General features: G+C 44.6%; 3 protein-coding genes across 3 annotated transcripts; 2 read left to right on the top strand and 1 right to left on the bottom strand.

The window, feature by feature from the left end:
• The first annotated feature begins 19161 nt into the window (after positions 1 to 19161).
• XPO7 (exportin 7) lies at positions 19162 to 151708 on the top strand. The gene is made up of 28 exons (XM_082255770.1): positions 19162 to 19539; positions 59225 to 59371; positions 68589 to 68682; positions 77621 to 77787; positions 93792 to 93857; positions 100409 to 100513; positions 101347 to 101512; positions 101997 to 102070; positions 102160 to 102279; positions 102460 to 102606; positions 106290 to 106462; positions 106989 to 107182; positions 107558 to 107663; positions 110261 to 110396; positions 110490 to 110563; positions 110659 to 110739; positions 114345 to 114408; positions 123013 to 123121; positions 123205 to 123311; positions 128561 to 128649; positions 141166 to 141273; positions 141359 to 141441; positions 143259 to 143473; positions 146534 to 146672; positions 146756 to 146916; positions 149097 to 149195; positions 149505 to 149632; positions 150908 to 151708. The coding sequence occupies exons 1-28, from the start codon at positions 19522 to 19524 to the stop codon at positions 150999 to 151001; spliced, it is 3264 nt and encodes a 1087-aa protein (XP_082111896.1). The 5' UTR covers positions 19162 to 19521; the 3' UTR covers positions 151002 to 151708.
• A 3659-nt stretch (positions 151709 to 155367) lies between these two features.
• PBDC1 (polysaccharide biosynthesis domain containing 1) lies at positions 155368 to 201865 on the bottom strand (the record flags this gene model as incomplete). The annotated part of the gene is made up of 6 exons (XM_082255774.1): positions 201780 to 201865; positions 199126 to 199191; positions 190699 to 190758; positions 169262 to 169402; positions 169060 to 169171; positions 155368 to 155465 (listed from the first exon to the last, which is right to left on the bottom strand). The coding sequence occupies exons 1-6, from the start codon at positions 201819 to 201821 to the stop codon at positions 155368 to 155370; spliced, it is 519 nt and encodes a 172-aa protein (XP_082111900.1). The 5' UTR covers positions 201822 to 201865.
• Positions 201866 to 213477: 11612 nt separating this feature from the next.
• On the top strand, positions 213478 to 225054 carry NPM2 (nucleophosmin/nucleoplasmin 2). The gene is made up of 9 exons (XM_082257009.1): positions 213478 to 213483; positions 215363 to 215432; positions 218925 to 219010; positions 219271 to 219393; positions 219471 to 219564; positions 220852 to 220982; positions 223300 to 223328; positions 223478 to 223511; positions 225001 to 225054. Exons 2-9 carry the CDS (start codon positions 215375 to 215377, stop codon positions 225040 to 225042), a joined length of 597 nt encoding a protein of 198 aa, XP_082113135.1. The 5' UTR covers positions 213478 to 213483; positions 215363 to 215374; the 3' UTR covers positions 225043 to 225054.
• The last annotated feature ends 63304 nt before the right edge of the window (positions 225055 to 288358 follow it).

The raw sequence follows: 288358 nt of genomic DNA on the forward strand, positions 1-288358 counted from the left end.
ACGAAAGGAACACCACATTTTCGTCCACTGATGAAAACTATGACGAAAATCAATTCCGTTCTCATCAACGAATGAAAACCTGAGGGAGGGACATTTACCCATTGTAATGATATCCTGCACTGGATACGGAAGCTGTCGCAAGCAACCATTTTGTTTAAAATAGCCATGACAGATAGACCAGAGACCACTCACTCACAAAGCCTCACTCCCCCCCCCCTTAATTAACAGAGGCTTCAAAGAGCTGGCACTTCAAAGAACCCTTATCTCAAGCACAGCCAGCAATCCTAGCAGATGTCCATTAAGGTTGGCCAGAGCTGCGTCGTAAATACCACAGCCAAGCTGTTCATTAGGAAAATGAACACATTCACACACAAATTCATAACTTTAAACACAAACAAGATATGTCCCTAGAAAGTGTATACCGTATTTATCGGCGTATAACACGCGCCGGCGTATAACACGCACCTAAATTTTAGGGCAGAAATTTCAGGAAAAAATAAACAGCTTTAAACTCAGAACATTTTTTTAAAATTAAATGTAGTCTTACCAGTGCCCACAAATGCAGCCTCATCAGCGCAGTGTCCTTAAATGCAGCCTCACCAGTGCAGTGCCCATACATGCAGCCTTGCCAGTGCCCATACATGCAGCCTCGCCAGTGCCCATACATGCAGCCTCACCAGCACCCATAATTGCAGCCTCGCCATCGCCAGTGCCCATACATGCAGCCTTCGCCAGTGCCCATAATTGCTGCCTCGCCAGTGCCCATAATTGCAGCCTCGCCATCGCCAGTGCCCATACATGCAGCCTTCACCAGTGCCCATACATGCAGCCTTCACCAGTGCCCATACATGCAGCCTTTGCCAGTGCCCATACATGCAGCCTTCGCCAGTGCCCATACATGCAGCCTTCACCAGTGCCCATACATGCAGCCTTCGCCAGTGCCCATACATGCAGCCTCGCCAGTGCCCATACATGCAGCCTTCGCCAGTGCCCATACATGCAGCCCTTGCCAGTGCCCATACATGCAGCCTTTGCCAGTGCCCATACATGCAGCCTTCGCCAGTGCCCATACATGCAGCCTTTGCCAGTGCCCATACATGCAGCCTTTGTCAGTGCCCATACATGCAGCCTTCGCCAGTGCCCATAATTGCAGCCTCGCCAGCGCCCATAATTGCAGTCTCGCCAGCGCCACTATACACATCACTTTTAAAAATCTCCAGAAAGCAGCGCCGAGAGGTAGAAGGGGGCGGGCGGTGCAGAGGAGAAGGAAGGATGCGCTCTCATCGGAAGTCCCGGCGCCTATGATTGACGTCGGCATAGGAGGCGGTACATCCGATGACAGCGCGTCCTTCCTTCTCCTCGGCGCCGCCCGCCCCCTTCTACCTCTCGGCGCTGCCCTCCTCTTCTACCTCTCGGCGCTGCTTTCTGGACATTTTTTTTTATATCGGCGTATAACACGCACAGCTACTTTTTCCTCCATTTTTAGGAGGAAAAAGGGCGTGTTATACGCCGATAAATACGGTAGTTAAATGCAAAATAAAATACTGATCAAATCGAGACCATGCATAATCATCCTATCACATATAGAATAGAAGATAGCAATAAGATATTCCTTGTGTGATACTATATTCATGTTTAGTATCTTTTGAAACCAAATCACATGCTGAATGATAAACTAGCAGTTTAAAGAATGTAACTATTACATATTTAGAGATATGAATTATGTTATAAATCTGTCTATATGGGAGGTTCCTTGGTATTGTCGTAAACTTTAGGGCCGCCCATGGCCACTGTGTTTATTGATCAGGGAGAGGCAGATGGGGTTAGAGAGTTCTCATGTACCATCAAGAAAAAAACATCTATCAAGTTTGAGGACCGATCACCCTGGCTCAGCTTCTGAAACTCTGATAATACTCAGGACATTGAATGCAAGTATTTTCATTTTCTCAATTCTACCTTATTTCTCTAATTGTTGAATTATGTCATATTTCTTTGAAACACTTTTTTCTGTAAAAACTTTTATTTGCACCAATTTTAACCTTTTTATTATTAAAACTTATTTTGAAAAGTTTTAATCTTGTCCCTAAGCTCTTAATGCAAACTAACAACGAACCTGTCTCTTGAATAGTGCCACTGTATAGAATAAATCCTCTGAACATTCCTGTCTGTGGTGACAGCGCGTGTTACAGACGATTATTCTAAAATCATAATTGGTATTTCTAAAATTACGAGCGTCCGCTGGGCTCATAATAACGTAGCGGTTGTGGCAGTGAAAGGGTTAATTGCCTAATTAGCCGGTGACAATCGCTCTCAGTCTGCTGGCATCTAGATTGTGATCCCGCAAGCTGGAAAATCTATGTGTCGGGTGCAGCTGAGAGTGGCATTGTTACGCAAGTGACGGCAGGGTGTGAGATTGGCTGGTCCTTGGTCCCTGGAGTTCCCTGGAGCTCTGCCTGTGTAGAGCCCCTGAGTGTTTCCCCTCCATGCAAGTGAGTACGCAGCGCGCTTAGCAGTCAGCACTGTGCAGCATTACAGTCCTCCTCGAATGATTGTCCAGAGCAGAGCACGGTGCATTACAGGCCTCCCGGCAAGAGTCCCAAGTCACGACTATCCAGAGCAGAGCACTGTGAGTGTGTACATTACAGGCCTCTCCTCAGACCAACATCCAGAGCACTGTGTGCATTACAGGCCTCCTCAGACTGTTCATGTCCAGAGCACTGTGCGCTTGACCCCCCACACCACCACCACTGCTGCCACTGACCCCCTCCACACCACCACCACTGCTGCCACTGACCCCCTCCACACCACCACCACTGCTGCCACTGACCCCCTCCACACCACCACCACTGCTGCCACTGACCCCCCACACCACCACCACTGCTGCCACTGACCCCCCACACCACCACCACTGCTGCCACTGACTCCCCACACCACCACCACTGCTGCCACTGACCCCCTCCACACCACCACCACTGCTGCCACTGACCCCCTCCACACCACCACCACTGCTGCCACTGACCCCCCCACACACACACACACACCACCACCACTGCTGCCACTGACCCCCCACACCACCACTGCTGCCACTGACCACCCCCCACACCCCCACCACTGCTGCCACTGACCCCCCCACACCACCACCACTGCTGCTACTGACCCCCCCCACACCACCACCACTGCTGCCACTGACCCCCCACACCACCACCACTGCTGCCACTGACCCCCTCCACACCACCACCACTGCTGCCACTGACCCCCCCACACACACACCACCACCACTGCCACTGTTCCCCACACCACCACCACTGCTGCCACTGCCCCCCCCCCACACCACCACCACTGCTGCCACTGACCCCCCACACCACCACCACTGCCACTGACCCCCTCCACACCACCACCACTGCTGCCACTGACCCCCCTCCACACCAACACCACTGCTGCCACTGACCCCCCACACCACCACCACTGCTGCCACTGACCCCCCCACACCACCACCACTGCTGCCACTGACCCCCCCCCACACCACCACCACTGCTGCCACGGATCCCTTACACCACCACCACTGCTGCCACTGACCCCCCCCCCACACCACCACCACTGCCACTGACCCCCACCACACCACCAACACTGCTGTCACTGACCCCCTACACACCACCACCACTGCTGTCACTGACCCCCCCCACACCACCACCACTGCTGCCACTGACCCCCCCCCCCCACACCACCACCACTGCTGCCACTGACCCCCACACCACCACCACTGCTGCCACTGACCCCCCACACCACCACCACTGCCACTGACCCCCTCCACACCACCACCACTGCTGCCACTGACCCCCTCCACACCACCACCACTGCTGCCACTGACCCCCTCCACACCAACACCACTGCTGCCACTGACCCCCACACCACCACCACTGCTGCCACTGACCCCCCACACCACCACCACTGCTGCCACTGACCCCCCCCCACACCACCACCACTGCTGCCACTGACCCCCCCCCACACCACCACCACCACTGCTACCACTGACCACCCACACCACCACCACTGCTGCCACTGACCCCCTCCATACCACAACTGCTGCTACTGATCCCCCCCCACACCACCACCACTGCTGCCACTGACCCCCCCCACACACACACCACCACCACTGCTGCCACTGACCCCCCCACACCACCACCACTGCTGCCACTGACCCCCCCCCCCCCACACCACCACCACTGCTGCCTCTGACCCCCCACACCACCACCACTGCTGCCACTGACCCCCCCACACCACCACCACCACTGCTGCCACGAATCCCCCCCCTACCACCATCACTGCTGCCACTGATCCCCCGACACCACCCCCACTGCTGTCACTGATCCCCCCCCCACACAACCACCACTGCCACTGTCCCCCACCCCTCCATGTCAAGACTACTGCTGCCACTCATCCTATTCTCCCACCACCACTACCACTCATCCCATCTCATCCCCCCTAACCACCACCCTTGCAACTGATCCCATGCCCCCTCACCACTGCCACTCATCCCATTCCTGCCACCACCACTTCCACTAATCTTATTCCATCCCATCTCCCCACCACAGCTGCCATCATCCCATATCACCACCACCATCGCTGCCACTGATTCCATCCCCACCCAATTTTTGTTTATTAAAAGTCTTGCAATCAACACGCATAAAATAAATATACATAAATAAATATATACATATTTACATGAAAAGGCAAAAAAATACATAGCAAATTCTGCTCTCAAATAAAGAATGGCTTTACAGCTAAAACAAAACTCACATCATGAACATTTCATTACCAGGGAAAATAATCTTAGTAAGACTCACACCACCACACCACCCAACCCCATCCATCCCCACCCAACCACCACTGCTGCCACTCATCTCAGGGGCGTAACTACAGGGGTCACAATTGCAATGGCCAATGTGTTGCCCCTGTACACCTGAAAGGGGGGGGCAGAATATAGAGGAAAAATTCCCTCCATTTTTCTACTGCAGCTGCTAAAAGCCAGCTTCTCCTCCTCTCCATCCCATAGGCATTCAGAGACTGCAGGAGGAAAATGGAGGGGATTTGTTCCTCTATATATCCCCCTACGCCACCCCTCCTATCCAGGTCCTGCTGCCCTCACGCCCGGGATCAATGGGAAGGGCCCTGACCGGGGGACAGGGGGGGGCCCTTCATGGTTTCTTGCACCAGGGCTTTGAAGGTTCTAGTTACGCCTCTGCCGCAGCGCATGTAAAAAGGAGACCCCCGCAGGGATCGAATCAGGGAGCCCCACACAGGCACAGACATGGGGAACACACAGCAACACAGGACTGCCACCCCAGACAGAGGCCCCACACAGAAGTACTTACCTGTACCAGATGGCGTGGGGTGCCTCTATAAACGGAAAGCCGCTGTCCTCATCTGACAGGGAATGCCGTTAGCCAAGGACATGACACTTCAGCACCGCAGATGTGTCCAGTGAGGTAGCCACCTCACAGGCTGCATCCCTGCTGCGAGCAGGGATGGGTCGTTCATAATGCGAGGACGAACACATGGCTGAACGCTCAATGGCGGGCTGGGGGTCCCTCTGACCCTCTGCCCTGGAGAACCAGGGCGGTCAGTCCGATTCCCAGCTCCGCAGGAATCCATTTTCATCCGAAGATCTGACTAAAAACTAAAGCTGACAAAATAAACAGCTAGTAAATCAAAGAAAAAACTGACATTTTCAAAGAAAATCAAAGAAAAAAGATTAGAAAGGCTGAGACTGTAGCCCCAGCACAGGGAAGCCTAACTACTCCTGACGCTAGGCAGAAACAAACTGAGTTGGGAGGGATCACTGCAGGGCAGGTATCGACCAGTGGGACAGCCCTCATGGGTGTGTCTATGCAAAATGCTGTTGTTCTTTTGACTAAGTCTTATGCCTAGCTACTCCTGCGGAGCGGAAGTCAATACCCAATAGCGATGACTTAGAGGAGGCGGCGACTGTCGGAGGACATAAGAGAAATACTGTGAAAAATGTTCCTTCCAGTGACACCAAGGGAAAGTGTAGGATGGGGACACCACAGTGCACAAATGATCAAAGCAGCTTACCAGAGCGCCATGACTACTCAAATAAATGAGAAAGCCTTTCCCAGCATGTAGATAAACAACCATACATCAGTAAATCCAAGAAGGTGGGTGATACCTCTTGCTCTCTCTTAATCACTCCGTTTGGTCAGATAAACATATGGAGGGAAATGAAGACAAAGGACCATAGTGTAATCCCGTAAACCACATAAAATGTATTTATTAAAAGCACTACTCACAATATAGAAGACAAATGCAGGCACATAAAGTAGAGGCTGAAGGGTCCAATCGCGGCGTCCCGCATGTATCCAAACAGCATTACAACAGTAAAAGGAGGCCGGCTCCGTAATGTCAGAGTGCACTCTGTGTACTAATGGGGCCTCCTTTACACTAGATTGCAAGAGTCTCCTGGAGAGTGAGGCCTCACTAGTCTTCACCAGCAAGAAATCCTCAGGCAATCCAGGGAAAGTAATTGTATTTCAAGTAAAGGTGATCAATAACTGTAATCCCCAAGGTAGTTAGTAATTGTAATCCACAAGGATGAAGGAGAAAAACAGATCTTGATGCTGTCCAATAGACAAACAACCTGGTACTGTAAAAGGGCTTAAGGCCTTGTTTGCTCACCACGCACTATGTATAACTGCAGTGTCCAGTGGAGATTTTAGAACTCAATATGGCCTGCTACACAAATAGTTTGATAGTTCTGCCCTGATTCAGTCTAGAGATGTGATAAATGCAGATGTAAATGCTGGATGTCTCTCACCCAATACCGGGAGCTCCGCTCCCCGCTGCAACCAGGCCTCGCTCTGCTCAGCAACTTTCCCTCGGCCTGTCAGGTGTCCTTCCGCTCAGTCACACCACCAAGCCTCTTTCACACACACCGCTCGTCTCACTACTATGCCTATGGCCTACTCCTCTGCGATCCACAGCAGCTCTTTCCCTTCTTCACAGCACGCTGTCCTCGAGACAAGAGAGTGAAAGTTGATCCCGCCTCCCTTTATAAAGACACTCTCAGCAGGCTCCACGAGTCACATCGCTCCCTGGGAGAAGAGTCATTTCGCATAGCAGTCTATGGTCCTGGCTCCTCCCGGAACTACATCTCCCATAATTCAAAGATTACTGTCTTTGCAGAACTTTAATAACAAACAACAGTCTGAACAATACTAGCCGTGCGACCAGGCTACAAGTATATAATACTTGATTCTATTCAAATTTGTCCCTTACCTCTCAACTTTCTGAAATGACAAAGAGGGCCACCTTTTAGCACACAGTATGTAGGTAAAGAACACATCCCTGCCATGGCCCCGGTTACATGGACCACAAAGCTCTAATATGCCTATTAGATTGTAAGCTCTCATGGGCAGGGCCCTTCTAACCCTCTTGTATTGAATTGTATTGTGAGTGTACTGTCTCTCCTTAGGCCTCATACACACTGGGAATTGCCCCGCTCTCCTGAACGCCTTCCTCCTGGCAGAAGAAAAGTAGCGTCAAAAACAAGTCTAAAGCTGTGTTTTTGTAAACAGGTTTAGGCGCATTTGGATGCATTAAGGCATGCCAAGCACTTGGGCGCCAATTCAATTAATTGGCTAAAATAATAATTTAGTCTGCCCACTGAAATTATTAATGCTCAAGCACTAAACACACCGAACGTTTACATGTGTTTAGGCACATCAAGAGTTTTTTTTTTTTGCCAAAATGCTGCTGCTCCTGAACTGTCTATATGTGTATGGGCATAGAACATTGGGGTGGGGGGTGTTCAGAGGCAGAAAAAAATACTTCATGAGGCCTGATATTGAAAAGTGCCTGAGCAAAATCTTGCACAGAAATCTTCTAACTCACAGGACAACAATCTACTGTGGGAACCAGCAGGATATGGGCGATCAAAACTGGGGCAGGGATAGGCAAAACCTTTGTTTGGATAGAGTCAGGCCCCTTTCACACATGAGGACCTTTCATTTCATCAGTTCAGTCAAGTCAATACGGATGAAGTATTCATTAATTTTTCATCAGTTTTTTTACATTCACTACCAATGCAAAAACGGATGCAAAACAATCCGTTTGTCAGTTTACATCCATTTTTCTTCTGATCCGTTTTTTTTAACGGAAGAAAAATAGAGCTTTGATTTGTTTCCAAAAGCGGATGATGACTGACTAAATTAATGATCATCTATTTACATCAGGCTTTTCATAGCAATGCATTGATGTCCATTTTGTTTATCCGTCAACCGATGGATAAAAAACGGACAAAGGGACAGCATGTGTGAAAGGGGCCTAAGCGAAGGTTGTAACCCTTGTCAGTTTTTTTTTTACCATCTCTATCCCATTGGGAGATTTCACTTTCTGTGCCGTAGCCAAAACAGGAAGTGAGAGAAATCCCTCCAAATGAGAGAATCCCTGGTTATCACCACAACTAATGTCCCCATTGAAAGATTTCCCCTCTTTTCCTGTTCTGGGGACAACCCATAATTTTGGACAAGGTCTTTGAAAACGCCCAAGTGGGAGGGCGAAACGCGTCAACGTTTTTCCGGTGCGGCAGAACCAGCTGACGTCACTTCCTGGTCCCGTGGAACGCACATGTGAGCATTCCCGGAAGTCACTGTACATTGCGGCGTCCAGCCTGGTTCCTTCCTCTACATGCGATTTATTACATCTCTGTTGTAAGTAGTTTTTATACTATTAAAAAACCCTTATACCAACTGGCTTCACTATGTGGTCCACTCCTTTTGCTTGAGTCCAACAGTGTCTGGTGCTGACCCGAATTACAACAAGAGGATAAGGCAGTTCTGGAGTGGTCTGTGACCCCGGGTGATCGTTTATATTACATACCTGTTTGACCCCTATTAGGGGTCCACCATATCTGGTGAGTGCGGCTCTTTGAGGGATCTAAGGCACCCTGCATGGATTTCTTGTATCTCAGCACCCCAGCACTTCAACACTACCAGCACATTAGCACCTTAAGAATTTTGAACATTTGGTGGCACAGATTTGGACTTTATATATTTATTCATATATTGATTAATTATAAGCACTTGTGCACTTTCATTTCACAGTAAAGGATTTCACTCATATGCTTTCTAGCACTGTGCACTTTATGTAGATATGTTTTTGAGTATATTAATTTTTGTATTTATAATTTTTGCTAGCGCTGTCTTTTTTTTATTACATCCTTCTATCCGGTAATTTTTACCTGGTGAACAGCAGCTGCTAATTTTTATATTTTTATCATTATTATTATTTTTTAGCACATCTAGCGTGGGTATAATTTATTTATCTAAATATGAATTTATTGTCAGCGATTATCGGCACCTTTAGCGCATGAAAAATGCATCCCTTTAAATTCTTTGTCTTCACACTGGTCCATTGCGCTTCCGTTGTGGTGTTGAAAAATGTTGCTTGCTACATTTTCGGTCAGTTAAAAAAAAACACACCGAAAATGCATCTCCCCATTAAAATGCATTAAAAACGCAACAAGAACGCATCGAAAACACATGTGTTTTACATTTTTGATGCGTTCTTTGAGTCACATGACCTATGAAAAACACACTATAAGCGCAGTAAATCGTGGCAAAATCACGATAAAATCATGTCAAAATTTTTTTTTTCGGTGCCATTATCAGCACTTTTTTCTCTATAGGCGAAATGCCGAAAACACCATTTTCGGCTGATATGTTTCGGCTGCCAAAATTTCAGTGCATCTCTACTATAGAAAGACAGAGTCATATTATATGATTAAAGTCAGCCCGTTTGACCACACCTTAAGCTTAGGCAGTTAGGAGTTGCAATGAGGCCTATAGCCAGTAGGCACACCGGGGTGAGGTAGGTCTGGTGATTAATAAACAGTTCCGTAAGTTTACTAATAAAGCAGAGTTCCAGTCATTTTTGTGTTTATTAAAAGTCAGCAGCTACAAAAAGTGTAGCTGCTGACTTAATAAACAGCCACTCACCTGTCCCACGATCCAGCAGTGCACTCATCCCAGCAGTTTTTTTCTGTGTCCTCCCTCAGCAGTACCAGCATCTTCACTATGGGCACCCGGCTTTGACAGCTTGCGGCTTCACAGCTAGGTGCCCACTGCGCATGCGCGAGCAGTGCTGCACTCTGTGACTGGTCCTGAAGTCTTCTGGGACCTGCCATGTGTCCAGAAGACTTTGGGAAAGAGAACTCCCAGTTTTGACCACCTAAGGCGACCGGACCCCAAGTGGGAGCAGGTACCTGTCAAAATTGGATAGCTGCTCCCCCTTTCCTTCCCAAATGCTCCATTTCACAAACAGGCGCTGGGGAGGAGACCTTAAAGCAGAACATCACCTTTTGGGTGGAGCTCCGCTTTAACAGCAGGAAAGGCTGCAAGATAAGAAGAGTCAGCCTCTTCCCAATCCTCGTCTCCCTTAGCAGGGAGCGGTGCAGGATTCCCTTCCTTCTGCTTGTCAGCTGCCCAGGCCCCCCTGGTGAACTTATGTAGCTTGGGCCTCATACCGGACGACCGGTGGCCACCTCCCAACTTTTTGAGATGGGAATGAGGGACATCTATTAGAAAACGTATGTAGGCGTAGGACACACCCCCTGACATGTCCTCCCGAAGGAGAATTTTACAAAAAAAATTTGTTAAACCCACAAGTGTTTTTTTTTACCACTACTATTCCTTTAGCCCCGGTTCACACTTGTGCGTGTGCGGGGTTCGCATGTAATATCGGAGCGCACTGCTCCGACATTACATGCGATCGGCTGTGCGGTGCGAGTTTAGCCATACAGTTTGTATGGCTAAATTCGCACCGCAGCCGCACCAAACACGCACAGGACCCTTTTTTCTAGCCGCATCAGGATCGGATCGCACAGCGGTTCACACTTGTGCGATCCGCACGATCGCACTGCAATATGCGATCAAACTGGGGGTGTCGTTAAGATTACATTGACACCCCCAGCGTATCGCATATGGCAGTGTGAACTGCCGGGGGTGCGTGTGCGATGCGGAAACAGGCTGCGAATTTGCAGCCTTTCCGCATCGCATATATGTGAACCGAGCCTTATACTGGCTTTTGATATTTACAAATACAGCAATGTAGAAACTAGGTGAAAGGTTTAACACTGGGAAACACTTTTTTAAAAGAGAAATAGTGCATTTTATGTACAGCTTTATAGATCAGACCAAAATTAGGAGGAAAGAGAGATAGAGGAACTTTGTTCCAAATCAGGGACAGTCTCTATGCTATGCTATGGTGGTGGTACCCCCTTCTTTTGGTGGCCCTGAGTGCAGGCCCATTTATTTACCTCATGTAGCCTGACTAGAAAACTTCCAGGACATTGCTAAGACAAGCCTGGTGTTATTGCTCACCTCCACCATCACAGGTGTGAGCTCTTTCTCTGACTGTGTTAATTTTGTTGACAAGAACAATTTAGTTAACATTTTCATCAGCAGCCTTTTTGCAGTGACAAATACGAAAGGAACACCACATTTTCGTCCACTGATGAAAACTTTGACGAAAATCAATTCCGTTTTCATCAACGAACGAAAACCTGAGGGAGGGACATTTACCCATTGTAATGATATCCTGCACTGGATACGGAAGCTGTCGCAAGCAACCATTTTGTTTAAAGCAGCCATGACAGATAGACCAGAGACCACTCACTCACAAAGCCTCACTCCCCCCCCCCCTTAATTAACAGAGGCTTCATAGAGCTGGCACTTCAAAGAACTCTTATCTCAAGCACAGCTAGAAATCCTAGCAGATGTCCATTAAGGCTGGCCAGAGCTACGTCGTAAATACCACAGCCAAGCTGTTCATTAGGAAAATGAACACATTCACACACAAATTCATAACTTTAAACACAAACAAGATATGTCCCTAGAAAGTGTATACCGTATTTATCGGCGTATAACACGCACCTAAATTTTAGGGCAGAAATTTCAGGAAAAAATAAACAGCTTTAAACTCAGAACATTTTTTTTTAATTAAATGTAGTCTTACCAGTGCCCACAAATGCAGCCTCATCAGCGCAGTGTCCTTAAATGCAGCCTCGCCAGTGCAGTGCCCATACATGCAGCCTTGCCAGTGCCCATACATGCAGCCTCGCCAGTGCCCATACATGCAGCCTCACCAGCACCCATAATTGAAGCCTCGCCTTCGCCAGTGCCCATACATGCAGCCTTCGCCAGTGCCCATAAATGCAGCCTTTGCCAGGGCCCATACATGCAGCCTTTGCCAGTGCCCATAATTGCAGCCTCGCCAGCGCCCATAATTGCAGCCTCGCCAGCGCCACTATACACATCACTTTTAAAAATCTCCAGAAAGCAGCACCGAGAGGTAGAAGGGGGCGGGCGGCGCCGAGGAGAAGGAAGGATGCGCACTCATCGGAAGTCCCGGAGCCTATGATTGACGTCGGCATAGGAGGCGGGACTTCCAATGACAGCGCGTCCTTCCTTCTCCTCGGCGCCGCCCGCCCCCATCTACCTTTAGGTGCCGCCCGCCCCTTCTACCTCTCGGCGCTGCTTTGTGGACATTTTTTTTTTATATCGGCGTATAACAGCACAGCTACTTTTTCCTCCATTTTTAGGAGGTAAAAGTGCGTGTTATATGCCGATAAATACGGTAGTTAAATGCAAAATAAAATACTGATCAAATCGAGACCATGCATAATCATCCTATCACATATAGAATAGAAGATAGCAATAAGATATTCCCTGTGTGATAATATATTCATGATTAGTATCTTTTGAAACCAAATCACATGCTGAATGATAAACTAGCAGTTTAAAGAATGTAACTATTACATATTTAGAGATATGAATTATGTTATAAATCTGTCTATACGGGAGGTTCCTTGGTATTGTCATAAACTTTAGGGCCGCCCATGGCCACTGTGTTTATTGGTCAGGGAGAGGCAGATGGGGTTAGAGAGTTCTCATGTACCATCAAGAAAGAAACATCTATCAAGTTTGAGGACCGATCACCCTGGCTCAGCTTCTGAAACTCTGATAATACTCAGGACATTGAATGCAAGTATTTTCATTTTCTCAATTCTACCTTATTTCTCTAATTGTTGAATTATGTCATATTTCTTTGAAACACTTTTTTCTGTAAAAATTTTATTTGCACCAATTTTAACCTTTTTATTATTAAACCTTATTTTGAAAAGTTTTAATCTTCTCCCTAAGCTCTTAATGCAAACTAACAAGGAACCTGTCTCTTGAAGAGTGCCACTGTATAGAATAAATCCTCTGAACATTCCTGTCTGTGGTGACAGCGCGTGTTACAGACGATTAGTCTAAAATCATAATTGGTATTTCTAAAATTACGAGCGTCCGCTGGGCTCATAATAACGTAGCGGTTGTGGCAGTGAAAGGGTTAATTGCCTAATTAGCCGGGTGACAATCGCTCTCAGCCTGCTGGCATCTAGATTGTGGTCCCGCAATCTGGAAAATCTATGTGCCGGGTACAGCTGAGAGTGGCATTGATACGCAAGTGACGGCAGGGTGTGAGATTGGCTGGTCCTTGGTCACGAGTTAGTGAGAAGGGCAGGCATCTGATACCTGCCACCGTCACACCCATGTGAACTTCCAGTTCCCTGGAGCTCTGCCTGTGTAGAGCCCGTGAGTGTTTCCCCTCCATGCAAGTGAGTACGCAGCGCGCTTAGCAGTCAGCACTGTGCAGCATTACAGTCCTCCTCGAATGATTGTCCAGAGCAGCACGGTGCATTACAGGCCTCCCGGCAAGAGTCCCAAGTCACGACTATCCAGAGCAGAGCACTGTGAGTGTGTACATTACAGGCCTCTCCTCAGACCAACATCCAGAGCACTGTGTGCATTACAGGCCTCCTCAGACTGTTCATGTCCAGAGCACTGTGCGCTTTACAGGCCTCCTCAGACTGTTCATGTCCAGAGCACTGTGTGCTTTACAGGCCTCCTCAGACTGTTCATGTCCAGAGCACTGTGTGCATTACAGGCCTCCTCAGACTGTTCATGTCCAGAGCACTGTGCGCTTTACAGGCCTCCTCAGACTGTTCATGTCCAGAGCACTGTGTGCTTTACAGGCCTCCTCAGACTGTTCATGTCCAGAGCACTGTGTGCATTACAGGCCTCCTCAGACTGTTCATGTCCAAAGCACTGTGTGCATTACAGGCCTCCTCAGACTGTTCATGTCCAGAGCACTGTGTGCATTACAGGCCTCCCCTCAGACCACCGTCCAGAGCACTGTGTGCATTACAGGCCTCCTCAGACTGTTCATGTCCAAAGCACTGTGTGCATTACAGGCCTCCCCTCAGACCACTGTCCAGAGCACTGTGTGGATTACAGGTCTCCCCTCAGACCACTGTCAAGAGCACTGTGTGCATTACAGGCCTCCTCAGACTGTCCATGTCCAGAGCACTGTGTGCATTACAGGACTCCTCAGACTGTCCATGTTCAGAGCACTGTGTGCATTACAGGACTCCTCAGACTGTCCATGTCCAGAGCACTGTGTACACTACAGGTCTCCCCTCAGACAGCCGTCCATAGCAGTGTGTGCATTACAGGCCTCCTCAGACTGTCCATGTCCAGAGCACTGTGTGCATTACAGGCCTCCTCAGACTTTTCATGTCCAGAGCACTGTGTGCATTACAGGCCTCCCCTCAGACCACCGTCCAGAGCACTGTGTGCATTACAGGTCTCCCCTCACACCACTGTCAATAGCACTGTGTGCATTACAGGCCTCCTCAGACTGTCCATGTCCAGAGCAATGTAAGCATTACATGCCTCCTCAGACTGTCCATGTCCAGAGCACTGTGTGCATTTCAGGTCTCCCCTCAGACAGCCGTCCATAGCAGTGTGTGCATTACAGACCTCCTCAGACTGTCCATGTCCAGAGCACTGTGTGCATTACAGGCCTCCCTTAGACTTTCCATGTCCAGAGCACTGTGTGCATTACAGGCCTCCCCTCAGACCACCGTCCAGAGCACTGTGCGCATTACAGGTCTCCCCTCAGACCACTGTCAATAGCACTGTGTGCATTACAGGTCTCCCCTCACACCACCGTCAATAGTACTGTGTTCATTACAGGCCTCCTCAGAGTGTACATGTCCAGAGCACTGTGTGCATTACATGCCTCCTAAGACTGTCCATGTCCAGAGCACTGTGTGCATTACAGGCCCCCTCAGGCTTTTCATGTCCTGAGCACTGTGTGAATTACAGGCCTCCCCTCAGACCACCGTTCAGAGCACTGTGTGAATTATAGGTCTCTCCTCAGACCACCGTCCAAAGCACTATGTGCATTACAGGCCTCCTCAGACTGTCCATGTTCAGAGCACTGTGTGCATTACAGGCCTCCTCAGACTGTCCATGTTCAGAGCACTGTGTGCATTACAGGCCTCCTCAGACTGTCCATGTTCAGAGCACTGTGTGCATTACAGGCCTCCTCAGACTGTCCATGTCCAGAGCACTGTGTACATTACAGGTCTCCCCTCAGACAGCCGTCCATAGCAGTGTGTGCATTACAGGCCTCCTCAGACTGTCCATGTCCAGAGCACTGTGTGCATTACAGGCCTCCTCAGACTTTTCATGTCCAGAGCACTGTGTGCATTACAGGCCTCCCCTCAGACCACCGTCCAGAGCACTGTGTGCATTACAGGTCTCCCCTCACACCACTGTCAATAGCACTGTGTGCATTACAGGCCTCCTCAGACTGTCCATGTCCAGAGCAATGTAAGCATTACATGCCTCCTCAGACTGTCCATGTCCAGAGCACTGTGTGCATTTCAGGTCTCCCCTCAGACAGCCGTCCATAGCAGTGTGTGCATTACAGACCTCCTCAGACTGTCCATGTCCAGAGCACTGTGTGCATTACAGGCCTCCCTTAGACTTTCCATGTCCAGAGCACTGTGTGCATTACAGGCCTCCCCTCAGACCACCGTCCAGAGCACTGTGCGCATTACAGGTCTCCCCTCAGACCACTGTCAATAGCACTGTGTGCATTACAGGTCTCCCCTCACACCACCGTCAATAGTACTGTGTTCATTACAGGCCTCCTCAGAGTGTACATGTCCAGAGCACTGTGTGCATTACATGCCTCCTAAGACTGTCCATGTCCAGAGCACTGTGTGCATTACAGGCCCCCTCAGGCTTTTCATGTCCTGAGCACTGTGTGAATTACAGGCCTCCCCTCAGACCACCGTTCAGAGCACTGTGTGAATTATAGGTCTCTCCTCAGACCACCGTCCAAAGCACTATGTGCATTACAGGCCTCCTCAGACTGTCCATGTTCAGAGCACTGTGTGCATTGCAGGCCTCCTCAGACTGTCCATGTTCAGAGCACTGTGTGCATTACAGGCCTCCTCAGACTGTCCATGTTCAGAGCACTGTGTGCATTACAGGACTCCTCAGACTGTCCATGTCCAGAGCACTGTGTACATTACAGGTCTCCCCTCAGACCACTGTCCAAAGCACTGTGTACATTACAGGTCTTTCCTCAGACCACCGTCCAAAGCACTGTGTGCATTACAGGCCTCCTCAGACTGTCCACGATAAGAGCACTGTGTGCATTAAAGGCCTTCTCAGACTGTCTATGTCCAGAGCACTGTGTGCATTACAGGCCATCTTAGGGTCTCCATGCTCAAAGCACTGTGTGCATTACAGGTCTCCACTCAGACTGTCCATGTCCAGAGCACTGTGTGCATTACCACTATTACCACCTTCAGACCACTATGCAGAGCACCATGCACCATTACAGGCCTCCGCAGACCATCCAGAGCACTTGTGCATTGCAAACCTCCTCAGACCGTCCAGAGCAGAGTGTATAATGAGTTTGGAAATTCTAAATAAGTACTTAAATAATACATTACAATTTTACCACTTGCCGACCACCGGCGGCAGTTTTACTGCGGCAGGCTAGCTCGGCTGTACGAAACGACATAGCCGTACATTGGTCGCATGCATGATGTGGGCCCTCCCGTTCCCATTAGGCAGCGGGGATGCAGATCTACGGGACCAGCGGCCGCGATTGCCGCTGGGCACCCGCGATCGCTCCCCGCTAAGATAGTGGCACGAGCAGCTGTTGTAAACACAGCTGACAGTTCTTCTCTCTAAAATTATCACAGAGCGCCTGTGATTCTTCTATACAAGATCACAGGTCTCTATGATCATTTCACAAGCCCAACCCCCATACAGTTAGAAAACACCACCTAGGCTCACACTTAACTCTTTGATCACCACAGTGTTAACCTCTTCCCTGCCAGTGTCATTATTACAGTAACAGTGCATATTTTTAGCACTGATTACTGTAGTAATGTCACTGGTCCCCTCAAAAGGGTCAAAATTTCAGTTAGGGGTCTGATCTGTCCGCCACAATGTCACAGTCCACTGAAAACCGCATATCGCAGCCATTACTAGTAAAAATAAATGAATAAAAATGACATAAACCTTTCCCCTAGTTTGTAGACGCGATAACTTTTGCGCAAACCAATCAAAGTACGCTTTTCGCAATTTTTTTACCCCATGTATCCCTATGGGGCATCGGAGAGATGTCCGCTGACATCCGATCCGATCTGTCAAATCTGGACGGATGGAAACCCTATTTTCCCATCCGATTCCCCCATAGAGATGCATGGGGACCTGACAGCTGTGTGTCTCCGCACACAGCACGGAGAACAGCTGTCATCCTCCTGCTCAGCGGGGGATCAGCGGATCGATCCCCCGCTGAGAAAAACGGACTTCATGTGTGAATGAGCCCTAAGCCTGTTTTAGCAATCTCCTGGGAGTTTTTCAGTCAGGCTTCAGGAGGTACACAAATGGCCTACACCTATAGCAAGGGTATTTTTTAACCGTTTGCCGACCGCTTGCCGACTATTTACTGCGACGGTCAGCCCCTCACAGGCAAACCGGAGGCACGCTCACGCACGGTCACGGACCCCCCCGCGCGTGTGCCCGGCGGACCCGATGTCCGCCGGGCACTCGCGATCGTCCGTTACACCGGAAGAAAGGCAGGCGGCTAATGTAAACAAAGCCGCCTGTCATTCTCCCCTGTGTAAGAATGGAGATCACACGGTTCTACTATGTAGGACCGTTGATCTCTGTTCTTACACAAGTAGCCACATCCAATCACAGTTAGAATCACACCCCTAGGGACACACTTAACCCCTCCCTCTCAAAAAAAGTTAACCCCTTCACTGCCAGTGTCATTTTTACAGTAACAGTGCATATGTATAGCACTGATTACTGTAGAATTGTCACTGGCAACCCCAAAAGTATCAAAAATGTCAGTCTAGGGTCTGATCTGTCCGCCGCAATGTCGCAGTCCCGCAAAAAAAAATCGCAGATCGCCGCCATTACCCGTTAAAAAAAAAAACAACAAAAATGACAGAGATCATTCCCTTAGTTAGTAAACACAATAACTTTTGCGCAAACCAATCAAAATACGCTTTTTGCAATTTTTTTTTTACCAAACATATGTAGCAGAAAACAAATTGGCCTAAAATGTTAAAAAAATTTGATTTTTACATTTTTTTGGGGGGGAATTTCATATAAAAAATGTGAAAAATATTGTTATTTTTGAAAAATTTACGCTCTTTTTTTGTTTATAGTGCATGATTAAATACCACAAAAAGAAAGCTCTGTTTGTGGGAAAAAAAGGACGTCAAATTTGTTTAGGTACAGCATCGCATGACCGCGCAATTGTCCGTTAAAGTCACGCAGTGACGAATCGCAAAATACCCCCTGGTTAGGAAGGGGGTAAAATCTTCCGGTTCTTAAGTGGTTAACTTTAGTCAGATGGCAACCAATCAGCTTCCATCTTCAGCGTGTTTAGTTATAAAGCTTTGAAAATGAAAGATAGAAGTTGATTGGCTGCTCCAGTGTTGATAAATTCCCCTCAATGTATAAAGAAATGTAACGTGTATTAAAGTATTGGGGACATCGGTGTGTACACATCTATAGAAATACAATCAGAGATTTTAGGATCCCGTGTGCTGTGCCATCACCGACCAACCCAGTACAGGGTATTGTATACTGTCACTGACAACATTGAAGCCTAAATGGGATTGGTTGCTATGGTAACGCAGACGTCTCCCCCGGTTGTAAGTGTTTCTGCGCGGAGTGGATAAACAACAGTCTCTCCCCTTATTCAAGATGGCGCCTACTTCCTACAAGATGGATCCTGTTTGTTTTATTTCCTCAACCAACATGGCGATTGCACCTGCCTGATTAACTTTTCGGGAAAATAAACGCGCTGAAACACGGGGCGCCTGTGCTATCGCCCTTCTAAATCGGCTTTCTGCCCTGGACAAAGATGTCCGTCCGCCGCCGCACGCCCTTCACAAACATGTCGGCTGGAAGCCTTCGCCCCTAAGAAAGATGGCGGCAGCGGGCTCCTCGCCCCTCCTCTGTTGTCTATGGTTGCGGGGATCCCTGCTGACGCGTGCGCCGTGGCCGCGGCGAGGTGCCACGCCTGCGCACTACGTTCCTCGGGGGGACAGAGGAGCATGAATGGAGCAAGATGGCGGATCCTGTGCAGGTGAGGGGGACCCTGAGGATGTGCGGGTAGCTGGCGCCGTAGGCGGGAAGAAGAAGCTGCAGATGTGGGGCGCCGGAAGCGGAGGGAGAGTTCGCTATGTCCTATGTGAGGAGACACATGGAGGGAGGAGGGACAGGAGCCTGAGGCCTGCTCTGTGTATAGATAAACACAGGGGAGCTTACCTGACTGTGCCTGTGTGGGGCCCCAGACTGTGACAGGGCCAGGGTCCTGCACCTAAACACAGGCTGTACTGTGTGAAAGGGCGGGAGGAGGGTGCCTGGGCTGTGTGCCTGGCCTGCATGGAGTGTGCCTGGCCTGCATGGAGGGTGCCTGAGCTGTGTGCCTGGCCTGCATGGAGGGTGCCTGAGCTGTGTGCCTGGCCTGCATGGAGGGTGCCTGGGCTGTGTGCCTGGCCTGCATGGAGGGTGCCTGGGCTGTGTGCCTGGCCTGCATGGAGGGTGCCTGGGCTGTGTGCCTGGCCTGCATGGAGGGTGCCTGAGCTGTGTGCCTGGCCTGCATGGAGGGTGCCTGGGCTGTGTGCCTGGCCTGCATGGAGGGTGCCTGGGCTGTGTACCTGGCCTGCATGGAGGGTGCCTGGGCTGTGTGCCTGGCCTGCATGGAGGGTGCCTGGGCTGTGTGCCTGAGCTGTGTGCCTGGCCTGCATGGAGGGTGCCTGGGCTGTGTGCCTGGCCTGCATGGAGGGTGCCTGGGCTGTGTGCCTGGCCTGCATGGAGGGTGCCTGGGCTGTGTGCCTGGCCTGCATGGAGGGTGCCTGAGCTGAGTGCCTGGCCTGCATGGAGGGTGCCTGGCCTGCATGGAGGGTGCCTGGGCTGTGTGCCTGGCCTGCATGGAGGGTGCTTGGGCTGTGTGCCTGGCCTGCATGGAGGGTGCCTGGCCTGCATGGAGGGTGCCTGAGCTGTGTGCCTGGCCTGCATGGAGGGTGCCTGAGCTGAGTGCCTGGCCTGCATGGAGGGCGCCTGGCCTGCATGGAGGGTGCCTGGGCTGTGTGCCTGGCCTGCATGGAGCGTGCCTGGGCTGTGTGCCTGGGCTGCATGGAGGGTGCCTGTCCGGCATGGGGGGGGGGGCGCCTGGGGCTGCGCGCCTGTCTGGCATGGGGGGGGGGCGCCTGGGGCTGCGCGCCTGTCTGGCATTGGGGGGGGGGGCGCCTGGGGCTGCGCGCCTGTCTGGCATTGGGGGGGGGGGCGCCTGGGGCTGCGCGCCTGTCTGGCATGGGGGGGGGGCGCCTGGGGCTGCGCGCCTGTCTGGCATGGGGGGGGGGGCGCCTGGGGCTGCGCGCCTGTCTGGCATGGGGGGGGGGCGCCTGGGCTGTATGGGGGTGCACCTACTCATATGTACTGTGTGTTTAGGGACCTGTCCATTCAGGGACAGTAGTGAGCAATGCAGGTGTTTTGCATTCTGGGCCCTACATGCTGGTGCCACCCGGTTCGCTGTTCAGCCTTTTCCAGCGGCAGCCTGCCATAGACTTTGACAGGTGCAGGTGGTGAGATCGGATTCTGCACCTTCCCCTCATTGTGCACTAAAGTACCATGTGAAAGGGGCCCTAATGGTGCCATTCACACGCTGCGTTTAGGTGTGTTTAGAGAAAACAGAGTTCTGTGTGTCTAGGGGAAGATTAGATTACATGCATCTAAAGGAATAAGTCTTTACAGCTTGTTTATAAGTGTGGCAGCGCCTCTGGAACGCTTTTTCAGATGTTTGACATGGGGGTGAGAAGGCAATTTGTCATCTCCTCTCCTGTTTTAACCAGGAAAATTCCACAACACCACACTGCAAGCATATTACCTGCAGTTACAGCACAGCCTTTTACAGTTAATTGGGGCATGTTTGGTGTCAGAACCACTCGCTGAATGCGATATAATGTTTGATTGTTGCTGTGGGTGCGCACTGTCCACTTTCTGAGACCTGCACTCTCACAGCTGTCAGATTGGGAACAGCAGCTGTGTCATAGATGACCTAAATGGGACTACCTGAATGACAGACATGGCCCTTAGTGCCAGTTCACACCGACGCGGCACGACTTTGGGGGCAACCTGTGAAGTTGCGGGCAGCGCGACTTGCACGGACTTCACAGAATGAATGTCTATGCAAGTCGCTCCAGGTCGCCTCGAAGTAGTACAGGAACCTTTTTCTAAGTCGGAGCGACTTGTGTCACTCCTATTAGAACAGTTCCCGTACCACACAATGGGACCGCGACTTGTCAGGCTGACAAGTCGTATTGGTGTGAATGGGCTCTTACACAGACGTATGCTTAGATGCATTTATGTAAACAAGACCTACCACTTATACCTACTGTAAGAATTTTATACTCTGCTTACCATAGTCAGATTAGTAACAGATTTAAAGTGGTTGTAAACCTCCCAATAATGAATAGGAACAAAGCCTATTCCGCTATAGTGTGTACTTGTCTCAATTAGGAGCACTAAGTGTTATTTCTGTCTGCTGCTTTGTTCCTCTATCAGCATGAGCCACTTCTGACAAGTTTTCCTGACACCAAGAGAAAAATGGTGACAGGGGACACATCCTCCAGCTTACTGACAGCCTCAGCTTTGTTGCTGTGTGAAGGGAGGTTTGTCCCTTCCCTCCAATCAGCTCTCAGACCTCTTCTAAACTCTGCAGAGTGCAATTTCAGTTCTCCGCCCCCTTTTTTCTGAACTCTCAGACAAGCTTTATAATTGAGCACTTTGAAGAGATATATAGAAGACTGCAGAAAGGTACAACTTGTGTAGGAGGATTTGTTTCATATTTCTGTATCACCTGAGGATAGTCCCTCACTTGGTAGATGTAAGGGTGTACAACCACTTTAAGGGTTTTGCCCAGATTAGATTTAAGGGCACACATGAAAAACAAACTAAGAACCGCACAAGTGTAAACCTAACCATAATCGGGCAAAAAATCCTTAAAACGAAGGTGCTGTAAATCTTTGTTCTTTGTTAAATATTTGTGTGAATTTTGTATGAACTTCAGCTTCACCTTCTGATTATTATAAGCAAACATTTTCAGGTGTAAATAACTGTTTGCTCCCCCTAGTATGAGTGTCCAGGCTGTACTCGTCATCCCAGGTTTAAAATGAGATGTCATTGGTGTCGCAGAAGAGGGAGGAGCTGATTGGATAACACATTTTGAAAATATTTTTAAAGCAAAAAGAGCGATGAGATAATGAGGGCGGGGCGATGCCTTGGTGGCACTTTGCTGGCAAAGCATTTTGGCTTTCGGACAAATAAATATGGGTAGAGTTGTACTTTATGTTGTGTCATCAAAAAACGTACAAACCTCGTGGAGCGAGTGCAGCCTGCAACAGTTGTGTATTGGTGATAAGTGTAGATTTGAAAAAAGAGGGATGTCAGGGAATAATACTGTCTTTGGTTGCTTTAAATGTGGCAGTGACTTGTATGCAGGACCTAGTCAGTAAAATAGTGGTCAGTGAGGTACAGGAACCTCAGCTGTCTCTTGCCAGCATCCTCTTCTGTTTGCTGGTCTTCAGCTGGTCGGCACGGAATGATGTCACTCCTGCGCATGCGTGATTCATCCCGGCACATAGGGTCGGCTTGGCCTTGTAAGTGGAGCTGTACATGCGTGGCTTAGTTTACGACAGTGGGCAGGCAGGTTGGGGCATTTTAATGCAGACGATACATGTATTGTCCTTCTTTGTGTGGATGAAGGAATCCATTCATTTTTTGACCAGCCTGCTGGCTCAAGGAAAAAACCTAAATCTATGGCCAGCTTAACATGGAATGTAACTGCTATCTGGATAGAAGGCACCCCGTGGTGTCACATCTTACTGGCAGTGTCCCTTTTAGGAACTCTTGTGCAGATGTCAATAAGCATTTCCTACAGCATGACAGGAGTAACATGATGGTGCTTGGGTACAAGTTCATTTAAAGTTTGATTAGTTCCTGTGTGCCCAATACAGAACTCCAGAATGTAATTTGTTTTAAGGAGCTGGTAGCAACAGGGACACACAACTTCTCATACTTCCTTTTACTTAATGAAGTGCTTGGTTTGCTCATGAGTAAAGCTAAGTGTAGTGGTGATTCTGTCACCCATGCCGATCGGATAACTCCATATTTACATTCCACTACTGATGCCTTCTAGTGTGAAACTGATCCTCTTTCTGGTTAACCATACTTTTTTCCTCTTGCTTTTCCAACTTTTTATTTACGGTTTTCCCAATCCTTCCCTGCCCCCTCTTAATCCCGCATTCCCTATGTTCTCTTGGTTGATAACTTTTCAATGAACAGACAACCATTCCATCCTAGTATTTTTATCCCCACGCTTTCTTCAACTTGCCACGTGAAAATAAGAGATGCGACGCTGATTGGTATAGAAGAAACTTAATTTTGTTTTATTGAATTAAAGTAATTGTAAAGTTTTTTTTTTTTTTTTTTTTTTTTTTTTTTTTTTTTTTTTTTTTTTTTAAACATGCTATACTTACCTGCTTTATGCCATCGTTTTGCACAGAGCAGCCCTGAGTCTGTTCTGAGGTCCCCGACCAGCGTGGTCCACTTCTCCTCTTTTGTGTCTGCCCCCACAGTAAGCCTGTTGATGTGGGGGCAGACATGCGGGCTCAATCCCGAGCCTGGCTGCATGCATCCAGTGAAATGCACAGTGTGTCTTGGGCCCTCCCTCTGCTCCCTCCTCACAGGATTTGATTGGCAGCAGTAGGAGCCAATGGCTCCCAACTGCTCCCTCAATGTCCAGTGAGGAGAGAGCAGCACTCTGGTTTGCTGGTCGGGCTCAGGTAGGTTTTTTTACCTTAATGCAGAGAATACATTAAGGTAAAAAACCTTCTGCCTTTTCAACCACTTAAGTGGTTAATACATTTTATCTCTTTTGATGTCTGTAGCCTTAACCACTTAAGCCCCGGAAGATTTTACCCCCTTCCTGACCAGGGGGTATTTTGCGATTCGGCACTGCGTGACTTTAACGGACAATTGCGCGGTCGTGCGACGCTGTACCTAAACTAATTTGACGTCCTTTTTTTCCCACAAACAGAGCTTTCTTTTGGTGGTATTTGATCACCTGTGCGATTTTTTTTTTTTTTTTTTTTTTTTTTTTTTTTTTTTTTTTTTGATCACGCGCTATAAACAAAAAAAGAGCGTCAATTTTGCAAAAATAACAATATTTTTCACATTTTTTTATATGAAATTCCCCCCAAAAAAAAAGTAAAAATCAAAATTTGTTTTAAATTTTCGGCCAATTTGTTTTATGCTACATATGTTTGGTAAAAAAAATTGCAAAAAGCGTATTTTGATTGGTTTGCGCAAAAGTTATCGCGTTTACTAACAAAGGGAAAGATTTTTGTCATTTTTGTTGTTTTTTTTTTTTAACGCGTAATGGCGGCGATCTGCGATTTTTTTTTTTTTTTTTTTTTTTTTTTTTTTTTTTTTTTTTTTTTTTTTTTTTTTTTTTGCGGTACTGCGACATTGGGGCGGACAGATCGGACCCTTGACTGACATTTGTGACACTTTTGGGGTTACCAGTGACATTTCTACAGTAATCAGTGCTATACATATGCACTGTTACTGTAAAAATACACTGGTTGTGAAGGGGTTAACTTTATTTGGGAGGGAGGGGCTGTGTGTATCCCTAGGGGCGTGCTTTCTACTGTGATTGGCTGTGGCTTGAGCTGTAAGGACACTGATCAACGGATCTACATACTAGATCCGTGTGATCAGTGTCTTTACAGCGAGGAGAATGACAGGTGGCTTGTTTACACAAGCTGCCTGACATTCTCCCTCTCCCCCGCCGATCGCCGAGTGACCGGCGGACATCGGGTCCGCTGGTCACACGCGCGGGGGGGGTCCGTGACCACGCCTCCGGGGGCGCGCGCTCGCTCCCTAGACCCTCACAAGCTAGTGACGTAGCCCTACGTCACTTTGCCTGTGAGGGGCTGACTGCCGACGTAGATCGGCGTTAGGCAGTCGGCAAGTGGTTAAAGATTGTCTGCCATCATACAATAACTGATATTTTCAACCGCTTTGTGTAACTATGTGATAGTGGTATTTCCTTATGAAACCCAATTAAGGGGACTGAAACAGGAAAGGCCTTGTGTCGGCTCCAAGGAACGTCTTGGCATTTAAACAGGGCTGAGGATTCTCTGTGTAGCATGTGACAGAGCTGGGTATCTAAGTAGCAAAGCACCGGGGATTCCATGGGTAGGAAGAGGAGAAAATCCCATACCCCCACATACCCAGAAATGCCTATCAATTTCCTTCTCTAGATAAACGGAGCAGCATGGAGCAAAGGAAGGCTAAAGGCCCGTACACACGAGTAGAAATTCGGCCGGAAATTATCGTCCGACGACCGATCTGCCGATTTTCGGCTTGTTAGTATGGTGCTCTCGACAACCGACTCCGACTTTTCGGCCGAAAAAATCCTGGTGTGCAGGCTATAAAATTTTTGTCCTCCGTCAAAACACATCCGATTTTCGTGCAGTCAGTACAGATTTCGATGGGGAAAAATCTTATGAGCAAGACTAGGCATACTCGGAGATCAAAGAACACATACAAAGCAATCCAACACATGAAGTCACTTCTGAAGTAGAATTCTGTCCTGCGGGAAAATTTGTGTGCAGTCTAGAGCAACAAACACCACTCTGGACAAAAGATGGACGACCGGTCGGCGGAAATTCGTTGCGTGTACGAGGCTTAAGGCTGGCTATACATAGATTCCTCCATCCACACAAATGAGCTGGATGGAGCAATATGCACAAGTGCCTTGGCCATCTGGGACTCTCCCTCCTTTTTGGCTGAGACATGGCAGCGGTACCATTTGGCTCCCACTGCTGGCAATCAGTCAGCCATTGAGGAGAAGGAGGCGGGGAATCAAAGCTGCGGCTCGGCCCGGGTGCCTTCATAGTAAGCTGCTTGCTGTGGGGGTACTCAACAGGAGGGAGGGGAAAGGGGTACTGGCGGGGGACCCAAGAAGAGGATCAGGGCTACTCTGTGCAAAACCACTGCACAGAGCAGGTAAGTATAACATGTTTGTTTATTTTTAAAGGAAAAAAAGAGACTTTGGCATCACTTTAAAGTGCTTCTAAACAGAGACTTGTTAATTGCCATAATTCGTTCATATATCATGTATATCATGCCACTGTGTTTTGATTTTTTTTTTTTTTTTTTTTTTTTAATCCTCTAAGTACCTTTTAGCAGTTAAATTTATTTAAAGTGGTTCTAAAGCCTCAAGGTTTGTTACCTTAATGCATTCTATGAATTAAAGTGATTGTAAGCAATCACCTTGTAAAACAACCCATTCAGTTTCAAAAAATAAATGAGGCAAACATTTTGTATAGATATAAAAATACATTATAAATACTCTTTTTTTTTTTTTTTTTTTTTTTTTTTTTTTTCTCAAGTCGTATTCCAGGACATCCCATAAGACCTAGGGCACCTACCAGGACAGGAAACGCATTAACCCCACCAGATAAAAGGCAGTCCTCTAGTCCTTCCCCTTCAGTATTAGTGTTTCCTCCGGACAGGGGGTTAACATGTTCCTGGAACCTGGTTCTTTGGGTCTCATGGTCTGTCCTATGGAGACTTGGTAGAGAATCCTATATAGCATTCTCCAGCCCAGTGCGATAACTCATACCAGCAGTATTTGGGGTGGCTGCTTATCTCCTCAGGGCCTGGGGAGGGCCAAGACCACTGGTTATGTCAGGGGAGCAGGAGGGATGCTCTCTGTCCGCCTTACAAGATGAGCTTTCCTCTAGACCCATCCCAAAATGGTAGCGTCCTTGCCAAAAGCGTGGCTGACCATGTGCATTGTGGGGGGGGGGGGGGGGAAGTGCATTTGTTGATTCCCGGGTAGAAGGGGCGGAGCTCCTGCATTCCACGTTGACCCTGAGGAAGTGGCGTAGCGTTATTCCGGTTACGATGACGTCATCAGTTGGCGCCGGAGACTCTGTTTCCAGTGAATTGCGGACTCCTGGGAGGCTGGTGTAGTTTGTGACACCCAGCAGAGGCTGTGGAATACAAGGAAGAGCAGGATAGACTCCTCTGCAGCTACTGCTCAGGCAGCGGATGCGGGCTCTGGCACCTCTCGAGTAAGCCTGGGGACTCTTCCCTCTTTCATATCCTGTGGTGCTTGGGGAAGAAGCACCTTTCCTCTCTACTGCACTGGTGTGTGTTAGAGCCACACGATTTTTCGTTAAAAAAAATCGCGATCCTGATGTACCCCCCACGATTTCACACCTGAGTGTATTTCAGCTCATAAAACGCTCATCTCTGAAGTCTCAATATGCCCAACAAGCAAAATCCCATTCATTTCAATGGCCCCTGTTCACATCTGAGCATTTTGTCCCCTGAAGCAACCTGAAAACGATGCGCTCAGGTGTGAATGGAGCCTAAAACGGAATGTCCTCAATTCTTGCAGAGCTGTTCTCTGCTCACTCACAGCTGTCCGTGAGCCTCCGGCAAATGTTTTTCAACATTCTTAAGGCCCCTTTCACACCTTTCCGTTCCGCCGTTTTTCTCAGCGGGGATCGATCCGCCGATCCCCGCTGAGCAGGCGGATGACAGCTCCGTCTCCGCTCTGTGTGCGGAGACAGAGGTCTCAGATCCCTGCTGTCCTCTGTGGGGGGAAGACGGATGGAAAATAGGGTTTCCATCCTTCCGGATTTCACGGACAGGATCGGATGTCAGCGGACATGTCTCCTCTGACATCTGCTGCCCCATAGGGATGCATGGGGCATCCGATCAGGTCCGCCTGAAAAACTGACAGCCGGATCTGATCGGACCATATGTGTGAAAGGGGCCTAAGGCTGTTGGATAACTATAAACGCAAGGTTTTACAATGTATCATTTTGTTTTAGATGAAAGGAATGAACTTCCATCTGTAATTGAGTTCAGTTCTTAGGCCCTGTTCACATCTGAGCGTATTTCAGCTTGTAAAACGCTCCTCTCTGAAGTCTCAAAATGCGCACCAAGCAAAATCCCATTCATTTCAATGGCCTCTGTTCACATATGAGCATTTTGTCCCCTTAAGCAAAATGCCTAAAGCTCAAAAAAGTACATGAGCTTCTCTTTTGGCAGATTGCAGGCGTTTTTGTTAGACGTCAATGCCTGCCTCCAAACACCTGCGAAAAAACGCCTGAAAAAAGCCCAAACAAACGACTGAAAATGATACGCTCAGGTGTGAATGGAGCCTTAAAGACTAAGCCTTTTAATGAATTTAAAAATCTAAACAGTAAAGTTAGCCCGATTTTTATCCAGAATCGTGCAGCTCTAGTGTGTGTTCGGAGAACTGGGTCGTCTCAAACTAGGCTTTCTTTTTTGTTTTGATTCTGCAGCCCAAGGCTCCGGACAAGGTCCAGGCGCAACCACCCAAGAAGAAATGTGCAGTTTGCGGGGCAAAGCTAAGCTCCTCCTTGGAGTAAAGTGGTTTGCTGCACTTGCATAGACAGTTTAGTGAAGGATGACACAGCTATATCCTCTCAAAAGATGCTCACTTCAGTTAGAGATGAGCTTTCAAGTAAAAACAAAACCTCCTGCGCTTAAGTGCTGTCTGATGGAGTAGAAAGAGGTGCACTACAAACTCAGATGTAAAGAGAGCTGTTTGGTCTTGCTGCCCCCTTCAGGATCAAGGGTATCCAGAACCACTGGTAGAAAAGACAAAAAAAGAAAAAAGAGGGGCGCACCGACCTAGTGCATTACCATAAAAACTTTTATTAAAATATTAAAAGGTGTACAATATACTCACAAGACTGGTGTGGTACAACACACATCAAGAATAGCATATACAGTCTCCAAGGTAGCCAGGTCCCAATAGTGACAAATGGGCATACAGATAGTCGCATGGGGCTGCTGTGGCTAGGCTGACGCGTTTCAGGGGCGAGCCCCCTTCCTCAGAGCCAGAAAAGATGCTGCCAATTGCAGCATCTTTTCTGGCTCTGAGGAAGGGGGCTCGCCCCTGAAACGCGTCAGCCTAGCCACAGCAGCCCCATGCGACTATCTGTATGCCCATTTGTCACTATTGGGACCTGGCTACCTTGGAGACTGTATATGCTATTCTTGATGTGTGTTGTACCACACCAGTCTTGTGAGTATATTGTACACCTTTTAATATTTTAATAAAAGTTTTTATGGTAATGCACTAGGTCGGTGCGCCCCTCTTTTTTCTTTTTTTTCTTTTTTTGTCTTTTCTACCAGAGATGAGCTTTCCTCTACCCTTTGTTCCTTCAAGACCCTGGTTGACAAGATGCAGACTCTCACTGTCAGGCCTCAGATAGGACCGTGGCTGGAGCTCCGCCACAGGGTGCGGATAGTGAGGATCCAGAAGAGGAGATTAGGTCTCCCTGTTTCTTTACAGGAAGAATGAGGATTGGGGAAAGAGTCTAAGGATAGGGAATCCGTCAAGGGCTCTAGGTACAAGTTATCACTAAGAAGATGATTTGTAAAAAGCTGTCTTTCACGCTTGAAATTGAAGAGGAGAAGGTTCAATTGTCAAAAGACGATCCTATGTATGAAGGAATGCATAAGAAGGTCTGAGTTTTTCCTGTGCACAGCTCCCTTCTAGATATAATTAAATTAGAATGGGAGAATTCTGAACGGGAACCATTTTTTTCCATCAACCTGAAAAGGTCTCCTTTCGATGATGACACTGCGCGGCCTTGCAACAAGTATTCTAACTTAAATGATAAAAACCCAGAGGTGGAAACCTAAACTGCTGAGCCTAAATCCTGATAATATTGGAAAGAACAAGGGAAAATACCCTCTGTGGGACTTTAAGGGCTCTGGTGTAGTGACATCTATAAACATTATCAAATGGCTAAAAAATAATTTTATTTTACACAAAAATAGTAATAGCACATACAAAATATTACATAATAAAACATGGTTGTGACAGTGAAAACACATACAATATAATGTCCACAAGGGACAATAATCACATGACCCAAATCCCTTAAGGTGGGGGGTTGATTAGCGTTTCGAATATCAGGAGGATAATTCAATCTTCTTCAGAGGCACAGGTGATTATGAAAATATTAAGTATTCAAAGTTGGCTATGCCTCTTTCAAAAATTTCCAAGAAAATGGATCTAGCCTTTGATGATATGGGTATGCTTAGAGAACCCATGGATAAGAGAGGGGATATCCTTTTGCGCAGGGCCTGGGAGGCATCCATGATCGGTCTTAAACCAGCCTTTGTGTAGCCAGAAACCTTGAGTTATGGCTTTCACAGATACACTCACCTGTCTACCGAAACACCAAGGGATCAGATCATTAAATCATTCCCACTTCTTTTCTGGGGGGGGCAGGTTTTCTGGCTGATTCTTCTGCTGAGTTGGTTAGGATGGCAGCTAAGACCTCAGCTTTGATCAATTCGGCCAGAAGAAGTCTCTGGCTTAAGACATGGTCAGGAGACTCTTCTTCTAAGTTGCACCTGTGTGGTCTTCCCCTAAAAGGCAACCATCTCTTTGGCCCGGGGTTACAAGAAGCTCTGGAGAGTTTGGCTGACAGAAAAGTAGTTCCCAGAAAAATAATCCAACTCCCAAAAAGTTTTTTCGAGGGCAGGGGGCAGACAGCAGAGTTTGCGAGAGGAGGCGGCCAGACCCAAAAAGCATTGGACAGGCCACAAAGGCAGAGGTGGGGGGGGGGGGGGGTCTTGATTAACCCTCCTCAATAGCCTGCCAAATTACAATGACTCCTGTCGCAGAGTGGGAGGAAGATTAAGGGCCTTCCTCCCACAGTGGATGGCGATCACTTCAAGCCCTTTCATTTTGGATCTGGTGACCATGGGGCACAGACTGGAATTTGATTCCCAGCCACCAGAGAGATTGTTAGTCACCAGCCTGCCCAGAGATCGAGTAAAAGCAACTGCCTTGGGTCTGCTGATAGACTTGGTAGAGCAGAACGTTCTGAGTGCAGGGCAGGGGTTTTTACTCCCATATCTTTGTGATTAAAAAAGCCCTTAGGAAATTACCGCCTGATATTAAACCTTTTGTTCTCTAAATCATTACTCGGTCAAATACAAACACTTTCGCATGGAATCAATATTTTCCATAAGGAATCTGCTTTAACCGGGGTGCTTTATGGCAACGCATGACTTAAAGGATGTCTACTTGCACATCCCTATTCACCCAGCATACCAAAGGTTTTTTACGATTAGCAGTAAAATTGGGATCAGAGATCCGGCATTTTCAGTTCCAAGCGCTGCCCTTCAGGTTGTCACTGGCCCCACGCATCTTTACAAAGGTCCTGAGGGAAGCGTTTGCCCCGTTAAGACAAAGATTATGATCATCCCCCTACCTGGACGACGACCTAGTAGTGGCAGAGTTGTCAGAAACTAGAGAAGGATCTCCACACAGTTCAGGACTTCTTCCAGTCGCTAGGCTGGATAATAACAAAGAAGTCTTCTCTGAAGCCTTCCCAAAGAGTGACATATCTCGGGTACGAGATTTCCTCCCTGGATCAAAAGATTTTCCTTCCGGGGGGAAAAGTTTCAAAGGGATCAGTCTCTGGGGATCAACGCTTTTACGAATCCCTGGTCATTCAGCCTCTGCTACGCCTTCCCTCCTATCAGACTATTCCTGGAAGTCCTCCGGAAGTTTCTTCTGGAAACAACCAACTTGATCCTGATGGCCCCCTTTTGACCCAAAAGGCCATGGTTTTCACTCCTGCAGGCCCTAGCCTCGAAAACCTCCAGTGACTCTCCCTATGAGACAGGACCTGTTGTCTCAGGGCCTGGTATTTCATCCTCAGGTGGCATCATTAAACTTAACAGCTTGGTATCTGAAGAGCAGATACTAGGCTCCCAGGGGTTCTCAGACAAGGTTGACAAGACTCTAGGTAATTCCCGGAAGCCTGTCACAAGAGCTATATACGCCAAAATTTGTAAGAAATGTAACTCTTGGTTGTCTGAAAATCGAAGATTTTTCCATCTGTTCTGGAATTTTTCAAGAGGGTGCCGACAAGGGTCTATCCCTTAGTACTTGAAAAGTTCAGGCTGCGGACATTAGTGTTTTTTCCTCCCGTACTCCCTTTTGGAAAAGCCTGTTCTAGCAGAGTTTTTCAAGGCAGTTGTCCGAGCATGTCCAACTTAGGACCTGTCTCTAGTCCTTCAAGCTTTAGTGACTGTGCCGTTCGATACCCCTCCCCCCCACGCTAAAAACTACATTCCTGGTTGCAGTTACATCCGCTCGCAGGGTCAGCAAATTGCAGGCTCTCAAGTAGGTAGCCTTTCCTCACAATTTTGGATGATCGAGTGGTGTTAAAAACCGACCCGGGTTCTCGAGAAATGCTGAAGGGGGAGGACTAGAGGACCGCCTTTTATCTGGTGGGGTTAACGTGTTACCTGTCCTGGTAGGAGGAGCCCTAGGTCTCATGGGCTGTCCTGGAAGACTCTCAGAAAAGGAGTTACCGGTAAGTCTGAGAGCAGCCTGAATTCCCAACATAGCTAGACAACTGACCATGGTGTGGTTCCTGCTTAGTATGGTCAGATTTTTATAGGAAAGCAAAGGGACTGACAAACACCAGGGAATTCACACAAGGGAAGCAATACAGAGAGAACAGGCTACTTTATCATAAAAGTACATGGTACAGCAGGTACATATTAGAAATATGAAATGTCGGGGTAACAAACGCTTTGCCTGATCCAAAACCAGCAACATATATACTAGAGCAGCAACTCTCACCGCTGTGTCCCTGCTCATTGGACAGATTGATAGCAGTGGGAGCCATTGGCTCCCGCTCTTGTCAATCAATTACATTGACTAAGAAGCTGATGGTGAGGCTGAGTCCTGCTGTTTTTGTCAATGGACTCCGCAGCGGGGTTTGGGAGCGAGCATGCACGAGTGCTCATGGGGAAACTTGCTTACCGTGGGGGCATTGGACAGATAGGAGAAGCCAGGTGCGCCAGCGGGGGTCCGAGAAGAGGTTCGGGGCCGCTCTGTGTAATTCTATTGCACAGCACTGGTAAGTATAGAGATTTTTTTTTCTATTAAATTGTTTCTTTACAATTGCTTAATACTGATTTATATTAAAACTATATATATATATATATATATATATATATATATATATATATATATATATATATATATATATATATATATATATATTTTTTATGAGTTTAATCTTAGTGATTTTAATCAGTCCCCATACTATATCCTGCCCCCATAGTGCTTAACAATAGGAAGACATGGAGGAGGTGGGAGGGAGGAAGAGGCAGCGTGCCATTTACCACTGTGTATACGCCCACACTTGTGATTATGTAGTCATGTGGGCTGCACAGATAAGAAAAAGGAGGAAATGAAGAGCTTAGAAGGGAACTGAAACTAAAGCATGCTAATTAGATGACACCAGCTGGTCTACAAAATCTCAGGCTACAGTGAGGACACAGAGAAGATGGGAGGGACAGCTGAAGGCAGGATCAACCAGGTATATTTCACTCTACACAAAACTAATGCTTTAGTGGCTTTGTATGTGCTCTATAGCAGGTAATGAGTTTAACATAGTCTGGGTTTAATGACACTTTAAGTATACACTGAGAGCTGCCATTGAAGTGAACCCTTTGCCTTGACCTACGTGAGCAAAGCATAGGTTCATTAAAAGTAGCATATTTAGGAGGCTGTAAGAACTCTTTTCCCACATCTTGTTCAAAGGCACTTCCCCCCCCCCCCCTTCATGTGGATGCCAATGCAGTGTTAATGGCACCCCAAAAGCAGATCACAAGCACAGTGCATCAGTGCATTTGTAGGCACTAAATTGCATGATACCAAAATGCCGTGTGGTTTGGTGCAGTGTGTTTGTAAAAGTAGTGCATGCAATACTTTTTCCACATTCAGGTGCAATTTGCCATCCATTCAACAGATACAGGAATTCAGTGCCTAAACAGAATGTATGGATCTTGTGTGGCTCAGTATTTTAAGTGGATGTTCATCTCCAGGGAGAGTTGACATCATGTGAACAGATTTAATCTGCAGATTAGGTTGCTTTAGACATAACTGGTAATCAGTCTGTTCTGTTAATTAGTCACAAATACCTGTAAAATTTGAATAATACATGGGCACTCTCTAGGGTACAGCTGGTACATTGAGACTTCCCTATCGGGAGAAGTAGCATGTAATGAGCATGTTGGATAGTTTTCCCTCCTATCAATGCAGTTCCATCCAAAGCTGATATTTCACTTTTGTGGGAGATGCTGAAGAGGTAACATGTGACCACGTATTGTATCTCTCAGGGGCTCTGGTGGTGAAATGTTTATACACCGTAGTCAATACGTTGGAGCCCTACTCTTCTGTTAAGAGATGGGCAGAAAAATCTCTGATAGGGGTCTATGTTTAAAAGGTTTGATGAGCAAATGTACTTTTTAAATACCTCGGTCAAAAAAGGCATTGTGGCTACTAGATGGCGCTTACCATCATAGGGGATATTTCTATTACACAAAATACATTTGGAATTCATAAAAACAGATTTTTATGAAAGTGTCTCTCGTGTTATAAAAGTGATGCAGCATTCACCAAATTCATGTACCTCTGGAACATGTACTTAAATTTAGATTATGCTGCGACACTTTTAGAATGCACACTAAACACTTTGGCAAAAGAGAGTTGGCCTTAATGTAAGATGTGAACTGTCAGTATTTTATTTTGAATTGTTTCATTGAAAGCTACAGTAGATTTTGGCACATTAAGGCTCCATGTACGCAGGACGTTGTTAAAAGTCCCTTTGAATGCTGGAATTTTTAGGACGTTTGAAACATCCGTTAGGTCGCGTTTGTACCCGCGTTTAGCGGGCGTTTGCGTTTAGAACCGTTCCTAGGGGTCAAAAAAATTATTACCCTTTAAAATGGAAAAACGCGAACGCTAAACGCGGGTCATCGCGTTCGGTCGCGTTTTTGCGTTCGAAACGCCGGGAAACACGCGTTCAAACGCAAATAATTGCATTCTAAAAAACATCCCTGAACGCAACTGCCTGCAAATGACTGTAAATGACCAGGTGTACATGGACAGATGAGATAACATGGAGCTGCGTTCAGGGGCTTCTGAAAAAAACGCCCAACTGCTCCTAAACGGCCATTTCCAACGTCCCATGTACATGGAGCCTAAATGTGTCCCAAAATAAAAGTGGCGTATTTAGGGATTGGGTGCACGAGTCGCTGTCAAAGAGAAAAGTGTTGCATATGCTTCATGAGTTTGGCGCAATACTTTAACAAGGGGGATTACCACCAGAAAAGTGTCGCAGCAGCTTTATTTTAATTCCCCAGATTATTTTTCGTTGGCATTGTACAGAGATCCCATTTATTCAGATTTATTCAAATTTTTTTATTCATATACCCCTTAAGCTGGTCATAGATGGTTTGAATCTCGGCCAGTTCAGCAGGGACCAGCTGAGATTCAAAATTTTTATATATATATATATATATATATATGTGTGTGTATGTATATATGTGTGTGTGTGTGTGTGTGTATATATATATATATATATATATATATATATATATATACAGTTTTATTGTACCCAAGTTGATTGGATTTTTCATGCGATTTTATTAGCCGCAGCTATAGCCGCCAGCAATAATCACTGTGTTCTCCCAGCTGGGGGTGGCTTTTTGCACCCTCTCCGGGACAACAGTATAGCTGCAGGTGGGATTCAACTTTCAACAAAGACTGTGTTGATGGGAATTGAGAGGTTGCGGGAAAGAACATTTCTCCTCCTTTGGCTGGCTTTAGATTATGCAGGAATTCTACAAAGCAAATAGAAATGTTTGTGATTTTGTTGTCTCCTGCGCTGTGGACATTACATCCAAGATGGTGGTGCCCAGCAGAAGGCTCAGGGCTTTTGGATGTCTACACAAGACAGACTATTGCAGGTAAAAACAAGTATAAAATATTTTTAATGCACATTTACTCTTGTTAGAAGTGTGTGTGTGTGTTTTATATAAATGTGCTAGCTAAATGACAGCTAGCATTTTCATGAGTCTTAATAGTTCAATGATACAATCCCTTTCTGATTCCTTTTTGTCATGTTTTGAAAATCTGCGATATTCCAATGTTGCTGTTGTGACTTTCTCCTGAAAATGTTCGCTGTCAAGCTGATCCAATGGCTTCAGTACTATAGGTCACTTGTAAGTTTGCAGAAAAAAAGTTTATGCTCCAGGTGATTGTATCAGTATTGGTGCTCTTGCAGATAAAAGTTAGAAACCTTTACCAGTATATGTGATCTGAGTCAGCAGGGTCAGCATTGCAGCTGGGAAGCTAACTTGTGTAAAAGGAAAGGTCAGCAATGGCACATTCCATGTTACTCTTGTGACCAATTTCTTTTAATGGGAAGACCAATGATAAAATCTAATATTTATTGCGTGAACTTGTGTAGTCTGGGTATTGAACGCTGTGTCACTATGTTACAGCTGTCTGTTATCTTCAGTACGCAGATAGTCCTCTTATATATACCTAGTCCCCTCCCATGTCCTTATCAGAGGACAGCACAGCGTCCGTGCTTCCCAGGTCTATAGTTTTTCATACATGTACGTCACAAATATTTACAAATGAACTATTTAAAAAATGCACGAGGGTAATCATGTGAATGTCCTCATGCTCCATTGCTGTTACAGAGACTGGCCTTGTATGGCAGATTACATGCTCTGTGTAGATGGCTTCTCTATGTGTATTTGTACACCGTTTAGGATGGATTAGAGGGGTGGTGGGCCTCCTTTTTTTTATTTGGGGGGCCTCAAGTTCAGCCCTTGACATCCTCAGAGGGCCACACGAAATTCAGTAAGTGTTCAGTGTCAGACACGCAACAGGTTATAGCCAAAAACTGAGCACAAAAGATGGTCAGAGACTGCTGAGAGAGGATACCATAGTTGGTTGGAGACTGCGCAGGGGATGCCGGAAATGGTCAGAGACCATCCTTGTCACATTCTGTGAACTGAAAGAAAATGCAATCTCTTATTTCTTGTCTAAGCTACTAATCTCCCCATCCCACACGTAATGGAGATGAACAAAGGCAGACATGTTTAAAGTCCAGCCTGAGTGAAGACTAGTGATGAGCTCAGCTGTATTTGGATCGTAGTCCAAACTCACGTGAGCTATCCTGTCAGCTGTCACTGCACACCACCGACTGTAGGCAGCTGGGGCATTGTGCAGCCACACATATTCATACAGCTGCAGGGTGGGGAATGATGATTATTGGTGTGCAGAAACAGCTTCCTGATGGAATAGCTAAGGTGGGTTCGGATTAGGATCCGAACATGCCCAAGCTTATCCCTAGTGACAAATAATGGTTCCCTCCATAGATCTAGTGAAGGAGCAAGCGTAGCCACTCCTTTGACTAGAAGTGTTATTTGCAGGATTAAAAAAAGAAAATGAATGCAACCACCACATATAAGGACTGGTAAGCTGCACTATATTACATTTTTTTGGTTTTAGATACACTTTTTAAAGTGGAGTTCCGGCCTGAAAAAAAATACCCCCGGGACAGTCAGGGCTAGTGCATTTCTGAATGGATAGCCTCTGAACTGTCCCCTGTTTCACTTACCTTTTAGAAGAAATACTTACCTTGAAAATTTCTTGTCCAGCGCTGCCATCTCAGGTGTGGGCAGCTGAAGCGAGGGCGTCCTCTTCAGTCCCAGAATGCCCTTCACCGGCCCCTCTCTTCAGTTCCGGCGCAGGCGCGTCATCCCTGTTTAGCAGGGAATGACGCGCCAGAACTGACGAGTGGGGCCAATTGTTTTAAAGGTAATTAAGAGCAAGCGGACAGTGAAAAAAATTTTTCAGGGTGGAACTCCGCTTTAAGTACAGTTGTTTAAAGGGACAGCCGCCAACTCCATTACGATCTTTAACCACTTACTGCATAGTGACGTAGATCTACGTCGGCAAACTTTGCGGGGTTATACCGGGATGATGCCTCTAGCTAGAGACACCATCCCGGTACCGTGGTTTAGTATCAACGGTCGGCTTTCCGTCCGTAACGACCGATGCGGCTCGGGAGCTGCTCGATCGTTACCCAGGTGAGCGGGAGGGGATGTCCCGCCGCCTTCCGTGACTTTGCTCGGGGCTCCCGTCCCACCAAGAGCCCCGAGCACCCAGCCGGCACGTCCGCCGGCTGGATGGAGTCCCGATGAATGCCGGAAACGGCAGTGATCGGGTCTCCGATGACGTAACCCGGAGGCGGCGTCCATGACGTCACTTCCGGGTTACTGTGCTGCAAAAAACGGCTGTATGCAAAAACGCAGTTTTCGGCGTTTTGCATACATGGAAGTGTAGTGGAGGGGTCTAGGGTCTTTTAGACCCTCGATCCCTCCATAAAGTGTACCTGTCACTACATATTGGTGTCACAAGGGATGTTTACATTGCTTGTGACAGCAATACTTGTGACAGCAATAAGTGATCAGATTTTTTTTTTTTTTTTTTAAAAACCTGTAATAAAGTTTAAAAAAAAAAAAATAAAATAAATAAGAAAAAAAAAAAATTTAGTCGCCCCCGTCACCGTTAGCTCGCGCACAAAAAAAACGTATACGAAAGTCGAGCCGCGAATGAAATCGCTGTTCAAACCACACGTAAGGTATCGCCGCGATCGCCAGAGCGTGTGCAATAATTAAAAAAAAAAAGCTACACTCTAACTCTAAACTGGTAACCGTTAAATAAATTTAAAGCGTCGCCGATTGAGATCTCTATTGACCGTAGTTTGCCGCCATCCCACAGGGGGGCACAATTTTAAACCGTAACATATTGGGTATCTATTTACTCGGTGTGACATCATCTTTCACAATGTACAAAAAAAATGGGCTAACTTTACTGTTTAGTATTTTTTAAATGCAGTGGAATGTGATTTTTCCAAAAAAATGGCGTTTTAAAGACTGCTGCGCAAATACCGCGTGACAAAAAATATTGCAATGACCGACATTTTATTCTCCAGAGTCTTTGCTAAAAAATATATATATAATGTTTGGGGGTTCTAAGTAGTTAGTTTTCTAGGAAAAAATACTGGTTTTAACTTGTGAACAAAAAGTGTCCGAAATAGGGCTGGGGCTTAAGTGGTTAAGGTCTCAAATAGAGCTGCACTATTAATCGTTTAAAAAAAAAAAAAAAATCGCAATCTCGATTCAACCAGCCACACGATCTTTATCTGGCATTTCCCCACGATTCATGTAACCGTGCGAGCAGTTACCTGCCTACAGCTGTTGGGGGGGGGGGGGGGGAAACAGCTGGCAATTTTTATCAACAAAAAGAAATGTATCTTTCAGTTCATTTAGGCTGCATTCACACTTGAGCGTAGCGTTTTTTACCGCGATTTTTTCAGGCGTTTTTCATTGACCTCTATCAAAAACGCTGGTAATCAGCCCAAAAAGAAGCTCATGTACTTTTTTTTTTTAGCTACAGGCGTTTTGCAAAACGCTCAGATGTGAACAGGGGCCATTTAAATGAATGGGGTTTTACTTGTTGGGCGTTTTGGAAGCGTTTCTTTTGAGCGTTTTTGGAGCTGAAAACGCCCAGGTGTGAATGGAGCCTTAGGCTCCATTCACACTGCCGCGACTTGTCAGGCGACTTGTCAGCCTGACAAGTCGCGGTCCATTGACTGGTACAGGACCCGTTCTAATAGGAGCGACACAAGTCGCTCCGACTTAGAAAAAGGGTCCTGTACTACTTCGGGGCGACCTGGAGTCGACTTGCATTGACTTCCATTATATGAAGTCCGTGCAAGTCACGCCAAAGTCGCGGTGCACGGGACTTCACAGGTCGCCCCCGAAGTCGTGCCGCTTCAGTGTGAATGCGGTCTTTGGGATGAACTGTCTGTAAGGTCAGTTTAACCACTTAAAAACTAAGCCTTTTTCTGACACTTGTTTCTTGCAAGTTAAAATTTGTATTTTTTGCTAGAAAACTGCAGTAAAACCTTGGATTGAGAGTAACTTGCTTTCAGAGCGTTTTGCAAGACAAGCAAAATTTTGACTTGATAAACAAGCGGTGTCTTGGTAAGCCATAACTAGGGATAGACCGATTATCGGCAAGCTCGATCTTAGTGATTGACCGATATCAGATTTTTGTTGCCGATACCGATACCAATATTTTGGCCATTGAATATCGGTATCGGCCAATATTTTTGTACATTAAAAAAAAATCTTCTATTTTTGTATTTTTTACACTTGACAGGTACTGTTGTGGAGGGACCTGGGGGTCTCAAAGACCCCAAACCACTCCTGCACTTAAAAGCATTTAAAACAGCCAAATTTGGCTGTTTTGAATGCTGTCATTTTTTTGAATCTGGCACCGAATACCCGGAAGTGATGTCACTTCCGGGTTTTTACATAGAGACCTGATCAGAGCCGAATGCGGCTTTGATTGGGTCTTCTCCTTGGTAGGATGCCCGGGTCTCTCGGTGGGACGGGAGACCCGGGCGAGCCGCGGGGGGGGGGGCGACGTCCCCTCCCGCTCCTTGTAATGACAGCCGGGCGGCTTCTCAGCGGCATCGGTTGTCATTACAAGACAGCAGACCGTCTGCTTTTTTGTCGTCGTCCTGCCTTCTTAGGCCGCCTCCCTCGCCTTGGACAGCCTCGTCTGGAGTCGGGACTAGGACTGGTCTCGCAGGAGTGTATCACAGCCATACACCCACCCACAGCAGCCCGGTGCCAGCGAGCCAACCACAGGCCCTGTACCAGCCAGCCGTCCACCACAGGGTGCCAGCCAGCTGCCCACCAGAGGGTGCCAGCCAGCCATTAAGCATTAAACAAAAATTAACATGTTCAGTACCAGATTTGTGTAAAAAAAATTTGTCTTTATTTATTGTCTTTAAATGTACAAAATATTGGCCGATACCGATACGTTGTGACCAAAATATCGGTATCGGCCCTGAAAAAAACATATCGGTCTATCCCTAGTCATAACGGAGTATAAAAGAGAATAGAGGCGCCTCTAAGTGAAGCAGAATGATTACATGTAATGAAGGTACAATATTTAGCAACTCACATGGTTGATGATTAAAACAGGCTCATCTAAGTATGCAGGCATCTGGGGTAAAGCTGTCCACATAGACCGCCCTCCACACCGCCATCATTGTCATCCCTTCCATGATGCGCTACACTCGTCGCTTTCAGATCGCTCTACTGTGATGCAGACTGATAGCGGTGAGAACCGGTGGTGCGGAGGATGGTCTATGTGGACACTTTTACCCTGGATGCCTGCATACTTAGATGTGCTCTGCCGATGTCAGATGTGGGTCCATGCACTGCGTCATCACAACCATGGAGTCGGGGTCCTCCAGGTGCCTGGACAGACACCCGGCAAGCCGCTGAGATCTTGAGCCGGCTGCTCTCTGCCCTTCCACAGCTCAACGCTCCAATGAGCAAGGAGAGGGCAGAGCAGAGAGCTGCTGAGTGACAGTCAGCAGCTTTCTGCTCGGGGAGAACTGAGCAGTCGGCGTTGTTCGATCGCTTGGTTCTCAGTGCAGAGGCGCCGGGGGACAAATGCAGCCTCAGACCGATGCTGCATCCACCTAGGGAAGTATAACTGGGGAAAAAAGCCAAACCCCATACTTCTCTTTTTAATGTAACCATATTGCTACACTTAGAGGCCGCTCAATTATTTTATACTCTGTAGCTCCTGCTGGATTTTGCTTCCAATCGCCTTGTGGAGGCGCCATTTGTGAATGGATATTTTATGGTTACACAACCTATCACATTGCTATCTTCTTTTATATGGACTATAAACTGTAAGACTTATGAATAAATGGTTATAGATCGAATCATCGGAGTTTCCATTATTTCTTATGGGGAAATTTGCTTTGATATGAGTGCTTTGGATTATAAGCATGGAGCATCTGGAACTAATGCTTGCAATCCAAGGTTTTTCTGTACTTGGAACCCCAAACATAATGTATATATTTTATTATTTATTTCAGGTACTTATATAGCGCCGTCAATTTACACAGCGCTTTACATATACATTGTACATTCACATCAGTCCCTGCCTTCAAGGAGCTTACAATCTAAGGCCCTAACTCCCATTCATACATGCAGTAAACATACAGGATCCAATTTATCTACCAGCATGTCCTTGGGGTGTGGGAGGAAACCCACGCAGGCACAGGGAGAAAATGCAAACTCCAAGCAGGTAGTGTCGTGGATGGGATTCGAACCAGCGACCCTTTTGCTGCTAGGCGCTTGCCGACTGCTCACAGTATATTTACTGCGGCAGTCAGCCCCTCACAGGCAGAGTGACGTAGGTCTACGTCGCTCGCCTGTGAGGCTCTGGGGAGCGAGCGCGCGCCCGCGCGGTCACGGACCCCCCCCCCGCGCGCGTGTGACCTGCGGACCCGATGTCCGCCGGTCACTCGGCGATCGCCGGGGGAGAGGGAGAATGTCAGGTAGCTTGTGTAAACAAGCCACCTGTCATTCTCCTCGCTGTAAAAACACTGATCACATGGATCTACTATGTAGATCCGTTGATCAGTGTCCTTACAGCTCAAGCCACAGCCAATCACAGTAGAAAGCACGCCCCTAGGGACACACACAGCCCCTCCCTCCCAAATAAAGTTAACCCCTTCACTACCAGTGTATTTTTACAGTAACAGTGCATATATATAGCACTGATTACTGTAGAAATGTCACTGGTAACCCCAAAAGTGTCAAAAATGTCAGTCAAGGGTCCGATCTGTCCGCCCCAATGTCGCAGTACCGCAAAAAAATCGCAGATCGCCGCCATTACGCGTTAAAAAAAAAAAAACACCAAAAATGACAGAAATCTTTCCCTTTGTTAGTAAACGCGATAACTTTTGCGCAAACCAATCAAAATACGCTTTTTTGCGATTTTTTTTTTTTTTTTTTTTTTTTTTTTTAACCAAACATAGGTAGCATAAAACAAATTGGCCAAAAATTTTAAAAAATTTTGATTTTTACATTTTTTTTTGGGGAATTTCATATAAAAAAATGTGAAAAATATTGTTATTTTTGCAAAATGTACGCTCTTTTTTTGTTTATAGCGCAAAAAGTAAAAATCGCACGGGTGATCAAATACCACCAAAAGAAAGCTCTGTTTATGGGAAAAAAAGGACGCCAAATTCGTTTAGATACAGCGTCGCACGACCGCGCAATTGTCTGTTAAAGTCACGCAGTGCCGAATCGCAAAATACCCCCTGGTCGTTTAGCAATCCTCCGGGGCTTAAAGCGGTTGTAAACCCTATAACAAAAAAGTAAAAAAAAAAACCCTGCAAGACAAAGGCATAATGAGCTAGTATGCATCGCATACTAGCCCATTATGTGTAACTTACCTTAAAACGAAGCCCCGACACGGACCCCCGGACATCGCTGCGGGCGCTGCCATGATCCCTCGTCATCTCTTCCGGGTTCGGCGGCTCCGGCGCGCTGATTGGCCGAAAGAGACGGCTCCGGCGCGATGATTGACCGGAGCCGCGATGACGTCGCATGCGCGCGGGAGTGATGTTTCCGGCAAGCTCCCGGCAACTTAATTGAAGGTCCCCCCGGACCTTCAGAGCGCATGCGCCGCTCGCGCGAGCGGCTGCATGCACTGTAAATATCTCCTAAACCGTGCCGGTTTAGGAGATATTATTTGTACCTACAGGTAAGCCTTATTATAGGCTTACCTGTAGGTAAAAGTGTCAAAAAGCGGGATACTACCGCTTTAAGTGGTTAAAACACTTTTTTTTTTTTTTTTTTGTCAAAGATGTTACACTGAGAATCGTGCTCTTCTAATAAAAAAAATTGTGATTTCCATTTTGTCCAGAATCGTGCAGCTGTACTTTCAAAACTGGGGCAGATGGGCGCTTTAAATAATAATTCCAAGTATGGCTTTATTATACAGAATTATATTGGTTTGTCGTAAGCCAATGTAACTGTGTATACACCGTTACTGGCTGATGTCCTGGGAAGCTGGAAGTAGACACTGCTACACCAGTGAGCTCTATTTGCTTCCAGGTTCTGTGCTGAGCAGCTGACATGATGCATTAACAGAGGTGGTCAGACATTGAGCACGGGTGCCATTCAGAGAATGCTTTGCATTTCATGAATGAATTCAATGTTCTTTGATTGGACTTGGTGGACAACATGATACCACCACTCCACCTCATCCAATATGAGAATGCTTTGTATTCATTCAGGAAATGCAAAGCATTCTCTGAATGGCGCCTGTGCCAAGCGGATGCCGTGCTGTGTTCATGAAGCAGAAGTGCAGCGCAGGATCTGGAAGCAAGTAAAGATCACTGGAGTAGTGGTGACCCTTATGTACAGTTGTGCAGCCTATGTAATAACTGATGTTTTTTTTACACAGTGGTTGATGTCGTTATTCACCATCAACATGTGATGTGTGACAGCTTATCATATCCAATCCGAAATCATTTTTCGCCATTATGGCTGGAGTTAAATTGGAACTAAAGAAAAACTTATTTTTTTTTTTTCCCTCCATATTGGGTAGAGTACGGGAAGGTTATTTTTGCCATATGTGTTCCATTGGGGAGATTTACCTTTACTTCCTGTCTCATAGCCAAAACTGGAAGTAAGAGCACATTCTTCTAAAGTGAGGGAATCCCTGGTTGTCCCCAGAATCACCAGAACTAGTGTTGGCATTGGATGATATCCCCGCTAGTCCTTTTATGGGGACAGCCCAAAATGTGGGATCTTTTTGGTGATCTTGGTAAACATGACTAATAGAGTGAATCTCCCTAACATAGGCACAGATGGCAGTAAAAACCTGGCAAGTGTTCTGTTCCCTCCCCACTCTATCAACACAAAAGTTTTGCCTTTAAATATACTTTATGGTGGTTGTAAATAGGGATGCACCGAAATGAAAATTTTGGGCCGAAACCGAAAATGCAGGATGCCATTGGCCGAAAACCGAAAATGACTTTCCCCAAAAAAAATTAAAATAGATAGAACAGGGGCATACACCAAAAAACAGGCAGCAACGTACACCTGTCGCTGCCACCCCCTGTCACAGTATATGTACTGTGACTGGTTGGCAAGAGGTTAATTTAATTACCAATGGTATTTGTATTATGCAGCATGAGGGGGTTAATGTATTGTCACTGATGCATTAGTGACCGACCAGTGGCAGGTAATTAACCCTTTTGTGCTGCATTAGTGCAACCAGTATCAGTGTTAATTAACACTGGTTGCACTGATACTGATTGCACTAATGCAGCACAAAGGGGTTAATTAACTGCCACTGGTCAGTCACTAATGCATCAGTGACAATACATTAACCCCCTCATGCTGCATAATTAATACAAATACCAATGGTAAGCTGCCTCAGCTATCACCCCCCCCTCCCCCCTCCCCCCTCCCCCCTCCCCCCTCTTCTCTCAGCCTCAGCGTCCCTCTCCAACTCACTCAGCTCCTCCAGTCACTGTGTCCATTATTCAAAAGTCCCGCCTCTGGCCGGCCGCCCGCCTCCCGGTGATGTCACTACTACTAGGATCTGTCCATGAATGAACTGACACACCGGGCGGGCGAGCGGCCTCTAATAGCTGTCACTATGAGCCGTTCATTTCTCTTCAATTCCCGGACAGTCCGGGCGGCCGCTAATACATAGTACTATGTGATCCTTCCTGTCAGCTCAGCGGGACTATGACTATGTGTGAATGAGATCTGATCTGACCTGACACCGGGCGGGGGGGCGGGCGGAGCGGCCGCTATTAGCTGTGACTATGCAAGCGCTTCACTTCCTTGTCAGGCATGTATCTCCGCTGACAAGGAAGTGAAAGGCTCACATAGTTACAGCTAATAGCGGCCGCTCCAACCCGCCCCCCCGCCCGGTGTCAGGTCAGATCAGATCTCATTCACACATAGTCATAGTCCCGCTGAGCTGACAGGAAGGATCACATAGTACTATGTATTAGCGGCCGCTCGCCCCGCCCTCCTGCCTGGTATGTCCATTCACTAATGCAGAGATCATAGTAACAGGGACGTCATTGAGAGGCGGGCGGCCGGCCAGAGGCGGGACTTTTAAAACCTGCCCTGCGCTGCGCCCTCCTCCTTCCTCACGGCGGCCATATTAATTTCGGCACCGTTAACCCATTATCGGCCGAAATGAGAGAGGCTCATTTTCGGCCGATAATTTCGGTGGCCGAAATTTCGGTGCATCCCTAGTTGTAAAGCCTTACATATACCCAATGAAGTGACTGGCCTCAGGTGATGTACAGAGATGAAACAAATCCTTCTGCTTAAGTTGTACATGTTTATCTACAGTCTTCTCGTCTCTACAGCTGCTTAAAGACCAGAATTGAAATCTTGTCTGAGTGTTCAGGGGGGGGGAAAGGGGGCAGAGAGGTGAAGTTACTCTGCAGAGCTCAGTGAGGAGATTTTTGACATCTGATTGGAGAGAAGGGTCACCCCCCCCCCCCCCCCCCCTCTACACACAGGTACAGAGCTGAGGCTCTGTCAGCTGGAGATCCCTTCCCTTTTTTCTCTTGGTGTCAGGAAAACTTGTCAGAAGTGACTCATGCTGATAGAGGAATGAAGCAGCAGACAGAAGTGACACTTAGTGCTCCTAACTGAGACAAGTACACACTATAGAGCAGGGGTGTCAAACTCTATTTCATTGCGGGCCACATCACTGGTATGATTGCCCTCAAAGGGCCGGTTGTATCTGAGGTGTGCTACGTACAGTGTAGGGTTCAGTTCAGGAGTGCGTCACATGCAGAGTTTAGGGGAGTGTGCTGTGTGCAGGGTATAGAGGTGCACTACGCACAGTGTTCAACCCCTCTCCCCAAAGCTTCCTTGCATCTCTCTCTCTCTCCTACCTGGCCTGGCTCTAGTACCTCCCTGTGTTATCAGCTCTGCCTTGCCTTCTGGGGATCTGTCTCCGCTGTGCGTGCAGGGATCTGTTCGTTTTGGGAGCCGCTGAGGGAGATGTCCCTTGTAAACACAGAAGGCTCCTGTGTTTGCAAGTGACAACGGGGAGTGGAGTGGTTTGTGCTGAAGGTGGCAGAAAGGAGTTTCGCCACGACCCAGTTGCCAAACGGTGTGAGAGTCGAACATAATACAATTCTATATATAAAATCTAAATATTTTTAAAAAACCGTCAGTTTCGGTTTCCTGCATCCTGCATTTACGGTTTGGGGTTTTGCCACCAAAATTTCTATTTGGTGCTCCTCCTACTTTGTTCAGATTTCACGTCTGAGGTTTACGACCGCTTTAAAGCTGGGTTCACACTGTGCAGAGCTGCTCCTAGCAGGGGTTTAGTGCTTCTCTGTTTCGGGGACGAATCAAACCTGAATTCGGACCTGAAGCTTTGCAATGAGCTCTGCTGCCACCCCAGAGATGTGTGAATCGGCTCCATTGAGAGCCGGTCACTGTCTCCTGTCATGCGAATTGGATGCTGGGAAACCTGCATCCAATTCGTATCAGTGTGAACCCAATCTGGTTATGCTTTGCAGACCATGGGGAATAAGCTGGTTTGTGTAAAACCTGTCAGACATGAGTAGTGATCATTACTAGAGTTGAGCGGACACCTGGATGTCCGTGTTCGGCGGGTTCGGCCGAACTTTAAAAAAAAGTCCGGGTCCGTGTCCCGGACTTTTGCCGAACTTTTCCCGGACACCGAACCCCATTGAAGTCAATGGGGACCCGAACTTTCAGGCACTAAAATGGCTCTAAAACACCAATGGAAAGGGCTAGACTGCTGCAAATGGCAGCAAAACGTAGTTAAGAGCATGGCAAGTGCTCTGCAAACAAATGTGGATAGGGAAATAACTTAAAACAACAAAAAAAAAACAGAAGAATAAAACAATGTTCTTCATCTCTGAAGGACGAGGCCCATATGGAGTAGGAGGGAGGTTGAGGTGGTGGCGGATGTGGTGGTGTCATAGGTGTGTGCACAGGGTGTGCCGGGTGTACCTGGGCACACCCTAATCACCTAGGGCACATAGCATTATCGCTCTGTTTGCCAGTGAGGAGATGGGAAAGATCTCCCTCGCACCTGCTCTGCTCTATTTCTCTTTGCCAGCAGGGAGAGTAATGTATCAGGGCCATGTACATGTAGGCAAACACATGCATGTGTATTTAATATAATATAATGCAATAGGCTGCGCACACCTATGGGCGGTGTAGGTGGAAGTGGCGGTGGAGGAGGAGTGGAGGACGAGGTAGCCAACACTGCTTCTTTTCACACATTTTAAATGAGGGTACACCCCAAAAGAGTGAGAGAAAAAATGGAACAATAGCTGGGTAAGGTCGGTATCCATCGATATTCTGCACAAGGTACGGAAAAGTCCCGTGGGATCCATGCCTGGTTCATTTTAATGAACGTGAGCTTGTCCACATTGTCTCTGGACAGGTGGCTGCGCTTGTCTGTGATAACGCCCCCAGCCGTGCTAAATACCCGTTCAGATAATACACTGGCTGCAGGGCACGCCAGCACCTCCAAGGCGTAAAGGGCAAGCTCAGGCCATGTGCCCAACTTGGAGACCCAGAAGTTGAAGGGGGCAGACCCCTCATTCAGTACGTCTAGGCGTGTGCACACATACTGCTCCACCATGTTGGTGAAATGCTGCCTCCTGCTAAGACGTTCCATATGAGCTGCTGGTGCTGCTGTTTGTTGTGGCGTGCTGACAAAGCTTTTCCACATTTCGGCCATGCTAACCCTGCCTTCTGAGGTGCTGGCGGTGCCCTGGTTGTATTGGCGACCTCTTCCTCCTCCTCCTCCTCCTCCTCCTCCTCCTCCTCCTCCTCTGCCTTGTGCTTCCACTGTGGCCCCGCTGTCAGGTGGGAATGCCAGCAGCATCGCGTCCTCCAGCGTGCGCTTGTACTCGCGCATCTTGCGATCGCGCTCCAGTGAGTGAATTAAGGATGGTACGTTGTCCTTGTAACGGGGATCCAGCAGCGTGGCCACCCAGTAATCAGCACAAGTTAGAATGTGGGCAACTCGGCGGTCGTTGTGGAGACACTGCAGCATGTAATCGCTCATGTGTGCCAGGCTGCCCAGAGGCAACGAAAGGCTGTCCTCTGTGGGAGGTGTATCGTCTGTGTCCTCTGTATCCCCCCCAGCCACGCACCAGTGATGGCCATGAGCTGGCCTGGGTGCCACCCTGCTGTGAACATGGTTCCATCTCCTCCTCCAGCTCCTCCTCCTCCTCCTCCAGAACTGTGCCCCTGCTGGACAATTGTGTCCCTGGCGTTTGTGTGTGCAGGAACCCACCCTCGGAGCCCCTTGCGAATGACTGCCCTGAAAGCCTTGGAAATGTTACCTCCTCATCCTCCTCCTCATCCTGTGCCACATCCTCTTCCATCATCGCCCGAATTGTTTTTTCAAGGAGGCATAGAAGTGGGATAGTTAAGCTGAGAACGGCGTCATCGGCACTGGCCATGTTGGTGGAGTACTCAAAACAGCGCAACAAGGCACACAGGTCTCACATGGAGGCCCAGTTATTGGTGGTGAAGTGGTGCTGTTCCGCAGAGCGACTCACGCGTGCGTGCTGCAGCTGAAACTCCACTATGGCCTGCTGCTGCTCGCACAGTCTTTGCAGCATGTGCAAGGTGGAGTTCCACCTTGTGGGCACGTCACATATGAGGCGGTGAGCGGGAAGGCCGAAGTTACGCTGCAGCGCTGACAGGCGAGCAGCAGCAGGGTGAGAACGCCGAAAGTGCGCACAGACGGCCCGCACTTTCTGCTGCAGCTCTGACATATCGGGGTAGTTTTTAAGGAACCTCTGCACCACCAAATTCAGCACATGCGCCAGGCAAGGGATGTGCGTCAAACCGGCTAGGCCCAGAGCTGCTATGAGATTTCGCCCGTTATCGCACACCACCAGTCCGGGCTTGAGGCTCGCTGGCAGCAACCACTCATTTGTCTGCTGTTCCATGCTCCTCCACAACTCCTGCGCGGTGTGTGGTTTGTCCCCCAAACAGGCAAGTTTTAAAACTGCCTGCTGTCGTTTACCCCTGGCCGTGCTGAAGTTGGTGGTGAAGGTGTTACGCTGTCCGGATGAGGAGGCGGTAGAGGATGAGGAAGCGGAGTAGGAGGAGTTAGGAACAGGAGGCAAACTGAAGCGCCCTGCAATCCTCGGTGGTGGAAGGACATGCGCCAAATTGCTATCCACCTCAGGCCCATCCGCCACTGCATTTACCCAGTGTGCCGTTAGGGAGATATAACGCCCCTGACCGTGCTTACTGGTCCACGTATCGGTAGTTAGGTGGACCTTGCCAGAGATGGCGTTGCGCAGTGCACACCTGATTTTTTTTTTCCCCCACTTGGTTGTGCAGGGAAGGGATGGCTTGCCTGGAAAAGTAGTGGTGGCTGGGCACGACGTACTGTGGGACAGCCACCGACATAAGGTTTTTAAAACTGTGCGTCTCCACCAGACGGAATGACAGCATTTCAAAGGCCAAGAATTTTGAAATGCTGGCATTCAGGGCCAGGGATCGCGGGTGGGTAGGGGGGTACTTACTCTTCCTCTCAAGTGTTTGGGAGATGGAAAGCTGAACGCTTCAACGGGACATTGTGGAGATGGTTGGTGACCCAGGTGGTGGTGTTGCTGACAGATCCTCTGTTTGCGGGGTGGCAGGTGCCGGTATCACTACAGATGTGGCCGGAGCGGCCGAGACTGCAGCAGAAGAGGAAGCAGGATGAGCCAGAGACGTTTCTTGGTTTTGAAGGTGTCTACTCCACTGCAGCTCGTGCTTTGCACTTAGATGCCTGATCATGCAGGTTGTGCTCAGGTTGAGAAGGTTTATGCCTCGCTTCAGGCTCTGATTGCACAGGGTGCAAACCACTCGTGTCCTGTCATCAGCACATTTTCTAAAGAACTTCCACGCTAGAGAACTCCTTTGAGCTGACTTTGGTGCGCTCGTTCCCTTGCTGCATTGGGCAGTAGCGGGCGTAGTGTCTAGGGCACGGCCGCTCCGCTTCTGCACCCTGCTCCCTCTTCTGCTGTGCTGGTGGCTCTGTGCGACCACCGCCTCTTCCTCCAAACTACTCAGGTCACCTGCATGACGTTCATTCCATGTGGGGTTGAGGACCTCATCGTCCTCCACATCATCTTCCACCCAGTCTTCACCCCTGCCCTCCTTGTCGGTCTCCACAATGCTGAACGCCACAGCAGTTGGCACCTGCGTTTCGTCATCATCGGAGACGTGCTGCAATGGTCCTTGCATGTACTCATCTTGAGAAATAAGTGGTTGGGCATCGCTGCACTCAATCTCTTCAACTTCTGGGGCAGGGCTAGGTGGATGGCCCTGGGAAACCCTGCTGACCGAGTCCTCAAAAAGAAGAGACTGCTGTATGGATTGGGGCTCGGACTGCTTGCCTGATTTCCAAGGGGGTGTGGTGAAAGACGGTTGGACATTGGCTGCAGGTGCCAACTCTGACCTTTCTGCAGTAGACTGGGTGGGAGACAATGTGAAGGAACTGGAGGCACTGTCAGCAACCCAATCTACTATCGCCTGTACTTCTTCAGGCCTCATCACGTCTAGAGGCGCATTATGCCCTACCAAATACTGATGCAGGTTCTGTCGCCTACTCACTTGTGGAAGGTGTTTCACTTGTGCGTGTAGCTGGCGCAGATCGACCACGTCCTCTCCTTGCAACAGGAGCTCTACCAGCAGCACCACGACCCAGGCCACGGCCCCTATTTGACGGTCTCCTCATATTTCTGTAATTTATGATCTTGCCCTAGAAAGGTGTTTATTGAATAGCGGAACAAAACAACAACAGTATCGCACGGGTGTATCTCACAGTCAAATATGCAAACTATGCCGCAATTTAATGTTTTTTACCCCAAAAGGGTGTATATTGAATAGCGGAATAGGAAAAAGGATAAAAAAAACGGTGTATCTCACACGTACAAACACAGACTAGGCCCCGATTAAAATTTTTTGTACCCTAAAGGGAGGATGAGGATGAGGAAGAGGAGTAGGAGGAGTTGGGAACAGGAGGCAAACTGAAGCGCCCTGCAATCCTTGGCGGTGGAAGGAGATGCGCCAAACAAATTTAAAAGGTGTATCTCACACGTACCGATACAGACTATGCCGTAATTTAATTTTCTTACACTCCAAAAGGGTGTATATTGAATAGCGGAATAGAAAAAATTTTATAATACGGTGTATCTCACACGTACAAACACAAACTAGGCCCCGATTACAATTTTTTGTTCCCCTAAAGGCAGGATGAGGAGTAGGAGGAGTTCGGAACAGGCAGGAGGCAGACTGAAGCACCCTCAAATCCTCGGCAGTATGAGATGCGCCCCAAAAATTGGAAAGGTGTATCTCGCACGTACGGACACAGACTATCACGCAATTTAATTGTTTTATACCCAAAGGTTTTGATTAAATAGCGGAATAGAAAATATGATCAAAAAAAGTGTATGTATATCACACGTACAGAAGCACACTAGGCCCCAATTACTATTGTTTGTACCCCTAAAGGCAGGATGAGGAGTAGGAGGAGTATGGAACAGGCAGCACCCTCAAATCTTCAGAAGTATGAGATGAACCCCAAAAACTTGGAAAGGTGGATCTCACACGTACCAACACAGACTATCCCCCAATTTAACTGATCCCCAAAGGTTTTTGATTAAATAGCGGAATAGAAAATATGATCAAAAAAAGTGTATGTATATCACACGTACACAACCACACTAGGCCCCAAGTACTATTGTTTGTACCCCTAAAAGGCTGGATGAGGAGGAGTAGGAGGAGTATGGAACAGGCAGCACCCTCAAATCTTCAGAAGTATGAGATTGTGTTCACTGTACCCCACAAAGATTGTGTTCACTGTACCCCACAAAGATTGTGTTCACTGCACCCCAAAAAGATTGTGTTCACTGCACCCCACAAAGATTGTGTTCCCTGCACCCCACAAAGATTGTGTTCACTGCACCCCACAAAGATTGTGTTCACTGCACCCCACAAAGATTGTGTTCACTGCACCCCACAAGGGTTTTGTTCACTGCACCCCACAAGGGTTTTGTGCACTGCACCCCACAAGGATTTTGTGCACTGCACCCCAAAAGGATTTTGTGCACTGCACCCCAAAAGGATTTTGTGCACTGCACCCCACAAAGATTGTGTTCACTGCACCTCACACACAGCAAAATGGATGTGGATCACTGACACCTGCCTATCTCCTATCCCACACCACACAGCAATATCGATTGTAGTTTGTAGAACACACTTTCCCTAAAAATCAGCAGACTCTATCCCTAACAGGATTTATAAGATCGTAGATCGGGACTGCAGACCCCACCCCACACAGCAATATCGATTGTAGTTTGTAGAACACACTTTCCCTAAAAATCAGCAGACTCTCTCCCTAACAGGATTGATAAGAGATCGTAGATCGGGTGACTGCAAACCCCACACAGCAATGTCGATTGTAGTTTGTAGAACACACTTTCCCTAAAAATCAGCAGACTCTCTCCCTAACAGGATTGATAAGAGATCGTAGATCGGGTGACTGCAAACCCCACCCCACACACCAATGTCGATTGTAGTTTGTAGAACACACTTTCCCTAAAAATCAGCAGACTCTCTCCCTAAAATGCCTACAACTCCCCCTGCCTAACACACTCCGACCTGTCCCTCAATTCTATCCGGACACAAATGTTTTTTTTTTCCTGTCTGTCCCTAATCAGCAGCCAGCACGTTGATGTGTGCTCTCTCCCTGATCTAAGCAGCAGAATGATGCCATAGCGGCGCTGCCTCTAACTTATAAAGACTTGGTCACATGCTTCAGACGGCCAATCACAGCTACTGATACATTTGTAGGCATGGCTGGGATGGCTTAGGCACACCAGTTAAACGCTTGTTGATTGGCTGTTGAAAGCCCGCCATGAAAAGCGCGCCAAAGCATGCAAAACCCGGAAATAAAACGACCGAACACGGATTTTTACCCGAATATACAGTAAAGTGTTCGTGTCCGTGTTCGGGTAACAAAAATCCAATTATTTGGTACGAACACGAATAATACAGTCCGTGTTCGCTCAACCCTAATCATTACACTAAACAGCGATAACCCAACCCTGCTGAACTAAATCTTTTTGAATTGTTGTTTTCTGAATCTCTGATACCTCCATGTATTATTGTATTATAAAGTAAGTATTTATTTGGCTGTAGGATGTGTTTTCTCTAAAACAATCATATTGGTGATATTCTTGTTATTTTACAGGATAGATTCTGTGCACTAAACTCAGGACAATTTGTCTGATTGCCCCTGGGACTGCTTGACTTGTTCATAAAAGGGTTGCTGGGTATGCTGCAGGGAGGTCACTACTTCTACAGATTTGATAGGCTGTTCTCTCAATGTACATCACGAGGAAGATCAGTGTTGGAGGGCAGACTGAAACTGATCAGTGTTTTAACCACTAACCGCATATCAACGTACCGGTACGTCGGGTAACTTTGCGGGGTTATAGCGGGATGATGTCTCGAGGCATCATCCTGGTACCGTGGTTTGAAGCCGACGGTCGGCTTTCCGTCGGTAATGACCGATGCGGCTCAGGAGCCGCTCGATCGTTACCCGGGTGAGCGGGAGGGGACGTCCCCCCTCCCGCCGCCTTCCGTGGCTTTGCTTGGGGCTCCCGTCCCACCGGGAGCCCCGAGCACCCAACCGGCACGTCCGCCGACTGGATGGAGTCCCGATGAATGCCGAAAACGGCATAGATCGGGTCTCCGATTACGTAACCCGGAGGCGGCGTCCATGACGTCACTTCCGGGTTACTGTGCTGCAAAAGGCGACCGATTTGAAAAACGTCCGTTTTCGGCGTTTTGCATACAGGGAAGTGTAGTGGAGGGGTTGGGGTCTTTTAGACCCTCGATCCCTCCATAAAGTGTACCTGTCACTACATATTGGTGTCACAAGGGATGTTTACATTGCTTGTGACAGCAATAAAAGTGATCAGATTTTTTTTTTTTTTTTTTTTTTAAAAAACCTGTAATAAAGTTAAAAAAAAGAGAAAATAGGAAAAAAAAAAATTTAGCCGCCCCCGTCACCGTTGGCTCGCGCACAAAAAAAAACGTATACGCAAGTCGAGCCGCGAATGAAATCGCTGTTCAAACCACACATGTGAGGTATCGCCGCGATCGCCAGAGCGTGGGCAATAATTTAAAAAAAGAGCTACACTCTAACTCTAAACTGGTAACCGTTAAATAAATTTAAAGCGTCGCAAATTGAGATCTCTATTGACCGTAGTTTGTCGCCATCCCACGGGGGGGGGGGCGCAATTTTAAACCGTAACATGTTGGGTATCTATTTACTCGGCGTGACATAATCTTTCACAATAAACAAAAAGAATGGACTAACTTTACTGTTTCGTGTTTTTTAAATGCAGTGAAATGTGATTTTTCAAATTTTTTCCAAAAAAATGGCGTTTTAAAGACCGCTGCGCAAATACCGCGTAACAAAAAAAAATTTGCAATGACCGACATTTTATTCTCCAGAGTCTTTGCTAAAAAATATATATAATGTTTGGGGGTTCTAAGTAGTTTTCTAGGAAAAAATACTGGTTTTAACTTGTAAACAAAAAGTGTCCGAAATAGGGCTGGGGCTTAAGTGGTTAAGAGCAGATTAAAACTAGGTTGTAATTGCTTTTACTGCTTTAAAGTAGACCTGAATAAAATCTACCTTATTGTCCAAGATTCCTCCTGAAAAATAGCTATAGACTAAGGCTGGCCATACACTATACAATTTTCTTATTCAATTTCCTTTAGATTTACCTTAAACTATGTAGTGCAAGGGCCTGCCTGACTGCATACAAATTGAAAGTGTTTAGGTTTGACCCTATATTACATGGTTTTGGTAAATCTAAAGGCAAGTTGAACAAGAAAATTGTATAGTGTATGGCCAGCCTTATGCTGTAAGTGTGTGTCTATGACCTCATACCTGTGTATCTGACGTGTGACATCTAAAGGTTTTAATACATTTTATACAATTAAGCCCATTGGCTAAACAAGAAAAAAAGAGGAGCTTCAGTCAGTGTTTGAAAAAAAATGAAAAGCGAACAGCTTCAAATGCTATAGCTTGCTGCCTTTTATTAAAAGGACACTTACCTGTGCAGGGATTCAGCGCTGTCCTCACCAAGGCTGACTCTTTAACGGTCTTTGGGTCTCCGACTCTCCGGTGTCATGTTTACTAGCTGCATTTCCTTACATCTTCACAGCCGACTCCCTACTGCATATGCACAAACGAAGTGGTCCTGCAGCCTCCTGGGATCTTTGATCTGTCCCAAGATGTTCGGGTCAGGGTTATGGACCGGTGAGGTGGGTGGTTTTTGGGGGCAGAGAACTTCCACTCTGATCACCTAGGCATTTGTATTAGAAGTAAGGATGGAGTACCTGTCAAAAGTAGGTACCTGCTCAGCCCATCCACCGCCTTAAAAAAAAAAAATAATAATAATTCCAAGAATAAGAGGAGGAAATGTAGAACTTCCACTTTTGGGTGCATTTGCGCTTTAATGAGAAAATATCAATCTATTCCCTGATCCCTGCTAACAGTGTTGGAGGAATCTCCACTGCCGGCTGTTCAGTTCTAAATTTTCAACCCAGCTCCATCAACTTATAATCAACTTTTTGTTGAGCCAGGTGGTATTTGCAGGACCAGCCACGGCTTGAATTTCAGTCTAACAGGATTCGAGAGGTATATGGTTTAGGCCCCTTCACACTTGTGTGACTTGTCCTGCAACTTGGGACTGCAAAGTCGCATGACAAGTCTTTCCCCATGATTTCCAATGAGTACCATTCATATCTGTGCGATTTCAAAGTTAATCCCTGCACTACTTTCGTCCAATTTTATTTATTACAGGTACTTGTATAGCGCCATAAATTTGCACAGAGCTTTACATTTATATATTGTATTTTCACATCAGTGAATGTATAATATACTACTAGTGAGACAAACCATTTTAACACTGACAGTGGTGCTTACAATGATCAGCTTTTATTAATTTGACAACCCTTCTCCCATAAAGGGGGAAAAAAAAATTATTGTAACAGCCTAAAAAGTGTTAGCTGGAGTTGAGCTTTAATTTTTTATTTTATTTTTTGTCACTTATGTAAAATACATCTAAGGTTGCTTTTACACTGATGAGTTTTTACTGTGCCAAAAGCCAATCCTTTTTATTTCTATGGGATTGTGCTGCAGGTGCAGTGCATCTTTAAGTACCGCATACTGCACGTGGGTGCACTTTTCAAAACTACACCAAAAACGTAGGTTCCCATTGAAAGAAAATGCGGCAAAAGTGCATTAAAAATGCAGCTGCATTGCAATTTGGTGCATTTATTTATTTTTTGGTGTGGGGCACAGCTTTTTAGGCTGGTGGCCATTTCTTGGTAATTGGCGGGGGGAGCGGATCGGTTTGGGCTCTTTTTGCTTCAATTTTCGAGGCTCCATGCACACTAGACACTAAAAATATTTAGCATTTTTTTTGCAGGTGTTTTTGTGTTCAGGAGCGTTTGTAAAAGTGATTAGAAATGCTAGCATTTTTGTAAAGGTGCGGGCAGCTGTCATCATTCTTAAAGCGGAACTTCACCCAAAAGGGGAAGTTCCGTTTGTTTGAATCCCCCCCCCCCCTCCACTGACACATTTTGGCACTTTTATGGGGGGTTTACCTGGTTTTGATAGGTACCTGCTCCAACAAAAAAAAAGCAGAAAGCTCCTAACTGCTGCTAAAAGCTGGCACAAAAATCGCTATTGTGATTGTATTTCATCCAGCGTTTTTCTGTTGTTTTTTTTTAACTTCTAGTGTGCTTGGAGCCTCATACTGTAGTGGAACGTTGCATTGGATAGGGAGTTTTGACGCTGGCTGATTTAGTATGCTGACATACAGATACAATAGTGTTCTATTTATTATTAAACATTGAGAGACTCAACAAAAATAAAACTTTTTTTGGGCGAAATATAAATTTGATGTGACCGATTCCCTTTAAATATTTTCCTACATCATGACAATGTTGTGTAGTACAATAGGTAGACTTTCCTAATCTCATAAACTCATTTACCTCACTCCAACAGTCTTCTCCCACTGAAATCATGTCAGGGCTACTTGCTGTCTTAAGTAGGGTACACACTAGTAGAAAATCTCTCTTAAAAATTCCCGTCCGAGGTAATATCGTACGATTTTCGGCTAGTGTGTACACAACTTTCAGCAGCCGATGCCGACATTTTCAACGAAAAAAAAAAAGGAAGGACAAACATCAATTTTTATCGTCCGTCCCCAGACGACCAATGCGCATACGAAAGACCGTGCATTATCTGAAGTTGCTGACAACCCGGAAGTCTAGGAACAAATATCCCAAAAAAAAAAGCGGACGAGAAATTTCGTGAAGATTTATGTACTGTGAACTAAAAACGGTTGTGAATGCTGAGCAAGAGAGAGAAAAATCGGAGGATATTTCGCCTGATTCCTGTCAAGTGTGTATGGGCCTTTAGAGGGTATGGGCACAGAGGATTTCAGGCATTGAACTGAGACTTTTGGAATAGTTGTTACTTTTTACAAACCATAGTACGCTGTCGCTCTAAATAGTTAAATAAAGCCCAAAAAAACATTTTTTTTTTTTTTTTTTTTTAAAGCATGTAAACGTGTTTGCAACGTTGGACTAACAGCAATGTGCATAGCAATAGTGCCTACCCCCACTCTTATAGAGTTCTGGTACCCAGAACATTGTATATCTACAATATAAAGACTTCTTGCTAGCTGTATATGAAAATTTATTTCAGGAGTGCCTAATGAATACATAGCAAGTTTTTCTTCTGAAAAATCTGAGCCTTATTTTTTTTTTCTCTTTGGCAGAGTCTAGCCCAGCTAGAGATCCTGTGCAAACAGCTCTATGAAACCACAGACACCAGCACGCGGCTGCAGGCCGAGAAGGCCCTGGTGGAGTTTACCAACAGCCCAGAGTGTTTGAGCAAGTGTCAGCTGTTGCTGGAGAGGGGAAGTGTAAGTATGGAAAAAATTCAAGTATACATATGCATTATGGGGGGGGGGGGGGGGATAATGACTTTCACTTTTGGATATTCATTTTTTTAATTTTCTGGTATGGGTCTAAATTCTCTTTCTAGAGTCTCTTTTTATCAGATGGTATTATCGGCATCCTACTAGAATAGTCATTCGGTTTGTAGGATAAGCCACATTTTTTTTTTTTTTTTTTTTTTTTTTTTTTTTTTTAGCTCAGTTCAAGACTGTGTCCCCAAAAGAGGTCCTTGTTTGTCCTGCTTGTCATATTAGGCACAAATGTAAACCTTGCTCATTGGGGTTTACATAGTTATTTATACATAGTTTGGTTGAAAAAAGACACATGTCCATCTAGTTCAACCAAAAAAAGGGGGGGGGGGTGAAATCATACAATCTGCATATACACAATCCTATACCCACAGTTGATCCAGAGGAAGGCAAAAAAACCCCAGCAAGCATGATCCAATTTACTCCAGAGGGGGGAAATAAATCCTCCTGATCCCCCAAGAGGCATTGGAAATGGTACTATTTGTACCAAAATTAAAAACATGCAAAAAAAGTGTGCAAAATTTGACAATGACTTAAAGTGTTTGTTCACCAATGCCAGAAGTCTGCCAAGCAAAATTGGTGAGTTGGAAGCTCTGGTGCACGAGGAGAACTATGACTTAATTGGTATTGCTGAATCTTGGCTTCATTCTTCACATGACTGGGTTATTAATATTCCTGGCTATGCTCTCTTTCGGAAAGACAGGGTAAAACGGAGGGGTGGTGGTGTTTATCTCTATGTGAGAAGTGATCTCAAAGTGAGTGTGAAAGATGACCTTGTTGATGGAGAGTGTGCTGAATCTGAAGCAGTATGGGTTGAAATGTACATGGGTTTGCGTAAAACAAAGATTATGATTGGAGTTTGTTATAGACCTCCCAGTATTAATGAGGAGGTGGAGACTCAGCTCCTGGCACAGATAGAAAGGGCTGCAAAGGCTGGGACAGTGTTAATAATGGGGGATATTAACTACCCAGACACTGACTGGAGTAATGGCACTGCTAGAACAGTTATAGGGCAAAAATTTATAAACCTATTACAAGACAATTTTATGGTGCAGTTTATTGAGGCCCCCACTAGAAATGATGCTCTGTTGGACCTGGTAATGTCAAACCATGCAGAGCTTATTAACAATGTTCATATAAAAGAACATCTGGGTAGCAGTGACCATAACATGATTTCATTTAATGTTAGCTGTAAGCCAGTGTTAATTTCGTCGACTAAAACCGACTAAAATGTTTTCGTCGACTAACATAATTCAGATGACTAAAATACGACTAAAACTAAAATGGCATTTTAGTCTTAAGACTAAAATACGACTAAAACTAAATTGGCATTTTAGTCAAAAGACTATTAACTAAAACTAAATGGAAATTTTTTGCCAAAATTAACATTTGCATGCTCAAAGCTTAGTACCATAAATAACATATTAGATTTTTCACTCCAGGACCAGCAGTAGTATATAATGAGTTTGGAAATTGTAGAGAAATTCTTAAATAATGCATTACAAATTACAATTGAACTACACCCATTCGATTATAGATGACTAAAATGAGTTTTAGTCGACTAAAATGTAGGACATTTAGTCGACTAAAATATACTGGAGTTTTAGTCGACTAAATACGACTAAAACACTTGCAGAAGACTAAAATGGGACTAAAACTAAAATGCCATTTTAGTCCTAAGACTAAGACTAAAACTAAATTGAAATTTGCTGCCAAAATTAACACTGCTGTAAGAAAAAAACGCATACAGGAACTACAAAAACACTTAACTTTGAGAGAGCATATTTTTTCCAAGGATGAGGGCTGCTCTCCAGGATTTAGAGGGAATATTGGCATAGATGAGCAGAGAACAGAAATGGGAATTTTTCAAAAAGACTTTATGCAAACTCACTGCAAAGTATATTCCCATGGGTAATAAGTTTAAAAGGCTAAAAATAAAACCTATGTGGCTCACGGCAAAAGTTAAAAAAGCTATAGATAAAAAGAAAAGAGCTTTTAAAAATATAAAAATGAGGGAACACTATCATTGTTTAATTGTTACAAAGAATCTAACAGAATATGTAAAAAGGAAATCGGAGACGCGAAAATTAAAAATGAATGACAGATTGCAAAAGATAGTAGGACAAACCCCAAAAAATTCTTCAAATATATTAACAGTAAAAAGGTTAGGTCTGAGCATGTAGGCCCTTTACAAAATAATCAGGAGTGGGTGACTGGGGACAAAGAAAAGGCACATTTTTAATAAATACTTTCTTCAGCTCTGTATATACAAAGGAGCATGGGGGAGCTCATGATCACGAGGACGGTATTGACACAGCCTTTAAGGAAGTTATTCCACTGCAAAGCTTGATGTCCTATACAAAGACTGAAATTGTACTTTTAATCTCAGACCCCATATACATAAATTAAAAAGTAAGGGTCCAAACACTGAACCTTGGGGTACGCCACTAACAACCCTAGACTATTCAGAGTATAAATATATCATCACTACTCTGAATATAGTTTTTTAGCCAGTTTTCTATTTATTTACAAACTGATTTTTCAAGACCTGTAGACTTTACCTTACACATTAGCCGTGTGTGGGGACCTGTCAAACACTTTTGAAAAATCCAAGTATACTACATCCACAGCCATTCTTTCAAAAGGTTTTATTTGCCGCCTCATAAAAAGAAATTGGGTTTGTTTGACAACTTCTTCTGTCTTTCATGAATTCATGCTGTCGCTTAAAATATTTATTCCAGCAAGAACTTACCTATGTGGCCTTTTTATTAAACTCTCTAGTAGAGCTGCACGATTTTGGATAAAATGAGAATCATGTTTTTTTTGCTTAGAATAAAGATCACGATTCTCAGCATAACATATTTTACATTGTACAAAAAAATTGGGCTGTTTAGTTTTTTTTAAAAAAATTCATTAAAGTATATTTTCTCTTTTGTTCTTTGATGGACACAGCTCCATATCTTGTTTGACCCTTGGGTTAAGCTGCTCTCCATAGGAGTAGGACTTGGGTGAAAACAAAACTTGACTACGCCCCTAGGGCAGTCCTAGGGGTTATACTTTACACTTCCTGCCATAGAACTTCAGTTTTTTTCTGCCTAGTCAGGAGTAAGGACCTGGTTCCCTTCTGGGATCTGCGGTCCTGGCGTGTTTTTTTTTTTTTTTTTTTTCCTTTTTTTGGTTGTTTTTTTTTTTTTTAAATGAAATTTAAAAAAGCCAGCGAGCGTGACCCAACTATTAGCTCCGTGCTAGTTGGCCGCGACATAGCCCCACTGGTCGGGGGCTGGCCATCTCGCCTCAGCTCCTTGGGTGTTCACAAAAGTGTTGGCCCCCAAGGTAGCCTTGCTCAAACAGAGGGGTTTTGTGTTACTGGGGTACCTAGATCATCTTCTGCGAGCAGAGTCTCCGTCTGTCTTAAAAGACGATCTGGACATCACTGTGCAAACTCTGCATGAGTTCGGCTGGACTCTGAATTTTCAGAAATCAGCTCTGACTCTGTCTAACCTGGACTACCTGGGCTTGACTTTTGGATTCAGCCTCAGCCAGGGTGTTTCTTCCAGAGGGGAAACTGCTGAAGTTGCAGCATGCGATTCGGCTCCTGTTGTCCAACCGTCGGTCGGCTCTCAGGACTTGCATGCAAGTGCTTGGTTTAGTGGTCTCCACCTTCGAGGCGGTTCTGTTTATGCAGTTACATACCAGGCCTCTGCAAAAGGAAATTCTTGAAAATGGGACAAGAATCCTCAATCCCTGGAAATCTGATCCTGTTGAGCCGGGGTGCAAGAAGATCCTTGCTTTGGTGGCTCCATTCCCAGATGCTTCGACAAGGGGCAGTCCTTTCTCCCCCTGTACTGGACAGTGGTTACCACAGACGCCAGCCTGTCCGTGTGGGGAGGGGTCTTAAACAGGGATTCGGGAGGGGTTTGGACTCGGGAGGAGTCCGGTCTGCCGATCAATATCCTGGAGATTTGGGCGATCAGGCTTTGCCTGTCCGGTAAGAATTCCGTCGGACAATGCCACGGCTGTGGCATATATCAATCATCAAGGGGGCACCAAAAGTGCCCTTGCGGCCAGAGAAGTAGCCGGCATTCTAAGGTGGGCAGACAATATGTTCCAGCCCTCTCTGCTGTGTGTGAACATTTCAGGGGTGGAAAATTGGCAGGCGGACTACCTCAGTCGTCAGGCCTGAGTCCAGGCGAATGGTCTCTTCACCCAGAAGTGTTTCAACAACTGTCTCGCCGGTGGGGGTTCTGGAAGGTTCAGAGGTTTGTGGCAATCTCTGGATCCTTTGGCCGCCGCCGCTGATGCTCTGGTGGCCCCTTTGGGTCAGTATCGCCTGATTTATGCTTTTCCTTTGTTGCAGCTTCTGCACAGAATCGAGGCAGAAGGGATTCCAGTCATTCTGGTGGTTCCTGACTGGCATCGCCAGTCAGGGTATGCAGGCCCTGTGAGGCTGATTAGCTGATATTTCTTGGAGACTCCCTCTCAGATCAGATGTTTAGTCTCAAGGACCGATCTTCCATCCTGCTTCGTGGTTGCTAGCTTTAAAGGCCTGGCTATTGAAAGCTAGGTACTGAAGGATAGCGGGTTGTCAGATTGGGTGATCCCTATACTTTAAAAATCTACTTCTAGGAAGATTTATTATAGAGTTTGGAGGGAGTACATTTCTTGGTGTGAGTCTCCTGGGGGGGGGTTTCTTCCCATTCCTTTTCTGTGTCATGTCTGCTGGATTTCTACAACAAGGTGTAGATAAATGTTTGGCCCTGGGCATCATCAAGGGTCAGATTTCTGCCTTGGCAATTTTTTTCCAGCGGCCATTGGCAGCAAATTCTTTGGTTCACACTTTCGTCCAGGGTGTTTGCCACTTGGCTCCTCCGGTAAGGTCTTTGGTACCTCCGTGGGACTTCAATTTCGTACTGTCGGTTCTTCAAAAACCGCTTTTTGAAAATGTTTGTGAACTTAAGCCCCGTACACACGTACCGATTGTCGGCCGTAAATATTCTGCCGACGGCCGATCGGCCGATTGTAGGCTTGTTAGTATGATGCTTCCGACAGCGCATTTTCGGCCGAACAGAATCTGTCGTGCAGGCATTAAAATTTTTGTTGGCCAACACCAGAACGGCCGATTGTTCGCCAGTCAGTACAGATTTCGGCCGACAGACAGCAGATTTGCAAGACTGGGCATGCTCAGAAAAGAAAAAAGACAAGGAAAGTTAACCATCACATGACATCACTTCTGCAGTTGGCTGTTGTTGGCCGACAAAATTCGTGTGCAGTCTTTTGCAGTTTTCAACAGACACGACAGCCCTGGACAAAAGACGGCCGATCGTTCGGCCGACGATCAGTACGTGTGTACGGGGCTTTACTCTGTCACAGAAGGTAGCCTTTTTGGTGGCTATTACTTCTGCACGCAGATTGTCAGAACTGGCTGTGTTGTCCTGTCGGTCACCTTACCTGGTGGTTCACGGGGACAAAGTGGTGCTACGTCCCTTTCAGTCAGTCGTCCTTCCTAAGGTCATCTCGGGTTTTCACTTGAATGAAGGCATTGTGTTGCCTTCCTTGTGCTCTAAGCCGACACATCCTAAAGAAATTGCTTTGCATTCCCTGGATGTGGTTTGGGCAATTGGGGTGTACCTGGCGGTGATTGAGTCGATACAAAAATCTGATTATTTGTCCTCCCATCCCGTGCATACATTCACAAGATTTTACAAGATGGATGTACTCGCAGCTGCGGATGATGTGTTCGGCCGCAAAGTTTTGCAGGCCGCTGTTGCAGAGGCTCCTGCCTCTTGAGGGTATATTTTTTTTTTTTTTCTGGTTGGTGAGCTCCAGTTGTTCCTGGTTTACCTGGTTGGCTATGTTTAGCCCTTTTTGGGAATTAACAGGGCTGGGTTTTTCCCACTCTCATGTTGACATTGCTTTGGGGCACCCCAAGGATCAAAGAGGGTATAGAGTTGTGTCTGTCAATGAACGAAAGAGAAAACTGGATTTTTGTCTTACCGTAAAACCCTTTTCTCTGATGTTCATTGACGGGACACAGCACCCCCCCCCCTCCTTTTGAGTTGGGATTTGTATTCTCTGACACTGCTTGTTACAAACCGAAGTCCTATAGCAGGAAGTGGGAAGTATACCCCCTAGGACTGCCCTAGGGGCATAGTCAAGTTTAGTTTCCACCTAGTCTTACTCCTTTTGGAGAGCACCATAACGCAAGGCTCAAAGAAGATATGGAGCTGTGTTCGTCAATGAACATCAGAGAAAGGGATTTTACAGTAAGATAAAATTTCAGTTTTTTTTCCTAAAAAAAAAAAAAAAAAAAACTGCGTTAAGAGACTTAACAGCAAATACAGTGTGACATAAAAGATTGCAATGATCACAATTTTTATTCTCTTGGCTCTCTGTGTATGTGTGTATGTGTGTGTGTGTTTGGGGGTTCTAAGTAATTTTCTAGCAAAAAATACAGATTTTTAACTTGTAAGCAACAAGTGTCAGAAAAATGCTTAGTCTTTAAAGTGGAGTTCCACTGGCTTTTGTGTTTATTAAGTCAGCAGCTACAAAAAGTGTAGCTGCTGAATTTTAATAAACACACACTCACCTGTCCCACGGTCCAGCGATACTGCCGGAGGGAGCCTCGGTTCTCAGTCTTCTCCCCGTGTCGCTGGCATCTCTAGTGCGGGCACCCGGCTGTGAGTGCTTGCGGCTTCACAGCTGGGTGTGCACTGCGCATGCACGAGTCGCGCTGCGCATCCTGAATGGACGGGCAATCTTCTGTGACGTGTCCCAGAAGATTGCAGGGTGGGAGGGCCTAGACGGCCCGAGCAGAAGTGAGAGCTGGTACCTGTCAAATCTTTTGAGTGGAACTCTGCTTTAAGAGGTTAAACTGACCTCCTTTACAGACAGGTCATTCCTTTTGATCTAAAAGAACAAAATTATACATTGTAAAACATTGCTTATAGTTATCTCGCAGCCTTGACAATGTTGATAAACATTTGCCGCATTCTCTCCTTTTTTTTTTTTTTTTTATCTCCGTTCACACCGGGGCGACCTGTCAGGCGACCTGGTCGCCTGACAGGTCGCCGTAGGTCGCCTGCCATAGAGTAGCTGTGGGCCCGTTCTAATAGGAGCGACACAAGTCGCTCCGACTTTGAAAAAGGGTCCGGAGCTTCTTTGATATGATATGAAGTCCGTGCCGGCCGTTCCGAGGTCGCCCCGGCAAGTAGAGTCGCCCCAGTGTGAACGGGGTCTAATGATGCAGCTCTACTCCAGTATCTTCCCGACTATAGAAGTTAAACAGGCCTATCGTTACTTGGTAAAGACATTGATCCCTTTTTAAATGCAGGCACCACATTGGCCTTATGCCAGTGCAGTGGTGTGGTTCCAGTCATTAAAGAGTCCCTAAAAATGAAAAACAATGCATTTGAAATGACTGAGCGTAATTCTTTTAGGACTCGTGGATGTATGCCATCTGGTCCAGGTATACGTTAATCTGCAACTAATGCACTCAACATTTTGGTGGGCTAAATGGTGTCACCCCCCCCCCCCCCCCCCCATTTTTTTTATTTTGCTAATTTAGTCAAACTTTCCCACTCTCCTCAATAGATGCAGTCCAGAGTATTTTTTGCTTGTTTTTTTTGCATCAAAAATGTGGACAGTAGATTATAGTAGATTATATGGGTTCCAATGGCCTAGTTCACTCCAGTTCTACATTTTGTTCAACTGTAAGAAAAAGTTTTGCCTGGAGTTGGGTTTTGAAGTTGCTGAACTAAATCTGTCCTGCATGCTTTCTTTTCCTAGTCTTAATCCACATGATGTTCTTTCAGGCTCCTTGGTAACAGTTGATATGTAAAGGTTGTATCCGTACTCAGCTGAGACTGGGATAGTGAGGTCACCAAAGGCACCCTGTGCTGTAATTCAGATTTTAGTGTCAGTCTTTTATCCTAGCGAAAGCTCATTGTAGATTGGCCCACTTGACCAAATGAATAATTCTGTACAGGAAGAGAATATATGAACTATTTGATATAATAGGATCTATAATAAGTCTACAAATAGGATGCAGATCCAGAGCACAGCAGAGTGGTCACATAACTTAATGTGGTCCTGGTAACAGTAACTGTCTGTGTCCAGGCTAATTATCCAGTATAAGTCACTACTATTGTAACTGATAGGCAGTCATTAAAACCTGAAAAATAAAGGTTCCACTGCTAAAGGGATGCATTTTCTGCAGCAGTCTTCTAATGTCACTATCACTTCTGCCTTTTTTTTTTCTTATTGCCATGTTATCTCATACACTGGCAGTCGATCTGTTTCTTGTCTTTTTTTTTTTTTTTTATGGCCCAAGTGAGCAATGTTAACCCGGCCAGAGATAGTAAAATCTCATCCGGTTCAGCAGGGACCAGCCATGATTCAAACCATCTATGAATAGGCTGATTGTACCCAAGACGATTAGCGATCGAAGGAGGTACAACCAGCATGTTGGAATTTTGCATGCCATTGTTGTCAGCAGCTAGCTATTTTATTCACTAGGGTCTCTGCTTTAAAAAAAAAAATGTACAATGTGTGGGGGTTATAAGTAATTTTCTAGCAGAAAATACGGATTTAAACTTGTAAACAAAGTTCCAGAAAAAGCCTGGTCTTAAAGTAGTTGTAAAGAACAGTGTAAAAAAACAAAACAAAAAGCAATCCTAATAGAAAAAATGTTTTTTTTTTTTTTTTTTTCAAGTGCCCTCGTCCCCCCGTGCTCGCACGTAGTGTCAAACACATGTAGGTCACGCCCACATATGTAAACTGTTCGCACCACACATGTGAGGTAGTGCCTTGAATGTTCTAGCAAGAACAATATTTCTAGCCCTAGAACTTATCTGTGACTCTAAACTGATAACCTGTAAAAATGTGAAAAACCACTCGCAGATAGCTTGTGACCACCATTTTATTCTCTAGGGCCTCTGCTAAAAAATAACATATGTTTGGGGGTTCTAAGTAATTCTCCAGGAAAAAATACCTATTTTTACTTGTAAACAAAGTGTTACAATAGGCCTTGTCCTTAAGTGAATAATTTACTGCTTTGTTTACGTTGCAACATATTCATCAGAAAAGTGTCACTGTTTTGCATTGTTTTTAGGAACACACTGTATAAGCTAACATTTTCCTTTCTCTTTCTTTCCAGTCTTCATATTCCCAGCTTCTTGCTGCCACATGTCTAACCAAACTGGTGTCCCGAAGCAGCAATCCCCTCCCGCTGGAACAGAGGATCGATATACGTGAGTATACAAGCTATGCTTTCAGCCAGTGTGCTGGGCCTGTGATGTCGCCCAAAGTGTTGCACTTCTTGACAAACTCATAAACAGCACAATTACATTAAATGATTTCTGATCTATGAAGGATCTGGGGACTTTTTTTTGTCATTTTAGATGGTATTAAAAGGCGATAAATGCAGGGATTAAATTTATTTGGCTAAAGAAGCGATCCAGTTAAAGCAAATAGTTTTTTTTTCTATCATTTCTAATGTCCTACATGTGTAGATCTCTAAATATGGCCTTTTTATTAGCCGCTTCACCTAGTCGATATTTGAATTAAACATTTCATGAAAGAAACTTGTAGGCTACCATTGTTAAACTCTTTCTTCAAGTGCTAGTTCCTGGCTGTCGTAACCCTCAGCTGTCAATACTTTGAGCTACTGACCCAGAATAAAAATGGATGAGTAATGATTCTCTTTCTTGTCCATTGAGGAACATTTGCGCAAACCCTCTGTAGGTCAGTCCAGGGTAACCTCTCCCACTACCTGTAGGGTAAGGTTTTTTTCTGTAATGTCTTATAAAAAGCTCTGCTGTGTTGAGACTAACTTCGTTTTCTGCTAGCACATTTTCTGGTTCCTTTCTTTCTTCAGTTAGGACTCTTCCCTATATTGTTGCTGGAGCTACATCTCCTGGATTACAGCTTTCCAGCACAGTCATCCTCGGCCTGGCTTTGCAGTACAATGCCTGGGCCCCGCTGGACTGGAAGTGATCTTTGGGCACTGGGTTCCGTATATGGCATTTTTTCAGACCCTGCTCTGTTAAAAGTTAGCTAAGGCTCAATTTCCAAATCCACAGCTGTTGGCATTGTCTTATGCCCCGTACACACGTGCAGATTATCTGCAGACTTTTGTCTGCAGACTTACCTTTTCTATGTAGTGCAAGGGCCTGCCGGATTGCATACAAATTGAAAGTGTTTAGGTTTGACCTCATATTATATGGTTTTGGTAAGTCTGCAGACAAAAGTCTGCAGATAATCTGCACGTGTGTATGGGGCATTAGTGCTTGCCTTGTCTCTGCAGAATAACTTAGTGAGTAGGCAGGTCAGGAAGAGCACCAGGAGCTACCTCAAATACTTGGGTTGCTGGACATCTTTATGCTGCAATCCCATCAGTTTTCTGCAGAAAAGGTTAATGCTGCGACAGTGAGCACTGACCTCATCCGCTGGGCCATCCGACGCTGCCAGGTTGGACCTCAGTCTGTTCAGGAGCTCAGTGATGCCCTGGTCCAGATCTCGTTGTCGTCTCATTAGGCGCATGCCATGACGTCAGGCATGCATACAAGCATGTGGGGCCATAACAACTACTGAGAACCATTTTGAGTTGCTGCAATAAAATTTCAGCAAAATGAACTAGCCTACTGCATCATTTTCTCTTTCGTTCATTGACGGACACAGCTCCTGGTCTACATGACAATTGGGTTATATTGCAGGAGTAGGACACTAGGCAGAAAAAAAAAATCTGGCTACACCTATGGGCAGTCCCAGTGGGTACACTCCCCCCTCTCTCTGCTATAGGTACTCAATTTTTTCAACCTAGTTCCCTGCTGGGATCTCTAGTGCTTGCAATTTTTTCTTTTTAGATAAAATTTTCTTTCTTCTGTTTTTTTTTTTTTTTTTTTCTTCTTGTGAGATCTGCAATCAACTTCCGGACTGGGCGATGGGCTGGATAATCTAGATCCAGTGGTCACGACAGGGGAGCCCCGTGGGGGTCGATTTCGGTGGTGGGAGCCCCACTCCTGGATCTTTTCACTTCCTGATCGCTGCACGTGTAGTGCAGATTATCCTGGTGGCTGCAGGTGCCTGTTTCTGCTGGGTGGTGAGTCTGGTGGTGTTCTCTTCCTCTCTGCTGAGGATTGCTTTGTGCCTGGTGACCGGGTGGTTCTGCCAGCGCCGTGGGGGTTGTTCCTTTTGCAGTGTGTTACACTTTTTTGTGGGGTCCCCCTGGTGACTCGTGGAGTCTTTGAAGCACATCTCCCTACCTGATCCCCTCTCTGAGGCTGTGGGGCCCTCCGCGTCCCAACCGTTCATTAGTGCACTGACGGCGGTCCTGGAGTCCTTTGTGTCCCGGGTGGAGGTGGCTTTCGGGGTTTGGACTAGCAAAAAGCAACGCCTGCCTCATCAGATCCTGAATCTGATTCGACGGACGGTGGTCACCCTGCTAGTTCTGCGACCACACGCCTGGAATCCTCACGTAGGGAGGATGATTCCTCCACATCTGCAACAGCGCACCAAAAGGCGCTGGTGGAAGCACTGATTGTATCTGTGCGTGAGTCCTTGAAGATGGAGGACACAGCTGCAATGGAGGCGCAGGTTCCTTTTGACACTCTCAAGCTATCTAGAGTGGAAAAGGGTATTCCTTTCCCCCGCCTATTTTGACAGAATTGTCGCTAAAGGGTGGGGACGACCAGAGCGTCCCCTTGGGGTCCCTGAGCGGTTTTACTAGACGTTACCCCTATGAGAAGTCCCTTATTAAGAAGTGGACTGTTCCACCGGTGCTGGACCCTCCGACTTCCAGATGGAACAAGGCAACCATGATTCCGGTTGAAGAACCCCCCGGCCTTTAAGGTTCCGGCTGACAGGATGGCGGAGGCGGTGGCCCGCAATATCTACACTCTGGCTAGTTTGGCACTGAGACCGGTATTCCCTATTGCCCTGGTATCACAATCTCTGAACGAGTGGGCTAATCTTTTACAATGTGACCTGGAGGGAGAACCGCTCCCCCCTGCCTTTGCTGATCTGGTGGACCAGGGGCTGCAGTTTGTGATGGATGCAGCTCCCCTAGTGGCTCAGCACTGGTCCTTCAGTGTGTCTTTTGTCTTAAATGCTGGTCTACGGACCAGACTTCTAAAAAGGCCTTGACTGATCTCCCCTTTCAAGGGGATCGCCTGTATGGGGCTACCCTGGATGACATCATTAAAGGTCTCACAGGGGGGGAAAGAGTACTTTTCTTCTGCAGGCTACTAGGGCAAGAATCAAAAAAACAAAGAGATTTCCAGTCACAACTTCCCAACCAGCCAGCGACCAACCGAATTGACCTGTCTAACAGTATGCGTTTAAAAACGGGTTTGGTTGCACATATTTGCAAATACATGCGTAAGCTGCAGGCCCCGACAAGGCACCCTGTGATCTGCAGTCCCTAACTCTACAATTTAAAGAGTCTCTACAATGAAAGCACATGCATTTAATGGGATAGATGGAGGACAGGTGGCTAGAGGGCAAGAAACCTGTCGTAGATGCAGGCCTTCCTTGGCTAATACGTTTTTTCGTCCCTCAGGGTCGACTGACAAGGGATCGAAGCCCTTCGGGGCTTCCTCTGGAGGATCCAAATTAACCTGGTCCGGCAAGCCGAGAGTGGGCTTCTCCAGACCCACGGACAAGGCTCATTCAGCATGAAGGTGCACCCTCAACCGTATCGGGGGTGGGGGGGATGTCTTCGCTGGTTTCCGGACCCGTGGACTTCCCTAGTACAAGACAATGGGTCCACGAAGTCATTCAGTCCAGCTACAAGATCGAGTTTCACTCTTGTTTCCCTGCAAGGTTCTTTCCTTTCAACTTGCCCCTGTCCCCGGACCGCTTACAGGGTCTGTTTGGGGCGGTACAAGACCCATTACCTGCAGGGGTGATTTTCCCGGATCCGAGTTTGGAATGTTTTCAGGGTTTTTACTGAAACCGGTTTACAGTTCTCAGGAAGGAAGGCAAGGTGCACCCAATCCTGGACCTCAAGGTGCCTAACTGCTTTGTGCGGGTGCAGAAGTTCAGGATGCAGTTCATTCACACGGTGGTGGCATCTCCGCATCAGGGGGCTTTTCTTGCCTCTATCGACCTCAAGGATGCTTACCTTCACACATTCCAATATGTGCGGGTCACCAGCTCTGCTTTGCCGTGGGAGAGGCGCATGATCCGTTTGTGGCATTACCCTTTGGTCTGGCCTCTGCTCCTCAGGTCTTCACAAAAGTGTTAGCCTTGCTGTTGGAATTGTTGTGCCAACGGGGTATCGCGGTACTGGGCTACTTGGACCTTTTTGCGATCGTAGTCTCCTCCTGCTCTGTTGAAAAATCTGGAAATCTCCATATGAACTCTGAGGGAGTTCGGAATTTTCAGAAGTCTGCTCTGGTTCCTTCCCCATTGCTGGACTATCTGGGTCTGACTTTGGACTCGGCCTTAGCCAGAGGGCTCCTTCCTTTGGACAAATTCCAGAAATTGCAGGCTGCAATTCGTCTCCTGCTGTCCAGCAGATGGTCATCCCTCCGGACTTGCATGCGGGTGCTAGGCCTGATGGTGTCTACCTGTTGTTGTTGAGGTGGTTCCGTTTGCACAGTTCCATACAAGGTCCCTGCAAAGGGAGAATTTGGCCAAATGGGGCAAGACTCTGCAGTCTCTACGCTATCCGATCCGGCTGAGCCAGGGAACGAAGGCGTCCCTGATATGGTGGCTTCGCTCTCTGGCGCTTCGGTTGGGCAAATCCTTCCTTCCTTCCCCTTGTATTGGACAGTGGTCACCACAGATGCCAGCCTGTATGGCTGGGGAGGCATCCTCGGCAAAAATACTTCTCAGGGGATCTGGACACTGGAAGAGTCCAGACTACCAATCAATGTCTTGGAATTCTGAGCAATCAGACTCTGCCTGGACCATTGGATGGCTTGTCTTCAGGGATGTCCAGTGCGCATTCAATCGGACAATGCCACGGCCGTGGCTTATGTCAATCACCAAGGGGGCACAAAGTGTCATCGTGGCTCTGGAAGTAGCCGGCATTCTAAAGTGGGCAGAACGGTACATTCAAGCCCTCTCCGCCTTACACATTCCTGGGATGGAAAACTGGCAGGCGGATTACCTCAGTCAGCAGGCGTTGGACCATGGGGAAGTGGTTCCTTCATCCGGAGGGGCTTCATCAGTTGTCTCCGGTGGGGCATCCCTTAGGTGGATCTGTTGGCATCTTGGCTCAACAGGTGCAGAGGTTTGTGTTCGGTCAGTCACTGGATTCACTGGCAGACGCCGCAGAGGTGCTGGTGGCCCCGTGGGGTCAGTATTGTCTGATTTGCGCCGTCCCTTCTCTCAAGCTTCTGCCAAGACTTCTACGCAGGATCGAGGCAGAAGGGATTCCGGTCATCTTCGTGGCCCTGGAATGACCTTGCCGGGCTTGTTCCACCAATCTGGTGCGGCTGGTCGCCGACGTTCCTTGGAAGCTTCCTCTCAGAGAGGATCTGCTGTCCCAAGGACCAATCTTCCGTCCTGCTGTACAGTCGCTGGCTTTGACGGCTTGGCTGTTGAACGCCAGGTGCTGATAGAGGTTTATCTGAGTCATTGATTCCAACGCTGTTAAAAGCTAGGAAAACTACTTCTAGGAAGATCTACCATTGTACGTGGAAGACTTACATTGCGTGGTGTGAGTCTCTTGAGGTTCATCCTCGATCTTGACCTTCCTTCAATGGGGGGGTTGAATAGAAATTGGCCAGGTGTCAGCTTTGGCGATCTTCTTCCAACGACCCTTGGCCACACACTCCCTGGTGCGTGTACCTTTTCTTCAGGGGGGTCTGACCTTTTTGGTTCCTCCAGTACAGTCTCCGTTGCCGCCTTGGGACATCAATTTGGTGCTTTTGGTCCTCCAGAAGCCTCTCTTTGAGAACCTTTGGGAGATTCCCTTCCTTACGCTGTCTCAGAAGGTGGCTATCGCCTCTGCGCGTAAGGTGTCGGGACTGGCGGTGTTCTCTTGTCCACCTTTTACTTGGGGATTCACACAGATGAGGTCATTCCTCGCCCCTGTTCGTCATTCCTCAAAGATTGTCCCTGATTTTCATTTGAATGAAGACTATGTGTTGCCTTCTCTGTGTCCCCGGCCAAAACATCTGAAAGAAATTGCCTTGCATGCCTTGGATGTGGTCTGGGCAAATAGGGTGTACCTGGCAGGGATGCCTGCTTCCTCTGCGACCATTTCCAGATGGATCAGACAGACTGTTTTCTGGCCTATTTCATCAGGGGTCAGGTTCCTCCTTACCCTGTCAAAGTGCACTCTACTCAGGCACTTGGTGCCTCATAGGCCTTCTGCCATCAGGCGTCAGTGACGCAGGTCGTCGGTGCACACTTTCACAAAGTTCCAATGCATCTGCGGGTGCTTCTTTTGGCCACAAGGTTTTGGAGGCTGCTGTTTTAGAGGACCTGATCCTCTTTGAGGGTGTATTGTTTTTTTTTTTCACGTGGGCTCCAGTTTTTGGTTGAGCTCCTGTTGCCTGTTTGGCTACTGTTTAGCCTTGGGAATTTTTCTTGCTGTTCCCACCCCTCATGTTTAACACTGTTTTGGAACGTCCCAATGGTCATGAAGATCAGGAGCTGAACGAAGGCGAAAATGGGATTTTTGACTTGCCATAAAATCCATTTCTCTGATGTTCATTGACAGACACAGCACCCACCCCTCTGTGGAGTTGTTATTCTTCTGACTCTGCTTGTAACAAAACGCAGTAACTATAGCAGAGAGAGGGAGTATACCCCCTGGGACTGCTCATAGGCGTAGCCAGATTCTTTTTGTAGTGTCCTACTCTTGTAAGGGGCAGTATAACCTAATAGTCATGAAGATCAGGAGCTGTGTCCGTCAATGAACAGCAGAGAAAAGGATTTTACGGTAAGTCAAAAATCACATTTATTTTTTTTTCTTCACTTTGAGTTTTGGGGTGTCTTTGCATTCAGCCCTCTGTAGGTTGGTAATTTTTAATTCCATCTAATGATGTGGCATTCTTTCGTTCCTAATGCATTACCCAGTCCATATCAGTATAGATATCCAATGTGATATTTTTCCCTATTGAGATCTTATGTGTTTTCAAAGTCTTCCTTTTAATGTTTTTGAGCAGTGTATATCTATTTAGCCCATGGCCTCAGTGGCTTTTGAGCTTACGGCTGCAAAGACTGATTCTCCAGTCATTAACTGATGAGCTTGCCCTTGAGATATAGCAGTCTACTGATATTATTACCAAACAAAAGGAGGGCATTTTGTCTCATAATGCAATGTGCCCCAATGTAAAGCGATCAGCCTGTTGCTTCTACCGGTGCTGTTTCCGGTCTAGGGTAATTTTAAAACTTTTCTCGTTGCACCTGCTTTTCCCACTTTTTCTTTATGGGGATTACAAATATCCTCTCAAGGTGTTTGCTCCCCTTCCAAAAATTTACTAGCCTTGTATACACTTTGTGATGATTTTGTGCAGAAATTAATTATTCTTACCGTGAATATGGCAGTGTCCCACCACAACAGGACACTTAATAGACGATGCATATGTATTTATTGACTCAACACAAATGTGATTGGAAGCCTTTTCTAAAGAAACCAGAAGACCCACTGCAGTAGATTCTATTATGTCCTGGGCAGAATTTGATATTTCAGCCTTGTCAACCATGATCATTCTAGGCAAAAACAATTGGCAGGCAGACTTCCTCAGCTGGCAGTGCCTGGACCTGGGAGCATGTTCTCTACCCATGGTGTTCCAGGACCTGTATTGCAGGTGGGGAACAAGGGATGTGAAACTTCTGGGTTCAGCAACAAACTAGACAGCTTTGTCTCCAGGTTCAGGGATTCTCTAGTACATCCTGATCTGTGCCTCTTTAGTCCCCTTAAACTTCTTCCTTGTACGCTCTTCAGGATCAAGATGGGAGGGCAATCCAGGGATCTACATTACTCTGAACTAGTCCAGGCAGATCTGCTATACTGACCTGGTAAGACTTCTAGCAGAACTCTGTGAGCACTACTAGATCATCATAATCTTACTAGGAACCAATTGGCCACCCTGCTTTACAGTTGCTGGCTTTAACGGCATGGCTGTTGCAACTCAGGTTTTGAGGGGCAAGGGCAGTCTATGATTTCTATGATGCTTTCAATTCTGTTTCAGAGATGGCTTGCCTCTCACTCTCTAATTGAGACCTTTGTACTGGGGTCTCCATTTCCATCTGTGCTTCAAAAACAACCGTTTGAACCTACTAGAGACCTTCATCTCTATACTCTCACCCATGAGCCTCCTATATAAGCTGGTGGTTCTTGTAGCCAAAACTTCTACAAGGCAAATGTCTGAACTGGTGGCCCTATCCTGCAAGAGAATTCTTCTAGGCCTGCACAGGGACAAGGTGGTGGTAAAGTCCAGCACTGCCTTCTTTCCTAAGGTCATTTCTGCCTTTCATCCCAACCAGGACATTATTATTTATTATTATTCCATCCAGCACCAGTTCACCATAGAAACATTTCACTCTGTTGTCTGCTTGTGGATAAGGCTCTTTAGGGTAGACCTGATTTTAATTATTATTTATTTATTTTATTTTTTTTTTAAAAAACCTTGTAAGAGTGCACGGAGTCCTCCATCTCCATGGCTCAGGCCTATCAGCCTCCATGCTCATGGTCTCAAGGAACTGCCACCCTTTACTTGTAGTACTTGTTCCCTTCCATCTAAATGCTGTCTAAGGCTAACTGTGAGGCCAGTCAGGGCTAACCTCCCCCATGGCTGTCAGACCACACAACTAGAAAGGAGATGGCTACTTTGACAGATGGCACTTTTCTCCACTTCCAAACACTTGCTTGAGAAATGCTTCTCATGAGGATTGCAGGAGGTGGGAGGAGCATGTCCGCTAAAATGTTCCAGGCAAGTTGAACTTGCCAGGCATCTCCTTGATAGGTGTGTTCGGGCAAAGGTGGTGTGAGGGGGTTCCCTCTCTGACCTCAGCCGCAGTTAGCCTTAGACTGAGCCTAGGAAGATGAGACAAAATTCGTTTTTTTAGATCTGTGTCACTTGAGACCATTCTGGATTTTAAAAAAAATCTTGGAGCTGCAAGACCTATTATACATTTTGTTCAGTAGATCCCATGACCAGAAAGGTGCACCACAACTTTGATAGTAGCTTATAGATGCAGCTTCTAATTCTGTCTGTTCCTTTTCAGGAAATTATGTGCTGAACTACCTGGCTACACGCCCCAAACTTGCTTCATTTGTCACCCAAGCCCTAATCCAGCTGTATGCTCGCATCACCAAACTTGGCTGGTTTGACTGTCAGAAGGATGAGTATGTGTTCCGCAGCGTCATTGTGGATGTCACACGTTTTCTACAGGTGAGTGTGCACAGTTAAATGGTGTAGCTTAAAGGGTATCTCCACTTTCATAGGAATAAAGTTAGCAAAAAAAGTGTATACAATTGCGAATGAAGTCATATTGTAATTGAATGTTATTAAAGCGGTAGTATACCGATTTTTTTTTTTTTTTTTTTTTTTTAACCTTTACCTACAGGTAAGCCTATAATAAGGCTTACCTGTAGGAACAATTAATATCTCCTAAACCTGCACGGTTTATTAGATATTTGCACTGCATGCAGCCGTTGATGCTAGCGGCGCATGCGCTCTGAAGGTCCGGCGGACCTTCAGAGTTCCTTGCCGGAAAGTTAATCCCCCGCGCGCATGCGCGGGAGTGACATCTCATGGCTCCAGCCACTCACAGCGCCAGAGCCGCCGAACCAGGAAGAGACGCCAAGGGATCATGTCAGTTCCCACAGCGGTGTCCGGGGTTCCGTGTCGGGGCTTAGTTTTAAGGTAAGTTTTTCATAATGAACTAGTATGCGATGCATACTAGCTCATTTTGCCTTTGTCTTGCGTTTTTGTTTTGTTTGTTTTCCCCCCCAGTATACTACCGCTTTAAAGCTACCTTTACTTTTCAATCTGCAGCTCTGTAATTATCTGTAAAATGCAATGTGGCTACTTGGAGGCGTTCTGTACACAGATGTACGTCCTAAAAATGTAATTTACTGCTTGAGTGATTGGCTTACTGATTTTCTCAGAAGTCTGCACTAAGATGCAAGTCAGATTTTTGGCATCCCCCGCAACAAAAACATCATTTTTGGTAAGATGCTTCCAAAGGGAAATCATGTTTAAAGGGATGCAGCAGCTGATTGATCATTATAAAACCACTCTTCGGCCTCTTTCACACGGAGCGGACCATATTTCGATACGCTCCGGCACTTTTTATACGGACACGGATGACACGTGTCATCAGGTCTGTATGTCCGCATATCATCCCATCCGTTTGCGGATGATATACGGACATGTATGTCTATGGGATTGCGGATGACACCGCTGACATCCGATTTTGCGTCCTTTTCGTTTATAGGGTTCTGTTCCGTTCCAAAAAACGGAACAGAACTGAAAGGACGCAAATCGGATGTCAGTGGATGGTCATCCGCTGACATCCGCAATCCCATTAACCTGCATTATGTCCGTATATCACCCACAAACGGATGGGGTGATATACGGACATACGGAACGCCCGTGTGAAAGAGGCCTTTTGCAGATTCACTTTGCACATGGACAGAGACTAACAACTGAGATAAAATATAGTAGTAATCCTGTGAGCTACTATGATTTGAGGGTTAATACTGCAGCTTTCACTAATAACTCCCTTATCGGTCAGTGTAGATGGCTAAAAATTGTAAGTGCTGCGCAGAAAATATATTTTGTGAAGAAATTATGAAAGCTGATAAGTGATCCCAATCACCAGTGCTATTAAAACAATCCGTTAATTGAGACAGTGTAACGGCTTGTCAGACATGTCACCTCCACTCTTGTGACGCCCCCCCCCCTAATGGATGGGTTCTCCCCTCACTGAGTGTGACCTTGTAATTGAGCTTGGTCTAAAACGGCTTGTTAACCCCCACAGGGTAATGGTAGATGATCTGCTGCACCAGCAGCTCTCACTGCTGTGTTGAAGGGATGGGTTTCTGGATGTAGGGCACTCTGAGTAACAAGACTAACCAGAGATGTGTCCGCAGTGCTGAATAGGTTCAGATCTGTGAGCTGTGGCGAGGCAGGACTGTTGTTGGTACAACACTGATTAGCACTCCAGGAGGGAAGCAGGCTCTTGTTTAGATGTCCCCTTACTGTTGACAAGGAACTTTTTAGTCAGGATCAGGGCTTCTCTGTTTAGTGCCGCTGTATATAGCTTCCTTGTTTCTGAATCAGTGAGGTGAGGACCCACCCATTAGGGGGGTCACAAGAGTGGAGGTGACATCTGACAAGCCGTTACACTGTCTCAATTAACGTATTGTTTCATTAACACTGGTGATTGGGATCACTTATCAGCTTTCATCATTTCTTCACAAAATATAGATTTATCTGTTTTTTACTGTTGGTCACATTTATTCGTTTTAATGAAGGAGTTATTTTTAAATGTATATCATTTGTTTGTCTTAAATTAGAAGCACTTTTTTCTGCGCAGCACTTTAAATATTTTTAGAAATTACTAAATCTTCAGAATAACAAAAGGTAGGAATCTGAAACAAAGTTTATTAAAATCTTTGCATTGTGCATAGATTACCCAAAGTGGAGTTACTCTTAAAAGCAGGCCTGTAGACACAGTTGTATGTATGTGTGTGTCTATATGCCAACATATGTGTATTTCTGTTCAGCCAGACCTGGGTTCCAGGCAACTCTGCCATATCGAGATCCCTGGCCTCTTTTTGCTTCTCCGCTTAAGGAAGAACTCTGGGAATTTTTTTATTTATTAAAATATGCTGTGTAATAACATATTGACACTGGGTATATGTCACTTGCAGGAACATTCTAGTTTCTATAGTATTTACATTTTCATTCATGCTGTACTTCTGGACCACTGCAGCTCTCCCACACACAAGCCACAATGTTTATCCACCCACCTATTCCTTTATCCACTCACAGAACACATTTTGTTACTGGTTCACATAAAATTCATGTTCTCTGAATGGACAGGAGGAGAGGTGGGTGGATAAACAATACCACAGCTATTATATGAGAGAGCCGCTGGTCTCATAGCATTAGAGGTCTATGTACTATAGTATTCGGCAGAATGAAAGTAATAAACTACAGTGTTCCCGCAAATGGTATACAGCTAACTAGCATAAAGTTATTACAAAGCACTTTTGTAATAAAATAATTTTATACTTGATGAGCCTTTTAAGCAATACAATGTGGTTAAAGATGCTCATGGTAGTAAACGAGGTTGGTGGGGTCGTTGTAATTTTGCTTTATAAAAAATGTTATGCAAGCAAAAAGGGTTTTTGCTCAAGATATACTATGTGTGTGCTTATCTCAGTCTACATCCTCTGCATGTTTGGTGCCAGTATAAGTTAGTTTTTGCAAGGCTTTTTTTTTCTATTATTATTATTATAACAAACATGTCCTACTTACCTGCTCTGTGTATGGGATTTGCACAGAGCAGCCCTGATACTCATCTTATCATATAAATCCTGTATAACAATAATATTGTTGGAATTTAATTTGCATGCTCTAAATGCTTCATTCAAGTTTTTTCTGTATTACGACTTATGATGCTTGTGGTGGTCTGGAGCTGAAGATAACACATTATGCACATGTTAGAGCTTTGCAGTGCAGCATGTAGCAATAGCCAAAAATGGCCAGGTGCAGTTTTGGCTGAGCTTGGGGTACATTGATAGTCTGATTAACTAATTAAAATGGATGGCCTACCTTAATGCAATGCGCATTAATCACATGACCTCTGGAAGATTTACCCTGATTTTGCGATATGGCACGGAGTTACTTTAACTGACAATTGTGCGGGCATGCAACGCTGTACCCAAATATAATTGATGTCTTTTTTTTTTTTTTTTTTCCACAGAGATTTCTTTTGGTAGCATTTGATCATGTCTGCGGTTTTTATTTTTTGCGCTGTAAATAAAGGACCAACAATTTTGGGGAAAAAACAATTTTTTACTTTCTGGTATAAAACCTATCCAATAAAACTGAAAAAAATCGAATTTCTTCAATAAATTTAGGCCAAAAATGTATTTTGCTACATATTTTTGGGTAGGTGCTTTTACTAGGGGAAGACATGGATCCATATCCCTGCTATGCAGGCACACAGGATCCATATCCCTGCTATGCAGGAACACAGGATCCATATCCCTGCTATGCAGGAACACAGGATCCATATCCCTGCTATGCAGGAACACAGGATCCATATCCCTGCTATGCAGGAACACAGGATCCATATCCCTGCTATGCAGGAACACAGGATCCATATCCCTGCTATGCAGGAACACAGGATCCATATCCCTGCTATGCAGGAACACAGGATCCATATCCCTGCTATGCAGGAACACAGGATCCATATCCCTGCTATGCAGGAACACAGGATCCATATCCCTGCTATGCAGGAACACAGGATCCATATCCCTGCTATGCAGGAACACAGGATCCATATCCCTGCTATGCAGGAACACAGGATCCATATCCCTGCTATGCAGGAACACAGGATCCATATCCCTGCTATGCAGGAACACAGGATCCATATCCCTGCTATGCAGGAACACAGGATCCATATCCCTGCTATGCAGGAACACAGGATCCATATCCCTGCTTTGCAGGAACACAGGATCCATGCCTTCCTTACTGATAGAACGGTGATCTGCCATGTTTACATAGGCAGACTGCTGTTCTGCCTCTTTGCTGGATGATCAGGGGGTGCAGGCGGACATCAAGGTCTGCGGTACCCGCAGATCAACTTCTGCTGTGTATAATCACAGCGGGAGTGGGCCGCCGGGGGTGGGCATGTGTGCCCCCAACCCAGAAGTGTCGGATCACGCACTAGGTACCTGATCCAACACGGCAATGCCACCTTGCCATTGTATGGCCAGCAAGTGGTTAATATGTAAACCATCCAACATGTTAACAACCAAATGCAGCAAAATCTGAGGTGCATTTGGCCGTTAACATGTTGGATGGGTTATGAGTAAAGTATTCAAAGTGAATTTTTTATTGTTTGTGACAAAACTTGTTTTATGCAAGTCCTGCTAGATCTTGATTGCTTATTCCACAATACATTTGTTCTTCTTTAACAGCCTCCCTAATGGTTAACCTTCCCTTAACCTCCCATGACAATATACAATTTTTGATTCCCTCTGCAGACCAGAATTCTAATTCAGTAGTTTTCCAGAGCTTGCATGTAATTTTAAAATAAGGTTACATAAATGGAATGGATTGTGTATTTTCAGATTGTACACATTTTTAAATGCTCAATTAACATGCATGCAAAAGTGACTTTTAACCAGAGGTTTACGTTGTTTACTTGCTGTTCCATATGAGGATTGTAGTATTTCACATGTGGGTTTTTTTTTTTTAAATGCTCAGTCTAGGGGCCATCTGCATATCAGGGAATGTCATTGGTTAGTGCAATTACTACTCATACTAAGTAGAAAGCAGAGCCTGCTTCTGTAAGGCCAGATATTACTGTAAATCCAGTGCAGTCATTGGATAATTTTGCCATAGATGGATGCTGGACAGCAGCGAGAGACCAAATTATTTGTGTACTCTCCTTTAGCCTCCGTTCACATCTAAGCGTTTTTCTGCTCTAGGATCAGCTCTCAAAACACCCAACAAGACAAATCCTATTCATTTCAATGGCCCCTGTTCACATTTGAGCGTTTTGACGCTGTATACAAAATGCCCAACGCTCAAAAAAGTACATGAGCTTCTTTTTGGGCAGATTACAGGCGTTTTCCATTGGTATCTATTCAATCAAAAAACGCCTGTAAATCGCGGTAAAATCGCGGTAAAATAACGCGCGAAAACGCTACGCTCAGGTGTGAATGTAGCCTTAGATTTACGCAAACTGTTTACTGTTAGAACCCATCTAAACAATTCTTTTTGTATTCTGTCAAGCAGACCATTACACTACATTGTACAACCTCTTTTCATCTACAGACCTTTCACATTTTAACACGCTTGGTCAGCTTAACCTTTTTATGACCAGAGCTTATTAATGCCTGGATGCCCAGATCAAATTCAGCAGCGTCAGTTGACTTAATACCTCTGATTATTTTCCTACCTAAATTATGTTTTCATTCAAGAGCATGTAAAGACGCGTTCACACTGCCCCAACGACTGCTGCACACTAAACCCCACAATGGTTTAGTGTGTGACAGCTGTCCATTTCGGCTACAGTGAGCCGGCAGTAGAAGGCATTGTGATGTGTATCAGCGTATCATACTGTGTTTTTTTTTTTAATACTCTATTTGATGTGTACAAAGTGACAGGTCACTGTGATCCTGTTCTGTATGCTGCGATAAAATGCAGCCTGTCTGTATTTTAACACAGATCACTACAGTGCAGCTCCAGGCTACATTGCAATGTGAATAGGACACATAGAAAACCGTTGCAGAATGCCGGTCACCTTACTAAATGTAAACTGGCCCTAAGGCTTTTACTTGGTACACTATTTTACTTACAAAACTCAGTGTTTTTTTTTTTTTTTTTTTAATAAGACCGGTCCCTTTCCATGTGCACAGTGAGTTTACACAGAAATACACAACAGCTGTCAGTGACAGCTGTTTGAAAACAAAGCAATGCGATCACTATTGTCATTGCTTGGGAAGAATGCTGTTTGGTTTCCGATCGCTAAGTTTGTGTGCTGATTATTCTAAAATAGAATGTAGTTGAACATACCCTCTGCATCGGGCAGCAGTCAAGGGAATGGTAAAGCATAACTAAAGTCTGCTGGGTGGCATAACCTGCACAATATGCACACTTAGCTTTTTAGCATGCCCTGAAGCAGTGGTGACAGATCCTGTTTTCAGTTGTCTGACGCCACCACCATCTCACCCGCTGCTCTTTCTGGGTTCTGCATCACTCTTTAGCCATTTAAGAGGCTGAAGACACCCACTGGGCATCCCATTCAACAAAATCCACTTAAAACAGACAGATGGCGATATGTTCGCCATCCGTGGGTCGGATGGAAACGGATATGCAGTCCATTCTTTTTATCTGACCGCCCCATAAAAGGGAGCGGGCTCTGTCCTTGTCTGCTCTGCGGAGCAGGAACAGACCTGTCATCTGCCTGCTCAGCGGAGATCGGTGGTGAGATCCCCCGCTTAGCAGGCTGATTCTGCTTGGACGGATCCACCCCGTGTGAAAGGCGGCCTTAAAAGTCACGAACAATTAAACTCTTTTGCATGCAAGAGACCTACATTGAGCATGGCACCTGGCTCTCTTCACAGCACTCCAACAATGAACCAAAATGTAGACTGCATTGGGCAATTTTTCACAATGGGGCTTTAGCTCCACCTTAATCTGCAATTTGTGGATGCAAAGGTGTTAAAGCTGATTGTCAGAACATGGATCATACATGTTGGGAAATCTGTGAGAAACCAATCACAGGCATATTTCTCTTTTGAGAGTTCATTTAATATGCACTGTTCAGTGGATGTGAGATGAAGATGATCAAAGAATCTGGCCTTTCCTTAATGATCAAATTCTCTTCTATAGAGTGATAGCGCACACTTCTGTGCTGATCAGTGAGCACTTGGTACATGGCTGTACAACAAATATACTATCTTGACTTCTGACAGACATTCTTTGTGACCACTGTAATGCTTCATTTTCTTTTTTACACATGACTGTAATGCATTCTAGTGTAGGACCACTGGACCAGATTATTTCCTCTAATCTCTTCTAATCCTTCCCTCAGCTCTGTATTGTCAGTGCTGTCAGGTTCTCTTTTGTTTGTCTGCACTGACCCCGTTATATGAAACCTCAGCTCTGCCATTTATTTTTTTGCCTCAATTTACTAAAAAAAAAAAAAAAAAAAAAGAGGTACAATAGGTTGCTATGTAGTCTTGTGTTTTTGGTTTGTTAGTACTGTATTTAATTTACCTTTTGTTATAATTGATAGATACTCACTGTCAAGTGTTGGTAAGATGATTGGTGTGTAATGCATGCATGCACTTAAAAAATTCAGTATTTTGTGTATTAACTTACACTAGGTTAATGTTATCCTACATTTTGTATTTTAGCAGCTGGCCTGGTTCTTACTTTGCTGCTGTTTCTTCTTTAAAAGCTTTCCTCTCTTCTTGATTAATTGGTCCAAAGTTCGCTGCCCTAGGTCTCCTCTTCTTGTGTCCTTTGAAGCCACTCTCAGGAGCAAGCCTTTAGGATGCTGCCTGCACCCACATACACAGGCAGCCAGAGAGGACCTGAAGCTATCAACATAGACAGCACAGGCAACCAGAGAGGACTAGAAGGGATGCATATGCATGGTGGCAGTTGGAATCATTGGGAATGGAATCCCAAGTTGGGGATCAGTGAACTGTATGAAGTTATAAATACACAATTGTCGGCTGGGGGTTCAGGCAGTGCAGATCAACCCCAGGGGCTGTGCTTTTAAACAGCAAGTTGTCACTCTTCCTTCACTTTTCTTAAATTAAACCGTTGTTGTTCTCTGCTGAACTCATTTATAGATGTATTCGTGATTTTAAAAAAATGACACTTTAGTACTACTTGAAGCCAGCCTATTCTATATGAATGCACAGGAATGAAAGGAAAAGCAGATCTGAATTTTTTTTTTTTTGTAAGTTGTGGTCCCCTTCAATCCAGGATGCATTTGGTTGAAACTGACAGTTTTTGAGAAATAAAAATATTTTTATATAGAATTGAATGTATTTTTGACTTTTTAACCACTAAAAGACCAGGCCTATTTCTGAGATTTGTTGCTTACAAGTTGAAATCAGTATTTTTTGCTAGAAAATTACTTGTAACCCCCAAATATTGAATATATTTTTTTTTTTAGACCCCGTTCACACAGGGGCAACGCTACTTGCTGGGGCGACCTGTGAAGTCGCGGTGCACAGCGTGCACATGCACGGACTTCATATCATTGAAGTCAGTGCAGGTCGCCTCCAGGTCGCCCCATAGTACTACAGGACCCTTTTTCTAAGTCGGAGCGACTTGTGTCGCTCCTATTAGAACGGGTCCTGTGCTAATCATTGGCGAGCGTCCCACCGCGACTTGTCAGGCGACCAAGTCGCCTGACAAGTCGCGCTAGTGTGAATGGGGACTTAGCAGCGACTCTGAAGAATAATTGTTGCAATATTTTATGTCTCATAGTATTTGCGCAGCAGTCTTTCAAATGCAATTTTTTTGAAAAAAATACACTGAATTTTAAAAAAGCGAAACCATAAAGTTAGCCCAATTTTTTTGTATATTGTAAAAAATATTACACCAAGTAAATAGATACCTAACATGTTACACTTTAAAATTGCAGGCACTCGTGGAATTGCCACAAACTACGGTACTTAATCACCATAGGCGATGCTTTAAACATTTTTACCAGTTTAGAGTTACAGAAGAGGAGGTGTTTTTTTTTTTTTGCTAGAATTATTACCTTCGCTCTAACTATCGCAGGGATACCTCACATGTGTGGTGTGAACACTGTTTACATTTGCGGGCACAACTTGCATATGTGTTTTCTTTGGTGCACGGGGACAGGGGCGCTTTTTAAAACTTTTTTTTTTTTTTTTAAACTGTCCCTTGGAAAAAAAAAAAAAAAACTCTGATCACTTTTATTGCTGTCACAAGGATTGTAAACATCCCTTTTGACAGGAATAGGCAGTGACAGGCACTCTATATGGGGGGGGGGATCTGGTGTCTAAAAGATCCCAAACCCCTCCTCTGCACTTCAAAGTATTAAAACGCCTAGATCAGCCTTTTTGAATACTGTGAATTTTTTAACCACTTCTGACCAGAAGATTTTCACCCTTAATGACCAGGCCATATTTTGCGATTCGGCACTGCGTTACTTTAATGGACAATTGCGCAGTCGTGTGATGTTGTATGCCAATAAAATTGATGTCCTTTTTTTCCTCAAATAGAGCTTTCTTTTGGTGGTATTTAATCACCCCTGCGATTTTTATTTTTCGCACTATAAACGAAAAGAGCGACAATTCTAAAAAATATATATATATATTTTTCACTTTCTGCTATAGAACATTTCCCAGAAAAAAATTAAAAATCAATGTTTTAACATTTTAGGTCAATTTTTCTGCTACATATTTTTGATTAAAAAAAACGCAATAACCGTATTTTGATTGGTTTGCACAAAAGTTTTGTCGTTGTGTTTTTTTTTATTTTTTTTTCTAGGTGGTGATCTGCGATTTAGCGGGACTGTGACATTGCGGCGAACAGATCAGACCCCTAACTGACTTTTTTGACACTGGGGGGAACCAGTGACATTACTACAGTAATCAGTGCTAAAAATATGCACTGTTTTACTGTAATACACTGGCAGGGAAGTGTGGGTGAACACTGTGGGTGATCAAGGGGTTAAATGTGTACCTAGGGGAGTGTTTTTAAATGTATGGGGTTTGGGCTTGTGAAAGGATCAGAGACCTGTGTTCCTATATAGAAGGATCACAGGCACACTCTGATCATTTCCGAGAGAACGGTCAGCTGTGTTTACAACAGCTGTGTTTACAACAGCTGACCGTCCTCTCTCAGCGAGGAACAATCGTGGGTGTCAGGCAGCAATTGGAGCCGCCTGCCCCGTGCATCGGTGTCCCCACTGCCGAGTGGGGACAGGAGCGCGCTACTGTGCACTCGCCCCCTAGCTGCAGGCATGCGATCAACGTCCTATCGCGCAGGAGGGCCGCCCTGCCGCAGTAAATCAACGGCGGGCGGTCCGGAAGTGGTTAAAATCAGCACCGTTGGCTGCCAAATAAACCGGAAGTGACGTCACTTCCAGGTTACTTCATGGAAGACCCAATCGATGCTGATTCCGGCTTTGTTTGGGTCTCCGGCCAGTTGGCTGATGTGCTGGCTGGTTGCTCGCAGGGCTGTGGAGTCGGTAGATAAATGTTCCGACTCCTCAGTTTTTTGTACTTCCGACTCCTCTGTATTATGTATTAATCTTTCGACACTGACTTGGGTGGGTGGCATTGCAGTAACTATTCTGGCCACATCACTAACGATCTCTGGATAAACAAGGATGGCTTCTTCAACTAACAAGGTTTCATTTTCCAGCAAAAGACTTTTTCTTTTCATCATTGAAGATGCAATGCCCTCAGCTATTAACCCTCCATTTTTGTTCAGGCGATATAACAGGCTCTTCTATTCCAAGAGGAATTTACCCGGGGTTAGATCATCACATTGCAACCTCTTGGTGACAGTGAAGGGGTGAGAAAGATTGTTCTCCAGCTCTTTTGTTTGTGTCCACTGGCTTTCAGTTAATGCAAGATTTTCATTGTCCATTTCTTCTATGAAGTCTAAGTTCAAGCAAATGCTTCACCATTAAATAAGTGCTTCCCCAGCGAGTTGTTTGATCCAAAATGACTCCTTTTCCTGTACATCTTTTCAAAATTGCATCTGTTTTCGGGGCCCTGGCTGCAACAGTTACTTGCCGTAATTTGCCAATTAGTGTAGCTGCATGGCGATCTTTTAATCCATCTCTTATGGCAAGTTGCAGTGTATGAACAGCACATCGCATATGATGAATAGTAGCAAGATTCAATGCTTCTTCAACAAAGTTGTCTAAAAAAAATGTCAGCATTCTCTTCAGTTTCTAAACTTTCTCCAATACTTGCAGAGCTGTCTTCCTCTAACTCTTTTCTTTCATTGATTTTTATTGAGAAAAAGTCAAGTACAAAATACAACAAACATGGTAAAACGATCAGGCTAGACATGGTCCTGAATACCATACATATAAAATTGAGGAGTACTAACATTCGAGGGATGTAGATCGATTAACCGACTGTGTTGAGGCAAAAAGAGGGTAGTCCAAAGATCCACCCCCAACACGCTATGGGAGCTGAATCAGGATGCAGAGGGTCAAGTTCCCATATAGAGGGATGCAAAGCCCAAGAATAAACCACAGGCAATATACAACAAGGTAAGGCAGAGGGTATCTCTAGGAGGGGAAGTATGAAGGGACACCATGCCCCCAATGGGTGGCGAGACATATGGGTCCAGCACATTCCCCTTCCAGAGAAAGCCCCCAAGAGTGGTAGGGCGGTAAAGAAGGGTGGGGGGGGGGGGGAGTAAGGTAGGATAGACTGGAAGGGGGTAGAAGGGAATAAGAGCATAGGAGGCTCAAGAGGTTAGCTGAAATAAGGAGAGAAAAGAGGGTCTGGCGGCCAGATCAAATGGAAACCTGTACATATTTAGCCCAGGGTTCCCAGATGGTCTCAAATTTAACCACATTATTAATGATAATACCAGAGATTTTTTCCTGTGACATGATCCAGGAGATCTTAAGTTTGGTTTCCCTGATGGACACCCTGGGTGTTTTCCATGCTCTGGCTTTGGTGAGTTTGGCTCCCAGGAGCATAAATTGGAGGAGTTTCTGAGCAGGTTTAGAGAGTTTAGGAACCTTGACGTTGAGAAGTGCAATTTGTAGGGACTGAGCGATGGGGTGATCAAGTACTTTACGAATGATCTGGAATAATTTATTACAGAATAGCCTAATCTTGGGGCAGGCCCACCAAGTTTGCAAGTGGTCACCAGATGAACCGCAGCCCCTAAAGCACTGTGGAGAGGCGTTTGGAAACATGGCCGCAATGCGGGTAGGGAGCAGGTACCATCTGGTGAGCAATTTAACATTAGCTTCGATGAGAGAAACATTCAGTATACCTGTAAAGGAGCGTTAAAGGCGAAAACCCCAGTCGTCCAGGTCCCTCTCCCAGGCGAGCGCATATGCAGGTTTGACATCGCTGTTGGATAGTATTGAATAGATGAGGGAAATCCCTCCCCTTGGGTCCTTGGCTTCCGAGCACCAGCGTTCATAAAGAGTGATTTGTGGAGGGTCAGGTTTATCGTCCCATATGGAGTGGAGGAAATGTGATATCTGGGAGTGGCGATATCTCTCAGCGAGGGGCATTTTGAGGAAATTGACAGTGTGGGAAAGAAAGGGGCCCCATGGAGTTAAAGAAGTTTCCAATGCGAAATAGGCCCTTGTTAAGCCACCAATGGAAGGCTTTGATATTTAGTCCAGGGGGAAATAGGGGGTTGTTAAAAACTTCCTCTAACTCTAATATCTGTTTGTTACCTTCTTCATCTGCGTTCATCTTCTCAATTGTGCTCAACATGTTAGAAGCGTTATCTGTCACCACACATAAAATCTGTTCCTTTGTCATTTCAAAATCTTCTAGAACACCCTCCACTAACTTCTGAAGGTAATCACTGGTGTGATGTGCCTGAGTGTCCTTTAATCCGAGTTATTGTTTTGTTATTTTCATCCACAAATCTAACATTAATAGCAAAATAATTGACTCTGTGATGTGTGCATGCATCCATTTTAAGGAAGACAAAACGTCCTTTCAGAACTTTCTGTAGTTCTTCCTTTTTACATTTGGCCTTCTCAATTATAAGTTTCCTTACACTAAGTCATTAATTATAACTTTTTGTGAATTGGGACATTTAAACTTGCTTTTTTTTAAATTCCAATCTAAATTTAGTAGGAGTCGGAGTTGGTCCATTGTTTGCCGACTCCGACTCCAGGTACCCAAAATTTCCTCCGACTCCACAGCCCTGGTTGCTCGCAGCTGCTTAGCAGCATCGGTTGTTATCACATGAAAGCCCGACCGCCGGCTCTAAAAAATGGTACAAAGGTGATGCCTCTAGCTGCAGGCACATTACCCCCGTTCAACCACTTCTTCCAAATGATGTACAGGTACGTGATTTTGCGGAAAGTGGTTAATTTAATATCATGAATTTAAATTGGTATGAATTTATTGTCCGCCATTATGGCTACCATTTTTAGCACAGGAAAAATTCATACCTTTTAAATGATATGTCTGTCTTCACACTGTTCTGCTATTCTTCTGTTGTGGTGTTAAAAATCTTGCTTGCTGCATTTTTGGTCAGTTAAAAAAAACTGCACTAAAAACGCACCTCCCGATTAAAATGCATTTTAAGTCGCATCAATAACGCACCCCGTGTTACTTTTTTGATGTGCGATCTGCCCTATGAAAATCACACTATAAGCACAGTAAAATGCGTTACAATCTCAGCAAAATCGCATGTGATTTTGGCGCCATTATCAGCACCCTTTTTCTTTAGCGATAAAATGACAAAAACAAAATTTTCGGCCGATATGTTTCAGCCACTGAAATTTCGGTGTATCTCTACAGTTCACCATACAGAATGCCATGTGTTATAAAAATGCGTGGTAAAAACCTTGTTTTACTGTATTGCACAGAAAGTGACACCAGGCATATAGAATTTTGTATCCTAGATAATGTCCGCACACTAGCCAAAAGTAAATAATTTTTTTTTTTTTTCCCAGCATGTTGGAATTCTTTCTTGATGAATTTCCTGTTATTGGTGACCTCTTTAAACTTTAAGTGAACCTGACATTGGGGATTGTCATTGAATAGTAAGCATGAATAGGTTACACATACAAAGTCACATTGCAGCTGAAGGACAAAGAGCAGGGCCATTGCTGACTCCTCCTTCTGAAATATGTAGCTCTGTGGTGGTCGTGCTGACCCTCTTGTTTTCACAGTAGTTATGGATTTTGGACAGTGGGTTTCATATTGAGTGTTGGTGCCTCATTGTCCAATTGGTAAATGTTGGCATTGCATTGTGGACTACGTAGTCAACAGTGCTTAACCACTTCCGTACCGGCCCAAATAGTTTTTAGTGCTTTGATATGTTGTCTGATTTCTCAATTGTGCAACACAGATTAGAGCTTTCTTATTGTGGTATTTAGTAATCACTGGAAAAAAAATCCTTTCTGTTTTATATAAAACAATAAAAAAAAAAAAAAAAAAAACCCTATCAAATAGAAATGCCAGGACAGACCAAACAAATGCCAGGACCGACAAAACGCATACAAATACCCCCAAAATGCCCTTTTTTTGGAAAGTGGACGCCCATTTTTTGCCAATCAATTTGCTGCTGCTGTTTCCTTCATTCATAAATCTTAATTGATAATTGTTCACTTCCTATGACAGGAGAAGGGGAGGGCTTTCAGAAGAACACAGAAGGGGTGTTTACATTTGTGATCATTGTGACTGGCCATTATAATGACCACAATGCACAGAGCCACTCTGATCGGCTCTGTACATTGTGTCTTTGATCAAAGCCGTCTAATTACTGCTCAGATCAGTCATTCACAGGCACACTGGCCACAGTAGGGTATTTTCTGCTGTGCAATTTATAAACGCCATTGCAGAAATAAACATCCACCGCTCTGCCATTCTTGATCTAGAATGGTGGTGAAGTGGCAAAGGACCAGCTTCTAGAGAAGACCGTATAATTAGCACATGTCCTGCGTGCTTTGTATAAAGATTTCATAGCTAGCTAAGTAAGCTAGGAGTACAAATGTCACTTTTCTGGTGTCTGCCATTCCATGATGATGCTGCTTTCACATAAATTCCTACAGACAGGCTTGCCCTTAATTGAGATGTCTGCTTGTGGAAAGCCGTTATAAGCACATAGTTATATGGATTTAGTAAATTTTTTTTTTTTTTTTTTTTTTTTTTTTTTTGGTTAATATTTGTGCGAATGCCCATCCCATGTGAGCAGTTAACGTTACATCCAACAATAGGACAGCTTGCACCTAGCTCAACTCCATTCTTATCAAAAGTTGTATATTCATACTGGCTTCTATTTGGGGACAACTGGTTCCTGAATTTGGCAATAATTTATCATTAAAATATTAAACATCCATTAGTTGAAGTCATTGGAATTACTTTTTTTGCCACAAAGGCTTATTTTTGAAAAATAGTATGCACTATTTATATATTTGTTTCTACTTTTCAGCAATGACATAACTGTTTATCTTTTCTTAAGTTGGCCATACACTGTCATGGGAAACTGGCCAAAATTCACTTGGGTGACCCTGTAGCGCGCATATGGAGGATTCCTTTTTAGTTTTTTTTTTTTTTTTTTCATTCAGGTTGAATGAACAATCGGTGTATGATCTGTTTTAGACAATAATGATTTTGATAATTCATGGAAATGATCGCTTTTATTATGCAGTAAAACAGTAGTGGTCAGCATATTCGTACACACAGGGTCCCAAACATCAAGTTGTGTTACTGGATCCCTGTTTGTAGTTTTTAGTACGTTGGGTTCCCAGTGATTTCTCCTCTTGCCATAAACTGTGCAGTATTTTTGGTTATTTTTTTTTCTGTAAATATTTTTAATATGCAGTTGATGTCTTTAGATTCTTCAGTCCTTGCTGCCTTTTTTCTTGTTTAGCAAGCATGAGAACAAGGCAGATAACTGGGGACTGTAATCCAGTGCTTGCCTTCTCTTCTTCATTTTGACTTGTGAAATAACCAGTATTTATTTACATTCTACAGGACAGTGTGGACTATTGCGTCATTGGAGTCAGCATTCTATCCCAGCTGACCAATGAGATTAACCAGGTAAGTGACACCTTCCTAAATAAGTGCCAGAATTTGCATACCAGGATCTCTGGTGTTTGTGAAATGAATCCCTCCTATTCACTCTGATTTTTTCAATTTACTATTTGGGGATACTGCTGCTTCTTTGTCACCGTACGGAATTTTGAGTTCTAAGGGCACATTCACACCAGTGGGCTCTAGTTATGCTCTCCATAATGCCAGGCTTTATGTGTTGTGTAATGTTACAAAATGACCTTTTATTCAGCTCTATGCATTGTGATGCTGTATACTGCTTCATAGTGCGCTGCGCTACGTACAAATGCAACCTGTCCTGCTTATTTTCAGAGCACCTGAACCAAACATTAGGATATAAGGGAAATTGCCATTTCCTTGCTTTGAGTAACGCTGCACAACACCTATGGTGTGAAAGTGCCCTGAATAAAACTGGTAATTAAAAAAAAAAAAAAAAAACACTTAACATTGCACACTTGGCCCAAGGTCTAAAAATGTATCTAGCTTTTATTAACGTAGATGGGCTTGCCCAGTTTGGGTGGGACTTTAAACTGTGGTGGATTAGAAAACTGTTTTCAAAGTTATCTTACCTACAGAGCTGACTCCTAAGAAAAAGCAGCACAAATGCAACTGATATGCAGGCTTATATTCAGGTAGACCTAACTCTAGGTTCACGCTAGTGAGGGCCGTGTGTCCCACGTTTGCTTGGGCATGGCAGCGCACAAAAAAGATGCATGCGCTTTTTTAAAAATGTAGCTGCAGGAAAACTGCATGGTCTTTTTGGCCATGTGTTTTTCCTGCGGTTCCTGCACCCACGATCACGCTGCGAGTTGAGATGCATTAGGTTGTTGTTCAGAATGAATGGCAGCCCCTCGCATCGTGCAAGAGCAGCGTGATGTGGGTGTGGGAATAAATGCGCTACTCGCAACAGGAATGCACAGTGTGGGCTAGTGTGAACTTAGCCTAAACCATAACTGGCTGACATGTAGACATACTTTTGATGTATGGTGCATGGCCGGCGGTCAGAGATAATACCTTTCACTGCTTACATGGTGAGAAGTCCCTAGTGAGGTATTGGTAAATGGTGAAAAATTGAGTAGGAATTAAATTATAGGGAATATGTTACCACCAGGAATACAAGTAATAGAAATGTAGCTATTTAATAAATAGTGAAATGCACAGAAATCACTGTAACAAGTCAGACTTGGTAAAAAAAAAATACCCTTTTTTGGTAAAAAAAAAAAAGGGGGGGGGGGCCAGAAAGTTACCTTTTCTGTATCATTCATTGATAGACGCAGCTCCATATCTTCTTGACCATTGGGTTATGCTGCCCCCTACAGGAGTAGGACGCTAGGCAGGAAAAAAAAGTTACCATGCCTATGGGGCAGTCCCTGCTGGCATACACCCATAAACTGTGCTATAGTGTTTCTGCCTAGTTTAGGAGTAGGACCTAGTTCCTTGCTGGGACTTCGGTCTTAGCTGTTTGTTTTTTTTGTTTTTTGGGAACCTTTTTGTAAGACTTTATTTTTTAGTTAGTGTTTCTGAGAGAACTACAAGCAACAGCTGGCTGGGTTTCGGACTGGATATACTAGATCCTTAAGGTCTCCCAGCCTGGCCAGCGAGCGTGAATAGTCCAGCACTAGGCCTCGCCACGACAGAACCCAGATGGACAGGGGCTAGCCCATGAGTGAAACCCTTTGCCAGGACACACACGACCTGGGAATGCCCTTAGTCGCAACGTACCCCCTGGCAGTCAGCACCCCCACCCCGGGTGGAGTGATAGTTTGTTCGGAGTGGCGCCCATCTGATTGCGTGGTATGGTGAGTAAGTGTCCCCCCCCCCCCCCCCCCCCCATTTCTCTGGTGGTCTCGGGATGGACGTGGGCCCCCTCCCTGGAAAAGTTGGAACCTCGGGTATCCCTCGCTTCCCCTGGCCTCTCTGTGATACCAGGCCCCCCCTTAGGCCTGCGTGTAAGGGCTGGGACTTATGGCGCAGTGGTGTGGCTCTCGTTTTTTGTATTAAGTGATTATGGAGTCCCAGGACCAAATCTCACCTACAGACCCTGTATGCTTTTACAGCATTTTTGGAAAACCTGTCAAAAGTGGATGTCGTTTTAAAAACTGCCACTAGCTGAAAGCGCCCTATGCCTTCCCCTGCCTCTCTAGTGTCCTCAGATTCTGAGGTAGATGTGGCCACCCACAGACTCATACCATCCTGGAGGATCTGCATCTTCGCATTCTGATGGCGAGTATCCTCGTCGGCTGCCGCACGGGAAAGCACGCTGGTGGAAGCACTTATTGTGTCAGTTACGGGAATCCTTAAAAATGGCAGATGATTCTACAGCGTCAGGGACGCAGGTGTCTTTTGGCTCCCAGAAGGCGGGCAAGGTTTTTCCCTGTCCGTAACTTTTTGACATTTTCAATGAACAGTGGGGCCACATCAAACAAATATTAGTGGTGCCTAAGCGCTTTAAAGGGCGCTACCCCTTCGCGGATGCGGTTTCAACTAGGTTAAACCCTGCCACCAAAGGTGGATCATCCAGTTTCCAGACTAAACAAGTCTACTGTGGTCCCGGTGGAAGAGTCCCTGGCATTTACAGACCCCGTGGATAGACTTGATTGAGTCTCTGTCCCGCCATTTGCATGCGTTAGCGGGCTCAATACTGAAACCAGTCTTTGTGATCACTCTGGTGTCACAGACCATCACAAAATGGGTGAAGTTGCTGAAGCCTGACTTGGAAATGGAGCAGCTCTCACTGGGCCTGATAGAGCGAACGGATCAAATGGTCCAAGCCCTTCTGTATATATGTGATGCGTCACTGGAAGCAGCTCCACTGGTAGCCAGAGTGTCTGCGGTGTGGATTGCTATTAGACGCATGGTGTGGCTAAAAAAGCTGGTCTGCTGACCAGGCTTCCAAAAAGGCTCTTTCTGACCTTCCCTTTATGGGGGGCAGGTTGTTTGGATCCTCCCTGGATGAGTTGATCAAAGGCCTTACGGGTGGAAAGAGTACTCTTCTACCCTAATCCACCAAGGGCAAGGCACTGTGTAATAGATGGGGGCCTTCATTTACTGCTCATAAGCCGCCTTTTTGTACCTCCGGGTCGCAGGAGAAAGGAGCTAGGCCATTCAGGTCTTCCTGGGGTTCCAAGAAGACATGGTTGGGTAAGCTGAGAACAGACCAATCTGGATCTGCTGACAAATCCTCATCTGCATGAAGGGACGCCCTCACCCGTTTCTGGGGTGGAGGGGACATCTTCGCTTCTTTCCGGAACCACAGGCTTCCTTGATTCTGGACAAATGGGTCCACAAACTGATCTGATCGGGTAACAAGATCGAATTCCGGTCTTGATCATCGGACAGGTTCTAACCATCCAATCTGCGCCTATCTCCAGACCGGTTAAGGGATCTATGAGCGGCGGTACAAAATCTGCTGTCACAAGGGGTAATTGTGCCGTTTCCTTCTCGGGAACACTTTCAGGGGTTTTATTCAAACCTGTTCACTGTGCCAAGGAAAGAAGGCAAAGTATGTCCAATCTTGGACCTCAAGGCTCTGAACTACTTTGTGCAGGTACAAAAGTTTCGAATGGAGTCCATTCGCATCACTAGTGGCGTCTCTACACCAAGGAGACTTTTTAGCTTCAATAGATATTAAGGATGCATATTTACACATCCCTATTTACACTGGACTCCAACGCTTTCTTCGCTTTCGTTGTAGGAGAAAAGCATTATCAATTTGTGGCATTACCCTTTTGGTCTCGAGTCCACTCCCAGGGTCTTCACCAAAGTGTGATTCGTTTGCTGTTAGCCAGCAATCTGTCCTCTCTGCAGACTTGCATGCTGGCCTTGGGTCTGATGGTGTCGACCTTCGAGGCGGTTGTTTGCTCAGTTCCATGCGAGACCTTACAAAGGGAGATTCTTGTCAAATGGAACAAGGATCCAAAGTCCTTGGACACTATGATTTGGATGAGTCGCAACAGAAGGACTGCTCCATTATGGTGGCTTAACACATTAGCGTTACGCCAGGGCAAGTCCTTCCTCCCACTGTATTGGACTGTGGAAACCACAGACGCCAGTCTGCCTGGCTGGGGAAGCTCTGTGTCAGCTCTGTGTCCAGTGGTCCTGGAACGCAGAGTGATAAAGCTTTTTCTGAGTCATTGGACAAATTTTTTTTTCTGCTGTGCACACCCCAGGTGTGGAAAACCGGCAGACGGATTACCTGAGTCGTCAGGTGTTGGATCAGGGGGAGTGGTCCCTGCACCCGGAGGTGTTTCACCTCCTGGGTGTCCAGGGCGGGGGGGGGGACACCCGATGTTGACCTGTTGGCTTCTTTACTCAACAAGAAGGTTCAGAGGTTTGTAGCCAGGTCGAGGGATCCTCTGGCCTTGGGGTCAGTATCGACTGATCTGTGTGTTCCCTCCGCTGAAACTCCTGCCGAGGCTTCTGCGCAGAATAGAGGCGGAGGAGATTCCGGTCATTCTGGTTGCCCCAGACTGGCCTTGCCGGTCTTGGTACGCAGACCTGATAAGGTTGGTCGCCAATGTTCCATGGAGACTTTCCTCTCAGGGAAGATTTGCTGTCTCAAGGCTGATCTTCCATTCTGCTTTACAGTCGCTGGCTTTAACTGCGTGGCTGTTGAAAGCCAGGTGTTGAAGGATAGAGGTCTTTCGGATTCTGTGATTCCTACACTGTTGAAGGCTATAAAGTCTACTTCCAGGAAGATCTATCATCTCATCGTGTTAATCGCTGAAGGAGCAGCCTCGCCTTTTTTCGGTGACTAGGATTTTGAACTTTCTTCAAAAAGGGGTTGAACAGCAGTTGCCTTTTGGCACTATCGAAGGCCAAGTGTTGGCTTTGGCTGTATTTTTCCAACGCCCTTTAGCTACGCATGCCTTGATTCGCACTTTTATACAAGGGGTTCGCCATTTGGCTCCTCCGAGGCGATCCCCGCTACCTCCGTGGGATCATATTTTGGTATTGTCTGTTCTTCAGAAACCTCCTTTTGAGAACATTAGGGAGATTCCTCTGCTTACACTATCTCAGAGTGTTGCCTTTTTGGTGGCTATTACTTCTGCCTGGACAGTATCTGAATTGGTGGCGTTGTCCTGCCATTCACCTTATCTGGTGGTCCACAGAGATAAAGTGGTACTTCAACCTAATCAGTTGTTTCTTCCTAAGGCGGTTTCTGATTTTCATCTGAATGAAGACATTGCGCTGCCTTCACTCTGTCCTAAGCCCAAGTATCCCAAGGAAATTGCTTTGCATTCTTTGGATGGGGTTCGGGCAATTAGAGTTTACCTGGCGGTTACTGAATCTTTCAGGAAATCAGACTTTGTCCTCACCGAAGAACCTCAAAAAGGATTGGCTGGGTCTGCTGCGAACATATTCAGATGGATCAGGCAGACGTGGTACAGGCTTATTCACTGAAGGGTTAGGTTCTACCTTTCCCTGTGAAGGTGCATTCTACTAGTGCGCCGAGTGCCTCTTGGGCTTTTCGCCATCAGGTTGTCCGTAATGCAAGTTTGCAAGGCAGCAACTTGGTCATCGGTGCACACGTTCACAAAATTCTACAAGGTAGATGTGTTGGCATTCTCGGATGCCTCTTTTGGCCACAAGGTTTTGCAGGCTGCTGTCTAAAAGAGAAAATATTCTCTTTGAGGGTGTATGTTTCTAGGTGAGCTCCAGTTGTTCCTAGTTGAGCTTTGTTACCTGGTTGGCTAAGTTTAGCCTTTGTCGAATTACGTTTCTTTACGTTTTTCCCACCCCTCATGCAAATACTGCTTTGGGACGTCCCAATGGTCAAGATATGGAGCTGCGTCTGTCAATGAATGATAGAGAACTGGATTTTTGACTTATCGTAAAATCCTTTTCTCTGAAGTTCATAGACAGATGCAGAACCCGCCACTTTTTTATAAGTGGAATGGGTTTTTTTTTTTCCTTCTAAACACTGCTTGCAACAAGACTGAGGGCTATAACAGTGTGGGTGTATGCCTGCAGGAACTGTCCCATAGGCGTGGTAAAGTTTTTTCCTGCCTAGTGTCCTACTTATGTAGGGGGCAGCATAACCCAATGGTCAAGAAGATATGGAGCTGCGTCTGTCAATGAACTTCAGAGAAAAGGATTTTACAGTAAATCAAAAATCAGTTTTTACACATTATCAGACATAACTGCAGGATTGCTCCGCTGCAATGCATCCGATGATAGAGTGCTTTGCAGCTTGTTTCCTCTTTACGTGACCTTTAGGGAGTTCAGCACCTATAGGACGGTTTTTAGGTATACAGATGTATCAGGAAAGATGCACAGCACATTAACTTTTGTGAGCAGCCTTTTCACACGAATATACTGTAAGTCAATGGGTGTTGCTCATCGCCCCTAAAAAGAACACAGGAATTCTGTTCTCTCATATTGACCCTCCCTTTTAGTCTTTATTCAGAAAAGGGAACCTACAGTGGAAAGGCTTACTGTAGCTCAGCATGACAGATCTAAACAGGATTTTTGAGGTGCTGGCAGCATGCCATCATAGTCTATAATTAACAGATTAGGGTTTTATGGTTTCTTTATAGGCAGATGCCACCCACCCTCTGACCAAGCACCGCAAAATTGCTTCATCCTTTCGAGACTCATCGCTGTTTGATATCTTCACCCTGTCCTGTAATCTGCTCAAACAGGTGAGGCACTAATATTTTCACATTTATTTCCATGCTTGTTTTCATGTTGCCCTAATACAGGCTTCAGTCTGAAACCTTTGTTTTCATAAGTAAAGTGTACTGTACGTTTTAAAGCTTAAAGAAGTTCACTTTTTAGAAAAAAAAAATAAATGCACATTTTTTTTGCAGGTAAAATTTGCATTTTTATATATCAATTTTTTTTGTAAAACATTGCGCAAGCAATCAGTAGATCGCTGATGCCATGCAGATCTGCCAGTGTATCTGCTTCCCCATACATCCCATATGAGCAAGCACATACAATCTTACAGGGAGAGTGAATGCACGCCCTGACAGTTCATTGAAAACTACAAGCCGACAGCTGCAAAGGCTGGTGAACCTTGTCGTTTTTCCATTCATAGAACACTGTGAATGGATGACACGGCTGTGGTCTGGTATGGTTCAGGAGGGGCACCCCCCTCCCATTTCCCCACGCTGTTTTTTTATTTTTTATTTTTTTTATTATTATAATTATTATTAATATTAATTTTGGCTTTCTTTTCTCAATTTGTGTTCAAAACTGATGACATGTAATTTAGAAGCGTTCCCATAGAAGGCATTGAGCCTGGAATTCGCATCTGAACCGCACCGAAGTGCTCAGAAAACGCACTGGACTAAAATTTGCACTGAAATGGCACTACCGCTGCACCGCAGATATGTGAACCAGCTCCAAAGAAAGCCGGTTTGGTTCACATGTCATGCCAATCGAATGCTATGCAAAATGCATCCAATTCGCGTATATGTGAACTGAGCCTTAAAAGCTGTGATTATTGTAATGTTTTTCACTTTGTTTCTAGGCATCTGGCAAATCCCTGCTTCTCTCTGATGGGTCTCAGCATGATCTGCTCATGCAGCTCCTCAAACTTACACACAATTGTCTGAACTTTGACTTTATTGGCACTTCCACAGATGAGTCTTCTGATGATCTTTGTACAGTACAGATTCCCACAAGTTGGCGCTCAGGTGGGTTAAAAGGTAGAGGTGGTATTAAAAGGGGTTTCTGCCTTCAGTTATTGGTACCACTTTTTTGTTGGTGGTTTGGTTTGATTCTTGATGACAGGAGTTTCTCCATGTGGACACCCAAGGTGGCTGTGTAAAATCAATTATTCGGCTGCTGGATTGTTTGGCGCTGAATAAATCACATAGCGTTGATCTAGAAACCCTGTTGCTTTCAGTTGGTTTCAGAGAGTTAAGCTGCTTCTAATGCTCCAGTGCCTTCAAACTGACTGTCCTGATCATGAAACAGCTGCTCATCAGAAGTCTGAGAGGAATAAACCCCACAGGCATCTGTCCATTAGTAGAGATTTCTCCTTTAAAAAAAAAAAAAAGTGAAAAATCCGCCTAAGGGGGTGGTCTCTTTAGAGTTGTTGAATGGTTTGATATGAGACCGATTTGGATTGGGAACCACAATATTCTTTAACAGTCATTTTCTGTTTTGCCTCTGCAGCCTTCCTGGACTCTTCTACACTACAGCTGTTTTTTGACCTGTATCATTCCATCCCTCCCAACTTCTCCCCACTGGTGAGTACTAATTGGGGGATCAGGTGAGGGGACTGTGGTGGCCGTGTTTGCCCTACAAGTTCTATTATACAACCTCTTTTTCTATTCAGGTCCTCTCCTGTCTGGTACAGATTGCATCTGTGCGACGTTCCTTATTTAATAACGCAGAAAGAGCCAAGTTCCTCTCTCACCTGGTGGATGGGGTGAAGAGGATTTTAGAAAACCCCCAAGTAAGTGTGTGAATGATCATGTAATGTGGAATACTTTACAAAGCTATGTAATCTAAATCTATCTCCTCTGCACAATCCTCATGCTGTGTATAAGAGTATTCTGAAACTTCTCCCGAACACTGGAATCTTTTTAAGCTTTAGGAATGGCATGAAGGATGATTGATGATTGTTGTCTTGTAGAGCCTGGCTGACCCCAATAACTACCATGAGTTCTGCCGATTGCTAGCCCGCCTGAAGAGTAACTACCAGCTGGGAGAGCTGGTGAAAGTAGAGAATTACCCAGAGGTCATCAGGCTTATTGCTAACTTTACTGTCACCAGTCTGCAGGTAGGTCTGAATTCTGCAGAAGTTAACACTGCCTTCTGTTAGATATGGAGATAGCAGCAAACTTGTGGATTTTGTAATGCAAATTTGCATAGTGCTTAAAACGGGACCTGGTGTGATGGTTATTTTTTTACGGTTTGGATATTGTAGGGGGAGAATGTTTTATCGCTGTACATGTTCCTATTGGGGAGGTTTTACCTCCCTGATTGTCTGAGTGACAACCAGTGCAGTTAGCCAAATGTCCTGTTTTAATTTCAGTAGAGTATAGCTTTTGTCAGCAAAAAACATTCTAAGACTGACAGCACTGAAGACAACACACTGCCAATGAAAGGTATTGCTCTTCCACTACCTGCTCATGGTCTTTTTTGCTTACAAGCACATATTGATCACCATCGAGTCACTAATCTGACACTCTAGGACTTTTTATGCATTTTTCTTGTGACGTCAATTTGATGTCATCGGCTTGTCTCTCTGACTCAGCCAGTCAGAGGAAACTTTGTATTCATTGATAGAATACAAAGCTGTCTATGAATTGCTGAGTTTCATTTCTATTTTTCGTTTTGTTTTTCATGTTTTGAAAAATATACAGGAGGAAGTAGGGCTTGTATCCATCTTGGTTTGGGTGTATGTGTTGCTCAGCATGACTCCATCTTGTTCCAGATGTGAGACAGGAAGATGTTTTTTTTTTTTTTTGCGCCCACAGTACAAGGCTGTATACTGTATATGGAAATTGAATTATTCTCTGAAAAAACCTGTTGAGCATGTAGTTAAAATATACCACTAGTGGATTACCACTGTGCCTCTTATGTGATAATAATTTCACTACACAAAAAAATAAAAAAAAATGTTACAAAGGATACTTATATCAAATAAAACATATACTATTGCAAATATTAAGTACTAGTATCTTGCACTCACCTAATTATAAACAATAAAGAATGCTTATTGTTCATGACATCACATCAATAAGTGTAAATCATGCAAAAATGTCCATCGGCTGAATCCCTTCAATAGTGCCTTATACACACAATATGAATATGCCGTCTTCCTTAGTCCTTTTACATACATAAGTTCAGAAGTGAGCCCTCTTCATAATGTACTCTCTCCTGAACATATGAACATATTATTGCAAACCATAGGTCAACTGTGCCTTTCCCTTTAACCACTTGCCAACTGTATACTGTGTATATATACGGCAGCAAAGCCTGTCCTCTGAACAGGATCACGTACCTGTACAGGATTCTGCACTTCCAGGTCTGGGGTGCACATGCGCACCACCGTCAACCTGCTCCCGCTGAGATTGAACACAGCAGGAGCCAATCAGTGGGTCTAGCGGACACCATGTCTGCCAGGACCCACCGATCGTTCCCGAGAGAGACAGAATGACGGTCTGCCTATGTAAACAAGGCAGTGCACCGTTCTGTGAGAAGGGGAGGTAGTGATCCTGTGTTTCTGCTAAGAGGAACACAGATCTCTGCCTTCCCACAGTAGAAGCACATCCTCCACAGTTGGCAAGCACTTCCTAGGAACACATTTAACCCTTTGATTGCCCCTGATAAACCCCATCCTGCTAGTTTTAGTACAGTGACCATGTATATTTAACACTGATCACTATATTAGTGTCAGTGTCCGATTTTGTCCGCCTCAGTGTCGCAGTCTCTGATCGCCACCATTACTAGTAAAAAAAAAAAAAAAAAAATGTAAATTCTGTAAATCTATACCATAGTTTGTAGACCCTTTAAATTTTGCGCAAACCAGTCAATATATGCTTATTGGGATTTTTTTTTTTTTTTTTTTTTACCAAAAATATGTAGCGGAATACATATTGGCCTAAATTGATGAAGAAATCAGTTTTTTTTTTTTTTTTTTTTTTTTTCAAAATTGTCGCTCTTTTTTTTTGTTTGTTGCACAAAAAATAAAATCCGCAGAGGTGATCAAATACCACCTGAAGAAAGCTCTATTTTGTAGGGAAGAAGGACATAAATTTTATTTCGGTAAAGCGACCAACCAATTGTCACGTAAATTAACGCAGTGCGGTATCGCAAAAAATGACCTAGTTATGAAAGGGGGGGTAAACCTTCCAGAGTTTTAGTGGTTAAGGGATCTGTTTCCAGGAATACCCCAAGCTCTTCTTCCCGAGTATCTCGCCACTGGTTCTTGTATGAATCAATCGCATTCTCCACTGGCTCCTCCACTCAAAAGAAAAAAACTGGCATAGTGTTTTAACCATTTAACACAAATCCCTTCTTTAAAACTAATAAAAATGTACACTCCCAAAATAACTGCACTCAAAAGAGCAGTGCATCACTTTAAAAGCCTTACACAATATATGGGTACAGTGTCCCCTTAAGGCAGGGGTAACCAAACTATGACCCTCCAGCTGTTCAGGAACTACAATTCTCATGAGGCACTGTAAATTTGACATTCAGAGACATAACTAGTAGGGATAGACCGATTAAATGCAAGGCCGATATGCACTCTCCCCGATATCGGTATCTGCCCCGGAACTGGCCGATATTGCAGATAATTTCATGACGTCATTCTGCCTTTTTAGTCTGCCTACCTTGCCTTGGACAGCCTCGTCTGGAGTCGGGACTAGTCTCACGGGAGTGTATCACAGCCATACCCCCACCCACAGCAGCCCGGTGCCAGCCACCCACCACAAGGTGCCAGCCGCCCACTGGCCCTGTACCAGCCAGCCGCCCACCCACCACAGGGTGCCAGCCGCCCACCCACCACAGGGTGCCAGCCAGCCATTAAGCATTAAACAAAAATTAACATGTTCAGTACCAGATTTGTGTCAAAAATGGTCTTTATTTTTCAAAACTTTAAATGTACAAAATATCGCCCGATACGTTGTGACCAAAATATCGGTATCAGCCCTGGAAAAACCATATCGTTCTATCCCTAATAACTAGGCATGATGGGAATTGTAGTTCCTGAACAGATGGAGGGCCATAGATTATACATAGCTGCCTTAAGGCAATACCTCCATTACCTAGTAGCAGCAATTCTGGCATTACTTCCTGGTTGTCATGATGAAGTCATAAGCCCGGCCCTGACGTGTTTCGTCACACCCTTGTGACTTTATCAAAGGGTGCCATTTTTGCACGATTTGCACTCATTAATGTGGTGTCATGGACAGTAAATGTTTGTGGTTTATAATTATGAGCGTGCACGATACTAGTACTTTATATATGCAGTGGTGTGATATGTTTTATTTAATATCCTTTTTTGGAAATACTTTATAAAGATCTCCTTTTTGGAGCACTTTTTTTATTTGTGTAGTGAATATATTATCACAAAGTCAGACACACTAAGAGGTTCAGTGGTGGTAAACTTTTTATTTGTCTTTGTGTAAACTGTATGTAGCTAAGCCTATATACAGTTTATACAGCGCACCCAGCGCCTGTATTAAATAATTTGTTTGGTCAAGCTTGGACCAGGCAAATTGTTTACAGTGAAAGTAAAGCTGGGGATCAGCTTTAATGCTACCCCAGCACTCATTACAGCAATAGAGGGTAAATAATACATCTAACCTCAACACTGTTATTCGTTTATTTTTATTTTTTTTATGACATTTTGGCATGTAACTACTGCTTAACACACATCTGATGGACATGTCATTAGTCATTAATTTGCGTTTTGCATCAACAGTTTACTTGTATGTCCCTTGTGTTTTGCAGCACTGGGAATTTGCACCGAATTCAGTACATTACCTCCTTAGTCTGTGGCAGCGTCTTGCAGCATCTGTTCCCTATGTGAAGGCTACGGAGCCGCATCTCTTGGAGACCTACACTCCGGAGGTGACAAAAGCCTATGTCACATCCCGCTTGGAGTCTGTGCACATAATACTCAGGTAAAAGGATAAGCTTGGGTTATAGGAGCCAAATAACATATACATCTTCACACCGCTTGTTTTTCAATTTAGATTGGGCTCTGTGGCTTAATGTCCTTAGAGAGTGAATGGTTTGTTAGGGTGGCTTGACTATGTGTAAAAAGGAAAAAAGTGAAAATGCACCCTGCAGTTCAGTAGGACCAGAGGCTTGCGTGTATGTGAACAGACTGCACAACAAACAGCGTATGTTATGTATGTTTTGGAGAAGTGACTACTTGGATTGCTACTCTTAAGTGTGCTGTACAGTTTGTTTCAATAAACACAGTTTTCTATTCTTGAGCCTCCGGTTGGCTTTTGCTTTCTTATATGTGGGATGTACTTAGTCATGTGGGGGGGATATCCATGAAATTGTTTCATTTCCCTACGATATTTCAGGCCAAACAATCGTAGCACTGGGGCCATTATTTGTAATGGAGTAACATGCCAGTTCTCTTTGGGTTTCGTTTTATGGTAAAAAGCCTTTATCTAACTAATGATATCTCTGCAGGGATGGCCTGGAGGATCCTCTTGATGATGCAGGATTGGTGCAGCAACAGCTGGATCAACTCTCCACCATTGGGCGCTGCGAATATGACAAGACTTGTGCACTCTTGGTACAGTTGTTTGACCAATCGGCACAGACCTATCAGGAACTTCTTCAAAGTGGATCGGCTCCAAGCATGGAGCTGGCTGTGCAGGAGGGTGAGAATCTAGTGTACAGGCCAGAAACACTTGTTGATCTTGCTCATAGTATTTCATTGTATGTGGAGGCTGGTAAACATGTTCCTGCAATCTTGGCTTGAACTAGTTTACAACGCTTGTATAAACGTTAGCATGTACCAACATTTTCAATTAAAATGGAATTTACAGCCACTGAGTTTACATAATATGGCAAGCAATTGCAGCCTTTCTGCTGCCTGCAAAGAAGTTAGAACAGTGACCAAACCCTTTAATATGTTTTGTGTTCTGTTGAAATATAGCCCCCGCTATATCGATTATTACTTGGCACCAGCATTTCTTTCTAGTGTTGGTGCTCTATTTTCTCCTCTTGAGTCTCTTTATTGGCTTCTTCTGCAGGTCGCCTCACTTGGCTGGTTTATATCATTGGGGCAGTGATTGGAGGTAGAGTCTCATTTGCCAGCACCGATGAACAAGATGCCATGGATGGAGAACTAGTATGTCGGTAGGTATCGTTGTAAAAGATGCAAGCATAGCTGTGAAGTTATCAGGGTCTGGGATCTATGTTAAGAATGGAACAGGCAGAGTATGATAGATATAAATAATGAATGCAATATATTTCCTAGCAAGAGGATTTTAATGTTGGGTTCCTGAATTCAGTTAGGCTCTCACAAGTGACACTATTGCATTAATTGAGCCTGCTTCTGGTTCAGAATTTCAAGTAACAAAATGTGAAGAATATTGTTTTTGCAAAATTGTCGCTATTTTTTGTTTATAGCGCATGATCAAAAAATCGCACAGGTGATCAAATACCACCAAAAGAAAGCTCTGTTTGTGGGAAAAAAAGGACGTCAAATTCGTTTGGGTCCAGCGTCGCACGACCGCGCAATTGTCCGTTAAAGTCACGCAGTGCCGAATCGCAAAATAGGCCCTGGTCAGGAAGGGGGTAAAATCTTCCGGGGCTTAAGTGGTTAAAGGGCAAGTTCACCTTTACAAAAGATCCCCTGCTGACTGTCTAAACTGTAGGGGGTGTAGGGGCCAGTGCATCTGTACCATGTTACACCCTAAATATGGGTGCAATATGTTACTAAAGGTGAACTTATCCTTTAAAACATTACAATAATTTACTTCCCACCTCACTCTAGAGCTTGTCCTTTCATTATTATTTAATTTTTTATATACCTTGTTCTTGTAGCTATTATTACTCCCTGTCACATCACTAGGTTTATAGAATTTTTGCAGGGACAGCTGCTGTGGGAGGTCAGTTCCTATTAACAGTATGCATGCTACAAGAAATGGTGTGTGTAGCGGGAGTCAGGACAGAATCATTATTTTGCTAGTAATTAAATCAATGTATGTATCTTGAGTGAGATAGAGAGGGGCTGAAAGGCAGAGTTATTCCAGCAGGCAGAGCTGACAACACTGGTGAGGATTTTAGTGCAAAAATGGCATGGTGCTATTGGCCCATGCAGAATCTTAGAAGCTCACATAAACAGGTATTTTGCTGTACTTGCAGTGTTTTTAAAGGGAAATGTGTACATATTGGAGAGATGTGCTGAATGGTTTATTTTGCCCTGGTAAACACGTTAAATTGAATAGTCAATTTGGTCAGGTTATGATTTGACTTGTTTACTTTAATGAAGAGTGTATGATTTCTATACAAATTAAAAGTAAACTCCAGTCAAAGCTGAATACAATATGTAGTATTTGAGCACATACAGTCAGCACAGCCTACCTTTTTCAGTGAGTATTGCTTTTTTATCAAACCATTGTTTATGTGCACTAAGCTTACATTACACTCCAAAATGTTTTGAGATCCCATATTCGCACATGTAAGATTGCAAAGCACACATACGACTTCACTGCGGGTTCCCGCATCGCACTCGACTCACAGGCAATTCACACTGCCATATGCAAACTGCTGGGGGTGTCAATACAAAGTTAACGACTTCTCCAGATTAGTTCGCATATCACAGTGCGAACTGTCAATTCAGTCAGAAATTGGATCGCATAGGTGTGAACACCCATTCGACCCGATTCTGGTGCGAACCAAAAAAGGGTCCTGCGTGACTTTGGTCCGAATGCGATGCAAATTCAGCCATACAATCTGTATGGCTAAATTTGCATCGCACAGACATTGCGTGTGATTTGCAGAGCAGTGCGCTGCAAATCACATGCAATGTCTGACATCGCTATAGTGTGAACTGCCACTAACTGGAAAAATTTAGCATTTCCACCTAGAGGCATTCTAAAAATCCTTCTTGATCTGGCTGCTAGATATATCCTGTCTGCTAGGTTTATCCTGCATACCTCCATTTTCTTCAGTGTACCCCAGTAGCCTAAAATCCTGATGAACTCAGAAATGGAAATTACAGCCAAGGTCTGCATAGTTGTGTTGTAGTTTTGTCACCTGTGCCTTCCTGTTGACCAATAACCTTTTTCACATTACTAGTTAAGAGGAAGGCCACAGGTAACAGCAAGGCCATGTTCTGTAGACCAGTGGCCAGCTTAGCATTGTTGCACAACTGCGCATGTACATTTAAATATACATTGAGAGGAATTCTGATTTCATATTGGGGGCAGTGTTTAATCGCTAGCATTCAGGTTTTGTTCACACTGCTGCGACCCCAAAGTCATGCAACTTCCAGTGCGAATTTTTATTGCAACTTGGTGCGACTTCAATGCGGCTTTGATGTTTTTGCGACTCTGGCTTTGATAAATCAGAACAATGCACAAGATAAAACTTATAAAACCCCTCTGAAGTTGCAGCCAAAGTCGCAAAGAAAAGACAAACTACGTCCTTGTGACTCTTGGGATTTTAACATTACAGCCTACAGCACCCTTGTTGCAAGAAAGGTGCAAAAAAAGTAATGCAGGAACTTTTAATTTTTTTTCGCTGCGACTTGAGTTGCAGCAAATAAGATGGCACCCGGTTGAAATGTGTTATGAATTGTCATGTGACTTTATTTGGCAAGTCGCATGAGAAGGTTGCTGCAGTGTGAACCAGGGCTAACACATTGTTGGTTTAATTAATTTATTTGAATTTGCTTTTCATTAACAATTCTCTTCATCATTATCTTGCCATTCACATCCCTTTAACAGAGTGCTCCAGCTCATGAACCTCACTGATTCACGCCTAGCACAGGCTGGCAATGAGAAGCTGGAACTCTCTATGCTAAGCTTTTTTGAGCAGTTCAGGAAAATATACATTGGGGATCAAGTGCAGAAGTCCTCCAAGGTATGTAGTCTCTCTAATTTTTGACACGGCAGTAGATACATTTCCTATTTCATCTGTTCAATTCCTTGATTGTAATTTATTTTTTCTTTGCAGCTTTACCGTCGTCTTTCAGATGTGTTGGGTCTAAATGATGAAACAATGGTGCTGAGCATCTTTATTGGCAAAATGTGAGGCCTGCTTCTATCGTAAACATCTTACTCTTGTTATAAATCTTAAAACTCTTGTGCAAGAAAATAGATCTGTTCTTTTGTGTTTCCTGCAGAATCACAAATCTAAAGTACTGGGGACGCTGCGAACCTATCACATCGAAGACCCTCCAGCTGCTGAACGACTTGTCTATAGGATATCCTACACTATGCAGAGATTACTGGGAGGGGAGGTCTTATGAGTACTTTCAAACTCATCAGGGGCCTGTTACTTAAGTCTGACATTAAACCATGTTTTTATTCTAATTGGCTATATGGGATGGAAGTATTATAATGCTATTATAGGATTTAGGATGCAAGTAGTGCAGGTAATGTATATCCTGATGCTACTACGGTTTTGTGTACTGCAGCACCTTTGTACAATTTCCATACCAGCAAATCTTGCATTCATTTCTTTACTTCAAGGTGAATTGTCATGTCTTAGGTAGTGTCGGTTTTTCTTTTGGCTTTTTGTCTAGGGCAGTTTTTCTCAAGCTTTTTCAGTCGGGGCACCCTTTAAAATTATGGACAATCTCGAGGCACACTCCAAATTTATGGTCTTGAGTCGCCCCATTCTAAAATGTAAAAACTATTTGAATAGTTTTACATAATCCAGCAACATCAATACATGTAGGACACCCAACGTTAGAGGGGTTATATTCTTTCAAAGCAAATACACTTTTGTAAACTGGTACTGACTAGTATCCTAATGTTTGTCTTCCCTCAGTTTTTCCCCATCGCTTAGCTAATGAGACCCCAAAGCTGATGGAGAGGGGCAGGGAAGGGGCAAACAAGGATGATATGCAGGCAACTGACATCCTCCTTATCAACTGATGTCATTGGTCGCTAGGAGGTTGGCAAGCTAGAAGGTTGTAATGGTGTACAATGAAAATCTGTGGCTTTGTGTCAATAAAAGGCAGGTTTTATCCACCCACCGGCTTGTATATAATTTTGGCACAATTTTTAGACATTTTGACAAGGCACCCCTGAAGAAACCTTGGTTGAAAAAGGCTGGCCTAGGGAAAGATTTCAAGGTCCCCTTTCTGCGTGTGCATGGGCAAACAATAACGAGATTATTTAAAGTACAACTATAGGCAACTATTGGGGGAGAACTTACCTTCACTTTCTTTCTCATATAGCCAAAACAGGAAGTGATAGGAAATTTTTGCAAATTAAGGGAATCCATTGGGGTCCCCCCAGGTCACCAGAAACAGGGTCCCAATTTTAACTACTTGCCGATTGCCGACAGTAATCCTACTGCGGCAGTGTGGCTCCCTTGGGTCCAGCGACGTAGACCTACGGAGGCTCGCTTCCACTGTGTGTAGACATAGCGGGAGTCGGGCCGGAGGAGGAGAGGCGGCCGCCTCCCTTCCCCGATCGTCGGGGAAAGACCCACCTGCTAATGTAAACAAAGCAGGCGGATCTTCTCAGTGACAGACAGGAGGAGATCACAGGATTCAGCATAGCTGAACCTGCGATCTCTGTCTGTGTCACAGAACGTCAGTTTTATTTGGGTACAGCGTCGCACGACCGCACAATTGTGCGTTAAAGTAACGCAGTGCCGAATCGCAAAATAAGGCCTGGTCAGGAAGGGGGTCAAATCTTCTGGTCTTAAAGTGGTTAAGACTTCCCCTATTTCTGTTTTTTGGAGAACCCAAAATTTGTAATTTTTATTTACTTTCACGTTTTGATTATACTGGTAAACCGGACAAATAGAGAGTGAATCTCCCTAACAGGGACAGTAGTAGCAATAAACCCCCAAGGCTCCATTCACACTTGTGGCACTTGTCATGCGACTTTGAACCTCATGTTTCCCTGTGACTTCAATCATTCCTGCACTACTTTGGTCCGACTTCCATGCGACTTGAGGTTCATAGACCTCAATGTAAACCCTCAAGTCGCATGAAAGTCGCACCTGTATGATATAGCTGTGACTTGTGAAAAGAATGGTAACAATGATATACCAGCGTCGGGTCCCCCTCCCAATGCATACCAGATCCTTCAGGGGCCCACAGCAAAGAAAAAAGAAAATGGTGTAGGGGTGGCGAGCGAGTGGTATGGATTTTGGGGGTGATTTTTTTATTTTTTTTTGCCGTGGGGTTCCCCTTAAAGTGGAGCTCCAACCAAAAGGGGAAGTTCGGCTTTAAGAATTTGTTACCCACTCCTCTTAAACAATTGGCACTTTTAAGGCGCGGGTACCCGAATTTGACAGGTACCCACTTCCGATCTGAGCGACGCAGCACTTGGCAACGGAAGTTCTCCTTCCTCCCTCCCCCTGCAGTCTTCTGGGACACTGACAGGTCCCCGAAGACTGCATCCACCACTTACGATGCACAGCCACAGGTGCCCACTATGCGAGCCGCAAGCGATCACAGCCGGGTGCCCATAGTGAAGATGCCTGGACCAAAGACAGCAGGTGAATACCGGCTGGGGTGAGCTCAACACTAGATCCTGGGACAGGTGAGTGTTTTTATAAGTCAGCAGCTACGCTTTTTTGTAAAGCGGTGAGCTCACCCCAGGCAGTCTCACCCGCTGTCTTCGGCTCCCCGCACCGGCATCTTCACTATGGGCAGCCGGCTGTCACAGCTTATGGCTTTACAATCGGATGCCCGCTGCGCATGCGCGAGTCGCGCTGCGCATCGTGATTGGTGGATGCAGTCTTCTGGGACCTGTCGGTGTCCCAGAAGACTGCAGGGGAGGGAGAAGGGAGAACTTCTGTTGCCGGAAGTGGGAAGCGGGTGCCTGTTAATCGGGTACCAGCTCCTCAAAAGTGCCAATTGTGCAAGCCGAGCGGGGGACGAGTCCTTAAAGCGGAAATTATCCTTTTTGGGTGGAGTTCTGCTTTAAAAGGATTGCAAAGGCATTCTATGCATTAGGATAAAAAAAAAACCTGTGTGTAGCAGCTCCGCTCAGCCCCCCAAATACTTACCTGAGCCCATCTTTATCTAGTGATGCTGCAGGTGTCTCAGGTGCCCGGGACTCCCCTCCTCATTGGCTGACACGGATTGACAGCAGGGGAAGCCAATCGTGCCACACTGCTGTCTTCGCCAATCAGGAGATAGAGGGGGCGGGGCCTGGTCACAGCTTCGTGTCTGAATGGACACAGGGTGCTGTGACTCTGCTTGGGTGCCTCCATAGCAAGCTGCCTGCTGTGGGGGCACTCAACAGGAGCATTCATGAGTGCGGCAACAGCAAGCAGCTTGCTATGAAGGCACTCTGAGAAGAGGAGGAGTCAGAAGCACATATGGGGACCCAAGAAGTGGAGGATCAGGGCTGCTCTGTGCAAAACCATTGAAGGTAAGTATGACATGAATGTTTTTGTTTTGTTTATTAGTTAACTTTAGGCCCGTTTCACACTTGTGTGACTTGTCCTGCGACTTGGAACTGCGAATCTCATGACAAGTTGAACCCCATGATTTCCACTGAGTACTGTTCATATCTGTGCGACTTCAAGTAGTCACTGCACTACTTTGGTCCAACTTTGAAGCGACTTGAGGTCTATAGACCTCAGGATTACACAGGCATTTCTTCATCGCATCAGTCGTGCTACTTTCAGGTCACACTAGTGTGAAAGAAGCATTAATATCACTTTTTTTTTTTTTTATAAGTTTGTATGAGATTTTAATAAGGCTTACATATTAAGGGATATTTCTTCTGGTGTCAGCCAGAAGATAACCATGTTTATATTTGTGATCCTGTATAACCAACTGCAAAATGTGATCATTTTTTATTGTTCTGTGTCTTTGTCCTTAACCCCTCGCACGTACAGCAGTGTCAGAAAACTGGTGAAGCTTAGCGCTGTTCAGTTCATGTTAAACAACCACACAGTAAGTGCAGTGGGTAATAATGAGTATGGGGAGCAGCAATTCAAACCTCCATTTAATGTCTGCTGCAATATTGAAGAGCAAAAGGGAAAATCTGGTTGCTGTGACTAGCAAGAATGGATGTCCCTTCCATGCATTGATGTATGAGCCTCATGATACAAAAATCTAGCTAATTTTTGGTGTTATGTGTGTTTTACCTTTTTATATTTGACAGGAATTGTATGTTTACATGAGGGTGTAAAAAACAAGGCACATTTTTTTTTTCTTTAGATTGTAAATCAAGGTTTTCAAAATATGTAATTTAAGAAACGGGCTATTGTGTTAAAATGAGGAGCTGCTAAAGTTGCCCTTGCTACTGAAACCTGTGTAGTAGTGTCAGAAGCTCCAGGCTTTCTCTAGTGATCAGAACCTGATCACAACTCTTTGTAAAAGGGTGATTTTTAAGCAATTCCTACCAAACAGTGGCTTTGCCCTTTGCTATGGATGTAATGACATGCCAGAATCCCGAGCAAGCCTAGAACTGCTGAGTAAATACCACACTGATTTTGGGCTTGCTTAACCTGTTCCCACTGGTCGTACGCATATATGCAGCCGCTGAGCAGGTGGACTTTAACATTGAGTGGTCCTATATATTTGTCCATGGGAAATAGCTTGCGTGTGCTGAGAGTGCACTCTCAGGACAGTAACTGAGCTGTTCAGGGCAGCTACTGATGCATACTCTCAATCAGGAGCTTCTGATTATGTGACAGCCAGTCACAGCAGTCACAAGATCAGAAAGCCCTCCTCACAGCATTGAGCCACTTAAATGCAAGGGGGTGGTGGCAAGGGGTTAAATACTTCAGGTGGCTGAATCGGCTTAAATTTGAACTTTTGAAGGGCCCTGCTGGCACCAGCTGATTTAATAAATAAAGTCATCCTATCAGATGCAGGCACTGTTGGGGCATTCACAAATACAATAGCCGGCAGAGGAGATTCCTATATCCATGCTGAATACGAGAACTCTAATCATGTATGGTTAGCCTTACACCTGCCTTTCCTTGCAGTGGAATTGAAGATAATATACAATTTGATGCCCAATTTTACTCTGTATCCAGTGATTTTATAGACACTTTGTGAAAAGCGCTCTATTAAGCAGTAGAGCCCTGACCGGCTTTAACTTCCGGCTCTTCCTCTCCCAAAGTGCTGCTGTACTAGGGATGACGGAACGCTAAAGACAGTTTCAAGTACTATCCTGAAAAAAAAAATGTATACAATGGGGGAAAATTAATTATTTGATCCCCTGCAGACTTTGTAAGTTTTCCCACCTACAAAGAAATAGTCTATAATTTTTACCATAGGTCTGTTTTAAATGATAGACTGAATATCAACCAAAAATCCAGAAAACAAATGCTATTAAGTTGAAGTTCAGTGAAGAAAATACGTATTTAATCCCCAAGCGAAGAGAGAAACCCTTGTTGGCAAGCACAGAGGTAAGGGGTTTCTTGAACTTGATGACCAGGTTTACACACGTCTCCGGAGGGATTTTGTTCCACTCTTCTTTACAGATCTTCTCTAAAAAGGTTTCTTGGCAACTCCAAGTTTCAGCTCCCTCCAAAAATTTTCTATAGGATTAAGGCCTGGGGACTGGCTGGGCCACTCCGTGACCTTATTGTGCTTCTTCTTGAGCCACTCTTTTGTTGCCTTGGCAGTATGTTTTGGGTCATTGTCATGCTGCAAGACCCATCCATGACCCATCTTCAGTGTTCTGGCTGAGGGAAGAAGGTTCTCATCCAAGATTTTACAATACATGGCCCTGTAAATTGGCCCCTCAAAGTCGGCCTGTACCTTTTTAGCAGACAATCTGCCCCAAAGCATCATGTTTCACCTCTGTGCTTGACTGTAGGGATGATGATCTTAGGGTCATAGTCAGCATTTTTCTTCCTTCAAACACAGCCAGTCAAGTTAATGCCAAAGAACTCAATTTTGGTCTCATCTGACCACAGCACTTTCTACCAATCCTCCTCTGAACCATTTAAATGTTCATACAGAGACTGACCTTGCCGCTTTGAGGGGGCAATGAATGGGTCCATGTATTGTAAAATCTGGAATGAGACCCTTTTTCCCTCAGCCAGAACACTGAAGATGGGTCTTTCAGCATGACAATGACCCAAAACATACCACTAAGGCAACAAAGGAGTGACTCAAGAAGATGCAAATTAAAGTCATGACCTTAATCCTATAAAAAATATATGGAGGGAGCTGAAACTTCGAGTTGCCAAGCAATAGCCAAGAAACCTTAAGGGCTCTTTCACACGGGCGTTCCGTATGTCCGTTTTTCATCCCATCCGTTTGCGGATGAAAAATGGACATAATGTATCTCTATGTAAATACGGATGTCATCGGATGATCATCCTCTGACATCCGTTTTTTTGTCAGTTCAGTTCAGTTTTTTTGAACGGAGGAGAACCCTATTTTTTCTTCCTTTCAAAAAACGGAACTGAAGCAAAAACGGATGTCAGTGGTGTCATCCGCAGACATCCGTATTTACATGGACATGCATTATGTCAGTTTTTCATCCGTAAACGGATGGGATGAAAAACGGACATACGGACCGGATGACACAAGTGTCATCCGTGTCCGTTACAAAAAAAAAAAAAGGACCTGATCGGGCAAAAAAAAAGGAACGCCCGTGTGAAAGAGCCCTAAGGATTTAGCGAAGATCTGTAAAAGAGTGAACCAAAATCCCACCTGAGATGTTTGCGCAAACCTGGTCACCAACTACAAGAAACATCTTGCCTCTGGTTGCCAACAAGGGTTTTTCCACCAAATACAAACTGCAACTCATTGTATCGTGTGTTTTTCTGGATTTTTGGTTGATATTCTGTCTTTATTTACACCTATGATATAGAAACCTAATTTCTTTGTAAGTGTGCAAACTTACAAAATGTGCAGGGGATCATATAATTCCCCCACTGTGTGTGTATAAAGATAGTGTATGAATTTTCTCTTTACCCCTAAGCAAGTTAAATGCCGAACTGCTGGTTAATAAACTAGAAACCATATAGTGTGTTTTAGCAAGGAGAAAATGTTTTCTCTATCGCTCATTGACAGACGTAGTCCTCGGTGATACAGCACCTTCGGGTTATGTTGCCTCCACAGGAGCAGGACTAGACAGGAAATTAAAATGCTCTGGCCACACCCTAGGGGCAGTCCCAGAGGGTATATCCTCTCTCTCTCTGCCTCAGCAAATCAGTTATTTTCTGTCTAGTTAGGAGTAAGGACCTAGATACCTTGCTGGGATCTTCGGTCCTGGCAAGATTTTTTTCTTAAAAGATTTTTTAGACAGCTTTTTTTCTCCAGTGTTCCTGTGAGATCTTCAAGCAAGAAAGCTGAACTGGGCGACGGGCTGGATGTTGAGATCCGGTGGTCACCCCAGTTCAGCCTACGAGCGCGTGCAGGCCATAGCTCCGCGCTGGGTCGGCCGCGACAAAGTCCCATTAAGGGACTGACCTCGCGAGTTAAACGTCTCGCTGAAACGCCAAAGACCATGAGTCACGGCGTCCATATCGGTCGACAGACCTCCCGCCCCGGTGGAGAGGGGTACTGTCAGGAGTTGGTGCCCGCCTGGTTCCGGTATGGTGAGTAGTATGTTCCCCCTTTTCCCCTGACGGGTCTTGTGGTGAACGCGGGCCCCTCTCTGTATGGTGAGATAGTCCCCCTCTATCCTATAACATGACACAGATCCCCCTATTTTGAGTGTGATTTTATGTGCAAAGAGCCAGGAGGCTTGGTTTGGGAGCTAACAATCTAATTGTATACATGTTTAAAAGATTGTAATCAGTGGCATTCTGGGAATCTTACTGTGATAAAAATAAGGTACCTACCAGTCAGAAGCCACGGACATGTAGACTGCCTTCCTAAATCAGATCTCCAGCTATAAGCAGGCCTTCCGAACAGCCATGCGGTCTGCCAGGGCCGGTACCGCCAACCACGCCGAATCCCCATGCAGAGAGAGTGTTGTGTGCCCTGCAGCACACCGCTATTCAGTACAGGCCGCCGCCATTTTTTTTTGCTGGATTGCACGAGCCGCCATTTCTGTCTCCAGCATGGGGGCGGCCATGTTTGAGGTGATCCAAACACCTCGTGGAGCTAGGGGAGGCGCCGGAAGGCGTGCAGAGGGGCGGAGCCGCCTCCTTTCTTCCTGGGCAGCCAGCCAAAAGACTTCCTGTTTGTCAAGACAGCGCTGTAACCTGTTGCAGTTAAACTCTGAGCATCAAGTGGTGAGCCTGGGGGTCTATCTCTCTCTCTCTCTCGATCGATAGGGATCCCTAGCAGGTAACACTAAGGGGCTTTTGTGGCGCTGGGGGTCTGAAAAAAAAAAAGAAAAGTTTTTTATTTTTTATATTATCCAGGAAGTGACTGGAATTATCATGGACCCTGCCACACATATTCCCCCACCTGTTTCCCTCGAGGGGGCCACGGGACCCGCCGGTGCACAGAGTGTAGAGGCATTTACAGCAATTTTGGAGTCTATGGTGGCTCGGGTGGAGGCGGCCTGTCAGGGACGGGGGTCAAGGAAGCGACCCCCGCCTACCCCTATACTATCTGACACCTCTGACTCAGATTCAGAGATGGTCACTGCAGTTGCAGGTCCCTCTGCAAGGGCTGTTACCTCAGGTAAAGCTCCCTCAGACAGTGAGGAGGACATTTCTTCTCCCGCTATAATTCAGGAAGAAGCATTGGTGGACGCACTAGTTGTGGCAGTGCAGGAAACCTTAAAACTTGAGGCTTTACCGGCAGAGGCAACTGAAACGGAGATTCCTTTTGGTACTAACAAGCCCATCAAAACGGTGAAGGTTTTTCCTGTACCCAAGTGTTTTGGTAATAAGATTAAAGGAGAATGGGAGCATTCTAAACGTACCTTTACTATTTCCAAGCGTATTGCTAGACGCTATCCGTTTGAGGAATCCATCATTAAGAAATGGACGGTACCACCAGTGGTGGATCCACCTATTTCCAGGCTGAATAAAGCCACGGTTATCCCAGTGGAGGACACTTCGTCCTTTAAGGATCCGGTGGATCGAAAGATGGAAGCAGAGTCCCGCACCATCTTCTCTCTGATAGGGTCAGCATTTAGACCAGTAATTGTTATTGGTCTAGTTTCCCAGACACTTACGGAATGGGCGAGAATGGTACGCCAAGACCTTAGGGGAAAAGATATTCCCCAGGAGACATCTGATTTGATGGAACAGATTATACAAGGGCTACAGTTTATCTGTGACGCAGCCTTGGACACTACTCCCCTATTAGGGCATGCATCTATGTCAGCGGTTATCCTCAGACGTGTGCTGTGGTTAAAATGCTGGTCAGCTGACCTAGGTTCCAAAAAGACCTTGACAAATCTCCCCTTTCAGGGGAATCGTCTATTTAGGGCCACCCTAGATGAAATCATTAAGGATGCCACTGGGGGCAAGAGCACTTTTTTGCCACAGGCTGCTAAAGCTAAGGGACCTCGCAACAAGCGAGGACCTTTCTTTACCGCCCATAAAGGGCGCCCGGCTGGAACAAGCAGAAAAGGCAAGACTCCTCCAGGAGGGTTCAAGAAGGGCTGGTCGGATAAACAGAGGACCAACTCAGCCAAACCCGAAGCAAAGGAGTACACAGCCTGAAGGTGCGCCCCCACCCGGTTTCAGGGTGGGGGGACGTTTTCACCGGTATTCAGGACATTAGATCGAGCATCAACTACTACTACCGGTGCGATTCTTCCCTTCCAACATTTAAGTACTACAGGAAGCGGTAGTTACCGTTCCCTGAATAGATCTTTTCCTTTACCTTTTCCTAAGATTAGTCCCAATGCCTCACAGGAATCGGATCTGGTTGACCAGACAGGCCAAGAAGCCTCTAGTCGGGTGACTTCGGTCCCTGAGGTTCAACCAGAAAAGATCACCCTTCCTGATAACAATCAGGTATCTGATAAATGTGTGGGAACAGAAAACGACCAGACTTTCTCGGATGGTCGGGGCCAGATACCTCTAGGGACCCCTGGTTCAGATCCAATCAGCGCCAGTGGTCCTAGAAATTCTAGGCTGGCCTCGTCAAGCCGAACCTGGCCGACTTGGACATGCTAGTCGCAGACGTTCCGTGGGAACTTCGTCTCAGGGAGTGTCTGTGGTCTCAAGGACCAATTTACCATCGTGCTTTACAGTCGCTGGTTTTAATGGCCTGGCCATTGAGACCCAAGTACTGAAGGACAGAGGTTTGTCTGCTTCAGTCATTCCTACCCTTATTAAAGCAAGGAAAGCGACTTCCAGCAAGGTCTATTATCACACATGGAAGACTTATATTGCGTGGTGCGAATCTTTAGGATTTCCTCCACGTACCTATTCGGTGACTCGAATATTGGCTTTTTTGCAACAAGGGGTTGAGCAGAAGCTAGCCTTGAGCACCATCAAGGGTCAAGTTTCAGCATTAGCAATCTTCTTTCAGAAACCTTTAGCTACCAAGTCCTTGGTGCGGAATTTCATCCAGGGGGTGCGGCACCTGGCTCCACCAGTCCGCGCGCCCTTACCGCCCTGGGATCTTAATTTAGTTTTGTCGGTTCTACAGAAACCTCCCTTTGAAAACATCAGGGAGATTCCCTTGCTTACTTTATCCCAGAAGGTGGCCTTCTTGGTGGCTATCACTTCTGCTCGCAGGGTGTCAGAACTGGCTGCATTATCATGCCAGTCCCCATACCTAGTGATTCATAGGGATAAGGTAGTACTTCATCCTAAGCCATCCTTTCTTCCTAAGGTGGTTTCAGATTTTCATCTGAATGAAGATATTGTACTACCTTCCTTGTGTCCTCAGCCCAAGCATCATCGGGAACATGCGTTGCATTCCTTAGATGTGGTTCGGGCAATCAGGGTATACCTGAAAGCTACGGAATCATTCCGTAAGACGGATTCACTTTTTGTGATCACGGATGGCCCCAGAAAGGGTTTGCCTGCATCTGCCGCGACCATTGCCAAATGGATTAGACAGACGGTGGTACAGGCTTATTCTATTAAGGGTCAGAGTCCTCCGTTCCCTGTTAGGGCGCACTCCACTCGAGCGCTCAGTACTTCCTGGGCCTTTCGCCATCAGGCATCAGTGGTCCAGGTATGTAAGGCGGCCACCTGGTCGTCGGTACATACCTTTACAAAATTCTATAAAATTGATGTGACGGCATCGGCGGATGCCTCATTTGGCCGCAAGGTTTTGCAGGCCGCAATTTGAGGAGACCGGTGGTCTACCTCGAGGGTTTTTTTCTGTTTGAAAAAAAAAAAAAAAAAAAATTTTCTTTTTTGTTGAGTCTCATCATTAAGGATGAGCATTGTAAACTTCTAGTTGGCACCGGTTGGGCCTTCTAGATTAGGATTTGATTTTCATTTTCCCACCCCTCATTTGTGATACTGCTCTGGGACGTCCCGAAGGTGCTGTATCACCGAGGACTACGTCTGTCAATGAGCGATAGAGAAAAATGGATTTTTGTAAAATCTTACCGTAAAATCCTTTTCTCTTAGCTCATTGACAGACGTAGTCCCCGCCCCTCTGTTTTTGAGTTGGGTATGGTTAAAATCTCTAAAGACTGCTTTTTAACATAACTGATTTGCTGAGGCAGAGAGAGAGAGGATATACCCTCTGGGACTGCCCCTAGGGTGTGGCCAGAGCATTTTAATTTCCTGTCTAGTCCAGCTCCTGTGGAGGCAACATAACCCGAAGGTGCTGTATCACCGAGGACTACGTCTGTCAATGAGCTAAGAGAAATGGATTTTACGGTAAGATTTTACAAAAATCCATTTTTTTTTTTTTTTTTTTTTTTTTTTAAATGCCTCCCACTTTCCTGTTTCTCAAGTATAACTCCGCACATACTGTGGGTGACCAATATAACAAGACATAGCAAAGGGTAAAGGGCTGGTTCACCTGTACAGGAAAAAATGAAAACGTGAGCTAACACCGTACACCCTCCTCATCCCTCCAGTCCCCTGTGTACTTGCCTCTGTCGATGCTGAGCTGTCAGAGCACACGCAACTCGGCACACTCAACATGCACTGTTCCAGCGGTCAAGGGATTTCAAATCCCTACTTTTCTCCCTCTTCTCTGTGCTGCACTTCTTGGGATGGACGAGCCATTATGATTGGTTAGCGCCTGCATAGTGAATCGCTCGGGTTCGTCCCAGAAGCACCGCACAGACGAGCAGGGTTTTAGAATCCCTGGAGCGCTGTGCCGGCTACATGGTCTCTGACAGCTCAGCATCGACCGAGGTAAGTACACAAGGGATGTGGGGAGTTGGGAAAGATATATAAGGTGTTCACAGAAAAAAAAAAACGTAAAGATTAACCCTTTAGGGTTTTTCCCTCAAGCACATATCCTCGCTGCATATGGTGGTAGCTTACATCAATATATAAAAATGTGTTCTGTTCACAATAGCAAGCGTTGCTCAGTTTTGATTTTGATTTCCCAATCTAGAGTAATAAATGGGACTTGAAGTGATGGCACTCAAAAAATGTTTCCTATGGCTGATGCAAATGATAAATGGTTAGCATCTTGTGGATGGTGTCATTTTGTGAGCAAGACCTACAGTAATGTCTTTATATTGTGTTACAGAGCGAACACTTCTCTTTCCTGGGAATTAACAGCCAATCAAATTTGTCAGATATGCGCTGCCGCACTACCTTCTACACAGCACTGGGGCGCCTCCTCATGGTGGATTTAGGTACTGTTGCCTTATTAAGCCTTGTTGATTTTTACCCTTGTCTCTAGCTGTGTCATTGTTTACACTGTCCTTATTGTCTTTAGGAGAGGATGAGGAACAGTTTGCTCAGTTCATGATGCCTCTCACTGCTGCCTTTGAATCAATGGCTCAAATGTTCAACAGCAACAACTTTAATGAGCAGGAAGCCAAGGTAATGTGAATTTGTTGCGTCAGAGTGATTTACACATCAGTTACCCATGGACCCTGCAGACTTTTGGCCCAGTGAATATTTCTGAACTGCTTCGATTTGTAACCAGACAATAAGCTGTTAGATAATAATCAATAACACTGAAAGGTTGTTTTTTTTCCGTTTAACCCAGCTGGCTAAACGAAAAAAAACTTGACAGATTGCTGTACTAACACAATGTTAGTGCAGTGATTTCCCCTATTGTGATTTTATGTTCCGACAATGGCCCCCGGCCTCGGGGGGAGAGAGAGAGAGTCATGTGGTGTCGGGGGTTTCCTGTGGTGTCAGTACATGTGGGGGTCAGTTGGGTGCAGAGGGGTAGCTTGTGGTGGTAGGGGGGTGCAGAGGAGTGCTCTGTGGTCTCGGAGGGGGATGTGAGGGGAACCTTTTGCTGTCACTGGGGTGAAGAGGGGTATCCTAGCAGGGAGGGGAGCAGACTCCAGCACACCACAACATACACACCAAAAACTCCAGCCCCAACAACTCAAGTGTCAACTCCCCACTCCCCGAGAGCCCCAAAGGGACATGTATCCCCCAAAATCAGCCCTCCCAGCAGCATGCCAGGCTCCAGCCACCTCCATGTGCAATCTCAAGATCTGCCACTTCCGTCGCTGAAAACAGTCTTGCTGGCTCCTAACTTTTTTAGCTGGCTCCTAGATTTAAGCAAATTTCTCTATCATTCATTGATGGGACGTAGTCTCTGATCCATATTAGTAGGGTTATGCTGCCCCCTACAGGAGTAGGACAATAGGCAGAAAAAAGTTCTGGCTATGCCTATGGGCAGTCCCAGGGGGGTATACCCTCTCTCTTCCTGCATAAGATATCAGTTTTAATCTGCCTAGTAAGGCAGTGAGGACCTAGTTCCCTGCTGGGATCTCTGGTCCTGGCAAATTTTCTTTTTTTTTTTCTAGATAATTTTTATTTTAGTTGGCTTTTCTCCGGATTTGTTCCTGTGAGATCTACAAGCAACTATGTCGAGTCTGGGCGACGGGCTGGATGTATAGATCCAGTGGTCACCCCAGCCGGCCAACGAGCTCGCGCAGGCCTTAGCTCCGCGCTCGGTCGGCCACGAGAGTCCCACTGGATGGTGACTGGCCCTGCGAGTTGAACGTCTTGCCAGGTCGCATACGACCGGGTCTAGGCCCGAGTCGCAGCGTTCCTATTTGGCCGACAGCTCCCTACTTCGACAGGGAGGGGTTCTGTCAGGAGATGGCGCCCGCCCTTTCTGGTATGGTGAGTAAATGTTCCCCCCTCTTCCCCGGATTTTGGAGGGGACGCGGGCCCTTCCCTGGGACGGCCGGACTCTCACATTCCTGGGTTCCCCTCTGCCCTGTCATGCACCCTCTCTTCTACCTGCTCCCCTCACTTCTGGGGACTATTGGGCCTACTCCCGGGGGCTGGGACCACGCTTCAGGCCGGATGTGGAGGCGGGGGGGTGCGCTGCTGGCGCCGGACGAAGGATTGTGCGGGGGGTCTCTATCTGATCCTCCAGGGCCCACCTGCCAAATCGATCGTGCTTTGAAGTCTGGGGGGTCCCCACGAGAGGCCCCAGTTGCTCTGCAGGATGCGCGGAGCCACCATTTTCTTGTAGCCTCATGGACTGAGCAGATCAGCGTCCATCTTGGTACACCCGGTATGGCCATTTTGCAGTGGCCTTCTCTAATAGGAATCAGAATGTGTGAGTTCCTGGAGGTGTTTTTTTTTTTTTGGGGTGGATCCCCTCCCTATACCCTGGGCTGTTTCTCGGATCCTCCCCTTTTGGATCGAGATTGCTGCGGACATGTGCTGTGCAGACGTTCTGGGCCTCCTGGTGCTTCTTTGGTAGGGTGTCGAAACTGGCGACGTTGTCCTGTCCTCCTTATTTGGTGGTTCACAGAGATAAAGTGGTACTTCGTCCGGATCCATCCTTCCTGCCGAATGTGGTTTCCACTTTGTGTTACCCTCTTTGTGTCCTAAGCCATAACATCCTAAGGAATTTGCACTGCATAGTCCTGGATGTGGTTCGGGCAATCAGGGTGTACTTGGAGAGAGAGTCTTTTCGGAAGTCAGATTCGCTCTATGTACTCACGGATGGTCCAAAGAAAGGGCTGCCTGCGTCTGCTGCGACTATTTCCAGATGGATCAGACAGTGGTGCAGGATTATTCAATTAAGGGTCAGGTACCTCCTTTCCCTATTAAGGCGCATTCTACTCGGCCGCGTAGTGCTTCCTGGTCTTTTCGCCATCCGGCATCTGTGCTTTAGGTTTGCAAGGCGGCTACCTGGTAGTCTGTTCACACCTTTACCAAATTTTAGAAGGTGGATGTGCTGGCATCTGCAGATGCCTCTTTTGGCCACAAAGTTTTGCAGGCTGCTGTTTAGGGGGCTTCTTGGCCTTCCTTGTGGGTGTTTACTATTTTTTTCAGGTGGGCCTCATCTTGTTCTGATGAGTCCTATGTTGCCTGGTTGGCTATGTTTAGCCTTGGGAACTTAATTTTTCTGCTGTTCCCACCCCTCATTTTATGTCACTGCTTTGGGACGTCCCTACTGATATGGATCAGAGACTGCGTCCGTCAATGAACGAAAGAGAAAACTTGATTTTTGACTTACCGTAAAATCCTCTTCTCTTAAAGAGGAAGTAAACCCTCCTCTGCAACTTTTACCTATAGGTAAGCCTATGATAAGGCTTACCTAGAGGTACTGTAAATATCTCCTAAACATGTACCGTTTAGGAGATATTTACCTTACATGCATCCAGTGACATCACTGGCGCATGCACTCTGAAGGAACGGCCGCTGGTGCCGTTCCTTCAGAGCCCCGTACCGTGACCGTCGGCTACCGCGCGCGGGAGTGACGTCACCGCGGCTCCTGCCAATCAGATGGCCGGATGCCGCGATCCTGGAAGACGGGCAACTGGACATGTCATACAGGTAAGCGGGCGGCATGGCGGGGCTCATTCTAAGGCCAGTATTTCATAATGAGCTAGTATGCGTTGCATACTAGCTCATTATGTGTTTCTCTTTCAGCTTGAAGAAAAATTTTTTATTGGGTTTACAACCTCTTTAACTGCTTGCCGACCGCCACAAGTAGATATACTGCGGCGGTCAGCCCCAGCCAGGCAAAGTGACGTATATATACGTCACTAGCCTGTGACCGGTTTGTGAGCCAATAGCGGGCGAGCGCGCGCCCGCCGCGGCTCGTTCACGGAGGAGTCCGCGCGTGTGACCGGCGGACCCGATGTCTGCCGGTCACACTACGATCGTCGGTAGAGCGGGAGAAAGGCGGGCGGCTTATGTAAACAAGCCGCCTGTCATTCTCCCCTGTGTAAAAATGGAGATCAGACGGTTCTAATATGTAGAACCGTTGATCTCTGTTTTTACAATAGGAGACCTGTCCCACTACAGTTAGAATCACGCCCCTAGGGCACACTTAACCCCTCCCTCTCCAATACAGTTAACCCCTTCCCTGCCAGTCATTTTTACAGTAACCGTGCATATTTATAGCACTGATTACTGTAGTAATGTCACTGGTACCCCCAAAAGTGTCAAAAATGTCAGTCAAGGGTCCGATCTGTCCGCCGCAATGTCGCAGTACCGCAAAAAAATAATCGCAGATCGCCGCCATTACTCGTTAAAAAAAAAACACCAAAAATGACAAAAATCTTTCCCTTTGTTAGTAAAGGCGATAACTTTTGCGCAAACCAATCAAAATACGCTTTTTGCGATTTTTTTTTTTTTTTTTTTTTTTTTTTTTTTTCCAAACATATGTAGCATAAAACAAATTGGCCGAAAATGTTAATTTTGATTTTTTACATTTTTTTGGGGGGGAATTTCATGAAAAATGTGAAAAATATTGTTTTTGTAAAATTTACGCTTTTTTTGTTTATAGCGCATGATCAAAAAATCGCACAGGTGATCAAATACCACCAAAAGAAAGCTCTGTTTGTGGGAAAAAAAGGACGTGAAATTCGTTTAGGTACAGCGTCGCACGACCGCGCAATTGTCCGTTAAAGTCACGCAGTAAAAAAATCGCAAAAAAAAAACCCTGGTCGGAATGGGGGTAAAATCTTCCGGGGTTTAAGTGGTTAAGTTAATTGACGGACGCAGTACCTGCCCCTCTATTTTAAGTTTGGTATTATTTCTCTGACACTGCTTTGATACAAAACTGACATCCTATGCAGGAAGAGAGAGGGTATACCCCCTGGGACTGCCCATAGGCGTAGCCAGAACTTTTTTCTGCCTAGTGTCCTACTGCTGTATGGATCAGAGACTGCGTCTGTCAATGAACTTGAGAGAAAAGGATTTTACGTTAAGTCAAAAATACAGTTTTTACAAGCCCTGACCTAATTTTTTTTTTTGTGCCTCAAGTGTGCTACTCTGCCCCCTTTTCCAAATTATATATTCAATTTACCTGTGCTCTAGCGGTTTCTGAGCCATCAGCTGCACAGACCGATTACAGGTTACTAAAATCTTTGTCTAATGAGCTTTCCTTGAGGAGTGGCAGTCTACTGCTATTTCTCCCAGGTTAAAGGAGACTTTCCGCTCCTGTTAATGCAGTGTGCGCCACCCTGAAGCTAGATGATCAGCCTGTTGCTTCTACTATTGCTGTTTCTGGTCTTGGGTGTTATAAGGCCATTTTGACCATAAACTCCTTCCCTTTGCACTCGCTTTTCCATTTATTTTTTTTACAAAGATTATAAATGCCCTAATAGGTTGTGTACTCCCTAAGCACAACATCTTGACACTTAAGGCAACATGGTTTTTTTTTTATTTTTTTATTCAGGATTCAAATGCAGAAGTGCCTTGACTGGTTTAAAGTCTGGTAAAGGTACAACAAGGCAACAAGGTGTCTGTATATTTTAAGTAATTCGGATCTTTTTTGTTTTATCTAAAAGAGCATATTGCCTGAGTTAAAAGGCACAAGTTGAAGTGGTCGCTGGTAGGGATGAACTCGGGTGTGTTCGGATCGTAGTCCCAATCCACCTGAGCAATCCCTCCAGGAAGCTGTCCCTGCACATTACCAATCATAGGTACTGAGGCATTTCCTGGCCTGCAGCTGCACATACACATGCTGCCTGTGATTGGCGGTGAGCAGCGGCAGCTTCTTGGTGGGATTGCTTAGGTGGGTGGAGACTACGGTCCGAACACGCCTAAGCCCATCCCTACTCACTGGCATTTAACACATGCTAGAAAATGTTTTCTGTACTCATTTTAACAATATTCTCTTTCATGTCTAGAGAAGTCTAGTGGGGTTGGTGAGAGACTTGCGAGGAATCGCCTTTGCATTTAATGCCAAGAGTAGCTTTATGATGCTGTTTGACTGGATGTATCCTTTCCAAGGTTGAGTTGGTCATTAGTTCGCTTGCCCCTGATGTATTCGAGGAATTCTGGTAAAAACTACGGAATTGCGTTCATTTGGTAACATAACTTAAAGCCGTATTAAACTCAAAATCAAAAATGTAATCTATTTCAGCTTACCAGTTAGATGTGGTGACTAGGGATGATCGAACTTTTGAAAAGTTCGGTTCGACCAGAACACCCGAATTTCAGGAAAGTTCGGTTTGGATTCCAGAACCCCATTGAAATCAATGGGACCCGAACTTCTGGAATCAAAAAACACCAATTTGAAGCCCTAAAACCCAATAAATGCCCCTAAAAAGTGCCTAGGGTTCTGGGTCATGCCCCAGGGACTATTAATCACACAAAAAAAGTTCTTAAAAATTGTCGTTTTTGATAGAGAGCCAATTATTGAAAAAATTTAAAAAAAAAGAGATTTCTTTGTATTTAGTGTCTGGGGGGTCTAAAAGGTGTACCTGTGAAGTTTCAGCTCTGTAGCATGTCCAGAACCAGAATTATAGCATACCAAACCTTCAAAAATGACTTTTTTGCTTAACCGCACCTTTCTTTTGCTCCTAATCAACGGCACAGCCAATGTGTATGATGGGGACATAATGCAGTGCACTGGGAACAAGATTAGAGTTTTTTTTGTAAAAAGGTGCGGTCTCTTTAAATGTGCATATAATTAACGGGTGTATTTCCACAATGGGGCTATTATTACCAAATGTTTTCAAGAAGTCCAAAGATGTATGTAGTTGCACTTTATTTCATGTAAAATGGTGCACTTTAACTTAAATTCTCACAAGAAACAGACATATATGCACGGATACATTGAGGGTTAGGGGTAGGGGCCACAATGTAGTGCAGAGTGAACAAGATTAGAGATGTTTTGGATGAATACTGTTGTCTCTTGACTTTGAATAGAAGTAAAGGATGCTTAAAAATTGGGCCTTTGGTGGTGCCGACGATGCCTTGACACCATATCCCTATGAAAGTGCTGGTAATGAAGGCAATAATTGCCTTTGTAAGGAAAAAAATTACAATGATATGCATCTGTGTGACAGGTGCGCAAAAATTGTTGTTTGTGTCAGGATTCGAACCCGTGACCAGCCACATCCCATGTGGTAGCCCTGCTTACTAGGCTACCGTCCTCTCTGGACTTTCCTCCCTGAACATTCTTCCCTGAACATTCTTCCCTGAAGCCTATTATTCAACCTTAGTCTTGCCAAGCCTTGCTCATCACCCTTGATTCCTGACACCTGGTACTTCCCTATATAAGTCCAGCCCCGTGCACTCAAGCTTGCTGATTATTGAGCTCCTGAGCCCTGATCGAGCTTCTCCTCATCTGCTGCTCTATCTACTACCACAAATCCAACGCTGACCAGGAATTGACTACCGACTACTCTTCTGCTTTGTCCCTACCTACTGAACTGCTACCTCTGTTGCTGATCCGGATTGTCTGACCACGCTTACTGCTGCCTGCCCCGACCTTTGGCTCGTCTGACTTCTCTCTGGTTATCCCTTGTCTGCTCCTCCGCCTTCGGACCAAACCTGCATTCTGCCTGGCTGGGTGATCCTGAGGACCGTGTCCTGGTGTTAGCTTGCAGCGCAGTCTATCCCCACCATCAGGGGCTCTAGTGAAAACCAGCTATCACTTAGTTTCCGCACCTCAGGTGAACCCGTGTCCTCAGCAGAGTACTACCTGGTGTCCATCCGGCATCCAGCACCGCTACCACCGTAGCCAACCTGTATTATCTGACCAAGCCTCTGCCAGACTCCCTGCACCTACTATCGGCCTGCGGTCCTTGCCACTGGGCTCCACTCATACCTCCGGCCAGCAGTCCTCTGACTCAGGTGAGCCTGTAGGATTGTTACAGTTTGGGTGTTGGCGGAGCCATACCACTGTAAGCCCAAAGAGCTGGTGTTGAAGGTGTAAAAATTATGAAGGTGTGCACATGTGGAACAGGTGCGCAAACATGGTAGTTTTGGTGTTGGTGCAGCCTCCCCACCATAACCCCAAAGAGCTGGTGTTGAAGGAGGCCCAAAAATTGTAAAGGTGTGCACCTGTGGAACAGGTTCGCAAACATGGTAGTGTTTTGTTTAGCGTAGCCTCCCCACCGTAACCCCAAAGAGCTGGTGTTGAAGGAGGCCCAAAAATTGTAAAGGTGTGCACCTGTGGAACAGGTGCGCAAACATGGTAGTTTTTGTTTAGCATAGCCTCCCCACCGTAACCCCAAAGAGCTGGTGTTGAAGGAGGCCCAAAAATTGTAAAGGTGTGCACCTGTGGAACAGGTGCGCAAACATGGTAGTTTTGTTTAGCATAGCCTCCCCACCGTAACCCCAAAGAGCTGGTGTTGAAGGAGGCCCAAAAATTGTAAAGGTGTGCACCTGTGGAACAGGTTCGCAAACATGGTAGTTTTTGTTTAGCGTAGCCTCCCCACCGTAACCCCAAAGAGCTGGTGTTGAAGGAGGCCCAAAAATTGTAAAGGTGTGCACCTGTGGAACAGGTGCGCAAACATGGTAGTTTTTGTTTAGCATAGCCTCCCCACCGTAACCCCAAAGAGCTGGTGTTGGAGGCCCAAAAATTGTAAAGGTGTGCACCTGTGGAACAGGTGCGCAAACATGGTAGTTTTTGTTATAACCAAAATGAGGTTCTGTGAACGTAAAGAGAATGAGAGGAGGGTTTGAGGGTGGCACCATGGTCCAGGCTTAAACTGAGGCTCAGCTGCCATATCACAACGATAGCCTAGTCTACAAGGTCTGCATCAGGTGCATCAAAGCTTGATATCCACGACTGATTCATTTTAATGAATGTCAAACGGTCGACTGAGTCGGTGGAGAGTCTCGTTCGATGGTCTGTGACGAATCCTCCTGCTGCGCTGAATGCCCGTTCCGATAGGACACTGGAAGCAGGGCAGGCCAACAACTCCATGGCATACTGGGCCAGTTCTGGCCAGTGGTCTAATCGTAAGACCCAGTATGCCAGTGGATCGGCATCGTCACATGAAAAACCCTCTGTGTCACTTTGTGCCCTCACGTAATTGTCCACCATGTGATGCAGACGCTGTCGATGCGATGTGACAGCTGAGAGGCCTGGGCGGTGAGGACTAAAAAAAGACCGAAAGGCATCCGTCAACCGCACGCCTTCTCCAACGCTCCTCTCGTGACCACCAGTAGAATCCATGGTAGGTTGTCCCCGCCCCTGCACCCTACGGGAGTCGGGGAACGTGTTCACCAGAATCCTCTTGAGACTGTCCTCAAGTGATTTGATCCTTTGGACTCTCTGGGTGGATGGGAAAAGCTCAGAGACTTTAGACTTGTACCGGGGGTCAAGTAGGGTGGCTAACCAATAGTGGTCAGTCTGTTTAATGGCCTTGATTCTGGGGTCCTTTCGCATGCTCTGAAGCATGATGTTTCCCATGCGTCGCAAATTAGCGAAGGCCTGAGAAGCTGACTCCTCGGGGTCACTCAAAACGACATTATCTTGAACGGGCTCCTCCTCCTCCCAGCCACGCACTACTCCAAAGTGTCCCGAGGGAGTCAAACTAGGCCTTGCAGATTGCCGCATGTCTTCCTCCTCCTCCTCAAACCCTGCAAAAGTTCCCGCAGAATCGTCCTCCTCCTCCTCCTCTTCCACCCCTGGATCCTTCTCGGGCCTCTGGGAGCTAGGCATAATGGGGTCAGGATTCTCAGGATAAAGGGGGCCTTGAGAGGCAAGGAAGTCCTCCTCTTCTTCCTGCTGCTCTGCCTCCAGTGCCCTGTCCATAATGCCACGCAGAGTGTGCTCCAACAAAAACAGTACCGGTAGGGTGTCACTGATGCATGCGCTGTCCCGGCTGACCATCCTTGTGGCCTCCTCAAATGGCGAGAGGACAGCGCATGCATCCTTAATCAAAAGCCACTGCCGTGGTGAAAAGAAGCCCAGGCGCGCAGAGCCAGTGCTGGTGCCGTACTCGCATAGGTATTCATTGAGGGCCCTCTGCTGCGTGTACAGGCGCTGCAGCATAGCCAAGGTGGAGTTCCAGCGGGTGGGCATGTCACAGATGAGGCGGTGTACCGGCAGGGGAAACTCGCGATGCACTTCGGCCAAACGTGCAGTGGCACTGTACGACCGCCTGAAGTGACTGCACACCCTTCTTGCCATCCTTAGCACATCCTGCATTCCCGGGTACGAGTTCAAAAACCGCTGTACCACTAGATTCAGGACATGCGCCAGGCATGGCACATGGGTTAACTTTCCCTGACGAAGGGGCAGTGTGCTGCCTGTCCCCTAGACACACAAGCTGCAGCACTGCGTGACACCTTTTGGCCTGAGACATAGAATAGCCCTTTGAACGTTTACGTGGTACCTCATCATATTCAAAGGACCATTCTGCAGAGGAGGGCATGGAGGAGGTAGAGGAGGAGCAGGAGGTGGTAGAAGTGATCGATCTACCCGGATCAGCGACACCACCAGCTGTTTGCAGACGTGGGGGCAACACTGGCTGCAGCACCGAGCCCTGGCTACAATCTCTTCCGCTGGCAAGCAGTGTCACCCAGTGAGCAGTGACAGAAATGTACCGTCCCTGCCCATGTTTGCTTGACCAAGTGTCAGCCGTCAAGTGTATCTTATGGCTGACTGACTTGGCCAGGGACGACACTACATTGCCTTCCACATGTTGGTATAGGGATGGCAGGGCCTTACGGGCAAAGTAATGCCGACTTGGCACCTGCCACTGTGGAACTGCACATTTTGCGAAGTCACGGAAGGGAGCAGACTCTACCAGGTTAAATGGTAATAGTTGCAGAGCCAGTAGTTTAGCAAAACTACTGTTTAGACGCTGGGCATGTGGGTGGCGGGGAGTATACATTTTTTTTCGTTCCAGCATGTGTGGAATCGAAATTTGGCGTCTAGATGTTACAGCTGGTGGTGTGCTGGAGGTAGATGCGACACTGCCTGCTATATCATCATCCCTGTCAGTGGAGGCTGCCAATATGTGACGAGTGACTATAGCAGGGCCAGGAACAGACTGATGTGCAGGTGGAGCAGATGGAGCATGAGGAGGAGCACGAGGAGGACTAGGAGACCGACTGACCGATCTTTGGCCCTTTTGTGGGTTCTTTAAATGCTCCTGCCAACGGGCCGAGTGGTGGGTTGTCAAATGCCTGTTTAGGCAGCTTGTACCCAGGTGGTTGACATTTTTGCCACGTTTTATACCCTTCTTACAAATCTTGCAGATCGCAACTGTTTTGTCTGCATGAAAAGGATGTCTCAAAAAAGGCCCAGCAAGATGAGGTGTGTATAGTGGCCCGGGAGACAACAGGTGCGGCCTTAGATGGAGCGGGCCGTCTGCTCTCCCCTCTTGCTTGCTCTGCCTCCTCCTCAACCTCAGACCCAACATCTGATTCCATCAAAGACTGAGCATCAGGCCTGGCCTGGGAGACAACAGGTGCGGCCTTAGATGGAGCGGGCCGTCTGCTCTCCCCTCTTGCTTGCTCTGCCTCCTCCTCAACCTCAGACCCAACATCTGACTCCATCAAAGACTGAGCATCAGGCCTGGCCCGGGAGACAACAGGTGCGGCCTTAGATGGAGCGGGCCGTCTGCTCTCCCCTCTTGCTTGCTCTGCCTCCTCCTCAAACTCAGACCCAACATCAGACTCCATAAAGGACTGAGCATCAGGCTGGAGTAGATGGCCGACACTGTGGTCAAACAGCTCAGCTGACTCCTCTGTCATGTCTGAAGTTGGGTCTAAGGGAGGACGTGAGGTGGACATGGACTCATCTGTATTTGTTCTGCCAACTGCAGAAGACTGACCACTTTTCTCTGCCTGGGTCACTGTAGTTGCAGATGATGCCGATGATGAGGGTTTGGTCATATAGTCCACCACCTCCTGTACATACTGTGGACGTATAGCTTGGCCACTGCCGGAGAACAATCCAAATGGTGGCCTGGCTGAGGACTGACCACCACGTCCACCCCTGCCTCTAGACACCCTAGAAGCTGTGCCCCTTTCCGCAGCAGGGCCACGTATGCCTTTTCTTGGTCTACCAGGCATATTTGTCACTGATGTGTTGGCAACTGTGTGCGTTGAAAAACGCACACTGCTATGCGACCCACAGTTGTCGCTGGATACAGCACAGCAGATGCGTGTCACGCACAGTAGCAAAGCCTTTTGCACAGTGGACCTAACGCTTTGAACAACAGGCGTTAGGTTGTCACTGATGCGTTGGCAACTGTGTGCGATGAAAAACGCACACTGCTATGCGACCCACAGTTGTCGCTGGATACAGCACAGCAGATGCGTGTCATGCACAGTTGCAAAGGCTTTTGCACAGTGGACCGAACGCTTTGAACAACAGGCGTTAGGTTGTCACTGATGCGTTGGCAACTGTGTGCGGTGAAAAACGCACACTGCTATGCGACCCACAGTTGTCGCTGGATACAGCACAGCAGATGCGTGTCACGCACCGTTGCAAAGGCTTTTGTACAGTGCACCTAACACTTTGAACAACAGGCGTTAAGTTGTCACTGTATTTTGCTGCCTAGCAAGCACGTATACCTGCTGTGATACAGCAGCACTGTGCAACGTGCTCACTAAACAGAACCCTCACACTTTCACTTTCCCTACAGAAACTCAATTATTAAATATAACTAATGTAGTACAAAGTTCCCTAACTACACTAGATATCCCTTTCCACTAAATAGAAAGCTCCATACAGAAGAAGACTGACACTGTCCCTTAAGTTTTTTTTTTTTCAAGGCCCCCACCCACTACGCTTTCTTTAAATTTTCTCTCGTCTCCAAAACCAAAATTTCTCTTACGTCCTCTGACAGTTGCCGCCCATTCATACTGTCTTCACAATTGGGTATTGACCTTCTCCGCAGGAGCAAGCTAGGCAGCAATTTTGTTAATACAACAAACATTAACATATAGATACACCCACAGGGGGCCGTCCCTCTGGCCTATATCCTCCAGCCAGTACCACTCTAATCCAGTTCTTTGCTGCCTAGCGTCAGGAGTAGGCTAGGTTTTCCCTGCTGGGACCTAGTGTCTCAGTTTTTTTTTTTTTTTTTCTTGTTTTATTTCTGAAAAGTATTTTTTTCTTTTAAGATCAGCTTTTTATTTTTTCTCACCTACTCTAGTTAGTCAGAATTTGGAGGACTACAAGCGTCAGCAGAACTGGGCCTCGTACTGGTTAATATAGAACCTTATGGAGTCCTAGTCTTCCATCGAGCGTCGCAGGCTTTTGGTACGCCCAGGCCTCGCAACGACAGTGCCCCTAGAAGCGGGGACGAGCCTGCAAAGTTTTTCCATCTTCGCTGGGATGTCTCAACGTAGGAACACCCGGGGTTGCTAGCATCCTTCCTGGCTGACGGCACCCCCACCCAGGTGGGAGGTCTTCCGTGTCTGGGCAGTGCCCACGTTCACAGTATGGTGAGTACTACTACCCCTCTGTCCCTGGGAACAGGTTTTTGAGGGGGTATTGAGTGGGCCCACACTGGGGATGGTGGTACATGTAAAGTTTGCTGTAATATCCCCCTCATGGCTGTGGGAAGGCCCCCTGTGTCTTACCTTCCCTGTCCCTGCGGGGGCGCTCCTGCGGTGCAGACCGCCATACGGGGGGGGGGGTGTGGGGGCTTCCTTCTCCCCGGGGGTGCTCTGTGCAGATCCCGGTGGGGAACAGTGCGGGCGTTTTCTGTGGCGTTTGGCACTGTTTCGCCCGGCCGCCACGTTTGGTAAGGGCTGGCTGTTTGGCCTCAGAGTTGGGGCAGCGGCCATTTTCCATCATTGCCAGCGCCGAACGGGCGTTATCTTTAGTGTGGGCGTCTTTCCTGTCTGGGCAGTGGCCATTTTCTAAGTGCTTTTCCTGCATTTGACTCTATCAGGCACCATTTTTTTGTGGCTCAGGGCTGGCTTTTTCCTCTAGGGGCGTGAGGTCACTTCCTCTTTATAATCAGCTTTCTCAAAAGCAGCGTGGCCAGTATAGGGACACTGTGGGGGGATTTCTTTCTTTCTATATTTCTGCCAGCACTCTTTTGTTAGTTTAGCTTTAGTTAAGAGAAGGGTCTCCACCTGTAGTGCAGTTTGCGATAGGGGTACACGGGAACCGCCGTTTTAAAGGGCTAGTGTCATTTTTTTGCACTTTGCTAATATGGAGTCCCAGGATAGCAAATTCCCCACAGACCTAGTTGGTGGTTCAGATACTCCTGATCCCACTTCCTTAGCCTCTTTATCTGCTGCACTTGCGACTTTAGCGTCAAAAGTTGATCTGCTGTTGTCTGACCGAGTTACAAAGAAACGGCCTATGCCCTCTGTCTTCTTACTCGGAGCCTGAATTGGTTGCCACGGGCGACGTCCCCCTTTGAGGGGTCCCCGTTTTCTCAGTCCAATGTGGAGGAGGAAGATTCTTTCTCTGGGATAGCACGTGACTGCTCTGCGGTAGACGCACTTATTAGCTCCATTAAGGAGACTTTAAATCTTGATGATGAGCCCTCCGTGGCAGGTAAGCGGGTTTCCTTCGGGACCCGCAAGGCCCTAAAGTCGGGTCAGGTTTTTCCTTGTCCCGAGGAGTTTCAGGAAACTGTAAATGACCAATGGCATTGCATTAAACAGACGCTGGTAGTACCTAAGAGATTTAGGTACCCTTATCCCTTTGCGGATTCGGTTGATACTCGCTGAACTGTGGTTCCTAAAGTGGACCACACTGTTTCCAGACTAAATAAAATCCACCTTGATGCCCGTGGAAGACTCCCCGGTGTTTAAGTACCCGGCGGACAGACGGGTGGAAACGCTTTTCCCGCCACATGTATATGTTGGCTGGTTCCCTGCTGAAACCGGTGTTCGCCTCAGTGATGGTCTCTCAGACTTGCAGAATGGGCCAAGGTGCTTAGGCGCACTCTGGTAGCAGAGTTGGTTTCTGCTGATGCGCTGGACATGTTGGATCAAATGGCACAGGCCTTGATGTACCTGTGTGACGCGGCTTTGGACGAGGCTCCTTTTGGTCGCACGTCTATTTGCGGTCGGGACTGCAATCCGCCGCATTATTTGGCTGAAAAGCTGGTCGGCCGACCACGCTTCTAAGAAGACAGTGTCTGACATCCCTTATGTGGGGGATCGTCTTTTTGGTGACTCTCTGGATGAGCTGATCAAGGGGCTTACTGGGGGTAAGAGTACTCTCTTGCCTCAAGTCTTGAAAGGTAAATCTCCCTACGCTAAGCGGGGTCCCTCCTTTAAGGCTAACTGGTGGTCTTTTCGTGCCTTTGGGTCACAGGAAAAGGGTAAGTCCTTCAAGGTCTCCGGTGGTCACAAGAAATTTTGGGCGGGTAAGCCCAAAACGGGTCAAGCTGGGCAGGCAACCCAGTCCACCCCTTCCTGAAGGGGTGCCCTCACCCGTATAAGGGGGTGGGGGGACGTCTGCGTTGTTTTCCCGAGCCCTGGCTGTCCGACATTCAGGACGGGTGGGTTTGCGAGCTCATTCATTCAGGATACAAGATCGAGTTCCAATCTCGCCCCGCAGACAGATTCTTTCCATCTGACTCCTGATCGTTTCCATGATCTACAATGGGCGGTTCAAAATCTTCTCGCCCAAGGGGTCATCATGCCGGTCCTCTCCGTGGGACAGGTTTCGGGGGTTTTACTCCAATCTGTTCACAGTACCCAGAAAAGAGGGCAAGGTGCGTCCGATTTTGGACCTAAAGTTACTGAACCGCTTTATGTGGGTACAGAAGTTCCGGATGGAATCCATCCGGTCGGTGGTGGCATCTGAGTCCAGGGGAATTCATGGCCTCCATCGACCTTAAAAGATGCATATCTGAACATCCCTTTTTACTTTTATCAGCGGTATCTCCGCTTTGCAATCGCAGAGGAGTATTACCAGTTCATGGAGTTGCCCTTCGGTCTCGCTTCGGCTCCAAGGGTGTTCACCAAGGTTTTAGCTCCTGTGTTGGCTCTGCTATGGGGCAGAGATCCTTACCAGGTGGGACAGGCATCCTCAGTCTTGGACAGAAGGATTTCTCTAAGCCACCAGGTGATATTGGATCTTTTGTGGTGGCTCCAGTCACCCTTCCGGCCGTTATCGTGGACGGGGCTCTCCACGGATGCCAGCCTGTCGGGCTGGGGTGGAGTTCTGGGCACAATTTGTGCCCAGGGGACGTGGGGGGGGGGGGAGTTCTCCCCACCGATAAATGTCCTGGAGCTCCGAGCAATCAAGCTCTGTTTGTTCTGTTGGTCGGCTCGGATTCAGGGCTGCCCTGTACGAGTGCAGACGGACAATGCCACAGCAGTGGCATACATCAATCATCAAGGGGGCACCAGGAGTGCCCGGGCGCCTAGGGAAGTGGCCGAGATTCTGTCTTGGGCCGAATAGCATGTTCCGGCGATTTCGGCCGTCCACATTCCAGGTGTGGAAAACTGGCAGAAGGACTATCTTGAGTCGCCAGACCCTGGACCGTGGGGAATGGTCCTTAAACCCGAAGGTGTTTCACCTTCTGTGTATCCAGTGGGGGGGTCTCTGGACGTGGATCTGTTCGCATCCCGTCTCAACAAAAAAGTGGAAAGGTTCATGGCTCGATGTCGCGATCCTCTGGCGGACGCGTTAGTGGTGCCGTGGCATCGGTATCGGCTGATATATGCCTTTCCTCCAATTCAAATGTTGTCCAGGTTCCTCCGCAGGTTATCCTCAGAACGGATGCTGGTGATTCTGGTAGCTCCAGACTGGCTGCGTCTGTCTTGGTACGCGGACATTATGCAGATGGTTGTCGAACCTCCCTGACGGCTTCCACTAAGAAACGATCTTCTGTCTCAGTGACCGATCTTCCATCCTACTTTATAGTCACTGGCTTTGACGGCTTGGCTGTTGAAAGCCAAGTCTTGAGAGACAGGGGTACCCCGTCGGCTGCCATTCCGACCTTGCTAAAAGCTAGAAAAGCTTCCTCTGGGAAGATTTATCATTGCACCTGGAGGGCATATTTTGCCTGGTGTGAGTCACAAGGTCTTCACCCCCGCTCCTTTTCAGTGGCGAGGGTTTTGGCCTTCCTACAGACTAAGGTGGAGCAGCGCCTGGCGCTGACCATGATCAAAGGCCAATTGTTGGCCTTGGCCATTAATTTTCAGCGCCCTTTGGCGTCTAATTCCTTGATTCGCAAATTTTATTCAGGGGGTGTGTCATCTGGCTCCCCCGAGAAAGGCTCCCTTACCTCCCTGGGACCTGAATCTGGTTCTGTCTGTTTTTACAACAACCTCCCTTTGAGAACATCAGAGAGATCCCTCTGCCTGTGTTGTCACAGAAAGTTGCCTTTGTAGTGGCGATCACATCTGCTCGCAGAGTGTCTGAGTTGGCGGCTCTGTCTTGCCGCTCCCCCTATCTGGTTGTTCATAGGGATAAAATGGTCCTGCGACCAAATCAGTCTTTTCTTCCTAAGGTGGTTTCAGCCTTCCACCCCAATGAGGATATTGTGTTGCCTTCGCTTTGTGCGAAGCCTAAGCATCCAAAGGAATTTGCCTTGCATTCCTTGGATGTGGTCCTAGGGAGGGTACAGCGGCGCCTGCGGCAACCATTTCCAAATGGATCAGCCAGACGATTGTGCAGGCCTATTCAATTAAGGGTCAGGTTCCTCCCTTCCCTGTTAAGGCGCACTCCACTAGAGTGGTTAGTGCGTCTTGGGCTTTTCGCCACCAGGCGTCGGTGGCTCAGGTGTGCAAAGCAGCGACCTGGTCATCTGTACACACCTTTTCTAAGTTTTACAAACTTGATGTGTTGGCATCCTCGGATGCTTCTTTTGGCCGCAAGGTTTTGAGTGCGGCAGTGGTTTAAAGAGACATGCTATTTTTTTAATGTCTTAGTCATGGGGTTTATTTCATTTTTTTCCTGGGTTAGCTCCTGTTGAGCTTTACTTACCCCACTGGCTCGGTTCAGTTTTTTCTCTGACCTGGGTGCTGCGTTGCCTATTTTAAGGTTGCGTCTTCCCACCCATCACATCTACACTGCTTTGGGACGTCCCAATTGTGAAGACTATGAATGGGCGGTGACTGTCAGAGGACATAAGAGAAAATAGAATTTTTGTAAAATCTTACCGTAAAATTATTTTCTCTGAGTCCTCTGACAGTCGCCGCCCCTCTTTTTGGGGTTGACGGTTTTTCATGGACTGCTTGCTACATAACTGGATTAGAGTGGTACTGGCTGGAGGATATAGGCCAGAGGGACGGCCCCCTGTGGTTGTGTCTATATGTTAATGTTTTAACAAAATTACTGCCTAGCTTGCTCCTGCGGAGAAGGCCAATACCCAATCGTGAAGACTGTATGAATGGGCGGCGACTGTCAGAGGACTCGGAGAAAAGAATTTTACGGTAAGATTTTACAAAAATTCTATTTTTACCTTTTTAGTTCCAATTTAAATGTTAATGTCTACCACCAATGTTTATGTAGTGGCCTAAGCAATAAGGACTGTTAATAGTGGAAGGGGGGGGGGGGGGGATGTCTGACACGCAGCAGTTCTGCATATTGCTATTCCTTAGCTATTCTCAGATACCCAGCATACATGCCCATTCTTCAGAGGGCACTAGAACTCTGGTTCCATGACCCAGCCTGTACAACACCGATTCTTAAGCTTATGGCAGAGCTAGTACACAACAGGTTTGTTTTCTTCTCTTTTATTTTATTATTTTATTTTTACCCCTAAAACAATAAAGAGCTGACAATGTCTGTCATCCATCTGCAGGTCACAAAGGTTACAGTTTGATGTTTCCTCACCGAATGGCATACTTCTATTCCGAGAGACCAGTAAAATGATCACCACTTATGGTAAGCTGTTACATGAGAGAATACCCCTTTCACTTCATCTGCATTATTTTATAGCCAAAAACTTTTAAATTGATAAATTGATCATTTATTTAACCTATCAAATTAATTTTTTTTTTTTTTCCCCACACAGTTTTTATGATTTACAAACCCCTTGCCACACTGTGTAATCACATTTGTGTAACACCGCTATTCAGTAGGAAATTACACATATTCGAGTCTCTATTTCTACAGCCTAGAATACCAGATCATTCTGATAAGAAAAATTTGGCAGTTCTGGCCTGCACCCTTTTTTATTTCACTTCGCTATACTAAAATTAAGAAGCACTTTCACAGTATTGTCAGAAAGTAATGTAGAAAGGAACACAGGAAGCCCATGTTCACACCAGTGCGACTTTTCATGAGATTTGACAGATCAAAGTCGCATGACAAGTTGCACCTGATTTCTGGACATATTTGTGTGACTGATTTGCACAGATTTTTAAAAGATTCCTTCACTATTTTTGGTGATTTTCATGTGCGACTTGCATTGACATCTGTGCATAAGGTCACGCAGATGTCGGCAAGCCACACATGAAATTTTACTGACCAGTGGCTTTAAAATTGCGCTGAAGTAGCGCAATTTCAAAGTCTCATTCGGTGTGAACTGGGTCTTAAAAGATTAGTAGGTTAGAAGAAAGGGAAACAGAGCATTAAATGAACACCCACATAGAGGAATGTACTCTTTACACTGTTATACCCAGAGATACTTTCAATTCAGGGGTGGAATTTAGTTTAAAGTCAGGGACATAAAGTCCTAAGCCTCTGGTCACACCAGTAGGACTTGTCATGTTATTTGATATATGTAAATCGTGTGAAAAGTTGCACCCTATTGTCTGCAATAGCAGCGGTAAATCGGTGCAAGTCCGGCTCCATGAAAGTAGTTTCTGTACTACTTTTTGTACATTTAGGTGTGACTTGCATAGACATCTATGTATGAAGTTGCACAGATGTCTTCCAAGTCGCACTGATATGCAACTTTGAAATCCTGCGACTTCACATGAAGTCGCCCAATTTTCAAAGTTTGATTCAGTGTAACAGAAGCCTAAATGACAGTGGTGTGCGCAGGGCTTACTGATTGCATCAAAGATGATTCTCAGCTTCATAGAAGCCTGCTCTTAGGAAGTAATATGCTCACTTTAAGGAGGCATGGCCACACATTGTTCATAAGATTTAAGTCTGTGTATGGACATTTGGGCCAAGTAGGCAACAAAGCAAATGCATCCCTTTTTTTTTTTTTTTTTTTTTTCCTACAGAGTTTTGTTGCTGGTTCACACCATAGCGATGTAAGACATCGCGTGTGATTCGGAGCACACTGCTCTGCAAATCACATGTGAGGTCTGTGCGATGGCGAATTCTGCCATACAGATTGTATGACTGAATTTTCATCGCATTCAGATCAAAGTCATGCAAGACCCTTTTTTAGGTCCGCACTGTAATCTGATCGCATGGCTGTTCACACCCATGCGCCCTGATTCCTGTCCGAATTGACAGTTCGCACTGCGATATGCGAACTAATCTGGGGGTGATAACTTTGTATTGACACTCCCAGCAGTTCACATATTGCAGTGTGAGCTGCCTGCGAGTCTGGTGCGATGCGGGAACCCGCAGTGGATTCGCAGGGTTCCGTGCATTGCACCAATGTGAACCGGCATTAATATGTGCTTATGACCTACATTATATTGTGCTTATATTTCTGTAGCAAGTCTCCTCTCACTGGCGTACTGAAGTCTTCTTTCTGGAGGTGTTTGTGTGTTTATAGACATGCGTTTTCCCCTCAGGTAACCGGATCCTGACCCTGGGTGAGCTCCCCAAGGAGCAGCTCTATGTGCTGAAGTTGAAGGGAATCTCTATATGTTTCTCGGTGCTAAAAGCCGCTCTTAGTGGCAGCTATGTCAACTTTGGGGTCTTCCGGCTGTATGGAGATGAAGCTCTGGATAATGCTTTGCAGACGTTTGTCAAACTGCTGCTGTCTGTGCCACACAGTGATCTGCTGGTAATACTACACTCAAAGCTGCATCTTTTTCTTTTGCAGCATTGGTATTTGTCTTTTGATCTGTAGGATTAGCCTAACCTCAGCTAACTGTATTTAGTGTTTCCCTTACAAACTGTTATTTTTGGAATTTGCTGCTTATGTCCAAATAAGATTGCTTTATGAAAACTAAAATATGGCTGTTGGTGATGGTATCTAATCAAATTTATTTTGTCTCACCTAAGATGTAAATACCATTGATATCAAATTTTTTCTGTTTTCCCCCACTTTATATATTAGCCTTAACATTAGCTTGTTTTAAGATCACCTCAAGATACATCAGCTGTATTTCAATTTGTGAAATTCATTCAGTTAGTTTATTATGTATACAGCATTCCTACTGTTCCTTTTTGATGGTCCAAAGCGTTTTTAGTCATATTGCTGTATACAGGTGCGTCTCAAAAAAATGAGAATATCATCAAAAAGTTAATTTATTTCAGTAATTCAATTCAAAAAGTGAAACGCCAATATTATATAGATTTGTAACACACAGAGTGATATATTTTAAAGTGATTGTAAAGTCTTGTTTATAAAAAAAAAAAAAATGTTATACTTACATCCTCTGTGCAGTTCGTTTTGCACAGGGCAGCCCGGATCCCTCTCTTCTTGGATCCCCCATTCCTGCTCCTTTCCCCTCCCTACTATCGAGTGCCCCCCACAGCAAACAGCTTGCTATAGGGTCACCCGAGCCAAGCTGCAGCTCCGTGTGTCAATTCAGACACGGAGCTTTCCAACCCCCACCCCCACTCTCCCCTGATTGGCTCACTGACTTTGACAGCCGTGGAAGCCAATGGCGCCATGGCTGTATCCCAGCCAATTGGGAGGGAGAGTCCCAGGATGGCCAAGGGACTCGAAGCCATCGATGGACAAAGAGGGGGCACAGGTAAATATTAGGGGTGCTGGGGGTGGCTGCTACACACAGAAGGCTTTTTATCTTCATGCATAGAATGCATGAAGATAAAAAAACCTTTCTGACTTTACAACTCCTTTTTTAAACCTTTCTTTCTTTTAATTTTGATCATTATAAAAACCCAAAATTCAGTATCTCAGAAAATTTTGAGTTTTACATAAAACCAATAAAAAAGATTTTGAATACAGAAATGTTGGCTTTACTGAAAAGTATGTCCATGTACAGTATAGAATGCACTCAATACTTGGTCAGGGCTTCTTTTTGCATAAATTACAGCATCAATCCAGAGTGGCATGGAGGTGATCCGCCTGTGGCACTGCTGAGGTTTTATGTAAGCCCAGGTTACTTTGATAGTGAAACAAACAAAAGTAAAATTCCCAGTTCAATTTGCCAGCCAGTTTGCTTACCAACCAGATTAACCTGTCTAACAGTTTGCGTCAACTGCGTCGTTACTTTGATAGTGGCCTTCAGCTCGTCTGCATTGCTGGGTCTATACCCCACAGATTCTCTATGTGGTTTAGGTCAGGCGAGTTTGCTGGCCAATTAGGCACAGTGATACTATAATCATTAAACCAGGTATTAGTACTTTTGGCAGTGTGGGCAGGTGCCAAGTACTGCTGGAAAATGAAATCTGCATCTCCATAAAGCTGCTCAGCAGAGGGAAGCATGAAGTGCTCTAGAATTTCCTGGTAGAGGGCTGCGCTCACTTTGGACTTGATAAAACACAGTGGACCAACACCAGCAGGTGACATGGCTTCCCAAATCATTACGGACTGTGGAAACTTCACACTGGACCTCATGCAACTTGGATTCTATGCCTCTCCATTCTTCCTCCAGACTCTGGGACCTTGATTTCCAAAATAAATGCAAAATGTACTTTCATCCGAAAGAGGACTTTGGACCACTAAGCAACAGTCCAGTCCCTTTTCTCCTTAGCCCAGGTAAGACGCTTCTGACATTGTCTCTGGTTCAGGAGTGGCTTGACACAAGGAATGTGGCAGTTGTAGCCCATATCCTGGATACATCTTTGTGTGGTGGTTCTTGAAGCCATGACACCAGCCGTAGTCCATGTCTTGTGAATCTCCCCCAAATTCTTTAATGGCCATTACATCACAATCTTCTCGAGGCTGCGGTTATCCCTGTGTCTTGTACACCTTTTCTACCACGCTTTTTCCTTCCACTCAACATTCTATCAATATGATTGGATACAGCAATCTGTGAACAGCCAGCTTCTTTAGCAATGACCTTTTGTCACTTACCCTCCTTGTGAAGGGTGTCAATGACTGTCTTCTGGACAACTGTAAAGTCAGCAGCCTTCCCAATGATTGTGTAACCTACCAAACCAGACTGGGAGGGTCAGGAAACCTTTACAGGTGTTTTGAGTTAATTAGCGGATTAGAGTGTGACACCATGAGTCTACAAACTTGGAACTTTTTCACAATATTCTAATTGAGATACCTTTTTTTGGGTTTTCACTAGCTGTAAACCATAATCGTCAAAATTAAAAGAAAGAAATGCTTGAAATATATTACTCTGTGTGTAACTCCTTTTATAAAATATATGTTTCACTTTTTGATCTAAATTACGGAAATAAGTAACTTTTTGATGATATTCCAATTTTTTGAAATGCAACTGTATATTCCCTTGACTGTCGTCCTGTGATTGCAAGATTAAACCAAGCTTAATCAGAGCTGCCTCCTCTGTGATCTGAGTCTCAATTTATTCTTTGTTTTAATGATCTAGCCTTACTTCTCAGGGATAGTTGTGTGTGTGGTTAGGCCTTATTTAGAAGTGCAGTAGGGGGTCAGTACACACGTGCAGTTGAGCTGCATCTGAAAAGCTATCCGTCAGAAGAGCAGTATTTTTAATGAAGGGAAGCTGGAGAGGTGGCAGTTTTCCATTCCGTTTTCATTTTTGCACATCTGTCTGCTTTTTCTTTACTCCACTTCAACAGCACAACTAGCGTTTGAACCGTACCATTTACCAGCAAAACACTGATTTTCCTATCCTCAGTATAAGCAGGATTCTGAGGAGCCCCATGTAATAGAAGAATTGCCCCAGGCTCAGAGAGTTGTACTGTAAATATAACATTAAATGTTTATCTGTGATTGCAGGATTACCCCAAGCTCAGTCAGTCATATTACTCGCTGCTGGAGGTGCTGACTCAGGATCACATGTCTTTCATCGCCAGCCTGGAGCCTCATGTAATCATGTACATTCTGTCCTCTATCTCTGAGGGGCTCACAGCTCTGGGTGGGTATCTGCTTGTGTTTGGTATTTGAAGACATGTCGACATTGTGCAGTTTGACATTAATAACATGCTCTGCATTCTCCAGACACCATGGTGTGTACGGGCTGTTGCTCCTGCCTGGACCACATAGTCACATACCTCTTCAAGCAACTTTCCCGCAGCAGTAAGAAAAGGGGAGCCCCACCCCCACAAGAGAGTGAACGCTTCCTCCACATCATGCAGCAGCACCCGGAGATGATCCAACAGGTGACCTTAATGAAAAAGGGTTTCCAGATTCTAACACCTTTAATTGGCCTGCAGAAGTCTGTCATTGATGGAACTTTGCATGCTGTGATATTAGATTTTCTGAAATGCAACTTGGTTAGGTGCAGCAGCTTCAATAAACCATTTCATGTAAGAAAATCTGCCTCCAGCTGGAGCGACCAGGAAAACATTTGTGGCTTCTCTGCCCCTATGTAGACCTATTGCAGGAAATGTAATTCTTTAAACACTTCTGCAATCTTTATACACTGATATTTATATCATTTAACGCATTCCCACCTTCCCCAGCATCACATTAACTGAGCTATTGTGCATGGTGCATATGTGCAGCGTGTGAGCATTAAAGCTTGACTAAAGTCCCACTTTAAAAAAAAAAAAAAATGAGCAGACAGGTTTCTTTTATTGCAGAAGAAACATTGCATGTCTAATCTGCAAAAAAAAAAACCTATCTCCCTCCTCGCAGTCTATTGTACACTGAGCTGCGCAAGCATAGCTCAATCTACATTCTGGGACAGCACCTGTGTGCTCTGGGATAACTGCACTCCTGCGCATGCAACGGAGTGAAGTCATCCCACTCAGGCCAATGACAACACCTGCAGTAAGCCCCTTGTTCCCCACGTACCATAAAGACATCCTGATTGTACGTTTTTGGATAATGTCACCGCGCTGGTTGCTTTGCAGTGTTCTCTTTTAATATTAGAACCTGCCCACCACTTGCATATCTCTAAATTCTCGTGTATGTGCACAGTACCAGTGCTGATGTAGCTGATATGTGTTGTCACAGGAACTTTTGATGTGTGTGTGTAGTAATTGCTCATATCAAACAACATCTGGCTTTCAATTAAAGTGGTTGTAAAGCTAGGTTTTTTTTACCTTAATGCATTCTTTGCACTAACCTTCTGTGGTCTGCTCTCTCCCCAGCCCCTCTACCCCTTTATACTTACCTGAGCCTGATATCAAACCAGTAATGTGCATGAGAGCAGCGGCTCTCATTAGCTGAGACAGCAGCGGGAACCATTGGCTCCTGCAGCTGTCAATCACAGTAAGGAGTGGCGGGGGGTTGTACTCGGGAGCGAGCATACACGAGTGCTTCCATAGCAAGTGGCATGCTTATGGGGGCATGAGGCCAGGGGGGGGGGGAGCTAGGAGTGCCGGCAGGGGACCCAAGAAGAGGAGAATCAGTGCTGCTCCGTGTAAAAAGCATTACACACAGCGGGTAAGTATGACATGTTTGTTATTTAAAAAAAAAAAAAAAAAAACGTAGATTTACAATCACTTAAATGTTGACCCTATAAGTAGAGTAGATTAACCACTTGCTACCCGCCGCCGTCAAATGGCGGTGGAGCTATTGTTCTGAGATGCCGTCATGAGACGGCGCACCAGAACAGCCTCTCTCGCGAGCCCCCGGGGGCATGCGGAGCGGCGACCATGACCGCGCCATGTTGCTAGGACACGGCGCAATCCCGATCTCGGTAAAGAGTCAATGACATGACTCTTTACCCATGTGATCGGCTGTGTCAAATCACAGCCGGTCACATGTAAATGAGGAAGTGCCGTTATTTGGTTCTCCTCGCCTCACACTGTGTGAGGCAAGGAGAGCCGATCAGCGGCTCCTCCTCATAGGGGAGACAAATACAAGTAACCAGGGCACTGATCATCAGTGCTCTGCTTACACAAAATGTAAATAAAGTGCCAATTACTGCCTAACATCAGTGCCCATAGTACTGCCAGTCATTGTCCATCAGTGCCTGCTCATCTGGGCACTGACCGGCAGCACTATGGGCACTGATGGTGCTGTCCATCAGTGCCCATCAGTGCGGCATATTAGTACCTCATCAGTGCCCATAAGTGCCACCTCATCAGAGCACATCAGTGATGGAGAAAATTTTATTTTCAAAATTTACTTACAGAAAATAAGACTTTTTTGGGGGTGAAAGTGCACTGTAGGCAAGTGGTTAATCCCTTTTTTTTTTTTTTTTTTTTTTTATAGGACACAGACCAGTGATAGAAATTTAATTGCTTCCTTTAAATATCAATATCATTTGTTTGTGTCTGCTTTTAAGCAGTTGTTTCAATCACGACTACATGCAGCAGTCCGTAAAAGGGGGGGTAATGTGTGGAGAGCTGCTATATGGCTTTTATTTATGTTTCTGTCTATTCTCCAGATGCTTTCCACTGTTCTCAACATTATAATATTTGAAGACTGTCGAAACCAGTGGTCGATGAGCAGGCCGTTGCTAGGCTTAATCCTCCTCAATGAGAAGGTAGGTGACATGTCCCATCACTTGCCTGTATCTCATTCTTCATGTTAATTCCATTTATTCTGCTACCTGCTTATTATCACACAAACACATTTCAATCTCCAAGCCATTGCAAAACACGATAATCAGTAGCAGCCAATCTAATTTCAGTTTCATGGTCAGATTATCAAAAGCTACATTTATTGGCTGTTGTGGATTACAAAATTCAGATTGGCTGAGGAATGTGTGTTAATGTAGGGAAGGAGTGGGCAGCTTTATTATTTATTGCAAGTCTGTATGTATTGTTGCTATCTATAACACTTTGTCTTGCAGTACTTTGCAGAGCTCCGGAACAGCATCGTCAGTAGTCAGCCCCCAGAGAAGCAGCAAGCTATGCACTTGTGCTTTGAGAACTTAATGGAAGGAATTGAGGGGAACCTACTCACCAAAAACAGAGACAGGTTGGTGTGGAAAAACTAATCAAGCAGCATGTCACAAAGGAAATGAAAGTGTTTTGATCACTTCTAGCTAGCTGGCCGTCTAGCTACCATGTTTTATTTTGCTCCGTAGATGAATCTGCCTTGGTGCCACTCTGCAGGTATCAACGTTTCCTGTACAGATTACAGCAATAGCCAATTCAGCTTTAGAATGAATGTCTGGTTAGTGAGTCTGCCTGCTGTGCTTCAGGTCAATCGGCTCCATTTTTATGTCCAGACGGGAAATATTCTGTGGTTTCACCTTAAATTGAAAGTCCTCATTTAGTGGCAGGCCTGGGACAATGGAGGCAGGAGGGAGCTGCCACATACAGTGTTGTCAGGGCTGTAGAGTGGCAGTGAGCATCCTGTGCTAGAGTGCTTGGTGTTCCAGCAGTGGGCAAAGCTCCATTAAGCATTTTAAGGAGGCATTGTAGATTGCCTCCTTTTATGCAGAGCAGCAGCAGGCCTGCCACCAATACAGGCTCCTGCTGGTGAACGAAATCCTGTACTTCCTGTCCTTTGCCATGTGACCCGTCACATGCCCAGGAAGAGAAAGAAGTTTCTCTTCCCAGCAGACCTCTTCCCGTACTATCGGTTGAGGTGGAAGTGGACTGTATGGCAGGCAATGCTAAATGTTGGTTTATGATATATTTTGATGTATTCAGTGGGCTGTGCATCTGCATCATGACTAGACAGGGGTCTTGCTGTCCTTGTACTGTCCATTTGTATACATGTTTTTCTTCCTGTACTTTACCACAAAATATCAAATCTTTGGAGGTTCCTTTTGGGGCTTCTGTATGACAGATATACTGCTCAAGACCACTTCAATTCTTCAGTGTTAAGAAAACCAGGATGCTGGTTGGTTGCTTTGAACATTGCTGAGAGTATCTGAGGGTGCTCTGTGGCATCTGGAACACTGGAGGGATGGGGCAGTTTTCCCATCTTTGCCCTGGCATTGTGTAGTGCCATTAAACTTAATGGGTGCTGACACCCCCTACATTACCATTGACACACCTGTCCATGAACAGCCCATATGTATTCGGTCCAGTCTTCACGTTTCTCTTACTGTTAATATGCAAAAAAAACGATTTATTTTCTGCCCAGAAAAAATAAAAACCCTGATCTGTGAATCTGCTGCTGATAAACGATTTGCTTTTCCTTTTTTTTTTTTTTTTGCTCAAAGCTCTGTGATTGTTCAGACAACATGGAGTTATTTGATTGCAAAATCACCTCACACTTTGTGGTTTTTGTCTTTTTCAGGTTTACGCAGAACCTTTCGGCCTTCCGACGAGAAGTCAACGACTCAATGAAAAACTCAAGCTGCGGCCCCAACAGTAATGAGATGATGAGCTGACCTCTCACCTCACCTCCTCCATCATCTCCCCACCACCTTTCTCCCCTTGTACAAAGTCCTGCACATTTTTTTGGTAATGTTTTGAATTCTTTCTACGGACAGGGGAAGTAAATACGGCGAGTGGATCTCTGCCTCCTCCCCCCTTTCCACAGAGTGGAGGCGGGTGGGGTGCTTATGAGCGAATGTGAGAGATGCACCTGTTCACCTGGACTTGAGCCCCTATTGAAAATTACAAATATATATATAAATATATATATGTATGTATGTGTCATATTGAGTGACCAGTAAAATCACCACCACCCTGCCCCCCTTTCCACAGCTTCCCTTCCCCATCAGCGTGGATGTACAGAGAAAGTGGCAGAGCATTGCGCTGCTAGAGTGAGGCTCTGCGGAGACTGCACTGAAAGGGTGAACAGGTTCTGCGAGGACATTTTGTAATAAACAAATCCTGTATACCGAGGGATGCAGCCCTCTCACTGCTCTTATTTTGACTGTGGGGTGAATGATTAGCGTTACAGGCCTCTGTCTTGTTGGGTCCTCAACATAATGGATACAGCAAGAGAGATTGCCAGGCCACCACTTAGCACATACACGTCCTGCACTGGAGTATTGGGAGACCAGTGGGGTATAAAAAGCCTATAGTGTCTGATAGTTGCCTCAATACCACTGGAATTACTTGTGACTTTATGGGCAGTGAGCTTTTCAAATGAAGCATCCTGATTGGTATCCCATACATTTACAGCATACTGAACAGTTGTCAGGTGCCTGGATGTCAAATAGGACAAAAAAAAAAAAACATAAGAACAGGCATCTAGCATTTTCAGGAGCGAAAACAGGAAAGATCTTGTATTTTTCTGTCAGGTTCAGCAGGTGAAAATACTAGGTGTCTTTTAATATTGACCTAGATCAGGCATACTGCAAATGAAGGCAGAACTTCTTGTTCTGGATCACTCACTCAGGAGCAGGGTCTAGCATTTTTAAATCTTAAAAAAGGAAAAAAAAAAAATTGGTGTTTTTTTTTTCTTAGATATTAGTGATATTCCGTTCAGTGACTGGTCTAGATAGCTGACAGATTATAAAGCCAAGATGAGAGTTGCCATTGTAGCTTCCTGCACATGTGACCAAAAGTGGAAGAAAAATTTTGACATGGTTGCTAAAGAAACAAAATATTCAATCAGACCTAGGGCTGGAATACATGTACCAGTGTCAATCATAGCACTTATAGTAATGCTTTAACACTTTTATATTGAAATCCCAGTAAACTAGAAAATAATATTTCAGTGTGAATTGAGATCTCTTGCGTCATTGTAACAATACGTGTTGCAAGCAGTTTGAGATGCATGCTGTTGTAGATGATGCAGACATCAGTATCTGTCCATTCAAGATGCTGGATTTATGAAACTATTGCACTTAGCAAATTTTTATATTCATATGTGTTCCGCACTTTTACATCTGGTGCTGACATTTCCTCCCATACACCTAGCTGATTTTGGATAGTGGCTGTGTGCCTGTAGAATTTGAATTGGTCACATTCCAGTGGTTGTAGCAAAATTGTCAGTGCACTATATAAATTGAAGTGATTTTGCAGGCATGGCTAAAGTTGATTTTGATGGTGACTGAAAAAAATCTTACTATGGCCCTAGTGTAATTTTCCCATCTCTTACCTCTCCTGCCTGAATACACTGATCAGTGCTTGTAGTGTTGATTGAATGCTGGTTTGCAGCAAAAGTGGGTCGTTAGACTGCCTTTTGTTGAACAGACAGCTGTACACACGGCCTGAGTTGGGGGTGTAAGATTTCACTAATTGATTCAGTGAAAGGTTGGTGTGTACGCCTTACCAACCCGTCACTGAAAGAGAGAAGAAAAACTGTTCAATCAGGTCTATTAATAAATATATACACACACATAACCTACCTAACACCATCTGTTATGAAGGCATCACTAGCTGGGCTTTGTTTGTATACAGTGTGTGTGTGTGTGTGTGTGTGTGTGTGTGTGTGTGTGTGTGTGTGTGTGTGTGTATATATATATATATATATATATATATATATATATACACACCCCCCCCAAGCAGTTCACATACAAACAAGGATACCCTCCATATGGATACCTAGAACTTCCCTCAGAGCTCCGGACTAAAATGGCAAGAGTTCATACAGCTTTAAGGGCCATACACTATAAGATTTTTTCCTTTAGATTTACCAAAACCATATGAGGTCAAACCTAAACACTTTCAATTTGTATGCAATCTGGCAGGCCCTTGCACTACATAGAAAAGGTAAATCTGAAGGAAATCTAACCACAAAAGTTGGATAGTGTGTATCCAGCTTTAGTGGTACACAATCTATAAAAAAAAAAAAAAGCCAATGGGGGAGATTTACTAAAATGGGTGCAGCTACACATAATACCCAATCAGCTTATTCAGTTAGGGTCCTTTCACACGGCCGCTCCGTGTGTCCGCAAATCATCCCATCCGTTTGCGGACATAATGTAAGTGAATGGCACTGCGGATGTCAGCGGAATACCATCCGCTGATATCCGATTTTCCTCCTTTCAGTTCTGTTCCGTTTTTTGGAATGAAACAGAACCCCATTTTTTCTTCCGTGTAAAAAACGGAAAGGAAGGAAAATTGGATGTCAGCGGTGTCATCTGCAGTGCCATATACTTACATTATGTCTGCAAACTGATAGGATGATATGCGGGCACACGGAGCGGCTGACAGAAATGTCATCCGCTCTGTGGGAAAAAAAAAAGTCCCGCAGCGGACCTTTCACACGGAGCGGCCGTGTGAAAGGACCCATATTCTTCTACATGGTGGCCTGATCAGGTTTTTTTTTTTTCTTCAATCAGACCCTCCATGAAAAGCTATATGTAAATGGATTACCACCTGCAAGCATCCAATCTGCTAAAAACAGATGGAAGGAGATCCATTCCCCATCCAAGAAATTGAAATAGTTTCAGGGAGAGACTTTGCTTTAATAATACAATGTATAAGTGAACTCTGCCCAGTACTGCGAATGCTGGAACACTAATCAATTGCTAAGATTAATAATGCAGATGCTACTGGATGAGAGCTCACTTCTACATCGTGATATAGCAGTCTCTGTGAATTTTGATTACTTCATTTCAAGCCCTGCTGAAGAGGGAGGCTGTTGGAATCATTAAGGACTCATGTGCACTGGCCTTAAATGCTGCTTTGACAGGTGTTTTTTTTCTTTTTTCCCCCCAGCCTGTAAAAGCACTTTTATGTTAGCATGCATGTTTACAGAGTGGGGGGGGCACGCGCGCACATCACCATCACCAGCATGTTCAGGAGAACGCTTTGACCAGGAAAAATGCTAGATGTGTCTAAATGTTGGACTTGTCTAGCATTGATGTAGTCCATTGGCCAGCATAAATTAATATTCTGGCCAATGGAATTCATTCATGCCCAAACACATGTGAAATACACACTTTAGGCAGATTTTCTCTTGCCAGGAGCTCTAGCATTCAGAGGAGAAAAGCAAATGCCCAGTTTGTTTGACATTAGTTCCCCTGATTCATACTCCAAAGCCTTTGTGATGTTCCTTCCCACTATGTTTCCATATATTAAGGCTAAATGTGCAGTAAGATGATTCTTGCCAACAGACCAATCAGATACATTTACTAGTACGTGGAAGAAAACCCATCAGATTTTTAACCCTTTTACTCTGTTGCCCAGTGATGAGAGCCAGCATGGGAACATGAACAGTAATGCTTGACAGGTTTTAATAATTCCTCTACCCAGGCCTGGATTGGATGTTAACATAACTAAGTTCAAACAACACCATGGCTTTGTGCAGGAGGAACATTTCAAATATGGCACTTGCATAAAAGCTTTGGAAAAATTAACTCTGCTCAACAAACCTATGAATTATTTGAGCTGCGAGAGGAATTTGTAACAAATATTTTGTTTCCACCTAATTAATGACTTTGCTATTTGAGGCACAATCTTGTTCACACAGTGGTGCAGAGATATGAGTACAAGATTGAGGCAACTATTCAGTCACACATGCTTTTTTAAGAGAGGTGTAGATATACATGTATTTTATTTTATTGGAAAAAAAAAAATGTTTAAAAAAAAAAAAAATACTCTTGTTCGGCACTTGTTGGCTCTGAGGTGGTATAGAAGTCTGTGTTGACAGCAATGAATCCTGGGTATTTTACTGTTTGCCAAATGAGTGTATAGTGGAAACTGCAGAAAATAAAATTGAATTGTTTGTTAATTGGTATTGTGACACATGGCAGTAAGAGCCTGCTGGGTAATGGACTGCTTTTCCATGAGTGTGTTCAGGGTGAAACCATACAATTGAGGATTCCCAGCAGCTTGCTGCTATTGCCCAGAAGTTCATTGCAACGATTCTGCTGCTCTGTGATGGAAGATGACATCATTGTATCCCTCCCTGTTTCGTGCTATTTCTATAGCATAGAATTGGATCCGGGTCGCTAGAAAAGAAACGGAAACAAAATCATTTTTAATACAATGGGAAGCTGGGTTCTATATCCTACATGTTAAACAAACGAGCTGTCTTAAGAATGAATGCATTTTTTTTTTTTTTTTTTTTATCTACAGAATTGTTCTATGATTTAAGCAAACTGCTCCACATGACAGCCAGCATTGTGGGAAGGCAGCCAAATGTTTCCTTTGAAGAAAACCTTCAACTCCCAGATTCAACAAATACCATAATATATAAAAAAAAAAATACATACATGTGAATATTACTGCCTTTTGGAAATGCTGTTGCCTGGCTGTCAATTATGCAGATAAGAGGGGTGGCATTATTATTCTACATATCTATGCTGGATCAGTGACTAAAGCCTGGTACACACCATCAGTTTTTTTTTTTTTTTTTTTTATTCAACCCAACAGTCTGAATGAAAGAAAACTGAGGAACTCACTGTACATTGTGATTTTTTTAGTGTGGCAATCACAGACAATGCAAACAGGGCACTTTGTGCCAACACTGCCAAGCAATATAAAGGCTGGCCATTATTTACCAACTTCTGAAAATATCCCTATCCTAAATGTTTTTTTTTTTTTTTTTTGTCAGTTACTAACCTGGAAGAAATCTACAGCAAATCAAGTAAAAATCATTTGCGTTATCAACAGCCTATTTTATATCCAATTCACCATTAAATTGTGCTTAGAAGCAAGTTAAAAAGAAAATAATATCAGTGTGCTTAACCTCATGGTACATTGTGATTATCTATTACAGAACAAGTTTAAAAACTATAGACTCACACTCTCTCTCCTGAGTAGTAGCCACATATGTTTTGTGCACATCCTACGTCTTTGCAAACCAAAATATTACCTGGTAAAAGTAGCAGTGACATCATCAATGTGCTTTCCAGAGCAGAGCTGTAGGAGCACCCAGCAGGCTCCCTACAGAAAACTACAGGGAGGGGAAGATACAAGACCAGTCACCCTGCACAAGTAGGGAGCAGCAGTAGTAACCTTTCTTTATTACAGGAAACTTCTGCATGTTCGTGAAGTGGTTTCATATTGAACAACTGCACCGATGTGGAGAAGAAACACAAAACCACATCAAGATTCAACTAGGATCACGGTCTTGCTGTGATATGTCTCTTTTCTTTAGATGTTTGTTTTGCAAGCAGATCAGGTGTTTGCTTTGTTTTACATGTAGCTCAGGGCTCCTTGCCTCTCTTTACCTATACACTTTTTTTTTTTTCAAACGCTGTAATGGTCACTCATATCAATAGGATTAATAGTTACAACCAAATTGATCATATTTCTCTTTCGTTCATTGAGGGACACAGCGCTCCTGATTCTTCTTAACCACTGAGTTATACCGCCCTCTACAGGAGTAGGACACTAGGCAGGAAAAAGCTTGACTACATCTATGGGCAGTCCCAGAGTGTATACACCTATAGGCACTAGTTTTTTTTTTTTCTGCCTAGTCAGGAGTAAGGACCTAGTTCCTTGCTGGGATCTCTGGGCCTAGCAATTTTTCCCTGTTATTTTGTTCCTGTGAGAACTACAGTCAAGTCCTGGACTGGGTGACAAACTGAATAATATAGATCCTTAGGGTGCCCCCAGTCCAGCCAGCAGCTTTGTGCTAGGTCAGCCGTGACATAGGCCGCCGCGCCCCCCCCCCCCCCCCCCCCCCCCCCTGGACATCAGGGTAAGCCTGCAAGTTAAACGTCTTGCGAGGACACATACGAACTGGCTTCGGCCTGAATCGCAGCATTTCGTTTTGGCCAACAGCACCCACATTATGAAGGAGCAGTGTTCTGTCCAGAGCAGTGCCCATCATGTTCCTTGTGTGGTAGGTACCTTCCCCCTGGCCCCCTCTAAAAATTTCAGTCAGTGGGTCTTTCGCCAGGTTTGGTGATGAGCTGGCTTTGCCACATGCTCTTAAGGGGGGCTGGTTTGAGTTGTTGCTGACCAGGTTTTCCTCTGGGTTCCCTGCGGTGGTAAAAACATCTACTCCCCCAGCCCAACACATACCGCTTAGAATTAAGGCCAAAAAGTTCTATTTTGGTCTCATCATCTTGGAGTCCTTCAGGTGTTTTTTAGCAAACTCCATGCGGGCTTTCATGTGTCTTACACTGAGGAGAGGCTTCCGTCGGGCCACTCTGCCATAAAGCCCCGACTGGTTGGAGGGCTGCAGTGATGGTTGACTTTCTACAACTTTCTCCCATCTCCTGCCTGCATCTCTGGAGCTCAGCCACAGTGATCTTTGGGTTCTTCTTTACCTCTCTCACCAAGGCTCTTCTCCCCTGATAGCTCAGTTTGGCCGGACGGCCAGCTCTAGGAAGGGTTCTGGTCGTCCCAAACGTCTTCCATTTGAGGATTATGGAGGCCACTGTGCTCTTAGGAACCTTAAGTGCAGCAGAAATCTTTTTGTAACCTTGGCCAGATCTGTGCCTTGCCACAATTCTGTCTCTGAGCTCTTCAGGCAGTTCCTTTGATCTCATGATTCTCATTTGCTCTAAAATGCATTGTGATCTGGAAGGTCTAAAGGCCCGTACACACGTACCGATCGTCGGCATACAAACGTCGGCGGACGAAAGATCTGCCGATTGTACGCTTGTTAGTATGGTGCCTCCGACAGCTGTCTGCGCACATTCTGCGGACAAGAGTCTTTCTTGCAAACATTAAAATTTTTGTATGCCGACACCAGAACGGACGATTGTTCGCCAGTCAGTACAGAATTCTGCCGACAGACCGCAGATTTGCAAGACTGGGCATGCTCGGAAAAGAAAAAACACAGGGAAAGTTAACCATTACATGACATCACTTCTGCAGTCGGCGGACAAAATTCTTGGGCAGTCTTTGCACTTTTCAACAGACACCGACATCCCGGGGAGAAAAGACGAACGTTTGTATGCCGACGATCGGTATGTGTGTACGGGGCTTTATATAGACAGGTGTGTGGCTTTCCTAATCAAGTCCAATCAGTATAATCAAACACAGCTGGACTCAAATGAAGGTGTAGAACCATCTCAAGGATGATCAGAAGAAATGGAAAGCACCTGAGTTAAATATATGAGTGTCACAGCAAAGGGTCTGAATACTTAGGACCATGTGATATTTCAGTTTTTCTTTTTTAATAAATCTGCAACAATGTCAACAATTCTGTGTTTTTCCGTCAATATGGGGAGCTGTGTGTACATTCATGAGGACGAATGAACTTAAAATGATTTTAGCAAATGGCTGCAATATAACAAAGAGTGAAAAATTTAAGGGGGGTCTGAATACTTTTCGTACCCATTGTATATGAGCAATGTGTATGGCTGCCACTGCTGACCTCCCCAGAAAATGCCCATTTTCTCAGTTAACAAACATACTGATGCTTTAAATTTTAGTACTTTCTGTGTCACGGATCTAAAGTAGATACCGTATTTATTCGAGTATAACGCACACCCCTAATTTTCGATTAAAAATCGGTATAAAAATTTTGTTTCACACCAAGCATTGTAATTGACAAAAAAACGTTGTCGAACACGTGCGGCCATGATAAAAATCATTTATTGCCATCTAACGGGTACCAGTATATCAATTAAAATATGAAGAACACAATTACGGTACGCAAAACACTGAATTGTACAAAAGCAATGCTTACCTTAACGTGTGGGCGAGGCAAGGAAATGAAGCAGCGACCATACAGCGGATAATAAGAATTCTCACCCCCAGTTCGGGCTGCCCACTGTACGCAATGTTTTTTTTTTTTCTTCGCCCTCACGTACAGTAAGCGGCTTCAGCCCGGAAAAGGCACAGTGCAAACTCACAATTCGCCTGCACCCTGAATGGACCGGCCGCCACTGCCACCCCACCCCTCGTTTATAGCACGCACCCAAACTTTGATTTCTTTTTTTGGTAGAAAATTTTGCGCGTTATACTCGAATAAATACGGTATATAGTTTTTTTAATTGCACATGTTCAAGGTCAACAGACCGCTAGTATTTTCAAAAAGGAGGCTAGGAATGGTAGGTGTACTTTCACACTAATGGATATCCATTTCCTGATCAAAGCCTGACTTTAAAAACATCTAGCTGATTAATTGGACGAATACGTCCAGAGTAGGGTTGAGCGGACACCTAGATGTCCGTGTTTGACGGGTTCGGCCGAACTTTAAAAAAAAAGTCCGGGTCCGTGTCCCGGACTTTTACCGAACTTTTCCCGGACACCGAACCCCATTGAAGTCAATGGGGACCCGAACTTTAAGGCACTAAAATGGCTCTAAAACACCAATGGAAAGGGCTAGAGTGCTGCAAATGGCAGCAAAACGTAGTTAAGAGCATGGCAAGTGCTCTGCAAACACATGTGGATAGGGAAATAACTTAAAACAACAAAAAAAAAAACAGAAAAATAAAACAATGTTCTTCATCTCTGAAGGACGAGGCCCATATGGAGTAGGAGGGAGGTTGAGGTGGTGGTGGATGTGGCGGTGTCATAGGCGTGCGCACAGGGTGTGCCTGGTGTACCTGGGCACACCCTAATCACCTAGGGCACATAGCATTATCGCTCTGTTTGCCAGTGAGGAGATGGGAAAGATCTCCCTCGCACCTGCTCTGCTCTATTTCTCTTTGCCAGCAGGGAGAGTAATGTATCGGGGCCATGTACATGTAGGCAAACACATGCATGTGTATTTCAACTTTGGGGTGCACACCCTAATGCAATAGGCTGCGCACACCTATGGGCGGTGTAGGTGGAAGCGGTGGTGGAGGAGGACCAGGGCCGGATTAAGAGCATCATGGTCTTGGTGCTGAGGATTTTGAAGGGCCTTAAGGGCCGTGCCTTGGCATGCACCCAGAGGAGGAAGGGTGCAGCCATGCATGCCTAATTCAACATGGGATGCTGTCTCTGAAGCCCATAAACACATCCATGCATCGGCAACTGTCCCTCCTTGTCCGGCCTTCGCGCTGTGTGGGGAGGTTCTGAGGGTGCTGCCTGGGGAAGCGAGCATAGAAGCCAGACTTCTGTGTTTACAAGTGACAGAAGAGCGGTCACAGTGAATATGGCCAACCCGGGCCCTATATAAAAGGTAGGGGCCTGCATGGAGCTGCAGCTCCAATAGCCCCTACGTTAATCTGGCCCTGAGGAGGACGAGGTAGCCAACACTGCTTCTTTTCACAAATTTTAAATGAGGGTACACCCCAAAAGAGTGAGAAAGAGCAAAAATGGAACAATGGCTGGGTAAGGTCGGTATCCATTGCTATTCTGCACAAGGTACGGAAAAGTCCCGTGGGATCCACGCCTGGTTCATTTTAATAAACGTGAGCTTGTCCACATTGTCTCTGGACAGGCGGCTGCGCTGTCTGTTATAACACCCCCAGCCGTGCTAAATACCCGTTCAGATAATACACTGGCTGCAGGGCACGCCAGCACCTCCAAGGCGTAAAGGGCAAGCTCAGGCCATGTGCCCAATTTGGAGACCCAGAAGTTGAAGGGGGCAGACCCCTCATTCACTACATGTAGGCGTGTGCACACATACTGCTCCACCATGTTGGTAAAATGCTGCCTCCTGCTAAGACGTTCCATCTGAGCTGCTGGTGCTGCTGTTTGTTGTGGCGTGCTGACAAAGCTTTTCCACATTTCGGCCATGCTAACCCTGCCTTCTGAGGTGCTGGCGGTGCCCTGGTTGAGTTGGCGACCTCCTCCTCCTCTGCCTTGTGCTTCCACTGTGGCCCCGCTGTCAGATGGGAATGCCAGCAGCATCGCGTCTACCAGCGTGCGCTTGTACTCGCGCATCTTGCGATCGCGCTCCAGTGAGTGAATTAAGGACGGTACGTTGTCCTTGTAACGGGGATCCAGCAGCGTGGCCACCCAGTAATCAGCACAAGTTAGAATGTGGGCAACTCGGCGGTCGTTGTGGAGACACTGCAGCATGTAATCGCTCATGTGTGCCAGGCTGCCCAGAGGCGACGAAAGGCTGTCCTCTGTGGGAGGTGTATCGTCCGTGTCCTCTGTATCCCCCCAGCCACGCACCAGTGATGGCCATGAGCTGGCCTGGGTGCCACCCTGCTGTGAACATGGTTCCATCTCCTCCTCCAGCTCCTCCTCCTCCTCATCCTCCAGAACTGTGCCCCTGCTGGACAATTGTGTCCCTGGCGTTTGTGTGTGCAGGAACCCACCCTCGGAGCCCCTTGCGAATGACTGCCCTGAAAGCCTTTGAAATGTTACCTCTTCATCCTCCTCCTCATCCTGTGCCACATCCTCTTCCATCATCGCCCGAATTGTTTTTTCAAGGAGGCATAGAAGTGGGATAGTTAAGCTGAGAACGGCGTCATTGCCACTGGCCATGTTGGTGGAGTACTCAAAACAGCGCAACAAGGCACACAGGTCTCGCATGGAGGCCCAGTTATTGGTGGTGAAGTGGTGCTGTTCCGCAGAGCGACTCACGCGTGCGTGCTGCAGCTGAAACTCCACTATGGCCTGCTGCTGCTCGCACAGTCTTTGCAGCATGTGCAAGGTGGAGTTCCACCTTGTGGGCACGTCACATATGAGGCGGTGAGCGGGAAGGCCGAAGTTACGCTGCAGCCCTGCCAGGCGAGCAGCAGCAGGGTGAGAACGCCGAAAGTGCGCACAGACGGCCCGCACTTTCTGCAGCAGCTCTGACATATCGGGGTAGTTTTTAAGGAACCTCTGCACCACCAAATTCAGCACATGCGCCAGGCAACGGATGTGCGTCAAACCGGCTAGGCCCAGAGCTGCTATGAGATTTCGCCCGTTATCGCACACCACCAGGCCGGGCTTGAGGCTCGCTGGCAGCAACCACTCATTTGTCTGCTGTTCCATGCTCCTCCACAACTCCTGCGCGGTGTGTGGTTTGTCCCCCAAACAGGCAAGTTGTAAAACTGCCTGCTGTCGTTTAGCCCTGGCCGTGCTGAAGTTGGTGGTGACGGTATTACGCTGTCCGGATGAGGAGGCGGTAGAGGATGAGGTAGCGGAGTAGGATGAGTTAGGAACAGGAGGCAAACTGAAGCGCCCTGCAATCCTCGGTGGTGGAAGGACATGTGCCAAATTGCTATCCGCCTCAGGCCCATCCGCCACTGCATTTACCCAGTGTGCCGTTAGGGAGATATAACGCCCCTGACCGTGCTTACTGGTCCACGTATCGGTAGTTAGGTGGACCTTGGCACAGATGGCGTTGCGCAGTGCACACCTGATTTTTTCCCCCACTTGGTTGTGCAGGGAAGGGATGGCTTGCCTGGAAAAGTAGTGGCGGCTGGGCACGACGTACTGTGGGACAGCCACCGACATAAGCTTTTTAAAACTGGGCGTCTCCACCAGACGGAATGACAGCATTTCAAAGGCCAATAATTGTGAAATGCTGGCATTCAGGGCCAGGGATCGCGGGTGGGTAGGGGGGTACTTCCTCTCAAGTGTTTGGGAGATGGAAAGCTGAACGCTTCCACGGGACATTGTGGAGATGGTTGTTGGTGACCCAGGTGGTGGTGTTGCTGACAGATCGTCTGTTTGCGGGGTGGCAGGTGCCGGTATGACTACAGAGGTGGCTGGAGCGGCCGAGACTGCAGCAGAAGAGGAAGCAGGATGAGCCAGAGACGTTTCTTGGTTTTGAAGGGGTGTACTCCACTGCAGCTCGTGCTTTGCACTTAGATGCCTGATCATGCAGGTTGTGCTCAGTTTGAGAAGGTTTATGCCTCGCCTGATTGCACAGGGTGCAAACCACTCGTGTCCTGTCATCAGCACATTTTCTAAAGAACTTCCACGCTAGAGAACTCTTTTGAGCTGACTTTGGTGCGCTCGTTCCCTTGCTGCGTTGGGCAGTAGCAGGCGTAGTGTCTAGGGCACGGCCGCTCCGCTTCTGCACCCTGCTCCCTCTTCTGCTGTGCTGGTGGCTCTGTGCGACCACCGCCTCTTCCTCCAAACTACTCAGGTCACCTGCATGACCTTCATTCCATGTGGGGTCGAGGACCTCATCGTCCTCCACATCATCTTCCACCCAGTCTTCACCCCTGCCCTCCCTGTCGGTCTCCACAATGCTGAACGCCGCAGCAGTTGGCACCTGCGTTTCGTCATCATCGGAGACGTGCTGCGATGATCCTTGCATGTACTCATCTTGAGAAATAAGTGGTTGGGCATCGCTGCACTCAATCTTTTCCACTTCTGGGGCAGGGCTAGGTGGATGGCCCTGGGAAACCCTGCTGACAGAGTCCTCAAAAAGAATAAGAGACTGCTCTATGGCTTGGGGCTCAGACTGCTTGCCTGATTTGCAAGGGGGTGAGGTGAAAGACGGTTGGACCTTGGCTGCAGGTGCCAACTCTGACCTTTCTGCAGTAGACTGGGTGGGAGACAATGTGAAGGAACTGGAGGCACTGTCAGCAGCAAACCAATCTACTATCGCCTCTCTGTGTTCTGGCCTCATCACTTCTAGAGGCGTATGATGCCCTACCAAATACTGATGCAGGTTCTGTCGCCTACTCACACTTGAGGAAGGTGTTTCACTTGTGCGTGTAGCTGGCACAGATCGACCACGTCCTCTCCTTGCAACAGGAGCTCTAGCAGCAGCACCGCCACGGCCCCTATTTGACGCTCTCCTCCTATTTCTGAAATTTAAGATCTTGCCCTAGAAAAGGTCTTTATTGAATAGCGGAACAAAAGAACAACAGTATCGCACGGGTGTATCTCACAGTCAAATATGCAAACTATGCCGCAATTTAATCTTTTTTACACCAAAAGGGTGTGTATTGAATAGCGGAATAGGATAAAAAACTGTATCTCACACGTACAGACACAGACTAGGCCCGATTAAATTTTTTCCTACCCTAAAGGGAGGATGAGGAAGAGGAGTATGGAACAGGCAGCACCCTCAAATCTTCAGAAGTATGAGATGAACCCCAAAAACTTGGAAAGGTGGATCTCACACGTACCGACACAGACTATTCCGCAATTTAATTGAGCCCCAAAGGTTTTTATTGAATAGCGGAATAGGAAATATGATCAAAAAAAAGTGTATGTTTTTCACACGTACAGAAGCACACTAGGCCCCAATTACTATTGTTTGTACACCTAAAAGGATGGAGGAGGAGGAGGAGGAGTATAGAACAGGCAGCACCCTCAACGCTTCAGAAGTATGAGATTGTGTTCACTGTACCCCACAAAGATTGTGTTCACTGCACCCCACAAAGGTTTTGTTCACTGCACCCCAAAAGGATTGTGTTCACTGCACCCCAAAAGGATTGTGTTCACTGCACCCCAAAAGGATTGTGTTCACTGCACCCCAAAAGGATTGTCTTCTCTGCACCCCAAAAGGATTGTCTTCTCTGCACCCCACAAAGATTGTGTTCACTGCACCCCCACAAGGATTGTCTTCACTGCACCCCCACAAGGATTGTCTTCACTGCACCCCCACAAGGATTGTCTTCACTGCACCCCCACAAGGATTGTCTTCACTGCACCCCCACAAGGATTGTCTTCACTGCACCCCCACAAGGATTGTCTTCACTGCACCCCCACAAGGATTGTCTTCACTGCACCCCCACAAGGATTGTCTTCACTGCACCCCCACAAGGATTGTCTTCACTGCACCCCCACAAGGATTGTCTTCACTGCACCCCCACAAGGATTGTCTTCACTGCACCCCCACAAGGATTGTGTTCACTGCACCCCCACAAGGATTGTGTTCACTGCACCCCAAAAAGATTGTGTTCACTGCACCCCAAAAAGATTGTGTTCACTGCACCCCAAAAAGATTGTGTTCACTGCAGCCCACACACAGAAAAATGGATGTGGATCACTGACACCTGCCTATCTCCTATCCCACACCACACAGCAATATCGATTGTAGTTTGTAGAACACACTTTCCCTAAAATTCAGCAGACTCTGTCCCTAACAGGATTGAGAAGAGATCGTAGATCAGGAGAACTAAGTGCAGACCCCACCCCACACAGCAATATCGATTGTAGTTTGTAGAAGACACTGACCCTATAATTCAGCAGACTCTATCCCTAAAATGCCTACAACTCGCCCTGCCTAAACACTCCGACCTGTCCCTCAATTCTATCCGGACACAAATGGTTTTTTCCTGCCTATCTTTCCCTAATCAGCAGCCAGCACGTTGATGTGTGCTCTGTCCCTGATCTAAGCAGCATAATGACGCCGCTGCGGCTGCCTCGAACTTATAAAGACTTGGTCACATGCTTCAGACGGCCAATCACAGCTACTGAGACATTTGCAGGCATGGCTGGGATGGCTTAAGGCACACCAGTTAAACGATTGTTGATTGGCTGTTGAAAGCCCGCCATGAAAAGAGCGCCAAAGCATGCAAAACCCGGAAATAAAACGACCGAACACGGATTTTTACCCGAATATACAGTAAAGTGTCCGTGTTCGTGTTCGGGTAACAAAAATCCAATTATTCGGTACGAACACGAATAATACAGTCCGTGTTCGCTCAACACTAGTCCAGAGTTCATAAACAATTCATATTTCTATTTAGGGTGCATTGTCTGATGTCCGCTACCTGAGTTTTAGAGAACCATGTTGCACCCCCCTTTCCCCCTATGAATTATATCCCAGCATAAGGCACTGACTCTTCAGTTTCTGCTTAGTGTCTTATAGTGTTACCAATCCCAGGACCCTGCATTTACTAGATCTGGTCTCCCACCGTACACAGAAATGCAAATATAAATTGCTCAATACCTTTTCTCAGCAGTATATAGCAGTCTTGTGACTTCCAGGTCCATCTGAGCACTGGTTAAAGCTTGAAAGTAGTTTTCATTCATTCTCCTCTGACTGTCCTATGAGTCTGCATTGAATCAATGAATCTTTTTGCCAGCACACCACAGATTTTCAAATTGAGTCCAAATGTTTTTTTTATTGAAGCATGATCACATCAAAACAAAGACAGTGCAATGTTTGAGTTATGCAGGACCCCTTTGTCACATGCCTGACTCTGAAACATTGCACTCTCTCTTGGTTGTGATGTGATCATGCTTCAATAAAAAAACATTTCGACTCAATTTGAGGATCCATGGTGTGCTTGCAAATATCTTCATTATGGCTTTTATGATCCAGTCTCCAGCTGGTGGTTGCTACAGTACCCTAGAGCCTTTTCCAAGAACGTGTGCAATGGGAATATGGATTATTACTATAGGGCTGCATGACCCCTGACCCTCTAAACTGATTAGCCATGTGGTGATCACATGCAACCTCCCCAAAAAAAAAATCTCTCTAGCAATACAAACCAAACAGAATATGTGCAGAGTGCACCCCCCAAAGCTCTATCTTGTCAGCAGATGGATTGGGGACAGTGGAAGGGGAGGATCAGAGAAGACAGGTTCAAACAGCCTTTTTACACATTGTGCAGAATTACCCCCTTAGGTTCCACAGTGAGTATAACAAGTATGCTTTACTGCATATACACACTGATTTTAGTGTTGTGCGTTTAGTAACACCAAGTCTCATTCATATGGTTGGATATTGGAAATTATATACCCGCTTGAGAGGCTGGTACTAAGGTTCTCCAGCTTTCTTTGTTCGAAAGAATTTGAAATAGGTAGCTTGCTATATAGGCCTAGTGCAAGCTTAACAAGTATTTGCTTTGGGCAACATTTCCATAGAACAGACCCTGTTGCTGTAAAGCCTACATTACAAAATCCCAAGAAGCTGCTCGCTTGGCACCTCCTCCATTCAGAAAAGGCCTTGTATTCTTTGCACTGAGTGGCAATGTGTCCTGTGGATGAACAATGTCTTGCAGTCAGTGAAAAAGGCTTGGCTTTTGCTCGCTGGAGTTGGTGCCAAGCATGCAGCCTGCTGCGATAAATACAGTGGGTACGGAAAGTATTCAGACCCCCTTAAATTTTTCACTCTTTGTTATATTGCAGCCATTTGCTAAAATCATTTAAGTTCATTCTTCTTCCTCATGAATGTACACATAGCACCCCATACTGACAGAAAAACACAGAATTGTTGACATTGTTGCAGATTTATTAAAAAAGAAAAACTGAAATATCACATGGTCCCAAGTATTCAGACCCTTTGCTGTGACACTCATATATTTAACTCAGGTGCTTTCCATTTCTTCTGATCATCATTGAGATGGTTCTACACCTTCGTTTGAGTCCAGCTGTGTTTGATTATACTGATTGGACTTGATTAGGAAAGCCACACACCTGTCTATATAAGACCTTCCAGATCACAATGCATTTTAGAGCAAATGAGAATCATGAGGTCAAAGGAACTGCCTGAAGAGCTCAGAGACAGAATTGTGGCAAGGCACAGATCTGGCCAAGGTTACAAAAAGATTTCTGCTGCACTTAAGGTTCCTAAGAGCACAGTGGCCTCCATAATCCTCAAATGGAAGACGTTTGGGACGACCAGAACCCTTCCTAGAGCTGGCCGTCCGGCCAAACTGAGCTATCGGGGGAGAAGAGCCTTGGTGAGAGAGGTAAAGAAGAACCCAAAGATCACTGTGGCTGAGCTCCAGAGATGCAGTCAGGAGATGGGAGAAAGTTGTAGAAAGTCAACCATCACTGCAGCCCTCCACCAGTCGGGGCTTTATGGCAGAGTGGCCCGACAGAAGCCTCTCCTCAGTGTAAGACACATGAAAGCCCGCATGGAGTTTGCTAAAAAAAACACCTGAAGGACTCCAAGATGGTGAGAAATAATATTCTCTGGTCTGATGAGACCAAAATAGAACTTTTTGGCCTTAATTCTAAGCGGTATGTGTGGAGAAAACCAGGCACTGCTCATCACCTGTCCAATACAGTCCCAACAGTGAAGCATGGTGGTGGCAGCATCATGCTGTGGGTGTGTTTTTCAGCTGCAGGGACAGGACGACTGGTTGCAATCGAGGGAATGATGAATGCGGCCAAGTACAGGGATATCCTGGACAAAAACCTTCTCCAGAGTGCTCTGGACCTCAGACTGGGCCGAAGGTTTACCTTCCAACAAGACAATGACCCTAAGCACACAGCTAAAATAACGAAGGAGTGGCTTCACAACAACTCTGTGACTGTTCTTGAATGGCCCAGCCAGAGCCCTGACTTAAACCCAATTGAGCATCTCTGGAGAGACCTAAAAATGGCTGTCCACCAACGTTTACCATCCAACCTGACAGAACTGGAGAGGATCTGCAAGGAGGAATGGCAGAGGATCCCCAAATCCAGGTGTGAAAGACTTGTTGCATCTTTCCCAAAAAGACTCCTGGCTGTATTAGATCAAAAGGGGGCTTCTACTAAATACTGAGCAAAGGACCATGTGATATTTCAGTTTTTCTTTTTTAATAAATCTGCAACAATTCTGTGTTTTTCTGTCAGTATGGGGTGCTATGTGTACATTCATGAGGAAGAAGAATGAACTTAAATGATTTTAGCAAATGGCTGCAATATAACAAAGAGTGAAAAATTTAAGGGGGTCTGAATACTTTCCGTACCCACTGTATACTTCTGCTGAAACTACAAGTTTTAGTACTGGCAATTTAAAGTCGACTTCCAAAATATAACATATAATAAATGAATAGTATTATAATAAGAAGGTTTCCCTTAGCCAGTTAGAGAAACATTCGTCCTGCTTGCAGAGGGGGGGGTCCAATATCTTTTTTTACTTACCGAAGATGGTGTTTTCCTCAGTGTACTCTTTGCTGCAGTCCAGCCTTAACAACGTTCCATAATTAAAGTCTTCTACTTCATTCTCAAATTTCATGCAGAATGGCCGCCATTTCTGCCAAAGAGAAAAGAATAACCATGAAAGAGGATATTACAACCTGCTTCCACAAGAGAGCTTTTGGCTATTCCAACTGTGTCACCTTACCTCTTTGGCTGCTGGAGATTTCAGATCTTCTGGATCCAGAACATCAATACGGAGCTCAGGAAAGTCACCTCTAAATGCTGGATAAATTACATCATCTTTTCGCGTCAGTTTGAGGTGACGTGGATCCACAGAACCTATAAGCTGATGAGGATAAGAGATGTTTTACTAGAAGAGTCCACTCCAAATCCAAGATTTATCGTTAAGGCAAATTTACCTTAAAGATAGTGTCAAGTCCCAATGTTTCAGAGATACATGCAAGCCTCTTTTAGCAAGGAGACAACAAAAACAAACACTGTTACATGAGAAATATATATATATATATATATATATATATATATATATATATATATATATATATATATATATATATATATATATATATATATATATATATATATATATATATATATATATATATATATATATATATATATTTTTTTTTTTTTTTAACACACACTATAACAAAAAGTACTTGAACCCTTTATTAACTGGTTCTCTGCAGTAATTTGACATAAAAGGTGATTTGATCCTCACCTGAGTCGCTGATAACACAATTCCAAATTCTGGTGTCCCACAGGTTTACATCGCAATGGATCTAAAAGGCTCAACAGACTCAGAAAGCAGAGCAGGACAATATTCTGAGTTGGGGGGTAAACCACCATAGAGAGAAGTGCAGTTAGAGGCCTCTGGACAAACTCATCTTTGTGTAATAAGAAAGGATCCTTACAGGATAAGGCTGCTAACTCAGAGACCCTCTGCATAGCTCATGTTGTAAGGCGCTGCACAAACTTTTGGTACTATTTAATCCTGTATAATAATAATAAATGTGATATCAAAGTAAGACCACCTTGCAAGTAAGGGTTAGATAAGGAAATATTTATAATGGGTTCAAAGGGTGGCAAGAACCAGGTTAAGGTCTGAAGGGGGATAGTTGTTCTTTAACCCAGTAAAAATGCCTTAAAATGGTTTTAAAACCTTAAGGGTTTTCACCTATATGCTTTAAGGTGAAAAACCTTCTGTGCTGCAAAATCCCACCACCTTATACTTACCTGAGCCTGATCTGATCCGATCCATGGGTGTGCACGGCAGCAGCAGCTCTCGCCACTGTCTCCCTCCTCCCTGGGCAAATTGATAGCAGCCGGAGCCATTAGCGTTTTTTGCACACATTTAAAAAATACATTTTAGGCCTGAAGATTACATAAAACCCCAAAACATATCTTCCCTGAAAGCAAACACCCAAGAGAATAAAACAGTGATAGTTCCAATTTTTTTATTCCACACGATATTACCACAACACATTAAAAGTTAATTTAGGGGCTAAAAACAACGCAATAAATTACCCAATTTTTTTGGTAAAAAAGAAAAGCCAAGGTTGCATAGGTTAAATAGATACCCAACAGGGAAGGTGGGGGGGTGCACTGCCTGCAACTGTACAAGCGGCTGTACGGTATAAGGTGCAAATCATCAAAAACAAAAATGTGCACATATATGTAAATTCAAACAAATATGAGGATAGCAGAACTTAAATATATTGTACAGAATAGGCACTACCATGTATAAAAATGAATGCGCTTATCCAAAACAACAGTACAAAAAAAAAAAAAAAAAAAATCACATCAATTAAAAAAGGGTGTTGAAATAATTGAAAGCAAAAGTTCATGGTAAATAGATGGGAAAAAAAAAGTCCCATGCCCAAGATTGTGTGATCAGATGTAGATTCCCAACAACCATTCAGAGGTGATTCTCCCCGTAAAAAAAAATTGTGAACCTATTTAAATACACCGTGCTCCACTGCATGATCGATTGACCTTTGCAGGTATAACACAGCCTTTCTGCAGCTTTTTCAATGCCTCAACTGTCTCCTCAGATTCGGAATCTGATCCAGCCGTCGCAGACCTGGGTCACCCTGCTGGGTCTGCGACCATGCGCCTTGAATCCTCAGATAGGGAGGATGATTCGAGGGGGGGGGGGGGGGAGAAGAGTACCTTTCTTACGCAGGCTACTAAGAGCAAGGACCCATGTAGACGTGGGACCTCCTTCTTGGCTCAAAGGAAGTTATTTTGTCCCTCAGGGTCAACTGACAAGGGATCGAAGCCCTTCGGGGCTTCCTCCAAGCGAACTTGGTCTGGCAAGTCAAGAGCGGCTTCTCCAGACCCGCGGACAAGGCCTTTCAGCAGCAAGGTGCGCCCTCATCCGTATCGGGTGGAGGGTGGATGTCTTCTCTGTTTCCCAGACCTGTGGCTACAAGATCGAGTTTCATTCTTACCCTACGGTTAGGTTCTTCCTTCCAACGTGGGACTGTCCCCGGTCCACTTACAGCCTTTTTATGGGGCGGTGCAAGACCTTTTACTTAAAAAGGGTGATTGTCCCGGTTCTGACATCGGAACATTTTTAGGGCTCAAACCTGTTTACAGTGCCCAGGAAGGAAGGAGAGGTGCGTCCATTTCTGGACCTCAAGAGGCGCTGAACTGCTTTGTGCGGGTACAGAAGTTCAGAATGGAGTTCATTCACACGGTTGTGGCTTCCCTGCATCAGTGGGATTTTCCTCGCCTCCATCGACATAAAGGACGCTTACGTTCACATTCCAATATGTGTCAGTCACCAGCGATTCCTCTGCATTGCCGTGGGAGGGGAGCATTATCAGTTTGTGGTGTTACCCTTTGGTCTCATCTCTACTTCTCGGGTCTTCGCGAAAGTGTTGGCCCCAGTGCTAGCATTGTTACGCCAATGGGGGAATCACGGTACTGGGCTACTTGGCGACCTCCTTCTGCAAACAGAGTCTCCTACTGCTCTATTGGAAAACCTGGAAATCACCATACAACCTTTGAGGGAGTTTAGCTGGATTCTGAATTTTCAGAAGTCTGCTCTGGTTCCGTCCACAAAGCTGGACTATCTGGGTCTGACTCTGGAAAATGCCTTAGCCAGAGTGCTCCTTCTGGACAAACTCCAGAAACTGCTGGCTGCAATTAGTCTCCTGCTGTCCAGCAGATGGTTATCCCTCCGGACTTGCATGAGGGTGCTGGGCCTGATGTCCACCTTTGAGACAGTTCTGTTTGCACAGTTCCATACAAGTCCCTACAAGGGAGATTCTGGCCAAATGGGACAAGAATCCGCAGTCTCTGGACAATCGGATCCGACTGAACCCAGAAAACAAGAGTCCCTGATGTGGAGGCTACGTTCTCCGGCTGGGCAAAACCTGTCTGGCTGGGAAGGTGTCCTCTGCACAAATTCTGCTGACTACCAATCAATGTCTTGAAACTCCGAGCGATCAGACTGTGCCTGGAACATTGAATGGATCGTCTTCAGGGATGTCCGTATTCAATCGGACAATGGCACAGCCATGGCTTATTGTAAAGGAAATGGTTTGACAGGACCCCAGTGTCAGCGGATAAAAAAGTCTTTATTTTTCCAAAAACATGACAGCACAATGATCAGATGCCTCCAATAGCAGATGCATTTCACGAATCAGGTTCGCTTATTCATTCCTGAAAAACTTGTGCTTTCACTGCGATCCATATAGCGGTCCCCACAGCTAAAACTAATCATTAATTACCATATTTATTGGCGTATAACACACACTTTTTCCTCCTGAAAATGGAGGAAAAAGCAACAGTGCGCGTTATACGCCGAAATAATAAAGAAAAAAAAAGGCCAGGAAGGAGCGCCGAGAGGTAGAAAGGGGCAGGCCAGTCCAAGGAGAAGGAATGACAAGCTGTCATCGGAAGTCCCGTGTTCCATGCCGAGCCGTGTGACGTCTATCATAGGCGCCGGGACTTCCGATGACTGCGATAGCTCGTCCTCCCTTCTCCTCGGCCCGGCCCGCCCCCTTCTACCTTTCGGTGCTGCTTTCTAGCCTTTTTTAAAATTGATTTGGATAGTGTCACTGGCACAGCTGCATTTGATTAAAAAAAAAAAAAAAAAAAAATGTTCTGAGTTCAAAGCTATTTTAAATTTCATTTTTTTCCTGAAATGTTTCTCCTAAAATTAGGTGCGTGTTATACGCCGATAAATACGGTAATTGGTAAACCAATTAACTCCTTGAAGTATACACCCGGTTTGCAAGAAAGACACAATGCAACCATACATATATAAAGATTGCAGCACACCAATGTCCATGTTCATTGAATACAACCATCATACAAAAATAAATAAATGAAGTAAAACTTGAATACAGGAGGACATGACCCAGTTGTCGCAGAGTGCACAGAGGGTAGACCTTATATATCAACATAACCCCATTAAAAGGGATACAAATATCTCAATCTGTCACAAGCCCCTCTGTGCACTCAGACAATAAAGGGGAGAAAAAGGAGGGGCAATCTATACAAGCCACACCTAAGTGAAACATACATATTACATTAAAAACATCATAAAGTCTTCAACTAAAACGGACCACAATAAAGAGAAAAAAACTGCGAAAAAAAAGACCACAATAAAATGGAAATCATCTGTCACCCGCAAAAGGCAAAAAACCCTCCATATACCGATTCATAAAAATGTGTTACATCATATTCAAAGTTTAAACCTTTCGGCATTCTCGTTTACAATCCAAGTATCCAGAAGACCTCACTTCTACATAACATTTTAAAAATATCACCTCCTCTGCGTGGGGTCTTTACCTGTTCAATAACCTGTACCTTGACTACTGATAGATCACCTGCATGTGTAAGATTAAAGTGTCTGGCTGCATTGGTGGATTTGTTACCCCTGATATCACTTAAATGCTCACAAAAACGTTCCCTGAGTTTACGTGTGGTTCTACCCACATACTGAATAGAGCAAGCCCCACATGTGATCAGATAAATGACATAACTTGTATTACAGTTAAAAAACGATCGCTCTTATATGTCCTGTCGCATGTATGAACAAAAGGAGCTGCCCATCAGCATGTGTGAACACTAACAACTCACAGACCTGCATTTGAAATGACCCTTACAATGTAACCAGGAAGGGGATTTGTTTGAAGGGGAACCAGAATTGAAAAAAACTGGGTGACTAGGAGTTGCCCAAAGTTTTGGCTCTCCTTGCCACCACTCTGACCCCTTCATCCAGGATTCGTGTACAAAACAACATCACCCCATAAAATTGGTAGATGTCTGTAGACTATATCCCTGATTTGAATTCTAAACTGTATGAAAGAACTAGTGATGGACTAATATTCTTGCTCGAGTTAGTATGAGTTGTATATTTGTACTTGTATTTTTACTATTTTCCATGTCTTTATTTGTCCTCGCACCTTCACTACACAAATCCCCTGATCTACGTACAGTATTTTTGTAGAGGAGATCTGTCCTATTCTTTGAGGCTAAAGACAGTGCCCTGTCCAGGGACCATCAGGGATAGCCTCTCTCCAGGAATCTATCGTTCAACATATCTGCCTCTTTTTAAAAGTATTGTCCTCACTGCAGATTCTCCTAAGTCTTAAGAATTGTCCAACAGGAATTCCCTTAGTATGGGTTGGATGGCTGGAACTCGCCAACAATACTTAAAAGAGGCAGATATGTTGAACGATAGATTCCTGGAGAGAGGCTATCCCTGATGGTCCCTGGACAGGGCACTGTCTTTAGCCTCAAGAAAAAAAATAGGACAGATCTCCTCTACAAAAATACTGTACGTAGATCAGGGGATTCGTGTAGTGAAGGTGCAAGGACAAATAAAGACATGGAAAATAGTAAAAATACAAGTACAAATATACAACTCATACTAACTCGAGCAAGAATATTAGTCCATCACTAGTTCTTTCATACAGTTTAGAATTCAATCAAATCAGGGATATAGTCTACAGACATCTACCAATTTTATGGGGTGATGTTTTGTACACGAATCCTGGATGAAGGGGTCAGAGTGGTGGCAAGGAGAGCCAAAACATTGGGCAACTCCTTGTTACCCAGTTTTTTTCAATTCTGGTTCCCCTTCAAACAAATCCCCTTCCTGGTTACATTGCAAGTGTAATTTCAAATGTGGATCTGTGAGTTGTTCGTGTTGTTCACACATGCTGATGGGCAGCTCGTTTTTTTTTTTTTCACATACATGTGACAGGACATATAAGATCGATCGTTTTTTTTTTTTTTTTTGTAACTAATACGAGTTATGTCATTTATTTGATCACATGTGGGGCTTGCTCTATTCAGTATGTGGGTAGAACCACACGCAAACTCAGGGAACGTTTTCGTGAGCATTTAAGTGATATCAGGGGTAACAAATCCACCAATGTAGCCAGACACTTTAATCTTACACATGCAGGTGATCAGTAGTCAAGGTACAGGTTATTGAACAGGTAAAGACCCCACGCAGAGGAGGTGATATTTTTAAAATGTTATGTAGAAGTGAGGTCTTCTGGATACTTGGATTGCAAACGAGAATGCCGAAAGGTTTAACCTTTGAATATGATTTAACACATTTTTATGAATAGGTATATGGAGGGTTTTTTTGCCTTTTGCGGGTGACAGACGTTTTCCATTTTATTGTGGTCTTTTTCTTCCCAGTTTTTTCCCCTCTTTATTGTGGTCGATTTTAGTTGAAGACTTTATGATGTTTTCAATGTAATATGTATGTTTCACTTAGGTGTGGCTTGTATTGATTGCCCCTCTTTTTCTCCCCTTGTTCTTCCCTTTGTCTTAGGGTGCACGGAGGGGCTTGTGACAGAGATATTTGTATCCCTTTAATGGGGTTATGTTGATATACAAGGTCTACCCTCTGTGCACTCTGACAACTGGGTCGTGTCCTCTGTATTCAAGTTTTACTTAATTTACTTTTTGTATGATGGTTGTATTCAATGAACATAGACATTGGTGTGCTGCAATCTTTATATGTATGGTTGCATTGTGTCTTTCCTACAATCCGGGTGGATACTTCAAGGAGTTAATTGGTTTTCCAAATAATTAATGATTCGTTTTAGATGTGGTGACCACTACATGGATCGCAGTGAAAGCACAAGTTTTTCAGCAATGAATAAGCGAACACGATTCTTGAAACGCATCTGCTGTTTGAGGCATCTGTTCATGTTTTTGGAGAAATAAAGACTTTTTATCCGCTGACACTGGAGTGATGTCAAACCATTTCCTATAGCACCGCTACCTCCATGGACTGGACGTGCACCCAGCACAGATTGGATACTTATCTCTCACCTGGAGTGGCATCAACCCTTTTGTGATAGTACAGCCGTGACTTATGGCAATCACCAGGAGGGCACAAGAAGAGTCCTGACAGCTCTGGAGGTAGACGGCATTCTAAGGTGGGCAGAACGGTTCATTCCAGCCCTCCCTGCGGTACACGTTCTAGGTGTGGAAACTGGCAGGCGGATTACCTCAGTCAGCAGGCATTGGACCAAGGGGAGTGATCCCTTCATCTGGAGGCGTTTGTTGTCTCTCCGGTGGGGCAGCCCCGAGGTGAATGTTGGGATCTCAGCTCAACAGAAAGGTGCAGCGGTTTGTGGCTCGCTCATAAGATCCTCTGGCGGACGCCACAGACGTGCTGGTGGCCCCGTCGGATCAGTATTGTCTGATTTACATCTTCCCTCCTCTCAAGCTTCTACGCAGGATCGAGGCAGAAGGGATTCTGGTCATCTTAGTGGCCCCCAGCTGGCCTCGCCAGGCTTGGTACGCCAATCTGGTGCAGCTGGTTGCCGACGTTCCTTTTGAAGCGACCTCTCAGGGAGAATATGCTGTCCCAAGGATCAATCTTCCATCCTGCTTTACAGTCGCTGGCTTTGACGGCTTGGCAGTTGAATGCCAGGTGTAGATGGATAGAGTTTTTGTCTGGGTCGGTGATTTCCAAAAGCTAGGAAAATCGGATTTTTGTAAGATCTTACCGTAAAATCCTTTTCTCTTAAGCTCATTGACAGACGTAGTCTTCTTGATTCACAAGAACTGGGTTATGTTGTCTCCACAGGAGCAGGACTAGGCAGAAAGAAAAAAAACGTTCTGGCTCCACCTTAGGGGCAGTCCCTGAGGGTATATCCTCCCTCTCTCTGCTACAAGGCATCAGTTCTGTCACAAAGCAGCAACAGAGAATTTAACCCAACCCAACTCAATGATAGAGGGGCGGGTACTACGTCTGTCAATGAGCTTAAGAGAAAAAGATTTTACGGTAAGATCTTACAAAAATCCGATTTTCTCTGTCGCTCATTGACAGACGTAGTCTTCTTGATTCACAAGAACTGGGTTATGTTGTCTCCACAGGAGCAGGACTAGGCAGAAAGAAAAAAAACGTTCTGGCTCCACCTTAGGGGCAGTCCCTGAGGGTATATCCTCCCTCTCTCTGCTACAAGGCATCAGTTCTGTCACAAAGCAGCAACAGAGAATTTAACCCAACCCAACTCAATGATAGAGGGGCGGGTACTACGTCTGTCAATGAGCTTAAGAGAAAAAGATTTTACGGTAAGATCTTACAAAAATCCGATTTTCTCTGTCGCTCATTGACAGACGTAGTCTTCTTGAGTCACAAGAACTGGGACATCCAGAAGCAGTGCCACAAATGAGGGGTGGGATTGACCGAAATCAAAATCCAATCTAGAAGGCCCAACCGGTGCCAAACTAGAAGTTTTAAAGGCTCATTATAAACAAAGAATGAGACTCAAATGAAAATTTCCAACGGAAAAAAACCCTCGAGGCAGACCACTGGTCTCCTCAAATGGCGGCCTGCAAAACCTTGCGGCCAAACGAGGCATCAGACGATGCCATTACATCAACTTTATAATGTTTTGTAAAGGTATGCACCGACGACCAGGTAGCCGCCCTGCACACCTGGACCACTGACGCCTGATGGCGAAAGGCCCATGACGCACTAAGTGCCCGAGTGGAGTGCGCCTTAACAGGGAACGGGGGCTCCCGACCCTTAATAGAAAAAGCCTGTACCACCGTCTGTCTGATCCATTTGGAAATGGTCGCGGAAGATGCAGGCAACCCCTTTTTGGGTCCATCCGGGATCACAAAAAGTGAATCCGTCTTGCGAAATGAGTCTGTCGTTTTCAAGTATACCCTGATCGCCCGGACCACATCCAAGGAGTGTAAAGCAAACTCCCGAGGATGACTGGGCTTAGGACACAGGGAAGGTAATACAATTTCTTCATTCAGATGAAATTCTGAAACCACTTTTGGTAGGAAGGATGGATTCGGACGAAGAACCACCTTATCTCTATGAACCACCAGATCTGGGGAACGACAAGATAAAGCGGCCAGTTCTGACACCTGCGTGCAGAAGTGATAGCCACCAAGAAGGCCACCTTCTGGGACAACGTGGGTAGAGGAATCTCCCTAATATCTTCAAAGGGAGGTCTCTGAAGAACCGACAATACTAAATTAAGATCCCAGGGTGGTAACGGCATGCGCACTGGCGGAGCCAGATGTCGCACCCCCTGGATGAAATTCCGCACCAAGGAATGAGTAGCCAAAGGCTTCTGAAAGAAGATAGCTAATGCTGAGACCTGACCCTTGATAGTACTCAAGGCCAGTTTCTGCTCAACCCCTTGTTGCAGAAAAGCTAATATTCGACTAACCGAATAAGACCGTGGGCGGAACCCCAAAGGTTCACACCATGCAATGTAGGACTTCCATGTGCGATGATAAATCTTTCTGGAAGTCGCTTTCCTTGCTTTAACTAGAGTAGGAATAACTGAAGCGGACAATCCTTTGTCCTTCAGCACCTGGGTCTCAATAGCCAGGCCGTTAAAGCCAGCGATCGTAAAGCAGGATGGAAGATCGGTCCCTGAGACAGTAGGTCCTCCCTGAGAGGAAGTCTCCACGGGACGTCCGCCACCAGTCTGACCACGTCGGCGTACCAAGCTCGGCGAGGCCAGTCCAGAGCTACCAGGATTACTGGAATTCCTTCCTCCTCTATCCTGCGAAGAAGTCTTGGCAGTACCCGAGAGGAGGGAAGGCATACATTAGCTGGTATTGCCCCCACGGGGCGATCAGTGCGTCTGCGGTCTCTGCTAGAGGATCGCGGGAGCGAGCCACGAATCTCTGTACTTTCCTGTTGAATCGTGATGCCAACAGATCCACATCCGGGGTGCCCCAACGTAGGCACAACTGGTGGAAAACTTCTGGATGGAGGGACCATTCTCCCTGATCCAGAGTCTGACGGCTGAGATAATCTGCCTGCCAATTCTCCACCCCCGGAATGAACACCGCAGAGATAGCTGGAACAAATCGTTCCGCCCAGCGAAGAATGCAAGCCACTTCTTTGGCCGCTCGGACACTCTTGGTGCCCCCCTGGTGATTGACATAAGCCACGGCCGTGGCGTTGTCCAACTGGATCCGAACCGGGCTGCCCTGGAGCGGCTCGGTCCAATGAATCAGACAAAGTCTGATCGCTCTCAGTTCCAATACATTTATCGGCAACCTGGATTCTTCCAGGGACCAAAGTCCCTGGACAGATAACTGACCGAGAATTCCTCCCCATCCGGATAGACTGGCATCCGTGGTCACTATCGTCCAATATATTGGCAGAAATGACTTTCCCTGGCTGAGCATCGGAGACCGAAGCCACCAGACCAGAGACTCTCTGGTCTGTTTGCTCAATCGGATCCGATTGTCCAGGGATTCCGGATTCCGATTCCATCTGAGAAGAATCTCTTGCTGAAGAATTCGGGTATGGGACTGGGCAAATGGGACTGCTTCGAAGGAAGCCACCATCAACCCCAGAACCCTCATGCAAGTTTGAAGAGAAGACCAGCTGTTGGATAGTAACAACTGGACTGCTGATTGAATCTTCTGGAGTTTCCCTACCGGAAGGAAAACTCTTGACCTGACTGTGTCTAGAATTAGACCCAGATATTCGAGCCTCTGGGTGGGAACCAGAAATGACTTTTGCTGGTTCACCAGCCACCCGAATTCCTGTAAAGAAATTATAGTAATTTCTATGTTTTGTAGCAGGGTCTGAGGAGACTCTGCATGAAGCAGGAGATCGTCTAGGTAACCTAGAATCGATATGCCTCTTTGGCGCAGTAGTGCCAACATTGGGGCCAACACCTTCGTGAAGACCCGAGGAGCCGTGGCGAGACCGAAAGGTAACGCCACAAACTGATAGTGGTTCTCTTCTACGGAAAAGCGTAGAAACCGCTGATGTCCTGCGAAAATGGGAATGTGAAGATAGGCGTCCTTGATGTCTATGGACGCTAGGACATCCCCTGGATGCAGGAAGGCTGCTACTGTGCGAATGGATTCCATCTTGAATTTCCTTATGTCGAGAAAGGAATTGAGTGCCCATAAGTCCAGAATTGGACGCACTTTGCCCTCTTTCCTGGGTATTGTAAATAGGTTTGAATAAAACCCTTGAAAACGTTCTGTCCAAGGAACGTGGACTACCACTCCTTGTTGTAGTAAATCCGTGACTGCTCTCCGCAGATCTTCTAAACGATCCAGGGATAGTCGGATATTAGAAGGGAAGAATCGCGCCGGTGGGAGAGATCGAAACTCGATCTTGTACCCTGACCTTATGACTTCGCAAACCCACTTGTCCGGGATTCTGGAAAGCCATGGATCCAGGAACCGGCGAAGACGTCCCCCCACCCCAATTATGGGTGGGGGCACACCTTCAGGCTTTGGACGATTTATCTTCAGGTCTGGAGGGGGCGGGCTTTTGCTTGCCCGACCAACGTCCCCTGAAGCCTCCTGAAGGAGCTTTGGAGGACTTCATTTTTTCACCCGCGGGACGAAAAAACTTTTTGTGAGCAGAGAAAGAAGGCCCTCGTCTTTGACGAGTTCCTTTACCCTTAACATTTTGCGGTAAAAAGGTGCTCTTTCCACCCGTGAGATCCTTAATGATCTCATCTAAGTTGGCTCCAAATAGACGCTCTCCTGAAAAGGGGATATTAGCCAATGCTTTTTTGGAACCTTGGTCGGCTAACCAACCTTTTAGCCACAGTGTACGCCTGAGAACCACTGCTGAAACTGATGCTCGCGCCAATAATGGAGTGGCGTCTAACGCCGCATCACACACAAACTGTAACCCCTGTATCATCTGTACCAACAAATCTGATACCGCCTGAGGGACTTCTTCTAAGTCCCGGCGCAACCACTTGGTCCATTCAGTTACAGTCTGCGAAACCAGACCAATAGCAATTATTGGTCTGAAAGCTGATCCAATCAAGGAAAACATGGTGCGAGACATAGCTTCTATCTTGCGATCCACTGGATCTTTAAAAGACGGAGCGTCTTCTAAAGGAATAACCGTGGCTTTATTCAATCTAGCAATTGGTGAATCCACCACAGGTGGTTCTGTCCATTTCTTAATGAGGTTTTCCTCAAACGGATAACGCCTGTTAATGCGTTTAGAAATAGCAGAGGTGCGTTTTGGCAGACTCCATTCTTCTTTGATTGGATTGCCAAAACATTTAGGCAATGGAAAAACCTTCGCCACTTTCATGCGTTTTTTTAGTCCCAAAAGGGATTTCAGTTTCAGCTATTTCCGACGGAATACCCTGTAATCTTAAGGTTTCTTGAACAGATATAATGAGTGCGTTTACCAACGCTTCCTCTCGGGCTATGGCTGATGCCGAAACATCCTCCTCACTGTCTGAAGAGACAGTACCCGAGACACCAATCCCAGATGAAGTACCTGCAACTGCAGAAATAGGCTCAGAGTCTGAATCCGAAGTTTCAGATAATAAAGGGTTAGGCGGGGGTCGCTTTCTTGCGCCCTGTCCCTGACAAGCCACTTCCACCCGGGACACAAAAGTTTCCATAATAGCTGACAATGATTCAATCGTAAGCGGGGTGCTGGAGGATCCTGCAGACACCTCGAGGGGATCCGGTGGAGATACATGAGTGGCAGGGTCCATGTTAATTCAGGACACCTCTGCCACCTTTTTTTTTTTTTTTTTATGTGTCTCCCCCTAGCGCAATAGCGCCCCTCAGAGTACCTGCTTCTCGATCCCCGAGAGAGAGAGAGAGAGAGAGAGAGAGAGAGAGAGAGACCCCCAAGGCTCACCACCCGATGCAGATTAGTTTCCAACCAACTGCAGTCAGCGTCTGTCTTTTACAGACTGGAAAGAGCTGTGTTCGTTTTCCCGGGTAGAAGGACGTAGCTCCGCCCCCTGTGTACGCCTTCCGGCGTTCCCAACTCTCCACGAGGTAGCTGGGCTCATCAAACATGGCCGCCCCCATACAGGAGACAATAGACTCCAAAAACATGGCGGCCGGCGTGACCTGAGGACATACATGCACCTGGTCTACGGCAAAATGGCGGCGGACCGCCGAAATCGTTTTTCCCAGCACATCCACCTGCATCTCTGCTATGTGGCGGTTTATCGATCTGCAGGAGGTACACTACAATTAAGGTAGGATTATACCTCCTATGTCTGCTGTAATACTACAGTCTGCTGGGTAGAGTGTTAGCCCTCAAACCAAGTCCACTTCCCACCAAACACATACTGTATTTACAAGGGGGACTTTTAGTGTCAGATATATACTGACCATGTATGGAGGGGCCCATAATTCATACTGCCTCATAACGAGGAAAAAAGGGAACGTTTACTCACCATACCAAACCGACAGGCACCCTCTCTTCACAATACCCTCTCCACCGGGGTGGGGGGTTGTGGACCACTCCGGACGCCTCGACTCTCTGGTTCCTGGCGTCCAAGCGAGACTTAACTCGCAAGGTCAGCCCCTCCAATGGGACTCCGTCGCGGCTGACCCAGCGCGGAGCTCTGGTCTGCACGCGCTCGTAGGCAGAAACCGGGGTGACCACTGGATCTCAACATCCAGCCCGTCGCCCGGCCCTGCATACTTACTTGAATGTGTCGCGGCCGACCAAGCGCAATGCAATGGTCTGCGCGCGCTCGTAGGCCGGCTGGGGTGACCACTAGTGTCGCCCAGTCCGGCGTATTTGCTTGAAGATCTCACAGGAAAAAAACACTGGAGAAAACTGCCTAAAAAAATATTTTTTCTAAGAAAAAATCTTGACAGGACCCAAAAGATCCCAGCAAGGAACTTAGGTCCTTACTCCTGACTAGACAGAAAAAAACCGATGCCTTGTAGCAGAGAGAGGGAGGATATACCCTCAGGGACTGCCCCTAAGGTGGAGCCAGAACGTTTTTTTCTTTCTGCCTAGTCCTGCTCCTGCGGAGACAACATAACCCAGTTCTTGTGAATCAAGAAGACTACGTCTGTCAATGAGCGACAGAGAAATCTATTTATAAGATCCCCCATCGCACATGGAAGATGTACATTGCGTGGCGCGAGTCTCTTGGGGTTCATCCTCGCTCTTTTTCCATGGCTCGGGTCTTGACCTTCCTTCAACAGGGGATTGAGCAGAAACTGGCCTTGAGTACCATCAAAGGTCAGGCGTCAGCCTTAGCGGCCTTTTTTTTTTTTACCGGCCTTTGGCCACATACCCCCTGGTACGTACTTTTTTTTTTTTTTTTTTTTTAATACAGGGAGTTAGGCACTTGACCCCTCCAGTGCACTCTCTGTTGCCACCTTGGGACCTCAATTTGGTGCTCTCAGCCTTCCAGAAGCCTCCTTTTAAGAATCTTCGGGAGATTCCCCTGCTTATGCTGTCCCAGAAGGTGCCCTTTATTGGTGGCCATCACCTCTGCATGCAGGGTGTCGGAATTGGCGGCATTATACTGTCGTTCACCTTACTTGGTGGGTTACAGAGATAAGGTGGTTTTTCGCCTAGGTCCATCGTTCCTTCCTCAGGTTGCCTCTGATTTTCATTTAAATGCTGACCTTGTTTTGCCTTCCCTGTGTCCCTGGCCAAAACATCCAAAGGAAATTGCTTTGCATGCCTTGGATGTGTTCCGGGCAGCTACAGAGTCTTTTAGGAAGTCAGACTTACTATTTTGTGCTCACGGATGGGCCTCGGAAAGGGTTGTCCGCTTCCTCTGCGACCATTTCCAAATGGATCAGACAGACTGTGGTTTATGTTCCTCCTTTCTCGGTCAATGTGCTTTTTACTCATGCGCTCAGTGCCTCCTGGACCTTCCGTCATCAGTGATGCAGTTTTGCAAGGCGGCCTCCTGGTGGTATGTGCACACTTTAACAAAGTTCTATAGTTAGCCGAGGGAGAGGGAGATGAATACCCCCTTGGACTACCTATAGGCGTAGCCAGACTTTTTTCTGCCTAGTGTCCTACTCCTGTAGGGGGCAGTATAACAAACTCAATGGTTAAGAAGCTCAGGAGCTGTGTCCGTCAATGAACATCAGAGAAATGGATTTTACAGTAAGTCAAAAATCCAATTTGTCCCCTATGTAATGTTTTTTTGGGTGACAGGTTCTTTAATGAGGCATCCAGAATCTTAAAGACCCTGCATGTCTCCCGTGCTCCACTGAATGTAATGCACAATTGCACTGCATTCCATTCTTTCCCAGCCTTGATGGCCAGGGAAACAGTCACTGGGGACCCAGAAAGAACACCACACGTCACTTCCGGGTCAACTAGAAGGGGAAGAGAGCAGATGTGTGTCCGCTCTCCTCACTCCCCCCCTACCCAGGAGCACCCGTTATGTCGGTCCTGGACATTCTATACATGAGATTTACCCACCAGATGAAAACAGCCTATAAACAGAAAAGTAATGCTGACACTTCATCTAATGATTGGTAAGCTCCACTATATTATATTTTTTGGTTTTGAGTTCAATAACGCTTTAAAGCATTTTTTCACAGAGGTTATGCCGACCAGCATTTGAGCCAAAGAATCCCCCATAAATGGATCTCCTAAAGTGCATCCCCCAAGCCATTCATGCAGTTGTGTAAGGCCACAGTTAATAGTTCAAGATAGTGGTGAATGGAGGAATCCACGTATCGACCACCCACAGTATATATAGGTCATTACATGCAAGACTCACCCACGCTCTACTGCCGTATGAATGATATGAGCAGAGTACCGGTGCTCAGGCTGAGAAGTCAACAGATTTTTCCAACAAAAATCCGGCCACTTGGTGCACAACAGCAATGACAGTGTCCATAAATTCTAACACGTTTGGGCCATAGCCCTCCTCATAGCATACATGAAAAATAAAAAGCAAATATGTATACTCTAGTACAGGCCCCCACACTTACAGGGGTGTTACTAAATTAAAACCTAATTAGTATAATTAAAATCTTTTGAGAGTGATCACACAGATCAAAAATCCTGCTATAGCCAGAATGTGCAGGAAAAATAGAGAACATTACCCATGTAATGTACAGCAAAGAATAGATGCTAAAACCTCATTGTGTTTACATTCAAAACAGCATAACTTAATTGAAATATATTTGAGAAACAAAATTAACATCCATTCTATTGTTCATTCCAAATTGTGACCTGGTATTAGGAGTGTGGATCCACCACACATCACGCTGATTAAATCTTGATCTGTTCTAAACCAGGAAAAGAAATGAATAAGAAACCAATGAGAGGGGTGACCTGCATCAGATCCTTCTTCAGCTAGAAGGAGGTGTTGTGGAATTATACTAATTAGGTTTTAATTTAGTAATACACCCCTGAGAGTGTGAGGGACTGTACTAATATATATATATATATATATATATATATATATATATATATATATATATATATATATATATATATATATATATATTTTTTTTTTTTTATCATTTTTCATGTATGCTATGAGGAAGGCTACAGCCGTAATGCGTTAGCATTTATGGACACGGTTTTTGCTGTTGTGCACCAATAAAAAAAAATTTAATATGAAGCTGCCTTTTTGTTGGAATATATAGGTCATTACTTTGATGGTAAATATCGCTGTTATGGCAGCAGCTAGCTGCTAGAACCCGTTATCTTTTTTTTCTGTGGGTGATTTGGCATCAGATAAAAGTGATCCCAGCAGTGGATTCACCACAGGATCACATTTAGGGGTGGCAGGAGAGGTTTTTCTTTTTTTTTTTTTTTTTTTTTTTTTTTTTAAGGGTCAATTTGAGTTATGGGGCTTTTTTGACCCCAGATCTTTCAAAGAGGACCTGTCATGCTTATTTCTATTACAAGGGATGTTTACATTCCTTGCTAAAAAAAAAAAAATAATAATAATAATTAAAGAAAGGGATAGTGTAAAAATAAAAAGTAAAATAAAGAAAAAATGTAAAGCTCCCCATCCTTCTGTGCTTGCACGCAGAAGCGAACGTATACACAAGTAGTGCCCGCATATGTAAATGGTGTTTAAAAGACCGCTGCGCAAAAACCGTGTGGCATAAAATATTGTAACAATCGCCATTTTATTTCTCTAGGGCCTCTACTAAAAAAAAAAAAAAAAAAAAAAAAACACTGTAATGTTTGTGGGTTCTAAATAATTACTAATTTAAACTTGAAAATAAAATATTTCAGAAAAGGCCTGGTCAGCAAGTGGTTAAATTAGAGCTAGAGTCTTAGAACATGCACTAAGTACAGACAGCAAAGATCTAGCAATTTCCCAAGGAAGTAACTTGCAGACCCCACCATGCAATCTGCACTTTAGGCAGCGTTTCTGCAGCCAACACAAAGTCAGAGGCCAACCCAGGAGGGGCCTATGACCCTGTTATCTACTGCCTCTAAAAAGACCGAAATTCTGGCAGAAAAATCCTCTCTAGACAGGCTGGAGGAAAGACAAGTGGCCGAAGGAAGGCAGGGAAACTATCCAAACACAGGGTATGGAGACCCCATGGAAGAAGACCATCACCTTGAAGCGATGTGCTGAACCTAACCTAGCATCTTACCCCTTTACTGCTATGCTTGTGATCTGCCATGTGTGTCTACTCATGACTTCTTACATATTATGTGCCAGGTACTACAGACTGCTGCACCCAGATTGCTGTGCAATAAACACACACACACACCACTACACACACACACACACACACCACTACACATGCCTACTGAAGCAGCTGAGAACAAGACCACATTGGCACAGTAGTATCAGGTGCAACAGAAGAAAGAAAAATGGTGCCAATTTTAAACAGTCAGTGCCTCCCAGCCATGGCTGCGATACACCATTAAAAGGGTTTCGGCTTGTGCTCCTCAGTGGCAGAGCCATAAGAGCGTTAGCGTTCTTGGATAGCTGTACAGAGTGCAAGCCCTGCACTTACCATTCCAAATGTCTTAGCACTCTGTCCAACATACAAGTGATAAGACCCCCATCCTGGCTTCAACCTCCTCAATGACTATACCATCGTAGCGATCTTCAGAGACAAGGCTCTACTGCCGGCAGAGCACGGCTCTGAACCTGTATAGCTATCTGTGGCCAATTCAGAGAGATTACACCACATGCCAAGGTGAGCACCCATGCAGGATCCAGTGTCCAAAGCAACATTACAGGCCGGCCCCAGGCTGGGTATGTCTATGGTACTCCCAAGGCTCAGCCGATGAGTCAACTGATTTAGACGCAAGGAAAAAAAAAAAAAAAAAAAAAAGAGGTCAATCACCTAAGGACACAAGTAAAAGTATAGGCTATCTAGAATTTGGTGGGGGGAAGCATATAAGGGAAGTCCCTGCAGGTTTCCTTTTCTGGCAGTATCCAATCACCTGAAGGTAAAAACCTCATGAAAGACCAAAGATCCTGTGTCCTGTGCTGCTGCAACCAAGAAATAAGATTTTGGGGTTTGCAGATTTTTAGAAAAATATGATACTGAAAAAATTAACAAACAAAAATATACTTATTGTAAGAAAAAGTAAAAATGAAATGTGCAGAAAAATAATAGCTACATGGAGAATTAGCTTAGGTTAGGTTACACGGAATATGGCAGGTTTCCTTGGAGCTGTGCAGATGATTGTCACATTTCTTTAGTAAAAACTTTTATACACAGACTTCCAAGTATTGTCATATGCAGATCAAAAGTCACATATATGGATCTACATACAGTGCATCTAGAAAGTATTCACAGCGCTTCACTTTTTCCACTTTGTTATGTTACAGGCTTATTCCAAAATAGATTCAATCCATTATTTTCCTCAAAATTGTACAAACATACTCCATAATGACAACGTGAAAGAAGTTTGTTTGAAATCTTTGTAATTATAATTTTATATTATATATATATATATATATATATATATATATATATATATATATATATATATATATATATATATATATATATATATATATATACACACACACATACATACAATATCACATGTACATAAGTATTCACAGTTCACAGCCTTTGCCATGACACTCAAAATTGAGCTCAGGTGCATTCTGTTTCCACTGATCATCCTTGAGGTGTTTCTACAACTTGGAGTCCACCTCTGGTAAATTCAGTTGATTGGACAGGATTTGGAAAGAGACACACCTGTCTATACAAGATCCCACAGTTAACAGTGCATGTCAGAGCACAAACCAAGCCATGAAGTCCAAGGAATGGTCTGTAGACCTCCAAGACAGGATTGTATCAAAGCACAGATCTGGGGAAGGGTACAGAAAAAGGTCTACAGCATTGAAGGTCCCAATGAGCACAGTGGCCTCCACCATTCATAATTGAAATAAGTTTGAACCACCAGGACTCTTCCTAGAGGCCAAATCGAGCAATTGGGAGAAAAAGGGCCTTAGTCAGGGAGGTGACCAAGAACCCACTGGTCACTCTGACAGAGCTGCAGCGTTTCTCTGTAGTGAGAGGAACCTTCTACTCTTTCATCACTCCACCAATCAGGACTGTATGGTAGAATGGCTAAACGGAAGCCACTCCGCCACTAAAAGGCACATGACTGCCTGGAGGTTTTCAAAAAGGCACCTGAAGGACTCCCAGATCATGAGAAACAAAATTCTCTGGTCTGGTGAAAAAGAATAAACTCTTTGGCCCAAATGGCAAGCGTCATGTCTGGAGGAAACCAGGCAACACTCATCCCCTGCCCAATACCAACCCTACAGTGAAGCATGGTGGTGGCAGCATCATGCTGTGGGGATGTTTTTCAGCAGCAGGAACTGGGAGACTAGTCAGGATGGAGGGAAAGATGAATACAGCAATGTAAAGAGACATCATTGAGCTCTGGACCTCAAAGTGGGAGCTGTGGTTCATCTTCCTACAGGACAGAAACCCTAAGCACACAGCCAAGAAAACAAAGGAGTGGCTAAGGGACAACTCTGAGAATGTCCTTGAGTGGCCCAGCCAGAGCTCAGACTTGAACCCGATTGAACATCTCTGGAGAGATATAAAAATGGCCGCGCACCGACCACTCCCCATCAAACCTGATGGAGTTTGAGAGGTCCTGCAAAGAATGGGGGAAACTGCCTAAAAATAGGTGTGCCAAGCTTGTAGCATCATAGTCAGAAAGACTTGAGGCTGTCATTAGTGCCAAAGGTGCTTCAACAAAGTATTGAGTAAAGGCTGTGAATATTTATGTACATTATTTTCTTTCAATTTTTATTTTTAATATATTTGCAAATATTTCAAACTTCCTTCACGTTGTAAATATAGAGTATGGTTTGTAGAATTTTGAGGAAAATAATGAATCTATTTAATTTTAGAAGAAGGCTGTAATATAACAAAATGTGGAAAAAGTGGTGCACTGTAAATACTTTCCGGACGCACTGTATGAATGAATTAGTAACTCTAAATAATACATTGATACACTGAAGAGATTTTAGACTGGAGCAGACATTTTGGAGTAGCTTTTCATGGTAACCAGCTTCTGGCTTTGTTTTTATAGCTTGAGGAGGAGCTTTACCCTGTATTCAAAAATGTAAAAGTCAGCAGCTACAAACACATCACAAACACTAGGGGATCAGGGCAGATGTCAGGTTGGATACCTGTCAAAACCAGGTGCCTGCTTACCCCCTGGGGGAAATGAAACTTCCCTTTGGGGAAAAGTTCTGCTCTAAATAAACAAGCTGAAGGTAGAAGTTAATTGGTTACTATGCAGAGCTACTCCAGATTCTATTTGTTCCAGTTTTAATAAAGGTCTCCTCCATATTTAATCAATGAAACCTATAGAGTATATGCAACATCAATCACAGGAGTAGCTGGGTTTTGACAGTTGGAAAGTGCCGGTTCACATTGGTACGATGGGGGAACCCTGCGAATCCACTGTGGGTTCCCGCTTCGCACCGACTCGCAGGCAGCTCACACTGCCATATGCAAACTGCTGGGAGTGTCAATACAAAGTTAATGACACCCCCAAATTAGTTTGCATATCACAGTGTGAACTGTCAATTCGGACAGGAATCGGGTCGCATAGGTGTGAACAGCCATGTGATCTGATTCTGCTGCAGACCAAGAAAAGGGTCCTGTGCGACTTTGGTCCAAATGCGATGCAAATTCAGCTATGCAATCTGTGTGGCTGAATTTGCATCGCACGTGATTTGCAGAGTACATGCGATGGGTTACATCGCTATAGCGTGAACCAGCACTAACATTCGGTAACAGCGGAAGAAGAGGAGTAGCTGGATGTAGGAGCTGTGTCTTAAAAACTTTGTTGGCATTTGAGACTTATCACTGTCTTTCAAACTCTTCAAGGTGGTTAATGTTGTACCTGCCCACTAATTTCCCTAATCGGGGTAGCCACTAACCCATACTTACATTAAAGTAAACCTCCGCATGTTGATAGGCCTTCATGGCCCAAACCATCTCCACATTGGGCTGCAGAAATAAAAGTAACAGTCAGACAATGAAGAGGCTCACAAATCTTATGTACAAAGTATTCACGTATATGCAGGTTATTTTATCTGGAGTATGACATGGGTTTCATTTATCATCCAGATTATAATCCTACAGATGTTTACCTGCACTTATCTTTTCTGAAAAATGTCTGTAAGAGAATTCCAATGTAATAATAATCTAAGCACAGTTGCTCAGAGAAACCCTCCAGACAGTATATATTTTCTGAAAGCAAAGACCCTGGAAATAAAATGGCAGTACTCACACTTTTTTATATCCCACAATATTTGGTGCAAACAATTATATCGATTTATTTGGAAAAATATAAAAAGATTGTGTTGCATCGAGTAAATAAATACCAAACATCAAGTGTTCTTGGAAAAAAAAAAAAACTATGATGCTAAAAATTCTGCACAGGCAATGGGGAGGCGCGCCCTTTGAGAGCCCCATAAAAGTGATCACTCATCAGAAAGCCATTTACTGGATCTTAAAGCCAATATGAAGCTTGTTTAAACACGTACCTTGGTAGACAAGTGGTTAAACTGCTTAGGTTTGCCAAAGCACAAGTCACCAGCACACCAAGGATCCTTGAAATAAAGTCAAAGAGCTTATTCAGTGATCACATCACAGTGTAAAGTGCAACATTTCATGGCCACGCATGATCCCTTGTGATCACATGCCTGAAAGGTTCCTGTGTGGTCCCAAAACGTTGCACTTTACACTGATGTGATCACCAAATAAGCACTTGGACTTTATTTCAAGGATTTTTGGTGTGCTGGTGACTTATACTTTGGCTTATGTCCCCAGCTGATAGTTGCTGCAGCACCCACTTCTTGCCTTTACCAGCAACGCATGCAAAGGAATATTATACATACAGGCGGTCCCCAGGTTACAAACAAGCTGGAGTCTGTAGGTTTGTTCTTAAGTCAAATTTGTTTGTAAGCCGATACAGGTAGATTTTTTAGGTGTAGCTCAAGCCAAAATAATAAATTTTGAAGTTTTTTGGATAGCATAGGGAAGGGTTAACACCCCTGTACTATTTATTTTGCTGTCCATGCCCGTTCAGAAGATTTCACCTCGCTTTTTGTCCCTATGTCAGCTGGATTTTTAAAATTTTGGGGTGTTGTGGAAACCAGGATTGGTGATAAAGCTTCAGTGGAGACATCTTTTTCCCCATGATAACTCTTACAGGGGTGAATTTCCTTTCCTAGGGGGAGATTTCTCCTTACTTCCTGTTGTCTCCCTACGTTTGTCAGTAGGAGTCGTTTGTTAAATCGGATGTTTGTAACCCGGGGACCGCCTGTACATCCTGGGTTGTTACACAAAAGCCCTGAGTGCACCTTACAGTGCATTTGGAAAGTTTTCACATCGCTTCACTTTTTCCACATTTTAGGTTACAGCCTTATTCCAAAATTGATTAAATTCATTATTTTTCTCAAAATTCTACAAACAATGCCCATAATGACAATGTTTGCTTAAAAATTAATTTGCAAATTAAAAAAAAAGGAAAAATCCCATGTACATAAGTATTCAAAGCTTTTGCTCAATACTTTGTTGAAGCACCTTTGGCACCAATTACAGCCTCCAGTCTTTTTGAGTATGATGCTACAAGCTTGGCACACCTATGTCTGGGCAGTTTCTCCCATTCTTCTTTGTAGGACTTCTCAAGCTCCATCAGGTTGGATGGAGAGCGCCAGTGCACAGCCATTTTTAGATCCCTCCAGAGATGTTTAATCGGGTTCATGTCTGGGCCAGTCAAGGACATTCACAGAGATGCCCTGTAGCCACTCCTTTGTTATCTTGGCTGTGTGCTTAGGGTCATTGTCCTGTTGGAAGATGAACCTTCATCTCAGTCTGAGGTCCAGAGTGCTCTGGAGCAGGCTTTCATCAAGGATGTCTCTGTACATATCTGCATTCATCTTTCCCTCAATCCAGACTAGTCTCCCAGTTCCCCGCTAAAAAACACTCCCACAGAACAGGGATGGTATTTGCCAGGTGAGGAGCAGTGCCTGGTTTCCTCCAGACATGACGCTTGCCATTCAGGCCAAAGAGGAGTTCAATCTTTGTTTTAACAGATCAGAGAATTTGGTTTCTTCAGGCGCCTCTTCGCAAACTCCAGACGGGCTGTCATGTGCCTTTTACTGGAGGAGTGGCTTCTGTCCTCTCACTCTACCATACAGGCCTGATTGGTGCAGAGATGGTTCTTCTGAAAGGTTCTCTCTCCACAGAGAAATGCTGGAGCTCTGTCAAAGTGACCATCGGGTTCTTGGTCACCTCCCTGACTAAGGCCCTTCCCCCGATCACTCAGTTTGGCCTGCTCTTGGAAGAGTCCTGGTGGTTTCAAACTTCTTCCATTTAGGATGATGGAGGCCGCTGTGATCATTAGGACCTTCAGTGCTGCAGACATTTTTCTGTACCCTTCCCCAGATCTGTGCCTCAATAAAATCCTATCTGGAAGGTCAATAGACAATTCCTTGGACTTCATTGCTTGGTTTGTGTTCTGACATGCACTGTTAACTGTGGTACTTTACATAGACAGGTGTGTGCCTTTCCACATCATGTTCGATCAACTCAATTTATGACAGGTGGACTCCAATCAAGTTATGGAAACATCGCAAGGATGATCAGTGCAATCAGGATGCACCTGAGCTCAATTTTGAGTGTCATGGCAAAGTATTGTGAATACTTATGTACATGGGATTTATTTTGTTTTTATTTTTAATAAATTTGCAAAGATTTCAACCAAACTTCTTTCATGTTGTCATTATGGGGTATTGTTTGTAGAATCCTGGAGAAAAAAAAATTAATTTAATCCACTTTGGAATGAGGCTGTAACATAACAAAATGTGGAAAAGTGAAGCGCTGTGAATACTTTCCGGATGTATGTTCCAGGAAAGCTGAGAAATATTTAGGTTGCCATTTCCAAAGCCCTGTCAGAAAATCTGCAGGGCTTAGCTGTCATATCAGTTCAGTGGCCTTAGTGCTTTTGTCACTGACCTGGAGCAAGTGTGCCGATAATGAATGCTTACTTTACTTGATCCATGCTTGTTTTGGGTCAGTGACTCAAACCAAATAGACAAGAGACAGCTAGGCAACTAGCATTCTGAGAATGGTAAACCTGTAAGGGCTTTCCTGAGCAAAGGAAAACACTGAACAAAATGACAGTAGCATCATCGTCTACTAACATGGCACTGAAGTATACAGTGCATCCGGAAAATATACATAGCGCTTTACTTTTTCCACATTCTGTTATGTTACAGCCATTCCAAAATGGATTTAATTCATTATTTTCCACAAAATTATACAAACAATACTCTATAATGACATTTGAAATCTTTGCAAATGTAAAAAAAAAAAAAAAAAAAAAAAAAAAAAACCACACACACACACCACATGTACATAAGTATTCACAGCCTTTGCCATGACACTTAAAATTGAGCTCAGGTGAATCCTGTTTCCACTGATCATCCTCGAGATGTTTCTACAACTTAATTGGAGTCCACCTATGGTAAATTCAGTTGATTGGACATGATTTGGAAAGGCATACACCTGTCTATATAAGGTCTCACAGTAAACCGTGCATGTCAGAGCACAAACCAAGCCATGAAGTTCAAGGAATTGTCTGTAGACCTCAGAGACAGGATTGTTTAGATCAGGGATCCTCAAACTACGGCCCTCCAGCTGTTGTGAAACTACACGTCCCATGAGGCATTGAAAAAAACTCTGACATTCACAGACATGACTAGGCATGATGGGAATTGTAGTTCCTGAACAGCTGGAGGGCCATAGTTTGAAGACCCCTGATTTAGAGGAACAGATAAAGGGAAGGGTACAGAAACATTTTCATAAATGTAAGAAATTTGGAATCACCAGGACTCCTCCTGGAGCATGCCACCTGGCCAAACAGAGATGGGGGGGAGCAGGGCCTTAATCAGGGAGGGGACCAAGAACCTGATGGTCACTCAGCGTTTCTCTGTGGAGAGAGAGGAGAACCTTCCTAGAAGAACAACCATCTCTGCAGCACTCCACCAATCAGGCCTGTATGGTAGAATGGCCAGACGGAAGCCACTCAGTAAAAGGCACATGACAGCCCACCTGGAGTTTGCCAAAAGGCACCTGGAGAAACAAATTTCTTTGGTTTGATGAAACAAAGATTAAACTCTTTGGCCTGAATGGCAAGCATCATGTCTGGAGGATAGCGGGCACCGCTCATCACCTGGCCAATACCATCCTTACAGTGAAGCATGGTGGTGGCAGCATCATGGTGTGGGGGTGTTTTTCAGCTCCAGGAACTGGGAGACCAGTCAGGATCGAGGGAAAGATGAATGCAGCAATGTACAGACAAATCCTTCAATAAAACCTGCTCCAGAGCGCTCTGGACCTCAGACGGGGGCGAATGTTCACCTTCTAACAGGAAAACGACCCTAAGCAGACAACCAAGATTAAAAAAAAAAAAAAAAAGGAGTGGCTACAGAACAACTCTGAATGTCCTTGAGTGGCCCAGCCAGAGCCCAGACATGAACCTGACTGAACATCTCTGTAGAGATCTGAAAATGGCTGTGCACCGACGCTCCCCATCAAACCTGTTGGAGCTTAAGAGGTCCTGCAAGGAAGAATGGGAGAAACTGCCCAAAAATAGGTGTGCTAAGCTTGTAGCATCATACTCAAAAAGACTTGAGGATGTATTTGGTGCCAAAGGTGCTTCAACAAAGTATTATTTTTAATACATTTGCAAAGATTTCAAACAAACTTCTTTCACGTTGTCAGTATGGGGTATAATGTTTGTACAATTTTGAGGAAAATAACGAATTGAATCCATTTTGGAATAAGGCGGTAACATAAAACAATGTGGAAAAAGTGAAGTGCTGTGAATACTTTCTGGATGCACTGTATGTTCGTTTTTTTAAATCACCTTTCATTAACCATTTCAGCTCCCGAAGATACCAGTCCATTTTTTGCGATACGGCACTGCGTTACTTTAACTGACAATTGCGCGGTCGTGCAACAATGTACCCAAATAAAACATGTGTAATTCCCCCACAAATAGAGCTTTCTTTTGGTGGTATTTGATCATCTCTGCAGTTTTTATTATTTGCGCTATGAACAATAAAAAAGACCCACAACTTTGAAAATAAATAATTCTTACTTTCTGCTATAAAACACATTTTTGGTATTTAAAAAAAAAAAAATCCCAATAAGCGTATACTGATTGGTTTGCACACAGTTATAGCTTCTACAATTTATGGGGATACATGTATGGAATTTTTTTACTAGTAATGGTGGCGATCACCAACTTATAGCGGGACTGCGACATTGTGGCGGACAAATCAGACGCTAAAGGCCCGTACACACATGCAGATTGTCGGCCGAAAAGATTCGGCTGATGACCGATCGGCCGATTTTCGGCTTGTTAGTATGATGCTTCCGACAGCGCACTTTCGGCCGAACAGAATCTGTCGTGCAAGCATTAAAATTTTTGTATGCCGACACCAGAATGGCCGATTGTTCGCCAGTCAGTACAGATTTCGGCCGACAGACAGCAGATTTGCAAGACTGGGCATGCTCAGAAAAGAAAAAACACAGGGAAAGTTAACCATCACATGACATCACTTCTGCAGTCGGCGGACAAAATTCGTGTGCAGTATTTTGCACTTTTCAGCGGACAGGACAGCCCTGGACAAAAGACGGCCGATCGGTCGGCCGACGATCGGTACGTGTACGGGGCTTTAGTGACACTTTTTGGGGACCAGTGCTAAAAATATGCACTTTCACTATACTAATGACATTGTCAGGGGTGATCAAAGGGTTAAATGTGTTCCTAAAGCGTGCTTGCTAACTGTGTGGGGGTGCTTTTTCTATGTGAAGGCAGATATTCGTGTTCCTGGTTTGTAAAAACAAAAGATCACAGCCTTCACTTGTCACAGAACAGCTATCTAAAGCCCCGTACACACGCACAGATCGTCATACAAATGTTCGTCTTTTCTCCCCGGGATGTCGGTGTCTGTTGAAAAGTGCAAAGACAGCACAAGGACAGCACAAGAATTTTGTCCGCAGACTTCAGCTGACTGCAGAAGTGATGTCATGTAATGGTTAACTTTCCCTGTGTTTTTTATTTTCTGAGCATGCCCAGTCTTGCAAATCTGCGGTCTGTCGGCTGATTTCTGTACTGACAGGCGAACAATCGTCCGTTCTGGTGTCTGCAGACAAAAATTTTCATGTTTGCAAGAAAGACTCTTGTCCGCGGATTGTGTGCAGACAGCTGTCGGAGGCACCATACTAACACGCGTACAATCGGCAGATCTTTCGTCCGCCGACGTTTGTATGACGACGATCTGTGCGTGTGTACGGGGCTTAACTTGTTCACATAGGCAGGCCGCCGTTCTGCCTGTGTCACGGACGTTTGCCGGGTGCCTGCTGAGTCCAAAACCCGGAAAAGCAGAATGACATACCTGTACATGAATTCTGCACACAGGAGCCGCCGCCCCACAGTAAATGTAAGTGGGGCAGTTTGCAACAGGTTAAAGTGGTGGTAAAGGCCAAGGCTTTTTATCTTCATACATTGTGTACATGAAGATAAAAAAAATCTGTGTGCAGCAGCCCAGCGAAGTGCACAAGAGCAGCGGCTCTCCTGGGTCTCTTACTCCTCAGGAGCGAGCCGATGTTCTATCAGAAAACCCTACCCCTTCAGATTTCCCTACCCATGTCATTTCCGGTGCGGGTTCATCATGAACCAGCTGTAGCCGCATCACACGTTCTACTGCGCATGCGCAGAATAGGTAGGGAATTTGTATAACGTCGTAAGGGGTGAGGCAAAAGTGCTACTGCACATGCGCACCAACAGATCAGGCAGCGGCATCTCTTATAACATCCATCCGATCTTCATGGCACACACTGCGCCGAGCCGACAATGGGACAATCCTATTCTCTACCCACACGCGCACGCCCACTGTCGGGTCGGCGCAGCGTGGGGCACGGGGATCGGATTGTCGGGTTGGTGCAGTGTGGGCTCCGCGCAGTGTTGGGTCAGCGCAGTGTGGACCATGGAGATCGGATGGATGTTTGTTATAAGAGATCCCGCTGCCGACCCATTGGTGCGCATGCACACTAGGACTTTTGCCTGACCCCTTAAAATATTATCAAAATTCCCTACCTATTCTGCGCATGCCCAATAGGACGTGTGACATGGCTACAAGCCACTGCACGATGAATCCACAGCTGATCTCAACCGGAAATGACGTGGGTAGGGAAATCTGATAGAACACTTGCTCCGGTGCCCCCATAGCAAGCTGCTTGCTATGGGGACACTCGGCAGGTGGGAGGGGCCAGGAGCACCAGCAAGGGACCTGAGAAGGAGAGAATCGGGGCAGCTCTGTGCAAAACCACTGCACAGGGCAGGTAACTATGACATGTTTGTTATTAAAAAAAAAAACAATCTGCCTTTAATATCACTTTAAAGTATAACTTTAGGCAAAACTTTTTTTTTTCCCCCCCATTTTGGCTGGAGTAAGGGAGGGTTATAACCCCAATCAGATTTTTTTCTCCCATTGGAGAGATTTCCCTTCACTTCCTGTCCTAAATCCAAACAGGAAGTGAGAGAAAATCCCTGCAAATTAAGGGAACCCCTGAGCAAATCCCTGCAAATTAAGGGAACCCCTAGGACACCAGAAGATTTCCCCTCTATTATTTTTAAGGGACAACCCAAAAGTTAGGATTTTCTTTTACTTTCAATGATACCAGTAAACAGGACAAAGAGAGAGGGTGAATCTATCTAACGGGGGCACAGACTGCAATAAAAACATGACAGGCATTCTAATCACTCTCCACTCTATCCAAAACTGAATTTTTTTTTTTTTTTTTTTAATTGCCTTTATTTATACTTTAAAGGTTCCACATGGAAAATTCCCCCGTTCTTGTAAGGCATGCATGACACTACGACCTCTTGTGGTTTCTCGGATTGGTGACCCCGTCGGATGCTCCCCGCACTCCGGTGTGCCGGCCATGTGACAGATGCCGGAGGGAGTGTGGGTTGGTCTGGGAACCTACCGTCCTGAGACATACCTTAATGCATTGTATGTTACCATTTCTCATATACGGCTATGTTTATATGCTTTACGCCTCATGTTACGCTGTTCTCTTGTTACTTGGCTGTATCTCACTTCACTGCCATAGATGACTTGTATGCCTTTATCTCCTCAATAAACATTGAATTTGAAAAAAAAAAAAAGGTTCCACAACCAGCATTACCCAAATGCCTATTTGAAATGAAAATAAGTTGTGGCAGATTGCAGAGTACACAGGATGCAAATCTATCAAATCTTAAAAACCCAAAAGTGCGGTGCCTTTACTTACATCATTGCAATAGGATTCCGCCGGCAGCGATAGGGCCTGCGCCACTGACAGTGCTTCTGTCGCTCCCTTGAAGAAACAAGCAAAAATATTCATAAACTGTCAATAAACCTAAGCACTGCTGTGTCATTGGCTCTAAAATGCTTTGTTTTTACTGTGTGTTCAGTGTTTCTTTCATTACTGTATTCTTCGATAGTACCCCTGATAGTACACCTGATTGATCCTGTCATTTCCCCCTCTACTTCCCTTTTCAGAGTGGCAACGCTCTTCTGCCACTCTCACTGTGCATGTTCCTGATTTCCCCTGGGATGAGGATATGCTCTGCTCAAGAAACCCAAGCATTTTATGAAAGAACACATCTCTGACATCCCTTTAGAAGTGCATGGTCCTTCCTGCTGGCCACTGGGTGCTATCTGTTTTAGAGGCAGGTTGGATAGAGTGTAATCAAGCAATAGTCAAAGTCTGCGCCATCAGGAAGGTGCATGCATGTCTAAAGGGATGCTAGGGTTATGTACTTTCATATAATGCTTGCGCTCAGAGCTTCCTCATACACTGAAACTAATATCTGCCCCACTGTCAGGCATGAGGTGCGAAGTACATGGGCTACAGCAGGTGACAGAAAATAAAGGAAGAAAAAAAAAAAAAAAAGGTGTGGGTGGCGGGGGGGCATTTAAGCTGCTGGTTAGTATAATAATCCCCCCTCACTGATGATGGATACTCCCCACACCTGTCTTCTTTTGGAGCTACGAGGATGGCTGGCTGCATCCGAGACAGTGATGGATCAGGGAAAGAGCAGTTTGCCCTCCGCCATTCGCAAACCTTCATGTATTATTTTCCCAGAATGCACAGCGCTGTAAATGGAATGAAAGAGAGCAGACCCCATCATTCACCTGCCCCGCCCCTGCACTATTTACAGAATGCCCAACATTCCATGAAAATAATACTAGGAGTTTTATGAATGGCTGAGGGCAAATGCAGCGATCCTTCATAGTCCCAGGCACAGCCTCTTATCCACACAGTGCTGGAAGATGACACTGTGGGGGGTCCCCAGCACCAGTGAGAGGGGGGGAGGGGTTATTATACTAACTGGTCCCCCGATACATCTGTGGTCTCCCATGCAGCTGTTCACCCCCAATACATCTGTGGTCTCCTATGCAGCTGGTGCCCCCAATACATCTGTTGTATCCCATGCCGCTGGTTCCCCCCCGATACATCTGTGGTTTCCCATGCAGCTGCTCACCCCCGATACATCTGTGGTCTCCCATGCAGCTGCTCACCCCCGATACATCTGTGGTCTCCCATGCAGCTGGTCCCCCTTGATACATCTGTGGTCTCCTGTGCAGCTGGTCCCCCTTGATACATCTGTGGTCTCCTGTGCAGCTGGTCTCCCCCTGACACATCTGTGGTCTCCTGTGCAGCTGGTCTCCCCCTGACACATCTGTGGTCTCCTGTGCAGCTGGTCTCCCCCTAACACATCTGTGGTCTCCTATGCAGCTGGTCTCCCCCTGACACATCTGTGGTCTCCTATGCAGCTGGTCTCCCCCTGACACATCTGTGGTCTCCTATGCAGCTGGTCTCCCCCTGACACATCTGTGGTCTCCTATGCAGCTGGTCTCCCCCTGATACATGTGTGGTCTCCTCTGGTCTCCCCCTGATACATCTGTGGTCTCCCATGCAGCTGGTCTCCCCCTGACACATCTGTGGTCTCCTATGCAGCTGGTCTCCCCCTGACACATCTGTGGTCTCCTATGCAGCTGGTCTCCCCCTGACACATCTGTGGTCTCCTATGCAGCTGGTCTCCCCCTGACACATCTGTGGTCTCCTATGCAGCTGGTCTCCCCCTGATACATGTGTGGTCTCCCCCTGATACATCTGTGGTCTCCCATGCAGCTGGTCTCCCCCTGACACATCTGTGGTCTCCTATGCAGCTGGTCTCCCCCTGATACATGTGTGGTCTCCCCCTGACACATCTGTGGTCTCCCCCTGACACATCTGTGGTCTCCCCCTGACACATCTGTGGTCTCCCCCTGACACATCTGTGGTCTCCTATGCAGCTGGTCTCCCCCTGACACATCTGTGGTCTCCTATGCAGCTGGTCTCCCCCTGACACATCTGTGGTCTCCTATGCAGCTGGTCTCCCCCTGACACATCTGTGGTCTCCTATGCAGCTGGTCTCCCCCTGACACATCTGTGGTCTCCTATGCAGCTGGTCTCCCCCTGATACATGTGTGGTCTCCTATGCAGCTGGTCTCCCCCTGATACATGTGTGGTCTCCTATGCAGCTGGTCTCCCCCTGATACATGTGTGGTCTCCCCCTGATACATCTGTGGTCTCCTATGCAGCTGGTCTCCCCCTGATACATGTGTGGTCTCCCCCTGATACATCTGTGGTCTCCTATGCAGCTGGTCTCCCCCTGATACATCTGTGGTCTCCTATGCAGCAGGTCCCCCAAAATATCTATGAATTCCTATACAGCTTGTCACACCAATCCATCCAAGCTCTCCTATACAAGCTGCAGTGTGCAGCCATGCTGTGTCCACGTGGGAAGGGGCTCCCTGGCCACAACTATGTATAATGAGCACAGAGCGGTGAGTGGGAGTAGCTGGTCCCCAGCCCGGACACAGGACACCCCGGCTCACACATTACTCAGCTCTTACCAGTGAGTCCAAGCCAGACATTCCTCCTGCAGGAGATTCCATCTTGCTTAACTTTCACCTCCCACCCCGGAAGTAATTTATTCATTTAACCCTGTTCACTTGTGAAGCCAGTTCCGCCATGTCCACTGATCCCTGCAGACACACCTGCCTTGCGTTTCACGCATGCGTGCAAAGTAACCAGCGACCGGGTGATATAACTTCCAGCCAATGAGTTGGCACAAGGAAGGCGGGCGTTGGACAGTTGCTACGGAAACCGGGCAGCGTGCTGTAGAAGAAATGTGTGCGGTGTGCGTGGAGTGTCATGTGATCCGTGTGACGTCATCTCTCTCCCTTTCCATCACCCTCATTATGTTCTGCCCTATTATAGCACAGTACTCTGCTTTATCTATTGGAGGTTTAAAGGAAAAATAGACTTTTTTTTCAACCAATTAGTTCTTTTAACCGCTTTTCTACTGAGGCGATTTTTGATTTCCAAGCTTATAAATTCGTTTTTTATTTGCTTGAAATTACTGCAATCCCCGTTCAGATTGGAGCGACTTTTCATGTCAAATCATATGACAATTCGCACTCTGTTCCCGGCAATCGCACTGTTCAAATCGATGCAACGCCGACCTTGCAGTGCCGCATCAATTTATAAAAGTAGTATCCACGACTTTTGCAGATTTCGTGTGTGGCTTGAATAGACATCTGTGCATGAAGCCACATAGATGTCTTCAAAGTCGCACTGAGATTTAGCTTTGAAATCATGCGATTTCAGGTGAAGTCACACAGTTTCAATGTGAACGGGGGCTAATCCCATCCCAAAAGTAGAGACCATGGAGAATAAAACGGTGGTAGTTGCAATTTTATATGTTTATAGGCTTGTGTCCTCAACCAATCTGTCAAATCATCCAATGTCTGGTGTCATAACTGATCGCATGTGCAGAACTATGGCAGTTGCAGATCAAACAGAAGCAGCTTCCTTGTCTGTAAAGGATAGGAGGGTTTAGTTCCGCTTTAAGGATGTCAGCAGATCAGCCTCTACAAATTCAAACCTCTACACCTCTACAAACTGAGCATGTGCGGAGCAGGGTGAGACAGCGTATTACTGGATTTTAACCACTTCAGCCCCGGAAGGTTTTACCCCCTTCCTGACCAGGCCCTATTTTGCAATTCGGCACTGCGTTACTTTAATGGACAATTGTGCGGTCGTGCGACACTGTACCCAAACTAAATTTATGTCCTTTTTTTCTCACAAATAGAGCTTTCTTTTGGTGGTATTTGATCACCTCTGCAATTTTTATTCTTTGCGCTATAAACAAAAAAAAAAGAGCGACAATTGTGAAAAAAAAACAATATTTTTTACATTCTGCTATAAAACATTCCCAAAAAAAATGTAAAAATCAACATTTTTTAACATTTTAGGCCAATTTGTTTTCTGCTACATATTTTTGGTAAATAAAATTGCAATAAGCCTATTTTGATTGGTTTGCGCAAAAGTTATCACGTCTACTAACTACGGGAAAGATTTATGTAATTTTTATTGTTTTTTTTTGTTTACTAGTAATTGCGGCGATCTGCGATTTCTAGCAAGACTGCAACATTGCGGCGGACAGATCGGACCCTTAACTCAAATTTTTGACACTTTTTAGGGACCAGTGACATTACTACAGTAATCAGTGCTAAAAAATATGCACTGTTACGTATAAATTACACTGGCAAGGAAGGGGTTAATACTGGGGGTGATAAAAGGGGTTAAATGCATGCTAAATAGGCTTACTGACTGTGGGGGGAGGGGGTTCTGTGACAAGCACAGACAGATCGCAGTTTCAGCCTAGCTGAAACTGCTGATCTCTCCATGCCTATCTGAAAGAAGATCTGCCTGCTTAGTTTTTCATAAGCAGGCAGGTCTTCTCTCTGTTTACCGGACGATCGCGGGAGGACAGCGGCAATAGCCGCTGCTCCTCCCGTGGCCCGTCTCCCTCTGTGTCTAAACACATAGGAGCGCGGCTCCGGTGGCACACACGCGCCGCCAAAACCACATGCACTCCAGTCACATAGTACTACATGACTGGACGCAGCCAAGCCACCCTGCCGCAGTAATATTATGGTGGGCGGTGTGGTTAAGGTCCGCCCTATAGCAGTTTTCCTGCTACAAGGTGGCACTAGGGTTGCCACCTCATCCCTTTAAACCAGGACAAACATTAATTACACAGGTTCTGTGGCTGATTAGTGGTAATTAAACCCCACTTAGTGCCTTATGTGCATTATATTAGCCTCAGAACCTGTGTAATTAATGTGTCCTGGCTTAAAAGGATGAGGTGGCAACCCTAGGCGGCACCTGTGCACCCGGGCAGAAGGGATGTGCATGTGGGCCGCCGGCGGCTCACTTCCACTGTGATTACACACAACCGTTGTCCTCCGGGATCCGTTGATCGCCAGGCAGGGAGGAAGAATGGCGATTTGCCTATGTAAACAATGCACATCATCGTTCTGACAGGAGGGAAGGAATGGAGTTTATGTCTCTGCAAAGCAGGGAAAAAATGTCATCTCTTCCCCTAGTAAAAGCACCTAACGCAGTATATTATAACACTGGATAGGCACACAGTTAACACTTCGCCCTGATGTTAATCCCTTTCCAGGCAGTGTCATTAGTACAGTGACAGTGCATTTTTTTACCACTGATCACTGCATTAGTCTGACTGGTTCCAAAAAAGTGTCAGTGTCAGAATGTCCGCTGCAATATCACAATCTACGCTATGTGCCGGTTCACACTAGGGCGACCTGTGAGGTGACCTGGTCGCCTCACAGGTCGCCGCAGGTCGCCTCCTATAGGTAAGCTGCGGACCCATTCTAATAGGAGCGACACAAGTCGCTCCGACCTAGAAAAAGGGTCCGGAGCTTCTTTGGGGCGACCCGGAGGCGACCGCCATAGACTTCAATGTTATGAAGTCCGTGGCGGCCGCTCCGAGGTAGCGTCGCCCCTATGTGAACGGGGGCTATAAGTCACTGATCCATTACTTGTAAAATAAATAAATAAAAATGTATATTATATATATAAATTTATAAGACCATAAGTTTGTAGACGCAATAACTTTTGCGCAAACCAATCAATATACGCTCATTGGGATTTTTTTTTACAAAAAACTATGTAGCAGAATACATATTGACCTGAATTTATAAAATTCGATTTTTTACATTTTTTATTAGCTAGGTTTTATAGAAAGTAAAAAAAATATATACATACATACATATATATATATATATATATATATATATATATATATATATATACAGTATATATATATATATATATATATTTTTTTTTTTTTTTTTTTAATTGTTGGTCTTTTTTTGTTTTAGAATTAGTGAAACAATAGCTGTGCTCTTATAATAGCTCTATGATAACAAAGTGACAACTGCTATATAAAGTGCAAACTGTGCTTAAAAAGTGTTGACAATCATTAAAAGTGCAATAGTGTTGAAAGAAGTGCTCCTCCTTCTTTTATCCCAAGTAAAGATGTTTTATCTTGTGCAAAAGAACTGTACATTTTCGTGTTCAATCACCAACCAAAGGGCCCTCCTAGGACCGAACTCTCCGAATGTTGTTGACCCCCTAATGTATGCTAAGGCAGGTCAAGACATGCATAATATAACTGGCCAGTCTCTCATGCCGCTCACTATCGGAATCATGATTAACCATACAAAGGCAACCAGAGAGAGACGGTATCATCGCATAACGCCATTTTATTAATACAAATCCCCCATAAAATTATTATAATATGCACTCACATTTCTTAGGTGCCTACCTGGCACTAGGAGCTACAGTGCATCCGGAAAGTATTCACAGCACTTCACTTTTTCCACATTTTCACATGTTACAGCCTTATTCCATAATAGATTAAATTCATTATGTTCCTCAAAATTCTGCAAACAATACCCCATGACAACGTGAAAAAACTTTGTTTGCAAATTTATTAAAAATAAAAAACAAAAAAAATCTCATGTACATAAGTATTGACAGTCTTTGCCATGACATTCAAAATTGAGCTCAGGTGCATCTGGGAGACTAGTCCGGATCGAGGGAAAGATGAATGCAGCAATGTACAGAGACATCCTTGAAGAAAACCTGCTCCAGAGTGCTCTGAACCTCAGACTGGGGCGAAGGTTTGTCTTCTAACAGGACAACGACCCTAAGCACACAACCAAGATAACAAAGGAGTGGCTACGGGACAACTCTATGAATGTCCTCGAGTGGCCCAGCCAGAGCCCAGACTTGAACCCAATTGAACATCTCTGGAAAGATCTGAAAATGGCTGTGCACCGACGCGCCCCATCCAACCTGATGGAGCTAAGGCACTGCAAAGAAGAATGGGAGTAACTGCCCAAAAATAGGTGTGCCAAGCTTGTAGCATCATACTCAAAAAGACCTGAGGCTATAATTGGTGCCAAAGGTATTGAGCAAAGGCTGTGAATACTTAGAGTATCTCACAAAAGTGAGTACACCCCCCCCCCCCCACATATTTTTGTAAATATTTTATTATATCCCTTCATGTCCCAACACTGAGGAAATTGCACTTTGCTACAATGTAAAGTAGTGGGTGTACAGCTTGTATAACAGTGTAAATTTGCTGTCCCCTCAAAATAACTCAGCAGGCAGTCATTAATGTCTAAACCTCTGGCAACAAAAGATAGTACACCCCTAAGGGAAAATGTCCAAATTGGGCACAAATTGTCAATATTTTGTGTGGCCACCATTATTTTCCAGCACTGCCTTAACCCTTTTAGGCATGGAGTTCACCAGAGCTTCACAGGTTGCCACTGGAGTCCCCTTCCACTCCTCCATGATGACATAAAGTAGCGAGTAGATGTTAGAGATCTAGCGCTCCTCCATCTTCCGTTTAAGGATGCCCCACAGATGCTCAATGGGGTTTAGGTCTGGAGACATGCTTGGCCAGTCCATCACCTTTACCCTCAGCTTCTTTAGCAAGGCAGTGGTCGTCTTGGAGGTGTGTTTGGGGTCCTTATCATGTTGGAATACTGCCCTGTGGCCCAGTCTCCGAAGGGAAGGGATCATGCTCTGCTTCAGTATGTCACAGTACATTTTGGCATTCATGGTTTCCTCAATGAACTGTAGCTGCCCAGTGTCAGCAGCATTCATGCAGCCCCAGACCATGACACTCCCACCACCATGCTTGACTGTACGCAAGACACACTTGTCTTTGTACTCCCCACCTGGTTGCTGCCACAGCCGCTTGACACCATCTGAACCAAATAAGCTTATCTTGGTCTCATCAGACCACAGGACAAGGTTCCAGTAATCCATGTCCTTAGTCTGCTTGTCTTCAGCAAACTGTTTGCGAGCTTTCTTGTGCATCCTCTTTAGAAGAGGCTTCCTCATGGGACGACAGCCATGCAGACCAATTTGTTGCAGTGTCTGAGCACTGACAGGCTGACCCCCCACCCCATTCAACCTCTGCAGCAATGCTGGCAGCACTCATACGTCTTTTTCCCAAAGACAACCTCTGGATATGACGCTGAGCACGTGCACTCAACTCCTTTGGTCAACCATGGCAAGGCCTGTTTTGAGTGGAACCTGTCCTGTTAAACCGCTGTATGGTCTTGATCATCATGCTGCAACTCAGTTTCAGGGTCCTTGCAAACTTCTTATAGCCCAGGCCATCCTTATGTAGAGCAACCATTTTTTTTTTTTTCAGATAGTCACAGAGTTCTTTGCCATGAGGTGCCATGTTGAACTTCAAGTGACCAGTATGAGAGAGTGAAAGTGATAACACTAAATTTAATACACCTGCTCCCCATTCACACCTGAGACCTTGTAACACTAATGAATCACATGACACCGGCGAGGGAAAATGGCTAATTGGGCCCGATTCAGACATTTTAACTTAGGGGTGTACTCACTTTTGTTGTCAGTGGTTTAGACATTAATAGCTGTGTGTTGAGTTATTTTGAGGGGACAGCAAATTTACACTGTTATACAAGCTGTACATTCACTACTTTACATTGTAGCAAAGTGTCATTTCTTCAGTGTTGTCACATGAAAAGATATAATAAAATAATTACAAAAATGTGAGGGGTGCACTCACTTTTGTGAGATACTGTATGTACATGTGATTTTTTTATTTTTAATAAATTTGCAAAGATTTAAAAAAAACTTTGTTCATATTGTCATTTTGGGGTATAGTTTGTAGAATTTGGAGAAAAATAATGAATATAATGCATTTTGGAATAAGGCTGTAACATAACAATTGTGGAAAAAATGAAGCGCTGTGAATACTTTCTTGATGCACTGAGCCTCAATAACAGATGGGTTTATGTGTTTATGCCAAAGGAGTATCTCTGGAGGTGGTTGCAAAGTACCTAGTCCTAATTGTCCATGTTGGCCAGCTTTAGCTGGGGCCCTTCTGTAGGTGGTGCACGTGTAGCTGTCTCTTTACAAGTGTGCAACAGATGGCTAGTGGGCAGCTGGACAAGAGAGCAGTCTCTAGTGCATAAGCTGTGTTACTGTTGAGATAAGCACAGATAGTTCAGCTCACCTCCCTCTCCACAAGGCTCAGTCTCTCAGCAGACCTAGTCCTCAGCAGCTTGCCTGCCTCTGGTCACATAGTACATAGGTCTTAGGTAACTCTGGTGCAACTGTGGCAGGTGCAACAACAGGTCTGCTCATTTACCCTTCCTGTTCGCAAAGATCCTGAATTTTTTCAAATTGTCAGAGAAAACCACAGTTCTCTTTTCTCCTGTATCCAGGAAATTGTGGGACCTGTAGTTCTGCTGCAGCCATTTCTTTGTATTATACAGCATTGGTTTAAAACGACATTTCCCAGAATTCTCCATGTCTGCATAGCAAGTCCTATCCTCACCTCTGATTGGTTCAGGTCCACTGTAGCCAGGGGGGATTTCACACTGAGCAGCTCTGCTGCTTACACAGCAGGGAAGCTTGGGGTGAGAGGCAGCTGCTGTACAGCACAGCTCGATCTTTATGCAGATCCCAAAAGTGGAGGGGAGGAGAGAAAAGCAACCCACAGCAGCTCACACAGACTTTGCGCTGCAGCTGCCAGGAGGGAAGTGAGGGGAGAGAGGAACACAACTCCACTCCATAGCAGTCCACAGCGGGGGGGGGCTGGATTGAGGTGTCAGGGTGAGAAGGGAACTCACACACCTGATGGGCACCTGGCTACACATTTACAAACATACCTTGGAAGACATAGGAAGAAGCACGGTGTACATTATGTTCAGTGATTTTCAACCATTGGGCCATGGACCACAGCCAGGCCCCACCTCCCAGGTCTTCAGCTAGCTGCACATTCCCTAACTTATCATGGTACCTCCCAGTTCCCATTGTGCTCCAAACTTCCATAGTGGCCTGCAGCACCTCCAGGCCCTGCCTTATGAGAGCCCTCAGCTCCCATAATGCCCCCCAACCTCCCACAGTTCTGCCCCACCTCCCACATTGCCCTCCAACCTGACGCAAAACCTCCATCCCTCCATAGTTCCCCCAATCTCCAACAGTGTCCCACTGTGGCTCCAAACCTCCCACAGTGCCCCCTAGCCATGTTCAGTGTCCTCTAGTCTTCCAGAGTGCATATGTGAAGTCTTCAGTTTCCTGGAGAGACCCCAGACCCCTCCAAAGACCAAAATCCCCACAGTTGCTTTCATCCTCCATCCAGAAATCTTATTCCCCAAGTCTGCTGCAGAGTCCCCTAACCCCCATCCCTCCTCAGTGACATCCAGCACCCTCAGAGCCACCCGGCATTTCAGTAAATATTTTGCATTCCCATACTTTTATAGTGTAGGCATACATTTTTTAACTGTTGGAGCATTGAAGGTTTTGGAAACATGTATTAAGTTTCAATAAGACAGTGGTCTAGATAAGTCTTTCTCAAACATTTTACCCTAAGCCCAAATCCAGGTTTGACTGAACTTTGATTTGTTTGTTTGGACCAAGTGGGTCCAAACACATTATTTCCTTCACTAACAGGTGCACAGTTGCTATCCGTACTCTATAAACTGTATGAAGCATCAGCTACATACAGTATACACGGCACTGTCCCACTGCTTAGTCATTCACTAGAAGCCATGTATTTTTATGAATGAGCACAAGGCTTCCTATGGTTAGCTGAGCTGGAAGGGTGGGCAGATGACTCCATTCTCGCCACCCCAAGCCAATCAGAAGAAGCCTAGCATGGTTTAACTTTAAAAAAAACTATTTACAGTTCAATAAAACCTGGAGTTAGGCTTTAAAGAGAAGTTTCTTTCAAATTGTCAAGGATTACTTAGCAGTTGGCACCCCTCACACCGCTCCTCCACCACCTACTGCTACATGACTCATGCACTGCTCACCTCTGCACCCCATATCCACTGCTCACCTCTGCACCACATTTCCACCCCTCACCTCTGCACTAGTGATCGATCGATATTGGTTTTCCGTTGCCGATACCGATATTTTGGTCAATGCATATCGTATCGGCTGATATGGGCCGATATTTTCGTACATATAAAAAAACATTTTTTTTTTTATTTTTTTTTTTGACAGGTACTCTTGTGTAAGGATCTGGGGGTCTAAAACCCCTCCTCTGCACTTAAAAGCATTAAAAATGCCAAGTTTGGCTGTTTTGAATGCTGTCATTTTTTTAATCTCGCCCCAGTATAGATTACAGTACAGTGTCATGACATCATTCCGGGTTTTTGCATGGAGTCCCAATGAGAGACGAATGCGGCTTTAAACGGGTCTTCGGTGGCCGTGCAGGCTGGTTGCCCCGGGTCTTCTGGTGGGATGGGAGACCCGAGCGAGCCGCGGAAGGCGGCGGGAGGGGGGGGGCTGATAATTTGCTGATAATTGGTCGATCCCTACTCTGCACCCCCTGTCCACCGCTCGCTTCTCTCCCCATCCATAGCTTACTTTTGGATGAGTCATCGGTGCTCCAGATGAGCAAAAAGAAAGATAAAAAGCAGGATAAAAAAGGCACAAGACAAATCCTTCTAAGAGAATTTTCAGTTGTCCGTATGTGAAAAGTTTGGGAAAAAAAGTGCAGTGAGCATATATTCACATTCATGAGGTCCCTGGATACCCATCTTAGGGTCAAACAACCAATTTTAGCACATGTGGAGAATATGACTGTCTGGCACTGCGTTCGGTTATGATCAGATCCAATGAACAATGGTAAAAAGGATAAAGCCCCAAAATGAAACCAATGACACATTGGTTCCATTTTTGGGCCTCATCCTTTTTACAACAGCTCACTTCTGCACCCAATGCCCACTGCTCACCTCTGCACCCCATGTACACCACTCCACCACTAACCTCTGCAGACCATGCCCACTGCTTAGCTCTGCACCCCCTGTCCTTACCTTGTCCATTACCCCTCATACCAGATCTTTCCTCTGCTAGCACATCCTTCTATTCTAAACTATATTGTTCTATACTCTCTAACATCTCTACAGCAGATCAAAATCATGGAGGGCAGTGGACATGTCCCCCAGATGCCCAACCTTAGGACCCATCCAAAATACATGGGCTGCAGTCCATATTTCAAAGCATATGTCAAGGTAAAATAAAAAATAAGAATATACATATAGGCTGAGCATATCTGCAATACATGCACTTTTACTCTTTAAACACTTCAGGTTTGGAAGATTTTACAAGGGACTATGTGGGGGGGGGGGGGGGGCTGAAGGCTGGCCCGTGTGTCCTAATCCAGTGGAAGAGCTACTGTAGCTCAAATTGCTGAAGAAGGTAATGCTGGTTCTGATAGAAAGGTGTCAGAACACACAGTGCATCTTAGGCCCCTTTCACACAGGCGGACTGTTCAGATCCGCCTGTCAGTTTTTTTGGCGGATCTGAACGGTCCCTCCATGCATTCCTATGGGGCATCGGATGTCAGTGGAGACATGTCCGCTGACATCCGATCCGTCAAATCTGGACGGATGGAAACCCTATTTTCCATCCGTTCAGCGTATTGGATCGGATGGGATCGGATGAGAACGGCCGACGGTCCATTCCCATCCGATTTCCCCCATAGAGATGTATGGGAAACTGACAGCTGTGTCTCAGCACACAGTGCGGAGACACAGCTGTCATCCTCCTGCTCAGCGGGGGATCGGCGGATCAATCCCCCGCTGAGAAAAACGGACTCCGTCCGACGGACGGAGTGTGTGAAAGGAGCCATAGTTTGTTGGATATGGAGCTACATAGTCACAGACTGGTCAGGACAGCCAGGTATGTTAGCATCAGAACTGGACCAGAGAGCAATGGCAGAAGGTGGCCTGGTCTGATGAGTCCCATTTCTTTGGCAAGTGGATGATTGGGTGTGTGTGCGTTGCTTACCTGGGGGAGAGATGGCACTAGGATGCACTATGGGAAGTCTGATCAACGGAGGCCCCACCTAGCAATCTACAGGACTCAAAGGATCTGCTACTGAAGGCTTAAGCCTTGTACACACGAGTAGAAATTCGGCCGGGAAATTTCGTCCGACGACCAATCTGCCGATTTTCGGCTTGTTAGTATGATGCTTCTGACAACCGACTCCGACTTTTCGGCCGAAAAAATCCTGGTGTGCAGGCTATATCATTTTTGTCGACTGTCAAAACATGTCCGATTTTCGTCTCATTAGTACAGATTTCGATGGGGAAAAATCTTATGAGCAAGACTAGGCATGCTCAGAGATGAAAGAACACAAAGAAAGCAATCCAACACATGACATCACTTCTGAAGTAGAATTCTGTCATGTGGGAAAATTCGTGTGCAGTCTAGAGCACATTCCAACCAACAGATACCACTCTGGACAAAAGACGGACGACCGGTCGGCGGAAATTTGTTGCGTGTGTACGAGGCTTTAGGCTCGGTTCACACCTATGCATCTTTTATTGCTTTTTGCAGAAACGCACTACATTCCATTTAACATAGTTTCCTATGGGACAAGTTCACATCTATGCTTTTTTTAGCCACTGCTTTTTTGGAAAGGGTCAGGGACTTAAGCAAAACGGTGCGTTTTTGTATCAATAGGCTTCAATGAAGAAGCTGCAGAAAAGCATGTAGTGCGTTTTTGCTGCAAATTTGCCAGCCATTTGTGTTTTGCATTTTTTTAATCCACCCAACAACAAATTGGCCAAAAAAACCCCAAAAAAGCAAAAGAAATGCAAAGTGCAAAACGCATAAAAAAGGGTGAAAAATGGGTCAAAAACGCATTTGTAAAAACGCAAAATGCACCGCAAAAAGCACTGCAGAAACAGATCGAATTTATCTTCAGAGGTCTAATGGCGTCCATTTCTCAATGGGTCAGGGCTGTTTTGGTAGCAAAAGGGGGACTTACTGAATATTAGGTGGGTGGTCATAATGTTATGACTGATCAATTCAACTGTATCTTAAAAAATGATAGAAATGTGCAATTCAGATTGTATCAGTTGTAGCAAAGGAACATGTGTCGTTGAAATGCTCTGCACTGCTTTCAGTAAAACTGCCTTTTTCTTTATTGATCCCCAAAAGCAGTAGTTGAGGGCACTTTGTTGTAGCGGGCACAGGCTGATACAAGGAGTGTGGGTAAGCACACTTATAAATGGCTCTTTATCTAAACCCCAAAGGCCAGAGAATCTCCCACACAAAGGGTTAAGTATTTCATGGTCATCATTAATCTCAGGTGCAAGCCTTCCCTTATAAATAGCAGGGCAGTAGGCATCTTCCAGTACTCCTGCAGCTCTGGAAGTAAAGGTCTGTTGGGTGGGAATGGGCAATTGGGGGTGGGAAGATGGTTGAGGTATTATTTTGGGTGGGTGTTTGTGGGTTTTCACAGTACTGTGGCTTGAATGCTTGTTTATTATCTCTAATTATATGCTCATGATTAGTGGTGTGTATCAATAGAATGGTGTTGCATAGAGCCAATGTTCTTTTAATTGCCACCTTATTAGGCTGATAGAAGTTGTCATATGTGACCATAAACCTACCTATTTAAACCATTATACTGGAAGCAGTATGGAATTGGAGCATGGCAGCTTTCATTCCATAACCTCTTAATCCACAAGCGGCTTTGTTATAGTGTATTTTATATAAGGGCCTGTATGTAGTCATGCTGTTGAAAGCTATCCAAAGCCAATTTCTCTTCCCCCCCCCCCCCACAAACTTTAATCTGTCTCCTTAGGAGATGCACTTTTTCCTGGTGATCCCTTAATTTTAATCAATGGCTGGATGTGAATGACCATTTGCATTGGTTTCTCTCATCCGTCTAGGTGTCCAAATGGTGGGGTCAAATTTTGTTATTTCAAACCTAGACATGATCAGAGGCAAGTCCATCAAAATCGGGCTGCTTCTAGTTCTAATTAGGGTTTGGAAAGCTGCATAAATGAACAGTCACTGATGTCACAAGTGTGTTTTTCCATTCTGTATGTTTAACAAACTGTAAAGGCTGATGTCTTAGGCCAACCAGCCTGACCACTGCACTAATTGTGGATAGGTTTCCTTTCTTAAAGGGGTAACTCCACTTTTGTTGGGGGGGGGGGGGTGGAGATGTAGTGTATACTATTGCAACACAAATTGTTTAATTTTAATTACCTTTCCAATTTCCTGAAAATGCAATATGGCGAGCTGGTCTGTACATAGAATGTGTACTGACAACTCCCCAGAAACATAATTTCTTGCTTTTGTTTGGCTCACCAATTTTCCCAGAAGTCTGCACTAAGATAGAAGTCAGAAATTGGGCATCCCCCTGTAACAAATGTTTTTTTGGGTAAGATATTCACAATAGGCACATGTCTAAAGAAATTCAGACCCTGCAACTTTCCTCATTAGAGCCCTGCAGCTGCCACAGCTGATAGGTAATTATGAAACCACTCCCATTAGACTGACTCAGCACAGATGAAACAAACGGGGATTTCTTCTGAATAACTAAAGGTAGAAATCTGCAACAAAGTTTGTTAATATCCCTTCAATGTACAAAGATCACCCAGAGGAAAATGTCCTGTGGGTTTTTTTTTTTTTTTTTTTTTGTGCTTTAAGTATTATGATAGTTTGGAAATGCTGCACCACCAAATACAAGAAGAACAGAATACATAGATACTTGTACCTTGCCAACCATATGGGGTTGTTTTACTAAAACTGGAGTGCAAATCTGGTGCAGCTGTGCATGGTAGCCAATTAGTTAACTTCAGCTTGTTCCATTGAGAAAGAGATAGGAATCTGATTTTATATGCAGAGCTGCCCCATATTTTGCACTCTATAGAGTTTTAGTAAATCCCCCCCCTGCATATGGGTGCCTTCCAGGAGTGGGGGGGGGGGAGCCATCACTCGGCAGTATGTATCTACAAATCACAATGGGAGTAGAAGGCAGGTTTGGAGGGGACATATTGTACAGAGGCAGAAGCATTTTGACTATAGGTTGTGCATAATGGGCATGGTTGCCATCTGGCTCTTGTATCTTAACTATGCAGATCTAATTTCCTCGTTCACTCCGCTTGGGAGTTTTGGTGGGTGTTGCAGCTAACCATGTGCTTTACAATATAAAAATGTGTGGGATTTAGGCACCAAAATTCCAGAGATGCGTTTTAGGTGGTTAGTCTCCAGCAGTCATGCTTAAGTGTCTTTTGTTCATTTTTAGAGTGGTATCAAGATGGATTCTACAATTAGTAACACCAGCAAGTTGGACAAACCAGTGTCTCTCATATGGGGTAAGTGGAAAACTGATGCTATTTCATGGTAGTAATAGGTAATCTGCTCAAAACGGTAATTATGAAATTCATTTTTTTGGGGGCTATTGTTTTACACATGGAAACTTGACCAGAACTGGAAAAGTTGCAAAGTCATGCTGTAAATTAAAACTGATCTAGTAAATGATTGAATTGTGGGGGGGGGAAGCCCAATGGATTCCCTACTTCCTGTTGCCATGGGATGTAAAGGTAAACCTTCCCACTGTACCTTTTTGGAGACACCCCCCCCCCCCCAATGGGACACACTTGGCAAAAGAAATGACAGGGGTTATAACTTTCCCTTTATCCAAAATGAAGTCTTGCTAGTGTCACTTAAAGTTGTAGTGTATCTCACTCTGGTGGAGCCATGAGAAACCTAGAAGCAGTACTACTCAAAGTGTTTCACTGAAATTGACACCATTCATCTCATTGCACATTGGCTATTTATGCAGATACTGGGTTTCTTCTCATAGGAATGACTATTTTTTGACACTTTGGGGGTTTGAAGCTGAATTTTCCCAAAATGAAGTTTAGCTTATTTCCCCTGTCATCCCTATCCTATTGAGGTGTTTTTTTTTTTTTTGTGGGGGGGTTGGTACCTGGCTTTGATGGGTGCCCACTTCCACTTCAACTGTCTAGGCGAGCAAAGCTACGTCCTGCCCACTACTGAGACATGTCACAGGTCCCTGCAGGCAGCACAATTTTTAGTGCAGCTCACACATGCACAGTGATGAGCCAGCTGTGAAGCTGCAAGGATCCCAATTGGCTTCCCGCAGTAAACATGCTGGCTTCTGGAACTCAAAAAACAGAATTGCTGGCATGGGTAAGGAAGAATGGCACTGGATCCCTGGACCGGAAACTGTCCTTTAAGTCAGTAGCTATTGTATTTGTAGCTGACTTGTATTACAAACTGAAGCTCCTCAATTACTCTAAAACTACCATAGTCACCAGATTGCAAACACTTATTTTACAGGATTTGTATGGTGCCAGCAATTGGTAGCGCTTCATAAAATTTTTTGGCATAGTTTCAGCTAACGAATACATGTTGCACAGGACTGTCTGGGCTATGGAAGGGGTGAAGGTTTATCACTAGAAAGGCAAAATCCCAGCTTGTGTAGTGACAAAATGCTTACACTTGTCTAGTGGAAGGGTTCTTCAATTTTTAATCCAGGTACTCAAATTATAAAATGCTGTACTGCATACCTCCCAGCTTTCTGAAATGGAAGGATGCCTTTTAGCATTCAGCATGTAGGCAAAGTACAGTCTTGCCACAGCCCTGGTACATGAGCCACAAAGATCTATTCTACAGAAAATGATTGCCTAAACCACATGTTTTTGTTCCCTTTTGCTTTTTATATTGGCTTTTCAAAATGCCAAATGTAGTTGGGTAAAATTTGCAACACTTTTGGTGGTAAAATTGAACATTTTGTATAAAGATGTAGACATCAAAGAGCGATTTTGGTTTCAATTGTCCCACATGAAGGGCAGTTGGAAGCTATGGTACTGGTACCCAAAAAGTAAATTGCCAAAATGCAAGCAAAGGCCAATAACAATGGCCAAATGAGTAAATGGACCGGTTTCCCTTTGCATAGTTCTTGTAAACAAAAGTGGTGGTTTTCATAATAAACAGCTTTAGGTAAAAAGATAGGATTCCAATAGGCACATAAATTCAGGTAAGTCTTACATGTGCACATCAGCAATTGTCAGTGTTGTCCACCACGTAGATGGGGGTAATATGGTAGAACAGCAGGTAGATTAGAAGAGTCAAATGAATGCAGTTCTATTCATTATCGCAATAAATGGGATTTGAATATTTGGTATCCGTCTCCTGAAATGTCTGTACAGTGGGCCTCAGACCTTATTAAAGTCTGTCTTGCACCCTAGTTAACCATATAGTATGTATCGGTAATGGACACTATCAGTGTGCTGTCAGTTGCAACTGAAAACTGCTTGGACAAACTAGGCTAGTCATGTAGCAACCTGTTGCAAACATGTCCATTTCTTAGTTTGGTTCCCTACCAATAGTTGACAAATGCTAGTCTAAATGAGGCTGCCTAATTTATGTGTTGGGGGTATTGCATGATGGCAGTTGAAACTGATTGGGATGCTTGTCGTTGGAGTGGGCATATGCATTATGCTCACTTCTTGACCTAGGCCTTTCAAAATGAGGAAGTTTGCTGAAAGTGGATTTATTTTTCTCTTAAATATGGAACACCTGAATTCATGCACATAAAGCACACTGCTGTTGCATCCAACAATCTCAATCTGTGAACTACAGTTACCTGCTGAGGTTTCCAGGTTGTATTAAAGTAATGCACTGCAAAATGGAAACTCGGCCTGCATATGCAATAAGCAAATTGCTATTTGCCTGCATTTTTTAAAACATTGGGACTGTCAAATTTTAAATACTACTTGGGATAATGCAAGTTGGATATAGATGATCCCAGTTTAACTTAGACTATTTTCTTGAACTGACAATTGTAAGCATTATTTGTAACATGGCAATGGTGGTCTGTACATTCCCAAGCTTAAAGCGGTTGTAAACCCTATTAAAAAAAAAAAAAAAAAAAAAAACCTGCAAGACAAAGGCATAATGAGCTAGTATGCATCGCATACTAGCCCATTATGTGTAACTTGCCTTAAAACGGACCCCCGGACATCGCTGCGGGCGCTGCCATGATCCCTCGCCGTCTCTTCCGGGTTCGGCGGCTCCGGCGCGCTGATTGGCCGGAAGAGACGGTTCCGGCGCGATTGGCCGGAGCCGCGATGATGTCACTCCCGCGCATGCGCGCAGGAGTGATTTTTTTCCGGCAAACATAATTCAAGGTCCCCCCGGACCTTCAGAGCGCGCTCGCATGCACTGTAAATATCTCCTAAACCATGCCGGTTTAGGAGATATTATTTGTACCTACAGGTAAGCCTTATTATAGGCTTACCTGTAGGTAAAAGTGTCAAAAAGCGGGATACTAACGCTTTAAATGTGCTGCTCCTATGTTTCCTTTTTGTAGCATTTTGTTACCCTCAAATTCATATTCCTGATGTGCCTGCTGTACCATGTAATCGTAGAAAAGTTTCCTTTTTTTGCTTCCTTTTGGGTGAAATACCTGGTGAGCTTGCCAGTCCCTCTGCTTTCCTATTGGAAACTGACAACACAAAGCAGGAGCGCACACCATGATCAGTTCTTTAGCTGTGCTGGGAACTTGGCCTGTTCTCCAGTGATCAGACGTGTCCCAACACTCCTCCACTGCACAGCCTTTCACTGGGAAGTGTACTGCTGCTTCTCCTCCCCAGCTCTTATGCATCTGAGACCAGAGGGAATGTGATTGCTCATAAAAAGGGGGGGGGGGTATTTATACACCTATTTTGCCTTTAATTTCTCATTTAAACTGCATAGGTTTAACAAGGTGATTGTAAACAATCACTTTATGTCAAAGGTTTGGGCAGTTGTGTGTAACTTGTGTCTGGCTAATGCAGGGTGTGAGCTGAATGAACAGAACAAGACCTTCACATTTAAAGTGTCCGATGAAGACAAGAGTGAGCATCAGCTGGCGTTAAGGACAGTGAGTATAGCTTTAGTCTTATATTTTCTGCCTTCTGGAAGCATATCCAAAGCCAACTATAGCTTTGTCCAGTTTGTTGATCACTGCACTGGTTCTGCCCTGTAATTACAGAATTACCAGCTGCTTGTTATTTGCCAAGATATAACCCATAGTACTTGGCATCTTAAATTGAAGCGTGTCTGATTAGTCGAACTTCCGATTGGCCAAAATGACAAGCTTTAGGCTTTCGTTTTTATATTGATTCTCAATGTATTTTCTAGGTGTGTCTTGGGAATAATGCAAAAGATGAGTTTCACATAGTAGAAATAGTTCCTCAAGCGGTAGAAGGAAGTGATGCAAAACCGGTTCCTATTGCCACGCTAAAGCCATCTATTCTACCAATGGTGAGCTTCTACTGATGCTGAAAGTATGTTCCAAAATGTTGGCAGGGACATTGAACCCATTATCTTGTCACTTGCAGGCTACCATGATGGGCATTGAGTTGACTCCTCCAGTCACATTCCAGCTGAAGTCTGGATCTGGGCCAGTTTATGTTAGTGGTCAGCATGTCGCATGTGAGTAAAAGCATAATTTAGCATGAAGAGCAAGGTAATTTGCAGACTAACAAACTGGGCAGAATCTAAAACTATGTCTAAGGTCTGCATCAGATTGGATTTTCATAACTGGGAAGAGCATATGTTACAACAGTTGGGACAGCTTGCCAAACAGAGGTTACTGAACAAGTTGGGGAAAAGCCAGTTTGCTCCAGCCATGGCAATGATTTACAGCCAAGTAGAGCTAGGTGTGGAGTAATTAGACCTTCATTGTAGTTGGTAGATCTGCAAAAAGTTTTCAAATGGCCCATTTAATGTATAATTTGCTATATAACATTTTTTGCACCTTCGCGGAGAATAAAGCTACTGGTCATTGCAGCACGCCATTTTATGGCTGTCACTAAGACTACATAAGCACACACAGGACAATAGAGCTATTGTCACAACACTTTTTGCTACTTGCAGGTAACAATCCTACATGCTTCTATTTTAACAGTAGAATAATCAATATGCCAGGAACTTTAAGTAGAGCTGAACAATTAAAATCTTGCCTTGTGTTTGATCTAAAGTAATATAAAGAACCTTTAAGGTCAGGATGTAGGCTCCCATTGCTCCAAGCTCCTTAAATACTAGTCATAGGTGGGCTCTAGTTCCAGTACTCTACATCAGTGGTCCTCGGGGCCCACTAACAGGCCAGGTTTGCAAGATAACTGAAATGCATCACAGGTGATATCATTTGCTGCTCAGTGATTGCAGTATTCTAGTCTGCATCTCCCCAAGGCAATACTTAAAATCTGGCCTGTTAGTGGGCCCTGAGTTGAGGACCACTGCTCTACATCACTGACCCAAAACAAGGCGTCAGATTGGGCACTCTGACTCTACATGCTACATGCTTGTTTTGAGTCTGGTGCCAAAGGTAGCTGGTTAACTGGCAATAGCTGTACATAATCTTTCCTGTTTAGCTTGGGTAAATGGCATGACTAATTATAAAAAGTTGTCACAAGACACTATTGGGAGTATCTTTAAGCTGATGCACTTGGTTGAAGCAAGAGGAATAAAAATTAAGGTGGGCAGAATAGAACTCCAGTGCTGTCTAACTGGTTTAGCAATTCAGAAATGGGTCCAACCCCCCCACATGTCCTGCCCAAATACTCAGCCAGCATCCCTGCCGCTGGTCTTGCCTAGAGTGCTAAATAGTCTCTTGATGGCAGGTAACTGTTTTCTTTTTTACAATGAGGATCACTAAAAGTTTCTTCTTAATCCTAGTAACTAGGTATGCCACAGTAAAACCTTTTTGTGCACCTTTAGTGGAAGCTGACTACTCCTGGGCAGAGGAAGAGGTTGAGGAAGAGGTGGAAGAGGAAGAAGAGGAAGATCCAGAATCCCCTCCAAAAGCTGTAAAGAGGCCAGCAGCTTCCAAGAAGGCAGGACAGGCAAAGGTATATATTTTTTGTTTTTTTTTCCTCTAAAGAAAGCAGATTGGCTTTTATTGGTGTGAGTGGGGTTACAATGCCTATGCCGCAAGACTTTTTTGTGGCATATAAATGAGCTCCATTTACTGACACGGCAGCATAAAGATTCTTGTAATGTTTTCTGCTGAGAAGAGATTTAAAAGCTAGTCACATGACTTAAATAAATCTCCACTGCATTCATGCTTTGTGAATGGCGTGTACAGGGTTAAGCCTAAACTGAATGAAGCTGTACCCGAATCAAAAAAGCATAATCTACAGAATACAAGATGACTGAAACTGCTGGGGGGGGGGGGGGGACATGGGTACTATGTGCCTGCATTTAGAATTTGATAGCTAGATAGATATTCTCTCAAATATATATTTCGCATTGCATTCGGACACAACACGCACAGGACCCTTTTTTGGGTCCACAGCAGAATTTGATCGCATGGTGACTCACACCTATGTGATCAGATTTCATGTCCAAACTGACAGTTCACACTGCAATAGGTAAACTGGTCTGGGGGTGTCATTCACTTTGTATTGACACCCCAGCATTTCGCATATGGCAGTGTGAACTTCACTCTTAGTCATGTTTACCATTATCACCAGAAGTAAAAAAAGATCCCAAATTTTGGGCTGTCCCCAAAACAGGACTGGCAGGGATATCATCTAATGCCAACACTAGTTCTGGTGATCCTGGGACAACCAAGGATTCCCTCTTTAGTAGCTAAAACTGGAAGAGGACATTCGATGAGACAGGAAGTAAAGGAAATTCTCCCCAATGGGACAGGCATGGCTAAAAAAACTTTAGAGTAATACCCTCGATTACTCTACCCAAATTGGAAAAAATAGATTATACATTTTTTTTTTTTTTTCTTAGGCTTGGGTTTGAAGTCTAAAATGCAAAAATAGTTCTTCCATGAAGGTGTGACCTGGGTGGGGATGAATAAAGAATTCTACCATGTATTGCCTGGTTAAAGGCTGATCACCCATCAGCCATTTGAGGACTAAGGCTGGCCATACACTATACAATTTTCTTCAACTTTCCTTTAGATTTACCAAAACCATGTAATATAGGGTCAAACCTAAACACTCTCAATTTGTATGCAGTCAGGCAGGCCCTTGCACTACATAGTTTAAGGTAAATCTAAAGGAAATTGAATAAGAAAATTGTATAGTGTATGGCCAGCCTTAGTGACTGACAAGCAATCTGCTAAGCAGTGAGGGTCATGGCTGGGACTTGAATGGGGGAGTAGATGTTTTGCCTTGGAGTAAATATATTCTAATTCAAGCAAATGTCTTGCTTGTGGGTGATTGTCCAGTCAATGGGATTAAGTGGGCAGCATTTTTTTTTTGAAAGGCAGTCTTGTGCAAGACCTTTTTTGACCTGGTCTCGTACTTGGCACACCTTCAGCAATAATGAGTTCAGCTCCCTATCTGTGCCAGTCTTCCCACCAAGGTGCTGGGCTCTTTAAGACTACTGGAGTTGGCCAGAATTTTGTAAGAAAAGGTTTTAACACTATATGGTCTCTCTTTCCAGCTCTAGGACACTGCATGCTTAGAAGCTAGATCCAGATATCATTTTTTTTATGTTAAGGCAAAATGCAGTTTTCTGGCTGGGACTGTAGGGCTCTGGTTGACTGTCGGAACAGATCAGGAACCGAGAGTCCACTTTATGCAATTTGCCAATATTGTGATAAATAGGAAAAAATAATGGGTTATTAAAGCCATTCACGTGCCTGTTAGGACAATCGCTAATTGGTGGTTTATGTGGGGGTAGGGAACAGGATAATGTCTGGAGTGGTAACCATTTTATATTCCTGAATATAATTGCAGCTTACCAGTTCACACAAACCTATTAAAGGGATCTTAACCAGGATTCACAAATCCCTGCAGTGCTTTTAGCAGATATAAAATGTCCTTTGGAGAGTTGTTTTGCTTTTGCATATCCATGGATGGCACATGTGTTAACTAAATCAAAAGTATGAGATGTAAAATTAGTATCCATAATATAAAACTTTAGTTGAGCTCTCTCAGGCAGAACTTCAAACAACTTTAGAACTCATAGCTATCTTATCAGTCATTAATACTTTCCCTGTTTGGCTTTTATACCACTAGTTTATGTTCTCCCCTCTCAGAGCATCAGCATGTAACAGCATTGTAAACTAAATCTGGTTACTACAATACAGTAGGCTCCTCAAACCTGGCATGGCAGATGTTCTATTTTAATAAAGGGATTTTAGAATGGCTCTTCTGGTGAACTATTAGTAATGTGTGTTTTTTTTTTTTTTTTTTATCTTAGAAGAAGAAAATGGAAAAATCTGAAGAGGAGTAAGTATTAACCGGGGTGCTAGTTGTATGGTCTGGTTTGAGGTTCTTTTCTGCACTTTTGGGATAATTTTGAAGCTTCAATTCACTGTCTCTTTACCTGGATGTTTGTATTCCTATTCTTTGTTTGTAATCCTAAATCTCCCATACAGAAGTTCTGAAGAGGAAGACAGTCCTGCCAAAAAGGTATGTTGGCTGTAAATGGGTCATGATTACTTGTTGCAATGATGCTCTTTATGCAATGGAGAATGGAAGAGATGACATCTAGAAATGTTGAGGGCTGATGTACTAGTGCTGTTTACCTGATATGATGGGCAGTGCCAGAACAAGGCAAAAGTTGAACATGGAATGAGCTTTATGATCTTATTGTGTAGCAGACCACAGACCAGGCTGGTTGAATTATTTCAGCATTTCAGTCTCTTAATTTAGGCAGACCATGTGTTTTTGTAGTCTATTGTTTGTTTAACTTGGATATGACATGAATCTTGGGATGCTTGAAGACACTTGCTGTATAACACTATTGTATTGCCTTTAGGATGCAGGCACACTCAATGTCGGTGACTAACTGCTCAGGGGACCCCATTGCAAATGTTAAACCTGAGCCATTAAACTAGTATGCACACGCTCAAAAGTTGGCAAGGACAGGCTTTGGGATCTTTCAAGCTTGTACTCACTGTGCCCTGGGCACTTGAATGCTTTTTTGCAGTGCCAGCCTGTGCTGTGCCTTAAGGTCAGATCCTTGGACTTCCTGTGACTGATCAGGAACTCTAGATGAGGCCATGTGGGTTCCAGCTAAAGCTAGGGGACCCTCATCCAAACTGCTTTCAGCCCCAGAGGGCCACAGGTGGGTCTTCTCCCACAGGACAAGGACCCTGCTGTTTGAGACCACCTCAACTGCCCCTAGCTTTTTCTGACTGGGTTTGGTAGGAATATGCAAATGAGGGTCTGCTTCTTCCACCCACTAAATTCCTGGAGAATGCCATGAAACAGCAGAGTCTGCCACCAGCAGAACCCAGGATGGCCAAAAGCAATTTAATTTTGCTCCACTGCTACAGGGGAGCCAAAACTAAATTTTGCCTCAGTTTTAGCAACCTAGATAAGAGGGTGCTTCAACTATCATTGATAGCATTTTGTAGCTTATCCTGCCAGAAATCAAGGCAGCGTTCTGCCTCTGCTGCATTGGAATCTTTAACTGTTCACCTGCCCAGTTGCAGCCTACAGAACCATCTGACTGTCATTGGATGCGAGGGAGAATCATCCTAGACCATGTTCTCTGCTGCAGTGGTGTTGGACAAGTGTTACTAGCAGGATAACTGGGTACAAATACAGCCACCACTAAAGACCTGGCAACAAAAGATTTTGATTTGATTACTGGATCTGAATGATGTGCCTAAAAAGATTGGACCACTGAGCTTTTAGACCAGGCTATATAACTTCACTATGTTCTATTCAGTCCAATAGTGCCTGCACTAAGTTGCATGAAGAGCTGCCAGTACCTTTCTTTTTTTTTTATGTACCCTTGTTAGACATGTGTTTAGAATAGTATGTCCAAAAGATTGAAGCAATCTTGATTAACATTGTAAAAAGTTGGAGTAAGATTTCTTTCTGTGAACTGGTAATACTTTAGAATGTGACACTTGCCTTTTAATTTTTTTTTTTTTTTTTTTTCCCCCAGGGCAAAGGAGCAGGAAGAGGAAGGAAGCCCACTAAGAAATGAATGCATCAAGTGAGTATTGCGGTGAAGGGAGAGACTTGGGGCTTGCAGTAATTGTCTTATTCAATAGCTAGTGCAAGCACCTGAGATTTTAAAATGGAGTAATATGGGCTCAAGGGCTGCAAAGAACCCAAAAGGATTAACTGTTAGATTTGGAGGTAATTTACCATCTTTGGGGCTCTTGTAGGGGCAAGAATGTTAAACTTGTATGCATGTGGCTTGCTCTGCAACTCAGTGGTTTAATGGAGGTTTCAAAAGGTAAGTTACTTGCATAATTTGAGTTGGTTATACTTTGGTTTTATGGTCCTTTCTCTAGGATTAAATAAACTTTGCATCTTTTCTTTTACTTTTCTAATTTTACTAGACTTTCCAAGAGCCATAATCTTCTGGAATGAATTAGTTGTCTTGATTTAGCCTGCCATTTTATCAGTGTCTGATATGGTTGTAGGACAAAAGAGGTGGATGCAAGTTGAGAAGTAATAGAGTTGAATATTGCCATTTTGAAACCAATATGACTTGAGTTTCAATGACGCTTGTAGTGTAACCTAAATCTGCTATCTTTTTACAGGTGTTACCTTTGTGTTGTCTCCAGTCTGTATTTAATTGCCCAGATCCATACCTCTCCTATGCCTCACTGCCTGCCACAAACCATGGACTATACAAGAAATTGGGAGGAGATCTGTCTATCTTAAGATCAGTCTAGTATCTCTGTATTTTTTTTTTTTTGGAAACTCATTCTGTAAAATAAAACTTTCTGTAGAATTTGCTTTGGAATTTTTTTACTTTCTAGTGTGTTCTGTGTATATCCTAAAAATCTTTAGTACATTCAAACTTGGTTTGGTAAGACATCATTGTTTAGCATAAATGTTTTAAATTCCCCCTAATTGGACTCATGATAGATGAATATAAAAATGCAGTCTTCTGAAGCCCCGTACACACGTACCGATGGTCGGCATACAAATGTTCCTCTTTTCTCCCCGGGATGTCGGTGTCTGTTGAAAAGTGCAAGGACAGCACAAGAATTTTGTCTGCAGACTTCAGCTGACTGCAGAAGTGATGTCATGTAATGGTTAACTTTCCCTGTGTTTTTAATTTTCTGAGCATGCCCAGTCTTGCAAATCTGCGGTCTGTCGGCCGAATTGTGTACTGACAGGCGAACAATCGTCCGTTCTGGTGTCCGCAGACAAAAATTTTCATGTTTGCAAGAAAGACTTTTGTCCGCGGATTGTGCGCAGACATCTGTCGGAGGCACCATACTAACACGCGTACAATCGGCAGATCTTTCGTCCGCCGACATTTGTATGCCGACGATCGGTACGTGTACGGGCCTTAAGTGATGCACATGTAGCACTATCCCTGTGGGAGCCGCTTGCTTAGGCCTCCCACTCTTTAAACTGCAGCCAGTATATTTTCCTACTCAGCCAGGTGCACTCTCCCACTCATTGTCTCCAATAACCAGTTTAGGTTTGGTGGACCCTGCTGCTTAAGACACCAGCTGGTATCTCCTTTAGCTTACACCCAGTATGCTGACTTCTAGCACCTAGAGGGGGATTTAGCAGCACTGGCCTCTAGGATTCTTTGGGGGGGCCTGTACTCGAAGACCCTGGCAACAAGTTGCCTTAATCTTCGATACTAGATAGGATTTGTGTACATCCTTCCTCAGTCAGCTTCCAGAACCATAGGTTTCAGCTTCAATGTTTCATGCCCTCAGGTTGCCCACTTGAGACCACATGGCAGCCTGTGTTTGAGAGGCAGCAGGCCCCCTCCGACCACCTGTACCTCTCTGTAGAAGACAGAGCCCATGTGCTCATCATATATAGTGGCCCAGCATGCAACAGGACGCCTCCCCTCTTAAAGAGGAAGTAAACCCTCCTCGGGAAGTTGTACCTATAGGTAAGCCTTATCATAGGCTTACCTATAGGTACTGTAAATATCTCCTAAACTTGTACCGTTTAGGAGATATTTACCTTTAATGCAGCCAGTGACGTCACTGGCGCATGCGCTCTGAAGGAACGGCTGATCGTGCCGTTCCTTCAGAGCCCCGTGCCGTGACCGTTGGCTCCCGTGCGCGGGAGTGACGTCACCGCGGCTCCGGCCAATCAGATGGCTGGATGCCGCGATCCCGGAAGACGGGCGACTGAACATGTCGCTCGTCATACAGGTGAGTGAGCGGCACGGCGAGGGCTCGTTCTAAGGTAAGTATTGCATAATGAGCTAGTATGCGATGCATACTAGCTCATTATGTCTTTCTCTTGCAGGTTGTAAAAAAAAAAAAAAAAAAAAAAAAAAAAAAATTTATACGAGTTTACAACCTCTTTAAATGGCTAGTGCTGTATGGATATTCCTGCACTCGTATGCATGGTTTCCACCCACTGTCCCAAGACTTTCCATAGCTGCTAGACCAGTGTGAAACTTTTAAGACTGCATGAGCAGCACCAGAGCACAGGGAGCAGCCTCTGCTAAAACATCAGGGCTCTGTTGGGTAGACGGCATAGATTTGAAAGGGTTTATGTGATTCCGCGCTTAGGATAGGGAGTATATATGGAAAAAATGACACCGCACCTGGCTGCTGCCCACTTCAAAAAATGCAACCCTAAAAGGGAAGCATTTAGATAGGGGAAATGGAAGAAGTGATTGGCGCTGCCCAGTGGGGTGTTTGGGAAATCAATCTATGGTTGCTGCACTCCTGAGTTGAGTTTGATATAAAGGTCTGTGCAATATAATTTATATTAAGACCTGTGTATAGCCTTATAAAATTATGAAACCAATAACTAAACTGTGTAAAATCAGAGGTCTATGCGCATAATCTAAACGTGAAGTAAAAACCTTTAAAATTGGGTAAACGTATACATACAATATGTGCAATTGGTGAATAAAGTGCAATGGTGAATATCAGGATTGGAGTGATAAATAATTAAATAACTAATAAAGTGGCAACCATGGAATCACAATCAATAAATATAGCCATAAAAATTCTAATATAAAAGCGAAAATATATATAGCTGCAAGCGAATAAGTGCAAAGGTGAAAAAAATCCTTCTTATATATAGCTGTGCAAAAACGGCAGCACAAAAAGTAAAGGTGTCCGTATAAATTATCAAACAAATAAATCCAAAGACATGTGCAATCTCGGTGATTTGATGGATCCAAAAAAGTCCTATATATATATATATATATATATATATATATATATATATATATATATATATATATATATATATATATTCCGTATATGGTGGTTAAGGTGCTCTTTTCTCTATGCCCAGAGTGTGGTGAGTGGGTGGAAAGGAAAAAGTGTTCCCCTGAGCCTGGGGTCCTGCGCTTACCAGATTCCCTTACCCCTACAGGGGTTAACAGCGGGTCGATAATAAGGGATCGCTCCCATACACTGGCAATCAGGATATCCCTAGACCTTGATCTCTCTCCGTTATTGGTAATCAGATGTCAGCTCAGTAGGTATAATGAACTCCAGTGCAGTACCCGGGTATGGAGAAGAAAAGGGAAGGAGCCTCCGATAGTGTGATCGTTTTAAAATCAGCTTTATTAGTAAAGAAGACATGTACTCACATAATAGTGGAACCTAACGTATGCCCGTCTGGCATAGGAGCCGCAACCTCCTCTCTCGCGGTGCACGCTTGGGATTAGCATGCGTGCCAACCGCCGGATGTGCGTTCCAAGCCTCGGGTTCGGTAGACGGAAATAACGTGGTCACGCTCGACGCGTTTTGTCACACTGACGTCATCTGGAGAAGCCTCGACCACGTCGCCTCCGTCTCCTTAAGTATGGTGTGGTTACCAGGCAACCCGGTCCGGAAGTGTTGAATGAATTAGTTTGGCCAATCAGGCCGTAGCGTGTCAACTGTTGCTAGGCAGAGAGAGGTTTTCAGACTATTTTTTATAAAAGTATATGTGGCCAATCAGAAAATTAGGGGATTGATTTGTCAAATGTTACCGGGCAAATGTAGTTTATTATTTGGAATGCGGGAAAACTAACAACGTTAGAAAGCTAAATTGCATGGTTATGTATGTACGTTCACATCAATATATTATATGAAGGCAGATTATATAATATCCGAATGGAAGAGGAATAGATATAATTAACCCTTAAACAGTTTATAAAAATTAGTCTGAAAACCTTTCTCTGCCTAGCAACAGCTGACACGATACGGCCGGATTGGCCAAACTAATTAATTCAACACTTCTGGACCGGGTTGCCTGGTAACTACACCATACTTAAGGAGACGGAGGCGACGTGGTCGACGCTTCTCCAGATGACGTCAGTGTGACGAAACACGTCGAGAGCGTGACCACGTCATTTCCGTCTACCGAACCCGAGGCTTGGAACGCACATCCGGCGGTTGGCACGCACGCTAATCCCAAGCGTGCACCGCGAGAGAGGAGGTTGCGGCTCCTATGCCAGACGGGCATACGTTAGGTTCCACTATTATGTGAGTACATGTCTTCTTTACTAATAAAGCTGATTTTAAAATAACACACTATCGGAGGCTCCTTCCCTTTTCTTCTCCATACCCGGGTACTGCACTGGAGTTAATTATACCTACTGAGCTGACATCTGATTACCAATAACGGAGAGAGATCGAGGTCTAGGGATATCCTGATTGCCAGTGTATGGGAGCGATCCCTTATTATCGACCCACTGTTTACCCCTGTAGGGGTAAGGGAATCTGGTAAGCGCAGGACCCCAGGCTCAGGGGAACACTTTTTCCTTCCGCCCACTCACCACTCTGGGCATAGAGAAAAGAGCACCTTAACCGCCATATACGGACTATATATATATATATATATATATGACTTTTTTGGATCTATCAAATCACCGAGATTGCACATGTCTTTGGATTTATTTGTTTGATAATTTATACAGACACCTTTACTTTTTGTGCTGCCGTTTTTGCACAGCTATAAGGATTTTTTTCACCTTTGCACTTATTCGCTTGCAGCTACATATATATATATATATATATATATATATATATATTTTTTTTTTTCGCACTTATATTAGAATTTTTATGGCTATATTTATTGATTGTGATTCCATGGTTGCTAATTTATGATTAGTTATTTAATAATTTATCACTCCACTCCTGATATTCACCATTGCACTTTTTTGCACTTTGTATTCACCAATTGCACATATTGTATATGTTTACCCAATTTTAAAGGTTTTTACTTCATGTTTAGATTATGCGCATAGACCACCTCTGATTTTACACAGTTTAGTTATTTGTTTCATGATTTTATAAGGCTATACACAGGTCTTAATATAAATTATATTGCACAGACCTTTACATCAAACTCAACTCAGGAGTGCAGCAACCATAGATTGATTTCCCAAATACCCCACTGGGCAGCGCCAATCACTTCTTCCATTTCCCCTATCTAGACAGCATAGATTTGCCTGTCTGGCAGAGAAACCAAAAACACTCCCTCTAGCACCTACCTAGAAGGGCACTTCACAAAGATAGTAGGCGTCTTAAGATTGCTGTGAAACTGATTTTTCTGGGCATTTTAACCTTGTTTTTTTTTTTTTTTTTTCCTAAAACACTGTCAGGGCAAAGTCCAATACAAATCAAAACTATTGTTTTGGTACAGTTTGTTGGCTTTAGGGGGTTGAAGTATCTGCACGCTTGACATTACAACTGCCTCTGCATTTGGCAAAGTGTTGCATCTTTGTTCAAACCTGACTATGCTTGCTCATTTATTTGTTGGTAAACATGAGCTGACACTTCAGTGAAAGGAATAACCTTGAATTTGGTATTGGTTACAAGTTCACCCACCATACATAGCATGCATGTGTTAATCCATACAAAAACTTCTATTGGGACTTGAAGACTAGAATCCATTTTGTAAAATGTAATTGGCTAGATATAGCAAAAACATACTATTACAGGATAAATGCCCAAAGAGTTGGCTGAATGTGTGCAACCCAGATCAACATGACCTAAAATGACTCTTAGTATTTGCTGGATAACCAATGCATTTGAAATCTTTTTCACATTCTACCTCCCTTGGGGGTGTACCACTATTTCTCATTTAACATCCATAAAATGGATATCCAATGTCCCTCTAGATCACAAGGAAACCTTTCCCTTGCCTACACCATTAAGATCTTAGAACTTTGAGCATGTGTGGCCAAGATATGGCTGACTGGAGAAACTTTCTTGGGTTAACGTTTTATTAGGGCTGTTAAGACCGTGCGATAGTGGTACCCCCCCCCTTCTGGAAGAATGTGACCTTTTTTTAAATGCTTTGGGTTACCCATAGATTTATTTATTTTTTTTTTTTGGTCAGACCATGGTGTACGGTCATAGTCACAAGTTTAACATGGGTTGTAATGGGATTACACTGTGTGTGATCAACCAATGTATTGGGGAGTTTGTCCTGTGTCGCATGCAATTTATTGCTATAGCTAAACATTTTATATTATGAAGGGGACTTCATAATGTAAAGATTTGTATTCAATTATGTTGGTTTTAACATCCCAACTGAGGGGTTTTGTATGATAGTGACCTCCTGTCCACACTAGAAACTTCACTCTTTATTTTGAATAGCATGCATGTGTTAAGCTAGCCCATTCATTTGCAAGACCTATGAACCTTAAAGGGATAGGTCCCCTTTACCACAAGTTCCTATGCAGGTGGGGGGTGGCTGTAGATGGCTCTTGAATAAAGTTGAATAAATAAATAAACCCCTTGCTATAGGTTTAATCCATTACATACCTTATAAAACCTGACAGCAACTTGCAGGATGTTGCTAAGTGAGGCCTAGTAATCTTTCTCACCATGTAAATCACAGGGCTGAGACAAATAGCTGAGCTTGGAGCTACAGCATCAGGGGAGAGAGAATGTGAAGAGGTTTGAATCGGAGGGCTCACTCCTGTGATGGAGGTAAGCAGTGACTAGGCCTCACTTGGTATCGTCCTGGGAGTATTCTAGTCAGGCTTCATAAGGTATGTAAATTGCCTACACCTATTGCAAGGGTATTCATCTTTAGTCAGGTTTTTTTAAGGGTGAACTATCCTTTAAAATTGGGTAAGTAGTTTAACATTGCCCTGCAAATGCATTTGGTGGAGTGTTGGCATGTGTGTCAAAATAGCTAGGCGGCTTTTTGCATTACCACAAATGTGTAAAACTTGCCCAAGGCAGTTCCTTAAACCTACTGCTGGGGGTAAGACTTCAATCCCCTGTGGTTAAGAGGTAATAGTTGGGAGTGAGAAACGTTTGTGCTGTATAGCTGAAGACTAACTGCATATATTGATCCTTGCCTGAGCATACAGCCTACAATGGCTTTGACCTCGAGTGGGCACAGGAACCACTGCATTAATGTTGACTCATGATACCCTTGTACTATCATTCACAGGCAGTTTTGTTACACTAAATGATTGCCTTAAAGCCAACCTATAAACATTTGAGTTCTGCAGTTTTTGATCTGTTTTGCCTAGCTTGTCATCTTTGAAGATGGGCCTGTTCACACCAGCAGCTGTGCTAGAATTCTTGCTATATTATACAATGTGTAGAAAAATTAACGAAATAAGAACAAATGCCAAAATGTTCATTGCAACATAACCATTCAGTGCACAAAGGTAGCGGCTTAAAGAACTAGTGTTTGTAGTCTATTTATGCACTCCATTCTAGCACATGTTTGTAATCATATCTCTCATCTGGGAATAGTTGCACTAGAATACCCGCTCAGCCTAGTTCCTTCATCCATAATCTCTCAGGTGCCCACAGCAGAGGATGACATTGTAAATGTTGTCATTATGGTAGGGTCACCAGATTTTTAAAAATCAAATCTGGGGAATTTTTTTCTTTGATGGCAAATGGCAAACTTTTTAGTCTATTTTCCTGATATGTGCAGTGTATGTTATGGAATGATTGTATGATTTTATGTTTCTCACATTTTGTCCATGGATAGAAAAAAAATGAACTTCCTACATTTTTTTTTTTTTGGGGGGATATGATTACCCAATGTTAGGAAGATAAGTTGGAGGAGAAAACGCTTCAATGCATTTCTTATACTGTATTTCTCTTTATACTATATCTCCCTCTCTATATACAGTGGGGATAGCATTTGATCCCCCTGCTAATATTGTAAGTTTGCCCACTCTCAAATGATCAGTCTAATTTTAGTAGTAGGTTTATTTTAACAGTGAGACTAACAAAATCCAGAACAACTCATTAACAAAGTTATAAATTGTTTTGTATGTTGAGTGAAATAAGTATTTTGACCCTTTTGCAAAACATGACTTAGTACTTGGTGGCAAAACCCTTGGCAATCGGAGGTCAGATGTTTCTTGTAGTTGGCCACCAGGTTTGCACAGATCTCCTGGGATTTTGTCTCCCTCCTCTGCAGATCCTCTCCTAGACATTAGGGTTTCAAGGCTGATGTTTGCTAACTCCAAATCTTCAGTTTACTCCATGTATTTTCTATGGACTCAAGGTGTGGAGACTGGGTAGGCCACTCCAGCACCTAATGTGCTTTGTCTTGAGCTACTACTTGTTGCCTTGACCATGTGTTTTGGGGGTCATTGTCCTGCTGGAATACCTATCCTCAACCCATTTTCAATGCCTTGGCTGAGGGAAGGAGGTTCTTACCCAAGATTTGATGATGCATGGCCCCGTCCATCCCTTTTTGATGCGGGGAAGTTGTCCTGTCCTCTTAGCAGAAAAACACCCCCAACGCATAATGTTTCCACCTCCTATGTTTGGTGTTCTTGGGGGTCATAGGTAGCAATCCTCCAAATATGGTGATACGAGTTGATGCCAAAGAGCTTGATTTTTAGTCTTTTCTGACCACACCACTATCACCCAGTTTGCCTCTAAATCATTCAGATGTTCATTTAGAAAACATCAGATGGGCCTGTGTATGTGCTTTCTTGAGCAGGGGGACTTTGGGGGCGCTGCAGGATTTCAGTCCTGCACGACGGCTACCATTTGTTTTCTTGGTGACTATGGCCTATGCCTTGAGATCATTGACCAGATTCTCCTGTGTAGTTCTGGGCTGATTCCTCACAGATCTCATGATCCTTGAAACTCCACAAGGTGAGATCTTGCATGGAGCCCCAGATTGAGGGAGATTGACAGTTATTTTGTTTCTTCCATTTTTGCTATGAATCGCACCATCTTTTCACCCTCTCACCAACCTGCTTGGCGATGGCCTTTTAGCCCATTCCAGCCTTGTTTAAGTCTACAATCTTGTCCCTGACATCCTTGGGACAGCGCTTTGGTCTTGGCCAGGGTGGATTAGAATCTGATTGCTTCTATGGACAGGGGTCTTTTATACAGGTAACACGCTAAGATTAGGAGCACTCTTTTTTTTTTTTTTTTCTTTTTAAAGAATTCCTAATCTCAGTTCATTACTTGTATGGAAGATACCTGGGAACCAGAAATCTTCCTTATTGATAGGGATCAAATAGTTATTTCACTCATTAAAATGTAAATCAATTTGTGTTTTTCTGGATAGCTTTATTTTTTTTTTTTTCTGTCTCAAGCTGTTAAAAGAAACTCTACTGATCATTTCTTTGTCAGTGGGCAAACATACAAAATCCATAGGGGATCAAATTTTTTAGGTGTCAATATCTCCAATCAAAACATAATAAAATTCAATAGTTTTATTCATATATTTAATTAAAAAAGCATATACACATCATAAAAACATAGAATAAATTCATGTTTAATAGCCATCAAGTGAATTTGTTATAGTACATTGGTGCAGTGTAGCAATCGTGACATGTTTACAGGTTACTAGGTTTCCTCGGGATATATTTTACTACACCTAGACAGGTTTAAAAATGGAAAAGTACATGTATATACAAAATATATTCAATGAATTGAATAGCAACAATCTATTAATACAATCATGTAAATAGTTTTTAAACAAATAACATAATCACAAACCTTTCGGCTCGGTTCACATTTATGCGATGCGGGAAGGCTGCAAATTCGCAGCCTGTTCCTGCATCGCACACGCACACGCACCCCCGGCAGTTCACACTGCCATATGCGATACGCTGGGGGTGTCAATGGAATCTTAACGACACCCCCAGTTTGATCGCATATCGCAGTGCGATCGTGCAGTTCGCACAGGATGGGATCGCACAAGTGTGAACTGCTGTGCGATCCGATCCTGATGCGGCTGCAAAAATGCCTCCTGTGCGTGTTTGCTCCGGGTGCGATGCGAATTTAGCCATACAAACTGTATGGCTAAACTCGCACCGCACAGCTGATCGCATGTAATGTCGGAGCAGTGCGCTCCGACATTACATGCGAACCCGGCACTCGCAGAAGTGTGAACCGGGGCTTCATCATGCAATTATCAATTCTAAACATAAATAAAGATTATTCAAGGGCATTGTACCAGATTTAACATTGGTTGTCTTGTATACTGAGTTCACACGAATTGATTGAGCACAAATATGTATTCAACTTGTATATCAAAAAGCTGGGAGGGAACTAGAAAATGTCCCAATCTGAAGGCCGCAGGTGATAGCTGATAATGCAGTTAACCACAGGAGGGGAAATCAAATGAGCAGAGAAAAACTGAAAGGTGATAAAAAAATGTAATGTAGTTTTGAATTACAACTACATGCCTTCACTCCATCTATATGGAGAATTCAAAACACAAGTGGAATGATTATAAACCTCTGTACCTGCTCAATAGTTTAAACACCAACATGAAAAAAAATCCTGGATGAAAAAAAAGCAACCACTGATCAGAGAAATCCAATCCTAAAGGTACCTCCAATAATGGTTACAGAGTAGTAATCAACAACAATGTGCTAAAACAGAAAGAAAAGGAGATGTAAAAGCATGTGCTTCAATCAACCAAGAAGAAATATCAGAATATCCCATAGTAGTGTGTATCTTGCCATTCCCTCAATAACGTACACTGGCCAGAGGTCTGTATTCTGCGGCTCCCCGACTACACTTGAAGTCACAGCGTGGCATGGATGCCGGGAAGATACCTACCCCATTATCCGCTCAGGAAATGGATGCAGGTGCAGTCCATCTCTGAGCCCAGCACCATCCCCACACATGGGCGTCTGCAGGTAGGGGGGGCAAATGCCCCCCTCTGGAATCTCAACTTCCCCTTTAAAGTGATTGTTAAGCCACTTTATACCATCATGTCTGGTCTGTTTATTAATCCTGTGTGCCTCTTTGTGTTTTAAAAAAAAATAAGGAGTTCTTTACCAGTTTTCAGAGCGCTGAGCACCGCTCACATGACCTGTCGGCTCTCATCTCTCCTCGTCTGACAGCTGCTTGCAGTGGGTGGGGCCGAGGGTTCCTCGCTGTCGTCAGTCGGGAGGGGGAGAGGTGGCGGGTCATGTGAGCGGCAATAAATGCTCAAAATAAGTATAATGACAAAGGGGCGGAAACATGGGTGACCTTAAAATGATGCTCCCCCCCCAAAAAAAGTTCTGCGGACGCCCATGTCCCCACACCATCCCTGCCGTCAAAGGGAATATCAATGATAAGCATCCAAAAACAGAGCCATTTAGTGGGCAAATATCAAACAGCTATTTTTACTATTATATATAGCAATGGAATACCACATATGCCACCAGTTACTACATGACAACATTATAGGGATTAAATTATCTCAATTTCGCAACTGCATAAAAGGTTTAAAATATATAGTCACCCGAGAGTGTCACAAAAGCAAAAGTTTATATAAAAAATATAAATAACAGTAGGAAAAAAAAAAAAACAAGGGGAGGAAATAACCAAAGGTTCAATACACATATATCGGCGGGGGACAAGGGAGAGGCAGAAAATGGGGGATGGTTCCTAAAGTTGCACCCAAGGTCAAGGCCAACCCCAATCTACATAGATTGGGGTATTGCCCACCATTGGGCGCCAAACAAACCTGACAAAAAAAAAAAAAAAACATGTTTAAAGCTGGAAACAGAATAATTTCTTCAAAGGAAAAAAAAATCCAAAAAATAATAAGAATAAGGACATTCAAAACATTGAATGACCACGAGTGCCCTTTAACAAACCTTTAACAGAGGTTTAAATACATACAGTACAATGTCTGAAGGTTTTTTCAAAATTTCTATACAATGCTGAAACAATGGAGCTGGAAAGAGGAAAGTATTACTAAATAAGAATCACAAATAGGGTTTGAAACACACGGATTAATTTAATCCTGGAGGTTTAGTTGCCTGTAAAGTAAAAATCCTCTTAGTTTCACGTTGGAGTAGAAGGCGATCAACGTCACCTCCCCTTTCGTGAATTGGTGCATATTCCAGAGTGAAAAAATGAATGTGGGACAAATCAAAGTTTTGATATAATACCACATGGCAACTCATGGGTGTTTCAAGTCGTTTTTATATTTATGAGACGGTATATTTATGATACAATATATTTTGAAACAGTATTATCAGCCTGCAGTAGATACCAATATTTACTCATCATCTGATGTACAGTCTGATGTTGCCCTGTAAATCTACGTAGTAACGAGTCTGGATCTGTCACTATTTTTGATCCGGTTATATGCCCTCTTAAGGCAAGATTTACTATAATAAAGAAAAAATTAATGCTGCGCTATGGTGATACGTGAAGTGTATCCAAAAGTGCTGCTGTGCATAAAATCAAAATGATTTTGATAAATAGTAGTGCGAAAGAAAAACAGCGCAGATTTGGTGTGATAAAACTTCTAAAGTGCTCAACGTGCCGATGATGCAAAAAATGTTGTTGATTATTGGTAAAAAAATGTGTATATATATAAAATTAAGTATAGATATGAATTCTCAAAACATATACATACTCTAATAGTGCAATTCAACACCCAATAATGTGAATAGATAAGTAAAATTCATAAATAAGTAGAAAATGATAAATAAACATATAGTAAATAGTCCAAAGTGATAGTCCCAAAATGCAATATTTAGCAAGTAGCCAGTGAAAGTTGTTTGATGAAAAAACAACCCAGAAAGGTGCTCAAGTGCTGGAAATCAAATGCATGGTGCGATGATATGGTGATTCACTCCTCTCCCCTAGGTAATTCCGCTTACCGGACAACGTGGACCCTCAGACCATATAGCATAAGGGTCTCACAGGCAGAGTCCGGCATGTAATCCGGGCAATGATACTTTGGACTTGGATAGTGGCCAATACAGGATCCCCTATGAATTCTCAGCAGATGATAGCCATATGGAAAGGAAAGAAGGAATCCCAATAGCGTAATATTGCTACAATAAATTTTTTTTTTTTTTTTTAATTTATCATTTTATTTGAGTTTTCAGAAAAAACATTACAGAATATATAACACCATATTAGATCAATGAGTTACAAAGACATTATCCACATCAGTTTTCTCATCTCCGAGGTCTAATAGAATCCTCCCGAGATTTCCAACTCATTAATATATAGTCATTTATCAAATATTCAGCTGAGGCAAGATATTGTTAAGACAGCAAGTCTCCTTCTCTGTTCCTACTCGTTCAATCCTTGCCTCTCTTTACTTCTTTATGCTTTAATTTAAATGACCCTTAGCCTCTGATCTTGTCCTTGTTTCCCCTTCTTCTTTCTATCTGTTCATTCTCTTCCTTTTCCCTCTTCTTTTCTGTATTACCCCCCCCCCCCCCTCTCTCCCCTCATTCATACCCACTATCAAACACCCCACATCCCCAAACAAACATAAAAAAAAAAAAAAATTCAAAGTAATTCTCCTCCCCTCCCCTCCTCCCCCCCCCCTCAGACGGGGTTAGCGACGCTTTCCCTCTCACGTAACTTCTGCGTTCTGAGATTATGGTACCAATAATTGTTTGCCCACATCCGAAGATATAAATAAATTCCATGTTCTCCAAGTCTTTTTATATTGTTCCTGTTTATGTTGTGAAGAGAGCACAAGATCCTCCATTTTATTAATGTGTTCAAGTTTTCTTACCCACTCAAACAACGAAGGAGCTTGTCTTTTTCTCCAATGTTGGGGTATACATGCTCTTGCAGCATTCATCATGTGTGGCAGTACTGATCTTGCATATTTCCTCTCTGTCTGTCCTGATATCTGTAAGAGGCAGAAGGCAGCTTCTCCCTCGATTTTAAAGTCTGTTATTTTTTTGGGCTATATCACCAATCTCTGACCAAAATTTCTTTATCTCTGGGCAGTTCCAAAAGATGTGATATATTGTGCCTTCCCCTTCTCCACATCTCCAGCACCTATCCGATTCTTGGGTGTACCACCTATGCATTTTGACTGGTGTGTTATACCACCTCGTCAGGATTTTATAGTTTATTTCCTGAATTTTCGTTTTCGTTTCGTTTAGTTGGTCTAAATATTGCCCTAAACATCCTCTGTTTCTGTGTGTCCGTTATGTCTATATTTAGATCTGCTTTCCATTTTTCCAACCATTTCAAATTCGGTTGGTCCAATGGAGTGTTCAGCATTTTATATAGAATAGATAATGGGCGATCTATACCTCCTGTTTTCTCACATAGTTTTTCGAAGTGTGTCAGTGGTTTCTTAAATTTTTCCGGCTCCGGCAGCGACTCTAAAAAGTGTCGCAATTGGAATGCCTCCCATAAGAGTAGCCTATATGGTCCCTCCTCATCTGTTAGTCTACCGATTGGAGGCCACATCTGCTGGCTCGCAAAAGTTTTGATGCCATCTTGTCCTGTTTCCCACAGTTTTTTAAAATGCTGTCTCTCTAGGCCTGGGGTGAATTTGGGGTTTCCCAAGATCGGATATAGTGGGGATTCTATTGAAGTTAAGTTTTGTCTCAGGGTCTGCTGGAACCCTATTCTTATTGTATTTCCTAACAAGGGATGTGTCTTCAAGGATTTGGGGAGTGTCTTATAGCACCAGATTGCCCTCTTTAATGAGACCGTCGTTTGTGCTTGTTCCATTTGGACCCATCTTTTCGTTTAACGATGGTGCCACCAGTCCAGTATTCTATTTAAATGGATGGCGTGGTAGTATCTACGCAGGTCAGGTATAGCTAATCCACCCATGTTTTTGGGAAGTGTTATGGTATTACGCGCTATACGCGGTTTTTTACCCGCCCAGATGTATCCACCAAACACACCCTGTATAGTTTTGAAAAAACTGTTAGGAATTTTGACTGGGAGCGCTCTCATGATATATAAATATTTTGGCAAGATATTCATTTTAATTAAATTTCCTCTTCCAAACCATGACTGAAGGCCTCCCCTCCATTGTTCCAGAGTTTTCTTTGTCTCTCCAATCAAAGGGGTGAAGTTTAGTTCATAGATCTGGGTTAGGTTTGCAGGTATACAAGTCCCTAGATATTTCACTGCTTTCTCTACCCATGAAAATCCGCAATTGCTCTTTATTCTATCCTTATTTGCTTTTGATAATCCCACTCCCATTGCTTCGGATTTCCTATAGTTTATTTTGAAATTTGATAATTCCCCGTATTTTTTGATTTCCTCTAGGAGAACTGGTAGCGATATTTCTGGCTCTGTCAATGTGAATAATAAATCATCTGCATATGCTGCAGTCTTATATTGTTCCTTACCTACCAAGACTCCTTTTATATCCTGATTTAGTCGGACTTTGTTCAAAAAGGGCTCTAATGTCAGCACAAATAACAGGGGGGATAATGGACACCCCTGTCTTGTGCCATTTTTTATACTCAAAGGTTCCGACAACACCCCATTTGCCTTTACTTTTGCGGTCGGGTTGGTGATAGTCCCAAAATGCAATATTCAGCAAGTAGCCGGTGAAAGTTGTTTGATGAAAAAACAACCCAGAAAGGTGCTCAAGTGCTGGAAATCAAATGCATGCTGCAATGGTGCGATGATATGGTGATTCACTCCTCTCCCCTAGGTAATTCCACTTACCGGACAACGTGGACCCTCAGACCATATAGCATAAGGGTCTCACAGGCAGAGTCCAGCATGTAATCCGGGCAATGATACTTTGGACTTGGATAGTGGCCAATACAGGATCCCCTATGAATTCTCAGCAGATGATAGCCATATGGAAAGGAAAGAAGGAATCCCAATAGCGTAATATTGCTACAATAAATTTATTAATCTCAAAGTAAAGAACTCACATTTAATGCGATAAAAACAGGCACTGTATAAAATGGGTCGGTAGATCCCTGGGATGACGATGCGCAGCGGGGCTAGCTTGGCTCCGGCGTGCGTTCCACCGCTACCGGAAGTGACGTTGCGAAGGGCTTGTAGCCGGAAATTGCGTCAATTTTTTTGCGACCCATTTTATACAGTGCCTGTTTTTATCGCATTAAATGTGAGTTCTTTATTTTGAGATTAATAAATTTATTGTAGCAATATTATGCTATTGGGATTCCTTCTTTCCTTTCCATATGGCTATCATCTGCTGAGAATTCATAGGGGATCCTGTATTGGCCACTATCCAAGTCCAAAGTATCATTGCCCGGATTACATGCCGGACTCTGCCTGTGAGACCCTTATGCTATATGGTCTGAGGGTCCACGTTGTCCGGTAAGTGGAATTACCTAGGGGAGAGGAGTGAATCACCATATCATCGCACCATTGCAGCATGCATTTGATTTCCAGCACTTGAGCACCTTTCTGGGTTGTTTTTTCATCAAACAACTTTCACTGGCTACTTGCTGAATATTGCATTTTGGGACTATCACTTTGGACTATTTACTATATGTTTATTTATGATTTTCTACTTATTTATGAATTTTGCTTATCTATTCACATTATTGGGTGTTGAATTGCACTATTAGGGTATGTATATGTTTTGAGAATTCATATCTATACTTAATTAATTTTATATATATATATATATATACATACATTTTTTTTACCAATAATCAACAACATTTTTTGCATCATCGGCACGTTGAGCACTTTAGAAGTTTCATCACACCAAATCTGCGCTGTTTTTCTTTCGCACTAAGATTTACTATATCCTCTCTGTTAGAGATGATTCTGTGAAGCTTTCGCCTCTCTTTCAAAATCAAAAGAATTGGTACAATTGCGCTTTATCCTGAGATATTGACTGTAAGGGATGCTAGAAATGAATGACTGGGGACAGAGGCGTAACTAGAACCTTCAGGGCCCCGGTGCAAGAAACCATGAAGGGCCCCCCGGACTCCTGGCCGGGGCCCTCCCTTCAAGCCTGGGGCTCTTCCCACTGATCCTGGGGCCCTTTACTCTCATTTCGGGGCCCTTTATTACGGTCCTGCAGAGGGACCCTTTCACAAGTTCTGCACTGGGCCCCCTTCCTGCCATCTTGGGGCCTCCCAATGGTGGTGGAATGCCAGGGCCCCGGTCGCAAGTGTGACCTTTGCGATCCTGTAAGTTCACCCACTGGTTTTTATTTTTTGGTATTTTAATTGTATTATTTTTTATCATTTTATTTTATTTTTCTACAATGTCACTGACTATGACTCTGTCCATTCAGAAAAGGAAGGAGCTGGTAAACAATGGGGGGGGGGGCAGCACAGTAGGGGCGGGGGACCAGGGAAGCACACAGGGGCCCAAAGACAGCAGAACACAAGTGAAGTGGATAGGAGGAGTGGCGGGGGCAGCATACAGAGGAACCAATCTCCTCCATTTTCCTCCTGCAGCTACAGTGTTTCCTCTACATGCTGCCCCCGCCGCCCCTCCTATCCAGGTGTACAGGGGAGCTGCATGGGCCCCCTGGAGCATGGGGCCCGGTTGCGATTGCAACCCCTGCAACCCCTGTAGTTACGCCCCTAACTGGGGATGTGAACTAGTGAAGAAATGAAGAATTGTATTGCCCACTGAGGGCTTGCAAAACAAAGATGATGCAATACTACCATCACTGTTGATAAAATCAAAACATCTAAAAAAAAAAGATTGACCTTTGATCATAATTCATAGTGAACTTGAGATTATCATTTATGATCATCTTTGATAAGAAAGTTTGTCATTCACTTTGAGTCCCTCCCTAAATGAATAGAATATCATCAGTGAACTGATGCCAAGTAATTATCTTGCCAAGGTCTTGCTCTAGATCCTCTCTAGAAAAAAGGTCAGGATCCCAACCCCCCAGGTACAAGTTGGCATAAGAGGGGGTACACTTGGTCCCCATTGCAACCCCCTGTACCTGAAGATAGTGGGAGCTGCGAAATATAAAGATATTCCATGTTAAGATAAAGCGCAAACGTTCTAAAACAAATTGGCTATAATTATGGGTCGATTGTCCCCTTTCTGATAGAAATAGTTCACTTACATTAATTCCTTGGTTGTGTGGAAATGAACTGTACAGGGCCTCTACATCAACCGCAACTAGCCATGCTCCTTTGGGTACATGCATACCATCTAGAGTTTGAAGTAAATCAATAGTATCTCAAACATATGAGGTAAGAGAAGTCACATGAGGATGCAAATATTCATCAACTAGTTGACTCACCTTCTCAGTGAGGCAACCCCTCCCTGATACTATAGGTCGACCTGGAGGGGGTTTTATGATTTTTGTGAATCATAGGTAATGCATATATAATTGGAGTTTTGGGATGTTTAACAAGGACCAAGTATTTTTGTCTATGATACCCAAATGGTATGCACGATTAATTATAGCTTTAAACTCTATCTGGGTAGAATTAACCTGACTAGCTGGTATAGGTTTATACCATGTGCAATTATTAAGAATATCCATCACCACTTATTCATATTGCATCAGGTTCATGACCACAATTTTCCTTTCTTTGTCAAAAGGTTTAATAATGATCTGTTTGTTACGTTCAAATGACATAACAATATATTTATTATATATATTTTTTTATATATACTTTTTCTTTTGTAACACTCTCGGATGATGATATAGTTTAAACCTTATTTCTCTATCGCTCATTGACAGACGTAGTCTTCTTGATTCTCAAGAGCTGGGTTATGTTGTCTCCGCAGGAGTAGGACTAGGCAGAATGACAAAACGTTCTGGCTCCACCTTAGGGGCAGTCCCTGAGGGTATATCCTCCCTCTCTCTGCTACAGGGAATCAGTTTTTTTCTGTCTAGTCAGGAGTAAGGACCTAAGTTCCTTGCTGGGATCTTTTGGTCCTGGCAAGACTTTTTTTCTTTAAGAAAAAGACATTTTTTAGGTAGTTTTTCTCCAGTGTTTTTTTCCTGTGAGATCTTCAAGCAAAAATGCCGGACTGGGCGACACTTGTGGTCACCCCAGCCGGCCTACGAGCGCGCGCAGACCATGGCATTGCGCTTGGTCGGCCGCGACATATTCAAGTAAGTATGCGGGGCCGGGCGACGGGCTGGATGTTGAGATCCAGTGGTCACCCCGGTTTCTGCCTACGAGCGCGTGCAGACCAGTGCGCTGGGTCGGCCGCGACGGAGTCCCAGTAAAGGGACTGACTTTGTGAGTTAAAAGTCTCGCTTGGACGCCAGGTACCAGAGAGTCGAGGCGTCCACAAACCCCCACCCCGGTGGAGAGGGTATTGTGAAGAGAGGGTGCCTGTCGGTTCGGTATGGTGAGTAAACGTTCCCTTTTTTCCTCATTATGAGGCAGTATATATTATGGGCCCCTCCATATATGGTCAGTATATGTCTGATACTTACAAGTCCCCCTTGTAATACAGCATGTGTTTGTGGGAAGTGGACTTGGTTCAAGAGCTAACACTCTACCCAGCAGACTGTAACATTACAGCAGACATAGGAGGTATAATCCTACCTTATGTGCAGTGTATCTCTGTAGATCCATATGTCACCTCTTAGCAGAGTGCAGGTGGATGTGCTGGGAAGACGATATCGGCGGTCCGCCGCCATTTTGCCGTAGACCGAATGCATGTATGTCCTCAGGTCACGCCGGCCGCCATGTTTTTGGAGTCTTATGTCTCTTCTATGGGGGCGGCCATGTTTTGTGAGCCCAGCTACCTCGTGGAGGGCTGGGAACGCCGGAAGGCGTACACAGGGGGCGGAGCCACGCCTTCTGCCCGGGAAAAAGCAAACAGCTCCTTCCAGTCTGTGTAAGACAGACGCTGACTGCAGTTTGTTGGAAACTGCACTGCATCGGTTGGTGAGCCCTGGGGGTCCCTCTCTCTCTCTCTGGGATCGAGAAGCAGGTACTCTGAGGGGCGCTATTGCGCTAGGGGGAGACACACAAAAAAAAAAAAAAAAGAAAAAGTTTTTTTGTTTTGCTGGCAAAGGTGTCCTGTATTAACATGGACCCTGCCACTCATGTATCTCCTCCGGATCCCCTCGAGGGGTCTGCGGGATCCTCCAGCACCCCATTGACAATTGAATCTTTGTCAGCTATTATGGAAACTTTTGTGTCCCGGGTGGAAGTGGCTTGTCAGGGACAGGGCGCAAGAAAGCGACCCCCGCCTAACCCCTTATTATCTGAAACCTCGGATTCCGACTCTGAGCCTATTTCTGCAGTTGCAGGTACTTCATCTGGGATTGGTGTCTCGGGTCCTGTCTCTTCAGACAGTGAGGAGGATGTTTCGGCATCCGCCATAGCCCGAGAGGAAGCGTTGGTAAACGCACTCATTGTATCTGTTCAAGAGACCTTAAGGTTACAGGGTATTCCATCAGAAATAGCTGAAACTGAGATCCCTTTTGGGACTAAAAAGCGCATCAAAGTGGCGAAGGTTTTTCCATTGCCCAAATGTTTTGGCAATCCAATCGAAGAAGAATGGCGTCTGCCAAAACGCACTTTTAATATTTCTAAACGCATTGACAGGCGTTATCCGTTTGAGGAAACCCTTATTAAGAAATGGACAGAACCACCTGTGGTGGATTCACCTATTGCTAGATTGAATAAAGCCACGGTTATTCCTTTAGAAGACGCTCCGTCTTTTAAAGATCCAGTGGATCGCAAGATAGAAGCTATGTCTCGCACCATGTTTTCCTTGATTGGATCAGCTTTCAGACCAATAATTGCTATTGGTCTGGTTTCGCAGGCTGTAACTGAATGGACCAAGTGGTTACGCCGGGACTTAGAAGAAGTCCCTCAGGCGGTATCAGATTTGTTGGAACAAATGATACAGGGGTTACAGTTTGTATGTGATGCGGCGTTAGACGCCACTCCATTAATGGCGCGAGCATCAGTCTCAGCAGTGGTTCTCAGGCGTACACTGTGGCTAAAAGGTTGGTTAGCCGACCAAGGTTCCAAAAAAGCATTGGCTAATATCCCCTTTTCAGGAGAGCGTCTATTTGGAGCCAACTTAGATGAGATCATTAAGGATCTCACCGGTGGAAAAAGCACCTTTTTACCGCAAAATTTTAAAGGTAGAGGAACTCGTCAAAGACGAGGGCCTTCTTTTTCTGCTCACAAGAGGTTTTTTCGTCCAGCGGGTGAAAAAACTAAGTCCTCCAAAGCTCCTGCAGGAGGCGTCAGGGGTCGTTGGTCGGGCAAGCAAAAGCCCGCCCCCTCCAGACCTGAAGATAAACCATCCAAAGCCTGAAGGTGCGCCCCCACCCATAACTGGGGTGGGGGGACGTCTTCGCCGGTTCCCGGATCTATGGCTTTCCAGAATCCCGGACAAATGGGTTTGCGAAGTCATAAGGTCAGGGTACAAGATCGAGTTTCGATCTCTCCCACCGGCGCGATTCTTCCCTTCCAATATCCGACTATCCGCAGATCGTTTAGAAGATCTGCGGAGAGCAGTCACAGATTTACTACAACAAGGAGTGGTAGTCCACGTTCCTTGGACAGAACGGTTTCAAGGGTTTTATTCAAACCTGTTTACAATACCCAGGAAAGAGGGCAAAGTGCGTCCAATTCTGGACTTAAGAGCACTCAATTCTTTCGTCAACATAAGAAGATTCAGAATGGAGTCCATTCGCACAGTAGCAGCCTTCCTGCATCCAGGGGATGTCCTAGCGTCCATAGACATCAAGGACGCCTATCTTCACATTCCCATTTTCGCAGGACATCAGCGTTTTCTACGCTTTTCCGTAGAGGAGAACCACTATCAGTTTGTGGCGTTACCTTTCGGTCTCGCCACGGCTCCGCGGGTCTTCACAAAGGTGTTGGCCCCAATGTTGGCACTTCTGCGCCAAAGAGGTATATCGATTCTAGGTTACCTAGACGATCTTCTGCTTCATGCAGAGTCTCCTCAGACCTTGCTACAAAACATAGAAATTACTATGATTTCTTTACAGGAATTCGGGTGGCTGGTGAACCAGCAAAAGTCATTTCTGGTTCCCACCCAGAGGCTCGAATATCTGGGTCTAATTCTAGACACAGTCAGGACAAGAGTTTTTCTTCCGGTAGGGAAACTCCGAAAGATTCAATCTGCAGTCCAGTTGTTACTGTCCAACAGCTGGTCTTCCCTTCGGACTTGCATGAGGGTTCTGGGGTTGATGGTGGCTTCGTTCGAAGCAGTCCCATTTGCCCAGTCCCATACCCGAATTCTTCAGCAAGAGATTCTTCTCAGATGGAATCGGAATCCGGAATCCCTGGACAATCAGATCCGATTGAGCAAACAGACCAGAGAGTCTCTGGTATGGTGGCTTCGGTCTCCGATGCTCAGCCAGGGAAAGTCATTTCTGCCAATATATTGGACGACAGTGACCACGGATGCCAGTCTATCCGGATGGGGAGGAATTCTCGGTCAGTTATCTGTCCAGGGACTTTGGTCCCCGGAAGAATCCAGGTTACCGATAAATGTATTGGAACTGAGAGCGATCAGACTTTGTCTGATTCACTGGACCGAGCAGCTCCAGGGCAGCTCGGTTCGGATCCAGTCGGACAATGCCACGGCCGTGGCTTATGTCAATCACCAGGGGGGCACCAAGAGTGCCCGAGCGGCCAAAGAAGTGGCTTGCATTCTTCGATGGGCGGAACGATTTGTTCCAGCAATCTCTGCGGTGTTCATTCCGGGGGTGGAGAATTGGCAGGCAGATTGTCTCAGCCGTCAGACCCTGGATCAGGGGGAATGGTCCCTCCATCCAGACGTTTTCCACCAGTTGTGCCTGCGGTGGGGCACCCCGGATGTGGATCTGTTGGCATCACGATTCAACAGGAAAGTTCAGAGATTCGTGGCTCGCTCCCGCGATCCTCTAGCAGAAACCGCAGACGCACTGATCGCCCCGTGGGGGCAATACCAGCTAATATATGCCTTCCCTCCTCTCGCGTTACTGCCAAGACTTCTTCGCAGAATAGAGGAGGAAGGAATCCCAGTAATCCTGGTAGCTCCGGACTGGCCTCGTCGAGCTTGGTACGCCGACATGGTCAGACTGGTGGCGGACGTCCCGTGGAGACTTCCTCTCAGGGAGGATCTACTGTCTCAGGGAGCGATCTTCCATCCTGCTTTACGATCGCTGGCTTTAACGGCCTGGCTATTGAGACCCAGGTGCTGAAGGACAAAGGTTTGTCAGCTTCAGTTATTCCTACTCTAGTTGAAGCAAGGAAAGCGACTTCCAGAAAGATTTATCATCGCACATGGAAGTCCTACATTGCATGGTGTGAACCTTTGGGGTTCCGTCCTCGGTCTTATTCGATTAGTCGAATATTGGCTTTTCTGCAACAAGGGGTTGAGCAGAAACTGGCCTTGAGTACTATCAAGGGTCAGGTCTCAGCATTAGCCATCTTCTTTCAGAAGCCTTTGGCTACTCATTCCTTGGTGCGAAATTTCATCCAGGGGGTGCGACATCTGGCTCCGCCAGTGCACGCGCCGTTACCCCCCTGGGATCTTAATTTAGTGTTGTCGGTTCTTCAGAAACCTCCCTTTGAAGATATTAGGGAGATTCCTCTACCCACGTTGTCCCAGAAGGTGGCCTTCTTGGTGGCTATCACTTCTGCACGCAGGGTGTCAGAACTGGCCGCATTATCTTGTCGTTCACCATATCTGGTGGTTCATAGAGATAAGGTGGTTCTTCGTCCGAATCCATCCTTCCTACCAAAAGTGGTTTCAGAATTTCATCTGAATGAAGAAATTGTATTACCTTCCCTGTGTCCTAAGCCCAGTCATCCTCGGGAGTTTGCGTTACACTCCTTGGATGTGGTCCGGGCGATCAGGGTATACTTGAAAACGACAGACTCGTTTCGCAAGACGGATTCACTTTTTGTGATCCCAGATGGACCCAAAAAGGGGTTGCCTGCATCTGCCGCGACCATTTCCAGATGGATCAGACAGACGGTAGTACAGGCTTATTCTATTAAGGGTCGGGAGCCCCCGTTCCCTATTAAGGCGCACTCCACTCGGGCACTTAGTGCGTCATGGGCCTTTCGCCATCAGGCGTCAGTGGGCCAGGTGTGCAAGGCGGCTACCTGGTCGTCGGTGCATACCTTTACTAAACATTATAAAGTTGATGTAATGGCATCATCTGATGCCTCGTTTGGCCGCAAGGTTTTGCAGGCCGCAATTTGAGGAGACCAGTGGTCTACCTCGAGGGTTTTTTCCGTTGGAAAATTTTTCTTTAGTCTCATTCTTTGTTTATAATGAGCCTTTAAAACTTCTAGTTTGGCACCGGTTGGGCCTTCTAGATTGGATTTGATTTTGTCAATCCCACCCCTCATTTGTGGCACTGCTTCTGGATGTCCCAGCTCTTGAGAATCAAGAAGACTACGTCTGTCAATGAGCGATAGAGAAAAATGGATTTTTGTAAGAACTTACCGTAAAATCCTTTTCTCTTAAGCTCATTGACAGACGTAGTACCCGCCCCTCTATCATTGAGTTGGGTTGGGTTAAATTCTCTGTACTGCTTTAAACAGAACTGATTCCCTGTAGCAGAGAGAGGGAGGATATACCCTCAGGGACTGCCCCTAAGGTGGAGCCAGAACGTTTTGTCATTCTGCCTAGTCCTACTCCTGCGGAGACAACATAACCCAGCTCTTGAGAATCAAGAAGACTACGTCTGTCAATGAGCTTAAGAGAAAAGGATTTTACGGTAAGTTCTTACAAAAATCCATTTATGCAGTCACAAAATTGAGATAATTAAATCCCTATAATGTTGTCATGTAGTAATTGGTGACATATGTGGTATTTAATTGCTATATAATAGTAAAATGAGCTGTTTTATATTTGCCCACTAGATGGCTCTGTTTTCGGATGGTTGTCATTGATATTCAAACATTTACTGTAGAAACTGAAAAATTCTTGACGATTTACCTTTCAAGGGAATCACTGAACTAATATTTAGTTATATAACGTGTGTTTCTGAGAACTGCTTCTCATCTATGCTGCATGGAGTCAACCAAATTCTGGCACCTGTAAACAGGTATTTAAGCGCAGGACGATTGCACTACATTCCTCAATTTCTCTGCATTTCTTGGTTTTACCTCAGAAATAGCATTTTTGATGTCACACCACAAGTATTCTTTTAGATTAAGGTCCGGAGATTGGGCTGGCCACCCCATAATGTTAATCTTGTTGGTCTGGAACCAAGATGCTGCTCGCTTATTGGTGTGTTTGGGGTCGTTGTCTTGTTGAAACACCCATTTCAAGGGCATTTTCTCTTCAGCATAAGGCAACAAAACCTTATTAAGTATTTTGATATATTTAAATTGATCCTTGGTATGCGATTATTAACCACTTTAGGACCGGAGGTTTTTACTGCTTTACGTCCAGGCCACTTTTTGCGATTCTGCACTGTGCAAATTTAACTGACAATTGCGCGGTCATGCAATGCCGTACCCAAACGAAACTTACGTCCTTTTTTTCCCACAAACAGAGCTTTCTTTTGGTGGTATTTGATCACCTCTGCGCTTTTCATTTTTTGCGATATTAATAAAGAAATGCGACAATTTTGAAAAAATAACAATATTTTTCTACTTTGACAGTTAAAAATATCCAATATATTCAATTTTTGTCATATATTTAGGCCAAAATGTATTTAGCTACATGTTTTTGACAAAAAAATTCTCAATGAGCGTATTTTTAACCGCTTTAAGACCAGAAGATTTTACCCCATTCCTGACCAGGCCATATTTTGTGATTCGGCACTGCGTTACTTTAATGGACAATTGCGCAGGCGTGCAACACTGTACCCAAATTAAATTTATGTCCTTTTTTTCCCCACAAATAGAGCTTTCTTTTGGTGGTATTTGATCACCTGTGCGATTTTTACTTTTTGCGCTATAAACAAAAAAAAGAGCGACAATTTTGAAAAAATAACAATATTTTTCACATTTTTTATATGAAATTCCCCCCCAAAAAATGTAAAAATCTAAATTTTTTAACATTTTAGGCCAATTTGTTTTCTGCTACATATGTTTGGTAAAAGTTATCACAGCTACTAACTACTGGAAAATTATGTCATTTTTATTGTTTTTTTTTTTTTTTAACTAGTAATGGCGGCGATCTGCAATTTTTTTTTTTTTTTTTTTGCGGGACTGCGACATTGCGGCGGACAGATCGGAACCCTAACTGACATTTTTTACACTTTTGGGGGGACCAGTGACATTACTACAGTAATCAGTGCTATAAATATGCACTGTTACTGTAAAAATTACACTGGCAGGGAAGGGGTTAACTTTTATTGGTGATCAAGGGGTTAATGTATGCCTGGTGCTTACTGATGTGTGTGGGGGAAGGGGACTGTGTGACACAGGCACAGATCGCAGGTTCAGCTATGCTGAATCCTGTAATCTGTCCCTGTCTGTCACATAGGAGATCCGCCAGCTTTGTTTACACAAGTGGGCGGATTTCCTCACTCGATCCCCGACGATCGGGGAAGAGCGGCGGTGATCGCCGCCTCTCCTCCCCTGGCCCGACTCCCGCTGTGTCTGAATACAGCGAGAGCGAGCCTCCCCACAAGGGGAGGAGTCCAGCGACGTAGACCTACGTCGCTGGACGATAACGAGCCACTTTGCCGCAGTACGCTCCATGTGAGCGGTCGGCAAGTGGTTAAGGCCAAAACCATAGTATGAGAAACATCCCCATATCATGATATGTTCATTCTCATACATACATATTCATATTCCTGCTTCACAGTGTACTATGGCTTGAATTGAGTGCTTCGGGGTCATCTAACAAACTGTCCGCGACACCTAGACCCAAAAAGAACAATCATGCTTTCATTAGTCCACACAATGTTGCGCCATTTCTCTTTGTGTTCTATGGCAAATTGTAACCTCTTCAGCACATGTTGTTTTTTTCAACAATAGGACTTTGTGGGGGCTTCTTGCCAATAGCTTGGCTTCACATAGGCGTCTGTAATTGTTACAGTACTCACAGGTAACTTTACACCTTCTTTGATCATCCTGGAGCTCATCATTGGCTGAGTCTTTGCCATTTTGGCTATTCTTCCATCCATTCGAATGGCAGTTTGCCGTTTTCTTCCATGTCTTTCTGGTTTTGGTTAACATTTTAAAGCATTTGAGATTATTTTATCTAAGCAGCCTATCAGTTTCTGCACTTCCTTATACACTATATTGCCAAAAGTATTGGAACACCCCACCAAATCATTGGATTCAGGTGTTCCAATCACCTCCATGGCCACAGGTGTATAAAATCAAGCACCTAGGCATGCAGACTGCTTCTACAAACATTTGTGAAAGAATGGGTCGCTCTCAGAAGCTCAGTGAATTCAACCTGGGTACCGTAATACGTTGCCACCTGTGCAGTAAGTCCATCCGTGAAATTTCCTTGCTACTAAATATTCCACGGTCAACTGTTAGTGGTATTATAACAAAGTGGAAGAAACTGGGAACAACAGCAACTCGGCCACGAAGTGGTAGACCACGTAAAATTATAGAGCGGAGTCAGCACATGCTGAAGCACACAGAAGTGTGTGCCCAGAAGTCGCCAACTGTCTGCAGAGTCATTCGCTACAGACCTCCAAACTTCATGTGGCCTGCAACTTAGCACAACTTAGAGATTCATGGAATGGGTTTCCATGGCTGAGCAGCATCCAAGCCTTACATCACCAAGTGCAATGCGAAGCATCGGATGCAGTGGTGCCACCACTGGACTCTAGAGCAGTGGACACATGTTCTCTGGAGTGACGAATCACGCTTCTCTGTCTGGCAATCCGATGGACATGTCTGGATTTGGTGGCTGCCAGGAGGACGGTACTTGCCTGACTGCCTTGTGCCAGGAGGTGGAGCATTTTTCTTCTTCCAAACACAGTGAGTCAAGTTAATGTCAAGGCTCAATTTTGGTCTCATCTGACCCCAGCACTTTCTCCCAATCCTTTTTTGAATATTTTAGATGTTCATTGGCATGACTGTACATGTGCCTTCTTGAGGAGGGGGACTCGCCGTGTTTAAAGATATTAAAATGCTGACTATGACCCTAAGCACACCATCCCTACAGTCAAACACGGAGGTGGAAACATGGTGCTTTGGGGCAAACTCAATTTATAACATTTGTATCATGTATTTTTTATATACATATTGATTAAATATTATATTTTGTCTTTGATAAAAATAATATCTACCTTTATTTCTTTGTAAGTGGGCAAACTTACAAAATCTGCAGGAGATCAAATAATTATTTTCCCCACTGTATGCTGCTGAAGTATTTCACAAATTATGGGTGCTAAAGTAAGTTTACGAGATTTTTTAAAATTAAATCCAGGGACATATATTTATTTTTATTTTCTGGCAAATGGTAAACTATTTTATAAGCATATTTTCCTCAAATGATATATGCAGTGTATGTGGTATGGGTTTATGGAATGATTGTATGATATATGTTATTTCTCACATTTCGTCCATGAGATAGAAAAAAATGAAACTTTTTAGAATTTCTTGGGATATGACTACCAAATGCTAGGAAGATAAGATTAGAGAAACATTTTCAATGCATATATCTATATACTGTTTCTCTCTCTCTCTCTGTGTATATATATATATATATATATATATATATATATATATATATATATATATATATATATACCATCTCTCTCTCTCTCTCTCTGTGTATGTGTGTGTGTGTGTGTGTGTGTGTGTGTGTATATATATATATATATATATATATATATATACACATACAGTATATATACTGTATTTCCCTCTCTCTATATACTGTATCTCCCTCTCTGTATATATACAGTGAGGGAAAAAAGTATTTGATCCCCTGCTGATTTTTGTATGTTTGCCCACCGAAATGATCAGTCTATCATTTTAATGGTTGGTTTATTTTAAATCCAGAAAAACACATTAAAAGAAGTTATACATTTACAAAAGTATTTGACACCTTTGCAAAATATGATTTAGTACTTGGTGGAAAATCCCTTGTTGGCAATCACAGAGGTCAGAAATTTTTTGTAGTTGGCCACCAGGCTTGCACTCATCTCCACTTCACACATCTCCAGGGATTTTGTCCCACTCCTCTTTGCAGATCCTCTCCAAGACATTAAGGTTTTGAGGCTGACGTTTGCTAACTCTAACCTTCAGCTCCCTTCACATATTTTCTAGAGGATTAAGGTCTGGAGACTTGCTAGGCCACTCCAGCACCTTAATGTGCTTCTTCTTGAGCTACTCCTTTGTTGCCTTGGGTGTAAGTTTTGGGTCATTGTCATGCTGGAATACCCATCCACGACCCATTTTCAGTGCCCTGGCTGAGGGAAGGAGGTTCTCACCCAAGATTTGACGGTACATGGCTCCATCCATCGTCCCTACGATGCAGTGAAGTTGTCTTGTCCCCTTAGCAGAAAAACACCCCAAAGCATAATGCTTCCATCTCCATATTTGACGGTGGGGATGGTGTTCTTGGGTGTCATAGGTAGCATTCCTCCTCCAAACACAGCGAGTTGAGTTGATCAGTTGATGGTGTGTAACGAATTGTTTTCTTGGAGACTCCACAAGGTGAGATCTTGCATGGAGCCCAAGACTGAGGGAGCTTGACAGTTATTTTGTGTTTCTTCCATTTGCGAATAATCGCACCAACTGTTTTCACCCTCTCAGGAATCTGCTTGGCGATGGTCTTGTACCCCATACTAGCCTTGTGTAGGTCATCAGTCTTGTCCCTGAGATCCTTGGACAGCTCTTTGGTCTTGTCTCTGGTGGAGAGATTGGAATCTGATTGACTGATTGCTTCTGTGAGCAGGTGTATTTTATACAGGTAACAAGCTGAGATTAGGAGCACTCCTTTTAAGAGAGTGCTCCTAATCTCAGCTCATTACTTGTATAGAAGACACCTGGGAGCCAGAAATCTTCCTGATTGATAGGGGATAAATTAGTTATTTCACTCATTAAAATGCAAATCAATTCATAACTTTTTTTTTTTTTATAATTCATTTTTCTGGATATTTTTGTTGTTATTCTGTCTCTCACTGTTAAAATAAACCTATCATTAAAATTATTTTGGTGCTGTCTATTCACCACTGTGGCCTTTTTCTTTTTCTATATAAACAAAATTTACTGATATTTAGATTTTTTTTTTTTATAACATTTTACATATCTTCCTTTACAGATTGAGGCCAGAAATGTGTTCTGCTATATTTCTTTGCTAAAAATGACCAAGATCAGTGTATATTTACTTTAAAGTCTACAAACCTATGGTATATATTTGAAAATTGACCAACCAGTATATACTATCTCCTTTCTTGAAGGCCCTAAAATGCCAGGACAGAGCAAATACCCCCCAAATGACCCATTTTTGGAAAGTAGGCAGTTCAGGGTATTTAGTAAGAGGCATGGTGAGTTTTTTGTTTTTGAAGCTGTCATTTTTTGCAACAATTTTTTGGAAACCAAGGAAATGTTTCACAATTTGTTTTTCCATACTGTGACCAGAGCAGTACAGTGACACTGTACTGCTCTGGGGAGGTGATCACTATTTCATTATGCTATTACAGCCATGATCTAAACCAGTGTTTCTCAGCTCCGGTCCTTAGGGCACACTAACAGGCCAGGTTTGCAAGAAAACTGAAATGCATCAGAGGTGATATCATTTGCTGCTCAGTGATTGCAGTATTCTAGTCTGCATCTTCCCAAGGTAATACTTAAAAATCTGGCCTGTTAGTGTGCCCTGAGGACCGGAGTTGAGAAACACTGATCTAAACACTGTTTTAAGCCATAATTTTTGTGAATGGCATCCATTCATGTGCCATTCTGTGATTTGGCCATAGCTATCACATGGTACAGGTCCACTGTGATTAGCCCTTGTATCATGTGACTAATCAGAGATCGTAATAGTATACTATGGATAAAAGCCATTGGTCACAGTGATCACATGGTACCAGGGCCAGCCAGGTACAACAATCATTCTTCCGCTGTACACAGTGAGTGACAGATTGAGCCTCTGTGTGCACCTGGAGAATGTCATGCAACATCCACCCACAATAACACTGATTCTGCATGGCCATCATTTTACAATAAGCCAGAAGTGGGTAAACAAGTAGCTAGCATACATTTGACAAGCTTCAAGTAGTGCTAAAGCCTTCTAGCAGCTTGTGTGAAGTGAGTCACACACTCCCATTTTAGATTAGTGTTCAGGGTTTAACTGCCCCATGCTGGAGCTGAATGTTACTTTAAAAACTTCAACAAAGCTTTTGAAAGTTTGCTGAAATATACTGATCTAATAAAAGCCAATGTGAACAAGGCCACAAAGCCCCAAACCAGCAAAAAACAAAATAACCCTGTCACCTAGTTGTGTTAATCATGGCAAGCTGACCAAAATGTAGGGGTCAATCTCAAAAAATTTGAATATCTTCAAAAAATTTATTTATTTCAGTAATTCAATTCAAAAAGTGGAACTCATATATTTTACTTAATTGTGTTACACACAGAGTGATATACACTGCCTGGCCAAAAAAAGTCGCCACCTGGAATTAACTAAGCAACTAACTAAACTAAGCATGCAGTAACTATCCTATTTGATAGGTACTGCATGTGCCCAAAGAATGAGGTCAGCTGACTACTGAATGACCAGGTTATTCCATCAATGGATTTTTTTCTTCCCTGATGGCACATGCATATTCCAAGATGACAATGCCAGGATTCATCAGGCTCAAATTGTGAAAGAGTGGTTCAGAGAGTATGAGACATCAGCTTTTTTTATGTGCTGGAGAAGGCTTTGCACAGTGGTCAGACTCTCCCATCATCAATACAAGATCTTGGTGAACAATTAATGCAACACTGGATGAAAATAAATCTTGTGACATTGCAGAAGCTTATCGAAACAATGCCACAGCGAATGCGTGCCGTAATCAAAGTCAACAAAATATTAGAGTGTGTGACCTTTTTTTTGGCCAGGCAGTGTATTTTAAGCATTTCTTTCTTTTAATTTTGATGATTATCACTTACAGCTAGTGAAAACCCATAATTCAGTATCTCAGAAAATTAGATTATTACATAAGACCAATAAAAAAAAAAAGGTTTTTAATACAGAAATGTTGGCTTACTGAAAAGGATGTCCATGTACAGTATAGTATGCACTCAGTACTTGGTCTGTTTTTTTTTTGCATGAATCACTGCATCAATGAGGTGTGGCATGGAGGCGATCAGCCTGTGGAAACTGCTGAGGTGGTATTGTTGGGTCTGGTGTCTCTTATCTTCCTCTTGACAATACCCCACAACTTCTCTATGGGGTTTAGGTCAGGCAAGTTTGCTGGCCAACCAAGCACAGCGATACCATGATCATTAAACCAGGTATTGGTACTTTTGGCAGTCTGGGCAGGTGCCAAGTCCTGCTGGAAAATGAAATCAGCATCTCCATAAAGCTGGTCAGCAGAGAGAAGCATGAAGTGCTCTAGAATTTCCTGGTAGAGGGCTACACTGACTTTGGACTTGATAAAACACAGTGGACCAACACCAGCAGAGGAAATGGCTCCCTAAATCATCACTGACTGTGGAAACTTCACACTGGACCTCATGCAACTTGGATTCTGTGCCTCTCCACTCTTCCTCCAAACTCTGGGACCTTAATTTCCAAATGAAATGCAAAATGTTCCACATTCTGTGATGTTTTTGGGAGTCGTGTCATCCTTTGGTGTTGGTCCACTGTGTTTTATAAAGTCCAAAGTCAGCACAGACAGTCACGCGACAGAAGCAGGTAGGGGGAGAGAGAGCATATAAGTTAAGATCTCACATTCCAATCCGCTGCAATGCAGGATACGGTGGGGTGGTATATACAAGCCAGGAACTGCGTCCCAAGTGTCGGTTTTACCCACAGTGGAGATGTATATAGATGCTGCTCAACCCTCCAGATCCCCCCGTGGATCCATGTCCACCTGTCATGTATCAGAGCCTTAGCTGTAGACTGTCATCTGAGGCGAATGCCGTGAGCAATGAAGTCCCCCTGGGACGAGTTGTGTGGGTAAAAAACAGGAAGCCGAGAAGTCCGGGTCATATGACGTGATGACGTTGATGCATTTCGCTCACATGACCACATGAGCTTCGTCAGGACACTATGGGAATATAATCGTGGGTTTATAACGGGGATTGAAACTCCTCACGTCAATCTTTTGCCCATTGTCACCATAGTTTTGGAAATTTCACACCATGTAAAGAATAATTCAAATCAAAAAGTAATGTGTATATATATTTTAAATGGTATATAAATAAGCACCTGGAGTTTTTCTCTATTCATAACAGGGAAACAATTTATCCCCTCATTCATACCACAAGGAAACCCACAGCAGTTCAAATATGAGAGGACATAGGGAGGGCTAAAGAGGAACATTAAGAATTCATTAAATAGGGTATCCAACTCCATCTTTCCTGCATTTCCTCCCTGTAAAGGAAAAATGTAATTCTAAGAACATTGGGAATTCCCCACAGAATTAGGGTTTAAGAAATACTTGCAAACTCAGTTCTGTGTTGGGTCTCTTTGGGATCATCGTTTGTAAACGAAAAATCCACTCTTTTTCTTTTCGCAGGAGGACTGTATCAAAGTCCCCCCTGCGATTAGATAGAGTGAGGGAAAAAAACCCTTTACTCTCAACCCCTTGGGGGATGAAGTGTGGAATGTCTCAAAGTGTTGGGCAATAGGGCCCTTTTCAAGATTAGTTATATTCCTAAAATTTTTAATGCTACTTAGATGCTCACCGATGTGGATGGGCAGCTGAAGCTTGGTCTTACCAACGTATAATTTTTTGCACGGGCATTCAAGAATGTAAAGAACCCGTGCAGTGCTACAATTAATACATTTTCTGATGTGGTATATTTTTGGGAACATGCCGTTAATCCGGGGCATATCTGTTAACCAGTTTTTTTTATGGAATACGTATAAACTCAGAATGCCCCGGGCTATCTCTGAGATTTTTGGATCTCCTGGAAACAAGTAAAGGTCTCGGACCCACAATCTGACACAGATCAGGAGATTGTGTTAGGATATGCCAATGCTTGGTCAAAATTGACCGTAATTCTAACCATTGCGAACCATAGCGCGTTATGAAGCGAACTGGGGAGGATGAAGGGAGAGAGAGTTTGGACACCTGAGTTGCAATAAGGTCCTCTCGTTTACGTGAGGATGCCTTTTGATGTGACCTCCTCAGAGTTTTTTGAGAGTAGCCTCTATTTCAAAATCCTTTATACAGTTCCTCTGTTTCACTTTTATAGGTATCATCTGTGGAACAATTTCTGCAAATACACATAAATTGACCAGTCGGAATGCCCATAATAAGTGATGGAGGGAGGTGACTAGATGCCAAAAGTAGTGTATTGGCTGCTGTGTCCTTTCAAAATGCCCTTGTCTCAAGCTTGCCCTCACAGGCAGAAATGGAAAGATCGATAATGAAGATTCTCTCAAAGTCCCACGTGAATTCAAGTTTGATATTTCTATCATTTGTATTTAGATCAGAGATGAAATTCTGTAATTCATCAACAGTGCCACACCATATGACCAGAACGTCATCAATGTACCTCAACCACAAGCGTATGTGGTGGAGGTACATCGGGAAACAGTAGACCAAACTCTCCTCCCACCATCCAAGGTGCAAGCAGGCATATGCAAGTGCCCATGGTGCCCCCATGGAAGCTCCCCCAATCTGTTGATAATTTGCTCCCAAAAACTGGAAGCAATTTCTGATCAGAGCAAATTAGAGAAGTACTACAATAAATTTATTTTGTGATGCCATAGAGGGATATTTTGATTCCAAGAAATTATCCACTGCAGATATATGCCACCGGTGGGGGATAGAGGTTTGGGGGAATCAACGTCAATAACAACAAGTATAGCTCCCTCCTGCACCTCTATCTGAGCCACCTTGGACAAGACATTTCTTGTTTCCTGAACAAAAGATGTTAATTCCGTCACCATATCTTTGATCAAGGCATCCAACAACTTTCCCACCCGTTCAAGAGGGCCCTTTATAGCTGGAATAAAGGGCCTTCAAGGGGGACTAGGTAAACTTTTATGGATCTTCAGGATTGTATATATAGTAGGGATATTATATTCAGTTACCAGGAGATAGTTCAGTTCCCTTTTGGTTAAAAGGTGGGCCTCAAAAGCCAACTGCAGTTTGTGATTTAGTGAGCTAACCACTTAAGGAAATCGGTTTAATTTTAAGTTTTATATAGGTTGATTGATCCCCAAGTTGTCTTAGAATTTCTTGTTCATATTTTTTTTCTGATTGGAGGACTTCTAGCACGACTTCGTAGCGAAAGTAAACTGCGGCTTCAGTGAGACTTGTCCCTCATATATAGAGGGAAGTGGCACTGAAGACGGCTCAAAAGTAGTACACGATCTACTTTTGAAGTCGCCTCAACTGAAGCCGCGGCAGTGGAAACGGGCCCCATTGAAAACAATGGCTTTTGACTTGCTGTGCGACTTGACATGTGTCAAGTCGCACCGCAAGTCGCACTAGTGGAAACCGAGCCTAAGTCAGTGCTGTCCGTTCATCCAGTAGGAGCCCAGGTTGTTTTTAATGCCTATTTTCCTGATAATGTTGTCATAAATATTTTTATCCATTGTTTGGTGAAGGTTTTGTATTGAATTAATTTTAGATAATAAAACATTTGTATCTTCTATAAGCCACTGTGTGTTTCTATATGGAGGCATTATTTTAATGAAAGCTGCAGATATATTAAACGATAACTGATTTATTAATTATTTATTTATTTTTAGTGATTGAGTGTGCAGACAGCAGTAAAAATGAAAGTCTTTCCCAGTTTTAAATTGGAAGGGGCAATGAAAAATATCTAGAAGAGGTCCTTCAGTTTTTTGTATATCAGCACTTTCAGCTCGGAACTGAGTGTTTGTCTGCACATAACAGATAATGTAAATGCTGATTTCCTGTCACACACACAGTGACACTGTACATGCACACACCACCTTAAATATCCCGTCATATAACATTTTTTTATTGAAGAGACTTGGAGTATCATTTATTGGAAAGGCAATGTGGACTAAATGACAGAAGAGTCAGCTGACACCCATGATCCGGTGTTGTAGGCCTCTGCACATAGGCCAGAAGAGTGACAAAGGAAACAGGCAGTGCTTCTGGATTTTTAAATGCAGGTAAGTAGTTGTGATTGCTAAACGTGTATTAAAAACAGTGTGATAAATCTGTGCTTGAATGGAAAGTGAAAAGTTGTTTCTTATTGTTGCATATTTTCTTCCACTTCCTGTCCGTTGAAGCCATTTTTACTGTGAAAATAAGTGAGAGAAAATCTCCCCATCACAACGCAGACAGGCATAACCCAGATAGCAGGGGAGGGCTGGCAGCCTTAGGCCTGGGGGGCAAATCCAGTCAAGTGGCCCATTGAACCATGGAATCAGCTCACAATCCGTGCCCATCTGGTTTTGGACTGACAGCTGTATACAGTGTGTCTGGCCCCTACATTAATCCAGCCCTGAGTTTACTACCTTTTTACTAGTTTTTACCACTTTTCAGCGTGGCCCGGGGGGCAATTGCCACCCTACCCCCATTGCAAGTCCTCCCCTGCCAGATAGCAAGGATAACTTGCCACAAATTTGGGGCAGTGTTGAATTATCTGTTAATTGTCAAGTCTGTTAACTTGCTGCACATTTTTACTGGCAAGTTGAACACTTGCAGAGCACTTGAAGCACAATTTCTAGTTGACACTTTTCCACTTTGTAGCAAATTTGCATTGCGAGTCTCTAGCAAGAACAAATTGCAGTGGTGAGTCTACAGCAAGAGCTCTGCAAGTCACAGTGACCCCTGTGGCAGGATGACTATTGCACAACATAACTGAACCAGAGCTTGCCGCAGATTTGCAGAATGTTTGCAAAGAAAGTTGATCTGGACATACTTGTGAAGCCTGGCAAGTCTAGCAATAGCTTAGCAAGTCATTTTCTTTTTTTTTTTTTTTTAAATTGGGTAATATTTTATTGATATGTCACAATGATAGACAAAAGACAAGAAAAAATAGTACAAACATCCAATTGCAATACACCAAGTATAAACCCAACAACTTGTAATCTATCTGATTGATCAGTTACCCGCTTCACCTATTACAAGGTACTGAGGCAAATAAATTGTATCGCATGTTACTGAACCCATTTGCTTAATCCACATCTGAGGCGTTGGGGGAATGTGAGAGGTTCAATGTAGTAAAAGGAGTCTATGGGCCTGAAACAGGGCTCTAGTAGCCACCTCTTTAGCATACCTGTCAGTAAATATGGCATCAAGCATGCTTAAAATGCAGTGTTTTGGGTCTAAAGGGATGGACACCTGTAAGGCGGTATTCACCATAGCAACAACCAAGCTCCAATAACTGTTTCGGAGATCTCTAAAACAAATGAATTAAGTCTCCTACATCCCTATTACATCTGGCACATATAGGATCAGGGTGCTAATCCATAGAATGTAATCTGTTTGAGGCGTGATGAACTCCCTGTAAAATGTATAATTGAGAGAGTCTCTGCACCACATTAAGAGAGCATAATTGTACAGTAGGCATGTGCGGTTCGTTTAGTTACGAAAAAAAAATATTTGGAAGAGTTTTACATTATTCGGAGATTCGGATATATCCGAATTCCTGAATTGCAGTATAAACAAAGTTTACCGAATGCGCTGAATAACGAAACACAATTCATCCGAGTTTCGGACATTCAAATTGAAATTCGAATTGAATTTTATATGGAATTCCAGTCAAATTCGAACTGTAAACATATTTCTGAAATCAAAGACTGTGTGTTATAAGAGTACCATTTCAAAATAATGCTGTTTTTGTTAAGCCAAAGATAATTCAGAGTCATTGTAATCATTGGATGAAGATTTTTTCTTTGTTTGTTCACTTTGCCCCATTTGAATCTAAAAAAAAAAAAAAAAATCTAAAGTTTTTGATTCGACCGATTCACAATTTATTGATTCAAACGTTTTGAATTAAAAGAATCGTTAAATTAGAAGAAAATTTAAAAAGACATAAAAAAATTCTGAACACGAATTTCGAATACGAATCCCAAATACAAATTGAACGAATCAACCAAATTTAACAAAATGAATACCTAGATCGTTCCCCGGAAGAAGTCCTTTGGCGACTAAACCAGTTGAGCTGAGCTACACATTCTGACTATCGCACTTTTGGATGTTTTTTGCCCACCATCACCGTGATATCTGCTGTTTATGCTGACTTTTATCTGGAATTATGTAAGTGCAATACTTTTTATTAAACACTACTCGTTAGAGGGTTTTACACAATGAGAATTTTTAGTATAGTATGGTAGTTGAGGTTGAATAAAGACAATAGTCCATCCAGTTTAACCTGTGTACGTGTGTGTGGCCTTAATCATTTCTCATACCCCTGAATGTTTTGATCCTTGGGATGTACATCCAAGAGTCTTTTAAACGTAGCCATACTCCCCACAGTTACTACCATTTGTGGCAGAGAATTTCACAGTCTTGTAGCCATTAGTGTAAAGAACCCCCTGCTTAGCCTGAGGTTAAAACTCTTCTCCTCTAATCACATTGTATGGCCTCATGTCCCCATGCATTCCTTGTGACTGAATTGTTTTTTTTCTATGCTGAGATCACTGTTGAGGTATTTGTAAATTGCTATCATGTCCCCTCTCAGGTGTCTATTCTCCAAGGAGAATAAATCAAGCGCTTGTAAACGCTCCTCATAATTAAGGTCCTCCAATCCCCTAATTAGTTTAGTTGCCCTTTTCTGGACTCTCTCCAGCTTCATCACTTCCCTTCTGAGGACTGTATTAATTTACCGGGTGTATGACCACCAAGTCGACGGCCTGAGGACAAATGGATTGGAACAGCTCCCCAGTCTCCTATCTGAGATCAGTGCTGGAGAATTCATTATAGCCTGTATGACCTTCCATAATTTTTCAGATCCTCAGAGAGTTCTTTGCCATGAGGTGCCATGTTGAACTTCCAGTGACCAGTATGAGAGAGTGAGAGCGAAAACACCAAATTTAACACACCAGCTCCCTATTCACACCTGAGACCTTGTAACACTAACGAGTCACATGACACCGGGGAGGGAAAATGGCTAGTTGGGCCCAATTTGGACATTTTCACTTAGGGGTGTACTCACTTTTGTTGCCCGCGGTTTAGACATTAATGGCTGTGTTTTGAGTTATTTTTTTGAGGACATTAAATTTACACTGTTATACAAGCTGCACACTCACTACTTTACATCATAGCAAAGCGTCATTTCTTCAGTGTTGTCACATGAAAAGATATAATAAAATATTTACAAAAATGTGAGGGGTGTACTCACTTTTTTGACATACAGTACCTGTCACATCGCTAGAATGTGGAGGTGAGTATTTTTATAAGTTTAGTTCTTCTTTAAGGGAATATTATACTTGGATACACTATTTTTATTCCTTATGCTGCTAGCATTAGTAAGTAGATAGGAAGATATATTATACTGTTTTACATTTTTTTTTTTTTTTTACTTTTCTTCAGTTGCTTTCTGGTTTCTGGCCTAGGCCAAAATGATGTCATACATCCCAGGAGTCTTCATTGACATTTTTTTTCTTTAATCTGGAGAAGAAGAGGAGGGATTTTCTTAGCTAAGCACACCCTCCAGCCTGCATGTCTGAGCTAAGGGCAGATGGGTTCCAGGATGCAAATGCTACACGAATCATCTGCCCTTACTCAAGATGACCATGGCTAGAAATGCTAAAGGGTTGATTTTCAAAGTTATTTCTCAAAAAACAAAGAATGCAGACAAGGATGGATGGATCAGTGAGTTTGCTTTGAATGTTAAAAAATAAATTAGATTGTGTTTTCGCTTTTTTTGTGCAGATATAGTTTAGTTCCACCTTAAGCTCACAAATGTGGTTTTTTTTTATGTCTACTTTTTCACTCTATTGGCTCTTCAAAATAACAAATGCAATAATTAAAGGCTAAGTCCACCTTTTGCAAAAGAGTCGTAAATGCAGGAACATTAATCCTATGACCTATGTGGTTTACTACTTGTTTGCATTGAAGCCTGCAGAGCATTGCTTCTGTGATCAGTTCATTGCATGTAAAATGCACAGGCTCATGAATTGTTTACTATCAGCCTCAGGATTCTGCGGAGGTGCTGTGCCATGTCATAGGTATAACGCTTACCCCCAGAGGAGCCGCTTGGGTTCTCTGTTCTTTGCCATGACTCAAACTGCTCAGTCCCCTCTGACGCACCTGGTTAGGTAATAAGATGTTGCAAATACCTGCAAATATACAAGTTCAAGTATGAGAATCCTACTCAGAATTCTTAGAATCCTTACAGTATATTAGTGGATCAGGTTTTAGTCGACACCGGGCTACTTAGCTGTAAGTAAAGGCATATTGTCACAAGGCAAAGTAAGTGGAAATGCACAAGCATTAATAAACAAGTAAAAGGACCTGCTTGCACGCAGTAAAATAACTGACATAGTTATTAGGTTATAGTTTAGCAGTTAGTAAAATAACTGACATAGTTATTAGGTTATAGTTTAGCAGTTAGTCATAATCATCATAGTACTAAGCAAGATTAACTTAGTCACAGCAACACTAGTGATGAGCAGTATAAGTAGTATGAATAATGAACAGTGTAAACAATGAATTAAAAATAATTACCAGTAATTTCTCTACAGAAGATCAATAGGTATCTCAGATTGCACTCTGTGTATATCCACCTGAGTGCAGATATGACTATATGTTAAAGAGAGGTACCCCTGGGACTGGGAGGCAGTTGCCTGGCTTGCAAACTCCAGTTAGCTACACTGTGGGGTCCAGTCTGTATGGTGGTGCACTTAATTATCATCTCTTTAGGCCTGTATGCAAGTATTTATTTTTTTGAGCTACTAGACAAATAGGCATTCTCTTCTCTTCCTGATCTGCTAAACACCGGTAAGTCAGCACAACTGCTCGCAAGTCCTGGCACCCAACGAACCTTGTCCTGGACACTCGCCTGTCTATGGTCCTCAGGAAACTGGTCCTCAGTGGCTCGATTCCCAGCACTCTGGCCCATAGTGGCTGTCTCTGGTCTCTGTACACACAGTACACAGGTGTGTACAGCTCTGGTCCTCGCACATTCATTAAATCACAAACCCAGGAAACTCTCCTTGTCTCTCCTCCCCTTACCAGGTTTTTTTGGGCATTGTAGTTTTCAGCCTCGTCCACTTCCACAGCACAGTACTCCCCACAGACTACAGCTTCCCTGATCCAGTGCAGCTTTGCCATAGCCAGAGAGGACTAGGATGACTATCTGGCTCCCCCTAGTGTGCAGAGATGAGACAACATGGTGAATTAAATAGAGGGATGTAGATAGGCTGGGGACGACAGCGGCAGTGTCTGTGTATTGAGCGCAGCCACGCCAGCGTCTCTGCACCCGGGTACATAGGGCTGAAAGAAGTGTTGGCTAGACTACAATTGCTGTGACATCATGACCCTGCTGTTTGCATGCTCTGTTGAATTCTGGTTATAGATGGAACTTGTAAGAATTGACTGGGAGAGATCCCAGATCTGCATGAATTAACCACTTGCTGACTGCTCACAGTATATTTACTGCGGCAGTCAGCCCCTCACAGGCAGAGCGACGTAGGTCTACGTCGCTAGCCTGTGAGGCTCTGGGGAGCAAGCGCGCGCCGCCGGAGGCGCGCTCCCGCTCGGTCACGGACCCCCCCGCACGTGTGACCGGCGGACCCGATGTCCGCCGGTCACTCGGCGATTGTCGGGGGAGAGGGAGAAAGTCAGGCGGCTAGTGTAAACAAGCCGCCTGTCATTCTCCCCGGTGTAGAAACGATGATCACACGGTTCTACTATGTAGGACCGTTGATCATTGCTCCTACACCTCAAGCCACAGTCAATCACAGTTAGAATCACGCCCCTAGGGACTCACACAGCCCCTCCCTCTCAAATAAAGTTAACCCCTTCATTACCAGTGTATTTTTACAGTAACAGTGCAAATGTATAGCACTGATTACTGTAGAAATGTCACTGGTAACCCCAAAAGTGTCAAAAATGTCAGTCAAGGGTCCGATCTGTCCGCCGCAATGTCGCAGTACCGCAAAAAAAATCGCAGATCGCCGCCATTACGCGTTAAAAAAAAAAAAAACAACAAAAATGACAGAAATCTTTCCCTTAGTTAGTAAACGCGATAACTTTTGCGCAAACCAATCAAAATACGCTTTTTGCGATTTTTTTTACCAAACATATGTAGCATAAAACAAATTGGCCGAAAATGTTAAAAAATTTTGATTTTTACATTTTTTTTGGGAGGAATTTCATATAAAAAAATGTGAAAAATATTGTTATTTTTTGCAAAATTGTCGCTCTTTTTTTGTTTATAGCGCATGATCAAAAAATTGCACAGGTGATCAAATACCACCAAAAGAAAGCTCTGTTTGTGGGAAAAAAGGACGTCAAATTCGTTTAGGTACAGCGTCGCACGACCGCGCAATGGTCCGTTAAAGTCACACAGTGCCGAATCGCAAAATACCCCCTGGTCAGGAAGGGGGTAAAATCTTCCGGGGCTTAAGTGGTTAAAAGATCAACCACAAGCTACATCAGGAAGCACCCCATAATTTAAATAACAGGCAGTTCTTTGGGTTTAGGGGGATGGTGTATGGAACCATGCTTCATGTTAAACGCTAAATATTGGTGTATTGTGAAATAAAGTCTAAACCATTGAATTGACCTTTAAAATAGTAGATTAAAGGTTGGGCAACATTGTTCACCTTAAAGCGTATGTTAACCCAGCATTTCATATTCCTGATATGTCCCTGCTGTACCATGTACTGGTATGAAAAAGTATCCTATTCTCTTTTGTATTGCTTTCTTTGTGTGAAATCGCTGGTGTCTCTGGCAGTCCCTCTGCTCTCCCATTAAAAAAACTGACCACACTAAGAAGGAGAAAACTTTGTGGTCAGTTATCTAGCAATGCTGGGAACTAAGCCTGCACAGCCCTCTGCACAGCCTCTCATGGGAAGCTCAGTGTGCTGCTGTGTCTCCCCCCCCCCCCCCTCAGCTCTGATACAGCTGAAAACAGAGGGAATGTGATCACTTACAAAAAAAAAAAAAAATGTTTTGCCTTTTATTTTAAACTGAATTGGTTGTTTTACAGGGTGATTGTTTACAACCACTTTATGTATGACCATTGATGTGAATGAGCCCTTAGTGTAACAAAACACATTTCGTAAGCAAATAGTAATATTGCTAATAGACACCAGACCAAAAAGAGGGACAACAGAGAAGGAAAGAGTAACAAAAGGGATTTGGTTTCAGAAGAGGGACAATCCCTTTAAATGGGGGGCAATTAGGAGCTACGTATACTAGATGTGCTGGTAAATGTGTTATTATCTGATGCAAAGAGATTCACAGTTCGGTAGAAAAAAAATAAAAAGTACTTGTGTGTTTAACCTAATTTTATTGTGTATAATTGTCCTTTAAGGGGCGTGGCCAGGGCTGCTGTTAGAAATCACGGGGCTCTGTACAACCCTCCTGGCAGGCCCCCCCCCCCCCCGAATATATCAAGACAATATTTTCACTAAAATCATTAGCGGACACAAATATAGCAGAGGACCTGTGTGAATTAGCACTTTTTGTTTTTTACATTAAGAAAAAAAAAAAATATATATATATATATATATATATATATATATACATATATATATATTGCCTCTTTTTTATTTCAATCTCCGTTTATTGTTTCAAAAAGAAATAAGATAACAAACCGTATTCCAATACATAAACCTAAAAGAAGTACAATATGCTTTTCTTCGAAGGTCAGTAAGCATCAAACGTGAGATATGGTAACTGTTATCATCAACATGGCTTTACCATGTATTGCAGCTATTTCCATACAATAAGGAATCAACTAGGGAGGTAACATAATAAATGAAGTGCAGTGTATAATGCAGAGTTTGTGTTCTGTGTGGTTGATTTAGGGTATATAGAGATGTTATTATATGTATATATTTTTAAATGTTAAAAATTATTTTATTTTACAATTTTCTTAAATTATTTATTACAATGTTTAATTAATATTTTTTTTTTTTAGAATTTGTTATTTTTTTTACAGGACAGGGAAGCCTGCAGTGCTCTGGGAGGGGGGGTCACAGTGAAAGGGGGGAATGGGGGGCACACGGGGAGGGGGGTAATCAGAAGCAGGCAGAATAGGGAGGGGATCAGTGTCAGGGAAGCAATTACAGGAACAATGCCCTGTGTCTGTGTCTCTCCCTGCAGCAGCTGAAAGCTGGCAGTAGGGGGAGAAATTGGCTTTCAGCTGCTGCAGATAGCTGTACAGGGCTTCCTTCTGTAATTGTCCCCCTGCCCCACTGCACTGATTCCCCATGCTGTTGGGGCCCCCTTGTGTGCCTGGGCCCTTTACAGCAGGACTGGTGGTCTCCCCCATCAGCGGCCCTGGTCGTGGCGGGGGGTGTGTCCCATGCCTTCATACTTTTGCTAATAGGCATCCCTTGTTCCCATCTCAAAAAGTTGGGAGGTATACTTTTCTGTTTGGTTACAATCAGTTACTGCACTAAGCATGACATCATTGCGATCTACATTGTACTTACTGCACAAGCCTGCTATTGTGTGCTAGGCTTTGGCATGCTTTAGCTACACTGTCTACTTTTCAAAGTGGAACACTTAACCTTTCCACAACCCGAATGTGAACTCATTTTCTCATAGTTAATGTTTACATCTCCTTGAGGGTGTTCACTCTCACAAATGACGCTGAGCACATTTCCTCCTGACATCAGCTACACATAGTACGGGATCATTCATCCAAGTAAGTACATTGATGAATCTGTATCATTGAACAGTTTATCTACTATATAGATGATGAAACACAGTTTACACTCTACCTACACTGATTTAAATTACTTTTCATTTGTTTGTGTATCACACCATTTATGACCTATATTGTGGGACTCTCCACACTATTTCTGTATTTGGGAATACTTTGGATGACCTTGACTTACAGTTGGGGTAATCAGAAACCTCCCTGCACACAGGAATAGCATGCAGAGGCCTACACATCCATAGGCTCCTTTAACACCCTGCTGAATTGGAGAAATTAGGAAGGATACCAGTTTTTTTATACATCCGTGCCCATTGAGTTTGTGCCTGGCGGACATGTTCGGACCTGTGGCAGCTCTATGGGCAGGCAGGTATTAATGGACTCCACTGCCCATTTACATCAGGCTACCTCTGATCTGTTACATTTGGGTCTGGAAAAATTGAACAGAACACAGTCCTTTTCCGACTTGAATGGACCTGGAGGTAGGTGGGTTTAAACAAACACAAGTCCCTTTACATCTGCCTGTCCATAGGGCTGCATAAAGTTTCTGATCAGTGCTGATCGCCATGGTTCTATTGTTGCCTTTGTCTCTGTTGCCTCTGGGGCAGCAGGGCTAGTCAAGAATGTCATCTGAGAGGGGACCTGAACCTCAGTGCCCTGCTGCTTCATGTCTGAACGGGCTGCACTCAGTGTTAATTTTGGCAGCAATTTTCGATTTTGACTCAAATGCTATTATAGCACCCTCTTAGGTAGGTGCTAGTGAGAAAGTATAGTTTTGAGCTCTGTCTGCTTACCAGAGGGATTGTAGGTAAATCTATATTGTTCTCTGCCTACCAGAGAGTAGGGATGATCGAACGGTTCTGGTTGACCATTGCTTCGACCCGAACATTGACTGTTCGAGGTTCGGCCGAATTTAGAACTTTTTGCTGAAAAAGTTCGGAATTCGGCAACCAGAACCGACCAAAATGCAATGGGACAGGAAATGGGCTTTAAAAGCCCATGATTGGACCAGAACCATTAGCAAAAGCCAATTGAGGGGGCAGGAGAATGCTAGGAATGTGATTGGAGTGACTAGGGGGTCCCTAGGCCAATCATTAGTGAATACGCCCCCCAGTATATAAGATAGCCCCCGCCAAATTCCTAGCATTGTAATACAGGGACATGGAAGAGAGTGGAAGCAGTTCTGTTAATTTTACTTTAAAAGTGTCATTTAGCATTTATTAGTGTGAGGAAAGGGATATCTAGTGTAGTTAGGGTGCTCTTTTACACTTTAGTTAGATGCAAAAATTTAGTTTCTGTAGGGAAAGTGTTAAGTGCCAGGGTGACCATAATGTAGTGTAGGTCACCCTGGCCAGGGTCAGGATGACCGCTATAGAGAAAAGATAGTTTCTCTTAAGTCACATTCGGTGCAGTAATATGGCTTCTCGCCAGTCAGCTTGCTTTTTGGCTGCAGGCGTCTATAGGGATTTTTTGAGCACATGTTTGGAGTCAGGCATGACATCTGAACATGTGTATAGGGGGTATATATACACACCCATATATGTATATATACACCTGCACATATATAGGTGTGAAAGGAGCAGAAAACACTACTTGCGCTAATGAAATAATTAACACCAATATAGTTACGCTCCTATCACACCTATATATGTGTATGTGTAAAATACATATAAGTGTGTGTGTATATATATACCCCTATACAGAAGTTCAGATGTTTTGCCTGCCTCCAAAGAACCCAAAAAAATGCCCAAAAAAACGCTAGCGTCAAAAGAAAAATGCCCAGGTGTGTTGTTGCAGGCATTTTTTGGGGTTTTTGGAGGCAGGCAAAACATCTGAACTTCTGTATAGTGGTATATATACACACATTAAAATTGGTGAAGTACCAGCGCTGCTTACTTATCTTGTGTGTGTTCAGTGTATTCATATACCCAATAAAATTATTCTCATAATTCCTAATAAATAATACTGTGCGAAAGTGCTAGTGCCAAACTATATCAAATACAAAAAACTTTCCAATATGCAATCATAGTAAAATTGTTCATACAGTTGTGTGCAAAAATACAAAATATTAAATATAAAAGTGACAGTGCTCAATGAATATAATAAGGTATCTTCCAAATAAGTTCATATAAACAGTTCATAAATTCTTCAAACGATTGTGTTGTGCTATAGTGACAGTCTTTGTGCAAATCACGCAAGTGCTGAGTGCTTATTCAAGGTTATTATTCAAAGTGCCGGTGCTCATATAGCGTGAGTATGTGCTCCCCTCTCGGTCCCCTACTCAACAGAAGCCATACAAATATGTGCCTTAAGGATAATCCTTGCAAAGGTAAGAGCCTTGAGGGACTCCAGCCAGCAAACAATTGGTTTAAAGCACTCTGCAGCTCACTACATCCAGGATATGCTCGTAGATTACAAAAAGAAAGATAGCTATCATCGTGCAGTATATTAAGACTTTTATTAATCACGCATAATAGAATTACACTTCTATAGGCGCACTTTCCACTGGCTTCTGGTAAGCAGAATATCTATTTGGCGTTCAATGTGGATATCTCAACTTACCTGCATTCTCTCTCCATAGATGAGACTATGGACTAACAACACTATATATATATATATATATATATATATATATATATATATATATATATATATATATATATATTTATTTTTTTTTTTTGGACACTTTTCTTTATTATTCATTTATGTTTTGGCTTTTTTGGCCATCTTATTTATTATAGTTTATCATTTAGCAGGACTTGGTTATATTTATGTCTATTTGAGTGCAGTCACACTTGAAGTTGCTGCTATATTATTATTATTTTTTGGCACTAGTGCAGTTACTTTTTTTCAATATTATTTTTTTTATATTAGTGTGAATTAACAGCCTGGCTGTTCCATATCTATCAGCAGAGATTTGAAGATAGAATTTCTCAGATATTGTGCATAGTTCAATTGGAGTATCCCACTATTCCAATTATTCAATTAAAAAAAAAACAAAAAAACACCCCTAGACTGTTTATTTCTGCCAAGAGCCAACAGGAGCAAGAAGGGATTCAGGAGCTGTATTTAACCATAACCTTGTGTTGGTAATCAGGAGGGCCCATAGAGATAGTATCCAGCAGTCCTTATGGGGGCAGTGCTACACTATTTTAGTTTTAATTGTATTTTAATCTTTTGACTAAAATGCTATTTTATTTTTAGTCATGTTTTAGTCACCTGAATTGTTTTAGTTTTAGTCATATTTTAGTCGACTAAAATCTCCAGTACATTTTAGTCGACTAAAATCATATATATTTTAGTTAATTACAAATCAAATGGGTTTAGGTAAACTGTAATGCATTATTTAAACATTTCTCTAGAATTTCCAAACAAATTATATACTCATGGAGTAAAAATCGAATATAATATTAATAATGGTATGAAGGGTTGAACATGCACTACAGACACAGATTTAGCCATTTTGATATACAATGTCCTTATAAATAAAACCAAGTTTCATAAACAAACAAAAATGTTGCTTTTTGATAAACAGTGCAACTTTAAACAAAAGAAAAAAAAAACTGTAAACTTTTTTTTACAGTGGTGCATTCAGGTGTCTTCAAGGGTGCCTTGGCAAAATACCTAGAAATTACCCAAAAACTGTGTACAAGTCAGTGGGTGGATCAAGCCTGCCTATTAGTTACACAAAGCCACAAGTTAGGTGTCCTAACATCCAATAATGTCATTGGTTGATAAGGAAAATGTACAGAATGCTTGTTTGCCCCTCCCCTGCACCAGGGTCACATTAGCTGAGTGAGGGAGAGAAAATGAGGGAGAAGAGAAACATAGGAATACTAATCGGTACCAGTGTGAAAAGGTATATTTGCTTTGGAAGAATAAATAACCATTAATGTTGGGTGTCCTACGCATGTGGATGTTGCTACATTATGCAGAACTATTAGTTTAGTTTTTTAAATTCAGAAAGGGGTGTCCTGATATTGTGTGGAATTTTTAATGGTGCCTCGACTGAAAAAAGGTTGAGAAACATTGAGCCCTGCCAAAAAAAGGAAGTGAGGGTGGAATCTATTTTATGGAATAAACGCTTGGGCAGAAAAGCAGGGGAAGCACAAAAAACTTAAAGGAATTTAGGTAAGTAAATCATCTTAAAAACATTAATCCTACCAATGAGATTCAGTGGCAATGAAGACCAGGTGCGCAACCGAACCTCCATATGCGAAATTATAGGCTGGACATTCAGGGAGCTGTAAGTTTGGAGATCAGAGTGCACCTGAATCCCAAGGTATTTAAAGGTGGGAGACAGGCGGACTCCGAAGCACTGCAAAAAGCTAAAGTCTGCAGGCGGGCCAAGCGGAAAAGCCACCGATTTATCCCATCCCACTCTAAAGCCAGACACCCCACCGAACTCCTCCACCACCCCCAGCAAGGCTTCAAAAGAGGACTCACAGCCATCAAGGTAAACAAGTGCGTCATCCGCGTACAGGCTCAATGGCCAGAGCAAACAGAAGCGGCGACAGAGGGCAGCCCTGCCTGGTACCTCGGTGAAGGGAAAATGTCGCAGAAACATCCTTATTCGTACACACTCTAGCTAGAGGTCTTGAGCATAATAGGCGTACCCATTTAATGAAAGAGAGGCCAAACCCCATTTTGGACATGACCTGCCAGAGGAAGTCCCACCTCACCGTATCAAAGGCATTCTTAATGTCCAAAGACAACACCAGACCACTTCTGGCTGCCTTGGCTGCAGTATATTGGTGCAGGTGGAGCCGGCGGATGTTGTCGTACGTGCTCTTTCCAGGCATTTCTAGGCTTTCCATGCTCTTTCCTTACCCATTCTGATCAGAGTGGATGAGAGTACTTATAACTTTAGCGAGGCGGTTAGATAAAAGCTTGGCTAGGACCTTAACATCACTGTGAAGCAACGATATAGGGCGATATGAGTCACACAACAGTCCATCTTTGTCAGGTTTGGGGAGGACCACTATGAGAGCCTCCCGCATAGATGCCGGGAGCTCCCCCTCATCCAAAGCCGCTGCATAGAGGTCTCGCAGTCTACTGGCAAGGTCCCCCGGGTACTCTTGGTACCATTCCGCGGGTAAGCCATCAAGTCCAGGGGTTTTATTGGAAGGCAGGGAGCCAATAGCAGTCTCGATTTCGTCAGTAGTCAGAGGGGCATCCAGCATCAGCCTGTGAGCATCAGACAACACCGGAAAATCCAATGTGTCCAAGAACCCAACAAGCTCGGCTTTCGACAACCACACTCTGCTCCGAATAAAGATCAGAGTAAAAGAAGCAAAACGTCTCATTGATACGCAGGGGGTCCGCCACGACCGATCCGTCAGACGTACGGATCTGGGCAATCGAACGGTCCACATAGTCCGCCCTGGAAAGGAATGCCAGGAGTCTGCCATTCTTCCCACCAGGGCATCTCGAAAGGCAGGGGTAGGGTCAGCAGTATACCATGTTTAAACTTTAATGTGCTATCATTACAGGCTCTGGATGGAATCGTGTTGCCAATTTAGAAATGGCCAGCAGAGTAGTGATATTTTTTATGTCAATTTTCGATTTAGTTTTAGTCATAGTCTTTTGACTTTCCTGTACTGTCCAACAGGCTCCCCTATTGGATACAGTGGGGACACTCCCTTAGACCAGATGAATTACACATGGACACATGCAACAGTCAAAACTAACAATCAGGCTTCCCTGATAAGCAGAGGGAGCTGCTAAGCTTTTATCCCACCTAGCACCTACCTAGGAGGGTGCTACATTGAAAATTATCATTTTAGTTTTAGTCGTATTTTAGTCTACTAAAATAGTGTTAATTTAGTCAACGTAAATATTTTAGTCAACAAAATTAACACTGGCTGCACACTGTGTTTTCGGCTGCTTGGGACATTGTGTGCCCTGCACTGAAATTGGTGCTCCACTGCTACCTTAACTTCATCCAGGGCCCCTAGACATGTGAGCACTACCATGGTCACTCATAGATATGCAATATGTAATAACAAAATCTATATTTACCATTAAATAAAACTTTGCTTTTGCAGCCATGGATGAAAAGGTTTGCTGCAGATTTGCATTTAAACAACCCAGCAGACATAGGCATTCACATGTAGGCAGGCGCAGTATGCTGTCTCCACTGCAGGTGGTGCTCAATTGACTTCCTTCCTATCAACTGATCGCTCCTGGGCTTTACCAATGGGTCAGGTAAGCCTGAGAATGACTGAGAAGCGGCTGGGCGTCCCTCCGCCACTTCTAAAAGTGATCCCATGGCAAATCCGCCCATGGGACCACTTTTATCAGATGCAGAACCATCCATAGTAAAAAATAATACCGGGGTTATGGAAGCTAGCTGCTGCCATAACATTTGTATTAAACGTCAAAGTCATGACATATTTTTTACTATGGGCCGGTCGGCAAGTGGTTAAGACTCTGGCCTTTGGGTTTGGTGCGCTTTATGCGAAGGGGAAGTGTAGGGAAAGATATTCCGCCTGTTAGGACTAGCTGTAGGGAAAGGTTCCTGGAAAGGAGGGAAAATGTAGGGGCACAACTCTCCTGGACAACTTCTCAATTGGGCACGAGATGGCCGAGCCTGTATTGATTTGCAAAATGCAGGACTGTCCCAGGCAATCCGGGACATGTGGTCACTCTACCACTGTTATGAACCCATAGTTCATAAAATTTTGGTATTTTCTATTAAAACGCATGTGCATTGCAGCACAACACATGGGGGTCTATGTATAAAACGTTTGCTGTTAGCAGGGCTCAAAATTTCAAGTCATGAGCTACTAGCCAGGCCTTAAGAGTTACTCGCCTCTTGTTGCCCCACCCAAACCCTACCCTGCTCCGCCCCTAAACACACCCTCGTAAAATATCTCATAAAATTACACTGTTAAATGTTTTATTCAGAATTAAGTTACAAAAAAATATTAGCAACAACAACAACAAATTTAGAGTGCCCACAGCGTGCCCCCTTTCAATGCAGAGTGCCCGCAGCATGCCCCCTTTCAATGCAGAGTGCCCACAGCGTGCCCCCTTAAATGCAGAGTGCCCACAGCATGCCCCCTTAAATACAGAGTGCCCACAGCGTGCCCCTTTCAATGCAGAATGCCCACAGCGTGCCCCCTTTCAATGCAGAGTGCCCACAGCGTGCCCCCTTTCAATGCAGAGTGCCCACAGCGTGCAAAGAGACCAGCGTGTACTTACCTGATGCAGCGGCAGCTTCTCCTCAATCCTCCGCCTCTCCCGAGTCCTCCTTGGCCAATGGCAATTGTTCACCTTTTGGCCAACCAGGAAATCTTCCTGATTGGCCAGGAGGAGGATCAGGAGGAGGATCCGTGTGACAATAGTGAATATTCATTCGCTATTGTCACACAATGGGTGGGCTCAGGGCACACTGCTCTGCGCCCCGGGTCCACCCTTTTCTTACAGCACAGCCCTTACTCGCCATCCTCATCATTCCACTCGCAAAATGCGAGCAGGCGAGTGGAATTTTTGAGGGCTGCTGTTAGTGTGTTTAACATCTGCACAGTCAGAATGAAATATCACCATATTTTTGGTAATATTTATAATTCCTGTATTGTCAGCATCATCTAGTGACCATAATATGTTTCTTTCCAGAAATTGCGGTTCAGTTTTTGCGGTCCCGGTATATTGCGTTTTTTTCTGTAATGTTATTTTACTAATTAAATCATTGTTAATTAAATATTTTTGTGTTTTCCATAGCTCTTGCTCTGTCTCTCAGTATCTTTTATGTGTTTAAATGAGTTTCTATTGTTTTAAAAGTGTGTTTAACCAGATGCCGCCCGCCCGCCGTCATATGACGGCGGAGCGGTGCGACCATTATCCTGGGCCGCCGTCATATGACAGCGGCACTTTAAGCAGGGCAGGCGCGCGATCGCGTGCGTGCCGCCCTGCACTGCCGGTGTCGGGGGGTAACACCCCCCGTCACCGGCAGAGGGGAAACAGACAATGGGCGTGGCTGTTTCCCACGTGATCGGCTGTGTTCCAATGACACAGCCGATCACAATGGAGGCGCCCACAAGATGACCGCGCATGCGCGATCTGGAGCGCGCAGCGCGGTCATGTCGGTGGCACTGTGTTCCGTAGGAACACAGCTGTCACCGGCAGTAGTAAACAGTCACTGACAGTGACTGTTTACTATGTGATCGGCTGTGAATCCATTCACAGCCGATCACAAAATGTAAACAAAGAGCAGTAACTCACTGTTACTAGCTCTTCTCTCCTCATACAGTTTCCAGTGTGAGGAGAGCAGAGCTAGAAATAGTGAGTTACTGCTCTGTGTACCGTGTCACAAAGTAAAATCACACCAATAAATGTCCCCACACAGTCCTCAGCCCCCCCCCCCCCCCAATGTCACCTGTCACCCAACAGTCACCTCATCAGTGCCCAGAAATTGACACCCATAAGGCTACGTTCACATGTGAGCGTAGCGATCGCAGGCAGAATCACAGCGATTCTGCCCACGATCTGGAAATCATTGCAAATCGCAGGACGCCTGTGCGTTGCCCGTGATTTGCAATAGCACCCCAAACGCTGTGCGATGTTGCCGCGATTTCCGCCTGCCGAATCGCGGTAACATCGTGCAAACATCGCATGACGCCCAAAAAAGGTACAAGAGTTTCTTTGGGGCGTCATGCATTGTTTGCGTGATGTTACCACGATTTGGCAGGCGGAAATCGCAGCAACATCGCACAGCATCAGGGGCAACGCACAGGCGTCCCGCGATTTGCAATGATTTCTGGATCGCGGGCAGAATCGCAGTGATTCTGCCCGTGATCGCTACGCTCACATGTGAACGTAGCCTAAAGTTCACCGGTCACCAGAGACTGCCATCAGTACCGCCGTGCACCATCGCCCGTCACCTGTCACCCATCGGTGACCATCGCCCGTCACCTGTCACCTCATCAATCACCGTCACCTGTCACCCCATCAGTCATCGTCACCTGTCACCCCATCAGTCATTGTCATCTGTCACCCTATCAATCATCGTCACTTGTCACCCCATCAGTGATCCTCACTTGTCACCCCATCAATCATCGTCACTTGTCACCCCGTCAGTGATTGTCATCTGTCACCCCATCAATCATCGTCACTTGTCACCTCATCAATCATCGTCATCTGTCACCTCATCAATCATCGTCACCTCATCAGTCATTGTCACCTGTCACCCCATCAGTCATCGTCACCTGTCACCCCATCAGTCATCGTCACCTGTCACCCCATCAGTCACCTGTCACCCCATCAGTCATCGTTACCTGTTTGCCATATACATGCAACCACTTACCGACCGCCTAACGACTATATGCGTCGGCCATTAAAAGCTAAATACTGGGGTTATGGCAGCAGATAGCTGCCATAACCCCGGTATTTTTTTTAAACAGTGGGCGGTCGGCTTTCAGATAAGGGTGGTCCCAGTGGCGGATTCCCCGCGGAATTACCCTTACGGTGCAGGGGAAGAGGTGCCCCCCCCCTCCCGCCGCGTCCCAGATGTTTTCCCAGCTTACCGGACCCGCCGGCAGCAGGGAAAACTATCCGGTCCCGGATCCTCAGAGACAGGAAGTCGAGTGAGGGCAAGATGGCCCTCACTCGACTCTATGGTCTTGGGGGACCAGAGCTACGTCAAAAGTCATTGCCTAGCAACCGGTTTAAAGGGCCGGTTTTTTTTTTTTTGTTTTTTCCTTTTTCAACAATTTTTTTTTTTTTTCCTTTTTTTGTGTAGTTGTGAGGTGTGAGGTCTTTTTGACCCCAGATCTCACAATAAAGAGGACCTGTCATGCCTATTTCTATTACAAGGGATGTTTACATTCCTTGTAATAGGAATAAAAATGATCAAAACATTTTTTTTTTAAACTGTGTAAAAATAAAAAAAATAATAAATAAAATAAATAGGAAAAAAAAAAATGAAAGTGCCCTGTCCCCGTTAGCTCGCGCGCAGAAGCAAACGCATATGCAAGTCCCGCCCACATATGTAAACGGTGTTCAAACCATACATGTGAGGTATCTCGGCGATCGTTAGAGCGAGAGCAATAATTTGAGCCCTAGACCTCCTCTGTAACTCTAAACTGGTAACCTGCAGAAATTTTTAAAATGTTGCCTATGGGGATTTTTAAGTACCAATGTTTGGCGCCATTCTGTGAGCATGTGCAATTTTGAAGCATGGCATGTTGGGTATCTAATTCCTCGGCGTAACATTATCTTTCACATTATGGAAAAAATTGGGCTAAATTTACTGTTTTCTTATTTTTTAGTTCAAAAAGTGAATTTTTTTCAAAAAAATTGCATTTGGAAGACTGCTGCGCAAATATGGTGTGATAAAAAATATTGCAACGATCTCCATTTTATTCTCTAGGGTCTCTGCTAAAAAAAAAAATATATAATGTTTGGGGGTTCTAAGTAGTTTTCTAGCAAAAAAAATTATTTTAGCTTGTAAACACCAAGTGTCAAAAATAGGCCCAGTCTTAACCACTTTAGAACCGCTCACAGTAATACTACTGCGGCAGAGTGGTTCGTTATCGTCCAGCGACGTAGTATTAACGTCGCTAGACACTCCCCCTTCTGGGCGGCGCTTGCGCGCCGCCGGAGGCTCGCTCCCGCTGTTTTCATTCACAGCGGGAGTCGGGCCAGGGGAGGAGCAGCGGCGATTGCCGCTGCTCTTGCCCGATCGTCGGGGATCGAGTCTGGAGATCCGCCCGCTGTGTGTAAACACAGCGGGCGGATCTCCATAGTGACAGGGAGTGACAGATCGGACTGTTCAGCATAGCTGGACATCCGATCTGTCCATGACTCACACAGTCACCTCCCCCCCTACACGTCAGTAAGCACCAGGCATACATTAACCCCTCCCTCTCCAATAAAATTAACCCCTTCCCTGCCAGTGTCATTTTTACAGTAACAGTGCATATTTATAGCACTGATTACTGCAGTAATGTCACTGGTACCCCCAAAAGTGTCAAAAATGTCAGTCAAGGGTCCGATCTGTCCGCCGTAATGTCGCAGTCCCGCAAAAAAAATCGCAGATCGCCGCCATTACGCGTTAAAAAAAAAACACCAAAAATGACAGAAATCTTTCCCTTTGTTAGTAAACGCAATAACTTTTGCGCAAACCAATCAAAATACGCTTATTGCGATTTTTTTTACCAAACATATGTAGCATAAAACAAATTGGCCAAAATTTTTTAAAAAAATTGGTTTTTACATCTTTTTTGGGGGGAATTTCATATTAAAAAAATGTTAAAAATATTGTTATTTTTTCAAAATAAATGCTCTTTTTTTGTTTATAGCGCAAAAAGTAAAAATCGCACAGGTGATCAAATACCACCAAAAGAAAGCTCTGTTTGTGGGAAAAAAAGGACGTAAATTTCGTTTGGGTACGGCGTCGCACGACCGCGCAATTGTCAGTTGAAGTCGCACAGCGCCGAATCGCAAAAAGTGGCCTGGACGGAAGACAGCAAAATCCTCCGGTGGTAAAGTGGTTAAAGTGGATAAATGGACAACTTTGTGAAAAGGGCTACTTGGATGTTAGGCGTCTGTATGTGGCTAGGCTGTGTAAAAGTGTTACATATGTGGTATCGCCATACTCAGGAAGAATAGCAGAATGTATTTTGGGGTGCAATTTTTGCTATGTACATGCTATGTGTTAGAAATATTGCATAAATGGACAGCTTTGTGTAAAAAAAAATGTGTTTTCATTTTCTTTCCACAGTTTCCAAAAACTTGTGGAAAAAAATGACAAGTTCAAAAGACTCATTATGCCTCAAAAATTATACGTTGGGCTGTTTCCTTTCCAAAATGGGGTCATTTTATGGGGGTTTCCATTGTCCTGGTGCTCCAGGGCCTTCAAAAGTGCGATAGGTTGTCAGGAAATTATATGTGTAATTTGTGCTCCTAGAATGCCGGACGGTGCTACTTGGATGTTAGGCCTCTGTATGTGGCCAGGCTGTGAAAAAGTCTCACACATGTGGTATCGTCATACTCAGGAGGAGTAGTAGAATGTGTTTTGGGGTGTAGTTGCAAGTATACATATGCTGTGTGAGAGAAATAACCTGTTAATACGTCAAATTGTAAAAAAAAAAAAAAAATTACAACTTCAAAAAACTCACCATGCCCCTTATTAAATACCTTGGAATGTCTACTTTCTAAAAAGGGGTCATTTGGGGGGTATTTGTACTTTCCTGACTTTTTAGTGTCTCAAGAAATGAGATAGGCCTTCCGTACATCAGGTGTGATCAAGTGTGATCAATTTTCAATGAATAGCACCATAGCTTGTGGACTCTATAACTTTCACAAAGACCAAATAATATACACTTATTTGGGTTATTTTTACCAAAGATAAGTAGCAGTATAAATTTTGGCCAAAATTTGTGAAGAAAAATTACTCATTTGCTAAATTTTATGACAGAAACAAAGAAAAATGCGTTTTTTCACAATATTTTTAGTCTTTTTTTATTTATAGCACAAAAAATAAAAAACCCAGTAGTGATTAAATACCATCAAAAGAAAGCTCTATTTGTGTGAAAAAAAGGACACAATTTTTTTATGGGTACAGTGTTGCATGACTGAGTAATTGTCATTCAAATTGTGAGAGCGCTGAAAGCTGAAAATCAGTCTGGGCAGGAAGGGGGTGAAAGTGCACTGTAGGCAAGTGGTTAAAGACCTTAAAATGCTTTTAATAGTACAATGGAGGGGGGTTTACTGTATCTTAATCAGGGGGGGAAAGTGCATTATGGCCACTAGATGGTGCTGATTACATGGGAGCTACACATTATATACAGTAATCTTTCATATTGATTAATGGATGTTTGGCACATTCGTACAGCGAATGTAATACATAAAGACCACAATGGTGTCCTATGCATTGTGCTGCTATAAAATGTGTGCCTCATGTATTACTATGTTTTAAATACATATTTTACCTTCCCATGCTTTTTCGTATAAGTTGAAACTTTTTTTTTTTTCTGTTTGGGTATATAAGGTTTTGGAAGAATTTGCAGGGCCCTGTTCTCACTGACCATAGCCTATGTAGCTTGGTTAGAAATCTAGTCCTAAACAGTTATCATTAGGGAACATATAGTGATATTTTAGTGCCGGTTCACACATATGAGATGTCAATCACATGCAGATTGCATGGCTGAATTTGCATCACATTCGAACCGAAGTCGCACAGGACCCTTTTTTTGGTCCACACCAGAATCGGATAGCATGGGTGTTCACATGTATGCGATTTGATTCCTGTCCGAACTGACAGTTGGCACTGCGATATGCCAACTAATCTGGGGGTGTCGTTAACTTTGTATTGACACCCTCAGCAGTTCACATATGGCAGTGAGTCGGGTGCGATGCGGGAATTTGCTGGGTTCCCGCATTGCACCAATGTAAACCGGCAGTAAATTTTTTTTTTTAAATATTTTTATTAATAGTTTAAATTGTACAATACAGTAAGAAGGATACAGGTAAACGATCAAAACTTAATACACAGGGCTAAACCAGTAGGTTAGGCATCTGATAAAACAACACATGTAAAAGAAAGATGGTACGGGAGGAGAGCATCTATCGAAATTTATGGATGACTCTGAACTCCCCATAAGGGATATGATCAAACAATATACACTATATCCAAGGCCCTAAACAAAACAAAAGTAGTATATAGCTCGCTGACATTGAGTAAAGTCACAAAATAAAGGAAGTACGTCTGTGATGGTCAGGTGTAGAGGGAAATATTTTTGATCACTCGGCTGTTGTATCTTTCCTCCAACTTGTACGCATAGGAATGCTGGCCTAACAGAAAATACTTGACTTATTATCTTTAGCTATCACTTCAGTGGATGGCTAACCGCTGTTGGAGGTGCAGTTATCTATGGCATTATAAAACAAAGCAGGTTTGGATTTAGGACTTGATGATGAGGTGGCTGCACAGCAGTGTTGGGGGTAACTAGTTACAAAGTAACTGATTACAGTAACTACATTACTTTTTTTGGTAACTAAGTAAAGTAACTAGTTACAATACTAATATTGGTGTAACGCTCCTGCGTTTCATGTATGGTGTGGATTTTCAGCTGCAGAAATATTCCACTTCAGTAGTCATGTAAGAGAAACGCTGAGATACCATTCCCAACCCTCAATGACTCATCATGTGTGGAAGGTCTTAATTCAGCCAGTAAATACACACACTCTACAAGATGGTTCCTAGAGTGACTTTATGTATATAGTAACACAGTGATGTTTAGACTGAAGAGACAGGTTGGGTGGAGGTGGTAGAGGACAGACACTTGAAGGAAAGATAGTAGCAGATGGATGCAGACAGGTTTAGCAATCATGTATGGTAGCAGATGACAGAGTAGCAGGTGGACATACAAGAGAGATCAACCCAGTGCAGGAATAGTTAGCAGTAGTCTCAAGAGCTAGCAATCTAGACATGCAGATGTGATAACAGTCCTTACTATGCAGAGCTAGATAGTGTAAGCTTTAGTATAAAGTTTATAGAGGTCTCCCCTGCGGGGTACTTAACACTAATAGCAGTATAGCCAAGGGGTGGTTTCAGGAAGAGCGGATGATCCAGTAGCGGGATACAGGGATCAGCGCAGCGTGGTTCCGTCAGCGAGGTATGCTTGCAAGCACGAGAGCTTCAAGCCAAGTTAGCATCCAGGTACAAGGTTGTTTGAACGAACACATGTGAGTGAGAGCCGGCGATCTAAATAGCCATCCACTCCGGCGCTCAGTGATGACAGCATCAGTCTTAAAGGGAAACACACCTATATGTGCTTCATCTATCTAGGTAGATGGAAAGCACCCGGAATTAATGTGATAGGAGGCACTGAGAGTGCCAGAACCTTACAGTAACCCCCCCCCAGTAAGGCCGGCTCCGGAAGGCCTCTAAGGCTGGTTGTCGCTATAAGAATCGGAAAAGACTGGTTGCCGATACGAGAATCGGATAAGACTGGTTGCCGATACGAGAATCGGATAAGACTGGTTGCCGATCCGAGAATCGGATAAGACTGGTTGCCGATACGAGAATCGGATAAGACTGGTTGCCGATACGAGAATCGGATAACACTGGTTGCCGATACGAGAATCGGATAATACTGGTTGCCGATACGAGAATCGGATAATACTGGTTGCCGATACGAGAATCGGATGAGACTGGTTGCCGATGCGAGAATCGGATGAGACTGGTTGCCGATGCGAGAATTGGATAAGACTGGTTGCCGATATGAAAATCGGGAAGAAAAAAAAAAAAATGGTTGCCGATATGAGAATCGGATCAGGTTGGTAACCGATCTGAGAATCGGATCACTTGTTGCCGATATGAAAATCGGATCAGGTTGGTAACCGATCTGAGAATCGGATCACTTGTTGCCGATATGAAAATCGGATCAGGTTGGTAACCGATCTGAGAATCGGATCACTTGTTGCCGATATGAAAATCGGATCAAGTTGGTAACCGATCTGAGAATCGGATCACTTGTTGCCGATATGAAAATCGGATCAGGTTGGTAACCGATCTGAGAATCGGATCACTTGTTGCCGATATGAGAATCGGATCAGGTTGGTAACCGATCTGAGAATCGGATAGGACTTGTTGTTAGGGTGTCTGCTACATGAACCCCTCACTAGAATCGGACGCATAACCATCCGAAGTAATCCTAGTAGTCCTAGCAACCAATGCTTCTTCAAACATCCTCAGATCCTTCCTTCATACCACCGTGCCATTAGAAGCGCGTACGCAGTCAGGTGCAAGAATCTCAATATTTTCATTGGAAGCTAAAAATGTGCTTGCAAAAATAGGAGTATCCTCAGGAGGTGGTACAGGAGGTTTTTTAGAACGTGGTATCAAGTTCACTGGAGTTGAAGGAATATCTATTCCAATATTTGTTAATTTCTGGGTGTCCTTCACTGATATAGAACGGGGACAGGGCTGGCAACAGCCTTGATAATTTCCAGGCTGTTTTTCAGGGAAGACCCTTCGGATTCGCCTGGCCTCCATTGGGAGAGCCTTAGGCCTATGGGGTCTGGTTGGGCAGAATGTAATGAAATGTCCCCCTTCACCACAATAAAAACAAAGGCCACAGATTCTCCTGTGATCTCTTTTTTCTTGTAAGGACAACCTAGTATGTACTGCACCAATCTCCATAGGCTCCTCATCCATCTCTGTAGGATCAGGGTTCAAATGGGATGTGTCAGAGTGACAAGGCTGACTGTTTAAGGCAGGCTTGGACCATGACCAGGCAGGATCACCATATTTATTTGGTTTCCTATTTTCCCTAGGTAGCCGGGGTCTGTGGTTACCTGGAGCAGGTTTAGGAGTGGGGTCAACGGCCGAAATCCGAGAAGAACTGGATAATGGCATTCCCATTTTTTCAGACTTCCTTTCTCGTAGTCTTCTATCTATGGTGATACTGAGTTGTATCAATGCATCCAGGGTTTTTGGCAGATCCGCTCGGGCCAGCTCGTCTTTAACGGCCTCTGATAGGCCAAGCCTAAATTGGGTTTTCAGAGATGCATCATTCCATTCTGAATCAAGGGTCCATCTCTTGAATTCTGCGACAAAGTCTTCCACAGGTCTCCCACCTTGGTTCAAGGATCTTAATTGAAAATCGGCAGTACTCTGCCTATTGGGATCATCATATAGGCTAGTAAGTTCTGCTAGAAACAAGGCATAGGAGCTGAGAAGCTGGTCGTTTTTCTCAAAAAGAGAGTCTGCCCAGGCCCGAGGATCGCCTGTTAGGTAAGAAATAATAGTACAAACCTTAATATGATCAGTAAGGTAGGTACGGGGTCTTAACAAGAAAAGTAACTCACATGTGTTTTTAAATTCGCGAAATTTTTTGCGATCGCCTGTAAATACCAAAGGAGGATTTATTTTGGGTTCAGGAGACTGAGCAGAGGTAAGTTGTGTCAGTCTAATTACCTGCTGCGACAGAGCCTGATTATCTTCTTTTAATTCAGCAAGTGCGTGTATTAACACAGTTACTTGCTGTTTTAATTGTGTCACCTGAGTGGTTATTTCTGCTGAATCCATTTGTAGGTTCGTTCAATCTGTAACGCTCCTGCGTTTCATGTATGGTGTGGATTTTCAGCTGCAGAAATATTCCACTTCAGTAGTCATGTAAGAGAAACGCTGAGATACCATTCCCAACCCTCAATGACTCATTATGTGTGGAAGGTCTTAATTCAGCCAGTAAATACACACACTCTACAAGATGGTTCCTAGAGTGACTTTATGTATATAGTAACACAGTGATGTTTAGACTGAAGAGACAGGTTGGGTGGAGGTGGTAGAGGACAGACACTTGAAGGAAAGATAGTAGCAGATGGATGCAGACAGGTTTAGCAATCATGTATGGTAGCAGATGACAGAGTAGCAGGTGGACATACAAGAGAGATCAACCCAGTGCAGGAATAGTTAGCAGTAGTCTCAAGAGCTAGCAATCTAGACATGCAGATGTGATAACAGTCCTTACTATGCAGAGCTAGATAGTGTAAGCTTTAGTATAAAGTTTATAGAGGTCTCCCCTGCGGGGTACTTAACACTAATAGCAGTATAGCCAAGGGGTGGTTTCAGGAAGAGCGGATGATCCAGTAGCGGGATACAGGGATCAGCACAGCGTGGTTCCGTCAGCGAGGTATGCTTGCAAGCACGAGAGCTTCAAGCCAAGTTAGCATCCAGGTACAAGGTTGTTTGAACGAACACATGTGAGTGAGAGCCGGCGATCTAAATAGCCATCCACTCCGGCGCTCAGTGATGACAGCATCAGTCTTAAAGGGAAACACACCTATATGTGCTTCATCTATCTAGGTAGATGGAAAGCACCCGGAATTAATGTGATAGGAGGCACTGAGAGTGCCAGAACCTTACAATTGGTAACTACACTACTTTACTAGGCTATAGAAGGTAACTACACTACTTTACTAGGCTATAGGAACGCGCTTTCCTGCGTTACCCAAGCCGTGCGATACAATCGTTATTTCGAAGAATAGAGAGGGATGAAGTTTATGACTTTTTGTTGCACTTTATGTTTTATTCTGTGTTTTCAGGTTTTGTTCTCATGTTTCCCAAAGCCTGTGTTTATACAATAAACTCTATGCAGAAAGAGTGTCATGTATCTTCTTCTACACGGTCAATTAAGAAAGAGGAAAGTAAAGTAATAAGTAGTGAAGTTACTTTTCAAATGCAGTAACTAGTAAAGTAATCTCATTACAATTTACAGAAGTAACTAGTAACTAGTTACATTTTTTGAGTAACTACCCCAACACTGCTGCACAGCAACAACTGGCTGCAGGTTACAAGCAAATCATAAATGTCCTAAAAACAGAAAAATATTAGGTGTCAGCTGTTGTCAGCATTATCCTGGCTCCCAGATCTATCGATGAC

Source organism: Pelophylax lessonae, assembly GCF_965119305.1.
Source record: "Pelophylax lessonae genome assembly, chromosome: 4".
Taxonomy (NCBI): domain Eukaryota; kingdom Metazoa; phylum Chordata; class Amphibia; order Anura; family Ranidae; genus Pelophylax; species Pelophylax lessonae.

Bases quoted from the DNA above. Each gene is read 5' to 3' on its own strand.
- XPO7 (XM_082255770.1), top strand. The intron at 100,514-101,346 runs GTGAGGCACTAA...CTTTGTTTCTAG, and splicing joins CCTGTAATCTGCTCAAACAG to GCATCTGGCAAATCCCTGCT. The intron at 110,397-110,489 runs GTATGTAGTCTC...TTTTCTTTGCAG, and splicing joins AAGTGCAGAAGTCCTCCAAG to CTTTACCGTCGTCTTTCAGA.
- NPM2 (XM_082257009.1), top strand. From the start codon at position 215,375: ATGGATTCTACAATTAGTAACACCAGCAAGTTGGACAAACCAGTGTCT. The intron at 219,394-219,470 runs GTGAGCTTCTAC...TGTCACTTGCAG, and splicing joins AGCCATCTATTCTACCAATG to GCTACCATGATGGGCATTGA. The intron at 219,565-220,851 runs GTGAGTAAAAGC...GTGCACCTTTAG, and splicing joins TAGTGGTCAGCATGTCGCAT to TGGAAGCTGACTACTCCTGG.